Source organism: Artemia sp. Qi Xiang Cuo, chromosome 19, assembly GCF_049724085.1.
Source record: "Artemia sp. Qi Xiang Cuo chromosome 19, ASM4972408v1, whole genome shotgun sequence".
NCBI classification, from domain to species: Eukaryota; Metazoa; Arthropoda; class Branchiopoda; order Anostraca; family Artemiidae; genus Artemia; species Artemia sp. Qi Xiang Cuo.
Window position 1 is genome coordinate 50009319 of NC_142812.1, and position 279381 is coordinate 50288699.

Sequence of the window (279381 nt, forward strand, 5' to 3'; positions counted from 1 at the left end):
ATTTTAAAATGATTTTCTTAAATTCTGGTAAAGATATAACACCAGTTACTCGCCAGAGAGGGGTTTATCAAATACCATGTGACTGTGGCCATTTTTATGTTGTTAGAACCCATCAAAATTTTTAAAAACGCCTGCAACAACACAAAGATAACATAACTAAAGCTTTAAATTCTAATAATAAAAATATTTCCTGTGATTCTGCTTTAAGCATTCACATATATGATAACCCTAGTCATAAAATGCTTTTTGAAGAAACTTGCCTTATTAGCAATGATTTAGCCATAAAACAGGTTGTTCGAGAGGCAATTGAAATTAAAATCAAAATAATTAATAATATTTCTTTAAATTGAGATTTGGGGGACTATTCACTTAATGCCCTATACACAAATTTAATTAAAAATGATTTGACCAATTATATTAAAAAACCAGCAAATAACTCCACTCAACCTATTACGAATAGACCTTCTAGGCTGGCTGCCAAGAATGCGAGAATAGCTTGAGAAAGTTGTCTGTAATTGTTTTATTTCCATCTGATTGAACTATTCTCTGTCCATTTCGCTTGGAATACCAGTCAGGGTTGAATTTCCTTGAAGTAATGATATTAGGGCTATTTTAAAACTTTTTTTTAATAGATCTAATGATTGAATTTTAAAGCAAGTTTCTTTTTATAGTGTTTTTGTTTTCTTCGTCTGTTTTGCTGAGGACGGCCCTTGGATATAGGGTCGAAATATTCATTTAAAGTTGCGTTCCACTGTCTTGTATAAAAATTTCCCTGTTGTTCTACTTATTTGTTTACAAAATTTTGATTCGACGTGTTTTAGGAAATGACTGAAATGATAGGGGTGTCGGTTGCTATCTATTCACTTATAACTATTAAAAAAGGCACTATCCCATTCAATTTCTAATTGAATTATCGCTTTTTAAGTTTTAACGTTAACACTGTCAATAAGAACTTTTTTTGCCCCAGGGCATAACTTACAGCCCTTGCCCTTAGGGCTGTGGGGGGAGGGGTCGTCATCCTTAAAGACCTACTTTCCAAAACTTTCAACTACGTTGAATAAAATGGCTATCTAAAAATTTTGATTGGATGTGTTTGGGGAAAAGGTGGGCGTGAGAGGGGGGTTAGTTGCCCTCAAATCACTTTCGACTATTAAAAAGGGTACTAACCCTTTGAATTTCAAATCGAAAGAGCTCTTTTTCAAGTTTATACGACAAAGATTTCAATAAAAACCTTATATGCCCAAGGGCATTACTTATAATCCTTGCCCTGAGGGTTGTGGTGGAGTGTCCTCCTCAAAAATATGTTTTCTATCTGGAAATCAACTACGCTGAACAAAATGGCTATCTCAAAATTTTTATTGGATGTGTTTGGGGGAATGATGGTTGTGGAGGGGGGGGGGCGCTAGTTGCCCTCCAATCACTTTTGACTATTAAAAAGGGCACTAGCCCTTTGAATTTCCAATCGAATGAGCTTTTTTTAAGTTTCTACGACAACGCCTTCTGTAAAAACCTTATATGTGCCCAGGGCATAACTTAAAACCCTTGCCCTGAGGGCTCTGGGGGAGTGTCCTCCTCAAAAACATATTTTCTATATGGAAATCAACTACGCTGAACAAAATGGCTGTCTCAAAATTTTTATTGGATGATGGGCGTGGGGGGGGGGGCTAGTTTCCCTCCAATCACTTTAGACTATTAAAAAGGGCACTAGCTCATTGAATTTTCATTTGAATGAGCCTATTTTGAAGTTTCTATGACAACCGCATTCCGTAAAGACCTTATATCCCCCCAAGGTTGGATTCAGACCCCTTATTTCAAGCGTTGGGGGGGAGTGTCCTTCTCAAAAACATATTTTCTAGCTGGAAATCAACTACGATGAAGAAAATGGCCATCTCTAAAGTTTGATTGAATGTGTCTGGGGGAATGAAGGGCGTGAGGGGGGCTAGTTGCCCTCCAATCACTTTTGACTATTAAAAAGGGTATTAGCTCTTTGAATTTCCAATCGAATGAGCCTGTTTTGAAGTTTCTACGACAACGCCTTCTATAAAAACCTTATATGCCCCCAGGGCATAACCTACAACCCTTGCCCTGAGGGTTTTGGGGTAGTGTTCTGCTCAAAAGCAGATATTCTATTTGTAAATCAACTACGTTAAACAAAATGGCAATCTCCCAATTTTGATTGGCTGTGTTTGGGGGAATGATGGGCGTGGGGGGGCTTGTTGCCCTCCAATCACTTTCGGCTACTAAAAAGGGTACTAACCCTTTGAATTTTCAATCAAATGAGCCTGTTTTGAAGTTTCTATGACAACTTCTTTTATAAAATCCTTATATGCCCCCAGTGCATAACTTAAAACTCTTGCTCTGTGGGTTGTGGGGGAGTTTCATCCTCAAAAACATATTTTCTATCTGGATATCAACTACGCTGAACAATATGACTGTCTCAAAATTTTGATTGGATGTGTTTGGGGGAATGATGGGCGTGGGGATGGCTAGTCTCTCTCCAATCACTTTCTACTATTAAAAAGGGCACTAGCCACTCCAATTTCCAATCGAATGAGCCCTTTTCGAAGTTTCTACGACAACTCCTTCGATACGAAGTGCCCGGCTATGGAGGGAGAAAAAACCCAAAAAAAAACACATTGTACTCACATCGTTCTTTACTTAGGCAGCGCTCGCGCGCTGCCTATGATAGTTCTGTTCTCAAAAGAGAACAACTTTTGCTGCCTTAAAAAGAATAAAGAAACTTCGAATCAATGCAAGTTTAAAACTTAAAATGAATTTAAATTATTTTGTATATAAGGGGGGTTTATCCTCCTCAACATCTGGCTCAATAAGCTAGAGTTTTAATAGTGCTTTGAAAAAAACTTTTTTTTTCCAACTTAATGGCTTTAGTGTTTCAGTAAATGTTTCTTTAAAAAAATCGAAAAAATTGTCAAACTTCAGAGTAAAGAGCGAGAGATTAAGGAGGAGACAGCCCCCGTCCTATATAAAATAATAAGTTCTATTCAAATAGGCACCAAAGCTGTTCCTTACTTTAAGTTGAAAAACTTTTTTTTTTAATTCAGTTTCTGATTGTTTTCCAAATCATGCCCAGGCCTAACCAAGATATAATGCGGGGTACCGGCCCCTTAAACACCAGTTTGTGTACTGTTAAAACGCATATATCAATAATTGTAAATTGATCAGTACCACCCTTCGTTTTCAGTTTTTCTGGTTAAGAATTGGAATGTTGGATTGCAATTTAAATTTTGGATAAAACCTGAATATGCTTAAAAGTCCTTATTAACATTTCTACAACAGAATTTTGGTTGGACGAAGATGGGTATTTGTTCATATGGATTGAAATTCTGTGAGACTTTTGATCTCCTTTATTGGCTGAAGCCATCACAAAGTATGCAATAAGATTCTCCGATCTTATTGCAATAAGATAAATACATTACACATATATTTAAATACATTGCAATGTTGAATATAAATGAAAAAGAGAAATCTTACCATTTGAAACTGCTGAAAACAGAGTTCTCAGTAGTATTCCCCCCCCCCTTCAATTAATTTCCTGGCGGGGTACGTGATAGCCCGCCTCGCCTTTTCTAAATCTGTGCTGGTAGATATGGGAATATAATAATGTTTGCTACATAGAGAAATATTTTAATTAATTCCTGCCCTCCCCCCACCTTCTCCCACATTTCAACAAAGGTTCACGGAGAGTAAACCGCTTGGGCATTAAAATCCGATCTTTTAGGCATCTGCTCCGGAGAAGAACCTCATCATTTCCACCATTAAAAAATTTCCCCTTGGATTTGCCATGTCATTGCACCTAAAAAGGAAATGTCCCTAATCCATCCCCCCAAAATATGCTAAATTCATAATCTTTTTGGAAAATAATATCCCTCCAATTCGTCAAAAGTGGTAGACAATTAGCTCGCACCTGAATCCAAATTCTAATATATTTGATTGTTATATTTAACTTGAAATAATATTCTTCACCAAAACTCTCTGTAACACATCTCTAGAAAAATAAACTAATTAGAGTCATTGTGCTAGGAACCCCATGTTGAATCCCTTGGTCTTCTAGCCTAGTCCTTAAATCTCTAAGAAAAACATCCTAACCTTCTATGGGGCCTTGACCAATATTCCATCTACTGTATTGGAGAAACCACTTTCGTTTAGCAGTTGTTGTTATTTTTTTTTATATATATATGTGGAATGCCCACGAAGATTTTATATTCAGCTTTAGCAATTCTTCATACTTGGCTCTGGCTAGCCTCTGTTCCGGATAGCGAAATAATCTTAGCCAGAATTTAACCATCTGTACAACCTATCTTTTCACAATAATAATCCCAAATCCCCTTTTATGACGAGATAATGCGTTATTTTCTTCAATCCATACATCCATTTACAATACTTGAGCTGAAACGACTCCATTTGTTTGATCTGAGATCTGTCCCCCAGATCTAAGCACCAGAATGAAGGAATGACATTATTTTGGGTTTGAATCCTGTTTTAGCATTTTTTAGGCAACTAGCTTCCTTTGAAATACTACTCTTGTATAGTGTAAACATGGCAGCTCTACCTTTTGTAAAACTGGCTGTAGTACGTTTTTTCCAGGAGTCATTAGCGGAAAAATGGAAACCCAAATAACTTGCTTCATTTACAACCCGGATCTCTTTGCTATTAAAATAAAATTTATGAACCTGTTCATTATTGCTTTTTTATTCACTAAAAACCATAATTTCCGTTTTATCAACATTTCATTGTAATTTTTTGAGATTCAGGTAACCCCAGGCAAGATTAAAAAAAAATTCTTTTAAATATTGTCATTTTTATAACTTTAAGAAATAAAAAATTAATTAACATTTTAGGGAATAGATATCAGGATATTTATATTAAACTGACAATGCACATTTTTTCAGTGGATTCGTTACAATTGTTTCAGTAATGTACAAGTATAGTAAAGTAAAGTACAGTAGAGTACAGTATATAGTACATAGTACAGTAAAGTACAGTATATTTTGGCTCTTAGAAAGCATGGGGGTTTAGAACCCTACTCATATTAATTTCTGCTCGTTTTGAGTTTGACTCTATTATTTATTTGGATTTCTGTTTGTTTTGGGTTTCATTTGTTTATTGATACTGATTTGTGGTAGTTGTATACTTGGTAGAATATTTGATTCTATTTTTGTTCATTTTTGGTTTAATGGAGTTCTTTACTTTTTTTTGAAAAACTTATTTTGTGGAAAAGTTTTTAAATTAATCATTAATAAACATAGACAATAACATAGGTGATACTGAGGTACCTTGCCTGAGACCTATATTACTACAGATAATCCTGGGAATACCATTTCCCAAACCTGTTACCCTATTTTTGTCCCCTGTTACATATTATCATTATTGTCTAATGTTTTTTATTATTGTTTTAATTCTCTAAAATTCACAAAGCAAACTGATTTTTCAGTAAAACATTGAGTTAATAACTTTCGTGAGACACGGTGTTTTAGAATATTGTTAATTTTTAGTTCTTTACACCATAATTTATTTCATTCCTTATTTTGAAGTCGTATAAAATTAAAAAAAAATGTGATTTGATAATGTAGTTTTTAATTTTATTAAAGGACTAAAAGTAACAGGCAAGATCTGTGAGGTCACATTGATAGTGGGAATGCTGGGAGGGAGAATGTCTACTGGTAACTTGTTAAAATTTGCGCCAAAACACTCATTCAGACAATTTGAAATCTCCTTCGTATCAGAGATAGTGTTACCATCAGGTTTTCTCATGTTAGGTGTAACTTGACGGGATGGGTTGGTCTTAGACATATACTGCCAAAACCTTGTAGGATTTATTCTAGGGTGGAGGCAATGGCTTCTTCATAATCATCGACAATCTTCCGGGTCATGTTGTGTAACTTATTTTGACACTTGGAAATTTTTCCCATAATGATTGTGACGCTTACATTTTATATATTTATACGAAGCCCGATGTCTCTTCTTTCTTGCTTTTTTTTACACGGTGAGGGGAGGTTTTTGGTCTTTTAAACCAACAAATCTTGGTGTGCTTTGGTTTCAGGCCAAGCAGAGTTGATTTGAGGAAATTCCCATTGCTTTCAATATCACTGTCCTCAGCTATAGGCTCATTCCAATCAAATTTCTCTTAATCTTCATAAATTAGTTTAAAGTTAATAAAAATCTTTTTAACCTTATTATTTTTTCGCTTGCTAGTGGTGATTCTATTTTAAGGGCAAACGTGAACACTAGCATCAAGGCGCACCAAACCATCAAATATTTCTTTTTAATGTGAGTAAAGTAAGTAAAAAGTAAAGAATACGGCATTGGACTTTACAGATCCTACAGGCGGTGCTGATCTCTGTTTCTTGGTCATTCAGCCATGAAGTGCAAGGGGGGGGGGGGCTTGGGGGCCAAACATCCTTTGCTTTCGCAAACCCTTCCTGTTTACATTCTCCGGGTTCCCATTTGCACCAGGGTCGACTCTGGATGAGCTTACAGAGTCGCACCACTGACCATCGTCCCAAACCAAATAATTGGGTACATTAGGATTTGAACCCTCGCCCTCTCGGACAAAGAATCCAAAATCCAGCGCACCAATCCAATCGGTTAGGATGGCTCAATGTAATGTGTTTTTTCATAAAACTTTGTTCTCAATCAACTGAACAATATATATCTTCCTCTACTCATTTAAGGCTTGGTCGACTCTGGCTGAGATTACAGAGTCACGTCACTGACCCCGTCCCAACCAAATAACTGGCCACACCAGAAATCGAACCCTCGCCCTTCGAGCAAAAGATTCCAAATCCTGCGCGCCATCCATTTGGCTTTTCTTCTACAGTCGTCATTTTTACTCCCTCATCCGTTTACATTTACCCCCCCCTCCCACCGCTTAAATACTTTATGGAAACAGGGCTTTATTGTCGAAATCCTTTCATACCAAACAAAAAGACTGAGATAAGAGTTTGGAAAACGAGACAAGTAAATCATCCTTATATAGCCCTCTAGAAATCCATGCAAGATGGCATCGGTACCGAGCTTTGAATCAGAAGAAAAACAGGTGGTAGCACAGCGGAAGCACATGCTTGATTAAAGTTTAAAAATTCATTTCTATGTAAGTAACCAATCACCTCATCTTAGGCCCTTAAATGTGGTTCTGAAATAAACGTAGTTCATTGCTTCACGCTTTGGCCTGGAACTCAGCTAGGCTACACTTTCATAGGGTGAGATGTAGTTAAAAAGGCCAACTATAGATCTAGGATTAGCCTATTTAGTGGATTTTATGATAATTGTTTGGTTTTTTGTAACTATGGTGTGTATGTGCAATCTAATGATAAGCTTTGCTTTCAAATTTTTTAGAGGTGAATTTACAGTGAAAGATGCACGAGTACTTAACCTAGGCTAGCCAGTAAATATTCACCAAATTATATTATTGAGTTAGCCTATAACTAAAGTGAATATACCACTCAATGCTTTTTTTATGCTCTTTACAAATATAATAATCATTTATATTTGCAAATATTTACCCTGAATTGGTATATATAGGGGTGGGGCCTAAAATCCATTTCTGACAAAAATGATTATTATATTCATAAGGAGAATAAAAAAAGGCATCAAGGGGTATATTTAATTTTAGTCATAACTCAATAATATGATTTGGTAAATATTTACCTGCTAGCCTATTTAGGGTTTGAACAGTTCTGAAAGAAATATGGTAATAAAATTGGCAAATTTGTAGGCCTAGTTGACAACAGGGTAATTTTTACAATTCATATTATTGATTTTATAATTTTACAATTTTTACAATTCATATTATTCCCTCCCAGGGTACATTTTTGGCTCTTGATTCATTCTTGAAAGTTTCATTCTCTAGCTCCACTACTTCTGAAGATAGCAAGAAGCCCTTAAATTAGAATTTTCCAGTTTCAAACATCATACATTTGCTCTTTTTCTTAAATCTAAGAAAAAGACTCTTGGCTTAAAGTTCTACAGAAGTAACTAGAATTGTATTTTCAAAACCTAAGCCAATGAAAAAGAAATTGAAAACTCAAAACTTAGGCAAAATGTTTTTTTTCAAAATTAAGATAGGCCTAGGTACAACACTGTCAGATATGATATGCAATCTTAATTATAACTAATAAGAAAAGGGTCAAAACAGTGGCTTGGCAGTTTTTTCTCAGTGTATCTAATTGCTGTGTTAATTCCTGAAAGTTTTATCAAACAGTTTGTGGTAATGAACTGTAAGTAAGGAGTGACCCAGCTCAATGGTAACTGAAACTCTAAAGAAAATGGAATTTTGATACCAATAGATACGTCAAAAGAAACAGATTTTAATGCTGATTTCAAATATATAAGTTTCATCAAGTTTAGTCTTACCCATCAAAAGTTACATGCCTGAGGAAATTTGACAGATTTTAGAAAAAAGGGGGAAAGACCCCCTAAAAGTTATAGAACCTTAATGAAAATCACACCATCATATTCAGCATATCAGAAAACCCTACTGTAGAGGTTTCAAGCACCTATCTACAAAAATGTGGAACTTTGCATTTTTGGCCAGAAGAAAGATCACGGATGCATGTTTTTTTTCCAGGGGTGATTGTACCAACCCAGTGGTCCTAGAATATTGCAGGAGGGCTAATTAGAACAGAAATTAATTGTTCTAGTGCCCTTTTTAAGTGACCAAAAAAATGGAGGGCAACTAGGCCCTCCATTTTCATGCTCATTTTTTTCCCCAAAGTCACCCAATCAAAATTTTGAGATAGCCATTTTGTTCAGCATGGTTGAAAATATGATAACTATGTCTTTTAGGATGACTTAATCCCCCAAAGTCCCTGGGGGAGGGTTGAAAGTTATGAACTTTACCCAATGTTAACATATAGTATTGGTTTTTGGGAAGTATACAGACATTTTCAGGGGGGATTTTTTTGGGTAGGGTGGGGGGGTCAGGGCTATATGGGAGGATCTTTCCATGAAGGGAGTTGTCATGGGGGAAGTAACGTTGCTATGAAGGGGGTGCTGGATTTCCCAGCATTATTAAAGAAAAAGATCAGAAATTAAACAATAAAAAAAAAACAAGTTCTTCAACTGAAAGTAAGGAGCAACATCAAAACTTCAAGGGGTCATTTTTAAAGAATTGGAACAAAATTTGAACTTTAGCTTAAAGAGTAAGGTATTGAATAGGAGCGAACCCCCTAATGTACATATTAAAAATCTATTAATATAGAAGATTGTTATGTAAGTTAATTTGTAAGTTACATATATTTATTACTAATAAAAAAGTCCGTAAATAAAATTAAACAAGTTTCAAAAAAGCCATTTAACCAAAAAAAGTAAAATTAATATGCAAATTTTGTTTTAATTATTCATGTACAGTGAGCCAAAATCAAAACCTGCATTAATTCAAAAATGTTCAAAAATTAGATAAAAAAACAAGTTTTTTTAACCAAAAGTAAGGAACAATATTAAAACTTAAAACAAACAGAAATTATTCTGTATATGAAAGGGACTGTCCTCTCCTCAATGCCTTGCTCTTTATGTTAAAGTTTGATTGTCTCAAAACTCTATTTTTTTTTTACAATAAAAAACTTTAGTGTAAAGAGCAAGGCATTGAGGAGGGGACAGCCCCTTTCATATATGGAATAATTTCTGTTTGTTTTAAGTTTTAACATTGTTCCTTAATTTTGGTTAAAAAAAATTGTTTTTTTTTTATTTAATTCACCTTACTGAACTACTTTCCAAGATATCAAGAAGGCCCTAAACTAGAATTTTCCAAAGAACAACATCATGCAAAAAGAAAAATATAAGAAAATGAGGAATTTTGGAATATCCTACCTTTATTCCAAAGTATATATTGAATATATGGTGAGAATGTCCTATGGAATTTTTTTTAGAGAGGCCAAGCTCTCATAGCAGGGTAAGATAAAAGTTAAGGAAGATAATTGAAAATAGGAAAGTAGTGACACCTGTATAAAGGTTTCCTTACTATGGAAGTGCATAGAGATAACAGACTGACACTAAGAAATATGAGTAGTTACTTCCTGTGGACTTGGTCTGGTACTGATATCCATAGTACATGATACCATTTCACACCTTTCAATTGAAAATACGCTTCTAAGTGTACATCAAATGATTTTCCTGTCTAAAATATCTATTTTTAATTTAATTTCAATAATATGGAGTCAAACTCCATGTCAGAATCAAGAAAATTTTAGATGGACAGAACCATATTTACTCTGCAAGTAATTTAGAATAGAGGTTGAATCATACTCCAAAATCTTTCTTTTTTTCATTTGTTTATTTATCATACCCTAATTTGCACTTAAGAGCAAATAAGGTCTAATGCTAGATGTTTGACTCTGTTGTTTAGATGACAACTATTTTTACACTTTACATAAATAAAAAGTTGGTTGTCACTGTGTTTTTGCAGCCCAGTGACACACCTTCCAACTAGGAGAGTGTTGAATAGATACAATTTAAGCCCACTTGGCAGTTGTCTGTGAGCTCTAAAAAATATCATATTTTCTGTGGCATAAGTGAAAAAAATCATTATGGTTTCCATACAGAAATTCTCCTTGCCATCCAGCTTTGTTGTGACTTGGTGATAAACATTGCTAAAAGCACATTTATGTATTTTGTTGAATGCTGCTATTCCTATTAGAAGCATGTGTGGAGTAAATTTTGAGCTCTGGTGATGTGAAGTGTTGCCACTATGCCTGAACTTTTTTTTGTGCAAAATGATTAAAAGCAGACCAGTGAAGTGTCAGAGACAGTCACCAAAATAAGACTTGATATTTGCAAAAGTTGCAACAAAAGTTTGGAAGAAAATATTTTTGCAACTCATGCAAGTCATGGCTTTGTATAGATTGCATTGAAATGACCAAACCTGAGTACATGCTTTTTACAAAGATGTCCTGCCAGCTTGGGTCTGTATGGCAGTGCCCTGTGTGTAAACAAAAAAGTATTTAAAGTCAAGGGTTTACCACCTCTGAAATGAAGAAAATAATCAAGTCTGAAATACAGGGTTTGTTCAGAATTCTTGAGAAGTTTAATTAGCTGCTTGCCCCAGTACATTCAGAAGTTGAGCAAAAAGAAGCAGAGCTTAAAGCAAAATGTTGCATGTTGGAGATTTGGGAGCATGCTGCAGCTTAGCTGGCTAAGGGAACCAGGATGGATCAGTTCCAAATGATGGTGAATTTCTGTTGAACCTGGTTACAACACAGAAAAATCTTATTGCTTTTGGTTTGCTGGAGAACCTAAACTCAAAAAGCAGGAAGCAGCAGAACAAATCTGACTTGAAGCAGATTAACAAAGATTTTCTCAAAGATTTCATGTCAAAGTTTAGTTTTACAGCCCATTTAGGTAAACATCAAGCAGGAAAATGCAGGTCTGTTAAACTCATATTTAAGACAACTATTGAGAGAGACAAGGCTTTTCTGTTTTTAACCACAAATCTCCATACAACAAAGGCAAGATTTCCTGAGCTTAGAATTGTGCACAACCATTCAGAAATTGAGATGGCTGAAAAGAAAAAATATGACATGCTGAAAGAAGAACTTAATGCAGAAACTAGTGCTGGAGAGGTTAGCTTGAAAATCAGATATGGTAGATTCGGTCCTGAGCTAGTTTGCATTGACTCTTTTTGCTTACTCTGAGGAAATCAGGGACAAGCAGCCCTCTCCAGGCTTGAAATGGAAGAATAATCTTTCTGTGTTGTATACAAATGCTGATGTACTTTCAAACAAATTTCATGAACTGTATTCTTTGGTAAATCCACAAAAACCTGATATAGTTATTGTGACTAAGGTGCTTCCAAAGCATTGCCTTGATCCCAAAGCACATTCCTGTCAACTGAGTGGTTATAATATTGTGCACAACAAGAATTCAAAAAGAGGAGTTTGTATTTATGTTTTGTCATCATCAGAATTGAAATATGTAAAAGTAGATATTTTGTTTACTAGGGAGTTAAGTGAAGTAATAAGTGTGAAAGTTAAGTTGCCAGGGGTATCCCAAAATGTGAGGATTGTGGGTATATATTGAAGCCAATCTAGAAATGAATTTAGCATGTTAAATGACATATAATTTAGCCTGCTGAGTTATCTGTTGTACCTTCTTCTTCTTCTTCTATTTAACAGCAGGTGGGCTTTTCAGTAACACTATTTAGCCCTTTTCCTTTTGCTTCACTCTGTGGGCTACAGAGCTACTGACTTGATTGCCTCATATTTATTATATGTATTCAGATATCTTTCAGCAGATATTTCGACTCTAGAAGTTCAAATATAAGATGATAGATCTCGATTTCTATACTATGTGTGTAGGTATAGTTGGTTAGGCTCTTGGCTGATAGTGAGATTTTGTTGTGTTTGAAGTATTTTAACACTTTAGAAAGCAAGTTATGTTGTGCAGACGTCAGCATATTACATTCAAATAGGCAATGGTCAATTGTTTCATTATTCATATTACAATGCCTGCAAAGAGGGGACAGGGGAATTGAACCACTTGAATTAGAAAGCTTATATGAGAATGCAATGAATTTTAGTCCATTTGTTCCAGAACGGATTCTATGAAACATTTTAGAAAGATACTTATTGGGAAAGGGGGAAAGGATAGGATTAATCTTATTAAAATTAATATCTGATAGCCTCCATTGGTAAATATCTCTAATTAGGATTGGTCTCCCACTTGGCTGGTCAATATTTATAGCATTTTTTACTATTTCATCAACCTGATGATTACCACATTTGCCAGAGTGGCTAGGAATATACTGAAAGTAAGTTTTTATGCCACTTGAAGCAAAATTATCAATAATACTGTGACAATGATAAGTGTCAATGTCCAACTTATATTGAGGAGCTGAGGCCAGCAACTCAAGGCTTGATAAAGAGTCAGAATAGATGATAATATTATTCGAATTTTCAATCAAAGATTGGTTTTACTTAAGGTGTTCTAATGCCATGATTATGGCATTTAACTCAGCAGACATTATAGATAAATTATCAAATAATCTCTCGCCCATTGCAATTTTCAGGTGAGGAAGGAAAACACCACTTGCAACCTTCTCATTCATTTTTGACCCATCAACAAATATTTGGAAATGATTTTTATAGGTAATTGTATTAAGTTCTGCAAATTTTTTCTGGACAAAAGCAATGGGGGTTAAATCTTTATTCCATTTTGAAAATTCAGTATTTATTATGGGAAATGACCAATTCCATGGAGGGGATTGGGGGAAAGTAGGTGCAATAGACTTTGCTGGTACAGGGAACTTCTTTTGAATATTGGCATACTCATCTGCAATACCTCTATACATGGCTGGATTTCTTAACTAATTATGTAATGTGTGTGAGCTATTTGAATCAATTTTTGCAAGATGTTTTATCAAGAGAAAGCTACGTCTCTCCCTTATTGTTGTTAATCCACTCTCCATAAGCAGAAACTTGGTGCTTGTGGGTTTCCTAAGACCAGATATGACACATATTTTATCATTTTGTGTTGTTTCAATTTTTTGTATCTGGGTCTTTGCACATGCACCATAGACAATGAGCCCATAGTGAATATGGGGTCTTATATGTGATTTATAAAACTGGAGTAAGGTTTTCTCCTTACAACCCCAGGGTGTGGAAAGAAGTCTTTTTAGTATATTTGTTTTTCTATAACATTTTTTTATTGTGTTTGAAATGTGGAGGTGGAAATTAAGTTTTTGGTCAAGCATGAGACCTAGGTAATTAATATTATTATCCTCTGGAATAGTTGTTTTATTTAGAGTTAGTTTTGCATTAACATGGTTTCGCTTCCTGTGAAATTGGATTATTTTTGACTTGGTGGGTGCAATGGGTAAATCTGAATGTTGAGAGAATTTTTCAAACTGGAAAAGGGACTTTTGCAGATTTGACTGTGCTATCTGAAAGGTGTTGCCACATGACCATAGCACCGGTTCGTCAGCATATTGTAGATTCGTGTGGGGTAGGTTCATATCCCAGAGATATAGGGCAAATAGGAGGCAACTAAGGACTGCTCCCTGAGGTAGACCTTTGGATACTGTCTTTTGGGGTGAAGAGGCTGAACCAACACAAACAATGAAACTTCGCACTTCTATGAATGATTTAATAAAGGATACTAGCTTGGGAGGTACTCCAAGGTTTGCAAGTTTATTTAAAAGGATTTGGTGGTTCACATTGTCATATGCACCTTCAAAATCAAGGAAAGCTGCCACTAGGATATTATTTTTTGAGAAAGATTCATTTATTGCATTTGTTAGCAAAATGAAAGCATCTGTTGAGGAGTGGTATTTCCTGAATCCAGTTTGAGTGTGTGGGATCATTTTATTTTTCTCAACAAACCAGAGGAGTCTGTGATAAATCATTTTCTCCATTATTTTCCCCATCACAGGTGTAATCATTATGGGCCTATAAGACTCAGGGTTATCTTTTGGTTTATTTTTCTTTAGGATTGGTAGGAGGGACGAACATTTCCATATATTGGGGAACCTAGAGGATGCCCAAGCGTGATTATAACAATTTAGCAGTTCTTGTTTGTATGAAGGTGTGAGATTCTTTATCCATGTAGGGTGTATATTGTCATAGCTGCTGCTAGTTTTGGACCTAATATGATGTATTGCATTATTCAATTCCTGGATTGAAAATGGATTAGTTCTGTACTCGGATCCTGGGCGTGGTTGGTAACTAGGGTTCATAGGAATTGTGGACAGATTGCTTTGATTGTTTGATGTTAGCTTATTAACAAAAAGAGTTGCAAATAGGTTAGCCTTTTCAATATCATTGTCATAATGGGTATTATTATGTATAAGCTCATACAGGAGTGGGTTGGGAGAAGTCTTTTTCCCACATATGTGGCTTATGACTTTATGTATAATTGGCTCATGCGTTTCTCTGGAGAGATTATTTGCAAAATTATTCCAGTATATATATTTAGCATCTATTATAGTCCTTTTTAGATTAGATTCTGCTTGTAATTTTTTTAAATATGTAGTAGGTGTTGTTTTTTTTATGAATTCTGTCCTAGCTGCCTTTTTTATCTTCCATTTATTTAGGCACTCATTTGTCCACCATGCTTTAGGAATTTGTTTTGGGAATGTTTTCTTAGGTGTTGTCCTGGGGATAGCATGATTAGCCTTGTACCTTTTGTCTGTTTCCTCAAAAATTCTTGTTCTTGGTGCTGTCAATGTGCCTAATACTGACTTGTCATCCCAAGCTATGTCAGGGATAGACCAGAGTTTTGCATTTAAACTTGTGCAAACCTTACAGGATAGTTTTCTGTACCAGTATGTTGCTGATCCCACAAGACTCAGAAGTGATTCCACTCCCATGTACTAGACTTGGTGATCACAAAATCTCCAGATGACATAGTAGACCTTAAGATGCTGCCACCTCTAGGTAAAAGCAACCATGTAGTTATGTCTATCAATGAATGTAAGTGCAGCAGTGAACTCTGGTTCTAAATTTTATTATGATTACACCAAGGGTCATTATAATGATATTCAAGACTTTATCTGTTCTGTTTCTATTGTTGAGGAGCTTCAGTCTTGTAATGCAGATGTAGATATTGCTTTTGAATTTATCCAAGAGGTTATAAAAGAAGCATGTGATAGGTTCATTCCACATTATCATAGGCAAGGCAATAGCACTGCTTAAGTGAAGAACAATGTTGGCACAATGTATTATTTATTTATTTATTTTTTTTCTTTAGACAGGGCACTTTGTATCAAAGGAGTTGTTGTAGAAACTTCAAAAAGGGCTCATTTGATTGGAAATTGGAGTGGCTTGTCCCCTTTTTAACTCGAAAGTGATTGGAAGGTAACTACTACCCCTTCCATGCCCACCACTTCCTCAAACACATCCAATCAAAATTTTGAGATATTGATTTTGTTCAGCATAGTTGATTTCCAGGTAGAAATTATGTTTTTAAGGAGGACACTCCCTGACAGCCCTCAGGGCAAGGGTTGTAAGTTATGCCCTGGGGACATATAAGGTTTTTATAGAAAGTGTTGTCATAGAAACTTCAAAAAAGACTTTTTTGATTGGAAATTCAAAGGGCTAGTGCTCTTTAATAGTTGAAAGTGATTGGAGGGCAACTAACCCCTCTCTCATGTCCACCATTTCCTCAAACACATCCAATCAAATGTTTGAGAGCAATTTTCTTCAACGTAGTTGAAAGCTCTGGAAATTCGGTCTTTGAGGATGACACCCCCCCCCCCCAGCCCTCAGGGCAAGGGTTGTAAGTTATGATCTTGGGGCATATAAGGTTTTTTATAGAAAGCATTGTTGTAGAAACTTCAAAAAGGGCTCATTTGATTGGAAATTGAAATGGCTAGTGCCCTTTTTAAAGGTCTTTGATGATGACAACCCCCCATAGCCCTAAGGGCAAGGTATGTAAGGTATGATCTTGGGGCATATAAGGTTTTTTATAGAAAGCATTGTTGTAGAAACTTCAAAAAGGGCTCATTTTATTGGAAATTGAAATGGCTAGTGCTCTTTTTTATTGTCAAAACTGATTGGAAGGCAACTAACACCCCTTCCACGCCCACCATTTTTCCAAACACATCCAATCAAAATTTTGTGATAGCCATTTCTATTTTGTTCAAAGTAGTTGAAAGGTCCAGAAATTATATCTAAGAGGAGGACACTCTCCCCACAACCCTCAGGGTAAGGGTTGTAAGTTTTTCCCTGGGGGCATTTAAGGTTTTTATTGAAAGCTCTGTCATACAAACTTGAAAAAGGGCTCATTCGATTCGAAATTCAAAGGGCTAGTGCCCTTTTTAATAGTCAAAAGTGATTTGAAGGCAACTAACCCCCCTCTCATGCCCATTTTTTCTCCAAACACATCCAATCAACATTTTTAGATAGCCATATTGTTCAACATGGTTCAAAGTTTTAGAAATTAGGTCTTTGAGGATGATATCCCCCTCAGAGCCCTCGGGGCAAGGGTTGTAAGTTATGCCCTGGGGGCATATAAGGTTTTTATAGATAGTGATGTTGTAGAAACTTCAAAGAGGGCTCATTCAATTGGAAATTAGAAGAACTTGTGCCCTTTTTAATAGTCAAAAGTGATTGGAGGATAACTAACACTGCTCTCACACCCACCATTTCCCCAACCACATCCAATCAGAATTTTGAGATAGCTATTTTGTTTGATGTAGTTGAACAGTCTGGAAATCATGTTTTTGATGATGACACTCCCCTCAGAGCCCTCAGGACAGGGGTTGTAAGTTATGCACTGGGGGCACATAAGTTTTTTTTATAGAAAGCGTTGTCATAGAAATTTCAAAAAGGAATCATTTGATTGGAAATTGAGACGACTAGTGTCCTTTTTAATAGTCAAAAGTGATTGGATGGCAAGTAACCCTGCTTTCACGCCCACCATTTCTCCAAACATATCCAATCAAAATTTTGAGATAGCCATTTTGTTCAGCATATTTGAAAGGTCTGGAAATTGTGTCTGAGGATGACAACCCCCTCACAGCCCTCAGGTCAAGGGTTGTAAGTTATGCCCTGGTGCATATACGGTTTTTATAGAAAGCGTTGTTGTAAAAACTTCAAAAAGGGCTCATTTGTTTGGAAATTGAAAGGGCTAGTGCTCTTTTTAATAGTCGAAAGTGATAGGACTGCAACTAACCCCCCTCTCATGCCCACCATTTCCCCAAACACAGCCAATCAAAATTTTGAGATAGCAGTTTTCTTCAATGTAGTTGAAAGTTCTGGAAATTGGGTCTTTGAGGATGACATCCCCAGCCCTCAGAGCAAGGGTTGTAAGTTATTCCCTGGGGGCATATAAGGTTTTGATTGAAAGCTTTGTCATAGAAACTTCTAAAGGGCTCATTTGATTGGAAATTGAAAGGGCTAGTGCCTTTTTTAATAGTTGAAAGTGATTGGAGAGCAACTAACACCCCTCTCAAGCCTACCATTTCCCCAAAGACATCCAATCAAAATTTTGAGATAGCCATTTTGTTTAAAGTAGTTGAAAGTTCTGGAAATTAGGTCTTTGAGGATGACAACCCCCTCACAGCCCTCAGGGCACGGGTTGTAATTTATGCCCTGGGGGCATATAAGGTGTTTATAGAAAGCGTTGTTGTAGAAACTCTAAAAGGGCTCATTTGATTGGGAATTGAGACAGAAATTGGTGGGTATAATGTGTTATTTCTATTTGTTTAGACCAGGGCACTTTGTATTGAAGGAGTAGTCTTAGAAACTTAGAAAAGGTCTTATTCAATTGAAAATAGAAAGGGCTAATGCTCTTTTTAATAGTCGAAAGTAATTGGAGGGCAACTTGTCCCCCTCCCATGCCCACCATCCCATTTGCCCATTATGTTCAAAAACTAAATGTGTGTTAATGCTAATTCCCAATTTGACATCTCAGCAGTATCCCAAGAACAACTGAGGGTATTATGTTCAAACTATTGGGGCTACTTCTGCTCTTAAAATTTAACCAAATCAAAATAGCATAAGTGTATCCAAGCTATCAAAGAAAATAAGCAGATTTTTTTTTTGCAAATGGTGTCAAGTTTTCTGTTTCAGGTCAACTAGAAGAGGTATGCAACTAAATTAAACATTACTATTTGTGTCCAGATTTTTAAAAGGGTGTATGTTTACAAAAATTGCTGAAAATTATTCTCCAGCATACAAATAGCAGGTGAAATTATAAAATCTTTAAAAAACGAAAAGATTTAAAGCATTATTTTCTTTTTCCCTGAAAAGTCTACATCAATATTAAACAAACAGAAATTAATTAAAATAAAACTTTTTCCTCAAAATAAGTTTTTCAAAGAAAAGTAAAGAACTCCATTAAACAAAAAATGAGCAAAAATAAAATAATCTACAAAGTGTGAAACTACCACAAATCAGCATCGATAAATAAATGAAACCCAAAACGAATAGAATTTACAATAAATAACCAAGTCAAACTCAAAATGAGCAGAAATCAACATGAGTAGGGCTCAAAACCCTTATTCCTTCCCAGGGCCAGAACATAATTTGCACTTTACTGAAAAAAATACAAATGAATGTGCATTGTCAGTTTAATATACATATACTGATATTTAGTAATCAAAATGTTAATATTATTTGATTTATTAAAGTTATAAAAGTAAAATTTGTATGTGATGCTATTAGCAATAAAAATAAACAATGGAAATGGTATATGTTGGGAAAAAAAATGAAGACTTGTCATGCGCATATAAAAGAGCTCAGAATTGTGCCACTTGATCTTTACATATAAGTTGGGAGTCACTCAAATTGTCAATCATTACTAGCATTTGAGGGTGTCCAAAGAAGTTTTGGAAGTATTTTAATTGAAACAAGGCTGATTCCTTGACTGATCCATGCATTTTTGATGAGGCTGATGTACTTAATCAAGTGTTTTTGTCATTTATTGTAAATCCAAATGACGTTCAAGCATGCAGTCTACCCCATTTTACCAAATTTATTTGAGCAGATAAAGTGCCTTTTGATGACTCTGATATTTCTTCAGAGCAGGTTTTAAAAATTCGCCATGATATTTCCATTAATAAAGCTCCAGATATAGATGGTATTTCTAATGCTTTTCTTTGGAAGACAGCTATGTGTTTAGCTGAACCCCTTGCTTTTTTGTTTAAATGTTGTTTATTGAGTAGTAAATGCCCCTTAGCATAGAAAAAGCAGTTGTAAAGCCACTCCATAAAAGAGGATCTAAGTCCCAATTTGCAAATTATTGTCCAATTTCTAACACCTCAATTTTTTGAGAGTTCTTGAAAAGATTATTGTATATTAGATACAGGATTACTTTGAGCAAAATAAATTATGGCATCCATCACAACATGGTTTCAGAAAAAAACAGGTCATGCAATACACAGTTGCTAGAAGTTATAAAAGATTTCCAATATATGGCTGATTTTGGTTGGAAGTTTGATTGCTTGTACATTGACTTCAGTAGTGTTTGGCAAAGTTTCAGTTAGTTTGTTGCTTGAAAAATGTGAAAAACATGAGCTAGGCAGTAGAACTTTAGCATGAATTAAAGATTACTTATCAGGCCATTCCCAGGAAGTTATAGTTGGTAGTGCACTTTCAAGTGAGAGCCTGATTTTGAGTGGTGTGCCACAAGGCAGGCTCAGTGTTATTTTGTTATGTTTGTCAATGATTTGCCTGAATTAATTCGTCGTTTCACTGTCAAACTGTTTGCAGACAATGTAAAACTGTATAAAAGTGTCACCTCCCCAGTAGACGTTGCCCTTATTCAAGAGGATCTGAGTGCCCTAAATGACAATAAATAAAAGTTCAAATAGAGATAAAATCATTTTATTAGACAGTGTTTCACAAACAGTGATAGAAATTCGCAAAAATACCAGATGTTTTGGTCATATATGCAGTGACCATCATCAGTAGTAAAATAAATTTTATACCTAAATGATTGGTGTAAATTGAACTCCATATTTGTAAACCATCAAGAATGTTTTGTATATTTGTATAGCTTGACTTATTGTTATTTTCTTGGTGATGCACCTGTTCCATCTGTGGATTCAGTAAGGGATTTAGGTATTTACTTTGATAAACAGTTGAAGTTTCACAAGCCTGTGTCAATAATTTTCGCGAAATGCTAAATATAGTTTGCTTCAAATTAAGTTAAGTTTCAGGAAATTTAACCTTATAAATTTTATGACACTATACAAGACAAGAGTATGCCCAGTGGTAGAATATTATTCCTCTGTGTGATATCCAACATGGAAATGTGACTTGCTGTAAATTGAAAAGGTTCAACATCGAGCATCAAAGTTTTTGCCATATTTGAGTCATTTACCGTATCAGCGCCGACTGCAATGTTTGGGACTTCCTTCCCTGCAGTTTTGACGGAACAGGATTGACCTGATCAATATGTTCTGTATTATGAAGGGTGTTGATAATGTGGACTGGGCTAATTTCTTCAAGCTTAGTCATTATTCAGCCACTTGACAAAACTTGTATAAACTGTATCAGCTGTGAGCAGGGGCGTCCCGAGGGGGGGGAATTTTCGTCGAAGGTGAAAATTTGCAAATTCGATCGAAATTTAGCAAAATTCTTGATTTCTGCAGAAAATTCGGCATAAATCAGGTAGCAATTCGGTAGCAAATTTACAAAGATCCCCCCCCCCAATAAAATGAGCCTCGGGGCGCCCCTGGCTGTGAGTGCACAAGAAAATAGGTCAATGTAGCTTTATTAACTGAGCAACAACACTTTGGAACAGTTTACCTGATACTGTAGTTTCTGCCCAAATGGTGCAAACATTTAAGAGTGCTCTTGTTGAAACTGAGTTCTATGAAAAGCAGTTTCTGTAATATAGTTAGTTGTATAGTTGTTTTACTGAAGAATATGTTTTGTTTTGTGTTTTATAGTGTTGCTGTTGAGTTGTTATTTCTTGTATTTGTACTGCAACAAGCCTATGGCTTTCTCCTGTGTGAATAAAATAAATATATAGTTTTATATACTATCTTTATGTGTGAGCAATAATTGTGTATGTATATATTTATTCTATTTTTCGAAAACAGATCCATATTACTTTGGGAAAATTGGTATCTTGGGATATTTTTGCATAAAAAAAAAAACGATCTAGATAGGTCAGAAGTCTGATAAATATTGTTAAGAACCTTAATTTTTGTTTTTGCAGATGATATCATGTAGTAAAAATTACAATGACATTGTGCACGTAAAAAAATTACAGTGATGTCATGTAAGTCATGGCATCAAAAATTACAACAATGTTATGCATGTAAAAAAAATTACAGTGATGTCATGTAAGTCATGGCATCAAAAATTACAACAATGTTATGCATGTAAAAAAAAATTACAGTGATGTCATGTAAGTCATGGCATCAAAAATTACAACAATGTTATGCACGTAAAAAATATACATTGAAAAAAAAGTGACAAATAAAATACAACTCAACAACCTGGACCATCAGTTACAACAACACCAATACAGGCAGCTAAAGAAAAGGCTGTTGCTAAAGTGTCTGAAGTAATCAAAATCCAAAAACGCGTCGAAAATGAACAGCAAAGACATGGGCAGTTAGAAGATGCAAAAACGACAATTAAAGAGTATGAAAAATGAAAATGAACAGCAAAAATACAGGCGGTTAGAAGATATGCAAAAACAACAATTAGAGCATATTAAAAATGAAAATGAACTGCAAAAACACAGGCAGTTAGAAAATAAACAAAAACAAGAATTAGAGCATGTCAAAAATGAAAATGAAGATCAAAGACACATGCGGTTAGAATATAAACGAAAACGAGGATTAGAGCATATCAAAATGAAAAAGAAGAGCAAAGAACATGCGGTTAGAAGAACAGCAGTGTTGTAATCTTTGTTACCAATCATGTGTGGCACAAAACCAAGTACATACATACAAAGATGCCATAAACTCAGTAAACATAACATATAAATCTTTGGGACCCTTCAACATTGCTTGTATTCTCTGTTTTGCCCTCCATTCTATGGAGGAATGAGTAGGAAACAAAGGTAATTCATTTGGAGATTGCTGCTTGCATGGTCAAATAGCAATGTCACCACCTCAATTTCCAAATAAATTGGTTTGCCTTTTTTAAGTATTAAACTTAATGATAACTCTATTATAAAACAGTCCCCTCAAGATCGTCCCAATCTCATTGCTCAAATTGCTAAACTGAAATTTGAGAAAATAATCAATGTTATTGATAAGGATCAGGTATTTGGAAAGGTGGCAGCATATGTATATACAATTGTTTCAAAAACGTGGACTGCCGAATATGCATTTGCTATTGATCATGAGTCCTCAGGATTGAATCCATAATCCAGTTGAAATTGATGATATTATTTCAGCTTAAATTCCAAATTCCAACAATCCATTATTAAGAGAATTAGTCTTAAAGTGGATGATTCATAATCCCTGTGGGAATTTAAATCCAAATGCGAGTTGTATGATTAATAAAAATGGAAAATTCCAGTGCCGCTTTAGTTTTCCAAAGCAGTACAATTCAGTCACATCTCTAGCGGATGCTGAAAAACCAAAGAATCAACGTCGTTATGATCCCAAATTAGGCAAAATGAAACAATTTTCACATGACTGTGCTGTTTATTGAAAAGATTCTAATAATCGCCGAATTACTCGTGATAATCGTCATGTCGCCTCATTTCCGTAAAAAGTAATCAATGTTACATAAATGTCAAATATGTAGGAAATATAGGTCAGGTAAAAGTATCTATATAAATACATCTACAAGGGACATAATTGTGCTTCAATAAAGATTGCTGAAGATAAACAGTGCATGGTTTACAATGAAGCAGAAACCTATGTAGAAGGACGCTGCATTGCACCAACTGAAGCGTGTTGGCAACTATTTAGTTATGATATCCAGAAAAAGAGCCATGTTGTTCAATGTCTAAATGTTCATTTGCCAGGACGTTATCTAATGCAAAATATCAGCCAAGCCCAAGAAGATTGGGTAGATATTGGACAACAAGGCCTAATGTTGGAAGTGTATTTTTGACACAACAAGGCATTAAAACAAATGAAAAAGGAGGAATTTCTCTATTATTGGGAAATGCCCGAACACTTAAAATGGAATGGCAATATCAGTACATGGGAACAAAGAATCTGTTGATTACTTGTCATTTGACAAATTCACAACATAAATTTTGCAGCTTTTCCTAAGTGCTTCTATTTACAAGTACTTTTATCTCATGTGAAGAATGCAACAAGTTTTGAAGATCTTAAAACAGTTGATAACGTTGTATATTCCACATACAAAAAAGCATGCCTGGCTCATGGCCTTGAATTTGACGATAAACAGTGGTTCAATGCCCTAGAAGAATCAGCACTGTCCAAAATGCCGTCTGTAATGCAAATACTCTTCACTCAGATTCTTGTTTTGGTAATTCTGAAGATCCAAAAGCTCTTTGGGAAAGATTCAAAAATCAGTTGGTAGAGGATTTCATTTTGCATGCAAGACGAAATAATTAATCTAAAGAACTTGCAGTAAAGCATGCTTACTGTATTATTGCATCAAAGTTAAATACGATGGCAGTAGAAGGTCAAAATTTTAGTTTTTGGGTGGAATGATACAGCATGGACAACGTCTAGACTTATGAAAATAACCAAAGCTTAGAATTTCCAAATTCTAGTGAGTCAGCTGTTACTGGAGATAGTATGTAGTGGATATTGTCTTTCCTTATGGAGAGTGGGAGTGCTAAACTGATACAGCATCAAGAGTAGTGTGTTCACTTTGCATCTACATAAGTAATAGAATTATTTCAAAATGTACACCCTTTTTCTACTTGATTTATAATAAATAGGTAATGCATTGAAGACTTATGGTTCTTTACTGCAGGCAATGCTTGAGTGTTGCCTCTGATCTTGAAAGGAATCTTTCTTAATTGAAAGGTTTTTGTACTAGGAGCAAATCTTGTTGAACTTTCTATTTCATTTGAAAAATCCAGGACAAATTTTACTGTACTCTGTGCTTAGAACCATTAGTCTAGGTATTCATGCTTACAGACCTGCATATATACTGGTCCACATTATTCTTTCTCCAAATTTTTGTTGGCCTTAAGGACTCGGCACACGTAGCTGATTTCGGGAACCGATTTCAGCATCAGTGGACAAACAATAGCGGTAAGAAAAATTTGTTGAAAGAAAAATCTATTGCGCGAGATTTTCAAAACACAGAATCATGGACACAAATAATCAACTGGAGTTTATTAATAGTTGCTTGATCTCAGCTTAGTTCTCAGTTTAGTTCTCAGCTCAGTAGTGGGGTCTTTCACCATAGATACCTCTGGCTGACTATTTATTTGTATCCCTATTTTTTTGTGATGATCATGATGAAAATCAGCGCTGATTTTGTAAATCGGCGCCGAAAACTAGAAACTTTTTCAAGCTCAATTCGATGCTGATTTCTTTTAAAAATCGGCGCTAATTTGGAAATCAGTTCCCGAAATCAGCTACGCGTGCCCAGCCCTTTAGAGTGTAGTGTTTTATTTTTTTTATGTATATAATCCCCCCTTCATAGAAATTATTGCTAGCTTACATTTCTCTCTCTGTTCCTATTCTTCTTCAACAACTCCTAAAGTTTAATTTTTCTTGCAGAAGAAAAATAGAAATCTCAAAGATGTCAATCAATAGTGACTACGAGAATCGAAGAGACAATTATCAATCTCAGTAAGTGCTGGGTTTATCATGTTTCTTGTCTATTTTAATATTTCATTGGTGAAAATAGCCTGGGGTAGAGTGTTATAGCATTTTGATTACAATTTTTTTCTAATTTAAATACTTGCAAGCATTTTGAGGGTTTTTTTTTTTTTTTTTTTTTTTTTTTTTTTTTTTTTTTTTTTTTTTATGAACACAGATTTATTGGGCTTTTTATATCTATATGTAAAATCAAAGGTGCATTGCTACATTCTTCGTCTGATCACCAAGAAGTTTTAAGAAGTTGTTGAGTACGCTCTTGCAAACAATTTAGGTTAAAATTCATCCCCTCCCCCCTAGGCCCTCTTAATACTGTTCAATTTGGGTTGCTTATGTTATTCTGACTTTTTGTATGTGATCAAAAATTAATTAGGTAATTTATATAAATGTAGGCTAAAAGACAATATTATTCAGCATTAGATTAACTCTATTGTGGAAAGCATGACGTTTAAAAGAATCTTTGTTTGTATCTATCGATTCAGCACATTATCAAATGTATTTAAATTTAAAATACGATTGTTATTAATTGGCGGAGGGGAGTTCTCCATGGGAGGGGCATTTTCTTTGAATATCCCTTCTTTTGAGATTGCAGCAATGCGCAACGGAAAAGCTAGTTAATAGAATAAAGCTATACTGTGTATGAACGTGAAAACTTTATGAATTTAAACTGCACCCAGGCAAATTGAGCAACTCCCCCTTAGATCTACCCCTATTTGCAAAATTGTCATTTGGAATGTTTACTATTAAAGTGGACATAGTCAAGAACAGATAATTGATATTTAACCTCCAAAATTGGCTGAAATTAAGTCTTGTTTGCTTTCTGTGACCTAATAACAGCTTTAAAATTAATATGCATTAAGGACTAGACTTATGCTGATTTTCTCGTGAAAACTGAGAACAGCAAAGTAAACTAAAAAAAAAGGACTCAGAGTAAAAAGGATATGGTTCACTGTTGGTGTGAGGGGAGATCAATATTTTTGAATACTTTATCAAAAGCTATTGTATCCCAGCCTTTGCCCTGATCAAAACGCGAACCAAAGAGAGCGACGAGCAGGGCTCTGGAGTCGGTTATAAGTTATAACCGACTCCAAATATTTTCAATGTACTGACTCTTAACTTCGACTCCATTCAGCCAAAATCTTCTAAAACTCCGACTCCTACTTTAAAGCCCTGTTTTCAGTCAACTAGATTTTATAAGTTATAACTGACTTCAACTAGTACTCCAGATTTTCAATATACCAACTCAAACTACATTCAGCAAAAATTTACTAAAACTCCGGCTCCATAGCCTTGGCGAGGAAGGGGCTGAAGCTTCCTGTTGATTTTCAGCTACTTCTGATTGTTTTTATTTACATTTGATTTCAAAATTATTTTCGATTTTTTATTATCATGTGATGTACACAGTGCCAATGAAGGGACTAATAACAAGCTGTTTACTATTACATATGGTCATTTCAAATCATCGCGCTGCCTAAGTAAAGAACGATGTTGGCACAATGTATTGTGTTTTTGTTTGTTTTTTTTCATACCAGGGCACTTTGTATCGAAGGATTTGTCGTAGAAACTTCGAAAAGGGCTCATTCGATTGGAAATTGGAGTGGCTAGTGCCCTTTTTAATAGTCGAAAGTGATTGGAGGGCAACTAGCCCCCCTCCCCTCCCCACGCCCATCATTCCCCCAAACACATCCAGTCAAAATTTTGAGATAGCCATTTTGTTCAGCGTAGTTGACTTCCAGTTAGAAAATAGGTTTTTGAGGGGGACACTCCCCCACAACCCTCAGGGCAAGGGTTTTAAGTTATGCCCCGGGGGCATATAAGAATGATGTCGGCACAAATATTATTTAATTGGAAATTGGATCAATTGGAAATTGGAGTGGCTTGTGCCCTTTTTAATAGTCGAAAGTGATTGGAAGGCGACTAACACCCCTTCCACGCCCACCATTTTCCGAAACACATCCAATCAAAATTTTTAGATAGCCATTTTGTTCAGTCTTGTGGATTTCCACATAGAAATTATGTTTTGAGGAGGGCACTCCCCCACAGCCCTCAGGGCAAGGGTTGTAAGTTATGCCCTGGGGGCATATAAGGTTTTTGTAGAAAGCTTCGTCGTAGAAACTTCAAAAAGGGCTCATTCGATTGGAAATTGAAATGGCTAGTGCCCTTTTAAATAGTCGAAAGTGTTTGAAGGGCAACTAACACTTCTTCCACGCCCACAAGTTCCCCAAACCCATCCAATCAATCTTTTGAGATAGGCATTTTGTTCCCCGCTGTTTAAATCTCTGGAGTATATACCTTTAAGCAGGACACTCCCCCCAAAGTCTTCAGGGCAAGGGTTATAAGCTATGCCTTGGGGGCTTATAAGGTTTTTATTGAAGTCTTTGCCGTAGAAACTTCGAAAAGGGCTCATTCGATTGGAAATTGGAGTGGCTAGTGCCCTTTTTAATAGTCGAAAGTGATTGGAGGGCAACTAGCCCCCCCCCCCCACGCCCATCATTCCCCCAAACACATCCAGTTAAAATTTTGAGACATCCATTTTTTTCAGCGTAATTGATTTCCAGATAGAAAATATGTTTTTGAGGGGAACACTCCCCCACAACCCTCAGGGCAAGGGTTTTAAGTTATGCCCCGGGGGCATATAAGAATGATGTCGGCACAAATATTATTTAATTGGAAATTGGATCAATTGGAAATTGGAGTGGCTTGTGCCCTTTTTAATAGTCGAAAGTGATTGGAAGGCGACTAACACCCCTTCCACGCCCACCATTTTCCCAAACACATCCGATCAAAATTTTTAGATAGTCATTTCGTTCAGCGTAGTTGATTTCCAGATAGAAATTATGTTTTTAAGGAGGACACTCCCTCAAAGCCCTCAGGGCAAGGGTTGTAAGTTATGCCCTGGGAGCTTATAAGGTTTTTTATAGAAGGCGTTGTCGTAGAAACTTCAAAAAAGGCTCATTCGATTGGAAATTGAAATGGCTAGTGCCCTTTTAAATAGTCAAAAGTGTTTGGAGGGCAACTAACATTTCTTCCACGCCCACCATTTCCCCAAACACATCCAATCAAACTTTTGAGATAAGCATTTTGTCCCCGCTGTTTAAAGTTCTGGAGTTTATACCCTTAGGCAGGGCACTCCCCCCACAGTCTTCAGGGCAAGGGTTATAAGCTATGCCTTGGGGGCTTATAAGGTTTTTATTGAAATCTTTGCCGTAGAAGCTTGAAAAAGGGCTCCATTCGATTGGAAATTCAAAGGACTAGTGCTTTTTTTTAATAGTCGAAAGTGATTTGAGGCCAACTAACCCCCCTCTCACGCCCACCTTTTCCCAAACACATCCAATCAAAATTTTTAGATAGCCATTTTATCCAACCTAGTCGAAAGTTTTGGAAATTGGGTCTTTAAGGATGACAACCCCTCCACCACCCCCCTCCCCACAGCCCGCAGGGCAAGGGTTGTAAGTTATGCCCTGGGGGCATATAAGGTTTTTATTGAAAGTCTTGTCGTAGAAACTTCAAAAGGGCTCAATCAATTGGAAATTGAAAGGGCTAGTGCCTTTTTTAATAATTGAAAGTGATTGGGGAGTGACTAACGCCCCTCTCTCGCCCACCATTTTCCCAAACACATCCAATCAAAATTTTGAGATATCCATTTTGTTCAACGAAGTTGAAACTTCTGGAAATTAAGTCTTTAAGGATGATAAGCCCCCCAGAGCCCAGAGGGCAAGGATGGTAAGTTATGCCGTGGGGGCATATAAAGCATATATAGAATCTTGTTATAAAAATTTCAAAAAGGGCTCATTTGATTGGATATTGAAATAGCCTGTAATGATAGTCGAAAGTGAGTGGAGAGTACTTAAACCCCCTTTCGCGCCCACCATTTTTCCAAACGGATTCAATCAAAGTTGAGAGATGGCAATATTGTTGAACTTAGTTGAAAGTTCTGGAAATTATATATTTAAGGATAACAAACTTGCCAGAGCCCCCAGGGCAAAGGTTGTAAGTTATGCCCTGGGGGCATGTAAGGTTTTTAATGATAGATTCGTCGTAAAACTTCAAAAGGGGCTTATTCAATTAGAAATTGAGAGGGCTAGAGCCCTTTTTAATAGTCGAAAATGATTGGAGGGTAACTAACCCCCCTCTCACGCTCACCATTCCTCTAAACACATCCAATCAAAATTTTCAGATAGCCATTTTGTTCAACGTAGTAGAAAGTTCTGGAATTTAGGTCTTTCAGAATGACCCCCCCCCCAGCCCTCAGGGTAAGGGTTGTTAGCTATGCCCTGGGGGCATATAAGGTTTTTATTGAAAGTTGTGTAGTAGAAACTTCAAAAGGGCTCATTGATTGGAAATTGAAAGGGCTAGTACCATTTTTAATAGTTGAAAGTGATTGGAGAGCAACTAACACCCCTCTCAAGCTCAATATTTCCCCAAACCCCTCCAATCATAATTTTGAGATAGTCATTTCTTTTAGTGCAGTTTAAAGTTCAAAAAAGTAGTTATTAGAGGATGCCAACCACCCTAACAGCCCTTAGGATCGTAATAAATGTTTTAGGATTGTGTATGGTTTTCTTAGAAAGCGTTTTCGTTTCAAAAAAGGGCTCATTCAACTGGAAACTGAAAGGCCTTGTGGCCTTTTTAATAGTCGAAAGTGATGGAAGGCTTGACATTTTTATAGTTAAGATCGATGTGGGTATAATGTATTATTTTTTGTTGTTGTTGTTGTTTAGACCAGGGCACTTCGTATCGAAGTTGTTGTGGGAACTTCGAAAAGGGCTCATTTGATTGAAAATAGAAAAGGCTCATGCCCTTTTTAATAGTCGAAAGTAATTGGAGGGCAACTAATTCCCCTCCCACGACCACCCTCCCATTTGCCCATTATGTTTAAAAACTAAATGTTGTCTTTAGATTAAAACAAAATGCAGTGTGTTAATACTAATTCCCAATAAGGCATCTCAGCAATGTTCCAAGAACGACTGAGGGTATTATGTTCAAAATTTTGGGACTACTTCTGCTCTTAAGATATAACCAAATCAAAATAGCTTAAGTGTATCCAAGCTATCAAAGAAAGTAAACAGGTTTTTGCGAATCGTATCAAGTTTTCCATTTCTGGTCAACTAGAGGAGGTATTAAACTAAATTAAACACTACTATTTGTGTCCAGATTTTTACAAGGGTGTATGTTTTTAAAAATTGTTGAAAAATTTTCTCCAGTATACCAATAGCAGGCCAATCTATAAAGTCTTAAAAAACGAAAAGATTTAAAGTATCATTTTCTTTTTCCTTGAAAAGACTATGCCAATATAAAACGAACAGAAATTAATTAGAAAAATTTTTTCTATAAAATAAGTTTTTCAAAGAAAAGTAAAGAACTCCATTAAACAAAAAATGAGCAAAAATAAAATCAAATAGTAGACTAAGCTTGAAACTACCACAAACCTACATTGACACACAAATGAAACCCAAAATGAACAGAAATTACAATAAATAACCCAGCCAAACTCAAAACGAGCAGAAATTAACATAAGTAGCGATCGAAACTGCTGTGCATTCCCAAGGCCAGAACATAATTTGCAATTTACTGAAAAATACTAATGAATGTGCATTGTCAGTTTATACATATACTGATATTTAGTAATCAAAATGTTAATATTATTTTATTTATTAAAGTTATAAAAGTAAAAACATTTATATTTTTTTCAGTAAAGTGCAAATTATGTGGGCCCTCTTCGGGTCTCCAGTCCTATCGATTGAAAATTTACATGATTCTAATTCAAGCAATGTGCTATACACCTACCTTTCTGATAAAATTTAGAAGTGGGAGGTACAGATGGTGTTGTAGGAGCCGTAAGCCTGTCTTATGCCACCAATAATTTACGTTGAAAAACTTTGCGTTATTCCGAGTCAAGAAAGATACAATATGCTTGCCTTTCAGCAGAACAACCGGCTTAGAGAGGGTGTTAAAAGTCACTGGGCCTATTGTATGCCTGCAATCATTTTGATTATAACTTCTAACAGAACAAGAGAACATAATGAGGAAATTTGTGAAGACTGTGATTGTGATTCAAATAAAGTGCCACACAGCCATGTTTCTGTCCAAAAGGTGGGTATGGGCATGGGGAGGTCTTGGAGCAGCAGCATGGTCCACATTAGTTTGCCAGTTATCAAGCTTCGCACTATTCTTCTTTGAGCAAGATCTTACATGAGTGCTATTTTGAAAAATAATTGATGAGGAAGGAACAGGTGGGAGGGGGGGGGGGTTTGTTGGAGAGGCCTACTTTTGAGAACACCTACTTTTGTCTTCCAGCCATATAGGTTGAAAATCCTTCAAGCAAGGTTCAAGCAAGGTACAGCATGTTTACCTTTCTGTTAAAATGTTGGCAGTGGAATGGGGAAGTACAAGGACTATAGACCCGCTTCGTGCCTTCAATAACACACACTAAAACATTTTTGCAGGATTTTACTTCAAACAAGCTGTAATCATGCCTTCCTTTCTGTTAAGAAGTTGAAATTGAATGAAGGAGAGGGACAGCGGGGTAACAGGTCTACTCTGCCGCCCCCCACCCCAGCACTTGTTTGCACAGAATCAAGAATCGCTTAATTTTTTGCAGTCATCAGATTTTTTTCTTATGTATGCCAAAAAAGGCAAGTTGTCCTCGAAGTTATTATGATCATGTCAGCCTATTTCATTAACAAATTTTTGTGTTAAACATCCCGTAAAAGTAGATGACAGCACTTTCGGGCCTGTTTGAAAATGCTTCTTTTTTCGAAATTTAAGATTTGTGTATCATTCTAAAGAGATAATTTGGTGCTGAAATAAGAAAGGTGTTGCATACCATAAACCTTTTCAGATTTTTTAGATAGGAAAACTGCTGCACGTATTGTGAAAATTATCACTTTTATGCAATTTTATCGCTAAATCAATTTCCAAAAAAACTCCATCGGTGGTAATGTTTTTGTGCTATTAAAAAAGTAGTTTTTTGAAACTAGCAAACACGATTGTGCGAATTGAGACAAATTATATATTGAAATGACTGGAACTTCATATTTATTTGGAGGGGGATTGCAATTTTGTAGGTTCTTATTAAGAATATTTTTTAAACCAAATATGTGGAACTTCTACCTATTTTAGGCTGGAAATCCAATTACAATTTATTTTTATTAGTTTGCAAATGTATAGATAATAATAATGTTTGTCATATAGTGTATTTTGCAGTTGCATTCTTTTGGATAATTTAATGTCAACTTACCTTTTGAGTAATTGTAGCATTCATACTTATAGCTTCTCGTGGAAAAATTCTGTTAGGTGAGTGAGTTTACCTCTGTTTGTTGTGTTTTGTGCTGTTCTATGAGTGTCTCTGCTTCAGTTTTGTGCTGTTTTACCCAAAGAGGCTGGTAAGCTTCATTGGCAAAAGCAACACTTCATTTTATGTAATTAATCTGCAATATTATGGAAATGAAGCTGAGAATAATGGATGATTAATCACCATTTTTGGTTCTCAAGATTTACATTAAACCATAATCCACTCTTTAAAAAGTAGGTCTAGAGTAGTGTGGGAAATTCTTGGAAGGCTAAGTTTCAGGGGCTGTTATTGAATGGCAGACAGTTTTGACTTTTTTTAATACCTTTTTTTATTTACATTAAATAAAATAAAAAAATTGCCCTGCCCCTCATATATTTTCATTGATTGATACCACCGTAAGTACACTTGTTGACTTGAGCTGTTCGAGATACTAATAACAAAAGCCTGCATTTTTTTTATTCTTCTCTATATTTTAAAGTTCCTAAAAACAAGCGTGCGGATTTGGAGATATGGAAAAAATGGAAGGAAATTGCCAAATACTTGAATGGTGGTATTAATCTTTTTGACGCTAGCATCAGTTTCCACTCTTAGAAATTTTCTATATTCTTTATTTTAGCCTTCAATTAAGATTGGTAGCTGTCTTATATATAGTATAATAATAGGCTAAGTTTGTCTATCTGTAACTCCGAATGATTAATCTATTAAGTTAGACCCCAGGGTTCTCAGTGACATTACTGAATTAGAGCTACTTAAATTTGGTTAAGTGTTTATTCACTTTCTCATTCTGTGGAGGCCATAAAGGTGTTAAGCTGAGGTCATGGATAAAATTCCCGAAGATCTGGAAGATGCAGCCAGACGGCATAATTGTAAAATATTGTGCAGGCATGTTGATAAATTAAGAGAGTAGTCAATCTGGACTTCCCCCAGTTAAAGGTAGGAACTGGGTCACAATTATTGATAAGGAAAGAGTACAGAGAGATGGGAAGACCATTTTGAGAATTTACTGAACCATGATAGAGTTGCAGGAAAAGATCTAGAGAAGAATGAAACAGTTTTTTTTAAATAAGTTACTGAAGATTATGAATATGATTTTCGGAAAAGGGGAAGCAATTTTAGGAAAAACTAATTAAGCCTCTGTATAAGAAAGGTGATAAGAGTGAGTTTGGTAATTATAAACCAGGCATTAGCCTGGTTTCTGTAAGTAGGCACTTATTATGATGATAATTCTTAAACTTAGGTATGCTGCAGATAAAGTTTTAAGGGAAGAACAATGTGGTTTTAGGAAGGGAACAGGGTCTGTCGACCAAATTTTCACTCTTAGATTAATAATTGGGAAACGCCTGTTTCATCAAACTTCTTTAGTCCTCAGTTTTATAAATCATGAGGAAGCATTTGATCAGTTTATAAAATTTTTTTAGGAAATGAGGTTAGTAACTGGTTTCGTATTAACTAAAGAGTTAAGCAGGGTTACGTTCTATCCCCATTAATATGGATAATTTTGATGGACTATGTCTTAAGGACCACAGCAAAGGCAATGGGAAAATACGAAATCAAATAGGGAAGTAAAACCTCCTGGATTTAGATCATGCTAATGATTTTAGCATCCTAGATGAAGTGTTAGCAAAATGAATAAACTTTTAGAGGTTTTGAGAGTTCAGGTGCGAGAATATGTTTGACAATTAATGTTAAGAAGACAAGTCGCTAAGGCTAGTAATAAGTGAAGATGAAAAGGTGATGTTGGGTAACGAGAAGATCGATCAAGTGTACAGCTTCATATACCTATGTAGTATTATTAGTAAAGACGGTGGGTGCAAAGAAGATGTTAAAAGTAGAATAGCCAAGGCCCAGCGTGTTTTTTTTTTTTTAATTCAAAAAAATTGGAAGAATAGGGAGACAAGTCTGCAAACTAAGATTAGAACTACAGTGGTGAAGTACGACTGTTTTGGGTAAAAGTCTGGTTCAATCCCGCTTTCTATGGCTATAATGAGAGAAGGGTTGACATGGCTAGGGCATGTTCTGTGGATGAAGAATGACAAGTTGCCAAAGATTGTCCTTTTCGGACAACCGTATAGGGTCAAACGATAAGCAGGTCGTCCTTGGTTGGGGTAGGAGGATGTCATAAGGAAAGATTTAAGGGAAATAGGAACATCCTGGGAGGGTGTAATGAGGGAGGTGTTGTACAGATTGGGATAGAGGAGGACCAAGCGTAACTGTGTGGACCTCAGGCGGTGCTGCTGCAGTGACTTGTTAGTAGTAGTAGTAGTAGAATTCTGTTAAATGAGGTCCTATGTATGGATTGGCCACAAACTTTTAGGCTCATTTTGATAGGCTTTTTCCTCTCCTAGATTTTGATTATGCTGATGATTTAAGCATCCTAGATGAAAATGTTACGACAATGAACCAGCGTTTAGAAGTTTTTCCGAGTTTAGGGTGCAAGAATAGGTTTGAAAAATTAATGTTATGAAGAATTAGTCCCTAAGACTAGGAGTAAGTGAAGGTGAAAAGGTGATGTTGGGATAGAGGAGGAGCGTGCGTAGCTGTGTTGGACTCAGGTGACTTGGTGCTGCAGAGAGTTGTTATTAGTAAGCTAGTAGTTGTATTCTATGAAATGTTATGCATGACGATTGACCTAGACAACTGAAAATCTAACAAAATATGATTTAAGATCAAATGATTTTGATAACACCTTATCCATTTTGATTAAATTAGCATACATGCTAGCAAGGTCGTATCCAGGGGTGGGTTTCAGGGTTAGAACCCCCCCCCCCCTGAATTTTTTCGCTCATAAAAACGTAACAAAAATGCATATAAACAAATTATTGATGCGCTTTTAAAGTTTTTTTTTGTCCTCCCCCCCCCCTACCCGTAAAAAATCCTGTGTGCGCCCTTACGTACTAGGCACGGATATAGGAATTATTTTTCGGTTTGGGGAGGGGGTTAACAATAAAAAACAGTGTCTATTTCATAATTTGAATAATACAGCCTAGGAGTTTGGAAAAAATGGATTATTCCCCCCCCCCCCCACCCTAGCGTATGTGCCTGGATCGTGCGCCGTTGTTTATGCCGATTTTGATTGAATGATATGAAGTTGTTTTTACAAAAAAAAAAAAAAATGCTCATATCTAGGTATTTACTTTGTAGTTAATAGTTGTTATTAAAAGGATTTGCTTAGATTTAAACATTTGTTTGTTTCTTGTTTTATGCCTGTCGCCCGACTTGCTTTAGTGCTAGAAACAAATAGATAGTCATTTTAGAAGGTACCATTATCTGTTCATGTTAGTATAAATATTAGTCCCTGAAAATATCCAACAATACCTTCAAACATGGGAACATCGGAACATACAGAACATCGTCAAACATGGGAACATACGGAACTACGGAACATCTCCCTCCTCTCCCAAGGACGTATGTTGACAAAATTATTACCTGTATGGCCAAAAACATAATGTCGGGATAAGTTTTACGTATAATCGAGCTTTCTAGGTGAACACTTGTTCAAACCTGAGAATGGAAGGGGTGGAGCGTTTCTATGGAGATGATGGTTAAAAATGATGACGGGGGGAACATGTCGAAAAGTATAGTCTTCTGCCACTGATCTCAAAGGTGGGATCCCTCCTATGCGCAGTTATGGTCGGCCTAGAATACTGTCTCGTGGGTATTTAAAATTCTGTTAATTTTTTAGGTCTGGGGAAGGACAGAAATTATTCGTGAAGAAAATTCCAATGGATGTGGAAGAGGTAAATTTTAAATAACTTGTGTTCAATTTTATGCTTTGATATACCTTTCTTTTATTTCTGTGTACCTTAATTTTTGTTTAATTTGTATTTACCTTACTTTAATTCCACCTTTTATTTTCTTAAGTTTTAATATGACTTTTAACTAATCTGATTAGATCTACGATCGTATTTTAACAAATCTTATAATCAATGTTTTAACTCCTTCCTGTGGCCTGACTAGCTGAAATTTTGCATGCATATCGACTTCTGATGACAATACATGAATCAGTTATAATAGTTTGTTGATTAATTCATAAATTTTAATTAAGAGCTGTTGTGTTGGATTTGGTTCCCCAATTACTGGTATGGCTTTTCGTTTGGAAGGATTCAGGTTGGACCCATCATAGATATATACATACCTAAAAACCGTTATTTTCTAAGATTTTTATTTTGGCTGTTTTCAAAATGTTGAAGCTTTTAGAGCAGTACCACATTTTCGTCAGTGTTTCCATGTTTAACGGCGAAAATGAATAAGTAAAACTAATCAGTTGAATTTGATATTTTCGTCCGTCAAAATTCAAACATTAACAATCTGTTGATTCCCCAAAACAACAGCACCGTGAAAGGTGCAGCTTATTATCAGGTCGACCAAGATCTGATAAATGAGATCTTTTTTGCTAATTTATCACCCATAAAAATAAAACATGTTTTTTTTTAGCTGAAAGTAAGGAGCGATATTAAAACTTAAAACGAACATAAATTGTTCCGTATATGAAAGGGGCTGTTCCCTCCGCAACGCCTCGCTGTTTACGCTAAAGTTTTTATTGTTTTAAAAAATAAAGTTGTGAGACAGAGTCAAACTTTAGCGTAAAGAGCGAGGCGTTGAGGAGGGGACAGCCCCTTTCATATACGGAATGATTTCTGTTCGTTTTAAGTTTTAATGTCGCTCCTTATTAAAGTTCTATGACGTTTAGGGGATGTTTCCCCCTTTTTTCGAAATATGGCTAATTTTCTCAGGCTCGTAACTTTTGTTGGGTAAGACTAAACTTGATAAAATTTATATGTTTGAAATCAGCATTAAAATATGATTTTTTTCATGTATCTATTGGTATCAAAACCGTTTTTGATAGTCTCGGTCTTTTTGATCCGTTTTTTAGAGTCTCGGTTACTATTGAGCCAGGTCGCTCCTTACTTACAGTTCGTTACCAATTTTTGCAGATAGGAGCTTGAGAGTTCTATAGTAGGGTTCTCTGATACGCTGAATCTGATGATGTAATTTTCATTTAAGTTCTATTACGTTTAGTGGATGTTTCCCCCTTTTTTCGAAATAAGGCAAATTTCTCAGGCGCGTAACTTTTGATAAGTATAACTAAACTTGATGAAAATTTTATATTTGAAATCAAATTTTTATACTTGAATTAATATATGATTCTTTTGATGTATCTATTGGTATCAAAACTCCGTTTTTTAGAGTCTCAGTTACTATTGAGCCCGGTCGCTCCTTACTTACAGTTCGTTACCACGAACTGTTTGATTTGGCGCCCGTTACTGCCAAAAACTGTATCAGTGGGTCTTTTTCATTGAAATTTGAATTCCCATCTTTTCCCACTTAACCACTTAAAATGTTTTCACTTAAACAGTTCAAGTAATCATATTTATTTTTACTGTTCTTGGTTCTTTAAAGTAAAGACTGTGAGTAGATGTCGAAAGATATAACCGCTATACCAAAAAAAAAAAGAAAAAAAAGACCTTACTGGGTTGACCGATTAACTGTAACTGTTGTTTTTAGAACAAGTTCAGTATCATAAACGTTAGACAAAGAGCGGGGCTTTTAAATGGAAAGGCAGTGTTTTCTAACGAATTATCAAAATTGCTGAAGCAACTATAACACATTTTAAAGTGAATATTAAACAAATTAAAATGTCTGTTATTTATCACTGCAGTATAACGGAATAGTGTAGTTTGTGATCTAAAGCTCTGCATCTCACAGGGGGTGGCACACATCTGCTGCAGCTGGATTGAGGGCATTTTTTAGGGTAATCGATGGTGCTGATTACGAATATTGCACCACACAGGCTGAACAGGCTGATTCTTGTCTATACGCCCAAATTGACATATAAGGACATCAGTGCACAATTTATTTTCTGAAGTTCTGAAATTAAAAGCGAATTTTAATAAAATTTTATTTTTATATAAAAAAAAATCTAAGAAAAGTGTCTTGATAACAGTAGATACATCAAATGAATCAAATTTTGCTTCTCATTCAAAATGTATAAAATTCGTTAATTTTAATGTTACCTATCAAAAGTTACGAGCCGGAGAAAACTGTCCAATTTTTGAAAAAGGGAGAAACGCCCCAAAAAAATCGTATGATCTTGGTGAAAATCACACTTTCAAATACAGTGTATCTAAGAATTCTACTGAAGAGGTTTCAAGGTCCTATATGCAAAATGTGGAATTTTGCTTTTTTTTTTTTGCCAGAAGACAGAAAACGGATGCGTGTTTATTGTTTTTTTTTCCAATGGGTGATCATTTCGAAGCAGTGATCCTAGAAGATCGGGAGAGGACTCGTTTGATCGAAATTTTAAAACTTATAGTTCTCTTTTATAAGTGATAAAAAAGGTTGGGGGGTAGCTAGCTCCCCTCCCACGTCCCTTTTTCCCAGAGTAACCCAATAAAAAATTTTAAATAGCCATTTTGTTCAACATAGTCGAAAGATCTAATGACTATGTCTTTTAGGATGACTTGACCCCCACGGTCCCCAGGGGAAGGGTTGCAAGCTATGAACTTTGTCCATTGTTCACATAGTATTGGTTATTCGGAAACTATACAGATATTTTAGGGCGGGAGGGTGTAAATGGGAGGATATTTTGTGGGGGAAGGGAATTTTCCATGGTGAGGGATATCGCAGCATTATTTAAAAAATGATCAGAAACTAAACAAAAAAACAAGATTATTATTCTAATTAAACGGCCCTTGAATCATCCTTAAATAATTGAAACCAAGAGTCAAACTTTAGCGTAAAGAGTGAGAAATTGAGGAAGGGACATTCTCCATCATACGCGTATTAATTTCTGTTCGTTTTAAGTTTTAATTCTGCTCCTTACTTTCAGTTAAAAAAACCTATGTTTTTTTTTGTTTCATCTGATAAAAGGAAAGAGCAAAGTCAAAACTTAATACGGAAAGAAGTCCTAAAAACTAACGCTTTACTGAAGAAACAAAACCGACGCGACGAAACATTAGAAGCAGAAAATCCTCAATGTGGCCTTGGGAAGATAAGAATCGGAAAAAGCAAGAATTTTGATAGATGTAAAAGAAATACTAAAATCTGCAGGTCTTCATTCTCGGATCATGGCCTGTGTGAAGATAAATCGCATTTTACCCCTTTTTGATCATAGTTGCAGCATGAAAATGTTTCGCTGCATCAAGTTTGTCAATGCTGTTGTCATTAAATGTGTAGCCTAACTGTTTTTTTGCATTAGAAACGTATGCAAAGCTTATTCTAGAGGGCTTAAATTTTGAAAGGAGGTGAAGTAAATGAAAAAAACTGCTTTAATTGAAAATAAAGCAAGGCATGGGAAATCGTAGTATTTCTCGAGTTTAAAGCGGTAAAATGGTCCTTTGTGTACATGCCTGATCAGATATTAACGCAGGAAGGGTTTCGGGGAGAGATAACATATTAGGGAAATACAACTTAACTGAAAAAAGGAATAGAAAAATTATTTGAAAAATATAAGAAATGATAGGGGAAGCCAAAAATCAAAAAAATTGCAGGTAGATTGTAGGGGAGGAGTGCAAATCCAAAAGCCGCCCCTAGCTTACATGCCTAGACTGCACCATTGCTATGTTAACTATTGAAGCCCCATTTGTAGACGACCTGCTTTTCTTTTGACCTTCCATAGCAGCGATGCCCAACTGGTGTCCGTGGGCTGCTAGCGATTCATCTTGTCTTTTTTATATTGTCTCATAATCCCTGATTCTGACCTCTAAATTAAAGTATGACGTTAATGCCTAAACAGTGCCTTTTATTTACTCACATATCTCTCTGTTAGCTTCTTTTAAGACCTCTCTTCTTCTAAGCCTTACTTTGTCTCGTACCCCTTTAATTGATGTTTTGAATTGAAGAAAGAAGGGGGAAAGGTCTGAAAAGACACGTTTAAAAAAAATGACAATCCACTTTAGTATAGATTGAATATAAAAAAATAAGTTTTTTTTTAACTGAAAGTAAGGAGCGACATTAAAGCTTAAAACGAACAGAAATTATTCCGTATATGAAAGGGGCTTTCTCCTCCTCAGTGCCCCGCTTATTACGCTAAAGTTTGGCTCTTTCTCACAGCTCTACTTTATAAAACAAAAAACTTTAGCGTAATTGAAAACTTTAGCATACTTGTTTTTTTTTTTTTATTTAATTTCTGATCTTTTTTGATTAATACTGGGATATCCAGTGCCCCCTTCATGGAAATTATCTTCCCCCATGAAAAAATTTTCCATGAAAAGGTCCTCCCACGTAACCAAGTCCCCCCAACCCCGTTTTCCGTTTTTTCGAGTTTCGGTTACTATTGAGCCGGGTCGCTCCTTACTTACAGTTGGTTACCACGGACTGTTTGAAAGTAGGGAGCAACATTAAAAATAAAAACGAACAGAAATTATTCCGTATATGAAGGGGCTACTCCTTCCTCAATACTCCCTGTCTCATTTCCTTGTAAAAATCTCCCCAGGACTCGCCTATTAAAACTTTGTATTGAAAAGACAGAATCCTCATGTTGCTTGTCAAATATTAACGGAAAACTTTTGATAAAGAGGTTTAGTTTCTCGGTTACTTGCAATTTATGGTTCTACAATGCTTTCAATTTAAAATAACGGATGCGATTTTCAACGGCTCAGTAGAAATATTTCGTGAAATTGCATCAGTGGGAACCCGGGGTTAAGTACAAAAAAAAATGATGCTAATGAACATTTGACAAAAATTCAGATAAAATACTTGGTTGGAGGCGTGCATCTCCTCTAACCAGCTTTTGTGGCTGGAGGAGGCATCATGGAAACAAATAAAAATTGTGATTAGCTACCTCTTCTTAAAAGGCGCGTTTGTTTCTTTTTTTTTTCTACGATTCTGTTTTAAAAGAGGAGCTATGTTCTATTGTGTTTTTTGTGCCTAATATATTCTTATGGTGATATATCATAATCATTATTTTAGTTTTCTACCTTTACTTTATTTACGAATAATTATTTTCAGGATGAAATTCGTGATATATTTGGAAAATATGGCACAGTGACCAGGGCTTCTATATTGCCTACAAAACCCGAATTTGACTACAAGGCTGCAATAGTTACTTTTGACACGCCTCAGTAAGGAATTAGTTTTAATTACTATAAGTTATATTTTTCTCAGGGCTATATCCAGGGGACTTCTGGGTTTTTCCCATTCCCCCTCCAAAAAAAAACAAAACAAAAAACAATGACTTGTAAATCGATCATAAAAATGCAGGTAAAAATCGCTAAAGCCCCTACGAACATAAACTCTTTTGGTAACCCCTTGATATCTCTATGTGCTTTCAGGATATAGGTCTTTTTTCTTATCAATTAAAACTATTTTCCTTTTATTTATACCATAGAAAAAGAGAGCATTTACTTGTTATAAAGACCGAAACTTAAAACGTTTTTCGTTCCTTTTTAATGGCTTAAATAAAAAAGGGAACTCCTCCGTAAGGAAAAAAAAACAGGGGAGTAATTACTTACACTTACAATCATCGTCAGCTGCATCACTAGATGTAGGCATTCCCCAAACGAGATAAAAAAAAATAGAAACATCAAAGAGAAACAGAGGGACTTCTTAGAAAAAAATCTTGTGACTCAAAAACATGGAGCTCTTTTACTGGCTTAAAACTTCATACAGGAGAACCAACCAGGTTTTGAAATGGTGGGATTGTTAATTTTTCCGGAAAGGGATTTCCTTATCAATCAGATTTGTCGCTCAGCACTATTTAAACTAATGCATTGATTAACTCATTTCTTGAAAAACGGATCTTTTTTCTTCATTGATAAGGAACTGTGTGATTGGCTTGGGAAAATCCGTAAAAAAATTCAGCCAATGGGATTAAAGCGTACTTTTTAGCATGGAAGCATATGGCATATATTACTTTTTCTCTTTATTCAGAAATTCAGCATAAAATAAACGGCTTGTCGCCACAATTTAAAACTATAACAAACGCTTAATGCACAAAAAGAAAAACAAATTAAAACAAAAAGAACGGAAGGAAATGAACTAAATTGGTTTTAATGTTTGATAGACTAGGAAATAAGTCTAAAAGACTAAATTGATTATCCAGTGCTTGAGTAGACAGTGCTTAGATGCAGTGGCGTCAATTGAGGCGGGTGGGGCTGCCCCCCCCCCTAGAAGATCGAAAGTGCTTTTTAGGGATTATTTCTATTGAAATATACTTTATGTATTTCCCTTATTATAAAACGACTAACTTGCAGACCCCTTATATATTGTTTACCCCTTTATAAATTTCTTTGAATAAATGCCACTGCTTAGGTGGACCCTACACTAACCATTTCGACAACCAAAAAGGCTTGCATTTCTGATGTTGTTCAGTTCCTATTGTGTTATATTTAACCGAATTAAAGTTCATCTTTCATTATTATGCAAAATATTATGGCTGTGTATTTTACCAACGACAACTGGGACGATTTAATTTTTTGTTGGGAGACAATCGTCCCGAGTTGTGGACGCTCGGGCCCCTAACAGGACACGCGTATTCTAGTACAGGCAGGACATGAGTCATATAGGCCAGTTTCATTGACTTCCCACGGAAACCGAACCTTTTCATTGTAACAAGCGGTTGCAGGACAGTGTAGCCTTGCGGGCTAGCTCATTCACATGGCCGTTGAACCTGCGGTCAGTTCAGAAGGTAACGCCCACAATTTTTTCGCTGTTTACAGGCTAGAAGAGAGGTACTAGCTCTTGGTTTTAGGGTCGGACCTCATTACCGTGCGCTTCATGTCATTGAGAGTGAGACTTGGTAGTTAACAATTGGTGCGAAAAATATTCGTAATGTTAGGGCCAATTTCGGTACAGAAAGGTCTCCTTCGAGTACATATTTTAGTAGGAAGGACAGATCGTCCACAAATTTGTATCTATCCCTGAAAGACCGAAGGATGTAGTTTATGACAGCCAGGAAAACAATACCAGCAAGTTTAGTACCTTGAGGGGTACCACAGGTAATGAGAAGAAATGAAGAGTTCGTGTCATTTTCGTTCAAAGCGAAGACACTGTTCACCGCCAGACAGGAGATTGGCAACTAAAAGGTTAGTTTTGGCACCTATTTCAGTCAAGTTTTCAAGAGTAACAAGGTGTCTGATCTAGTCGAATGCTTTTCTATAGTTTGTGATGGCAAGATCTACGAAGGATTTTCCCTTCTCTAGCCAGAATAGAATATCATCATACAACTTGGCGAGATACACTGAGGCGTTGGAGTCACGACGGCATCCGTATTGTTAAGAATAATTGGGGCTCTATGTCGTTCAGCAGTAGCTTTGATATGAATGTCTCTGTAACTTTCGCCTTTTACGGGGCTGGCGAAATTGGTCTCAAATCATCGCACAATACTTTTTCCAAGTATTTGTCGAGAGTTAGGCACAGATTAAGGATACTTTCTAGAGGATTCGCTATGAAGGGAGGAAATTCGCGAAGAAGTCTCACGGGGATTTCACCAGGGTACGACGAGCTCTTGGGTTTTAATTTCAGTAGTTGATGAGAAACTTGACAAGGCTCTACTGGCGGTCGCTCGCTACACTGTTTAGATTTTTTGAGAGCCGTTGCAAGTTCTTCACTCGTAAAGCTCGGGAAAGTGGTGCATTAGTGAAAAAAATTATTCACCCCTGGGGCTGTCAAATTGGAGTTGTCGTCTTTAATAATCCGTGAGTGAGGGTCTCGCGTTTTGCCGGTCAGCTTTTCTAATGAATGGTGCCATTTTCGCGGCAGAATGCAGCTACCTTATTGTGCAAAACTTTATCATGAGTTTGAGGCCGCTGTTTTATAAGAGCCTCTATTTCAGATCTTGATCCATGGGCGATCAGAGGAGGACTTCTAAACAGTCTCTGTTAGGAATTGCTCCTCGTACTTTTTGCACATGATCGAGTTTAGAAGTTCGGTTTCTCTGTCCAGGGCTTGTTCATTGATTACTGCTGAGAAATCATACTGACTTATCCGTCGTCCGAAGGACCGAATATTCGTTTCAGTGACAGGTCTTACTAAAACAGGGACGCGTTTAAGCGCTGCTACGGGAGTTTGTGCCTGCTATAAGACAATATAATGGTCTGATTTTGCCAATGATCCGAGGCAGTGGGGATGGTGGTACAATCTTTCAGCATTTGTCAAAATCAAGTCTAGTGTACAGCCAGCAATGTGAGTAGCGGTTTTGACAACTTGTTTCAGATTGAGGCTAGAAGCCAAATACTGCTTATTCGTCTGATTAAAACCTCCACGCACATCAATTGCGGGGCAGCTGAACTTGGTGCGGCAAAAATCTAACTCCCTTTGCAAACTAAATAGCAGTTCTTTAAGATTTCTTGCGCCTTCTGGATAATAGACACCTGCCAAAATAAGGCAGGAGAAGCGCTGGTTTAGTCCTTTGCGCTTTGTATAAACCCACGAGGACTCATGAGTGGGGTCTCCTAGTTGGGGAGGAACCTTTACGTAATGTTGTTTCTGCAGAATATTGCTACGCCACCACCATCGCGACTAAGGCCTCTGTATCACTGTGTGATTATCCAAGTGGTAAAGTCTGAAATAGCACAAGTTTGTTCAGTCGCATTCCAGCTTTCTGTAATGGTGGTAACTGAGATATTATTTTGACGCAAGACTGTTTCCAGTTCATCCATCTTGTTCGACGGGCGCTGCTGAGTTGTAAATTTGGCATAACTCTCTGGGTCGAGGAAAGTTATGGTTGCAATAAAGGAGCTGGAAGGTGTGAACAAAAAAAGGTTAGTGCAAGTGACTTCTTTTATTCAAAAAACGGCAAAAAATAACTTCAATCATGACTTTCGCCTCTCCAGAGTAAGAATGCTGAAAAAGTTTTTAAAATTATCTGAAAGTAAAGAAGTCCCCCATTCCCTAATACAGGTGTCGCTAATTTTTCGTCAAGAAATTTAACAGAGGAAGAACATTTAGTGCTGGAGAAAGGTCAAAAATTTTGTTTTATACCTAATTAGGTCCCTGTAGAAGAAATTTCTTTATCAATAGAAACATCTTTACACAAAAATGCAAGACAAATAAAAGATGTTAGATTAATAAAAAAAAATAGTTTATCTGCTAGCGACGGTCTGTGTGTATGTGACCGAAATATCCAGAGGTTTTATCATTGTTTTCACTGTCTAATAAAAGGATTTATCCCTATTTGAACTGTTATTCGTACATCACCCTAGTATGTTTCAGAAATCTTCGGCTGATTAGCAGAAGTGGCAGGTTACTACCATAGCGTAGAAAGATGTTTAATGACTCATTATAAAGTTACGTGGTGCTTTATCTTAGAAAGATGTTTATCGTAGAAAGATGTTTAATGAATCATTATAAAGCTACGTGGTGCTTTATCGTTGAAAGATGTTTAATGAATCATTATAAAGTTACGTGGTGCTTTATCGTAGAAAGATGTTAAGTTACGTGGTGCTTTATCGTAGAAAGATGTTTATCTTAGAAAGATGTTTAATGACTCATTATACAGCTATGTGGTGCTTTATCGTAGAAAGATGTTTATCGTAGAAAGATGTTTAATGAATCATTATAAAGTTACGTGGTGCTTGATCGTAGAAAGATGCTTATGGTAGAAAAATGTTTAATGAGTCATTATAAAGCTACGTGGTGCTTTATCATAGAATGATGTTTATCGTAGAAAGATGTTTAATGAATCATTATAAAGCTACGTGGCGCTTTATCTTAGAAAGATGTTTATCGTAGAAAGATGTTCAATAAATCATTATAAAGTTACGTGGTGCTTTATCGTAGAAAGATGTTTATCATAGAAAAATGTTTAATGAAACATTATCAAGCTACGTGGTACTTTATCGTAGAAAGATGTTTATTGTAGAAATATGTTCAATGAATCATTATAAAGTTACGTGGTGCTTTATCGTAGAAAGATGTTTATCGTAGAAAAATGTTTAATGAATCATTATAAAGGTACGTGGTGCTTTATCGTAGAAAGATGTTTAATGGATCATTATAAAGTTACGTGGTACTTTATCGTAGAAAGATGTTTATTTTAGAAAGATGTTTAATGACTCATTATACAGCTACGTGGTGCTTTATCGTAGAAAGATGTTTATCGTAGAAACATGCTTAATGAATAATTATAAAGTTACGTGGTGCTTTATCGTAGAAAGATGTTTACCGTATAAATATGTTTAATGAATCATTATAAAGCTACGTGGTGCTTTATCGTAGAAAGATGCTGATCGTAGAAAGATGTTTAATGAATCATTATAAAGTTACGTGGTGTTTTATCGTAGAAAGATGTTTATCGTAGAAAGATGTTTAATGATTCACTATACAGCTACGTGGTGCTTTATCGTACAAAGATGTTTATTGTAGAAAGATCTTTAATGAATCATTATAAAGTTACATGGTGCTTTATCGTAGAAATATGTTTATCGTAGAAAAATGTTTAATGAGTCATTATAAAGATACGTGGTGCTTTATCATAGCAAGATGTTTAATGAATCATTATACAGTAACGTGGTGCTTTATCGTAGAAAGATGTTTATTGTAGAAATATGTTCAATGAATCATTATAAAGTTACGTGGTGCTTTATCGTAGAAAGATGTTTATCGTAGAAAGATGTTTATAGTAGAAAGATGTTTAATGAATCATTATAAAGGTACGTGGTGCTTTATCGTAGAAAGATGTTTAATGGATCATTATAAAGTTACGTGGTACTTTATCGTAGAAAGATGTTTATTGTAGAAAGATGTTCAATGAATCATTATAAAGTTACGTGGTGCTTTATCGTAGAAAGATGTTTATCGTAGAAAAATGTTTAATGAATCATTATAAAGGTACGTGGTGCTTTATCGTAGAAAGATGTTTAATGGATCATTATAAAGTTACGTGGTACTTTATCGTAGAAAGATGTTTATTTTAGAAAGATGTTTAATGACTCCTTATACAGCTACGTGGTGCTTTATCGTAGAAAGATGTTTATCGTAGAAAGATGCTTAATGAATAATTATAAAGTTACGTGGTGCTTTATCGTACAAAGATGTTTACCGTAGAAATATGTTTAATGAATCATTATAAAGATACGTGGTGCTTTATCGTAGAAAGATGCTGATCGTAGAAAGATGTTTTATGAATCATTATAAAGTTACGTGGTGCTTTATCGTAGAAAGATGTTTATCGTAGAAAGATGTTTAATGATTCACTATACAGCTACGTGGTGCTTTATCGTACAAAGATGTTTATTGTAGAAAGATCTTTAATGTATCATTATAAAGTTACATGGTGCTTTATCGTAGAAATATGTTTATCTTAGAAAAATGTTTAATGATTCATTATAAAGATACGTGGTGCTTTATCATAGCAAGATGTTTAATGGATCATTATAAAGTTACGTGGTGCATTATCGTAGAAAGATGTTTATTGTAGAAAGATGTTCAATGAATCATTATAAAGTTACGTGGTGCTTTATCGTAGAAAGATGTTTATCGTAGAAAAATGTTTAATGAATCATTATCAAGCTGTGTGGTGCTTTATCGTAGAAAGATGTTTAATGAATCATTATAAAGTTACGTGGTGCTTTATCGTAGAAAGATGTTTATCGTAGAATGATGTTAAATGAATCATTATAAAGTTACGTGGGGCTTTATCGTAGAAAGATGTTCATCGTATAAAAATTTTTAATGAATCATTATAAAGCTACGTGGTGCTTTATCGTAGATAGATGTTTAATGAATCACTGTACAGTTACGTGGTGCTTTATTGTAGAAAGATGTTTATTTTAGAAATATGTTTAATGACTCATTATACAGCTACGTGGTACTTTATCGTAGAAAAACATTTATTTTAGAAAGATATTTAATGACTCATTATACAGCTACGTGGTGCTTTATCGTAGAAAAATGTTTATTTTAGAAAGACAAATGTTTAATGTAAATGACTCATTATACAGCTAGGTGGTGGTTTATTGTAGAAAGATGTTTATCGTAGAAAAATGTTTAATGAATCATTATAAAGCTACGTGGTGCTTTATCGTAGAAAAATGTTTAATGAATCAATATAAAGTTACGTGGTGCTTTATCGTAGAAAATGCTTATTTTAGAAATATATTTGATTATTCATTATACAGCTACGTGGTGCTTTATCGTAGAAAAATGTTTATTTTAGAAAGATATTTAATGACTCATTATACAGCTACGTGGTGCTTTATCGTAGAAAGATGTTTATCGTAGAAAAATGTTTAATGAATCATTATAAAGCTACGTGGTGCTTTATCGTAGAAAGATGTTTAATGAATCACTATAAAGTTACGTGGTGTATCGTAAAAAGATGTTTAATGACTCATTATACAGCTAGGTGGTGCTTTATCGTAGAAAAATGTTTGTTTTAGAAAGATATTTATTTACTCATTATACATCTACGTGGTGCTTTATCGTAGAAAGATGTTTATTTTAGAAAGATATTTAATGACTCATTATACAGCTACTTGGTGCTTTATCGTAGAAAGATGTTTAATGGATCATTATAAAGTTACGTGGTGCTTTATCGTAGAAAGATGTTTATTGTAGAAAGATGTTCAATGAATCATTATAAAGTTACGTGGTGCTTTATCGTAGAAAGATGTTTATCGTAGAAAAATGTTTAATGAAGCATCATCAAGCTACGTGGTGCTTTATCGTAGAAAGATGTTTATTGTAGAAAGATGTTTAATGAATCATTATAAAGTTACGTGGTGCTTTATCGTAGAAAGATGTTTATTGTAGAAAGATGTTTAATGAATCATTATAAAGTCACGTGGTGTTTTATCGTAGAAAGATGTTTATCGTAGAAAGATGCTAAATGAATCATTATATAAGTTACGTGGTGCTTTATCGTAGAAAGATGTTTATCGTAGAAAAATGTTTCATGAAACATTATAAAGCTACGTGGCCCTTTATCGTAGAAAGATGTTTAATGAATGACTATAAAGTTACGTTGTGCTTTATCGTAGAAAGATGTTTATTTTAGAAAGATTTTTAATGATTCATTATACAGCTACGTGGTGCTTTATCGTAGAAAAATTTTTATTTTAGAAAGATATTTAATGACTCATTATACAGCTACGTGGTGCTTTATCGTAGAAAAATGTTTATTTTAGAAAGACATATAATGACTCATTATACAGCTACGTGGTGGTTTATTGTAGAAAGATGTTTATCGTAGAAAAATGTTTAATGAATCATTATAAAGCTACGTGGTCCTTTATCGTAGAAAGATGTTTAATGAATCACTATAAAGTTACGTGGTGCTTTGTCGTAGAAAGATGTTTAATGATGCATTATACGGCTACGTGATGCTTTATCGTAGAAAAATGTTTATTTTAGAAAGATATTTAATGACTCATTATACAGCTACGTGGTGCTTTATTGTAGAAAGATGTTTAATGACTCATTATAAAGCTACGTGGCGCTTTGTAAATTTCCCTTGATAACTTCATCTTAAACTAGCAGATGGTACCAAAAATAGCATATTTTTTACTTGGGGGATTTTCCATGGGGAGGGGAAGTTTTACACTGAAAGAATTTGCCAGAATTCCTATGCGAAATCTTGTAGAAATCAGGGGTAGAAATCTTGGGAAACATGGCAAGGGTACAAAATCCGTACAATCGAAAACTAAAAACCAGAGGCAAATAACATGTTTTTTAGGTCAACCCCTCTCAGCCTCTTAAGAAATCTAGTTAAAGAGCAAACCACAGCCCATAGTAACCGAAAGTTTAAAAACGTGTTTATAAAAGAACTGCCCGTTCAGAAAAATTGTCATTAGAAGCTGATTCAGAAATGATAACTACTGATTAATTTTAATGGTAAAAATCTTTATTACCAAAACAAAATTGTAGGAATTTCAAAAGAGAGCTCGAAACCCTTGATAATGTTTTTACCTACCTAAAGGGCTTATGATTGTCTCTTGTTCGACGCAATTATAAACTTATTTAGGGTAATTTGATTAATTAGATAGCTCAAAGAGAATTAAGTTTTGAATCTTTTCAGCTTGCAAATAAAGGGAATAAAATATCAACAAGTGAAATGAAATCATTTTTTTACAGTTCTGAGAAAAGCTTATGCCAGCTTTGCCTCCCACTCAGACTATGAGGCTGTTTTCACGAGGAATTTAGTTGAACTCGAGTTCAACTAAAATCATTGTGAGAACAACGAAAGATAGATAAAATCCATATTTTGTTCAACTTATAATTCTATGCTGGTTGACGTTCTACTCTGCTATTAACACAGAGTTGAACAAACGATGGATTTGAGCTCAACTTCAAGTTCAACTTTAGATGGATTCGAGGAGGATTTACGCAAAAACATACATCCACCGCGAAAACATAAATCCACGCGGAACTTGAAGTCGAGTTCAACTCAAGTCCTCGTGAAAACGGCCTCTATCTGTCTTTTTTCAATTAGCCATGGCTCTCAACTTTTTCATCACTGTCCACCAACTTGATCTTAATTCAAAAATCATTGATTTTGTATTAAAATCAAGTTGGTAGACTGTGAGGTTAGGCCGAATGCCGAGACCAAGTCAGTCGGTTTTTTGAATCAAAATCAAACTGGTGGACTGTGATGAAAAATTGAGAGCCATGGTTAATTGAAAAAAAGCCGAAACAGATAGTCTGAGTGATAGGTAAGGTAAAGGATATGGCACTAGACTTCTTAAAGTCCGAACCGGTGGCTCTGATCTCCGTCTCAAGGCCCTTCAGCCAGGAAGTACAATGGGGGGACGGGGGTCAGCCATCCTTTGCTTTCGCACACACTCCCTGTTTACCTTCCCCAGATTTCTCCAGGTACCCATCTAGAGCTGGACCGACTCTGGCTGAGCTTACAGAGTCACGCCACTGACCCCGTCTCAAACCAAATAACTGGCCACGCCAGGAATCGAACCTCTGAATGAGAGGGAAAGTTTGTGAATAATTATAGCTTGCAATTATCAAATTTTGACTCTTTTTTTCTCTTCTCTGTTTTTCTTGTTTTTACTCCTTTTTGGACAAATGACTTTTGAAAATTCTCTGAAAATGTTGAGGTCCGAAAATCAAAAATTACGAAAATATAATTCCTCATTGGAAGCTCAGAATAATAAGAACGTCAGTAAGTTATGTTAACTACACATGTAAAATAATGTCCTTTAGTTTTCTAAAAATCTATATATATATTTTCGTATGGGACAGTATTTTATAAACAATGAATTTTTTTTCAACTTCTCATTGGTACTGAGTATAATATGCCCCTTGGATTTGACAAAATTCGAAATTTTTTTAGGGAAAGTTAAGAGACTCGAAGTAATAGGTCTTTAATCTTTGCAAGGTACTTAAGGACTTTTCTATTCCTAGTCGCATTTTGTTGAGTAATTTTTTGTTTTCAGTAAAGCGCTAGTTTTCAGAATTCTACAAATTTAGGGGAATGTCACGACTTATTTGAACCCAAATCACAGATATTTGTTGTACAAACTGCGAAGAAATAATTTTTGTTCGTTTTAAGTTTGATCTTCAATCTTTGCTTCGATCAGAAAAATCTTTGTTTTCTTAATTAATACGGAAGACTAGATCCAACTTTTTATTCATAGTATCCAATAGGATGGATCTTAATTTTCCATATAAATGGGAACTTGACACTAGGCAATATTTTGGTGGGTGGATTTCAGGGCTACCAATAAGATGGCGGACCATGTCGGGTAATTTTACCCCTAGATTTTGAAAAATGCCTGTTTTGGTATTTTTATGAAAAAAAAATTGAATTAAACAGAAAATTATCTCCCTCCTAGATCTAGAAACTATAGATAAAACTACTATACTGCATTTTTTACCCACAAGGCCTCCGTCACTAGAAAATTGAGCTTCTTTTTTAGATATTTGTATTCCAAAATTAGAATATGCTCTTTAAATTTAGACGAGTTCCTGAAAGGTTAGTCTTGCTCAGGTGCATCTAAAGCCGCAAGGATGTTCACCTGCTCAAACAATAAGTTCAAGGTAGTGTTTACACTCAAGTTTATAAGAGATTTCATACCTGCTTGCAATTGTTAAACGGCTGAACTCAGCCGTAAGAAAGCGATGGTTCAAGCATGACTTTCAAGCAGATAAAAAGAAGACAGATAGACAGCTAATATTAGTCTACCATCATTTTTTTGTTTTTATTATTATTATTATTAGTCTGCAAAAATTCTTGTCTCTCTTCCTACATTTTCGTTAATTCGCACCCTTATGAATTGCATTTTTTTTATAATTTACTGAATTTAATAAATTATTATAGGGAAGCTGAATTCGCTGTGAATAGTTTAAGTGGGGCTCTACCACACAATCTCCACGTGTCGTTTGCCAAGTCTAATAGAGAACCAAGACCAGATTCCTCAAATATTTCAAATTTGCGATATGGAAACAGGCCAGGAAGAACAGCCCAAGAAATACCAGAGGTGACAAGCCCAAAAACTAATTCAAACCAACCGCCAAACCGAAAAAGCTTCCAAAATATGCCATTACCAGTAAGTTTTATCCACTCTTGTTTTTGAAAGTTGTGCTTATGCAATATTGCTCACCCTGGTGTAGCACATATAGATCACGTACATTGACCTTGCCCGTAGTACATTCTTCTCACTTTTTTCAAACAGTGGTCACGCCAGGAATCGAACCTGAGTGAAAGGCAAAGTTTGCTGATAATTATAGCTTGCAATTATCAAATCTTGACTCTTTTTTCTCTCCTCTGTTTTTCTTGTTTTTACACCTTTTTATACCAACCGCCAAACCGACAAAGTTTCCAAAATATGCCATTACCAGTAAGTTTTATCCACTCTTGTTTGGAAAGCTGTGCTTGTTTTTGAAAGCTGTGTTTGTGCAATATTGCCCACCCTGGTGTAGCACATATAGATCACATACATTGATCTTGCCCGTAGTACATTCTCACTTTTTTCAAACAGTGCAAAAAACTCAGTGTTTTATGGTAGACAGTCAGTAGATGGGTCTCAGCCTGAGAGCCATCTTCTGATTTTCTACCGAAAATAGGATTGATATTTCCTTTTTTGTCGGGGGACAGATTGAGAATTTAAAAGATCTGAAGATTAATGGGTAGAAGTGGAAAGAGTGCAAGCATATTGTTTTTCTGCGTAATCGTTTTTTTTTTTTGCGCAATTGTTTTTTTCTGCGGGATTGAGACATGTCAACGGTTTGAAAGTTTTCCTACGCAGCTTACAATGGACGGAATGAAACAAATTGAGAAACTTAATTTCGCTATGTTTTTTAATAACTAATAATAAATCAAACTTAGAGCGAACTGAATTTACAATGGATGGATGCCAGAAACTATTATGAAAGAGCAATTGAAACATAAGAGTTTGTAAATTAAAATGGATGGTAAGTCAAACTTAATCCGAACAGAAATTACTGCAAACAAGATTTGGATTATCGCCCCGTAACCTTCTAAAAACCTTCTACGGTTTAATATAATATTTTAAGATAAAAAATCGCTGAGACTTGCAACAACTAATATCAATAAGTACTAAGTAATCAGTCTATTTTAAATATTTCTTTCTCGTAATCTTTTTATTAATATGCTTTTTTCTTTTTGGATGTTTCGATGAATAAAACCAAACCGTTCAAAATATATATCGTGGCAAATGCAACTCAAGCCGTTGAAGAGTGTTTGAGAGCCGGGGTAGGAGGGAGGATGGAGTTTCGTCATTTTTATTTTTTAACATTACTTTTTTGTTGTGATGTTGTTGATATTATCGCAAATAAGAGATAAGCTGCTCAAACTACAAATTGTTATGAGTAAAGTGTAAGTGGCGCTCTGACCATTAAAAGGTTTAGTGGAGGTAGGTCTGTTTATGTTTGTGGTAATTTCTGTAATAAATTACCACAAACATAGCGGAGCTAGCCCTATTTATGTTCTGTGGTAATTGTGGTAATAATTAGCCTATTTATGATTGTTCGTTTTGAGTTTGCTTGACTATGTATTTTAGTTTCTGTTCGTTACGGCTAAACAGTGCTTAAAACTTATTTTTCGATTCTTAGCTTTTCTCTCTTGCCGGTGACATGGTCAAAGACAAAGTATCAATTAGCGACCTCTCTAGGGGACTTAGTTATCAAGAATCTTCTTTGTTGAAAGTATTTTTTTTTTGTAAATCATTGACAATTTGCAGCATTTAAGGCCCTTGTCCAAGGAGCTGTGAAGGCAATGCCATCCCCGAAGGCGTGTTTATTCGAAATCTTAACTATTGCGCGAAAGCTGTCTCACGGTACAGGAGAGGCCTTATTGCTTTTCAATTACTTATAATTCTTAAAAAAAACTTTAAATATAAAATAAAATGAGCACCTTTCGAAGTTTCTATAACCCTGCCTGCAGCAGAAAGTAGTACAAAGTAGAAGAAATAAAGCAGTACAAAAGTAGAAAACGTGAAAGAAGCAGCACAAACTAGGGAAAAAAGAATAAATTGAAAGCAAGTGGCTCTTTACTTTGCGATAAGCACTGCCTCTGATTCTACTTCATTTAAAATCTTATAACATTGATACCTAAATACTACTACTAACAACTCGCCGCAGCACGAAGCCGCGTGAGGCCAACACAGATACGCACAGCGACTCAAATTCGTCGACGATTTATCATTTGTCCTCAAATACCTCGTGAGAAAATGTGTAATCGAACGTCAGTTCAGCGAGACCCTTCTGGCATCCTTCTCTGAGGACTGTGAATGTTACAAGCTGACACTGAATGCAGATAAATCAATGATCCTCAGGTTTTGCCCCTTAAAACGTAATCTGGAATTCCCGCAAGTCCCTTTCCCTGTTGTTCCATCTGCAAAAATCCTCGGAGTCACATTATCGATGGACTACACATTCACCGAACACGTGGAGAAGGTTATTAAGGCTGGCAATGCATCACTTCAGGCCCTAGTCCTGATGCGCAGGTTTGGCTGCGACACTCAAAGCCTAAAAAATGCCTATATTACATATGTGAGACCTCTACTCGAATACGCCGTCGCTGTCTGGGGACCTTTTGTCCAGAGCACCTACTACCTGTGTGATGACCTTGAATCTTTGCAGAAACGAGCTGTTAACATAATCGTTGGTAATAGAAGTGACGACTACAATAAACTCTTGCAAGAACTGAACCTTGAATATCTCAGCGACAGACGATTATCACTGATCATATCCCTCGGCAAGTCACTGCTATCTTCGCCCCATCACAGACTGATCCTCCCACCCGATGCTCCTGTTAACCAAAGAACCAGATACCAGTTGAAGCTACAACCTCCGGTCTGCAGGACCAACCGCTACAAAAACACGTTTGTCCCCTTTTTCGTAGAAGCATACAACATGACTTAGTGTTATTTGTATTCACGTGTTAGTGTTCTTATAGTGTTATTTGTATTTTTTTTTTCCCCATATTGTTGTAAAGACGACATAAATTAGCCATGGCTACGCTGTTCGATCTTAATAAACCTATGTCTATGTCTATTTCTCCTCCATCCCAATTTATTCAAAGCCTCCCTCTTTCCACCCTCCCAGGAAATGAATGTGTTAAATCGTTATTAGGTAATCTTTGAAGCAATCTGTGTTGTTTCCTGAAGCAGTATTTGATCCGGCGAATCAGTAAATGAATTGCAAATTGATTTTCTATGCATTTTAAGTAAATGAATCTAAAAGTAAGAGAATATTACTGCCTGTTACTTAAGAAAATTAAACCTACTTTTACCTTATTTTGGAATATTATTAAAAGTAAGTTTAAACGTATTGCCTATTAGATTATTGAAACTAAATTGATTGTTTTCAGACATTTAAAACCTCGAGGTTTCAAAACGAGGTAATTGAATAGCGGTATATCAGATACCTTTAAGTACCTGGCGCCATGAATATAGGGAAGAAAAAAAAGACATACATATGTATATAAAATCTTGTAATAAATAACAAATAATTCCTCAGAAGTTTGAGCAGTAGTTTTTCTTAATATTACAATCAAGGCCATATCCAGTAGGGTCACATACTGGGTCTAACCCCCACACCAAAGTTTTTGCCCACTCATAAAAATGTAACATAAATGCATATCAACAAATTTTTATGTGTTTTTAAAGTTTTTTTGTCTCCTCCCCCCTGAAAAAAAAAATCCTGGATATGCCCTTGATGATAATGAACCATTATGGACTACAACACATGTTTGATTCAGTACTTTTGATTTTTTTTTGGGTCACTTCTTCGGCTAGTTACAACAGAGGCTGCTAATCATAATTAAGTCAACAGAAACATATTAATTTACAAATTTAGTCTACCAAGCGGTATTCTACTGTCCTACGGTCTACTGTCTGTGTCACAGTGTTCTGTCACAATTAGTAGTAAAGACCTACTAAGTTCTAACTTTTGTCTACCAAGCCGTATTCTGCTGTCCTTTGACTCGGCAGCTTGGCTATTGTCCAAAAAATGACTATTAGTACACAATACGTAGCCTTATGATTGGATGTCCTTACCCATCAGATGGTTATACTGCATGACCGGAGACATGAAAAAGAACTGTGCCTCCCCCCTCTCTACGGCATACAATGCTGTTTCTTTAATGATATCTGTGTCAAAATTACACTATAAATATCTTAGAAGCCTGCTTTTGTTGAATGTAGGGGTAAGAATTTAATTAGTATCTTATAGTGAAATAATCTTATATTATATCTAAAGTAATTCTATTTATGAAGATACTTTAAAGATTTTTGTTTCTAAAAAAGTATCGTTATAAAACAGAAATTATTTTACAAGGACTTCAGCTTATTTGCTTCTCCTTATATATAGTCGTTTTGGTGTGGAATCAAGGCTTACCTTGTTTTTGTACCAAGTTGGTTCGCGGCTTGGGCTTACCTAGTTTTGCAATGACTTGAACTTGACTAGATTTTGCACAGCGTCTCAAAAATCCTGCCGCTTTGACTTAGCATCTTTTTATACATCTACTAAGCACTTACCTCGTTTTCTCACCTCATCACCGAAATTCTGCAGCTCTGACCTTCTTTTTGAATATAGTCAGCAATTGAGTCGCTTTTGTATTGCGTCGCTGAAATTCTGCTTCTTCGACTTACTTTCCTTTTACATCTAGTCAGGACATAGCATGAGTCAGGACTTGGTTCATTTTTGCACTGAGTCAGTCTGTGGCTTTGACACACCTCGTTCCTGTACTGATCGTGATTCTTTGCGCAATTCTATAATTTTTATTTTATTTATTTTTGTTTTATTTCGTTTGATCGACTTTTTTTTTTCATTTTTTTTTTTTTTTTTTTTACTGATGATAGCTCTGTGAATGTATCTGTAAAAATATTAGCAGCGTTTCTTTGTTTTTACTGGCTGTAAATTTTTCTCGTTTTTTCGCTGCTCATATGTTTTTTCTTGTTGCCGTGTTTAACCAGTATGGCCTCAGAACTTATTTGCGGACTGGCTGTGCAAAAGAATTAAGTTTTAACTCCCTGCAAAAACGAGCTGTGTCCTTACTCGATATAAATATACCGAACTGAGTCCTGGCTCAGAACGAGAGTTGGACAAGTCTCGTTTCAGTTCAAGAAAGAATTGGCTTTGGAATTTGTGCAGTCGAAATTTTATAGTTGAGGGATTTCTCCTTAATCCCAACAAATCACTTGGAAGCAAGAAGTGTAGTATGTTAATCTTTGAGGGTGAGGGGTTGCATACTGCTAATTGGTTTTCGTTTTATTTGTTTCTGATACGTGCAAGGCTGTACTCTGAGGGGGGGGGTTAGGGGGTTTGAACCCCTCCCCCCAGAAATGTTTGTCTGACTAAAAAACGTAACAAGAATGGATATAAACAAATTTTGTATGCGTTTTTGAGGTTTTTATGTGTAACCCCCCCCCCCGAAATTTTTTTCAAGTAAAACCCCCATCCGAAAAAAAGTCCTGGGTACGGCCTTGGATACGTGTTAGGGTCCGAAACTATGTTTTTATGCAAGTGGCGAGACAAGGATACTAAAGAATAATGCAAGGCGTTGACACTGTTTCGCAATTATCAGTAAAGCGGAAGTTACTATCATTCGGTGATAAAACCATAGGCTAAATGACTAAATCTCTTTTTTTATTCAAATCCTTTTTTGTCAAATTAAAGATTTGTAATGTAAAAGATCGCCCCACTTGTCCCTCCCCCCCCCAGTATGGCAAATGCCACCTACAAGTGTTTCACTAGAGGTAATACCCTTGCAAAAGACAAATTACCTGCCAGTCTAAATTCAGGCACTTTTTCATGAGAAAATGACCACTTTGTATCCAGATTCTCTCCAAATTTACACTGATGGCTCGCTAAAAGGCAGCAAATGTTGCTCTGCATCTGTTATCCCAAGTTATTTACTGAATATAAAACCAGACATCCTGATAATGCTTCCATCCTCAAGGCAGAGCTATCGGCCATAAAAGAAGCTTTAAAGGTCGTCAATATTAATCCACCGGCTTCCAAATGAGTAATATTGCTCTCAGACTCCAAAGGTTCCCTTCAGCTCATTGATAATATCCATTGGAGTACCATGGATACAGACCTGAGAACAATCAGAGATCAATTAATCAGTCTCCAAAATAGTGTTATTGGAGTCAAGTTCCAGCATATCCCCAGCCACCAAGGCATTAAATCTAATGAGGTAGCAGACCAGCTAGCTAGTAGCTCCTTGTATAATCCAATCAACCCCAATTTGAAGGCCAAGACCTTCAGAGACATACTCAGAAGAAGAGTTCCTTCAAAAACAAAAATATCCATTCCATCCTTATCTCCATCAAGGGCAGATAATATTCTTTATAGAATCAAAAGCAACTCTCTGATCCTGAGAAAAGAGGAGTTTACTTGGCATAAACGAGTCGATCCATATTGCAGACTTTGCTACTCTATTCCAGAACCCATGGACCACCTGATTTTTGAATGTCAATGCATCCAGCAGTAAGTAATAAATATTAGGAGAATCTTCAGTGAGGCAAACCTCCAGTCTGAAATCTCCGTGTTGCTGCTCTCAAGCCTACCAACTAACACTGAAAGACTTCTATACAAAAGTATTTTCGGTTTCCTAAGTTATAATAATATCTGCGAGTAGATCACACAGATGGTAGCAAGACTTATTCCTGACCCATCGTCACTTGTAGATTGAAAATCGTCGTGAAGCCAAAAGGAGACCCAAGTGGACTCCAGAAGGCTTGGCATTCCAAAAAGATTGCATCGCAAGTAACTATTAATTATTCTTATGTTTGGCCATCAATTGAAGACGCGTGTCCTGTTTGATATCCGTGTCTGATATCCGTGTCTCACCAAAGATCGAACATTTAAAATTAAGAATAATCAAAACTAGCGCTGAAATTTATTCTTGGTATTTTCTTTACTATACATGAAAATGGTATAAATCAACTTCATCTGACTTCCTCGGAATTTAGCTGACACAAAATTATCATGAACTTTGGATTGAAACGCCTACTGTGTGACTTTCGCTGTCGGAATTTTACTTCTTACGAGCACTACTTGGCAACTTTTACTTTGACAACAGAAAGATACCTTAGCTTCCTTTTGCACTATTTTATTTGTGATTTTGACCATTGACTGTTTTGTTGACATTTTCCATACATCTTACTGTATTGATCTTGGCAACTTTTACTTCGGCAACAGAAAGATACCGTAACAACACCCTTTTATGTTATCTTATTGTTATTTAAACATTGAATTTTGGTTGGTATTTTCCATATACCTTACAAATGTTGATCTTGAAATAACACTTGGTACTTTGTATTTTTGTTGACATGCTTATGTTTGCCTAAAGCTACTGTAGTGAATAAATATATTCTGTTTATTCTTTTTTTTGTATAATTGTTTATTTTTACGATTATTTTTAGAATTAAGGAAATCCTATATTGTGATCATATCAATGCCTAACGATTATATATACTTTGCTTGTGACAATAACGTATTTTGGTACACCAACTTCCCCCCCCCCCCCAATATATATATTTATTTATTTATTTGTAAATATAACTTTTTTCGTAATTTAGTCCTTTTTTTGTTCTTTGTTTTTTTTCTGTTGTAGACTGTATTCCTGAATAGAAAACCCAAATATCTCTCGGAAACAGTCTTTTATATAAAAATGACTAAAAAATGAGAAGCTTAAGTGGTTAAATAAAATAAAAACTACTAAAGGAAATTTCCTCAGAAACGGCTGAAGAATATAATAGGAGCCATCTTAGACGACTAAAGTCCTCGCTCTTCTGTTGTCTATGGGTACCTATTCTTCTCATCAAATTCATCAATTATTGTTTACATTCCCCCATTTGGTTCTAGATTGAGGCCTTATCCAGAGGGGGAGATTAGGGGGTTTAATCGAATGTGCAAATATGCAAATCAAGCTTGAAACGAACAAAAATCACCACAAACAAGAGTTTGGGTATGACCTCCTTCTACCTGTAAAAGTCTAAAACCTACTGCGTCATATTTCCATTCAAATGAACCCTCTTTGAAGTTTATACGAGCATACCTTCCATAAGAACCATTTATGCCCTCAGAGCAATACTTACAACGCCTGCCCCGGCCCTGGGGGGGGGGGGTGTGTCGACACAGGAGTTTTTCTTATCTGACCTTTGAACTATTTTTAACGAAATGACCATACGTAAAGGAGTTTTTGTTATATGATCTTTGAACTATTTTTAACAAAATGGCTACCTCAAATTTATTATCAAATGTATTGGGGCAAAATGGGGTTGGGAGGCTAGTTGCCCTCTGATCACTTTTGACTCTTAAAAAGGGCACTAGAACTCTCGATTTCCAATCGAATGAGCCCCCTTAGAAGTTTATGCGACGACCCCTTCTATATGAAGTGCCTCTGGGAAAAAAAATAAATGGAGTATAGGGGGAGGCTAGCTGCCTTCCAATCACTTTTGACTCTTAAAAAGTGAATTACAACTTTTAATTTCCAATCAAATGAGCCCTCTAGGAAGTTTATACGAGCATCCCTTCCATAACCACCAATATATGCCCCCAGGGTATAACTTAAAACGCCTACCCTCGGGCCCTGGGGGGCTGTGTCGACACCGGAGTTTTTTGTTATCAGAACTTTGAACTATTTTAAAAAAAAATATCTATATCAAAATTTTTCGATTTCCAATCAAATGACCCCTCTCCGAATTTTATACGAGCATCCCTTCCATAAGAACTATATATGCCCCTAGAGCATGACTCATAACAGAATTTTTCTTATCTGACCTTTGAACTATTTTTAATGAAATGGCTATTATAAAAATTTCATCAGATGGTCTTGGGGAAAAAAGGGGTGTGGGGGGTGCTAATTGCCCTCGGATATCTTTTGACTCTTAAAAAATTGAACTAGAACTTTCAGTTTCCAATCAAATGAGCCCCCTCTGAAGTTTATACGAGCATCCCTTTCATAAGAACCATATACGCCCCCAGGACAACACTTACAACGCCTATCCCCTGGGATCTGGGGGGGGGCGTTTTTTTTTTATCTAATTTTTGAGCAATTTCTAAAACACTGGCTATCTCAAAGTTTGTAGCGGACGGGATTGAGGAAAAAAGAGCGTGGGGGCTAGTTTAACTCTCTTGACTCTTAAAAAGTGAACTAGAACTTTCAATTTCCAATCAAATGAGCCCTCTGTGAAGTTTATACGAGCATCCCTTTCATAAGAACCATACATGCCCTTAGGGCATAGCTTAGAACGCCTTCCCCTGTGCCCTGGGGGGTTCTATTGACACTGGATTTTTTCTTATCTGACCTTTGAACTATTTTTAACAAGATGTCTTCAAAATTTTCATCAGATGGGTTTTGAAAAAGAAGGCGTGGGGGGGGGGGGCTAGCTGCCCTCGGATGTCTATTGACTATTAGAAAGGAAGCTTGAACTTTCAATATCCAATCAAATGAGCCCACTCAAGTTTATACGAGCATCCCTTTCATATGAACAGTATATGCCCCAGGGCATAACTTACAACGCCTGCCCCCGGGCCCTGGGAGGGTGTGACGACACCTGAGTTTTTGTTATCTGACTTTTGAGCAATTTTTAACTTAATGGCTGTCTCAAAAGTTTTTATTGGATGTATTTGGGGAAAAAGGGGCGTGGGGGAGCTAGTTGCCCTCCAATCTCTTTTGACTCTAAAAAACTATACTAGAACTTTCAATTTCCAATCAAATGAGCCATCTCTGAATTTTTTAAGAGCATTCCTTCAATAAGAACCATATATTCCCCCAGGGCATAACTTCCCTCGCCTGGAGCCTGGGCCTTTGGGCCCTGGGGGGCTGTGTTGACCCCTGAGTTTTCGTTATATGGTCTTTGAACTATTAAAAAAAAGCTATCTAAAAGTTTTTATTGGATGGGTTTCAATTTCCAATCAAATGAACCCTCTTTGAAGTTAATACGAGCATCCCTTCCATAAGACCCATATATGCCCCCAGGGCATTACTTGCAACGCCTGCCCCCGGGCCTTGGGGGGTTGTGTCGACATCAGAATTTATTTTATATGATCTTTGAGCTATTTTTAACAAAATAGCTATCTTAAAATTTTTTATTTGATGCATTTGGGGAAATAGGGTTTGGGGGGGGGGGGAGCTGGTTACCCTCCAATATCTTTTGATACTTAAAATGTGAACTAGAACTTTCAATTTCCAATCAAATGAGCCCTCTGAAGTTTATACGAGCATTCCTTCCGTAAGAACCATATATGCACCCAGGGCATAACTTATGACCCTTGCCCCTGGAGACCGTGGGGGGAGTGTCCTGCTCAAACATATAATTTCCGGAACTTTCAACTACGTTAAACAAAATGGCTATATCAAAATTTTGAAAATGGTTGGGAAACCATTTTATGTGTTTGGGAAAAGGGCACTAGCCATCTCAATTTTCAATCAAATGAACCCTTTTTGAAGTTTCTACGACAACGCTTTCTATAAAAAAACCTTATATGCCCCCAGGGTATAACTTACAACCCTTGCCCTGAGGAATGTGGGGGGGGGGTTTCATCCTCATTGACGTACTTTCCAGAACTTTCAACTATGTTGAACAAAATGGCTATCTCAAAATTTTGATTGGATGTGTTTGGGGAAAAGGTGGGCGTGAGAGAGGGGTTAGTTGCCCTCCAATCACTTTCGACTATTAAAAAGGGCACTAGCCCTTTGAATTTCCAATCGAATGAGCCTTTTTGGACGTTTCTACGACAATGCTTTCTATAAAAACTTTAGGCCTATATGCCCCCAGGGCATAACTTACAACCCTTGCCCTGAGGGCTGTGGGAGTGCCCTCCTCAAAAACATAACTTCTATTTGGAAATCAACTACACTGAACAAAATGGCTATCTCAAAATTTTGGTTGGATGTGTTTCGGGAAATGGTGGATGTGGAAGGGGTGTCAGTTGCCTTAGAATCACTTTTGATTATTAAAATGGGAACTAACCATTTAAATTTCCAATCGAATGAGCCCTTTCTGAAGTTTCTACGACAACGTTGTCAATACAAAACCTTATATGCCCCCAGGGCATAACTTACAACCCTTGCCCTGAGGGCTGTGGAGAGTTGTCATCCTCAAAGACCTAATTTCCAGAAGTTGAAACTACGTTTATTAAAATGGCTATCTCGAAATTTTGATTGGATATGTTTGGGGGAAAGGTGGGCGTGAGAGGGGGGTTAGTTGCCCTCCAATCACTTTCGACTATTTAAAAGGGCACTAGCCCTTTGAATTTCCAATCGAATGAGCCTTTTTTGAAGTTTCTATGACAACGTTTTCTATAAACACCTTATATGCCCCCAGGGCATAACTTACAACCCTTGCCCTGAGGGCTGTGAGGGAGTTGTCATCTTCAAAGACCTAATTTCCAGAACTTTCAACTACGTTAAACAAAATTGGTATCTCAAAATTTTAATTGGATGTGTTTGGGGAAATGGTGGGTTTGAGAGGGGGGTTAGTTGCCCTTCAATCACTTTCGACTATTAAAAAGGGCACTAGCCCTTTCCATTTCCAGTCAAATGAGCCCTTTTGAAGTTTCTACGACAAATCTTTTTATAAAAGCCTTATATGCCCCCAGGGCATAAATTACAACCTCTGCCCTGAGGGGGAGGGGAGGGTTGTCATCCTCAAAGACCTAATTTCCAGAACTTTCAACTACGTTGAACAAAATGAATATCTCAGAATTTTGATTGGATGTGTTTGGGAAAATGGTGGGCGTGAGAGGGGGGTTAGTTGCTCTTCAATCACTTTCAACTATTAAAAAGGGCTTTACCCGTTTAAATTTCAAATCGAATGAGTCCTTTTTTAAAGTGTCTGCGACAACTCTTTCTATAAAAAACCTTATATGCCCCCAGGGCATAACTTACAACCCTTGCCCTGAGGGCTGTGGGGAGGAGAGTCGTCATCCTCAAAGACCTAATTTCCAGAACTTTCAACTACGTTGAACAAAATGAATATCCCACAATTTTTATTGGATGTTTTTGGAAAAATGGTGGGCGTGAGAGGGGGGTTAGTGGCTTTTCAATCGCTTTCGACTATTAAAAAGGCTTTACCCGTTTAAATTTCAAATCGAACGAGCCCTTTTTGAAGTTTCTACGACAACTCTTTTCATAAAAACCTCATTTGCCCCCAGGGCATAACTTACAACCCTTGTCCTGAGGGCTGTGGGGGGGGGGGGTTTGTCATCCACAAAGACATAGTTTCTAGAACTTTCAACTACGTAGAAAAAAAGGCTATCTAAAAATTTTGATTGTATGTGTTTCGGGAAATGATGGGAGTGATAGACGGGTTAATTGTCCTCTAATTATTGTCGACTATCAAAAAGGGCCATTGCCATTTAAATTTCAAATCGAATGAGCACTTTTTGAAATCTCTACTACAGCTTGTTCTATAAAAACCTTAAATACCCCCAGGGTATAACTTACAACCCTTGCCCTGAGGGCTGTGGGGTTTGTCATCGTTAAAGACCTAATTTCAAAAACTTTCAACTATGTTGAACAAAATGGCTATCTAAAAATTTTCATTGGATGTTTTTGGGGAAATAGTGGGCGTGAGAATAGTGGGGTTAGTTGTCCTCTTATCACTTTCGGCAATTAAAAAGGGCACTAGCCCGTTGAATTTCCAGTCGAATGCACCGTTTTCAAGTTTCTACGACAAAGCTTTCAATAAAACCTTATATGCCCCCAGGCCATTACTTGTAACCCTTGCCCTGAGGGGTCTAAGGGGGAGGGATAGTCACCCTTAAAGACCTAATTTTCCAGAACTTACAACTACTTTGAAAAAAATGGCTATCTTAAAATTTTGATTGGATGTGTTTGGATAAAAGGTCGGCGTAGAGAGGGGGGTTAGTTGTCCTCCAATCACTTTCGACTATTAAATATGGCACTAGCCCTTTGAATTTTTAATCGAATGAGTCCTTTTTCAAGTTTCTACGACAAAGCTTTCAATGAAAACCTTATATGCCCCAGGGCATAACTTATAACCCTTGCCCTGAAGACTATGGGGTGAGTGTCCTGCTCAAAGGTGTAATCTCTAGAACTTTCAACTACGTTGAATAAAATGGCTATCTCAAAATTTTGATTGGATGTGTTAGGGGAAATGCTGGGCGTGGAAGGGGTTTTAGTTGCCTTCCAATCACTTTTGATTATTAAAAAGGGCACTAGACATTTCAATTTTCAATCAAATGAACCCTTTTTGAAGTTTCTACGACAACGCTTTCTATAAAAATCTTATATGCCCCCAGGGTATAACTTACAACCCTTGCCCTGAGGAATGTGGGGGGGGGGGGTTCATCCTCATTGACGTAATTTCCAGAACTTTAAACTACGTTGAGCAAAATGGCTATCTCAAAATTTTGATTGGATGTGTTTGGGGAAATGGTGGGCGGGAGAGGGAGGCTAGTTACCCTCCGATCACTTTCGACTATTAAAAAGGGCACTAGCCCTTCGAATTTCCAATCGAATGAGCCTTTTTGGAAGTTAAAAACTTTAGGCCTATATGCCCCCAGGGCATAACTCACAACGCTTGCCCTGAGGGCTGTGGGAGTGACCTCCTCAAAAACATAACTTCTATTGGGAAATCAACTACAATGAACAAAATGGCTATCTCAAAATTTTGGTTGGATGTGTTTCGGGAAATGGTGGGCGTGGAAGGGGTGTTAGTTGCCTTCCGATCACTTTCGACTATTAAAAAGGGCACAATCCATTCCAATTTCCAATTGAATGAGCTCTTTTCAAAGTGCCCTTCTTTACGACAACTTCTTCGATACAAAGTGCACTGGCCTAAAGGAAAAAAAAATATTAAATAATACATTGTGCCAACATCGTTCTTATATGCCCCCAGGGCATAACTTTAAACCCTTCTCCTGCGGGCTTTGGGGGAGTGTCCTCCTCAAAAACATAATTTCTATCTGGAAATCAACTACTCTGAACAAAATGGCTATCTCAAAATTTTAATTGGATGTGTTTGGGGAAATGGTGGGCATGGAAGAGGTGTTAGTTGCCTTCCTATCACTTTCGACTATTAAAAATGGTACTAGCCGTTCCAATTTCCAATCGAGTGAGCCCTTTTCGAAGTTTCTACGACAACTTCTTCGATGCGACGTGCCCTGGTATGGAAAAAAAAAAAAAAAATAAAACTACGTTGTGCCAACATCGTTCTTTACTTAGGCAGCGCGATTACGCTGCGTATGATTACCGAGCCGAGATCCCACTGTTCCACCATAGGACTAGCTTAACGCTATTGTAGTGAATAAGTATATTATGTTCTATTGTAATTCTTTTATTTAACTCTTTAATATACTACATTTTAATCTTTAATTCTTTTAATTTACTTTTGTTTTTGTAATTCTTTTTATAGACTAAAGGAAATCCTGCGTGCCACTTTTATCCGTGTCCTAATGATGCTCTTTTTAAATGTTCCGCTTGTGGGGCTGACTACTGCAGGGAGTTTTGTCGCAATCTAGATTGGCAGAGGCACCAAGAAGAAGATTGTATGCCAAAACCGTAAGTCCCTTTTTAATTTTGATCCGTTTCATTCAGGAAGTTAATTTTATAGCTTGAAACACTGCTTCCCAGTGCATTAAGATAACATCAATTTTAGTACGGATGCTCTCTTTCTGAAATTTTGTAATACAAACCACATGAGCAAAATCAATTGGGTCAGTCAGCAGGATCCTTCTATGAAGATTACCTACAAAGCAAGTAAAACCCCCACCGGAAAAAAAAAATCCTGGGTACGGCCTTGACCTAGGAACTAATGAAACTTATATCATAACTAAGCAAAAAAAGGCACGAAAAACAGTATAAAAAATAAGTCCCTTATAATTTTGAACTGTAGTCAGGGAGTTTAACTTAAGGGTATGTTATGTTTCCCAATCCATTAAGATGAGGCCAATTTTATTATTTTTCGGTATTTTCGGTATTTTTCGGCTACTTTTTCGGTATTTAAATTTTGGAATGTCAAAAGTTAAATATTGTGACACATAACGTAAGGAAAAGCTATTAGACTAATCAGCAGGACCAATCTAAGAAGATTCCCTATAAACCAAAAACTGAGGCACTAATGAAGTTTAAGATTGCCTCTAAGTGAAAAAAAGCACAAACAACAAAATATAGTATTTCCCAGCACCATGGCTCCGGTGTCCCCCTCTCTGTGGAAAATCACCGGTTTCGCGACTCGGGCCAATAGTAACCAAGTCTCTAAGAAAAGGAATTTTGGTAACAAAGCATTAAAAGGATTGTTTTTTTTTTATACTGATTCCAAAAATAAAGTGATGATTTTTCTAAGATCTTTCTGTTGGTTACTCTGAAACTCTGTAAGTTTTTGGACGGTATCACATGTTTGTCATTGTTGTCACTTGTGAAATAAATAGAGTTGTGAAAATAAATGAACAAAATCATTTGGCAACGCTTTTTGTGTGTGAACATTCAAACATTAACAATCTGTAGAATACCAAAGACAACTGCACCTTCAAAAACAGCTGTACCTTCTTAAGCTGTTTGTTTCCATGCGTTTTTGGCTCATTTTGTGGATTTTTCTTCTTTTTTTGTCTTTTTTTTTTGCTGTCTATAACAGAAAAAACAGAATAACTGCATATTAGGGTGTTTTTTATTAAAAATAAAATTCCCAATTTTCCGATTTTTCTTATTTGCTAATGTATATAGGCCTCGGAGCTCAGGTAGCTTGGTGCTGCAGATAGTTGTCAGTAGTAGTATTGTAAGATTTTGTGAGTTTCTATTTGACAATTTGAGACAATTAGATTGGAATTTCACTGTCCTTGGTACTTCAAATTTAATGAAAATATGTTTTTTATTTATAAATTCTAGTAAAACATCTAGTTTTACTAGTGTAGCATTCCACTAATTTTCATTAATGTTGTTTCTTCTACGTCCATTCCTGTTAAATGAACGGGAAATCAAATGATGAGACATAATTTCAAATTAACTGGTTTGTATCATCAATAAACTTAAATAAATTTTATACGCAACAACATTTTGCAACTTACAGATTCTGTCCACTGAGTACCATGAATTTTATTTGTAGGAAAACCTGTGTGACATTTTTATTTAAACTTACATAGGCGCCCATAAGCTGAATTCCAGGGGGGGGGGGGGGGCAAACCCCGTCTAATTGGCACTTTTAATGCTATATGAAAGAAATCTCAGAGCAAAAATATAAAAATAAGGTAGCATCATTCAGCCGGGGGGGCAGATGCCCCCCTGCCCCCTTCTTATGGGCGCCCATGTAAACTTATCAGCATTATTTATACCCTTTGCTTGAATACACATTGGGGACCGCAAGTAAACTACCTCAACGATGAAATTAAAACAGTGCAAAAAAGAGCCTTTAAAATCATCCTAGGAACCTATGTCAAACCTATGTCACCACAAACCAAACCTATGTCACTTACGAATCTGCCCTCGCAGCTCTACGAATCCCAACCTTTAAAGAACGCTGGTACCATATGTTAGTTTGGACACTTCGGGCTTTCGAGTGATAAACACCGTTTACTACAGCCCCTCGTCGCTGCAGTCAACCGAAACACACTCTTGAAGAACAAGCTTGAACCAGTGCACTGCAGAACTAATCATCTCAGGAATTCATTCATTCCTTTTTTTTACTAGTTGGATAAATCGTACTTAGTGTTTAATATGTTGCAAAAGGTAGCATAAATTAATTGCGGCACTAGCCGTAACTACAATAACTGTTTTTGTTAAATAATTATTGATACTTGATTATGAGCCTTGTATGAATTATATGTTATATTCAGTCAAACAATAAATTTATTACCAGAAAAACAAATGCTGTAAACGCAGAAAGAATAAAAATAAAGTATAAAAATGAAAAAAAAGCATTCAGAGTATATAAAAAAGAAAAGAAAAATTGACGAAAGAGGAACAAAACCTTCTAATCGCAAGAACCTCAAAAAGAAACACACTTACAAAAAAAAGAAAAATCATCCTCGGGTAACAATTTACAGAAAGGCACTAAAAAGCTATTTGTCAGATCCAACGATTTTTCATATCGCGATATAAGTTCCGCGGTGGCTATGGCAAGCTCTACGACCTAAACAAAGAAACTAGGTATCGGTTTCTTGCCCAAAGAGGTATTCCAAGTAAGAACTAGGCATGCCAAAAATGCAAAGATCCCAGCGTCCTCTTATCTGAGGTAGTAAATGCATTCGAAAAAGGTGACAGAGCAAGCAGATGGGGCATAGCAAATGCATTGTCGATTTTTGATAGTATACTTCTTTTATATCGAGTAATTATGCTGCCGTAAGTTTAATTCATAATTGTATTATCAAATATGTGATGGTTTGTTACAGCTCAGTCATGGAGGTGCCTGCCTAGTTAGTAGGGGGCCTTGGACTGGACTTCCACTGATGGTAGGTTTTTTACAGCAAATTTCTATCATGTATTTGGTTGTATATCTTCTAATTGTTATGATTTTACTAGATTTTCCGTATTTTAAGGCAATCCACTCATACTACTACTGCTACTACTAACAACACAACGCGGTGCTAAGCCGCCAGAGGTCATCACAGCTGCCCACGCTTCTCCCATCCCAATCTATTCAAAGCCTCCTTTTTAACACCCTCCAAAGAAGTTTTCATTTCCCTTAAATCTTTCTTTACGACATCCTCCAACCCAAACCGAGGACGACTTGCTTTCTGTTTGGCTCTATTTGACTGTTGGCTGAAAAGGACAATATATCCTTCAAGTCCAGATTGACTACCCCCTCTCAATTTAATGACATGCCAGAATAATATTTTACTATTATGCTGCATCTTCCAGATCCTCGTTAATTGTAACTCCTCCTAGATCCTCCAGATCCTCTTAACTCCTCCTTAGTTCATATTTTAATGTTTTCTAAATTTTCTTTAAATTTCTCTTATTTTCATATGATCTGTCACTCAGATAATTCTTTTACAAGCCCCTTCTTCTATCTATTGAACATGAATCATTTTCAGTTATATTCCTAGCTGTCAATCTTCTGCATCTTTACTTTAAATTCTCCAGTATAGTATTCAACTGTTCCTGGAAATTTTTTTTCTCAAATTCACATCCTGGAGTCTATCAACATCATAGCCTTCCGGAAGGTAGTTGCCCTTATCCTCTTTATCATTTTCTATTTCTAAGGAGTCAATATCTTTTTCTAGGTCCCTGGTGCCCAGACATGCTTTTCTTAATGACCGTGGAGAGAGATCTGCACAAAATGAAGTGCAAATTCAGCAGCAGAGAGTCATTGGAGAAAGTAATAATTTATTCAGGAATGAAGAATCTCCCAGGTCAAGACCTAGAGTCCCTTTTAGTCACAACAATCGTCAGCAAACAAATGAGTATCGGTTGACTAATGGGGACGCCACGTCTTCCCGGTTTCAAAATACCAGTCCTTGTAGAGATGATAACATCAGAGCTAGAAGTAAGAGCCGTACCAGGACTGATTATCCTAATTCTGAGAGTAGTGTTGATTTTAAAGGAAGGGGAGAAGGTGGGACTCATCCACGTGGAAATGATAGCAGCTTTAGAGGAAGAGGTGGCTTTCACCGACAGGATGCAAGGAATGGTATTATGTCCAATAATGCTGAAAATGCGACAAACAACTTTACGCAAGGGAATTTAGATGAGAAACATATTTTTTCCCAAACTGGAAAAAAAGAGGTCACAAGCAACATGCGCCTTGAGGAACAGGTATTTAATACTTTGGTTGTTTTATTCTCTATTTAACTTTCTGAATTTAGGCTTTTTGAGAAATAGCAATATTGAATGGAATAAGGAACTGCTGGATATTTACCGTTATGTCAGGGGACGCTATGTCAGATGTGACAATCCATTGTAGTGTTATGTAGCGTTGTAGCGTTATGTATGATGTCACAATCCATGGTAGCGTAATGTAGTATTGTAGCGTTATGTCAGATGTCACAATTCATGGTAGCGTTATGTCAGATGTCACAAGTCATGGTAGCGTTATGTAGCGCTGTAGCGTTATATCAGATGTCACAATTTATATTAGCACACAATAAGAATTTTAAGCTTAGAATTATTTTTTTAATCAGTACTTCTCTGTTATATTCATTATGAGCAGATGTTTGATTCAGTCAAAAGACAAGCTTTAGTGAAGGTCCTACCCTTGTATGGTATACCAGACAAGTACATTAAAGTCATTAGTACTATGTACGAGAACACATTTGCTGCGGTTAAGGTAGGAAGTCGGGTTAGTAGGTGGTTTGGTGTTATATCAGGAGTTAGGCAAGGTTGTGTCCTGTCCCCTTATATATGGATTAATTTGATGGACTTTGTCCAAAGAAGCACGGCAAAGGCTTTAGGAGAGCATGAACTTTAATGGGAAGGCGAAGATCTCATATTTAAGTTTTTCAGATGATTAAGTGTCCTAGATAGAAATCTAGGCTAAAAATCTTTGCTAAAGAATTTGCAAAATTAATCAATTTTTGGTGGCTTTTGGGTTTGGGGTATAAGAATAGGTTTGAAAAATAATGTCAAGAAGACAAGTCACTTGGATTGGAAATAAATCCTATCCAATGAAGAGGTGATGGTAAATAATGAGAAGAGCGATCAAGTGTATAGCAATACTTATCTGGGTAGCATATTAGTAAAGTCAATACAACGAAGATGTAAAAAATAGAATAGCCAACGTCTTTGGTGTTTTTTCACGGTTAAAAAAGTTCGGAAGAACAGGAAGATAACTTTACGAAATAAGACTAGAATTTTGAAAGCTATGGCAATGATAGTGGTCAAGTATGGTTTTAAAAATGGGCCCTTCGGAAGGCAAAGGCAAATTTGTTAAATGTTTTGCATGGGATTTTCTACAACGAGTTTAGCTACCTTTTGTACTGGCCATATTTGAAATACCGAGTTTTACGAAAAAAAGAAATGGGTTCTTTCGCACTTTCTAGGTCTGTAATAAAAGAATGGTTTAGATGGCTTGGACACATTCCACGGATTAAGGATGACAAATTGCTCTTTTTCGCCATCTATCTGGGGCCAAATGAAAAGGAGATCGTCTCCGAATGGGGTGGGAAGATGTGGGAAGGAAATTGGAACTTCGTGTGAATAGGTAAAGAGTCATGAATGGGTAAAGAGTGAAGCTTTTAATAGATTGTGATGGATGATGAGTGTGCCCAGCTATGATGGCGTCAGGTGGCTTGGCGCAGCAGTGAGTTGTTTGCAGTAGTAGTTGTACTGTTGCTAATTACTTTCGTACTACTAAGCCGCCTGGTATTAACACAGCAGTACATTATCTTCCAGCAAATTTTGTGCTTTCTTTTTTGAATTTTTCACCTCCTTTAGATGCTTTTACTTGTCCATCTTCCGACCCTGCTCAAAGACGTTCTGCTTTTCATTTGGCCTCAGCTGGATCACGGAGAAGCTCAATATCTGACAACATGTTATCATTCATTTGTTACCTACCGTTTTAACTTCCTTCTTTATTTTAGACCTAGGTAGGATGATCTTGCCACATTTATCGTCACTTTATCAATAATTTCCGGACCTTTCAATTACGTTTAACAAAATGGCTATCTCAAAATTTTTATTGGATGTGTTTGGGGAAATGTTAAACGGGAAAGGGGGGTTAGTTGCCCTCCAATCACTTTCGACTGTATATGACACAGCACAAGGAAAAAAATTAAGTGAATATTGGTGTTTTACTCGACAGAACACCACAACTTGTGTTTGACAGCTTTTCTTTGAGCAAAAAATATTTTTATATGTAAAAGTGGTATATTCAGACAAAATATGCCAACAAATTTGAAAAGTGCCAAGTAGCATTGCTACTTTGCTACCCCACTTTGCACGGCGGCTAGCCACATTTATCGTACATTTATATGTCTTCCTGTTATTGAGTCTCCCTTTCCGCGATTTTTGTGTATAAAGATCTTTATGACTGGTCCAATGTTTCCTTCTTTTTCTTTACAGGGTTCATGTTTTTTTTTTAGTATCATTATTCCTTTTTCTCTAATTCTATTTGTTTATTTTAGTTTTTTTTTGTGTTACCCTTATAGATTAACTTCCAGTTATATAAATCTTTTGGGTTTAGACGCCTTTTGCATTGAAGCCCAAGAACCCCCCTCGTCTGTGGCTGATGTCCCGAATTCCTTAATATTAATAGCTCATGTAGTGTATAAAAATACTTTTCGTTTCTGTGTTTTTAATTCTGTAATATGAGCGTCATTTCATTCGTATTACACTATTGGATTTTATACTTGAGAAAATAATTAAATGACTTGTTTAAAAATGGTATCGAAAAAAAGATGCCCATAAGGCAGTAAAAGTTTTAACATAAAGTAAATTTAGAATAAGATTGGTTTTAAGAAATTTGCTAAACAGGTTTCGACATACCGCTGCCGTTGAGTTTTTTTTTTTTTTATTGGTGTTATCGATTTTTTTTTTTTTTTTTTTTTTTTTTTTTTTTTTTTTTTTTTTTTAGGCCTTGAAACGAACTGATGACTCAAAAGAAATTAGTGACAATCAAAGAAACACTGTTAGAGTCTCCACTACTCTGATCAGAAAGCCTGAGGTAATATTTATCTTTTTAGCCCTGTAGGAATAGGTTATACAATACCCAATAGAGAAACATATCCAGATAATATTGCATCATAACAAAAATTCTAAAATAGTGGGTGTCCCATTAAAAGGATAAAGACTCTTCAGAGCGATTGCTGGAGCATAAGGGCGTTGATTCGACATTTCAGGTGCTGGGTCTTAATTACAGGGACAAGTAGTAACCCTTTCCCTCAACCTTGCCGCAGCGGGGATCGATTCCTGGGCCTCGTACTGCCAAATGGAGCATCGATCGGCTGTGCTACCAGAGGGTTCTAACTGATAGATTTCAGTAATAAAGAAATTGTAACGCATTTAATTAAAAATGCCGTCTACGTATTTCACAAACGTTGTTTTGTTTCCCCCATGTTTGTTATTGAGTGTTTCTCGAGTTTTTTTTTTTTTTTTTTTTTTTTTTTTTTTTTTTTTTTTGCGTAAGTTTGAGGCTTTTTTGTGATTGAAAATTCAAAACAAATTACATGTTTTTCACGCAGGGTCTTTGCTTTCCACTAAATTAAGTTTTTGGGGATATCCTAGGATTATAATTTCCCAACTTAATGTCCTTTTTTCTTTTCTAATGAACTTCCCCTTCAAAATAAAAATATGGGTAGCTATGAATTGGAATAGCTATGAATTTATTGTCGAAGTGATCACAATTGCTTGAAATTAAGGCCGCGGAGTTTTTTTTTTTTTTTTTTTAATACATTTGCATTTGTGTGTTAGTAGTTTTGTGTTATTTTTTGGAAAGGCACGCCTGCCTAGAGTGACAGCTAGGTTGACCAAGAATTTGGTGAAAGGTCGCATGCGGCCCGTGAGGCGTATTGGTGCGGCCCGCAAGACCCTTGCCGCAACGCACCTGACAGACTATATTACTCACCATAACAATACACAACGAAGTGAAAGGGGTTGCCATCTAGCATTCTGCCATATAGCATTCTCGAAGAATCCGTAAGCCTCATCTAGCACAGTTAGTTTGATTTTCGACTATCCAGTCTAGACCAACCATTTTAGTATGTTACAATTTTTGTTTTTGAGCAAACCTTTCTCAAAGTTTGGGAAATGCACCCCAAAAAATACTTTGTCTCTGGATTTCCTTTGTTTATTCTTTTTTAGTTCAGTAAAATTTAGCGCTTGGGGTACCAAATGAAAGCCAAATTATCTGGTCATTTTATGTGGTCATCTTGTGGCGAAACATTCAGAAGAAAAAACAACGCTTGATTTTGCATATGGGTGTCATCTGGTATATAGTGGGACGGGAAAATATGATAAACACTACGACATTTCCCAGCATATACCAGATGAAACCCATCTATAAAATCGAGGGTAATTTTTTTTTTAAAGGGTTTAAGTACATCCAGGTTATCAAAGGAGCATAAATACGATATCTCAGGAACAAAATAGGTATTAAGTTTCCACTTTCAGGAAAACTAGAGGGGGAGTAAAACTAAATCAAAAGGTACAGTACATATCCAGATTATCAAAAGGGTGTATGTGCAATATCCCAGGATAAAAAAGGGGGTACATTGAAACTTTCAGAGTATATTATTGGGGATGTTGAACTAAATAAAAGATACTATGTCCGTCCAAGTTTGTCATAAAGGCATATTACGGCATCTTAGGAACGGATAAAAGTATTAAGTTGAAACTTAGGGACCTCTTGAAGGGGAATTACAACTAAATATGGATGTTGAAATGATCTATCTGCAATATATATGGGATGGCTTAGGACGTTAAACCGAAACTATCAAGGGATATTGCCAAGTATATTGAACAAAATCAATATGTACTCTATGCATGCAGGTTGTCAAAAAGGCATATGAACAATATATGAGGAGCAGCTGAAAGCAATAAATTGAACCTTTGAGGGCTACTACAACTACTACTTATGCAATTAGTACTACTGCTATTGTGACTTTTTTAAGCTGTGACAGCTTTTAACTGTTTGAATTCGTGAGTACTTGCAACTGCAAATACTTGTGAACGTGACTGATTGCGACTGCGGCCCCAACTAATTGTAACTACAATTGGCAGTGCATATGACTTTAACTGCAACAACTACTTTGCGATAGCAAACAACAAGACAATCCCTCAAAACTGGAGCATTGCCAAAAAGACAGGGATGGACTGGCTGGTAGGTTTTCGAGCTTAAAATCCGCAACTGCTGCTACACAAACCTGAACCCACAAGCTGAACAGTCAACATTGAACAGTTCTTATCAAACCCGAAGTCAGTTATAGAAAAGCTTCCTTTTAATACAAGTGACATATACAACTGTGACGAAAATTCTGTGACCACAGTTTATATTCCTCCTAAAGTGTTTAGGGAGAGGGGACAAATGATATTGTTGCAGGGCAACATCATCAGAGAGAGCTGTCCTTGTGACCATGGTCGGTACTTTTTCTGCAAGCAGACAGTTTTTACCACCTTAATTTATATTTCCCAGGAAAAATTTTCAGCCTCACATGCTAATTGGTGCTCCAGCATACTCAGCAGGTGGAGTCTCACCATCCAGTTAGATCAGTTAAGATCTATTTTTGAAATATATTGAATACCTCAAGAATATATTCACATCGATCATTTTCCAAATTGCTAGAAAGCAGTGAAAGAAGCTGGTATAATATTTGTTTGGCAAAATACTAAAATCTCAGTGATTGTATTAACTACAATAAATGTAGTCAAAATATACAATTTTAAATGTTAGGTAGTTTAGATATTATCTGACCGGTATTTTTGTGTATCGGTGTTTAAATAAGCTAGCACCTAATCATTTTTTTTTATGTCTTGTCCGCGAATTCTGCGCACCATTCTTATGGTACACGGAATTCCGCGGACCTAGTACACGAGAGACGACATACTACTAGGTCTAGTTTGGAATAGTCTGTTTCGGTTTGGAATAGTCTTCCTGAAAGCACTAAGATGACCGAGAGTATATTTTCTTTTAAAATCAACTGAAGAACTTCTTGATGAGTAATGATGGGGGGGGTGTCTTTTGTAAGTATCAGTTTGAGGTTCCTATGAGGTTTAATCATTATTTATTTAAAAAAATTGCATTTTTTTATTTATATAATAAGTGATTAAAATATTGAGTCCTGCCACTAGAATCTGTGTAGATTTTCCCCTGGCAGGTCTGTTTGATATGATTTTTGTTAATATTGATCTTTAATTAAAATGAATTTTCTCTCTCTCTCTCTAAAAAAAAAAAAAAAAAAAAAAAAAAAAAAAAACAACAACAACAAAATATTCAACCTTTAAGTAGCTGTTTTAGCCCAACCCTCTTTGGACAAAATAAACAAGTGATTCCAGAATAAAGTACAGTGAAAAAAAAGATAAGCTGAGAGAATATGTGCTAAGATACTCAAGTCTTATAATACCTTAACAAGATGCCTTATCTTAACGCATACGCACAAAGTATCACTCAACGATAAATAAAGAATATCTAAATAAGTTAATAATAAAATAAACTAATAAATATATTTATTTTATATACTAATAAAATGTTCATATAGTTATACTGTCTCTTTGCGCTCTGCCCAAACATGTCAAAAACATTGTTGTTAGTTTTGATTGTCCACTGAGGTGGCACATTTATGCGTAGAGATAGCAAGTTTAGGTAGACTTACGTCGATTGGGGTTTATGTATTTAGGTTTTCTATTATCTGGGGTACCACAGGGGCATATATATTAAAACGCCATCTTTGCCCTGCCTACTTTAGTAATTACCTTAATTTTTTTTACAAATTTTATCAATACCCCTCACCCTTCTTTTGTGCTGTGGTAAGACTAAAAATGTAAATGTTACTTCTATTCGGTTTTTATTATCAGTATTTATCTCCCCCTCCCCATTGTTATTGAATAGACGCCGAAGGGAATACTTTAGAGAGACTTCTGAAAAAAACTAGAGAGAGAAAATCGAACTTAAATGAATTGTAGCCTAAAGTATACAGTCGCAGATCAATTAATAGATATTTTGTTTCATTGGGCCTAGAAAAGGCTCGGAAAATGAGCTAAGCTGTAGGCACAGAAAAGAATTACAATATTATTTTCTTTATAATAGCTTAGAGATTTTGTCCCCAAATAAATCTTACGCCATTTGAATTTAGCATAGCGCCACACTGTGTAGGGCGAAAATCTCTTTCGGGTGGGTAACTAAATTGGTTGTCCTTATTACTATATTTAGCTTATAAGCTTTATTTTTATTTGTTTTTAGTATTATAAGTTTTGTATCAATGTAAAATTTGGGCTATTGAGAAGGAACATTAAAAAATACTGAAAACGGCGCTTAAGAAACCCAAAATACTAAAAAACAATGGTCATTTCATAGTTTACAAAATTTACTTTTGAGAGAAAAAATTTGAAAAATCCTTATGTATGATAGTTCCCCCCACCCCAGAGGGTGTCGTCAGGGGGGGGGGTACACTGTCCCGCGCTGGCCTCAATTGTTAGAAACTACCAGAAGAAACGCTAATTGTGTTTTTTTTCATTCAGTATAAACGATTAATTCTGGTGTAAATAAATATTTCTGCTGGAAAAATGCTATATGTGCGATAAAGCCTACTAGAGGATGCCGTGTGTCAACCAATCAGTTTTACAGGCTCGGAATTACCATGGAACATCACATTCTAACAATGAAATGTCAAGTCCCGCTGTTCAGTTAAAAAACAATGTTTATATCATTCGTAAAAGTGCTTTACTTTACATTTACCCCCTCCCCCTCCTCCTAATGTGAAAATATATAGCCTAAATTATACATTTGTTTTTGTTTCGTCAACGCTGATTTAATTTAAGGGTATTAAGTTGAAACAAGAGTGGTGCATGCCAAAATGCATGGGAAATATTACTTGGGCTAAAGATTTGCACATTATAGGAGTTTGGATAAAGTAAAGTGTTTTTAGGAATAATATAAGTAAGTATTTTAGGATTTTTTAGTTGTTTTCATAGTTTTATAGTGTTTCTTTCTCAATAGCCCCAATTATGCGTTGATACCTTATTTTTTTTTTTTTTGTTCAAAGCATCAAGGCTCTGTTTCTTTTTCAGGCCGTGCCGTCGACTTATCCTGTCAAGCAAGAAGACCAGATAAAAAGTATTCCTTCATGCAACTTTACATTATCTCCCAAAACTGAGGTGAGCAATTCTATTCTCATTTTTATTGTTAGTATTTACAAAACACTAAGTCTCATTAATTGTCTTTTCAATATTGTATGCAAATCAGATAGATCCGATTTTTTTTTTTAAATTGGGCCGTCCTACCCGAGTGGATGGCACGCTTGACTTGAAATCCTTTGTCCATGAGGACGGGGGTTCGAGTCCGGGTGTTGCTGGCCGACTTTATTTGTATTTTTATGTGGACGAGTCGGCTTTATTTGTATTTATGTACTTTTTCCAAAAATGACTCTTTTTTTAAAATTATCACACTGAGATGTCCTTGCCTGAAAAAAATGATCCAGATAGGTCATGACTTTGGGCAAATTTGCTTAGAATCCAAATTTTGGAAAAACATTCCTCTAGCCTAGTGGATTGGTGCGCTGGATTAAGATTCTTTGTCCGAGAGGGCGTGGATTCGAATCCTAGTGTATCCAATTATTTGGTTTGGGACGGGGGTCAGTGGCGTGACTCTGTAAGCTCAGCCAGAGTCAATCCAGCTCTAAATGAGTACCTAAAGAAATCTGGGGAAGGTAAACAGGAAGGGTGTGCAAAAGCACAGGATGACTGGCCCCCAGCACCCCGTTGCACTTCCTGGCTGAAGGGCCCGAAACGGAGATCAGTACCACCGGTATGGACTGTATAGTCCAATACCGTGTTCTTCAAGTTTTTTACAAATCGGATAGTTCAGACACACATTTCCAGATGGAACGTTTGATAAAGGATGTTTTTCCATATAGAATTGCGAAATTTCTTAGAAAATTTATAGATATGAATTAGAGAAATTCATAGCATTAGAAAATATTTTTTCCGAATGTTACGATTCGTTTTTTACGATACGATTCGCTTTGTGCTTTTTGAGCATTTTTACTTGAAAGTTTTCATTTAGGTGTTATTATGATTGAGGAAGAAGTTCGGAAAGAAAATATCAGAAAAAAAATACATGACAAATTATCTTGAAATTTTTCTAGAATTCGTAATTTTAGTTGTTAAATTATTTAAAATTATATCTAAAATTGAATTTTTAAATTAAAGGATTGTTGTGCATTATACTATTATGTTTTGAAGTGGCCAAATTTTCGAATTTCAAGTATGTATGAAAATGAATTTTTATATCAATTTTAATATCATCAATGACAGGGGTACTGATCGGGATAGGTAGACAAATCGGATCAAGTTTCAAATATTTGCAATTTTGCACAACTGAGATAATTGCTTGTAAAAAAAAGGTGTACTATCTATTTTAAAAGAGCCAGCACAAAACAAATTCAAATGCCAGTTTGTTCTAATTCTTGTTAACAAATGAAAGACCTATTAGATCGAGAACTTGTAATATCATTGCTAATTAAACACAAAAAATATCAGACGGTTTTTTTTTGGTAAAGCTTTAAATAAGGTAAGGTAAGTCTTTGGTAAGGCTTTAAAAATGCTGCTAATAATTTATCATAGAGAAATCCCATTTGATGTACGAAATGTAACGATTTTTGCTTGATGGGAAATTGCATAGTAAAACTTAATGATAGTTTATAAATCAGGGCAAACTAAAACCAGCGTTGCCAAGGTTTTGAGATAAACTATACCAGTTTCCTAATAAAATTTTACCTCAAGAACATCTGAGCAGCAGGTTAAAAAATTGCCGTAAGAAGAAGAAAATTTTAGATAAATTAATGCTTGGATTAGATATCTGAGTCAAAAGAGAGCAAGTAAGACCAAATATACCGGAAAATTTGACAGTGCCAAATTTACCGCATTATACCAGGACCTCTAAATTGTACCAAAAACGGTACAATTGTGCCGTGTTGGCAACGCTGGCTGACACTACCAAAAGGTTATCGCACCTCCTTAAAATTATTTCATTTTAGACTTATTGTTTAGGCTCGTTGGTCGTGTATAAAAAGAAAACTAAAATTTGCTTTTTGGAACTCTTAGTTGATATTATTTATTCTATTTTATTATTATATCTTTCATATTGTTTTTTGATGGTATTACTTGCTCGAATTGTTTTTATATCAGAATAATCCGCTTGAAATCATCTGTCGGATTCGGTTAAATCCCTTTCCCCCCTTTCTTGCCAATGCCCATCGTTTCACTAGAAGCCGAATTTTTCAAGAATTCGGTTTCATACGAAACCGATTCACAAAGCTTTCGGGGAAAGGAGCTGAAATACTAAAGGGTAATCTAGGACCACAACTTTCAGTTTTCGAAGAGGAAACCCTTATGATTAATCTCTAGGGGGCGGATCTCCCTTTAACTAGTTTATGAGATCCACTAAAATATATTGAAACTATCAAAATATTGAAGTGTCAATACAAATACCCCCAACCAAATGGGAAGTCTACTCTGAACCTTCTCCCTTCAAATGGGTGGGGCTAATGCGCACCTGTGATCCAAAAGATTATGGGGGAGATAACTTAAATCTTGCAAGCAGCTATTAATCATAATACTAATCACGCTTTCAAGAATTCATTGAGAATGTCTCTTTTTTAAGATATGATACTACTTATCAAATAACTCTTGAGCAAGGTCGTGTCCGGGATTCTTTTTGTTTTGGGGGGGGGGGGTACAAAAAACCTTTTAAAATGCAAAAAAATTTGGGGTCCCAATCCGGTAACCTCCCCTCCCCCATGAATACGGCCATGCCCTTAAGTATACTTATTCAGGTTAGTTTATTAGTGTCAGAACTTCACAATTTTGTACTTTTTCTATCCAAACAATCAAACAGATAAAAAATTGATTTTTTTTTAACTAAAGGAAAAATATACTAAATCGATCAATATATATGTGTTATATATATGTATAGATGTATATATATATATATATATATATATATATATATATATATATATATATATATATATATATACTATATATATATACTATATATATATACAATTTTTCTATCCAAACAATCAAACAGATAAAAAATTGATTTTTTTTTTTAACTAAAGGAAAAATACTAAATCGATCAATATATATATGTGTTATATATATGTATATATATATATGTTATATATATATATATATATATATATATATATATATATATATATATATATATATATATATATATGTGTATAAAACAACAGGCAGCAGAGAATAATCAACCAAATCATCCGCGACAAGACTTGTCTGCCCTCAGTGACAGATGTCATAAGAGATCGCCGATGGAGGTTTTTTGGCCACGTACTACTTATGGACAATCCCCGGCTACCCGAATGCAGTACTTTACTGGCAACCATCCGGTTCATGCCCCAGGGGCAGACCTAAAAATAGCACGTATAAAATTTGCGGAACGCACCGTACAGATCTGGGAAACCTGAACACCTCAGTCCAGCCTCAGTGGGAGGATATACTGGCAGCAGCATTACTGCGGGAAGATTAGGGGCTCCTTGATGCCCTGCGTACATCAAGTGTGGATATAAGGTTTAATCTAACTTGCCGCTAGTCTTTTTCTTCTTTCTGTCAGGAGTCGGTTATATCTTCTTTTGAATGGGTCGACAGATAAACCTTCAGGGAAAACGTTCTCAGAAATGTAATGCTATTTTTTTATTTATTTATTATTATTGTTATCACAAAAGACAATTCGTTGTCAACATGTAAAGCAATCTAGTTTATATGCTATGAATATTGATTGAAAATTCATGGCTAATAATGCCTGAGTTAAGAAATCCTTTTGCTGGCTTCTTACAAATATCGAAAGGGACAGGCCTGCCTAGTAGCCCACGCTGAATTTTAACCTTCCTTCTCGGAATTTAGATGAATTTTAACTGCAAGTTGAGGCGAGGACACGAACCTCACATGATCGCGATCATCAAGGGAAAAGGCCATTAACCAACATAGTTTCAGCAGAACAGTCCAGTGTGGTTAGTGTCGTGATTAAAAAGCACGTATTTAGAACAAAATGTTTGTATAATGGTTCTTTCACACTATGCCATGAAACCGTTCACATTAGCATAAATTAAGACTTAATGTTACTTTATGAAATCTTACGGGCCCGGTTATGTCCATAACGTAGGTAGTGTTAAGTAGACTCTGGGTTTACTTTGAATGCACGTTGTAGAGAAATGTATTTTTATGGCTTCCCTAGCCTATTATGTAATATCATTATCGTTAGAGATAGCTGTTGCCTCTTTGAACTAAATGGTCAGGATTTTGAAAATATGCTTTGCCAATGCAAAAATAAAAGTCATCGGCGAATTTGCAAATTTAAAAGCTTTATCTATGGAATGACGATGCTCGATAAACGTTCTGTAAATTAATGCCGAGTTTGGCGAATGTTGAACTCACCACAGGAGCAAGAAATGCTACACACTGTATTCCCTATATCATAAATTTTCGAGTTATTTCATAACTCGAATAATCAGTGTCCATAAATTCAAGGATATTCATGGTTTCTGAGTGGGAAACGAGGCCCCCTCCCCTTCGTGCACGTCCCTTAAAAGAAATACTACTAATTTTGTGTCCAAATATGGGACTAGTAAAAAGGTCAGCTTTTAAAATTAAATATTTGGGGCAGGGTTGGGGAGTCCTATACCAAATATTATTTGGAAGTAGAGAACCAGTAGTTATTTAAATTTAAAGTCTTTATGTTGAATGGGAGAAACCACCGTTTAGAAATCGATAGTGATTTTATTTTGATATTCATTTATTATTTATGTATCGTTTAATTTATTCATATTTCGTTGAATGTGTGTTTCATTTCGTTGAATATATATATATATATATATATATATATATATATATATATATATTCATATGTATTATATATATTATAATAATAATAATTTATTATAAGCCAAAAAACAGGCCATACAGAACAGTATTCTTAATTACACTCCACAAGAAAAATAATATAAATATCAAGTTTTACTCATTGATGTCAACGCTTCATTTACATATTTACATAACTGCCTGATTGTCCTTTTTACTCTTTATCTGTGATCCGCTGGGTCTCCCTTTTTGAATATCCACCAAAATATAATCAATTAAACTTGCTTTAGCCCCAGATACGCAGGTAAACTCACCCCGATTTTTATCCTTTTCAAATCTTCTATTTCCAATCATCAAACCCGATTCTGCGCAGAGTGTCAGCAACCTCCTACCTCATTGATTTATTCTTCTTTTTTCATCCCTGCTAGCTCTGGGGATTCTGTAGACGGCTGGGACTGCTGACGGAATACCTGGAATTAACACATCTTTAATTCAACTTCATCACTAGTGTTTTGTCGTATAAGTGTGTTTTTTGTCGTATAAAAAACACACTTATACGACAGTCGGTATAGTGTGTTTTGTCGTATAAGCATTAAAATCACCCATTAATATCAATCTATCATTTTCAAAATTAGCTCTTTTTTCATCTAATTCTTTTACCAACAAATTCCACGTATCTTGATTTCGGTACGAGCTATTTTGAGGCGGAATATAAATCGATCATTTTACAACATACAGTCAATCTAAATATTCTAATCTAATCCAAATAACACATTCTTATTTACTTTCAGACTTTGCATGACGTTTGGAGGAATCATGTCTTAAAAAGACTGTCAGGTTTCCGAAATTAGGATCATTTAAAGGTACTCCTTGCAATCCACTTTCCACATTCAAACCTCTTACTTTTGGAGTTTAACCTGGGCAATGACAGGTTTCTATTAATGCTACAAAGTCAAAATTTGACAAATCACTTTCCACAGATCTTAACTTATTTTTATACCCTGTACATTCCAAGATACAAACTTCAGGGTTTGTGTATGGTCTTGTCGATGCTATTGGGCTCCGTAATCACTCGGGGGGAAAGCTAACCGGTAATAATCGTCGCCCCTAGGCCTATTAATACCCCTGTACTGCCAAGGCTGATTTTTTGTAGTTGCCTGAACGGGCGTGTGTTTTGTCTGTAAATTGGTGGCCAATTCCCTTCAGTAACCCGGCTTGTCAATGGCTCCTCATTTTTTTGCCGTACATTTCTAGCGGTGCGACTGTCAGCATTGTCGACGGGGCTAACCTTGGTACTTTTATGATCTTTCCCTGTTCTTACTGTTTTTGGCAAGATGTTGTTTCTTACAAATATCGTGTTAGTGTCACTTTCATTGCCAGAAAAGTCCGACTGATTTGAAAGGCAATTCTGGACTGAGCTCTGGTTATTTTTATTACCATTAGTGGCATTTATACCTCTTATCTCTAAGTTACTTTGCGCTGGATTAGGGGTCCTAATTGGGTGGCTTACCGTCATTACTTTTACTTTTTGACATTCACGGTCGAATGTGTACGTTTTACCTTCAATGATAAGCCTATCGCCTTTGAGCCACGCATTTTGATCTTTTACTAGGGCTTGGGGCAACACTGGCTTAAAATTTTTTCTAGCCTCGCGTTGATACGTAGTGTAGTCCGGAGCAACCCCTACGCCGTTTGTTTCAATACAAAACTTTTCCTGAGAACCGCATTTCGTATTTCCAAGTCGTGCCACTTAACTATTACAGTGGCTGATCTCAGGCGGAAAGTATCCTTTATGTCCCTCCGAGAAAGCTGTAGGTTCGGGAGGCACCAGCTAAGAAACTCGCAAAGCTCATCCTTCAAACTCGACTGGGATGGACCAGTCACAGGGAAATTGTAAAACACGAGGTTATAACGCTTTAGTTCTGCCTCCAATGCGTACCTTTTCAGTTTAGAATCTCTCAGCTGGGTACTCAGGTCTGCTGGATCGCTTCAAATTCCTGAGCTTGTTGTATCTCGCTGTTTATTGTAACAATTCATTTTTTACTCTCTACAGGATAAGTTAATTGAGAGCTATGGGTTCAAACCAAATTTGAAATTTATTTTACACATAAACTGAGAAATAGCGTCGGGATCTGACGCATTCGGAAGTTGAGGTGGCTGAATCTGGTTCCCCACCATTTTAGCTTACTTATTCAAGATAATTAAGATTGCCTACCTTATTTTCTGCAAGCAGTATTCTCCGGCAATAGAGTTTATTCGTTGCGTCCCACTTTAGCCCGGGACACAGCTTTGTAGCGCTCTCTTCTTCAGTTGTCAAAGAAATGAATCTTTATCCGGAGACGCTGCTATGCTGGGGGGCGTGGCTAACTTCTCCCCATCCTTGCGCACTGTATTGTGTATTAACTGTTTTAAACTAATAAATGTTATCGCTCTGAATGACCGATGAATACTGATTATATAAATATGTAAATATATATATATATATATATATATATATATATATATATATATATATATATATATATATATATATATATATATATATATATATATATATATATATATATATATATATATATATATATATATATATTTTTTTTAAGAAACAGAGAAAAAAGAAACAGGGCTGAAAGAGAACGGGTCAAACAAAAATAAGACGCCTGTTTCTGTTCTGTTTTTGGTAAAAACTGAGATTTTTGTGTACATACAGAACAGAAACAGTGCCCATTCTTACCTTTGACGTCTTGGCTTTGTGGCTTCTTTATGTCTAATAAATTGATCTAATCTAAAATTTGTCATCATGTTCACATAGGTTTGTCTCTTCTAGTGTTCTTGCTTTTATTTGTAAAAATCATAAGCAATAATCTATGTGGTTGTTGCACTAAAGAAATACCCGGAAAAATTGTCTAGCGGCTTGATAAAAGTTTTTCAACTCAACAAATTGCTAGCCAAAGCAACAAAAATTGTTTGAATTCCGCAACTAAATCCTTATAAGAAGTGAGTATTACTAATATATCCACTTCTGTATGAATCAAGACCTATATAGGTAATCCTTTTCTTAACAGGTGGAAGTCTTGTTTGTTAGAAACCCACATTTCATAACCATTCGGCCAGTATCCAAAAATGATGATTACAAACGAGTTAGGAGTCATCTTCAAAATGCTGGCAACAGGAAAAAAGTTGAAGGAGATTGCAAAGTGGGCGCTAACTATGCCCTATATTACGAGAACGTTTGGTAAGCTTTTAATTCACGTTTATTTTCTGCTTATTGTTTCTCTTTCCTTCGTATTTCTGCTACTTTGTTAACTTTTTTTTTCGCATGCTGACCAATGATCTGCGTTGTGCAGGTACCGATCTACAGATTAGATGCCTTCGGCCGGGAGTGCAATGCATGGTTGGGGGCAAATTCTCCAACGCTTCTCGTGTTTTCCCCCCAGATTTCTCCAGGTACCTATTTAAAGTGGGTCGAATCCGGCTGAGCTTACAGAATCATACCATTGACCCTCGTCCCAAACCAAATAAGCAGCGACACAAGGACCCGAACTCCTGATATCAGGGTTTCAAGTCCTAAGCCCTAACCACTCGGCTAGGACGGCTTAAGCTACTACTTGTACCTGTTTCTAAATAAAAGTATTAGGGGACCAAGCTATCTCTTGCGAATAAAATAACTAAAGCCAGATTGGCCTACCATGAGAAAACAATGAACTACATCTAAAGGAGACAAACGGACCTATGACCAGTATGAGGAAAAAGAGGAGAAACAATTCAACGAATATATCGCCTGTATAAGACTAGACGTCTTCAGCGTTATAAGGCAAAACAAAAAAAAGAATCTAGAATATATATATATATATATATATATATATATATATATATATATATATATATATATATATATATATATATGTATGTATAATCATATATCTTTGAAAACCTTTTATTTGGGGTCTGTAATTGCCTTCTAATGGCTCATAGAACTCATAGGCTGTTTGAATTACCCTTATTCCATGCCTATCTACCTTAGTTCTGCCCTTGGATGGATGCATGATTTTGTGTTTTCATGGCAGTTAATCGCTAATTGTATTTGTGAGTAGCAATTGTATGCATTTTTTATTTTTGTGTTTTTTATTTTTTGAATTTTATTTTTTTTTTTATTTTTTTTTTTTTATTATTATTTTTTATAAATAGGTACCTAAATAAATATTATTTTATTTAGATTTTATTATCTTCTTTTAACGCTGAAGACGGCTTGTTTTACACAGGCGAAGTTTTTGTTTGACTTTTTTTTCATACTGGCCATAGACCCCTTTATCTTTAGATCTATTTCTTTGTTTGATCTCTTTCACAAAACAATTTTAATTTCATCACATTCTTTACTATCGACAATAAGATTGATTTTTAATTTAAATTTTTAAAAGCTCAGTATAGTTTAATATGATCGTTGACAATATAGAACAGTTGGTCAATATAAATGTGCCGAAAAGGTGCTTTATAAATGTTCTTTATTCCTCTTTATTGACAAATCCACCAAAACGTATTTTCGTATTTTTATGGCTTTCGGCTAGCATATTGTCTAAAACGTTTATCATTAGAGATAGATGTTACCTCTTCAAACTGTACAAACTGATCAGGGTGATGAGAAAAGGCTTTACCAATGGAGAAATAACAGCGGATGATTTGCAAGTTTTAGAACTTTATCTATAAAATTCCGGTGCTCAATAAATCGGTCTGTAAGTTTATGCTAAGTTCAGCCAGTGTTGAACTTCCACAGCAGCAAGGAATGATACACACTGTGTTCCCTAAACTGAGGCAAGTTTTATCTTTTCCAGAGTTTAGCAAACTTTCTAAAGGTCTGACTGATTTACTGGAGGATCCAGGGGGACCCTGCCCCTCCCCCTCCCAAGATTTTTTTGGGTCCCTCTTTCCCTCATTTTTTTCTTCTTTTATCTTTTTAGAATAAATTTGTCAATTTAATCAATTATTGGTACCTTTGTCGATTCCCCCTCCCCCAAGATTTTGATCATTGGTGCCTTTGTCACATTGAGCCTCCCCCAAGATTTTGCTCTATATTCGCCCCGGGACGGATTTGAAGCAATTTCAATATTTTGTTTCAGTAAAGTTCGTTTAAGTTTTTCTTCAATGTCTGGTATATAACGTAAAGACAAAAAATGAAAAAGAACAAAAAAAAAGTAAATGGGAATGGTTTTTTTATGGGCAGCTAAAATACTGGACGAAACGAGACGAGTATTTCATTTTTCAGGAGGACAACCGCTTCTCTTCTTCAGTGCTATAAGAGCAAATTTTAGGAAACATGTCCTCATTTTTTGAACATGAATGTGAACGAAACAAACCGAATAAAAATAAAATGACAAAAACAACCAACGCAGAAGGCAAAAGAAATAAAAACCAAAATTTGAAATTTATAAAAAACCTAACAACGTGGAATAAAACCAACAACAGATAAAATCACATTCAACAGAATAGAGAGAGATATGCTTATTAAACAAAGAAAAAAAATTAGCAAAAAAAAAAAAAGATCAGTGTTAACCGCCACCCCGAGAAGTAAAAAAAAAATTTCCAAGAGGGTGGCAAAAATACACTTAAAAATAATACAGGATTAAATAAATTATAAAACAAGTAATACAATCCACACATCTTAATCGGCACCAAAAACCTTTCAACTAAACAATTTCAACTTTATTGTCAAAATCATACCCCAAGAGGCCATAATAAGCTATTCAGTTATTTTTACATCGCCCCTCCCCACCCCCAAAAAAAAACACAACAAAAGAAATAAAAGTCATATTTACTAGAAAGGATTTCTTGAATTTGTCTCTTTAAAAAAAAAATATCACTAATATTTTTAATACTCTGATCTAGAGGATACCAACTTTTAATCCCCCTATGATGCACAGAAAACGTCGACCGAGTCGAAATGATGAATGGAATATTAATCTCTCTAGAAGATCGAGTGTCTTAATTGCGGATCATGGATCTCAAATTAACTAAACTGTCAAAACATTAAAGATTTATACCACGTTGTAGCCTAAAAATAAACAAAAGTGTATATAACTCTCGTAGTCCTGAAGTTGGCAGCATCCTTATTCGCTCGTAGACGTTCCGTACCGAATTTAGGGGCTGTAGGCCAACCAACAATTGAACAGCCTTATTTTGAAGAACTCGCACAGGCTGGACAATGGAAGCAAATGTACCAAGCCAAACGCTAAGGCAATACAGTATATATGGATGGACAAGGGAAAAATAAAGGAGGCGTAGGACATAAGTAGGGAAAAATTGCTTAAGTTTTCTCATTATACCTAGTTTACGAGACAAAATTGTACTCACAGACTGTGCATAGCACTTGAAATATTAAATTTCATCAATATAAACCCCTGGTACTTAATCAATAAAAAAACGTTTTAAAATTCCACAATGCATTACAATTTCATGAATCCAAGGATAAAAAAACAGGAGATTGGGGGAAAATGACAAAATTTGACTTACCAATGTTAATCTTAAGCCTGTTTACCCTTAACCAAGAATCTAACCTATCCACATTATCTTTCATCGATGTCAGGAGTAATTCTTATGTCTTTGCAGTGCTGATAGCCGCAGTGTCATCCGCAAATAATGACACAGTTTCAATGGCTATTAAAAACTTAGTTATGACAAACATAGCTATTTAAACTTTAGAATCCGAAGCCTGAAGCTCTGCATTATTTTCATGCTTGCCTTGTCTCTTATTTTACTATTTATCTTGTCTCATGATTTGTCTCGTATTTACTATTTAATCTTTTTAATTGTATAAGCATTGCACTAATATGTCTCAAAAACAATAGATCAGAATCTAGCTAGGTCCTTATGAGAAAAAATTCTAAAATCCCTATCAATCAATGAAATAACTACTCCTTGTGTAAGCTTTGCACTAATATGTCTCAAAAACAATAGATCAGAATCTAGGTCCTTATGAGAACAAATTCTAAAATCCCTATCAATCAATGAAATAACTACTCTTTGTATAAGCATTGCACTAATATGTCTCAAAAACTATAGATCAGAATCTAGGTCCTTATGAGAACAAATTCTAAAATCCCTATCAATCAATGAAATAACTACTCCTTGTATAAACATTGCACTAATATGTCTCAAAAACAATAGATCAGAATCTAGGTCCTTATGAGAACAAATTCTAAAATCCCTATCAATCAATGAAATAACTACTCCTTGTTTCACTGAAATTGTGTGGCATGAGTGCAAGTTAAGATATTCGTAATTATGAGTTTATTTTCTGTATGTTGAGAAAAGCAGTCTGTTTTCTCTTTTTATTAATCAAGCACCCGAAAAGGGTAGTTGTTTCCCCTCCTTCAACTTGAGTGTTGGAGGACGTGAGAATTTTACACTGACTCACTGAATCCCGAGGCGGTCTTAATGGGGGGGGGGGGGTAGAAATTTTAGAGGTTCAAAATTTCAAATAAATAATCTATATACTGTAATTTATTTTTATTTAAATAAAATAGAGGGTGCTGTTGGCAGCAAGTATTATCAAATTGGATCGAAATTTTTTATTTTTTCCCTTGTCTTTTTATCTAATTTCCCATAGATAATTAATAATTTTAAAGAGGCTAAAGTAAGAAAAATCAGATTAAAAATGGAATTTTTTTTTTAATAAATGAATTTTTTTTTAATGTGGCCTGAAAATTTTTGAGAGACAGGGGGAGAGGCGCTAATCAATATTTCGTCCTGCGTGCAAAAGAGGCCAGAACCGCCACTGCAGTAACCCAAAATCCAGAAAAAGGTAGCTTTCTACTGGCCAGAGATCTGTTCTTTTTTTTTAAGATTCTCTTCTTTGTTTTGTCGTGGAACGTCACGGTGGTCTTAGAACTTCTAGGATAATATTTATTTTTGGAAACGTCTATCGCAAGCCCAGATGAGCCAGGTTTTATGAGTCATATAACAACTAACTGTCTTGATAAGGTTGGTTAGCGGTGTGACTTAAGGATTTCTACAAAGAATATTTCTCTAGATAAAGTTGAAGGAGAAAATTTAGTTTGATTGCTTCTCTCTTTTTTTTAATTCCTTCAGATTCATATACGTGATATACGGTTTCAAACAAAACTGCAAATACAATCAGATAATAACTAATTGTACTGAGAAGCATGAGAATGGGCGTCATAAAAAAAAGTACATAAAGAACATTTATAAAGAAAATAGATTATGCTGGTTTTGTGTCAAAAATGTGTACATCAAAAGAATCTGGTTCTAATGCTGATCAAAATAATCTGTTTTAATGCTAATTCCAAGTATGAAAGATTAATCAATTTCAAATGTATTGTCAAAAAGGAAAAATTGTTGGCAAAGGAAAAATTCGCATAGTTTTACGAAAGAGGCTAGGCACTCCTAATTATGGGGTGATTTTAGTGAAAATGACTCAGTCAGATTCAAATTGACTGAGAACCTTCTAGAGGAGGTTTTAGAAATTCGATTCCGAATAAAGGTCACCCTCACATGCTTCTTTGTATTTTGGCAGGGGTTTTTACCTAAAGGGGCATTTTAACGTTTTAAACTAGCGATCGTAGAATAACGGAAGAGGGTGTTTTTTGACAGAAATTTAAAATCGCAGTGGTGCACTTAGAAAATAATTATGGGAGATAAGAATATTTAAAAATTAAGCCCCCCCCCCCCTCCCGTGAATTTGCGCCTGATCCTACGCGTTTTTAAGTAACAAAAAGAGATCGTGCAATAACAAATTTGCGTTTTCTACCCTTTTGTGCCGCTAGGTGTAATCGCTTCTGAACATTTATGGAGTGTATTCTAAATGAACGGCTAATATGTACTGTTTATACACTAATGATTGCGTACACAGTATTGTATAATTATATAACAACTACTTAGGGGGAAGTTAATGATTTTGTTGTTTCAACAAAAACATCCCCCCAACAAAAACAACAAAATCATTAACTTCCCCCTAAGTAGTTGTTATATAATTATACAATACTGTGTACGCAATCATTAGTGTATAAACAGTACATATTAGCCGTTCATTTAGAATACACTCCATAAATGTTCAGAAGCGATTACACCTAGCGGCACAAAAGGGTAGAAAACGCAAATTTGTTATTGCACGATCTCTTTTTGTTACTTAAAAACGCGTAGGATCAGGCGCAAATTCACGGGAGGGGGGGGGGGCTTAATTTTTAAATATTAAATATCCCCTTATTTTTTTTAGGTTTAGCGCCATATTTTATTCTCATTTAAAATAAAGTTTTATTTTTACATTACTATAAAAAATGCTGTTGTCTGTATTTTTGTGCATATAAAAGGTAAAATCATTAAATTTGCCTTTTGTTTTTAATCGTTGTAGGGTTTTTTTCAGCAACTAAATAGATCGTGCCTCAGCAAATTGTTACTCTCATCCATTTTGTGCTGCAAAACGACAATTTTATCCCATATTAGGACAAGATTTTTGTTTCTGTGCTTCTTTTAAGCACGTAAATAGATCTTGCCTCAGCAAAGTGATATTCTCAGCCATTAGTGATGCAAAACGACAATTTTATCCCATATTTGGACAAGATTTTTGTTTCTGTGCTTCTTTTAAGCAAGTAAATAGATCTTGCCTCAGCAAAGTGATATTCTCAGCCATTAGTGATGCAAAACGACAATTTTATCCCATATTAGGACAAGATTTTTGTTTCTGTGCTTCTTTTAAGCAAGTAAACAGATCTTGCCTCAGCCAAGTAATTTTTCAGCCATTTATGCTGCAAAAAGATTATTTTTACAAAATTAGAACCGAAATTTAACTTTTAATCCGTATTTTTTCAAGGACAATGTTGTTAGCGTTGTTAGTGGGTGCTGAGAAGATGACAGCCACCAAATTATGCGGAAAATTTTTATCGTAAAATGGAAAATCAATTTCTTTTTATTTATCTTCAATAAGGACGGTGGGTAGGAAAATTTCACCAATATGAGAATGGGTCTGAGAAACTCCTACCTCCCGAATTTTTTATCAGGTTTCTTTATTATTCATAAAAGCAAAGTGCAAGTTCAGTTGAGGTTTCGTTTTAAAACAAAGAGAAAACTCTTATTCCTTCTCTTTGGGTAGGCTGCACATTTTGACGTTTTTTTGTGTTTTTATATATGCCTGCGGCCTGAAGGCAAGCGAATCTTTCTCATTGTAGTTATTGCACATCACTAGTTGGTTTCAATAAAAGGTAGCAAATTTATCTGCTATAAAGTGACAATTCTGGTTCAAGTAGAGGCAAAATGTAACCAAACCAAAACTGGGAAATAGTCATAAAACCGAATTTTTATGTTCGTTGTAGGTACCGCTGTCAGGTAATCCGAATCGTTGAATCCGAGCCTGACTTTATTGTTGCCCACCTTGTCGATATCGGGAAGAGTCTAAAAAAGGATCGAAAAGACTTATTTATTTTGGATGATGAAATTATTGGTGTTCCTGCATTGTCGATGCCCGTGAAGCTAGACAAGACCTGTGAGCGCAGTAGTGGTGGCTGGGACAAGGAAGTTGTGGAAATATTAAGACGATTGACTGAACCCTCACCTGACCTTCAACTATTTGTCACAGAAACTGGAAAGGTACATTATTATTATTATTTTAGTAATTATTTTTTTAGCTTTATGTATTGTTATGAGCAAATAAAAGTTCATATAGAGATAATTCTTTTTATTAGAAGGTGAAACAGATAAAATCAAAGTTTTGGACATTTTGATCACATATACAGGGACCGTCATCTGTATATGTGATTGATATATCTGGAACTTTTGTATCTGTTTCACTGCCTTATCAAAGGACTTATCAATATTTGAACTTTATTTTCTTGTCATAGAAAGGGAGTGTGGTCTTCGAAAAAAACCTAAGATGTATTATTATCGGAATAGTATTTGTAAATTTTAACTGTAATTTTGATTAATTAATTCTAATATTAATTATTGTAGCATTATTATTATGATAATAATCTTCACAGTTTAGAAAATGATGCTGAGCAGATGTTAAAATTATTATTCTAAGTTTAAAGATTCAAGTTTTTGTTAGAATAATATAATTATTCATCATTTAGACAAGGAAATTATTGATGTATGTATGTCTAGACATACAAACAGATTCGAGCCTATTCATGAGTTCAAAACTTCACAAGTCGCTGGCTGGAAAGTGGTCTTCTTCGTTATTCATCAAGAGAAGTAGAAATCTGGTAGAAACGAAATGGCTGTGGCCTTTCAGAACCCTTGCATAATAGTTGAAGTATCTATTAGCTATGTATTCTTAACATAAATAATTATCAAAATTAGTAGGTTTTTTTTCATCGATCATTACTGCATATAAAACTTCAAATACCGTATCACAAAATTCGTCCGTTATCTGGGTAAAAACTTTGAATGTAAGTTTGAACTTAGAAGCTTAATTTTTTCATAATGCCCTTTGCCTATATCTATTTTGTCACCTTTAAAACAGTTGAAATTGGCGACTTTGATATTCATTGTTTTTTTTTTTTTTTTGCTCTTTTGGATTCCTAAAAAACCTTTCTTTTATTAAAACTGGTTTTTAATAACAATAAAAAAAAAACCATTTTAATTTTTTTTTTTTTTTGGCTTCTTTATAGAATATATGTCATGTAGGCTAAGGCTGAAGTGCTGCTTTTTTTTATTTCTTTTGGCTTCTCTTTTGGATATTATTCATTTTTTCTTTTGGGGATTCATTCCAAATTATAAACTCATAAATACCTAATATCAGCTAAATTATAAACTGCATCTAAAAGGAGTAAATTTATCAAATTGAAAAATACATGATGAACCCTTTATATGAGAACACTTCAATTACAATGAAACAAAAAAAAAAACACTTAATGGTTTATTCGGTATGAAGAAAAATTAAGTGCCAGCTATTTTCTTAGGTAAAAAATGAAAAGCTCATCCGTTTTAAATGTAATTAAATGAAATAATATGAAGACTGAATTAGCTCCAGAAAGATGTTGAGATTTTCTTCCTAGTTCGTCACTTTTAATCCAAGCAAAATGTTAGGAGACTTGATATCAGCTATTGAGTTTAAGCTTTGATTTCTAAATGCTCACAAAAATTACCAAATTTAAGAAAGCCGCAATAATAAGTTACCTGTGGTCAAAACACTCAAAGACCCCTCTTTGATCCCCACCCAGGCTCAAAGCTTCTGCTATGGTCATATCCATGGAAATCTCCAAAGAGTTTCTTTTTAAAATAGCTTTCAAGCGTAGTTAGGGGGTATTTAGCCTTTTTTGCTTTTCTTCAAAGCTTTGAAAAAAGTCTTTTAATATTCCAAATGTTAAATTTGTGCATATTTTTGATCATCATTTGTGGGGTGATATAATTTTTTAAACCACTGTACATACGTAAGAATGTTGCAACATCTAGTACCCTGAGGTCATAAAACTGTCAAAGACTCCTCCTTGAACCTCCCAAATTGAAAGCTTTTATTATGACCTGGCCTTTAAATGTAACTTTGGCACTGGACCAAGGGCGCCATTGTCACTCGAGCACAACGTTAGGTGGGGATTTCGATATCGCTTTCGTCACACCAATTTGTTTTAGTGTCAATCTGCCTGGTACTTTTGAATGAATGTTTTCAAAGTAAACTCGTTTCATCAATTAGAAAAAAAACGGGTTGGACGCACGTGTCCCTTTCCCTTTGGGCGATAAAATTATACAAGTGCTGTATCAAGTATAACTCACGAAAATCTTGTTAATTTTTGTCAACTTTTCAACTGTTTGGCATCCCTGCTTTCAATAAAAAACAAAAAATCAAGGTACTCTCACTTAAATATAATAACTCCCTATGCTTCTCCTCTGGATACCATCTTGATAGGATACTGTCCCTGCTTTAAATAAAAAAAAAAAATTACTTTTTGGCATCCCTGCTTTCAATAAAAAAATTTCGAGATATCATTTAAATTTAATATCTCCCTACCCCCCCCCCCCTTCCTCTGGATACCACCTTGATAGGATACCGTCTCAGCTTTATATTAAAAATAATTTACTTAATAATTAACTAGATCACTATATGGTTAAAAGAAACGTGCGAAATAACGTTTAACAGCTTAGTGTTCCTTGAAAAAAAAATTGAGGGTATGAGTAAAAGGGTACAAAGACAACAATAAAAATGTTGAAATTATTCAGATATACCTCAAATTATTGGAAAACTCAGTCATAGATTCGCCGTGGCATTCAATAGGGTCCAAAGAATCTAATTAAAAGGGAGCACAAACATAAGCTAAATTAGGCCAGTAGCCTATGAGAGATTTCAAAATGCCCAAGACAATGAACAAGTCCCAATGGGGGGCCCTGGGTCTATCAAAATATTTCAATGGTTTCCCAGGCAATTTTATATCATTTTCTTCCGTCCCCTTTTTTAAATGAAAAAAATAATTATCTTTTTGGCATCCCTGCTTTCAATAAAAAAGTGAGTTATTATCATTTAAAAATGATAGCCCCCTACCCCCCTCCCTATAGGCAATAATTTACAATTTTTTATGAATAATATATTTGGGGTAGCTTCCGTTTCAATCTTTAATTCCCCAACCTTGTACATAGATTAGTCTATAGCTAAATTTCGTCTCAAAAGAATGTTTTTTTTTTTGGGGGGGGGGGTAAATTTTTTCACAAATAAGATTGTATTTTATTTAATCTGTCAGGTGTTAAACAATTGAGTGTTAAACATTAAGAAAATCGTATCTAAAAAAAGCAAAAGAAAAATAATTCTGCAAACTTACAATTCAGCTGTAGAAACAATCTGCCGGCTATCGATTTCGAAATCCAACTGAAGGCTGAAGCTGTATAGTAGTGAATGTGTTCTGTAAGTCTGTTCAACTTGAAAATAACATTCTTGACTACAAATAGCAATTGGGAAACTGCATTCGAAATGATTTAAACTCATTTCATAAAGATGATACTTTTTTTGTTAATATATGAAGAACTGTGTATATTGCAATATTTGCAATTGCATATTGCATGTGTCTGGTTTTTATGCAAAGTAACGAAAGAGACGAAAATTAACGAACAAGAGAGTAGTGAAGAATGGGTATGCAAAGAGATGGTATGCAAAGTAATATTTGGCAGGGATAGTCACTAGTGATAAATCGCTAGGGGTGGCACCGTGATTGCGTTATTTTTGGGGATTCGGGGAACCAAATTTTTTTCGGGTGACACATAGATTTTCTTGGAAATACCCGAAAATTCGGGGATAGTGCAAGCCCTGCTTTATTACTAGTCAGGAAAATCGAAATACTAAACCACGTGAGAAAGAAAAGCTCCGACTTTGCGGTTGACGCAATAAAGAATTGCCGCAAAATTAATTTAAAGTCCTGTCGGTGGCGGCACGCCAGCTGCATGCCGGTGCCGTAGCGACACTTCAGTGGCGGTCGACCGGGCCTCTCGTCGGCGGCGTTCGGTCGATCCGCCGGCGTGACGCCGGGGTCTATGTATGTCGATTCATTTGAGATTCGTTGTTTTTGCATGTCTCATAACTGCACAATACTTTGTGCTTCACGTTCGTTCATCATAACCTTAAACATTTTTTTACTTGCCCTTTGCTTTAGCTGTTCGGATTGCCTTTGTCAAATTGGATGGTCCAGATAAATTTAATATCATAGGCAGCGCAATAGCGAAGCCTAAGTGAAGAACTATGTTGGCACAATTTATTATTTTTTTTTCCTTTAGACCAGCGCACGTCATAACGAAGGGGTTGTCGTAGAAACTTCGGATAGGGATCATTCGATTGGAAATTGGAGTGGCTTGTGCCCTTTTTAATAGTCAAAAGTGATTGGAAGGCAACTAACACCCCTTCCACGCCCACCATTTCCCCAAACACATCTAATCAAAATTTTGAGATAGCTATTCTGTTCAGCGTAGTTGATTTTCAGATAGAAATTATGTTTCTGAGGAGGACACTCCCCCACAGCCCACAGGGCAAGGGTTGTTAGTTATGCCCGGGGGCATATTAGGTTCTTATAGAAAGCGTTGTCGTAGAATCTTCACAAAGGGCTCATTCGATTGGAAATTGAAATGGCTAGTGCCCTTTTTAATAGTCGAAAGTGATTGGAAGGCAACTAGAACCCCTTCCACGCCCACCATTTCCCCAAACACATTCTATCAAAATTGTGAGATAGTATTTTTGTTTAACGTAGTTTAAAGTTTCGCAAATTAGGACCTTGAGGATGAGACCCCCCCCCCTCAGAAACCTCAGGGCACGGGCTGTAAGCTACACCCTGGGGCATATAAGGTTTTTATTGAAAGCTTTTTGGTATAAACTTGAAAAAGGGCTAATTCGATTGGAAATTAAGGGCTAGTTCCCTTTTTAATAGTCGAAAGTGATTGGAGGGCAACTAACCCCCCTCTCACGCCCACCTTTTTCCCCAAACACATTCAATCAAACTTTTAGATAGCCATTTTATTCAACGTAGTTGAAAGTTTTGGAAATTAGGTCTATAAGGAGAAAAGGCTAGTGCCCTTTTTAATAGTCGAAAGTGATAGGAGGGCAACTAACCCCCCTCTCACGCCCACTATTTCCCCAGACACAGCCAATCAAAATTTAGAGAAATCCATTTTGGTCAACACAGTTAAAAGTTCTAGACAATATGTCTTTTAGTATGTAACGCCCTCTGAGCCCTCATGGCAGGGGTTGTAAGTTATGCCCTGGGGGCTTATAAGGTTTTTATAGAAATTTTTGTCGTAGAAACTTCAAAAACGGCTCATTTGATTGGAAATTGAAAGGGCTAGTGCCCTTTTTAATAGTCGAAAGTGAATGGAGAGTAATTAACCCTCCTCTCATGCCCACTATTTCCCCAAACACAGTCAATCAACGTTTGGAGATAGCCATTTTGTTCAACGTAGTTAAAAGTTCTTCAAATTATGTATTTGAGGATGACAAACCTACCAAAGCCCCCAGGGCAAAGGTTGTAAGTTGTGCCCTGGGGGCATATAAGGTTTTTATAGAGCGTTATAATAGAAACTTCGAGGGGCTAGTGCCCTTTTTAATTGTCAAAAATAATTGGAGGAAAACTAACATCCCTCCCACGCCCACCATTTCTCTGAACTCACCTAGGAAATATTTGTGAAAGCCATTTTGTTCAGCGTAGTTGAAAAGTCCAAAATTCATTTGTGCGAGGATTAAAGGCTCCCTGAAATCCTTTATGCTCGAGGGGTAGTAGCTTCCTTGGGGCATATAGGGTTCTAGAGAAAGCGTTGTAGTAGAAACTTCAAAACGGGCTCATCCGATTGGAAATTGAAAGTACTGGCGCCCTTTTTAATAGTTGAAAGTGATTGGAGGGCAACTAACGCCTACTATTTCCCCAAACACATCCAATCAAAATTTTGAGATAGACGTTCTGTTCAACGTAGTTAAAAAATCTGGAAAATAGGTCTTTGCCAGCGTTGTCGTAGAAACATCAAAAAGGACTCATTCAATTGGGAATTGAGAGGGCTGTTGCCCTTATTAATAGTCAAAAGCGATCGGAGGGCAAATACACCCCCTCCCCCCAAACCCATCATTTCCCCAAACACTTCCCATCAACGTTTTGATATAGCAATTTTGTTGAACGTAGTTGAAGGGTCCTGAAATTATGTTTTTGAGTATGACAACCCCCAACAGCCCTCAGGGCTGAGGTTGTAAGTTATGCCCTGGGGTATATAATGTCATATAGAAAGTGTTGTCGTAAAAACATCAAAAAGGGCTCTTTTGATCGGAAATTGAGAGGGCTATTGCCCTTTTTAATATTCGAAAGTAATCAGAGGGTGAATCGCCCCCCCACCCCCATCATTACCCCAAACATTTCCGATCAAAATTTTGATATGGCCATTTTGTTCATCGTAGTTGAAAGGTCTGGAAATTATGTCTTTGAGGATGATAACCCTCCCCCCATAGCCCTAAAGACAAGGGTCATAAGTTATGCCCCTAGGGCATATAAGGTTTTCATAGAAAGTTCTGCCGTAAAGATTCAAAAAGGGCTCCTTCGAATGGAAATTGAGAGGACTAGTGGCTTTTTTATTTGTGGAAAATGATCAGAGGGCAAATGTCTCCCTCCACGCCTATCATTTCCCCAAACACTTCCAATCAAAGTTTTGATATAGCCTCTTTGTTAAGCCTATCAGAAATGTCTGGATAAATCCCCCCAGCCCTCAGGGCAAGGGTTGTAAGTTATGCCCTGGGGACATATAGAGTTTTATAGAAAGTGTGGTCATATAAACTTCAAAGGGGGGTCATTGGATTGTTAATCAGAAGCTTTAGTGTTCTTTTTTAGATTCAAAGTGATCAGAGGGTAGCTACTCTCTCCCCCCTACACACACGTCATATTGTCCCGAAACGCGTCTAATCGAATTTTGAGATAGCCATTCTATTCAGAATAGTCTAAATATCATATAATAAGGCTTTTGAGGTTGAAACAAACCCCAGAGATTAGGGGCAAGGGTTGTAAGTTGTGGCCAGGGGGTATTAAAGGTTCTTATGGAAGGGATGGTGGTTTAACTTCAGAATGGGTTCAGTCTTTCTCACTGAAAAAGACTCTGTCAATATAAAGCGAACAGAAATTAATCAAAAAAACTTTTTGGACAAAGTAAGTTTTTCAAAAAAAAGTAAAGAACTCCATTAAACTAAAAATGAACAAGAATAGAATCAAATACTCTACAAATCAACACAAAACCTTTAATCAGTATCAAAAAATGACAGAAACCCAAAATGCACGGGGATTAAGAAAAGTCGAACTCAAAACACTAAGTCATTCACATGCGAAGAACTTTGAAACCGAAAAGCAATTGGCGCCAGAATGCCACTAGTACTTCACTGATAGAAAATCAGACGAATTTACTGAAAAAATGCGAATTGTCTGTTTAACATACACATGATGATATTCACTCAGTAAAATCTTAGCTGGTTTTTAATTTATTAAGGCTATAAAAGTGATAACATAAAAAAAATTCTAAATGTTTTCCTAAAATCATCTAATTATAACATTACACTACTAATTACCGATTTTCATATATTTATTGGAATAAATTAATTTAAAATTACATTCTTTAAAATGTAGTGTTACGACGTTGAAGCCAAGTTTCGCGTTCAAGAGAAATCTGACTTGTCAACCCGTGAAAAAATCTCATGTCGCTTATGTTTATAGTTGTTTAAATGTTCTCCCGAGCACTTGCATCTCGGTCCGGGTTTTTATAATGGTTGAAATAGGGAATGATCATACTGTCTATTATTTATATTAAATAAAAAAAAACAAATTTTTTAAACTGAAAGTTAGGAGCGACATTAAAAATTAAAACGAACAGAAATTATTCCGTATATGAAGGGGCTGTCCCCTCCTCAACGCTTCGCTCTTTACGCTAAAGTTTTTTATTGTTTTAAAAAATAAAGTTGTGAGACAGAGTCAAACTTTAGCGTATAGAGTGAGGCGTTGAGGAGGGGACAGTCCCTTTCATATACGGAATGATTTCTGTTCGTTTTAAGTTTTAATGTCGCTCCTTACTTTCAGTTTAAAAAACTTGTTTTTTTTTATTTAATTTCTGATCGTTTTTTAGTTAATGCAGCTTTTATTTTGGCCCACCGTCATTGAATAAGTAAACAAAATTTGCATAAAAATTTTACTTTTCTTTTGCTAAATGGATGTCTCTAAATTTGGTTATGACGTAATTTACAACTTAACTTACGTTACAACTTCTATATTCGTATATTTTTCTTCTGGCAAAAAATACAAAGTTGCACATTTTTGCAGATATGAGCTTGAAACCTATGTATTAGGGTTTTCTGATACACTGAATCTGACGGTGTGAATTTCATTAAAATTCTTTCACTTGTAGGGGATGTTTCCCCCCTCTTTAAAAAATCGGTTAATTTTCTCAGGCTCGTAGCCTTTAATGAGTAATACTAAACTTAATAAAATTTATATATTTAGAATCAGCATTGTAAAACCATTCTTTTGATACATTTATTAACATCAAAATTCCGTTTTTAAAAGTTTGGATTACTATTGAGCCGTATCGTTTGTTTTTTTATTGTTCTTTTTTTATTTATTACGTATATGTTATTACGTATATGAGGGGGGTTCCCGCCTTAGTCAATACCACGCTCTTTACGTTAAAAGTAAAAAAAATTTTTAATTCACAAACTCCTGAATCACAAAGACCGTTTAATTAGAATAGATAGCTCTTTTGAAAGCACTAAAAAAAAACTGTAGCGTAAAGAGCGAGGTATTGACTTGGGGGAGAACCCCCTTAGATACGTTATAATTTCTGTTCGTTTTAAGTTCTAATGTTGCTTCTTATTTTCAGTTGAAAAAAACTTGTTTTTTTTTATATTTAATTTCTGATCGTTTTTTAAATAATGCTTGGACATCCGGCGCCCCCTTCGAAGAAATGTCCCTTACTCCAAAGAAACATCCTCCACGGAAAGATTCTCCCGAGTAACCCCCTCCTCCAGCCCCACCCTCCAGAAAAAAATCCTTCCTGAAAATGTCTGTATATTTTCCAATAACCAATAAATAATGCTGGCAAGTCCGGCGCCCCCTTCATGGTAATTTCCCTTCTCCTATGAAAACTTCCTTCATGGACAGATCCTCCAACATAACCCCCTACCCACCCCCTCCTACTACCAAAAAAAGCCCTCCTGAAAACTTCTGTATACTTCCCAATAACCAATACTATATGTTAACATTGGGTAAAGTTCATAACTTTCAGCCCTCCCCCCGGGGACTTCGGAGGATTAAGTCATCTTAAAAGACATAGTTATCATATTATCGACCCTGCTGAACAAAATGACTATATCAAAATTTTTAGCGGGTGACTCTGGGCAAATATGAGCGTGGCAGGTGGCCTAGTTGCCCTCCATTTTTTTGTCACTTAAAAAGGGCACTAGAACTTTCAATTTCCGTTCCAATGAGCCCTCCCACGATATTCTAGGACCACTGGGTCGATACGATCACCCCTGGGAGTCATCCTAAAACCACCGGCTGAGATTCAGCTTAAAAAAAAAAACTAGCGAAAACTTCCTTTACACATGGGACATGATTTTTCCCATAAAGTTACTCGTGATAGTGTATATATTTGAGTAATATGTATTGATTGCTCTGTGTGTTAAGCAATCAATTTATTAAAAGAATCAGTTCATGATTATTAAAGAATAGTTATTAAGCGATCATGGGTTTAAAAGTAATAGATAATTACGAAAAAATTGTGTGATTACTTTATTGATTATGTTTAATGCTCTTGGATTTCTTTCCAATGAAAAAAAAACAAAAAACAAATAAACACGCATCCGTGATCTTTCTTCTGGCAAAAAATGCAAAATTCCACATAAGGTTCTATAACTTTTAGGGGGGTCTTTCCCCCTTTTTTTGAAAATCAGCAAAATTTTCTCAGGCGCGTAACCTTTGACGGGTTGCACTAAACTTGATGAAAGTTATATATTTGAAATCAGCATTGAAATCTGATTCTTTTGATGTATCTATTGGTATCAAAAACCCGTTTTCTAGAGTTTCGGTTACCATTGAGCCGGGTCGCTCCTTACTTACAGTTCGTTACCACGAACTGTTTGATACAGTGCTGTCCACCGACAGGCTTTTTAGCTGGTAGAGAGTTAAGGAATAAGGATAAACTAATTTGTTGGGAACCATAAAAATTTTACCAGAGACTATTGAATTCAGAAACCGTATCGGTTCAAGTTTGTCTTAGTCAAATTGGAAGTCACTAATTACAAAAAATTTATGGAGACACAAACAAAGGCTTCAAAAATAAACTTAATTGAGCCAATAATTATGATGTGCGTTATTGAAATCATAATAATGCGCATATTTTGGTATACGTAATTGCAGATCCATGTACCAGGTTCCTCTAAAACTCTTTTGCTTCAGAAATATATATGTGCTTTGCTTTTTCAGACAGGCGATTGTTCTGGGATAATCTAGGTACGGAGTATAATAAACTGACCCTAACCCAACAAACTAACTAAAGTTGGTAAATTTGGTATTCAGCCATTTCAATATTTTATATATTACTTTATAATAAATATCAACTAAAATGCCAACATGGGTATCCCAAAGCGAAAAACAATATGTAGCTCATCTATATAAAACACACAAGAAAAGGCTAAACAATGAGGAATTATTCTAAGACAGTGGAAAATTTTCTAAATGAATATTTCGGCTGTCTGAGAGCCGTCATCACCAAAGTACAGATAAATATGAAATGAGACTTACAATAAAAACGTTACTATTGAAACTAAATTAAAAATTAAGACATAATTGTCCTAGAATCATCACTTCAATAAAGTTCAACTATGGCTGAAGAAAAACACGAAACAAGGCAATTCAGATAAAAAGAAATCAAAAGCATGTTTTAGTGCGATCCTTGCTTTTGTGGCAGCTAACCTAAAATCGTCTTTTTTATACAGATTCACTGGTATCAAACTAGGTTTCGCAATGTAATTTATTAAATCATTTTAATAAAATTTGCGTATAAAGCGCTGGGTGATTAGTTTACCAATTCTCTATTTAAAGCAATATTATATTTAGCTCATTTTTAATTTCTATTGTTTCTTGAACAACTTGCTTAATACCCAAATCGTTCCTAATGAGTGGGCTGTTTTTAATAAGTGTATTGTGGCTAGGGTTTTCAAAAATATGGCTGCTTAGAGTAGAATCAAAAGAACTAGGAATAGTGTTAGAATTTAAGGCTTTGGTTATATCATCCATATGCTGTTGCAGGCGTGTTTCCAAATTTTGGTGAGTTCTACCTACATAATAATTGCTGCAGTCACATGGTATTTGGTACACCCCTCTTAGCTTAATAATAGCACACCTATTTATTTAACGACTTTCAGTTTCCGTTGTAATTTTTTTTATGGAAGTATTTTTGATCTCTTAAAGACAAAAAATGAACACTGTGTAGCAATGTTGTGTATCAAAACTTGCCAGACCCATGAATTCAAATATGTACCCATCTAAAATTTGGTTGAGCTTAAAAAGAAATATCCAGTAATTGATACTGGGAGGCTTGAGAGGAGAATCATTGACGTGTTACTTCCATCGAGTTTCTTAGTTTATTCTGATAGATTGTTATACATAAGCATAATCAATTTGTTCAGGTGGTACAACATTGTGTATAAGAGTGCACCTGTCTGACGTTATCCATTGACTCCTCATCACCAGAAGAGCAATCCTGAAGCTAAGAGGGGGCCAAAGCGGATGCAGAAGGTTCTTATGTGAAAGAAGAAGCAACTGTTGCTACTTATTAGTAGCAGCACAGTAGGCAGACTGTTCTAACGTTAGCAAGAATCGACGGTTGCGTACCGAACCTGAATTAGATTACACAGTTGACTTAATCCTTAGGCACTCAAAGAGTCTTTGGAGACAGAACTACTGAGCGTATCTGTCAAGTTCCCCTGAGCCCTGAGCATCTCCTCCTGAGCCCTGAGCATTTTCCTTCGTGCCAAATGCCTCCGTGACATGTAGCTCAACCGGTACCAAAAATTCAGCCGGTACCAGCACAGCATATCTGGTACGCAAGTAGTTTTGTTCCCTCATTCGTCAAGATTTTTACTTCTGCATCCACTCGTCAATAATTGTATATATTTATTTTTAGTTCATTATTCATTTTGCTCGTTTGACTCTGTTTGACTGTTTAGTTCGAATCTGATATTTCAAATCGATGTATAATTTTGTATGACGATGGCGATTGCTGTGATTTTCATGTATTTATATGTTTAGTGTTTTTTTTTTATGACAAGAACTGCCGCTCATCCGCATGACCGTGTAAGGCGTTTGAAAATAAAATGGTTTTATTATTATTATTCGTGTTATAAAGGATGAAAATCAGAAAAAAACACTGTCATAAGTGCATAGTCACTAACATTTCATTTATTTTAACAGAAACAAATTTAAGTTTAGTCATTAAAATCGGCTTTAGGAAAATAGCTTTTGAAGTTACCTTAAATTTTTCGCAACTTCATTCCTAAACTGAAGTATCTAAAACTCATTTCTAAGATACTTCTTACCAATTTTTGTTTAACCCCTCATCCCCAGAAAACTTTCCTTGAAAATTTCCAAACTCCTACATTATCGAAAAAAAAAAATATACAAAAACAGTACCAGTAGTTTTCATCTTCCCCTTATTAAGACTGTTTCACTCCCTTATCCTCTCCCCTCCCCCTCCCTTTGTGGCTTTCGCATGTGGTTTAATTATTTTTATTCTACCAGTTCGAATTGTTTTTAAGCTTGGCTTTGAAACGCCAATCCCGTGTATCTGCTCTTGTGATAGTCATTTTCTTGGAAATATATCATGTCGTTTACATAAAATTGCTTCTTTTCATAATTTATGTAAATTAAAAGAGTGGGAATTTATGATAAAATGTCATTTAGGCCTATTCTGACATTTTACTTGGAGAGGTGAGGCATCATACCAATGAGGGGGGGGCCCCTTTTCCACTTCTTCTGCTGGTATACATTTGCTGTATCATTTTATAATAACTCCCGAAAGCTACGTCGTAATTACTTGAAGTTAGTTTTTAAAAAAATGTGAAATAAAATATTAAAATAGAATACAATAAATCAAACTTTAACATAAATCTAAAAAACTTTGAACATATGCAGAGCAGGAAAAGATGTGTTTAGTAGTAGACACAATAGAAGTCTATTGTGCTAGCCACTCGACCGAGACAGCTCTAATAATAAGCTATTTTATAATAATCCTTTGGGTTCTGTCTAGGTCGGGATTTTGTCTGGTTTATAGAGGGAAATAAGGGAAAATTTAGGTGGAGAAATTAAGAATAGTTTTCTGACTGATAGTTAACTGAACTTGAAAGGTTTGGGAAATAGGAATCGCTTCCTAAGTATGATTTTGAGGAGAAATTTGATTCGTTTAGATCTGGTAGAATTGTAATAAGTTTATAGTTTTATCCATTTTTTTTAACATTGTTTTGTGCGTGTGATGGAGGTGAGTTTTTTTTATATTATTGTTATATATATATATATATATATATATATATATATATATATATATATATATATATATATATATATATATATATATATATATATATATATATATATATATATATATATATATATATATATATATTATATTTCGGTAATTGAGTATCACTGATGCTTCTAGGTTTTCTGGAAAGCCCCTCCTGAGTTGAAATAAAAATTTCGTAAGTTGTTTTGTGGATTTATATAAGCCTGCAACCTCCATATCATGCCCTGATGTTGTTGCTTGTTTAAGTTTTTTTTAATTAATGGTATTCAATTGAATGTTTTTTTCGTCGCCATTTCTTATGATTAGTGTTGTTTTTTATTTTTTTTTGTTTAAAAGTGTAGCTATAATATTTATATTTTTTAGGATACCTCCGGTCGACCAATTGTAAATATGATTGACAATGAAGGTGGAGATATAGTAGACTATATGTCACAATTATTGGATAAAAGTGTGAAAGAAGAATCAATAGCTTTGACTACTAACCTACCAAATCACCAACCCCCCGACCAACCAGAACCTATTTTAAGGCGCCCAAATTGTGAAGTAACTTCTGAAGTTCAGCCTGCTAAACCAAAGTCATATTTCCTACCTTCGCCACAAGGTGAGATTCCTCTCTCTCTCTCTCTCTCTCTCTCTCTCTCTCTCTCTCTCTCTCTCTCTCTCTCTCTCTCTCTCTCTCTCTCTCTCTCGTCTCTCTCTCTCGTTCTCTCTCTCTCTTTCTCTATTTCTCTCTATGTCTGCTTCTCTATTTATCTCTCCTCTTTCTTTCTCTCTGCAATTTTTTTTTATTGTAGACCACTTGATTCATCATATAGCTGATTGGGTATCTGAAGAGCATAGACAATTTACTGTCTTTTGAATATCCAAAGAAAAAATAGTTCATCTCTGTTATAGCAAACTAATATTCCAAGTCGTATAGGGATTATCGTTTAAAAACTTGGGGACCTACCGACAACCCCTTCATGTGGAGTTGGCTCATTATTTTAATATTAATCCTGAAAAACTTTTTAAAATATTAATTATTTTGATACGAAATTTAAAATGATGACTATTTTAATAAAAAATCTGGTCGAAAGTTAATAATGATGTTTTAATTTGGCGAAAGTTTCAGCCGATATTAGACTGCTATGTATGGAATTGTCTCTATGGCTGAATTCCAGGCATGTTCCCTTTTTAAGCTAGGTGTAGTTTTCATAAATGTCAAAAGCTAGAGCCTTTGTATTTTCGAAAATATTTTTGGCCAAATTTCGAACGAATTAAAGGTTCCAATGGACTTATCCCCATTCTAACTTTTTATTTGTTCATCATAAAAAGGCAGTATGGTCTGTGAAAAGGATACCTAGTGTAAGGTATCACGTCGAAAATGGGCCAAATTTTGCTTCTTTTTTTCTATCCTGAATCCGAATATGTAAAGAATTTTAGGGAATTCTATTTAGAATTTGAAGATACCTACGTGGAGGGGGTACACGCAAATTAGTACCTACATGAAGACCATTAATGCACTTATTGGCCGGATTTTATTGAACGAATTTTGTTAGCACGCTGAACAATGTAGCTGTAAAAAGGAATTTTGGAGGGAGGAGGAGGGAAAGAGGATCTTTCCTTCCCTCCTTCCCCAGAACTGGGACTGTAGAACATGCTCACGGAGAACATGGATCTTAAATATTAAAAACAATTTCGTCAGTTGGGCTCCTCCTAAATTTTTCTCTTCCTGGTGCAAATCTTGGAGTGCTGCAAATACGCAATTCCCCAGAACTGCAATATAAATATGGAACAAAATTTTGCTCGTACTTCTCGCCATATTTTTGTTTAGATCCGACGTTCCCTTCTGATAGAAGGATTTAAGGATTTTTTTTCAAGGATTTAAGTTTAGATTTTTTAAGGATTTAGATTTTCTAAGATTTTTTAAGGATTTAAGTTTTTTAAGGATTTTTTAAGTTTATTTAAGGATTTGAGGACCACTCTTCTTCCTCGGCCCTGGTGTAGTTGATCATGGATTTAAAAATTGCACATCTAAGACGGTTACTCTTACTCTGGCCCAGCTTTGGTTGAGATTTGATAACCCCCTTTGTTAGATACCATGATGAAAAGAGTTTGAGGCCCGTACCCTTTCACTCTCGTACAAAGGCATTGGATTGTGGCTCCCAAAAAGGCATAAATAAAGCCTTGTGCTCTAAATCCCACAGAGTTTTGTTATATGTATATTCTAGAGTCCTGGACAGTTTAGGTCAATTTCCGTACAAACCTTTATAAGATAGTTAGTCATACATCTCATCATATTTAATTGAGGTAAAATAAAATTATATTATTGGAACGGTTTTCACAAAAAAAAATCGACCCTATCATTAAAAAAAAAACAGATAATAGTAATGCAATGAAAACAAAAAGTATGGAAACTTAAAAGGGAATATCAATAAATGTCAGTCAAATGTCAGCAAAGCGGAAAAACAACTACGAAAAAACCACTTGAAATGTCAAAGATATAGGAAAAAGAAGTGTCGAAGATAGTAATTTTCGATAAAATTAAGAGTATGTGTGGAGTTGGAAAGGGGTAAAAATAGTTTAAAGCTCAATGAAGTATTCGAATTGGCAATACACGATATTAACAGCAAATTTGAGGGATTTTTCGTATTCGTATTAGTTCGTATTCATTTAATCAAATAGCTTTCGTAGCAAACAAAACTGAACGCTAAATTATGCTATTTTTTACAGTCATTTAAGAAAAAAAAAAAAAAAAACACTTATTTAATACACTAACAAAATGTGGTATGAAGGAATTTGCAAGTCTGTTCGTTCGGCACTTGGCGGGTTGTAGTCTGTTCTGATGCCTGGTGAGTTTGGGGGTCGGTGCGGTTGGAGGAAGAATTGAGCGATGTTTCTTGTTTGACATGAGTGATTTCCCGAATCTCATTATCGAATTGTGTCTTTGGGCGAACAAAGTGGGCAAGCTCATAACCACAAGGGCATGCTCGTAACACTCATATCTGGGTCCAAGAATTATTTTAGTAGCACGTTTTTATACGTCTTCTAGATCCTCTGACATGTAGGCAGTGTTTTTTGCTTGGGGACCCCAGACAGGACAACAATATTCAAGGATTGGCCTGATGTATGTCGTGTAAGCCAATAAGAGCTGACGATCTGAGAACCCCAGCCTTCGCAAACTCGTTAGACTTTGGATTGAGTAGTGTCCTTTGCGCACGATATTGTCTACGTCCAGTTTAAACGAGCAATCGCTTGTAAAAGTCACGCCTAGAATTGTCGCGGACGAAACAGTTGGAAAGGGAACATCTGGTATTGTAATATCTCGTTTGAGCGGGTTGAGACGTAGAACTTTCGATTTCTGCTCGTTCAGATGCAGGCTATTAGATTTACACTGATTAACGAAGTCCGAAAAAAATACTGGTTCGAACTGCTGTTTTGCTACTGCATTTTCTACTATGTATTTGAAAAGCGAAGACAAGTCGTCAACGACCTTGAAACGCTCCTCAAATTCTGCAAGGATTTTATTGATGACTCCAAGCAATAAAAGGGCAGCTAGTTTCGTCCCTTGGGGACAGCCACAAGTAAGTTCGGTCCACTCAGACTGGATGTCATCGGCGAATAACGGATATGCCGATTGCCGTCGCCCTCGCAGAAAATCTCTCACTAATAGCAGCACGTTTTTCCAGCTCCCATCTATTTTAGATTTGTCAGTGCAATGAGGTGCTCTATAAGGTCGAATGCTTTCCTGTAGTCTGCCAAAAGTAAATCGATAACACTGTTTGGGCTGTCCAGCCACTCAACTATCAAATGGTACATCCGCACTAGGTATATTGCCGTGCTACTACCTCGTATACAGCCATATTAGTAAGTGTCTATTGACGGTGCAATCTGCTGTAATAGGGCACGGTGGATAAAACCTTCGGCCACTTTAGCCAAGTTGGGAGTTATGGATATAGGTCTCAGCTGGTCGCAGGACTGGGGTGCCTTTACTTTCGGAATGACCCGCACATAGGCAGCTTTCCACAATTTTAGGAACGATTGTTCTGAGAAACACTGATTTATGGTTGATGCCATGGGTTTGGCTAGAAAAGGTGAGTACTCTTTTAGTAGCTTCACAGGGAGTTCACCTGGGTATGTGGCACAGTTGTTACGTAGTCGTTCGATTTCACGGAAGACTGATATTTCGGACGCTTCTACAATATCATCGGCACTACAACTGTTGATTATATTGCTCATCTGTTCGTCACTTATGGTGGGGTAAGAAGTGCAAATTTGTGTAAAAAAATTCGTTAACATCCGAGGCTCTGATTAAACTCCCGTGTATGTTGCTGATTCGTACTTCAGTCCATTTCTGTTTTCCAGTAAGCCTTTTTACTGTGTCGTGCCACTTGTGGGAGTCTGACTTGAGGAGTGGAGCTTTCTTTTCCCGTATATATCTTTTCCTAGATACGCGGAGGGCTGAAACGACTTTGTTTCTCAACTTGTTCCCATCCGAAACTTCTCTTACGACATGGAATTTGCATCGTTTTTTGATCATTATGTTAAGCTCTGAGTTTAGCCACGGCTTATCTGTTTCACAGACCATGCGCATTTTGACAGGAAAGAATTCGCTGTATTTTTGTTGCAGAGTCGAATATAGTGTCTCGACCTTTTCATCATTGTCAGTTATAGCACAGATTGTAGCAAAATCGAAGTTCGCAATCCATCTGCCAAAGGCTTGGATGGAGCTTTCACTCAGTGGTCTGTACAGTATTCTAGTCTTTTTTGGTTTAGGTATATGGTTTCTGTTATTTGAATTCCAGCATAAAGTGTTGTGATCAGATTTTGCAAGTGGTCCTAAGGAAAATGGCGGTTCATAGTACGCTTCGAGATTTGTCAGTATAAGGTCTAGTATGCTTCCACTTTCATGAGTGGGAACATTGACAACTTATTTAAGGTCCAACACACGAGAAATCCATTTTTTGTCGGTTAAGTTGAAGTCTCCTGCTATGATAAATGCTGGATTGCTGTACTGTTTCCGAAAACTGTCAACTTGATATTGCAGATACGTCACTAATTCTCGCCTATTACGCACACCTTCTGGATAGTATATCGCCGCTATTATGATATAAATCTTTGTTAGCCCCTTCGGCTTGCACTAGAGCCAGATTGTCTCGTGTCACGAATCTGAGGGGATACCAAGTTGTTTGCATGGTAAGTCTACGCGGCAATAGATTCCTACGCCACCTCCACGTCGGTTGTTCTCTCTGTCGCGCCTGGTATTAAAAAAGTTCAGATATCCTTGTATTGCACCCGTTTCGGTTGTAATATCCTAGCATTCAGTAATTACGGTTAATGGTGCTAAGCTTATGCGCAAGACAAGTTCTAATTCATCAACCTTGTTGGTTAGGGACCGGGCGTTGCAAAGAATCAGGTTTGGAAGATATGTCTTGGCATTCAGCGTTACAGGTTTTAGCACGGGAGGGGAACTATTCGAGGGGAGGTGGTCCACAGGATTATCAGGAGAGTAAGGTCTCAGGGTTGGCATATGTGCTGAATACTCTGTGGTTACTACACGTGTCAAGTATCGGTTATTTCTTGGCCTTTTGATTCTGTTGCTGTTCCGAACTATGGATATCACCAGTATACAGTGGTCACCACCTTGAAGTACACAGCGATCTCTACGTGCTTGGACTCTCCTGCCTTCGTGTTTCCCACGCCGTCTCCGCTTCGCTTTAGATTTGTGCTGAATGGCTGCGACATCTTTGCTAGGTTTGTATAGTTGGTATGCGATTAAATTTTCGACGATAATTGGCGCCATCTGGTATGCGATTAAATTTTCGACGACGCCAGCGGTCCAGAACTGAAACGTTTGCTTTTCAGAAAGCTTTTCGGGCTAGCGTCGGCTTCTATTGCTGTCATTTTTATAAATAAGTGTAGCACTATAGTCACTGCATACATGGTTGAAACGATCTTCGATCAGGATGAGCTACATTTCCAACACAAACAAGCTAAACTAAAGTAGTTTGGTATGCATAGCCACAACGGTGAAACGCCATCTAACTATCTATTTAGGAACCTTTAGGCTTTTATCCCTTTTTGTCTGATTCCTAATTCTGGGATTGCTGACTCACCTAATTCCTGGGTGGCGAGGAATTAGGCTCTGGCTCTGCGAAAAGATATGACCCTTTCAAAGTTCCTCGTGTCTGTCATTTAGGGTGGCCAAACCCGTCTTCTTTGAAAGACATGCTTTGAGTATTTGTGCTTATGAATAATTTCTAGATACATGATTTTAATTCAAGATCAACGGACTCGGTACGTTGACATATCTTTTCTTCAGCCTTTATTAGAATGTGTGCCCTAGTTAGTGTTATGGCGCTGATTTTGATTTTGAAATCAAGTATTTTGCAGTAGGCATCAAGAGATGCCTAATTGTAGAAAAATCCAAAACAGATAGTCGGAGTAATTGAGAGGCAAATCTGGGATAAGCCCTTTTTAGGATTGTATAAAAATGATGTCATTTCATTTGTTGATAGATTCGAATGTGTACCCTAGTTATGGCCTAACTGACGGAAATAATTTCAAATGTGTGCCCTGGTTAGTGTTGTGCCCTAACTGATGGAAATAATTTCAAATGTGCGCCCTAGTTAAGCGGGGCTCCCACGACGTCAATAAAGTTAATAAATCTGTCCGCAAAGTTAATAAACCGTTTTCCTCGCATAACTTTGTTGACTTTATTGCAGTCGGAAAGAAGTTAAACTTTATTTAACTTTGTCAAGAAAATCCGCAAAGTTCAATCAATAGCAGAAGACTTGTGGAAAATTTCAAATAAACAACATACAAATTAGTTTCTACAAAGGTATAATCGTGTATACTTGTTTAAATATTTAGCTTGGTAAAAGAAGCAAAAATATTTTTATTTACTGTTAAAAAGAAAAATGCTTAAAAAGATGATTTTCTCAGCTCCATGTCTGAGTATTTCAGTTACTTTCTATGAAGAACTGTTGTTAAGTTCATAACTTTTGAATAAGATTCATACTTTTATGACAGACTTTATTAACTTTATTGACGCCGTGGGAGCCCCGCATTAGTCTTATGGCCTAAGTGATGGAAATAATTTCTAGAGTTCTTTATTGAACTGCTTTGTTTCTATGTTGATTTCCATCAGTTAGGCCATAACACTAACTAGGGCGCACATCAGTGGCAACGCTGTTGCGTTGCATATAGTAAAGGCCATACGGCTCCAATGTTTTATTTTTTATTTTATTTTTTTTTTTCCAGAGGCACTTCATATGGAAGGGGTCGTCGTAGAAACTTCAAAGGGGTCTCATTCGATTGGAAATCGAGAGTTCTAGTGCCCTTTTTTAATAGTCGAAAATGATTGGAGGGCCACTAGCCCCCCCCACGCCCATTATTCCCTCCAACACATCCAATCAAAATTTTGAGATGGCCATTTTGTTCAGCGTACTTAATTTTCATATAGAAAATAATTTTTTGAGGAAGATAAACCCCCAAAAACATCAGGGCAAGGGTTTTAAGATATGCCCTGGGGTCATATAAGGTTTTTATACAAGGCGTTGTCGTAGAAACTTCAAAACCGGCTCAGTCGATTGGAAATTCAAAGGGCTAGTGCCTTTTTTAATATTCAAACTTGATTGGTGGGTAGCTTGCCCCCCCCCCACGCCCATCATTACCCCAAACACATCGCATAAAAATTGTTATATATCTATTTTTTTAAGCGCAGTTGATTTCGAGATAGAAAAGGTATTTTTTGTGACGATACTCCCCTAAAAGCCTCAGAGCACGTGTTTTAAGTTATACCCTGGGGGCATATAAGGTTTTTACACAAGGTTTGGTCGTAGAAACTTCAAAGCAGACTCATTAGATAGAAAATTCAAAGGGCTAGTGCCCTTTTTAATAGTCGAAAGTGATTGGAGGGCAAGTAGCCCCTCCCCACCCCCACGCCCATCATTCCCCCAAACACATCCAATCCAAATTTTGAAATATACATTTTGTTCAGCGTAGTTGATTTACAGATAGAAAATATGTTTTTGAGGAGGACAATCCCCACAACCCGTAGGGCAAGGGAATTAAGCTATGCCTTGGGGGCATATAAGGTTTTTATACAAGGCGTTGTCGTAGAAACTTCAAAACAGGCTCATTTGATTGGAAATTCAAAGGGCTAATGCCCTTTTTAATAGTCGAAAGTGATTGGAGGGCAAGTAGCCCCTCCCCACCCCCACGTCCATCATTCTCCCAAACACATCCAATCAAGATTTTGAAATAGACATTTTGTTCAGCGTAGTTGATTTCCAGATAGAAAATATATTTTTGAGGAGGACACACCCCCACAACCCTCAGGGCAAGGGTTTTAAGTTATGCCCTGGGGGCATATAAGGTTTTTATAGAAGGCGGGGTCGTAGAAACTTCAAAAAAGGCTCATTCGATTTGAAATTCAAAGGGAGAGGATTTTTTTTAAGTGTTGAAAGTTACGGGTGGGACACTTGCCCCCCCCCCACGCCCATATGCTCTCCCAATCCAGCGACACACAATTGTATAAACGACCTCTTGTTGTTTATAGTGTTTTTCCAGATTTAAAACTTATTTTTGAGGAGGACACTCCCCCACAACCCTCAGGGCAATGGAATTAAGTTATGCCTTGGGGGCATATAAGGTTTTTATACAAGGCGTTGTCGTAGAAACTTCAAAACAGGCTCATTTGATTGGAAATTCAAAGGGCTAATGCCCTTTTTAATAGTCGAAAGTGATTGGAGGGCAAGTAGCCCCTCCCCACGCCCATCATTCTCCCAAACACATCCAATCAAGATTTTGAAATAGACATTTTGTTCAGCGTAGTTGATTTCCATATAGAAAATATATATTTGAGGAGGACACTCCCCCACAACCCTCATGGCAATGGTTTTAAGTCATGCCCTGGGGGCATATAAGGTTTTTATAGAAGGCGGGGTCGTAGAAACTTCAAAACAGGCTCATTCGATTGGAAATTCAAAGGGCTAGTGCCCGTTTTAATAGTCGAAAATGATTGGAGGGCAACTAGCCCCCCCCACGCCCATCACTCCCCCAAACACATCCAATCAACATTTTGAGATAGCCATTTTGTTCAGCGTAGTTGATTTCGAGATAGAAAATATATTTTTGAAGAGGACACTCCCCCACAACCCTCAGGGCAATGGTTTTAAGTTATGCCCTGGGGGCATATAAGGTTTTTATAGAAGGCATTGTCGTAGAAACTTCAAAACAGGCTCATTTGATTGGAAATTCAAAGGGCTAATACCCTTTTTAATAGTCGAAAGTGATTGGAGGACAAGTAGCACCTCCCCACCCCACGTCCATCATTCCCCCAAACACAACCAATCAAGATTTTGAAGTAGACATTTTATTCAGCGTAGTTGATTTCCAGATAGAAAATATGTTTTTGAGGAGGACAATCCCGCAAAACCCGCCTGGCAAGGGTTTTAACCTATGCCCTGGGGGCATATAAGGTTTTAATAGAAGGTGTTGTGGTAGAAACTTCATAAAAGGCTCATTCGATTTGAAAATCAAAGGACTAGTGCCCTTTTTAATAGTCGAACGTGATTGGAGGGCAACTAGCCCCCCTCCCCCCACACGCCCATCATTACCCCAAACATATCCAATCAAAATTTTGAGATAGCCATTGTGTTCAGCGTAGTTGATTCACAGATAGAAAATATGTTTTGAGGAGGACACAACCCTTAGGGCAAGGGTTTTAAGTTTTGCCCTGGGGGGCACATAAAGTTTTTATAGAAGGCGGTGTCGTAGAAACTTCAAAAAAGGCTCATTTGATTGGAAATTCAAAGGGCTAGTGCCCTTTTTAATAGTAGAAAGTGACTGGAGGGCAACTAGCCCCCCCTCCCACGCCCATCATTACCCCAAAAACATCCAATCAAAATTTTGAGATAGCCATTTTGTTCAGCGTAGTTGATTTTCAGATAGAAAATATGTTTTGAGGAGGACACTCTCCCACAACCCTCAAGGCAAGGGTTTTAAGTTATACCCTGGGGGCATATAAGGTTTTTATAGAAGGAGGTGTCGTAGAAACTTCAAAAAAGGCTCATTCGATTGGAAATTCAAAGGGCTAGTGCCTTTTTAATAGTCGAAAGTGATTTGAGGGCAACTAACCCCCCTCTGACGCCCACCTTTTCCCCAAACACATCCAATCAAAATTTTGAGACAGCCATTTTATTAAACGTAGTTTTAAGTTCTGAAAATTAGGTCTTTGAGGATGAGAACTCTCCCAGAGCCCTCAGGGCAAGGGTTGTAATTCAAGGATTCTGCAAATCCTTCCCATTATTTCTTATAGAAGTGATACTCGTATAAACTTTAGAGAGGGCTCATTTGATTGGAAATTGAAAGTTCTTGTTCACTTTTTAAGAGTTAAAAGAGACTGGAGGACAACTAGCCCCCCCCTCCCCATCCCTCCTCCATGCCCTAAATGCATCAGATAGAAAATTTTGAGATGGACATTTTGTTAAAATAGTTCCAAGTTCTGATAACAAAAAACTCCGGTGTCGACACAGCCCACCAGGGCCTGGGTGTAGGCTTTGTAAGTTATGCCCTGGGGGCATATAGACGATCAAACATTCAATGAACAAAAAATCAATGCAAACAAGCATACAATAAATATTGATGTAAATTAATAGACAAATTTAGTGCTTATGTTAATGTAAATTAATAAATAAAATTCTGCTTGGTGGAATTTAACGTAGGGAACTTATCAGCAGGAAAAGAAAAAGTTCTTTGGGGGGGGGAGAGATTTCTCAGGAGTGGGTTATCCAAATGTGAATTATTCAGAGAGGGGACGACTAAACCCATTCGATAATATTCTAAATTTTACATCTGAAAGTAACGGGAATAGAGAATCAACGGAAATGTCAGAGATAGCACTTCAGGTTCCTTTAGACGATTTTGTTCGTGTTTTTGAAAAAACGACATTTTCAAAAGACAGATTATTTTCATTTTTATTACTTCCTCTACGTCTGCTCAATTTGGCTTATGAGGGGGGAGACTTCCCTCCGCCACTGTTTACGATAGGATTCTAGTTTTATCTTAAGGCTGTAAGACGAAGACAATGCGATAAATTATAACTCAAAATAACATATATAGAATAATATATGCACCTAACACCGAACAATTAATCAAAATTGAATATTATGAGTTGAGGCTCACCCAAATGATGGCCCAGGGGAATCACCATTCCACAATCTATGAAATCAATCCTGCAATAATGGAAAATATAAAGTATTTTTGAGTATTTTAACGTCTTCCACAACTCAAACGGTCCAACATTCTACAGCCCAATGAGTGTGTAATCTCCTAAATCGGGAACGGAGGAGATAAGTGAAGTTCTGCCCCGTATTGGATGAGTCTCCAACCTCACCCTCCCCCTCTCCTACTGTAAACGCTAAAGTTTTAATCTTTATGCCAACTACGTCACCCCCACCCCAAAGACTTTAATAAGGTAAAGTTTCGTATGGGAAGAACACATAGTAAATCTATTATAATTATCCAATTATAAGGTTAAAATACATACTCTGTGATAGATGTAAAATTGCTTTGGCACACAAAATCCTATTAAGGTCAATTCCAAACAGTCGTGATCCCTTTGTGTCAGCAAGTGAAATGGTCTAAACCCCCTTATTGGAGCTATTTTTTAAATCCTTTCATTGTTGTTAATCGCTGTCCACAAGTTATGCAAGCTGTATATTGTTCATATATAAGGTTTTTATCAAAGAGGTAATCGTAAAGACTTTGAAATAAGCCTCATTCGACTTAAATTGAAAGTACTAGGTCCGTTTTTTAAAGTCAAGAATAATCGGACAGTAACCAACCCCCCCCCCCTACCTTAAAAACTTAAAACTTTTTGCAATCAAAACCGAACGAAAATTAATTTAAAAAAAAAACTCCAAAAAATGAGTTTTTCAAATAAAAGTAAAGGCAATTTTAAACTTAAGATCAGCAGATACAAATACCTGTTAAAATTCAAGCTCAAAACGACCAGAAATTAAATAACCAATCATAGCAAGAAACATACAACAAGCAATAATATAAATGAATAAATAAATCATAAAGCGAGTCATGCTTAAATTGAATATGAAAATCAAGCTTAAAACAAAAAATAATATTTTGCTATTAAATGAAACTTAAAACGAACAGAAAATAAATAAACAATCAATGCGAACAAACATACAATATACATTAAATTAAATGAATAAATAGATCTTAAAACGAGTGAAACTTGATTGAATATGCAAATCAAGTTTGAATCGAATAAAAATAACTACAAACAAGAGTTTGAGTATCGCCTCACTGCAGAATCCTAAAACCTACTGCATCATTGGCGCTTTACTGAAAACGAATTATATTACAAATGTTTTCTTTTGTACTTAATGTTGAAAATAAATATTAAAATTACAGTAAAATTTTGAACTGATGAGCTTTCAGCAATTAATATCATTATACATCAAATATTCAGTTTAATTTATTAGTTCTTACCAAGATTGGTTAAGACAAATATAGTTTCACTACAAACAAAATTTGGATGCTGTCCCATTCTTTATCTGTAAAAACCTAAAGCCTTCTGCGTCATTGGCGCTTCACTGAAAACCGATTACTCGTATACTACAAATTTATTCTTTTCCAGTTCTTACAGAATTGAAAATGAAAATAAAAATTACAGTGAAAAAAAATCTTTAACTGACGAAAGTTTCAAAAGTTAGAGTAGATATCTATCTAATATTCAATTTGATGTTGTTTATACTTTCAAAGACTGTTCATAACTTATATAGCTTTCAGTCAAGTGCCAATGACTTAGTTGGTCTTAGACTTCTGCAGTGAGGCGATACCCAAACTCTTGTTTTTTAGTTATTTTTATTCGATTTAAACTTGATTTGCATATTCAATTTAAGTTTCACTCGTTTTAAGATTTATTTATTCATTTACATAAATATATATTGTATGTTTGTTTGCATTGATTGTTTATTTAATTTCTGTTCGTTTTAAGTTTCATTTATACTTTAATAGCAAATTTTTTTTTTCGTTTTAAGCTTAATTTTCATATTCAATCTAAGTATTACTCACTTCAAGATCTATTTATTCATATATATTATTATTTGTTGTATGTTTTTTCCTATGATTGTCTATTTGATTTTTGTTCGTTTTGGGTTTCATTTATTCTTTAATAGTAATTTCTGGTCGTTTTAAGTTTGAATTTTAACTGGTATTTGTATCTCCTGAGCTTAAGTTTAAAATGGCCTTTACTTTTCTTTGAAAAACTTATTTTTTGGATAGTTTTTTTTTAATTAATTCTAATAAAGGCTGAAGAAAAGATATGTATATATGACTTACTAAGTTTCAATTAAAAAAAAGCTTATGTAGACATATAGTCAATGTGTATAGGGGTAAAAAACGAGAAATTATTCTGGAAGTCGAAAGTGAGAATTTGGGACTTATTCTCATTAGCTTTCATGTTGCTAATTCATCAAATCTCAATTCCAGATTTTTTATTCGTTTTAATTTTCTAGAAAAGGCATATAAATAGCGAATGGCCATTTTATGTTGTGAATTGCAAAAAACAGCATGAAAGAAAATTTGAGTAACTATTTTTGTATTTTACACCTTGTTTTCAGTTTTATAGAAAGGAAACAATCACTCTTATAAGGAAATGATCCATGTGAAGTCCTGTTGAACTTACACCAATGAGTAAATTGCGATCAGTCAGATCGAAAGCCATCTGAAAGTCAACTAGAATAGAGTAGACCCAGATCTTTTGTAGCTCTATTTTTATTTGTACTATCTATTAAGTAGCATTTGAGAATAAGCAGCAAATCTTCTAATGAGTACATTTTGATTGTTTTTATCTACTTATTTGTAGATTTTGCAATCAGTAGTAAAATCTGCTTAATTGTTGTATCATTTTAATTTGAGGTATTTTGTGCCTCAAGATTTTATCTGTAGTATCAATGATGCTTACTGAAATGCGAAAATATTGACAATCTAAGTTTTTAATATATATTGAATTTCAATATATAGTACATTTTTATATTGTATCTATTTGTTATATATTTAATTATAATATATTACATTTTTTAAACATTTATATGTGCGGGCTTTTAGCTTTAGTATACTAAAATATAGTTTTGTGGAAGTTTTATATAATCTTTAACTTATATAGTCTAATCTAATTTTATATAATATAACAAGAACTACTGTAGTATGTACTAAACTTATACTAAGTTCGATAAATATGTCAAACTTAGTTTTAGTATATTACCTAAGTAGAAACAAAGATAAGTATGGTTTATTTATAGCGGAACTAATCAGAATATTTTTCCTGATTTGCAACTGCTTTTACGATTTGAAATAAGAAAAAAATATTGGAAATTGGTATTCAATGCTAGACTTGTAATCCTATTGCCTTTGGGGTGGGAATCCTGGTGTTGCTGACTATTTGGTTTGGAACGAGGGTCAGTGATTTGACTCAAAGGCGGTTCTAGGGTGGAGACAGTAGGGGCATTTGCCCCGAGCGTAGCATTTTAGGGGCGAAAATTTTCAAATACATAATCTAAAATTTATAATTATTCAGTAATTTTTGATATTTTGTTTTTATTAATTTAAAGTAGAGGGCGCAATTGGCAGTAGATATTAGCGAATATTTCATTTATATTTTTTTCTCTTAGCCCATCTTTTCCCATATAAAGTAAGAAAAGTCAGATTTAAATAGTCTTAATGAAAAATTTTGTTAAAAAATGATTTTTTTTCAATGCGGATAAAAAATTTTGGGTGACATCTGGGGGGGGGGGGCAAATCCTGATTTTTCCTCGAGCGCAAGAGTGACCAGGACCGCCGCTGGTTTGACTATGAGTTTAGGGTACCAAATGGATACCAGGAGAACTCCTGGGAAGATAAACATGAAGGGTGTGTGAAACCGCGGGATAGCTGGCCCCCACCCCCATTTTACTTGCTCGCAGAAAGACTAAGAGAGACCAGGACCGTCAGTACTGACTGTCAAGTCCGGTGCCATATCCTTTACTTAAATAAACATGCAATGTCTTTGACATTCCATATTAATTTTCTCAATATTTCGCAGTAAATCTATTATTTTTTCGTTTTAGACTAATCTTCATAAAACTCCTCTTTCTTTTAGAGTTTCGCTTAGTATCGACAAGGGCTGCACTTCATTTACTGGTCAATATTGTGAATAATCTGATTTAGTTGGGCCAAGTATCACTGCCATCAAAACTTGTGTCGAAAAGACACAGTTCCTTTTGCTTTGACAGTTTGTAGTTTGACACTTCTCCTTTTGCATTGTGTAAAATATTTGTCAATTGATCGTTTCAAAATATAGTGATCGATAAATGGATTCAGTATTTGCATTTTTGAGGCCGTATTTGGTTGGCGTCAGCATTTTGCAGACACAAAGATCTTCAAATGTCGGTAACTTCTAACTAATCACCAAATTTTCAACTCGCGGTTGTGTGACGTTATGTAACAGATACTCGAAGCCTGAAGCCAAACGAGCATTTTTTTTTTTTTATAGGCACTAGATATGGTATCAAATATTTCGCGTAGTCTTAGGTAGTCTTTTATGCTTTGCCCACGACTGGGGGACCGAGTCGAAACTTTCAGGAAAAACTGATTTTGGAGGGAAGGGAGCAGAAAGACGTTTCGCCTCCCAGGCTCTTTGACTAGTCTTAGATAAAGGCGAATTGACTCAAACAGATAAATTTCGTTCCATTAAGAAATATGCCAAGTAATAGCAATGAAAAACAGTTATAATAATAATCAGGGATACATAGCAATATTATTAGTAGTAATAAATAAAAATTGTACTGTAAAATTACGAAATTTAGTAGTTGATTTACAGCTTCATTTTTCTGTTTTCTTTAATGCCAAGTTGAGCCACTTATTCGGGTGACAAAAAGATCTTAGCTCAAGACCACTTTGACTGACTCGGTTTGGTACAAAGATCGAGCAAAGTCCACACTTAGTGCGAAAACGAATATCTACCGAATTTTAGGCAGTTGGTACGTTATTGGAACGGGGATTAAATAATGTTCAATCTATGTTTGAAGAGCGCCTCGACCTGTCTGAAATTTATGGGGCAGCAACCTTGGGTCAAAGAAACAAAAAGAATGAATTTTCAGAGTTATTCGCCCTTTTCAAGTCTTGCTTACTTTCCGCGCGAAGTTATCCCTGATCCCTTTCACATTTGTATGCCTTAACAAGCCATACCTGACAGATTTGTCTGTTTTAGAAAGCTTTAAAGTTCGAAAATCCAAGACACCCAAATTTCATTTCGAAACCTGGAATTTAAAGGTCAAGAATAAATATTTTTTTTTTTTTTTTCAGCTATCCGTATAGTGAATTTAAGCACTTTAAAATTTTTGACTACTTCCTTAGCCAGTGAGTCAATAATATTTTAACTCCAACTTTTATCTACTATACTTTAATAAATTGTCCGTCGACTTGGCTCCTTTTGAGTCTCGTAGCTCAACGCACACGTCTTCCCTGGTAGCCAGTGGGTATCTTTGTGATTAAGTCCCCTTCGATTGTATGGTTGGATGTATGGAGAACGTATCCAACTCTACTACAGCCTTCACTTGCCAGCCCCAAAAACGCATATTCTTGATTATTTTTTTTCTGAAATAATTGCATTTTCACCTACCATTGAAACTTAGTGGATAAAGATATGGATAAGAATTTTATAATAAAATAATCATGGAATTTCATCAAAAAGGAGGTTCTTCGTTTAGACATTTCCAAAATTTTACTCAAAGGTATCTTTCTAAAAATGGAGACTATTTTATTTAAAAAAAGAGCCCTGCACTTAATTTTGTTTAAAGATTACAAAGAAAATATTTTATAAATAAACTAGATATATATGAATGACACTTTAGCACACTTAAAGTTACAACAAAACATGAGAAGATTCTTTTTAATAAAGTTTTGAAATAAGATCTGGTTATATTCAAATGTTGAATGTTTTTCAAAGGAATTGTCTTAGGATAAAACAAAATTTGTTCGCAATTAATTGAGCATAAGCTGTGTTTTTAGTGCTCATTTGTACAACCGTATATCAAACAATAAGTTTCGTTAAAAAAAAAAATGGGTTTTAGTCCCACTTTCTAGGCAAATAATGAAAGAAAGGTTAAGATTATAGTCCACAAAAAATGGCCTAATGCCTTGGACTAGGTATGTGGTTTAGTCCCACTTTCTATGCATATAATGAAAGAAAGGTTAAGATTATAGTCCACAAAAAATGACAGAATGCCTTGGACTAGGTATGTGGTTTTAGTCCCACTTTCTATGCATATAATGAAAGAAAGACTGAGATTATGGTCCACAAAAAATGACACAATGCCTTAGGTTATGCTTTTTGTTCAGGCGTCTTGGACCAAGGAAAAAGTAGTTCGTCCACGAATGTGGTCGGGAGACGTGATAAGAAAGAATTTATAAAATGAAAGAACTCAAAGGGTGGAGGTAAAGTCTAAGATTTTTAACTAGATTGGACTGTAGAAGAGGTATGGGCAACAGTGTCAGTGTCAGGGGGCATTTGCAGTCCATAAGATGGAACATCTCTCTCCAATCCACCGTCAATTCCTTAGTAAAAAAGATAAGAAAATTATGCGTCAGGTGGCATTTGCAATCCATAAGATGGAACATCTCTCTCCAATCCACCTTCAATTCCTTAATAAATAAGAAAATTATGCGTCAGGTGAAATTTCCAATCCATAAGATGGAAAATCTCTCTCCAATCCACCTTCAATTCCTTAATAAAAAAAAAAGAAGAAAGTTACTGCGTCAGGTGGCATTTGCAATCTATAAGATGGAACGTCTCTCTCCAATCCACCGTAAATTCCTTAGTAAAAAAAAATAATAAGAAAATTACTGCGTCAGGTGGCATTTGCAATCCATAAGATGGAACATCTCTCTCCAATCCACCGTCAATTCCTTAGTAAAAAAAAAAAAAAAAAAAGAAAATTACTGCGTCAGGTGGAATTTGAAATCCATAAGATGGAACATCTCTCTCCAATCCATCGTCAATTCCTTAGTAAAAAAAAAAAGAAGAAAATTACTGCGTCAGGTGGCATTTGCAATCCATAAGATCGTATACATATGCATTGATTGCAGAAATATTTATAAAATTTAAGCTTTTCAGCTGAAAATAAAACTTAGATGGAAATATATGTTTTTGTTCGAATTTGGATAAAAATTACTTTAAAATGCCTCAGTATTATCTAATTTTTAGATTAATTTTTAATTTTAATCTTCATTTTGTTTATATTATCAGAAAATTAAGATAGTCTTCGAAAGACACATATCGTTTACAGAAAACGGAACATGAGATTCACCTCTTTGAAATTCAATGGGATTGTTGCCCCATACGAAGGTTGGTGATCCCGTTTGCACAGCTATAGCGAGCAGGGTTGCCAACCGGCGACAAAAATAATCACTAGATTTTAGTGATTTTCTGGTTGATTTAGTGATTTTTTTTCTTTAGGCAAAAAAAAAATCGCTAGAAATGGTGATAAATCACTCGGGGTGGCAACCGTGTAGCCAAGTAGGAGCTGCAAATTACTGGCTGCCTTTTGTAGGGTTGGTGCTGAACATAATAGACAGTTTTTATCTTATACAGTAATGATGTATTTCTTGTCCGGGTGGATCACCTTTACAGTTAATAACTATCTAATTGTCAAAAGTATTGGCACTACATTAAGCACTTAGTCTTACCGCCGTTAACGTCAGTACAAAGAAAAATGTGAAATTATCTCAGAACTGCGCTTAATTTATGTGCTTTATAATTATAATATAGTTTATATATACCGGTATATAAATTATATAGCTATACAAGTAAGTAAGTAACTATGAAGGCACTAGACCTTCAAGGTCCAAATCGGCGGTGCTGAACTCCGTTTGATGGCCCTTCAGCCAGGAAGTGCAATGGGGGGTTGGGGGCCAGCCATCCTGTGCTTTCGCACACCCTTCCTAAAGCTATACAAATTATAATATAAATTATGTATGCCGGTATGTAGATTATATATAAATTATAATACTAATATTACTAAGCTACACAAATTTTACAAGTTATTAAGCTATTGAAATTATATATACGAATTCAAGTTAGTGAAACACAGGTTGTCTTTACAGTTTTGTTTTGTGTTTGAATCCTTCTGAAGTAGTCTAAAGTTAATTTAATTATATGTGCTTTATGCCCAAAATGAAGCCAGATTGATCAACTAAATGCAGTAATTTAAAAAAAAAATTGTTGTTATTTAAGTCCTTTAAAAGTTTAGTAACTAAACGAATTTGCGCATATGCTAAAACTGTCATTTTGATTCAAGAATTCTTATTTATACATTATCACTCATGGGGCGGTAAAGGATGATTTATCCCCCTACAAGGTGAATTTTTTTTCGAATTTTTGAAAAGTTTGACTTTCTTCCGAATTTCAGGTTTTTGACACAGGATATTTTTAACGAAAATAAAAATAAAAAGAATTGTAAAACAAGAACCCAGCGCTGTGTATCAGAGAAACTGCTTGTAAAAACTTGTAACTCAAAAACTTTTCATTCTTTTTGCCGGCCTACAATTTCATACAGAATTACTAATGAACCAATCAAATTTTACAGAGATGGTGCTATATTTTGGATTGCGCTAAAGGGATAAGGTGATTGGCTTACGAAAATATGTCATGACCTTACACCAATGATATTAAAGCATACTTTTTACCATGGAGTTTGAGAAACGTAATCTCTTTTTCTTTACAGATTCATGTTTTGCAACATTCCTTGGTTTTTATCTTGTACATATATTTTTAGGAAAAGTTGGCGGCAAATTTTTCTTCGATGAAGCAAAGTATGTGGAATTGCCAATTAAAGAGACTAATGTTGTAGTTGTACATATTGAAAGCCCCAGCGAGTTCTATGTAATACCTACGGATGATGATCTTTTGATTAAAGAACTCGATGAACATGAAAAGAGAATTAACGAGTTTTGTATTAATAATGAAGGCACTGCGTACAATCCCGAAGAAGCGGAAATTGTTTTAGCCAAATTTGAGGGTGAGTTGGTTTTGTACTTGAACATTTAAAGTTCGATCGCCTTTTTATCTAGGGTTTAACTGTCAATTAAGCCCTTTGGTACAAATTCTGTAGCTGAAGAAATAGTTTTAACGTTCCTTGATAATTCGTTTAATCTACTCTCTTTTAGCGAGCAATAATTGTAGAGTCGACTCTCGATAACCCGAACCTCGATAACTTGAAATCCTTGATATCTCAAATCGTTTTCAATCCCCTTGGAAAAACCTGTCTAAGTCAAATAAAAAACCATACATAACTCGAAATAATATTGCGGTTATATTTTACCTCTGTAAGTCGAAGTGACCTGAAAATTAGTCGAATGTAAGTCGAATGACTCGAAATCCAGTAGATAAGTCTTCATTTAATTTTCACTTTACCTCTACAAATCAAAGTTAGCCTCTGTATCTCGAAGTGTTTCAACGGACCTCTGTTGGTTGAAATCCCGGTATGCAGGTTGCAACGTGTAAACTTTGAAATGTATTAATTTTGTTTGACATGTGTTCGTATCAGATTCTGTTTATGTTCAGGTGTCTATTTCCTAGCAAGTTAAATTTATTGTTGACATTTGGAAGTAAAGTCTAGATATGTCAAGCCGATAATACACTAATAACGTTATTCCTAACTTTTTAGTGGCTGCGGGGGGGGGTAAATTTATTGATTTTGTACCTCTGTAACTTGAATTTTCATTTGGCTTACCTCTATAACTCGTTACCTTTATAAGTCGGATTTTATGTACAAAGATCTCTAGAAATCGAACTATGCATAAGTCGAACTATACGTAAGTCAAAGAAAAATCGTAGTCCCGTGAATTTCGAGTTAGCGAGAGTCGATTTTATTTGTATTTTTTTTTTTTTTTTTTTTTTTTTTTTCTTCGAAAAAATGGCTCTTTTTTTAATTATCACACTGAGATGTTCTTGCCTGAAAAAAAACGATCCAGATAGGTCATGACTTTGGGCAAATTTGCTTAGAATCCAAATTTTGGAAAAACATTCCTCTAGCCTTGTGGATTGGTGCGCTGGAATTGTCAATGGCTCAGCCAGAGTCGACCCAGCTCTAACCCCTTTACGCACGATTTTTTTTCCCGAGGGAAAAAAAAATCTGGAATCTTGTTGGGTTAATGATACATAGCTAAAATACAAGGGGTAAAAGTTTCTAGTTGAACCTGTGTTGGCAAGCCTGATTTTTGCGGTGTTCTCATTCGAGGACAGTGTGCTTCACTTGATCAAAATTGGTTATATTTTAGGTAAAAAGCGTACAAAAGGCAAGTGCTGAATAAGCATACAACTAATCACTTAGCGTGAAATTCACCAAAACAATTCCGCCCATTGACATTACACAGAGGGATTTTGCATTTCGAACACATTGCGCGAGTCTCCATAACACATGGTGAGTTCTTGCAAAGATTCTGCTTGTCGGTTTTTTCTGGCCAATGAGCCGTCTGGTCAAACCGAGGCTCCGTCCGGGGTGCACAAAAATCCTGTTCCTTTTCTTAGACAGCTCACTAAGACCTTCGTCTGTTTCGTCAGAATCCAAGTCACATGAAGTCCTTGGCCTGCCTCGCTTCTTGCCTGGAACAGCAGCGTGGGTGAGAGCCTGTGCAACATCAAGACGAAAGGAAAGTAGGTCAAGACGGCTTTTGTTGCTGATTTTCAGTCGATCACAGTCACTCGTGTTTTCTAGCCATGAGTTATAAACAGCAAGATCCACCATGGGGAAAATCATTCTGAGGGTCCAATTTTTTTGATCGGATGAATGTTCTGTAACAAGACAAAAGCTGGTCTATTTTGTCAACTTCACCCATACTTCTGTTGTACTCCTTGACAATCTGTGGTCGTGCGACTTCTATATTTTTCTTTGCAGTCTTTGACCATTTGTTTACTTTGCTGACCTCACCTCCACCCACATATGTTGAAGCTAGCTGCACGCTGCTGTTATCCAACCAGCGTACCAAGACAAATTCATCTTGACCCCCAAGTACTTCAGAAAAGCTGCCCCTTCCTGTTCTCTTCAGGTCTTTCTCAGTTTTGAGTGGCACACTTCGGATCCTATCCGCCCGGATAGTATCCGTGCAAAGTACTCCTTTTTCTTTCAACTCTAAAAGTAGGTCGATTGAAGTAAAGAAATTGTCACAGTACACTTTTGTGTATGGCGAGGGATTGATCGCACTCACCAGCTGGAGGACTATACCAGCTCCCAGACCATATTTTCTAAAGTCTTCCAAGATTTGTGTATTCTTCCCTTTGTAAACTTCAAAATTTAGCACGGTACCACCCGAAGTACATAAGAGAACCTTGATGCCCCATGGACAAGGTTTACCTCTTATATATTGATTTATTTCAAGATTGCCTGTATATGGTACTATCTGCTCGTCCACTGACAGGTTTTCTGTCTGTGGTAGTTGACTCACTCGTGTCAAGACCGTATCAATTGCTGGTCAAACTTTCCATAAATGGTTGTTCAGATTCCTATTGTTCAAGTTGTCAACAACATGGAGTGAGGTCCGGAAACACTGGAACCCACTCACAGTAGTGACATCAGCAATCGGGGGTACCCTAATGACTGGGTACCAAAACATCCTATATCTTGGGAGCTTGATGACATCCATTGCGACATGCATGCCAAAGAGTCTCTTGATCTCTTCTCGAGTGGTACCAATGCTCACTCCATTTTTCTGTATGGAGTACAAGTCTGTGTAGTTGGCACGCCTCTCATAAAATTCTTCAGGAAAATACTTATTAAAGTAAAATATCGGGTAAAGGTCTTCGTCGTCATCAGAAGCTTAGGCTGTTGAAGGAGGGTTTCACTTGCCATTGTTGGTGGGAGAGGGCCTCTTATGGTAACGGAAGTTCCTTTTCGTTTTTCCCTCGTCTCTGTAGTGGGCTGGCGTGTCTTAACATCTAAGATATATTCTTGAGCCGGCTAGATGTCCGACAGATCGTTCCTTGTTGCTTCGTCTCTTTCTAGTGAAAAACATCAACTTATGCACACTGTCCTCAAATGAGAACACTCAACTTTTATACCAGCGCTCCCTAACCAAAAAAAGTCGCAGTCATTCGAAAAAGTTTTCTCTATTCTATCAAACATTCAATTATTCATGTTAAAAAACACAAATGCCTCAGATTCATACTTACTGAGTTATAAAATTTCAACTCTTACCTGGTTCAGGACTTTTTCTTCCATCTGACAGGATAAATCCAAGAAAAATCTCCAAAATTCTGTCTATGCCTGGATTAAAGCGAAAAAAATATGGCATGCAGGACTGACTTGTGCAAAACTACAGATATCACCACGAAAGCGTTACGAGCTACCTTGCGGTACAAGTTAAATCGAGAGGTTGACGTACTCAGGTGAGGACACTATGCGTGAAGGGGCTAAATGGGTAGCTGGAGAAATCTGGGGAAGGTAAACAGGAAGGGTGTGCGAAAGTACAGGATGGTTGGTCCCCAACCCCCCATTGCACTTCCTGGCTGAAGGGCCAAGAAACGGAGATCAGCACCGCCGGTAGAGACTGTAAAGTCCAATGCCGTATTCTTTACCTTTTTTTTTACTCCTCATGTGAATGACGCCACATTCATATTTATTCATTTAAAGAACAAAAAAGAAACATGGTAGTAGCAATGACGTCATGTGTTATTTATGACGTATATATGTTACAGCCATATTTAAAGTCGCACCCAGATCTATTATTTCATAGTAGATCTGGTTATTAGTAAAAAAAATTAAAATTTCCGAAAAATAATTTTTCAAAGAAAATTAAACCTTAATATTAACATTAAGATGAGAAGAAATATAAATCCATAATAGTTCAAACTCTAAACGACCCTAAATTAGTATTGAAGAATAAATGAAACCCAAAACAAACAAAAATTAAATAAACAGTCATAGCAAACAAACATACAGAAGGTTATAAATATAAATAAATAAATAAATCATAAAACGAGTAAAACTTAAATTGAATATGCAAATCAAGCTTGACTACTGCCCTCTTCCCTAACGGTAAAAGGATAAAACCTTCTGCGTCGTTGGCGCTTTACTGAAAATGAATTATATTACAAATATTTTATTTTGTACTTATAACAACATTGAAAGTAAAAATAAAATTATAGTGAAATAAAATCTTGAACTGCTCACCCTTCAGTAATTAATATCATTACATATCAAATATTCAGTTTAATTTTATTAGTTCTTTCGATGACAGTTCGAGACACATATAGTTTTCAGTACAGCGTCAGTTGCGCAGAAGGTTTTATATATTTACAGTAAGGGAAGGGGGCAGTAGCCAAACTCTTGTAGTGATTTTTGTTCGTTCTATGCTTGATTTGTGTATATTTAGGTTTCACTCGTTTTAAGATTTATTTATGCATTTATATTAGTACCTGTTATGTGTTTATTTGCTATTGTTGTTCATTTAATTTCTGTTCGTTTTGGGTTTCATTTATTCTTTAATATTAATTTCTTGTCATTTTGAGTTTGAACCATCATTGGTTTATATTTCTGCTGATCTCAAGTTTAATATGGCCTTTACTTTTCTTTGAAAAACTCTTTTTGCGAAAAGCTTTTTAATTAGTTTTTATTCGTTTTTGATAGCCAAAGTTTCAAGTTTTTGAACATTCACTATTTCAAAATCAAATTTTTATTGTTCAATAGCAAAGTTTCATCAAAGGATCAAAACTAGTATCAAAGTAACAGCGTTGAATTAATCAATTATCAGAGTAAATAAAGTATCAAAGTAACAATAAGCAACTTGCATAGCTTAAGCCTTTGCCCCTGGGGGGGGGGTGGGATTCAACCCGGGAAGCATAGTTATTTGGTCTTTGGACTATTTTGGACAAAATGGCTATCTCAAAATATTGACCGGATGCATTGGGGGAAAAGGGGATGGCTGGTTGTACTTTGATCACTGTTGACTCTTAGAAAGGGAACGAGAACTTTCAATTTCCAATTGAAGGAGCTCCCTTCAAAGTTAATACGACCAATCCTTCCACAAAACTTTGTATTTTGAAAATGGGCAACTTGCATAAGTCACAGCCCTTGCCCCTGGGGCTGTGGGGATTTGTCAACCCCTGAAATATAGTTATTTGGCTTTTGGACTATTTTGAACAAAATGGCCATTTCAAAATTTTCGTCGGATGTATTTCGGGGGAAAAGGCGTGAAGGGGGGCGGGGGGGGGTTACCATCCAATCACTTTCGACTCTCAAAAAGGCCACTAGAACTTTTGATTTCTAATCGAATGAATCCCCTTCAAAATGAGCCTCCTCCTCCCCCTTCCCCCCATGGTTTATACGAACACCCCTTCCATAAAAAACCTTATACCCTTGAGACATAACGTACAACCCTTGGCTCTAGGGTGTTGTATCAACCGGGAGGCATTGTTATATGATCTTTGGACTATTTTGAATCAAATGGCTGTCTCAAAATTTCGATCGGGTGCAGTTGGGAGAAAGAGGGCGTGGGGGAAGGGGCTAGTTGCACTCCGACCACTTTTGAATCCAAAAAAGGGCACTTGAACTCCCCGATTTCCAATCAAATATGGCCCCTCCGAAGTTCATACAACCGTCCTTTCCATATGAAATGGCTCGGAATAAAATTATATAGTAAAACATTGAAGCCTTATGGTCTTTACTATAGACAACGCTATATATATATATATATATATATATATATATATATATATATATATATATATATATATCAGTTCTAAGAGTGAGGAGAAGGGGAGTACTTAGATTCTTAGATTCTATAGAAAGAGGATGGGCCTAATTTATTGAAGCTTTCTCTGCCATCACTCTACCTCCTCTCGTATAAGGATCTTTCTAAGCTCATTTCAGAAGCAGAAGTATCTGGTCCTCTCATTGTTAGGGATGTGAGATTTTTGGAAAAAAAAAAGTAAAAAGAGAAGTAAGGGAGTACTTAGATTCTTAGATTCTATAGAAATAGGATGGGCCTAATTTATTGAAGCTTTCTCTGCCATCACTCTACCTCCTCTCGTATAAGGATCTTTCTAAGCTCATCTCAGAAGTAGAAGTCTCTGGACCTCTCATTGTTAGGGATTCGATATTTTTTGGAAAAAAAAGTAAAAGGAGGAGCAAATTCTAAAGTATGATATAAACTCAAAAGGATAAATAAAATTTGAATATTGTTGTCGGAAATTAAGCAAAATTAAGATAAAAAATTTAATATAAAATTTCAATTATAATAGTCGTACCCAAAATCTAACTTGTCTCTTTCGCTTTTTGGTCGACTAGGTTCTTTCCACAAACCACCATCAAATAATCTGAACCTTTTGTCAAGTCATTGTAGAAAATTTTCCAATGTAATGACTACATTACACATTCCTATTGTATATGAGGAACCAAGGAGTGAATCCACACGTATGGGTGTGTGGTAAGTGAAACATATGGTAACAACTTATAATATGTATTCGAAAAAAAAAAGAATTAAAACAATACACTTTTGACGGCTGTTGAAACAAATTTTTCGGCTCAGATCCAAAATAGAGAAAATCAAGTATTTGCCCATGTGGAGACATTTTTTTTTAGTAATTATGATACGTCAGCTCCAGTTGCCTCGGCGAAAGCTTCAACTCCTTTCAAAGCCAAAATTAAGACAAATAATCTTGCAATAACAGATTTCTTGGAGTAAACTATTTTTGCCAATTTTTGGACCCAAAACTATTAAGATGTTCCACTATTATACTATTGTTTTAAATGACTGATTATTATTTAATAGATATTGAAACTTTTGAGTGAGTTTATCTATCAATAAGAACAATAACGCTTTTTCACGTTAAGCATGAAAGTTTGAAAACAGAGATGAAGGCGAGGATCGAAATTGTGGGAAAACGGGGAATCCCAGTTTGGTTTGCAGTTAATTTTTTTTTTTTTTTTTTTTCCATTATTTGAGTCTTAATGACAATGAAAATAAGACAGCCTAGTTATCATAAATGAACGCAGTAATCTCGCACAAAATTACTTGGGTATATACAGGTATATATATATATATATATATATATATATATATATATATATATATATATGTGTGTGTGTTTATATATATATGTATATTTATATATATATATATATATATATATATATATATATATATATATATATATATATATATATATATATATATATATATATATAGTGTATTACAGGTAATTACTTGTAAGAAAAAAAAAAAAAAAAAAAAAAAAAAAAAAAAAAAACTGTCTTCCTAATTTAGTAACTGAGATAAATGAGCACTTGAACAAGGTCTAGACCTTACTCATTCATCCAATCACCTAGTACACACGACAGTACATCCAATCCAAATATATATTTATATATATATATATTTATATATATATATATATTTTATATATATATATATATATATATATATATATATATATCAAAATATTTTTTTTTACCAAACTTTGCTATAATTCCTTCAGAAAAATAGCATTCTACTATTTCCTAGTACGAAAAACGATCTGGATTGGTCGCAACCTAGGATAAAATCGGTTTAATACCTTAATTTTGATAGAAATAAAAAACATTTTTCGTATGAACATCGTCACAAGTACTTGGAATAGTTATAATAAATTGTGCTGAAGATGAGTTTCTGTGCTTAATATTTTTAAACGACAAAGTGGCTTGAAAGGGCTGCACCTGAAAATGAATGTCGCACATGTAACCCGGGGGGGAGGTTAGGGGGGGGGTTTGAACCCTGTCCGAAATCTTTGTCTGACCCATAAAAACGTAACAAAAATAGATACAAACAAATTTTTTATGAATTTTTCGAAGGTTTTTTTGTTTAACCCCCCCCCCCCCCCCCCCAAAAAAATATTTGAGTAAACACTCCCAAAGTGCTGGTATGAAAAAGTTGAGAGCCACGGTTAATTGAAAAATTGAAAGTAGAAAGAAGCATTGAACGTTCCTGATGAAACTTCAATAAGTTAGCGACATATAGCCTGATAGCGACAGTGACGATGGTTACCTCTGTAATATCGACTTTTACGTCTCAGCCGAATAAAGTAAAATCAAATTGAAGTTGTTTCGTGAAAGAGATTTAAAAACAATTAACTTGGTAGGATGCTTTGAAAAAGTTGAGAGCCACGGTTAATTGAAAAAAAGCCAAGACAAATAGTCTAAGTGAGAGGTGAAGTCGGCATAAGCCTTTTTCAGAATTGTATGAAATGGTATAAAGGGTAAAAAATTGTGTAAAAGGGTAGAACTAAGGTTGATAGGCATGGATTAATGGTAATTTAAATACTCTTATCAGTTCTATGAGCCATTTGAAGGCTGTTGAAAACCCCAAATAAATTTCCAATTTCCAATAAACAACTTTTCTTTGAATTTGATCGAAAAACGGAAACTATACAAATACTTAACGCGTTTTAAAGCGTGGAACAACCCCCCCCCTCCTCCTCGTCACTAAAAAAACTCAAATGCAAGAAATATACCAGAATGTACAATTTAGAACTCAGTGCTGCACTTTTGGTAAGCGGAATTGAACCCAGTCTGCGTAAATTTTAAACAAGGCTACCAAAAAGGTTTCTCTAAGGGAGCAGCTCTTCTTTTTCCGAATATATTAGAAATGATCAAAATTAAGCTATCAGTTGATAAATTTTGCATAATAAGGTTTTTTGCATACATAAGGTTTGCAAAACCATATTTATACACATATATGTATGCAAAAATAAGGTTTTTTGCATACATTTCAGAAGATGAGACACTTTGAATTTATAAAATGTTTCAAATCAGATATGTATATATGATTAAAACTATATTCCAGGTTCGTGGTATCGAGCTCTTGCACTGAAAAAAGCTGAATCTGAACCATCGATGCACTATTTGCAGTTTCTTGATTATGGCAACTATGCAGCCATTAGTTCAAAAGACATCCGTCGAATGGAAGATCAGTTCATGTATTTGCCATTTGTAGTCTCTTTCTTAGCCCTTAAAAGTAAGTCTCTTACAATTATTCTAGAACTCCCATGGCTAACTTTAAAAAAAAAAATTGTATGCTGACCAAGGGTCTGCTTTGCGCAGGTACCGATCTCCTGATTCTCAGCCTTCGGCCGGGAGTACAATGCGTTGTTGGGGGCAAACCATCCGACACTCCCCGTGTCCTCCCCCCAGAGGTCTTCTGGTACCCATTTAGAGCTGGGTCGACTCTGGCTGGCTGAGCTTACAGAGTCACACCATTTACCCCCGTTCCACACCAAATAACCAGCGACACCAGATTTGGAACCCCTGACCCCAGTATTTTAAGTCTGGAGCGCTAGCACTCATGGCTAGAGACATGGAAAATTAGACATTGCTGTCGTGTTTTTATAAAACACCTAATGAACTTGAAATGAATTTTTTTCCACCTCCCTCAGAAAGCAACATGTCAAAAAGGCTAAAAAAAATTAAAACTCCTGGAATTTACAAAGGGACTAAACCAAAAAAAAGAAGATACGTTAGTGCAGTGACAACAAAATATAGTAAAAATTTCGTAGAAAACTGTTCTAGTGTTTTATTGGCAAAATCTGTGATGGGTGCTATAAAAATGTACCCTAAAACTGAACTCGTATAGTCAAAATACAGAGAAAATTTGGAAGCACTTATGTTGTGATTAAAATTTTATCTCGGGATCAAGTTTAAATCTTGTGGTGAAAATTTCCATTCTTTTTACCGGCTTTACATTTCACACTGTACAGCTAAGGAATAATTAAATATAATTACGAAAATACTCTAGAAACGTTAACCTATGAAAAACGAGCACATTTTGTACCCCAGAACTGTAAGAAATTTATATGTCTTTTTTTGCTCTGGCTGATAAGAAGATATAGGTACTTATTATTATAGAATACTTTTTTCTTCTTTTTTGTCCGTGAAACAAAATTTCACACAATTGCATTTGCAGTTATGTATCCCTTCATGAATTTGGTGAGATGGACAGTGTTCAGCTTCCAAATTTTGGTATCATTATCTAATATTGCTTAGAATTTTGATCAGATATGTTTTGGAGAATAATAGGCTTGTGGGGGAGGGGGCTGGTCGCCCGTCATTCACTTTTGGCTCTTAAAAGGGGCACTAGAACTTCCGACTTCCAATCAATTGCGCCCCATCCGATCCAGAGTTTATACGATCATCCGTTCCATAAAAATCTTATATGCCGCGGGGCATAACAGACAACTCTTGCCCTAGGGCTCTGGGGAGTTGTGTCCACCCGAAGGCATCGTTATGCGCTCTTTGGGCTATTGTGAACAGAATGGCTATATCATAATTTCAATCGGATTCGGTTGGGGAAAAGAGGGTGTCAAGAGGGGGAGTTGTTGCCCTCCATCACTTTTGACTCTTACAGGGAGCTAGAATTTTACATTTCCAATCAAATGAGAATCCTCTAAAGTTCAAACGACCATCCCTTTCATAAAAACTTATATGCTTCCGGGGCATAACTGACAACCCTTGCACCCAGACTCTGGGGGATTGTGTCAACCCTGAAGGCCTTGTTTTATGTTCTTTGTACTATTGTGAACAGAATGGCTATCTCATAATTTCGATCGAATGGGTTTCAGGAGGGGGAGTTGTTGCACTCCATCACTTTTGACTCTTAAAGGGAGCTAGAATTTTACATTTCCAATCAAATGAGCATCCTCTAAAGTTCACACGACTATCCCTTTCATAAAAACTTATATGCTTCCGGGGCATAACTTACAACTCTTGTCCCCAGACTCTGCGGGATTCTGTCAACCCTGAAGGCCTTGTTTTATGTTCTTTGTACTATTTTGAGCAGAATGGCTATCTCATAATTTAGATCGAATGGGGTTGGGGAAAAGAGGGTGTCAGGAGGGGGAGTTGTTGCCCTCCATCACTTTTGACCTTAAATGGAGATAGAATTTTACATTTCTAATCAAATGAGCATCCTCTAAAGTTCACACGACCATCCCTTTCATAAAAACTTATATGCTTCCGGAGTAAAACTTACAACCCTTGTCCCCAGACTCTGGGGGATTCTGTCAACCCTGAAGGCCTTGTTTTATGTTCTTTGTACTATTGTGAGCAGAATGGCTATCTCATAATTTTAATCTAATGTGGTTGGGGAAAAGAGGGTGTCAGGAGGGGGAGTTGTTGCCCTCCATCACTTTTGGCTCTTAAAGGGAGTTAGAATTTTACGTTTCCAATCATATGAGCATCCTCTTAAGTTCACACGACCATCCCTTTCATAAAAACGTATATGCTTCCGGGGCATAACTTACAACTCTTGCCCCCAACCTTTGTGGGATTCTGTCAACCCCGAAGGTCTTGTTATATGTTCTTTGTACTATTTTGAGCAGAATGGCTATCTCATAATTTCAATCGGATGAGTTTGGAGAAAAGAGGGTGTTAGGTATGGCTAGTTGCCCTCCATCACTTTTGACTCTTAAAAGAGAACTAGAACCTTAAATTCCCGATCAAATAAGCCTTCTCTAAAGTTCACACAACTACCCCTAAATAAATGTAGATTAATACCACCCTAAATAAAATATATATAAAACGCTGTATTTATTTGAAAGAAATAAAAAAAAAACAAGTCACCGCCCCTGATTAAATTTACCCCTAATTTATGTATGAGTTTAACTTCCAACAGTGCTATAAGAAGATTAATATCCTTTAGATGGTATAAGCAGACTAGTGGTAGAATGTAAAATATAAAAACATATGAAGAGTTTTGTTATTATTTTTGTTTCTTCATGTCTTACAAAATATTCGTTTCTCGTTAAGCCAATTAATGCCTCTGATGCATCGTGATTATTTATTATCTTTGACTCGTAAGATTTTTCAGAAACATCAGATAGTATTAATTTAAGTTATATATATATATAAAATAACATTCTTGAAGGATTCTTAATTCTTTACTATCAAAAATAGGGCTAATTTTCATAAAAATATTATTGCCCTACCCCTCTATCCTGATCCTTTCTCTATCCTAAGATAGATGATCCTGTTTAATCCAAATTTTCTGTAGAACTTAGCAAGAGTCGACCCATCTCCAAATGGTGCCTGGAGAAATCTGGGGAAGGAAAAGAGGAAGGGTGGGAAAAAGTAGAGGATGGCTGCCTTATCACGTGATTATATTCTCTGGTTGACGGACCATGAAACGGAGATCGGTGCCACCAGTAGGGACTATAAAATCTAGTGTGGCATTATTTACCTTTTACTATCTCTCTCCCTCCTCTCTTTCTTTGTTTTTTTTTATGCGTTTTCTGCATTTTTTTTCTTTCTTTTAGTTAGACGTGATTGTGTTAATGTAATTTTATTACTTTTTTTACCCATAAAGCTGTTCATCATTATAACGGTTACTTCCTGAAACCCGTCATAACTGGCAGCCGACAGACTTTTTAAAAAGGATTAACAACCTGCCACAAAGTTTCTCTTTTTCTTTTCCTCATCCTGAGAGATATTCGCTATCTGAACATAAAACACTGAACATAAGCCTGTTTCATTTCTTTAGCCAGATTCAATGTCGCCTGACAAAAAAAAAAGTGTTTTCCTGGTGATGATTTTTTTTTTTTTTTTTGCGTATTTGAAGTGTTTGGTAGGGGGGATTATGATTTTGAGTGGTTATTGAGACTGTGTGCGAATAAGATTTTTATGGGTATCAGAAGCTTGGCACGGTTCCTTCGTCTCGCGATGAAACATAGAAGTAGATTTCTGTAGGATTAGGTTAGGATTTGTGCAATCTCTTTGTAACGGTTCTTTGTTTATATTTTTTGCCATGGCCTATGGGCTTTTAGCGCAAATAAATTCTATTTATTCTATTGTTGAGTGTTTTTTTTGTCACCTATCTCCAAAGCCGTATCTGGGGTTTTACTTTGGGGAGGAGGATACAAATTAAATATAAAATTTAAGAAACGCAACAAAAATTTGTTAATATGTATTTTGGTTAATTTTTTCTAGTTGGATAGTAATTTTGGAAGGAGGGGGTTGACCGGGACCCCCCCCCCCTTCTGCCCTGAATACGGCCATGCCCGTTCCGATTGATAGAGTTGCTTTTGCGGTTGCCTAGTGGTGCCATTTCTTAGTTACAAATCGATATTTAGGTACTTTTAGGTATCTAGTTTATGTATCTGTTATCTATTTAGGTAAATATTTATGATTTGAACTTGACTTTAAACTGTTTTTTTTTGTTTTTTTTTTCTAGAGTTTGAAGAAAGAGACCCAACTGCCCAAGAAACGATGGAGTTTAAAGAAAAATTACAACTAACCTCTTCTGTGAAACTTGAGGTACTTAAGTTTGACCAAGTAAAATATTTTGTGGACATTCCCTCCTTGGGATTTTAAAACATAGTTTTGGACAGTGTTTTGACTTCTTTTTTTTTCAGAAAATATTACCATGGAATAATTTAGATCCTTCGAGATAATATGGATAGACTGGCTTGAGGGTCTTTTTGGTATAAATTAAGTAATTAATTTGAGACAAATTTTTTGTGGTTATCGATAGAGAATCTAAAACAAAAACATTGTTCACCTCGAGGAGTCAAGATGGTTTTTGCCGATTTATTGTTCATTTTTGCCGACTTTTTTACCGGCCAAAATCGATGTTTTTAGAAAATCAAGTTAAAATTTATAAGCAGTTATGCTAATAATAGCGCGAGGCAAATTAAAAAAAAATGGGCAAAAATAAAAAAAATGAGCCAAAAACAAAAAAAATAGTATCAAATAAGCGTTGGCACTGTTCTATTTCTTGAAAAAAAAAATACAGGGCTTAAATGAAACAGAATAGGTCAAAAAAGGAGACGTGTTTCTGTTGCTGTTCGGTTTTATGGTATAAATAGAAAATGGTTTTGTTTAAAAAAAACAGCTGGTTAAAAAGTTTTTTTTTTCAAAGCTTAAAGAAGAAAATAGCAGGTTATAAGTTTTGTTTATTGTTAATTAATTTATTATTAATAATAACGTCATTTATTCGAGCCTTAAAACTTGTCACTTAAAAACATGCTCTTTTCTAGTATCTTAGACTTCGTCCGGGCACAATTCATTTTGCCCATTCATAGAATTCAAAAGTTATCTTATTCAAACTTTTTGCATTACATAACCGGCTATCGAAAATGCCGATTCACTTGGCACACTAATAGCAGGCGTGCTAAGATGCTGTAAAGCGATGTCTGCCAGCTCCAACATTGACTTTTAGTCTCTCATTAACTTTACGTCAGGGTTGCCACTTGCCAAGGGTAGCATTTTCTCTGGAAGTAGCACTTTTGAGCAAACGTAGTACCATTTCACGTCCATTTTTGTTCAGCATCTCCTCGAACTTCTCAGAAATGCATGCAGAGGGGGGCTGTCTCCCCAACAGACCATTCTTTTCCCCTCCCCCCATCTTGATGTTCGGAAACCATCTTAAACAAAAGTATGAAAGAAGAAGAATGCAAGGGGAAAGGCGACTTGTTAATGCTAATTCAAAAATTTTCGTCACTTTGCACCTCAAAATAGCATAATTACTTCTTAATTAATAGCCTAAAATAGCCTAATAGAATTAATAACTTCCTAGGAAATACGTTTAAGAGAAAAATCACATAAAAAATATACCTTTTAATGGTATATTTTATAAAGCTAAAGTTAAAAGTAGTTCGCATATTTCAACAGCGCTTTGCGCCAGAAATTACTGTTCTAGGCCATCCATCGAATTCATTTTTAATAAAATAAATAGAATGAAAGTTCTCAAATTCTGAATATCGACTAAACTTAGACTTTTTGCTGGTCTTTGAAAGGTCTATATTAAATAGAATTAGCTCACATGAAATATATGAAGCTCTTCACCCACGACGATTTCATCTTATTTATTCCTGTGCAGTCATTGTAAACGTGCAGCTACTATCTAGCTATAGTATATCGTCTGTATATTCCCCTTGGATTAAAAATGTTTGGGTATGATTTTATTGAACTTTAGACTTGTGCCTATCTAGTATCTAACTCTAAAAAATAAATTTTACAATTTTGTAAAATTTATTGAATTTTAATTATGGTAATTGTTACCAGGTCCTTTGCGCTTTGTTATTGTCACGAGCTCAAAATCTTTTGACAAAAATCGTGGTAGAAATTGGAAGAATTAGAGAAACAGGCATACTGCATGTGGCTTAAAGTCGCTAATAACAGATTTAATATAAAGGTATATTTAATAATAGACCTTTATGGTGGTTTTATCGAGAATCAAGGAAAAACAGGTAGAAAAAAAACAGAAACAAGACAAAATAGCTAATATAGAAACCGAAAAAGAACAGAACATATGAATTAAAAACATGTAATCTATTACTTTTTTTTTCTTTTTTTTTTTTTTTTCTTTTTTTCTTTTTTTTTATTATTAGAATATATTGAATCCAAATATAGATATCATGTTTTTGTTCTTGCTGAAAGCTATGGCTACTGCTGTTTCTAATTCATCTTGTTTTCTCTCTGCATTTTACTTTCTAGTACTATCAACATTCTAGTGCTTTCAAATCGTGTGAGTTTTTATAGTGCTTTTATTTCTAGTGTTTCGATTATTTACAGATGTTATCTGGGTTGTTTGATGCAATGGTTGGCAACACTTCAAATAAAACATAAGAGGTGGAAGGTAATCAGGGGCGTAATTTGCTAGGGGGCAGCGGAGGGGGGGGGGGGTTCAACTCCCCCTTCCATACCTCAGTTTACCCGCTCCCCCCCCAAGACCCTAGTTTGCCCCCTCCCCCCCAGCTGAAATGTAGTTTCCCCAAAAATCTTTTCAAAACTAAGATAAGCCTGAATAATTCAAGCATCCACAGAAACGGGTCATTTTCTTTTGTATATCTTTAGCTTTATGGTATTATATGGTTCATTTTTCGGTTTTCTCTGTCATTTTCAAGTGATTTGGGAAAAATGGCTCCAACTTTGCCCTTCCTCCCCTTTCGGACTTCGACGAAATTACCCCACTGAAGATACTATGAGCCAATTGTAGTTAGATACGAGAAAGGATATTTCATTCCGGCTGTGGGCTAATTTCAGTTATTGACTAGTAGATAATTTTTGCAAAATAGCAAATTTAGCGTCAAAATAGCGAATAAATTGAAAATTTAATGAATTGTCTCCATAGGGTATCAGCGTCTATAGCAAGTAGAAAAACATTCCAATAATTTGTCACAGTTAGCTAATATATATAATATTATTTCCTACGTCATAACTCGCTACAAACTTATATTTAAATAGTAAAAATTCCCAGAAAAAAAATTTCAGGAAAATTCCTAGAAACATTCATGAATATTTTTGAAGTCAGAAATTTTTCACTATCTCAATTCAGTGATTCACGGAAACAGGGGGAAGGGGGATAATCTTGTTATTTTTCAAAGAAATTGCCAAAAAAAAATCAAAATCTAGGGAAAATGCAAATGACCTTTCATTGAATAACTTCATTCCGATAATTTCTAGCTAAACTATTGTGACTAGAAACCCGAAATTTTCGCAGAATATTTTTTGACACTTGAGAATGCAGATTTATGCTATGAGAATTTGGAACAGAGAAAAAAAAATATGATTCCGTGATATCAAGAGGGAGAGAGCCGAACGCACGAGCCGCTGACCGTATGTAATAGAGAGAGACGTCTTCAGGCTATATTTGCGAGAGTCAAAGCTACGAAGCTGTCATGGTGAAAGCCTAAGGCTTGATTGAGCGGGGAGAGGTGAGGTAAAGCCGTTGAAGCCGTCTCTTTTGCTAGTATATACTTACAAAACCAAGTGTGTGAATAAAAATTGCACTGATTAAACAGATCAACTTTTGAAGCTGGAAGTATGCATTTCTTGTAGAATAATCTTGGGACGCTTATAATTGTTGTAAACTTTATAAAATACTGGAAAAAAAACCACTAGGAATGGGGTCATTCAAGGAACGAAGGACTGTAGTGAATGGGAGAAGGCAGCAGAAAGCCTGCAATTTCCATTTTAGCTTAAATTGGTCCAGGCGTTATTATGATTATTGCTATATAAAAATTCTTGAGCAAAAATTTGAATTTTCGCGGGGATTTACTACAAAAGTCACCTCTTAGGTCGGGTCCAGACTTGAATTCGACGGCTAAGGTACCAGATAGTCGGCAATTGGAATCAAAGTTTGCATTTGGCCATCAGACTCGAACCACTAATATGCTTAAAAATTTTGCCAGTGTCTCATTTTTCTTGTTCTTCATAAAATGCCTTTAAATTTTAAGTGATAGCCCTATTTCAATTCCATCTTTTGGGCTGGGCAGAAGTAGCGCTTTTCAACCCAAAAGGGCCGTTTTTATTCAATGCGAGCGTCTTTTATGCCAGCCTTCGGCCTAGAACTTCTTTATAGGCTAGTGCTCATTTTGACTGCTTTTCGGTGGACTACTAAGATTGAGAGCCATTTTTCAGTACTCAAGAATATTTAAATATAATATTTGCAGTGCGACTAACTCGCCTAGAATGCCCCGAGGTGGCTTGCCAAGGCAAATTGGCTTTGTTGAGTGTCCATATTTTAGAAACTTCAGATAATTTGCCAAGAATACGCCACCTTTTCTGTGAAAAAGTCAGCTTATCATTCACACGTGTTCTTGCTTGCAGCAGGATCAGGGTTTTTTCCGTTTCACCTTGCATCTGAATTTTAGATGTGAATTAGTTTAACCGTAAGTTCCCCAAGAGATTCATTGATACGTGTTCGCTTTCATGACGTGAAATGAAAAGCTACGTCTATGTGGCCCTTACCGCTGACATAATGATGGTTGGCGCTTTATTGATCTTTTAGAAAAGATTTCTTCAAAATCTCAGCAACAGTGTAGGCTGCTATAATTTGTGCCGAAAGGATTTCTACTTTGTAGGAATCCGAAAGGATTCCCACATTTGTTTTTTATTCTACTTTAGGTTTGGTAAAAATTAGTACAAGTGTTTACTTTTGAATTGGTTTTCAAATTTGAAATAATTTTAAATTGCTTCAGGTTTTGAAACAAAATAGAAAATTGATAGAATATAATAGAAAAAAACTGATTCCGTAGAGAATCATTGGGCTACCGGGAAAAAAAAGCTCAAGCTCAATACAGTGGAATGACTTGCCTAGAGATAATAAAGCTTTTGTACTAAATTATTTAGTTGTGCTGGCTGTTGCTAGTATATTTTGATTCCTATAAAACTCGTTTTATAACCAGAGGCTCCAATTCATGAAAATATAGGGGGTGGGGGCGAAATTTATTTTTCAAATCTAGGGAGGACCATTTTGTTGTTTTTATATTTTCTTCGATGAAATACCAAAGAAGAAATATTTTTCAAAATCTGGGGGGAGGGATTGCCACCACCACCCCCATTGATGCCCCTGGCTGTAGCCCGTGATTCTCCACTTACCAGTTTCACCTTTTCTGCTTTGAACTGTGTAACTTTTTGATCACATGCAAGGCTGTATCTAGGGGGGGGGGGTTGAACACCCCCCCCCGAAATGTTTTTCTGACTCGTAAAAACACAATAAAAATGAATATGGACCAATTTTGTGTGGGTTTTCTGGGTTTTTTTTTGTGTAAAGCCTCCCCGAAAAAAAAATCTTGTAAACCCCCCCCCCCCCCGAAAAAAAATCCTGGATACGGTTTTGATCACATGTACAGAGGTATATTTTCTTCTTTTTATTATTACTATTATTATCAGGCCTTGGGTAGTTGCTATGGTAGGTAAAATGTTGGTAACCATTTTTGGTATGACAAAATACCGTTGTCATCGCCATTGTGTCAATTTAAGAATGTGTATAGCATAGATGTGCGTATAACTGTATGACGTCATAAAGTTATGTAGCCCGAGAATAGAAAAGGTGTAACGCCATCTATGCTCTGCCTTCCTTAGAAATACTTCACGCTATCTCCGTTATGCTTCCTGTGGGGAGGGGTTATTGTCTCACTAGAGGATGGTACGCCATTGGAGATGATTAGCTTCTACTATTGTCAGCTAATTGTACCACCAAACTGCCTGAGGCCACCACAGCTGCGGTCACTCTTCCTCCCTCTCAATCTGTTATGGGCCGTATTCTTTACTCCGTCTCCTGAAGTTTCTGTAACCTTTAAATCTTTATGTATGACCTCTTCTCACTCTATTTGCCCTGTTTTCCGTTTAGCCCTAGATGGATTTTCAAAAAGTGTGATTTTTGTTTAGTGATAGTTGCTGATACGGTATGCCTTCTATTCCGTTGTAGATAAGCCCTCTAATTATTATGTTTTTCTTCTCTGATTTATTTTTATGAATATTTATAACCTGTACAAGCGTCATTTATGTTATATCTGAAAATGTATATTGGTGATACCTGATTATAATTGTGTAGTTCAAGAAGAAATAAATCTTTTATACGCCTGTGAAGTATTTATGTAGTTTTTATAATAGGAGCTTCGTCCTTCGGTGAAATTGCGGCGCTAGCCTTTTCGTTTATAAAGCTGTAAAAGAGCAGCCTTTTTGCCAATCTGAGATGTCATTGTGCTGCAGAAGTAAAAGTTTAAGGAACGAGCTTTAGCCAAAATCAAGACCACGGATTTTCGAAAGCCATACCTCCGCCCTATTTCTGTTTGTAAGGGTGCAACACAGTGCAGCTACATATTTTATTTGTCTTACTTTTTAAGACTTTTTTACTCTTTGTCGTCTTACTTTTGTGACACTGTAAGCTCAGCCAGAGTCGACCCAGCTCTAAATAGGTACCTTGAGAAATCTGGAGGGAAAATACGGGAAGCGTCGGATGATTTAGCCCTTTGCACCTTAGATATTCCTGTTCCTATTATTAAAGCTTTCAATGATTACCTTTCAAAGCCCCTATCCACCCTGTTTAATGAGATTACCGAATCTGGACAGTTCTATTACCCTCACCTCAATTTTTTCAAAATTGTATGAAAGTTTTCTCGCAGACCGGCTTAAGATTAAAGTTCTCCCCCTCATTGATCTTAGACAGTTTGGTAATCTCAAATCCACGTTAACCTCTCATTACCTGATTCATCTTGTTGTTACCATGGGTAAATTACTTGAAAAACCTAACACTTGACTTAATCTGATTTCTATTGATCTTCAAAAAGCTTTCGATTTGATTAACCACAATTTACTCATAGATAACACATCGAAACTTTCCTGGTTAGCTCGTTGCCTCTTTTCTCTAATAGATCTCAAGCAGTTAAATATATGAATTGTTTCTCAGATCATCTCATATTTAATGGTATTCCTCAGGGGTCTATTCTACGCTCTCTCCTTTTATTCTCTTATGATTAACACCCTATCAACCCTTTATGACAATAGGTGGAAATTTGTCGACGACTTGACAGTTTTAGGGATATGTCATAAAGATATTTTTAGCAACCCAATCGGCTTATTCCAAGATATTGCCTGTGAGGCCTCTTCCCTTGACATAATAGTTAACCCATCTAAATCCCCAACAGTTTCAGTAAGTTTCCTTAAATTTCTCCCCTTTTTCTTAATACTATTCCTCGTGAAACCTCTGTCACATCTCTTAAGCTCCTTGGTGTCACAATTTCTTCCAATTTGAAATGGGATGCCCACATAAATAATATCCTATGGCAAGCAAACTTCTCGCTTTCCCTCCCTAAACTTTTAAATATATTTAGTTTTCCCCAATTACATTTATTACAAGTATGCACGTCTTTTGTGCGCCCAATATTAGAGTATGCTTGTCCTGTGTGGCACCCGGGCCTCTCAAATGAAGCAACACAAAAGATTGAAAATGTCCAAAAGAGAGCTCTAAGAATCATTTTTAAAGAGGGCAAGGTACCATATTTTCATTTGTTAAATTTTTCAAAACTAGAGACCCTTGAGTACAGAAGAAATACTCTGTGCCTCCGTTATGGTAAGTTGGCACTTCTGAACCCCCGTACCGCGAACCTTTTCCGTGAATACCATGTACCTGATAGAAATCGTCCTCCACGAACTGTGTCCCAGCCTATCCCCACCTTATCTCCCATTCCCTGCACTACCTTGCGATACAAAAAACATTTTATCCCTTTTTTTACCGATATAGTAAATAGTTGTTAGTTTGTACATAACCAATTTTATAGCCAAGAAAAATTTTTTAGCCCGTTTCTATCTTTTCCCCATTTACTGCTCTACCTTCAGAATTAAAATAAAACCTTGTCCCCTTCCTTACAGATAAAATAAACTGGTATTTTTTCTTTCGTTCGTTCGCTTGTTTTGTTCCCTCCCACCTTTTTTATGTTTCTTTTTTAAACCTTTTTGAATGTATATATTATTTCACTTTTCTAGTTTAATCAGTTTTTATTTTTTTAACTTGAGGATTTTTCCAGCTTTTAATATTTTTGACTAAGGAATGATACATCATTCCGGCACTTTTGTTTTGGCATTGTTTGTCAGTTGTTTTTTTTATGATTTTCTGTCTTATTTGATTTTTATGGACTCCAAAATTCGAATTCGGCCCTAGTGGGCTTGTGATAGTATTTTTTCAAAATAAATATCTTATCTATCATACTCCCGGCCGAAGGCATTGAATCACGCAGACCATTGGACAGCATGCGAATTTTTATTTTTTTTTAAGTTTACTTTTTAAAAGTAGGATAAAAACTGATTAGTTCAACAGATGTTTCTCTCAGACTCCAGGTCTGGGATGGAGTTTCCTGAAATTGGAGCCGAATTGAGGGACAGACTGATGAGACAAAATCTTACAGGATTTAATGAAGTGCTTTCTCTTGTAAAACAAAAAAATGTTGTCTAAGAGGCACAATTGTACCATAGTACAATAGATTCCTACACCAAGAGGCCTCATTAGTCGCCCCACGGATCGATATGTGCGATTCCTGGGAGTTCTTTTGGATGAAAATTTATCGTTATCGTTCATTTCCTTTTCCTATACTCCGTCTTTTATATTTCTCTCTCATTTTCCCTTATTAATTAAAAAACTTTCCACAAAATAAGTTTTTCAAAGAAAAGTAAAGAACTCCATTAAACCAAAAATGAAATCCAAAACGAACAGAAATTACAATAAATAACCGATTCAAACTCAAAACGAGCAGAAATTAACATGCGTTGGGCTCAAAACCCCCTATGCCTTCCCAAGGCCAGAACATATTTCTGGCCTGGGTTTCATTTTCGGTTTAATGTAGTTCTTTACTTTTCTTTGAAAAACTTATTGTGTTGAAAAAGTTTTTTTAATTAATTTCTCTTCGTTTTATATTGACAAAGTCTTTTCAGGGAAAAAGAAAATAATTCTTAAGACTTTATAGTTTGGCCTACTATTTGTATACTGGAGAAAAATTTTCAGCAATTTTTAACAACATACACCCTTTTAAAAATCTGGACACAAATAATAGTGTTTAATTTAGTTTCATACCTCCTCTAGTTAACCTGAAATGGAAAACTTGATATCATTTGCAAAAAAAAAATTTGTTTACTTTCTTTGATAGCTTGGATACGCTTACGCTATTTTGATTTGGTTAAATTTTAAGAGCAGAAGTAGCCCCGAAAGTTTGAACATAATACCCTCGGTTGTTCTTGAGATTCGGCTGAGATGCTTTATTGCGAATTAGTATTGACAAATTGCGCTTTAATTTAATCTTCAGGCAACATTTAGTTTTTAAACATAATGGGAAAATGACTCAGTAAGCGTGGGAGGGGGATTAGTTTCCCCCCAATCACTTTCGACTATTAAAAAGGGCATCAGCCCTTTCTATTTTCAATCGAATGAGCCCTTTTCGAAGCTCCTACAACAACTCCTTCGATATGAAGTGCCCTAGTCTAAACAAAACAAAAAAAACATGATAATAATAATACAATCTACCCACATCGATCTTTACTATAAAAATGTCAAGCCTTCCAACCACTTTTGACTATTAAAAAGGGCACTGAGCCTTTAGATTTCCAGTCGAATGATCCCTTTTTGAGTTTCTACGACAACGCTTTGTATAAACAGCTTATATGCCCCCAGGGCATAAGTTACAACCCATACCCTAAGGGCTGTGAGGGGGGTTGTCATCCTCAAAGACCTAATTTCCAGAACTTTCAACTACGTTAAACCAAATGGCTATCTTAAAATTTTGACTCGATGTGTTTGGGGAAATGGTGGGCGTGAAAGGTGCGTTATTTGCTCTCCAATCACTTTCAACTATTAAAAAAACACTAGCCCTTTCAATTTCCAATCAAATGAGCTCTTTTGAAGTGTCTACGACAATGCTTCCAATAAAAACCTTTTATGCCCCCCAGGGCACAATTTACACCTCTTGCCCCGAGGGCTTGGGGGGGTGTCATCCTCGAAGACCTAATTTCCAGAACTTTCTACTACGTTGAACAAAATGGCTATCTGAAAATTTTGGTTGAATGTGTTAGGGGGAATGGTGGGCGTGAGATGGTGGTTAGTTACCCTCCAATCACTTTCGACTATTCAAAAGGGCACTAGCCCTCTCAATGTCCAATTGAATAAGCAACTTATGAAGTTTTTATGACAACGCTATCTATATAAACCTTATATGCCCCCAGGGCATAACTTACGGCCTTTGCCCTGGGAGCTCTAGGGGGTTTGTCATCCTTCAATACATAATTTCCAGAACTTACAACTACGTTGAACAAAATGGATATCTCAAAATTTTGATTAGATGAGTTTGGGGAAATTTTGGGCGTGAAAGGGGGGTTACTTGCCCTCCAATTACATTCGACTACTACATTCTACAAACTTTGATTGAATGTGTTATCGGAAAAGGTGGGCGTGAGAGGGGGGTTAATTACTCTCCACTCACTTTCGACTATTAAAAAGGGCACTAGCCCTTTCATTTTCAATCGAATGAGCCCTTTTTCAAGTTTCTACGATTTCAATAAGATTTCAATAAAAACCTTATATGCTCCCAGGGTATAACTTATAACCCTTGCCCTGAAGACTTTGGGGGGAGTATCCTGCTCAAAGGTATAATTTCCAGAACTTTCAACTTCGTGGAACAAAATGGCTATCTCAAAATTTTGATTGGATGTGTTTGGGGAAATGGTGGGCGTGTAAAGGGTGTTAGATGCCGTCCAATCACTTTCAACTGGTTAAAGGGGAGCTAGCCATTTCAGTTTCCAATCGAATGAGTCCTTTTTGAAGTTTATACGACAGTGCTTTTTATAAAAACCTTATATGCCCCCAGGGCATAACTTACAAGCCTTTCCCTGAGGGGGAGGGGTTATCATCTTCATAATTTCCGGACCTTTCCACTACGTTGAACAAAATGGCTATCTCAAATTTGATTGGTAGAGTTTGGGGAAATTTTGGGCGTAAAAGGGGGGTTACATGCCCTCCAATTACATTCGACTGTTAAAAAGGGCACTTGCCGTTTCAATTTCCAATCGAATGATTCCTTTTTGGAGTTTCTACGGAAACGCTTTCTATAAAAAAAAAAAACCTTATATGCCCCAAGGGCATAACTTACAGCCCTGAGGCCTGTGGGGGGGTTGTCATCCTCAAAAACATAGTTTCCGGACTTTTTAACTACGTTGAACAAAATGGCTATCTCCAAATTTTGAATAGATGTGTTTGGGGAAAAGGTGGGCGTGAGAGGGGGGTTACTTGCCCTCCAATCACTTTCGACTATTAAAAAGGACACTAGCCCTTTGATTTTCCAATCGAATGAGCCTTTTTTTTGAAGTTTCTACGACAGCGCTTTCTATAAAAACCTTATATGCATCCAGGGCATAGCTTACAACCCTTGCCCTGAGGGCTGTGAGGGAGTGTCCTCCTCAAAAACATAATTTCTATCTGGAAATCAACTACGCTGAACAAAATGGTTATCTCAATTTTGATTGGATGTGTTTGGAGAAATGGTGGGCGTGGAAGGGGTGTTAGTTGCCTTCCAATCACTTTCGACTAGTAAAAAGGGCGCAATCCATTCCAATCGAATGAGCCCTTTTTTGAAGTTTCTACGACAACTTATATGCGAAGTGCCCTGGTCTAAGGAAAAAAAATAAATAAATAATACATTGTGCCATCATCGCTCTTTACTTAGGCAGCGCGATTGCGCGGCCTATGATAACAGGGTGATCTATGAGTATACGTTTTTATACCCATAATAAAATGTTTTTATACCCAACGAAATATGCCTGATAAAAAAATAACTAAATAAAAATTATGTTTAGGCTATTATGTTTCTTGTGGACTGTAGGTCTTATCAAGTCGGTTACCATGATTTGAGCCCTATTCTAAGCCAAATTTTCCTTTTATTCATAATTATTAAATTTTTTTACTGGAGGATATATTTTTCCACCTTATTTCAAATCTTATAAACCCATATATAAAGTGAACATAGAAGTCATAGTTGCCCTCCAATCACTTTTGACTATTAAAAAGGTCACTAGCCCTTTGAATTTCCAATCGAATGAGCCTTTTTTGAAGTATCTACGACAACGCTTTCTATAAAAGCCTTATATGCCCCCAGGGCATAACTTAATTCCCTTGCCCTGAGGATTGTGGGGGAGTGTCCTCCTCAAAAATATAATTCCTATATGAAAATCAACTACGCTGAAAAAAATGGCTATCTCAAAGTTTTGGTTGGATGTGTTTGGGGAAATGGTGAACGTGGAAGGGGTGTTAGCTGACTTCCAATCACTTTCGACTATCAAAAAGGGCATTAGTCATTCCAATTTCCAATCGAATGAGCCCTTTTGAAGTTTCTACGACAACTCTTCGATACGAAGTGCCCTTGTATGGAAGACAAAAAAAAATCATACAGTGTGCCAACATCGTTCTTTATTTATGCAGCGCTGTTGCGCTGCCTATGATATATATTATTTTCGTCTGTGTGGATGTCTACATTTCACTCTGTACTTGCTCCTGTTCACGTTCTTCATGAGCAAGCGATAAGAGTTCACGTTCTTCATGAACAAGTGGTAAGAGTTCTCTAGTCGGCTACATACACTCCTGTTGACCTTCTTAAGATTAGATATATTTATATTACATATCCCTCTTTGTTGGCATATCCAGTCTTCCGCGGAGACCACCAGTGTTTCTTTTCTGGCCTACTAAGACTAGTAGAGGAAATAAATTTGTATACAGTTCGAAACTGGAAGGGTGTGATAATTCCGGATACTCCCTCTGTTCGTTCAGACTTTGGTCTGGTCGTGACTGTGGGACGTCGTTGGAACTTGGTTCCTGCTGAGATCCGCCAGTCACGAACACCTGGCTCCATTAAGAGACAGATGAAATGTTTCTTATTAAAGGTAAATATTAAATAATTTTTAGTTGTTTTGTGGTTTTATTTTTGGGGTGATTGTTTTGCTGGCGTTGTAACCTCGATGACGTAGAGAATTTTAAATTGTTTTTTATTTTTGGGTGATAGGAGGGTCGCTTGTTTTGTGGGGACTATCGGTTAGTTGGTTTATTTACCTTATAGGTTTATATTTAGATGTTGTTTAGTATGTTATGCCGAGTATTTATTCTTATGTCGTTTCCCAAATAACGGGCCATTGAGCCCTTTGGGATATTGGTTTGCTATTGTTATTTTATGGAAATACATGGAACTTGAAGTAAATGTTAAATAAATATCCCAAAAAAGGAAAGAAAAGATACCTAATATCTAGAAGCCAAAAACTATACTAACGATCATTTCTGTAATAAATTCTGACTTAGTTTATTCTTCTTGGAACAAGACCTCGCGCTGTTTGGAATACTCGCTTCAAAACTTTCCAATCGTAAGAAACGCAGGTAGCTAATAAACAACAGTATTTTAGCTGCCAAAATATCTTCTTGAATCATAATTTAGGCTGTCGATTTATTTTAAAAAAAAACTGTAATTAGTATTGCAAGCAAATATCTATATCGGTGAGATATCATTATTCTAGAGGGGTGAACTCCAAACACCTACTTTGGCCTGAAGACCCATTCCGTGATGTTTGTTCTAATAGCACGCCTAGTTTTCATGAGAACAAACGTGATTGAGAGGAAACGAAGTTTGTGCTGCTATTTCAGTCTCAGACTACCCAACATGAAACAATTTGCGGGGAAAGCAGTTTTGCAGCTATTTCTGCCTCAGGCTACCCTAAATGAAAGAGATGGGAGAAAAATGAGTTTTTGCAGCTATTTCAATATGAGACTACCCAAAATGAAACAGGATGGGAGGAAATGAGTTTGTGCAGCTATTTCAGTCTCAGACTACCCAAAAAAATACAGAATGGAAGGAAAATGTGTCTGCAGCTATTTCTGTCTCAGACTACCCAAATTGGAACAGGATGGGAAGAAAGCAGTTTTTGCAGCTATTTCTGTCTCACACTACCCAAAATTAAACAGGACAGATGGAAAAGGAGTTTATGCAGCTATTTTAGTGTCAGGCTACCCAAAATGAGACACGATGGGAGGAAAATGAGTTTGTGCAGCTATTTCAATCTCAGACTACCCAAAATGAAACAGGATGTGTGGAAAAGGAGTTTGTGCAGCTATTTCTGTGTCAGGCTACCCAAAATGAAACAGGATGGGATGAAAATGAGTTTGTGCAGCTATTTCAATCTCAGACTACCCAACATTATACAGGATGGGAGGAAAGCAGTTTTTTGCTGCTGTTTCTGTCTCAGACTACCCAAAATGAAACAAGGTAGGTGGAAAAGGAGTTTATACAGTTATTTCAGTCTCAGACTACCCAAAAAGATACAGAATGGGAGGAAAATGTAAGTGCAGTTATTTCTGTCTCAGACTACCAAAATGAAACAGGATGGAAGGAAAGCAGTTTGTGCAGATATTTCAGTCTCATACTACCCAAAATGAAATAGCTTGGGAGGAAAATGAGTTTGTACAGCCATTTAAATCTCAGACTACCCAAAATTTAACAGGATGGGAGGAAAGCAGGTTTTTGCAGCTATTTCTGTCGCAGACTACCCAAAATTAAACAGGATAGGTGGAAAAGGAGTTTATGCAGCTATTTCAGTCTCAAGACTACCCAAAAACATACAGAATGGGAGGAAAATGTGTGTGCAGCTATTTCTGTGTCAGACCATCCGAAATGAAACAGGATAGGAGGAAAATGAGTCTTCGCAGCTATTTCAGGGTAAAACTACCCAAAATGAAACAGGTTGGAACGAAAAGGAGTTGCTGCAACTATTTCGGACGCAGACTATCCAAAATGAAACAGTATATGAGGAAAAAGAATTTGTGCAGCTTTTCAGTCGCAGGCTACCCAAAATGAAGCAGAATGGGAGGGAAAGGAGTTTGTGCAGCTATTTCAGTTTCAGACTATCCAAAACGAAACAGGATGAAAGGGAAAGGAGTTTTTCTAACGTATTTTTGTCTCAGATTATCCAAAATGTAACAGGGCGGGAGAAAAGGGAGTTGTGGAACTATGTTAGTCTCAGACTACACCACATGAGTTTCAAGTTGAAAAAAATTTGGGGATCTCGGTTGGTCGTTTCTTCCGTCAATGAAGCAGTTGGTGGCTCTGAGGTTCGATCCAACTCTTAACGTGAGACTAATTCTTGTTTTCCTGCTATATTTATCTGTGCTCTTGATCTTTCGAAAGCTTCCGATAGTATAGTCCACTCACATGCATTCTATTCACCTTTTTCTAATGATATTAACCTTTCTATTGCTGTTTTGTTAACGTACTGGTATTCTAATTTTTTTATTCTGCTTAAAACTTAATGGAGTAGTTTCTGATTCAAAGGTGTTTCTTCGGTGTAGGGTCCGTCAAGGTGGTATGTTTTCTCCAACTATATTTAAGTTATGTATTGCTCCTATCCTTTCATCCTTGCCTTCGACTTTCATTTCTGATGGAATGGATGTCTCGTATCTCGCTTATATGGACGATGTTCTCCTTGTCACTCGTTCTAGGGCTGGGCTCTCACATTCTGTCAGCTGGATCTCAGATCAGTTCAGACGGATTGGGCTTACGCTAAACGTTGATAAGTGCGAATATATTTCGTTTAATTCGAGTGCCAGTCTCCCTCTTAACTGTGTTTTTTCCTCTATTCCCTGTGCTTCTTCTTTTTGGTGGCTTGGTCGAGCATGTCCATTCCTTTTGATTGTCATTTTAATATGGGAAGTGGTGATTTCAAAAGTACAAGTTCTTTAAATATTCAGTTTAATCATTTCGTCTTGTTAGATTCTTTTCTTTGTCAGCACATCGCGCTGTATTCTAAAGGTCATTATTTCCAGAGACCGTTTGCTAGGCTCTTATGATAGGGAAAATCAGCATAGCAATGTTGATCAGGGAGATCTTAGTCATATTTAATATACATTGTCCTTTTCGATTTCAGAATACTTTAATAAACAGTTCTTGGCATCTCAGCATTATGAAATTGTCAGATACGGTCTTTTTTCGTGACTGTGATGAGATTTAGGAAGTTACAAGAGAAAAAATATGTATGTTATATGTTTTTAAGGAAATCCTTAGTATTGATGTGTACCTTGTGATTTGGAAGAATTCCTCGAGTGAGGTTAAGGCATATCGTTACTAAGGAATTTATTTTTCACAACCTATAACGCAAAAACTACATCAAAGAGTATGGGTAACTTATAGAAGTTAACATACTCTTTGAACTGCCAAATATAATTTTGTATATAACTCGAAAATGAAGCTACGGTGTTCAGCTACGCGATGTAGCTTGTTATGCATGTTTATCTCGTTTGGTTTTAGGAAATAAATTCTAACCAAGATATTTTTTTTCTTATTTTAATTTAGATTAGCTGAATTTATAAAATGGATTAGTTTATTAAACGGATTAAATGGATTAGAAGGCAAAATTGGGATAGTGAAGCGTAAGGTGCTTCAATTTACCCTCTCTGTTAGTACTAGGTTTTCTATTTAGCCCAATTTTGATAATTTCATTTGTTTAAAATTTAATTTTCATTGACCCATTTTCTATCGAAACTATTCCTATCAGAAGCCTAAAAACTTTATTTTTGCTTTCTTGTAACACGAAAGTATTTGACATCAAAAGCGCATACGTTTAAAATAACTTAAAAAGTTACTAAAATAGTAACGGTAAAAATAGTGTATCTTAACAAAAGTTCAATTTTCGTAACTTTAGTGCTCCATGCTCTTTTTTGGCAAAATCCTCAAAATAGCGGAAGCTAAATTGGCTATGGCACACTATTTTTGTGTCAGAATATTCTCTAAAATTAAATACCCCTCATCATTAAGGCATATTTCATAAAATACCAGAGAAAGCCAAAAAATACGATTCGTAACGTTCATAATAGTTAAATATTATGCAGGAAGAACCAAAAAAGAGCTTGTTGGAAAGATTGCTTTCCCAGGAATTATTACTTCGGTAGTTTTTAATTGGATATTCAAAAGTTCAACTTCTATGGCATAAAGAATTTAAGATCTCGCCGCTTATCAAATTTTATCAGACACAAAAGAATGGATCTGCTTCGGACGGGGAGCGGAGAAATGTGGAAAAATTGTGAAAGTCCTAAGGTTATTTTTTGAAGGTGGCCCTCATTGCACACTTTCTTAACCTACAGTGACATCTGTTTTACTACCTACAGTGACATCTTAATTGTATCTTATTCCTCTGATATATGGAATATATTGATGTATAGATATATTGAACATTAACTTTTTAAATGACCCTGTGCCCGTTCTTCTCTCATGATGTTCCAGCTTGCCGCTATGGGTGCCAAACTTCAAGAGAATGCAGTGCTTTTAAGTGTAACAACAAGGAAGAAAAAGATACTGGAAAAGCAAGAGTATTCGGTTAGTTTATATTTTTAATAATTAACGACTACTTCACTGTTTGTTGTATTAATCCCAAGAAAATTTCTTATTTGAAAGAGAACAATAAACATTATTTTGTTTTAAATTTCAATTAACATGTTTTTTACTTTACTCTTTTTACTATCTATCATAGGTCTATATGATTTTGGTCGTGTTATTAGTGGCCTTCTCGAAAATACGTAAATAATGACAGCCCACCAGCTTAAAACTTTTCTCCCGCTTAAATCTAGGATTTACCGTTGGTAAAAAATTAACCGACTACAGAGTGTCTCTGAAATATCACTGGAACTTAGTATAAGATTTTAAAAATAGTTCAATAATCACACGAAAGAACAGATTCCATTTTTTCTAGCGTAAAAATTGTGGCTTGGATAATCAAATAAGATTCAGGATAAAGCCTCAAATCTTGACTTTATTTGGTTTTTAAGTCTTGGTTTGCAATTAGAAGAAGCGGAAGACTTTGCCACCTTCATTGCAAATTTTGTTTTACATTTGGGCAAGATTAAAAAAGGAAATTTACCTTAAGACTTTGAATGAACTTTTTCAATGAACCCTCTCTGAAAATAATCTAGTGAACAATCCGAAAGTTAATTATTTTGTGAATGACTCGAAAAGTTATTTATTTTGTCGTGTATAAATGTGCTAGCTCAATTTTATTATTTTAGTATTTCTACTAAAGACGGCCGCTGTATGTGTTATCAAAATATCTGGACTTTTGTACCAGTTTTTTCACTGTCTAAATAAATTGATTTATCCCAATTTGACCTAATTTTTTTATGGTGCAGATGGGTGAATGCCACCTACCCCACGATGTATGGTGTTGAGTTCCTTCTGGCATCAAAAGACGTGGGCGACAGAAGACAACACTGGAAAAATGCCTTGAAAAGGATGCTGCACTTTTGAGATTGTCGTTCGACAAACTTTAGTCAAAAGCACAAGAGAGATCGCCATGGAGAGGTACCGTTGTCGCCTTATGCGCCAGCCAGCGTGGGAAGATCTAAGTCTAAGTAAGTAATCCCAATTTGAAAGTTTATTTGTTTGGCTTTACTTCTTAAGTCTCTTCGGATAATATTATTGCTAATAATTTACTGTTGGCCCAGGAAAATAGAACTGTTAACGAAAATACATTTTGTTTCAAGAAAAACAATTATTAACTAAAATACGTATATCAAGAAAAACTCTGCGGAAGTACATTGATTTATAGGAAAATAAAAGGTAAGTAAATCACACCTGTTTCTTAAATGAAGAAATTTTCAAGGTTTGCTTTTCTTCTAATTTTTAAGTCTATCACAATTCTCATTTAACTTAAAATCATTAAAATGCTTATGAAATAGTTGCAAGTAATCATTCTCTTTTAGCTCTAAAAAAAATACTACTAGAGAAAAAAAAAATGCTTTTTTGTTAGACCTATTATTTTATAAATATTCTAGAAGCGAAATAAACGGTAATTTCTCACATAGCAGCGCTGGTCATAATTTCAGCGCATATATTCAAAAGTGTAAACGTGCTTATGATGGGAATAGTATCTAAATTGAGGAACAACTGGAAAAAGTCGGTTTTCGGTGTGTGCTTGGTATCATATGGTGTGAAATATGCTATAGATTATCTAAAGTAAGTTAATTGTCAGCTTTAAGATGCACAGAGACTTGGACCATTTTGGCTCAGTAGCCTAATGGAAAAAATAAAATAACCTGTCTTGTAGTGTCTGTACACCTAGGCTAATACCATTCTGAAAAAAGAAAATGGTGAATTTTCAACGGTTTATGTTATTGACTTACAAATAAAGTGAACATATTATTTGATGCCTTTTTGGTAAATTTTTCATTATTCATATCATTGACTTACAAATAAAGTAAACATAGGCCTACCACTTAGGCTAATGGCTTTTTTTATGCTCTTTCCAAATATAATAATCATTTTGATGGAAATAAATTTTACCCCACCCCTATACATACAAATTCATGGTAAATATTTACATATTAGGGAGGTGGGGGTAAATTTTATTTCTGATGTAAATGAGAGGTAAGTTTAAACTTTTCCCCACTCCCTTATGGCAGACAGAAAAAAGTATAATAAAAAAAAATAATGACTGAAAAAACAAGGGTAATATCAGCTTTTGACAGAACAGAAGGATAAAGGACAAAAACATACATTTTGGCAAGAACCTTCACCCAAGGTCATACCCAGAGGGGTGGGGGGTTTGACCCCCTGTTTGTCTGACTTGTTAAAACATAATAAAAATGGATATAAACAAATTTTGTATGTTTTTTAATTTTTTTTGTGTTAAACCACCCCCCCCCCCCAAAAAAAAATCAGTAAAACCCTTTTTCCAAAAAAATCCTGGGTGTGACCTTGCCTTCACCAAGACATTTTCAGTGCTAAAAAAAGAAAAATTAACCTTTTGAAGTAAAACTTAAAGAGAGCAGAAGAAATACTTAATGTTCTGAAGTGTTGAAAACACTTTATAAGCATTTTTTCTACTCTGTTTAAGTTTAATTCAAAAGGTTAATTATTTTTTAGCACTGAAGATGGCTTGGGAGAGGTTCTTGCTCAAATATCTGCTTTTGTCCATTTTCCTTCTTTTCTATGCACTGGCTGATATTACCCTTGTTTTCTTGGTTATTAGTTTTGTTTAATTATACTTTTTCTTCTGTTTGTCATTTGTCATGTATAGCCAGTGTGGTCTTAAAATGTATTTAAATTGCAAACTATGGAGATAGCAAGTTTAATATAGGAGCTATAATTTGTGCTTGTATTGATGTAAAAAAGAAATATGTTATTAGGTCCCATATGTAGAGGTTATCATATAATCCCATATATATGGGACTATCAGGTATGGAGAGATGCATTTGTGAGCTTAGTATTTGGAAAGATGGTATAAAAAGGAATGAAACAGTATGTTCACCTTGTCAGTTATAGAATCTTGTATATTGAATCTGTGTAATCTTGTATTAATGAAAAAAACTTTTTCCATAAAATAAGTTTTTCAAAAAAAGTAAAGAACTCCATTAAACCAAAAATGAACAAAATAGAATTGAATAATCTACCAAGCATACAGCTACCACAAATCAGTATCAATAAATAAATGAAACCCAAAAGAAACAGAAATTAAAATAAATAACATAGTCAAACTCAAAACAAGCAGAAATTAATATGAGTAGGGTTCTATACCCCCTATGCCTTCTAAACGCCAGAATATAATTTGTACTTCACTGAAAAAAAAAATTCAAATGAGTTTATTGAAAAAAAATGTGCAGTGTTAGTTTAATATACATAAAGTTGATATTTTGTTCTTAAAATCTTAATTTCTTAAAGTTATAAAAATTAAAATATTTAAAATAATTTTTGATTACCTTTGAAAGAACATCTGATTACCAACCCAATGAGCCCAATCCAAAGTTTATATCACCATGCTTTCTATGAAAACCTTATATGCCCCCAAGGTGTAACTTACAACCCTTGCCCTGAAGGCTGGGAGGATTTGTTAGCCTCAAAGACATAATTTCTAGACATTTCAAATACATTGAACAAAATAGCTATCTCAAAATTTTGATTGGAAGTGTTTAGGGAAATGATAGGCATGGGGGGGGGGGAATTTGCCCTCTGATCACTTTTGACTAATAAAAAGGCAATAATCCTCTCAATTTCCAATCAAATGAGCCTTTTTTGAAGCTTCTACATTAAAACTTTCTATAAAAACCTTATATGTACAAAGGGCATAACTTATAAACCTTGTCCTGAGGGCTATGAGGGGAGGGTTGGCATCCAAAAAACATAATTTCCAGACCTTCCAACTGCATTTAACAAAATAGCCATATCAAAATGAATGATGATTGGAAATGTTTGGGGATTTGATGGGCTGGAGGGGGGGGGATGAGATGATTCTCCCTCCAATTTCTTCTGACTATTAAAAAGGGCAATAGACCTCTCCATTTCCAATCAAAGGAGCCCTTTTTGAAGTTTTACAGCAACACTTTGTATACAAACCTTACATGTCCCCAGGGCATAACTTACAATCTTAGCCCTGATGGCCGTGGGGGTTTGTCATACTCAAAGACATAATTTCCAGACCCTTCAACTATGTTCAACAAAATGGCTATATCAAAATGTTGATCAAAAGTTCTTGAGGAAATGATGGGCTAGGGGGGGTGCACTCACCCTCTGATCATTTTTGACTATTCATAAGGGTACTAGCCCTCTCAATTCGCAATTGAATGAACCCCGTTTGAAGTTTCTACGACAACACTTTCAGTAAAAACCTTAAATGCCCCCAGGGCATAAATTAAACCTTTGCGCTGGGGGCTGTGGGGGGGGGGGTTGTCATACTCAAAGACATAATTTAGGGACCTTTCAACTACGTTGAACAAAATGGCTATCTGAAAATTTTGATTGAATGTGTGGGGAAATGGTGGGCATGAGAGGGGGGTTAGTTGCCCTCCAATTACTTTTGACTATTAAAAAGGGCACTAGCCCTTTCAATCTCTAATTAAATGAGTCCTCTTTGAAGTTTCTATGACAACACTTTCTATAAAAACCTTATATGCCTTTAGGACATAACTTACAACCCTTGCCCTGAGGGTTGTGGGGAATTGTCACCCTAAAAGATCTAATTTCCAGAACTTTAAACTACATTGCACAAAATGGCTATCTCAAAATGTTGATTAGATGTGATTGGGGAAATGATGGGGATAGGAGGGGTGTTAGTTGCCCTTCAATCACTTTCTACTATTAAAAAGGGCACTAATCCTTTCAATTTCAAATCAAATGACCCCTTTTTTATGTTTTATGACAACCCTTTCTATAAAACCCTTATATGTGCTTGTTCCTATATTTGCAACAGTAATAATTAATTTTTGCTTGAAGGTTTGCATGTATCTTTTTGCAGTCACTAACCACATCAGTACATTTGATCTTAATTATATGCTTTTTGGACTCCTTAAGATCTGTTGCCAAATTTATAAGTTCTCATTTTGTCTGAATTTGTTAGGATAATAAACAAAAGTCAGTTACATTTTGGTAATAGTAAACAATGAGGATTTCAGGCTAGAACTGCATGAATTTTTGCCTTTCCCTTCCTCCTCTTGTGGCCTTGAGGGATTACTTTACCCCCTCCCTTGCTGTTCAGGTGCGTATTGTAGCCTGGTCTAAATCTTTTTGTCCTGTTCAAGAATATAATTTTCTAGGACACAGGACTTACTTCAACAGTATTGTGAAGAAGCTAGAAGTTATGGAAGACAACCTGTGCCTGTAGCAGTTTCTCCAAAAAAAGTGACTGTTATTTTGAATCCTGCTGCTAAAGGAAGGTTTGATTTTATTTTTTCATTATTTTTTATTCTCAATTTTTTCTTTGCTCTTAATTAGAAAGAAAAAATGAAATGACCAGGTTTTTTTCATAATAAATAGATCATAAAAACTCATTTATCAGTCTGTAAAGCAGGGCCAAGTTAAGTATGTTAGTTTTTTTTTTCATGTATTGATTTTTTTTAGCTTAAATTGGCCAATTTATTAATATAAGCTAATATATCCTCTTCAGCTTTAACATACAAGTTTCTAGCAAAGGTCGTTTTACCAAGTAATTCCAGCACAAATAATTCAATACCAAGTTCTTTCTTTTTTCTGCTGATGATTTTTTCCTGGAGGTAATACTCAGAAATGCTAAAGAAGCATATTTTTAGACCAACATTTCCATTTTGTTTGGGAAAGATGGGCTATTTTGATCAACCTTATTATGGAATCCTCCACCCTCTTAAATTATATGAACTTGTTATTTGTGAACTTATTTGCCTACATGGAATTTGTTATCTGTATTTACTTCCATTGCTGTGTTCATATTATGACTTCCTGTTTATATAGTTTCTTTATTTTAGTCCTATATAGAGAGATAAGAAACATCCCTCTATCTTAATGCTAAAAAGAAAATATCAAATTCAAAGCATTTTGTATACATAATCAAAGATGCTGCCAGGGAGTGCTGCCTGCAGGAAGGGTTATTTGCTAAAGGTTGAGCATTGTGTGATGATAATGAATTAAAGCGTTTCAGATGTATTATAAGATAGCAATATGTTCATAAAATGAAAAGGATTGGTTTTACTTAAGGGCCAGAAGCATGTAGCTTTTTTGGGGCACCAATTTCAGCAGATCAGTGGGTAAACAATAGCAGCACAAAAACAATGCACTTTGCATGTGATTTTCAAAAGTAACCATCATGGACACCATTAATCACCTGCTGGTTATCAATAATTACATGATTGATCTCAACTTATTGCTAAGTTCTTTTATTATTATTAAGTTCTTTTTTAGTAAAAATATTTATTATTTTGAATTTTTCATTTCATTAAAAATATTTAATTGTATTTTGAATTCTTTCATTATTAAATTATGTAGTTCTTTTATTATTAGATATCTAATTATCAATATTATTATTTAGTTCTTTTGTTTGCCTGCTGATGAGAAGGAAATTATTTAAGATTTCTTTTTCTTTATGATCACAATGAAATATGGTGCCATTTTTGGAAAGCGGTGCCAAAAACTAGAAAATTTGTAAGCTCAATTGGTGCCGTTTTTGTTGTAAATTGGCGCCAAAAAAAAAGCTACGTGTGTCCAGCTTTTTAGATTCAAAGACAAAGGGGGAAATACATACGGTTTTAGCTTGAATATAATTTGTGCCTTACATAAAAATAAAAATATTTTGAACCTTGTATTATTTGCCTTTGCTTTTCATATTCAATCATTGACAAAAGCAAAAAAAAAAAAACGAAAAAACAACACAAATAAAACTATCAGGAGAGAATTGAATAATTATCTTTAATTTATGATAAAACATTTTTTTGTCTTGCTAAAACAACACTTTTTCACTGGTTTCTTTTGTAATAATTCAACAACCGAAAGCCTTCCAAATATCAATCATAAAAAAACAGCCCATTTATTTTTTATCTATTCAGTTTTAGTTTTGAATCAATTTGTATTTTCAATTAATGCATAAATAATCTATTTGCTACTTTACAGAAAAGCAAAGGACTTGTTTGAAAAATATTGTGGCCCAATTTTATATCTAGCTGGTTTTAAAGTCAGTATTGTTCAAACAGAACACATCGGTCAAGCTCGTTCATATATGGATATTATGGAAAATACAGATGCCATTGTGGTAGCTGGTGGTGATGGTACAGTAGGAGAGGTTAGTCACCCCAACTCTCTTTTTCACAATCTACTTATAGACGCTAGACTCATAAAAATGTTCAAAATTCCACAGGTATTTTACCTAGTTTTAATGCAATACTGTTTACTTGTATAAAACTTTCTCCTGAAAGAATTGTAAGATGGCTCTTATGGAACAACTTCCAGAAGGGTTTGGGTGTCAAGTGTGGAGCGAAGCTGTTTTTGAGAACTAGTTCCCATGCTTTTCTCTTCTTGGGGTAATCAGAGTGGGCTATGCCTCTAGATATTTATTTTATTAAGAAATCCCCATCCCAAAGTTTTTGGAGAGCTGGGGGCTGCATTTTGTGCATTTTGGGCCAAAATTCATACCATTTCTACATAACATAGTCCATTAGACTTATGCTTCTCCCTCTCCTAATGAGGGTTGGTGTGCCATATTAGGGGCACACTAACCCTTATTGTCATAACATTAGCATTACCATATCTAGAAGTTATTTATCTTATACCCTATATTTCTTATACCTCTTATACCCTATATATAGAAGTTATGCCACCTATGGATTATTCGACAGATTTTGCCCTAAGGAACACAGCAAAGACAATGAGAGTACATAATATTGATTGCAATGTAAAACTCCTATAAACTTTGGCAGCCCAGGAGATTGGGTGTGATATATATAAAAATGATAGCAAAATGAATGAGTTTTTGGGGTTTTCGAAGGTTGCAAGTACATTACAGTTGCATATACAGTACGTTAAATGACTAGAATCTGATTGAATCTTGTTTTTAGTGACTTCTTTATTGTAGGCCTACTCAAGTGTTTTCTTTATAAGCGGATAATGAATAATTATCTTACCCCACCTAAAACTATAATTTTGACTTGAAAGATGGTTCGGCAGTATTCCAGCCCTATAATTTTGAGGAGGGAGGTTCCATTTCCCCAAAATACACGTTCACTGAACAACTTACCAACCATCGTCAACAACCCCAAATACTACAGATGACCAACAATACTGTATAAATGTAATGATAGAAAATGCCAATAATATAGTTCTGCTGAAATGGTAGCCAATCGGTTGCTACCATATCGCCAGAAAAAAATGTCAATAATATAGTTCTGGTGAAATGGTAGCTAATTGATTACATGCACAGTACCTTAAATGAGTAAGTCGGATTGAATCTTTTTTATTCTTCTTCTTAATCGTACTCAAGTTTTTTTCTTTGTTTATTATATACGAGTTTAATCGCACTTGTTTACTATATAATCGCGCTCGTATTTGGATTATAATTAATTATCTCAGCCCCACCTGAAACTATGATTTTTGAATTGATGGATAGTTCTACTCTATTCCAGCCATGTAATTTTGAGGAGAGCACTTGATTTCCCCAAAGTAGACATTTATTAGACGATAATTTATTGACGTGAAAAAAAAAGAGAAAATAAACGCCAATAAGATAGTGCCGATGAAATGATAGCTGGTAAAGTAGTTGGTACGTTACCTTCAATGGCTAAAATCTGCTTGATTTTTATAAAGAGTTCTTCTCGATTCTTCTCGTTAGGTTTATTTTGTTTCTAACAAAACCTGCCAAGAATAGTTTCAAATTTTGTCCCTCTTGCAAGTTAGGATAATATCACGCAATCCTATGATTGCGAATTATTATGAATTATTGTAAATTATGTACAATTAGTGCGAATTATTGTGAATTATCTATTTTGTTGTAATATTTTTATTGGGATCTGGCACATGAAAAGGGGGCCTTTGGGCCCGCACTCACTCCGGAGTCTCAAGCTTTCATGATTATCCCTAAAATGCTGCTAGGCGTATTCCCCCTGGAAGATCCCCCCATAGAAAGTTTTTTTAATATATTTTCCATTTTTTTCAATTGCTGTTCTTCAGTTTTGAATCATCACTGAAAGAGAGCACCCTTTACAAAATTTCTTTGTAGAGGACGTTAAAGTAATTGCAGTGGCGTCAATACTAAATTCATGAAAAAAGTCTATTGACTGAAGACAATATAGATAGCGTGTTGTTTCAGAAAAGCAGCTTGAATCTTGAGTTGACAGTGTTGCATTTAGCAGGCTTTTCAAAATTAAACTCTTAATTGTTACGAAAAATTTATAAAATTCTTAGAAAAAGTGGGAAAAAACTGAAAGAAGTGGAGGAAAAGTTTAGCTGCATGTATTTTGTGCTAACTATTTATTCTTCATATTATGAAGCAAGAATTGTTTTCTTAACATGGTTACTTCTCTGGGCTTACATCAAAGTGTGATTTCAAAGTAATAGTATATATCATGCAATAGTAAAGTAATAGCAGTGTGATTTATAGTGCGATAATATCAAGACAGTAAAACTTTGCTTCTGACAAAACAGTAAAAATATGATTTCAAACTATAAACAGTTTCAAGTGATAAAGTACAATATCACAAACTTTAATTACCAAGGACATTGAAAATGGAATCGCATTCTTTAAATTGGTTAGGGGGAAACGTACACAACCACCTGTGTCTTGAAAAATTAATAAAACCTTTTAGTTCTATTTTAAAGGTAAAAAATATTCGATGTAGGTATGTAGTTTTAACACTGATCTGGCGCCAAGTTTAAAAATAAAAAACGTGTATAAAAAATCAGCAGAAAATGAGCGAAAAAATAGCATTATGTAGCTCTAGAAAGTGTAAGTCTCCTGAGCAAAGCTGATGATCAAACTTATATAAGAAACTAACCTAACCCAAAGTACGGGGAATATCAACAGATAATTGACATCATATATTTGATAAGATGATACCGCAATGCTTCGGACAATGGAAGCAAGGAACCTGTTAAGGTTATTGGCGCTAACTTCAGGAATCTAGGTAGGTTGAAATTTAGCTGGTCAAGTCTCCTTTAAGACAAACGTTTATCCTCTGAATACCAATTTTTTTTACTCGTTTTCAAACAATTCTTCGACCTTATTTTGTAGTAAGATCGGTCAGATTTACCAATGTCTTTTTCAAGTATTTCTCGTAATTTATTAACTCCATCCAATTTACTATTTCTGAACAATTCAGTTTAATTCTAACTAATGTCGGTATAGGGTTGACTGATGAAGATCACTAGAGCACCTGTTAAACCTTTTTTTGAAAAGAAATAAAATATTTATCATTCAACTTTTTATGGAAAGTTGCAATTTTTTCATCAAGAATTTGTAAATTTTAAATATCGGACCAATCTTCTGTGACAGCAATGTGCCGAAATAAATAACGCTAGAGTTATTAAGAAGGCGATAAGAGTCATAAGTGATTGAGAAAGAATACTTAAAACCGGAAGAGACGGACAAAAGAAGGGAGAGGTGACAACTACCACCCAATGAGGACAAAGCTGAGGGGGGACTAAAAATTACTACTATTGGTAAGAATAACATCAAGGGATGTATTTCCCCTAGTTCTTGGAATTTTAACCATTTGCTTAACCTTAAGAGGGAATCAAATTTGCATCACCATCTAAAAAACGTCCAGCATTGGGATATTTAGAAATAACAAAGTCAAAATTAAAGTCTGCAATTGCTGAATGTAACTACGATTTTCATAAACATTTTTGTTTGGTGCTTATTAAAAGACAGCTCTTGCAATAATATTAAAAGGATGAAGGAGTACCTTTGGCCTGACGCCTAGCCAAAGGAATGTGTCATACTCAGATATACCAGGGACTTGAATTATCTTAGGCTAAAGATTTTAGCAAAAAAAAAAGCCACCACCTTTTTTGGTATGGAGCTTAAAATACTATAAATAACTTGACAAAGTGGGGGGATCCTGGATTACGGGACTGTACATTTATAACAGCTATAACATCTATTTGGCTATTGAGCGGCTGATGATCCTAAACGAAGTAGTCTAGTGGAAATTTCTAAGTGACCATCAAATAATTTCTTGGACCATATTGCCTTTTCATTTACATGTAAAGAAATTCAAAAATAATAATAAAACTCCGAATATTTTGGCTTCGCACCCGAAAGCATTTATTGACTCCCCCCCCCCCTCTCCCACCAAAAAAAGCTTAAACTGAAGATAAAAAGGAAAAAATTGTATAAAAACAACAAAAGGAAAACTTGCATTTTTGTTATAAAGCTTTGCAATGTTTGTCTTTATGTGTTTTATTTAGGCTTTTTTGTCCGCTTTTTTCCGTTGATAAAGGCTTTTGGATGTGACGCCAAAATATTTGGATATTTATTATTATTTTTTTTATCAAAAAGTTTATTTTTTATTTTCCTCTGTCTTATTAGAAAAATAACCAGTTTTTAGTATGTATTTATTGCAATTCCAAGCAATCCCTGAATATTAAGTTCAACCATGCATTGGAAGCAGTTTTCACTATTTATAGGTTCCAACTAATAAAGACCCAAAATGTCTTCAATGAGAATAATCCAAAGACAATTTTGAAGCTTTAAGGATTATGTTCACTATGTAATTTTTAGGATATTATTTTTCTGCTTTCCTACGATTTTTGTATATCAAAGAAAAAAGACAATTTTGATATCTTTCCATAAATGATATTCAATTCTATCCATCTGCCGAATTATATTTTTGAAATTTGGTGTAGAAGGGTTTTTAGATTAAAAATGCGCTGGAAATTGATTAAAAATCGTTGAAAAAAGGGCGGTTTCCCTATTTTTTAAGCAAGTTTAGAATGTTCCTAAAGAAAAATTCTAAGTAATATCATAATTCTGGCTCGGTGAATGGATAGATCTGCAACTAATGAATCCAATGATATAAGCATTTTGTTCTTTTTGTGCAAGTTACAACTGCAAGATCGTCGTAAAACTGCGTTTTTCAGAGTGGACATAAACCTTAAGAGATTTAAGAATAGTCTACTGAGAAAATGAATTTTTTGCAATATAAATACTAAAATTAGTTTATTGAGTTTTCTTTCTTTTTCCTTTTCCCCTTATTTTTGCTTGGTGAAGATTTTCAAAATGATTTATAAATAGTGTTGTTGACCGTAATTCTGGCATTATGCTTCTAAGGCACCTTTCTAAAATTAATTTTAAAAATCTGAGTTTTCTTATTACCTGCTTTTTTTGCGCAATAATTTCCGGAAATTGTTTTTTTTTTCATATTTTTCGAACATCAAAGCTAAGTTTCAATGCTTTGTCCAGTTTTCCTGTTTCAAATATTCATACTGAATTCAATGAAGCAATAATTTTTTTTAAGAGTCTGTAGTATTTGCCCCGTTAATTTTGAGTTTTTTGTCTGAAACACAAAGAAAACTGTTAAAAAATTATTCTACAAAACTCTGAGCGTTCATTCATAATTTTATTTTTTCTAAAGCCAAAATATTGATATTTTCCTAAATAGGTCACTAAAAAAAGAAGACATTGAAGGTGTTCTAACTGCACTTTTAAATTCATTCAAAAAAGTTCTTTATAATTAGACTAAAATCCCATTTCATCAACCTACACGCTCTCAAGTTACAAAAAACTCAACACTCACGGTCACCCCCCCCCCCCCCCCATCCTGGTAACTCTCGATAACTGGATTGCTCTTGAAAAAAAGATGTTCCTTCATAAAAAAATCTTATTAGAATCAGAGTAGGGTCCTAATATACTGATCATTTTGTATGTGATGCGTTTCATTTTAGTTAGTTTTTAAGGCTAGTTTGTTGTTCATTTTTCTATGTACTTTATTTAAGAAGTAAATTTGATTCTATTAGGATTAGGATCCTTTATCTTAGAATAGCTTTCGTTGTCTTTGATAAAAATCATAAACTGAATGGAGCTATCTTTTACAATCCTAGTCCTAGGGCATTTTATTAAAGAAACTAGAAACAAACGTTACGAGTGAATTGTTAAGCCGGTTAGTTCTGAAAGGTATTGGTTTTAGTTGTCTTTCACTAACTTGGTTCAATAATTTTGCGCTGAAGCTTCTAGAACTGAATATAGAATGTGATATACTTTATGAAATAAATATTATTTTACCTTAGTTCATAAATCTATCCACACAATTCCCTTCCCGATAACTCGTTATAACCCGCTAATTATTGATTCAAGAAGGTAAAAAAATGCCTTCTCATTGCAGTGATCAACCTTTTTTGTGGGGATAGTTCTTACTTGAAGATTCAAAACTTCTTTTTTATGCAGTAAGCAGAAAGCATATTTCACTTTAATATATGGTTTATCACAATTGGTAAGACTAAAAATTTGAGATCAAAAAATGCATGGAAATTTCTAAGATATCAGTTTTCAGGTTATAACTGGTCTACTTCGTCGTATAGACGGGGATGAAGTGGCTAAAAAGCTACCCATTGCTGTTCTTCCCCTTGGTAAACATAACGATGTGGCAACAGCGCTATTCTATCCTTTTAGGCACAATGAGGTGAAGATGATGGCAGAAGCTGCCCTAACCGTTGTCCGTGGAACAACAAGAATGGTAGATGTCATGAAAGTTGATGTACTAGAGGTAAAATTGATGTCTTAAAAGTAGAACTATTAGACACAAGGTAGGGGATTTAAACTAACTACTACTTCTTCTTCACTGCGATCACTGCGAAGTAAACTAACTACTTCTTCTTCATTTAAATGATTGGGTCCGGCAGAGCGGGATATTCACTTAACGACTAAATTATAATGGGCTCGGAACATTTTAGAAAACTGGGTCTTTTGAACGGGGTCTTTAGTCTTTGTTATGAAATTTTTTTCATCAAGTTCGAGTAATGACTTTTTTAAGCTTGCCTTTGTTGGTTTGTGTGGAAGAAATGTATATGGAATCTAGGCACCCTTTTTACTATGGGCTTTCTGATTCCTTAAATAGGGGGGGTCACAAACGAAACTTGGAATCCCCTATTTGTATGTTTCACCCTCCCGCCCCTGTCATTAATGCAACTTTCGATCCTCTGGAGAAGGGAGCATGCATCCCTTTGCCCCGGGTCTGGCTGTGAAGAACATAATAGTCAATCATATAACGAATACTGCATGGAGCTACAGCTCACGCTGTTTGTTGTCTTATACTTTGATTATTTTTTATAATATAAAATTATTTTTAGCTTTAATTATATTACATTTTATGTTTAGTTATAAAGAGTATTGTAATTATATATGTGTCATATTTTTAACTACATTTAATTTTTTTTCTATTTCTCCATGAGTGTCCATTCTAAACATGTTGATATTCAGAGGTATTCCTGCTCGGCCATTCTAATTTTTTTTTTTTTAAATGTTTTATGTCATTCAATTTGCAATATTTTGGCTCCAGATTTATGGGTGGAGATTTTTTTGGCTAGTTGATTCTGCAGCAAATTTCGTTTTACGTTGGAAATATTGTAATAACAAAGGAGTAGTACCAATAGATTTCCCGTTCAACACTATATCTGGATATAATCTTCCTTACCGTGGTGACTGTGCCCACCTTCTGCTCCATCTAAAGGTTTTTTCTTATCCCTCACTTACCTGCCTTGTTTGAAGCTTTAGAGTAAGTGTCTCTAAAAAACTATTGAATGTCAAATGCCAAATATGGATTTTGGAATATTTTAGTGAATAGTAAATCTAGATTTGTGACCCATTCACTAAAACTTTCTTAATAACCTAATTGAAGCAAAAAAGCTGATTTTAAGATTTTGAACTTTTGAAAATGGCAGGCAGCACGTTCCTATAATACTACTACTACTAACAACTCACCGCAGTATCAAGCCGCCTAAGGCCAACACAGCTACGCACGCTCCTCCATCCCAATATATTCAAAGTCTCACTCTTTACACCCTCCTAGGAAGTTCCCATTTCCCTTAAATCTTTCTTTAGGACATCCTCCCATCCATGTGCGGAAGACCTGCTTTCCGTTTAGTCATAAACGGTTGGCCGAAAAGGACAATCTTTATCTAACAAATAAATTTTCTAATGGGGATAAATCCATTTATTTATACAGTAAAAAAATACAGGTGCAAAAGTCAAGATATTTCGATCACATATACCGCGACCGTCATCAGTAGAATTACTAAAATATATAATTGAAACTAGTATATTTGTATACAACAAAATAAATGACTTCGGGTCATTCACAAAATAATGAACTTGCGGGTTATTCACTAGATTATTTTCAGAAAATTTCAAACATTTCATTTGTAATTAGAAGACACGGAAGGCTTTGCCACCTTCATTGGAAATTTGTTTTAATTTTTGGCAAGATTAAAGAAGGAAATTTACATCAAGACTTTGAATGAACTTTGTCATTGAACTCTCTCTGAAACCTTTATCCTGCTGCTACTACTACTAACATCTCACTGCAGTAACAGGCCACCTGAGATCAACACAGCTTCATAGGCTCCTCCTCCATCCAAGTCTATTCAAAGCTTCTTTCTTTACACCCTCTCAAGAAGTACCAATTTTATTTAAACCCTTTTGTACCACCTCTTCCTACCACATTCGGGGACAACCGGCTTCTTGTTTGGCACTGAATGGATTGCCGAAAAGGACCACCTTTGGCAATCTGTCATCTTTAATCCGCAAAACATATCTTCGCCTGAAAGTGGTTTTGCCGAAAATGACAATTTTTTTCGAAACTGACTTACAAACGCTATCTCGTGTAAAAAAAAATTTTTTCGAATGGTCTAATTGACATTGCTGTAAGACATCTCTAATTGCCTGTATTTTACAGTTCTGTTTTTCCGAATTGTATATTCTTTAAAGCAGTTCTACCGAATCACATACAGCATTGTCCGTTTTACAGAAATTTTCTGATTTGCTGAGCGAAAGTTGTTTACAAGGTCAGAAAATCAACGCTCTACCTATAGCCGATTCTGAGATACAAATGTGAAAATTTTCGAAATCGTTTTCTCGGGTTTTTGGAAAAACAGATTCGGTAAAATCGCTTTCAGGCAACGATATAATAGCCATCTCAAACTTACTCTGATTATAGCCCTTAAAAGGGAAATGGAACCACGTTTTTCGTACAAATTACTGTTTGAAATACAGTGAGTCAAACGGGTACCCAAAGCAATCCGTTGGCAGTTCCTCTGGAAAACATCAAGCAAATCCTTTTCTGTCTTCCGAAGCATTTCAGAACCGTAGTTGACCAGTATCATCACTGTAGCTTTCAATATCCTAGTCTTGGTTCGTAGGCTTATTCTTCCAAACATTTTTTCAGATGTCAAAAATACCCTGTGGCTAGGCTACTACTACCAATGTAAGTGAATCTATTCACTTGATAAATCTTCTATTTACCTAACATCATTTCTTAATAGTGATCTACATCAGTTTCTGCAGGTTCTTGCAGAATCTTCAGTATGCTTGCATTTTTCAGAAGTTTCTAAAAACGAAGCGTAAGAATTGATAGGATTTGTGTTAAGAAAGAGAATAAAAGAGGAAGAGGAGGGTAATATGAGTTTATATTCTAGAGTTGAAGTTGACAGCACTAGACCCTTAAGGTCCAAACCGGTGGTGCTGATCTCCGTTACGTAGCCCTTCAGCTAGGAAGTACAATGTGGGCCAGCCGTCCTGTGCTTTCGCACACCCTTCCTGCTAACCTTCCCCAGATTTATCCAGGTACCCATTTGAAGCTGGGTCGACTCTGGCTGAGTTTACAGAGTCACACCACTGACCCCCGTCCCAGACTTAATAACAGGCTACGCCAGGGATCGAACCCGTGTCCCTTGGACAAAGAATTCTCAAACCAGCGTGCAAACCACTTAATCAGGACGGCTTGTACTAGAGTTGAATTAGAAATTTAACTTTCATAAGATTTCAATAATACTTGTCTTTTAAATACTTGTCTTATTCTAGGAGCCTAATGAAAATGGAGATATCACTCTCAATAAGCCAGTATATGCCATTGGATCGCTTCAATGGGGAGCATTCAAAGATGCAGATTCGAGGACAGAAAAATACTGGTATTTAGGCCCTTTAAAACAATATGCTACTTACTTCTGGGGATCTTTCAAAAACCTGACGTGGGATTGTGACGCTCTTCTCAAGTACACTCTTCCTTGCTCTGGGTGTTCGAGATGTAGAGCGAAGAAACTGGTTATAGAAGAAAAGAAGGTGGTGCCACCACCTCAGAGGTGGTGGCAGGCATTTGTTCCTAGAGCACCATTAACTCCACCAAGTGAGTTCTACATGATTCATCAAGTTAATTTGGTTTTTACTTTTATTTGGATTGTACTAACAAAAGCAAAAAATTGTAGAAGAAACTGGAAAAGAAAAAGAAAATTGTTTTTATTCATGTCTGTCTTGGATGATTAATCAGGTTTATTTGACTGTTGCCGTTTATCTAAAAGAAAAAATTGTTGCTAAATATACTACTAAAACAGGAAAAAATCTACAGAACCAAGAAAAGTAAAAAAAATTGCTCCTAGAGTGGCACAAATGACACAGCAAAATGAGTTTCAACATGATGCTTCCTATTATTGGAGAATATCATTAACAGTTTATTGAATCTTCACATTTTATCGTAACCACAAATTCACCTACAACTTGCGATATACCTGAGTCCACCTAAAAAGGGGGAGGGGATATGGATGGGCCGGGTATTGGCAGTAGATAGATTTTCTGGGGGCACTCATGTTCTTAACAGAACTTATGTAAGGTGTTTGAATTTATGGATGATTAAGTAGCGGTATAAACCAAAAGGCAGTATGTGCTGCCAGGTTGCCTTTTATCGTGGTAATTAAGTTGAGTTCTTCGCAATAATTAACATGTTTTAAGTTTTCTAAGTTGAATTTTCTTTGTTTTAAAACTTTTTTTTTATTTTTCTGCACCTCTTTCTCTGCTTCTGCCATTACTTATATTACTTCACGCTATGCTGCACAAAAAGAATGGTCTGAATCCACCTGGGTATCTGTGTTTTCTGAAAAATATCAAATTGGCACGAGTCGATAATTCGACGACACGAGTCGGCAAAATTTGTATTTTTTCTAGAAATTTTTCGAAAGTGTAAAGACACGAGTCGGCAAGATTTTTATTTTTCCTTGAAATTTTTCGAAAGTGTAAAGACTTTTTTGAATACCTGTATAAAAAAGAAATGCTGTTGAAGATTTTTGACAAACTTTGATATTTTAACTTTTTGTAATTTGTCTGGAAATTTGCGTTGTCTGTTTAGTTCTACATTCAAAACATTTAGGTTTGTCGTTTGTCAGATTTCACTCTGCATACGAACAGAAAACTGAGAATCCATCAGATTTCACTTTGCATACGAACAGAAAACTGAAAATCGGTCAGATTTCACTTTGCATACGAACAGAAAACTGAGAATCGGTCAGATTTCTGTTTGCATACGAACAGAAAACTGAGAATCGAAAGGGATCTATTTTTAAAAGAAATAAAAAGAATACAGCCGAAAAATTCAGAAATCTTCTTATCAAAAATTGGCTGATCCTTTTTTTTTTTTTTTTTTTTTTTTTTTTTTTTTTTTTTTTTTTATCCTCAGTATCCTCAGAATTTTTTTTTACAATAACGATTCTCTTTAGCAAAGTTCTAAATTCGGACAATGCCTCCAGTAATATTTTTCAAAAATCGGGAAAAGCTTTCTTAAAATCCTTAGGGTTTCGGTAGAATCAAAGAAAATATCAGTAGAAAAAAATTAGTATAGGGTTTTTTTTTCTGCACATTGTCTCGGATGTATTTTGAAAACTAAATAAATTGCTCTCCCCGGTGGCTCCAATAAGGGGAATCAGGCATCGTGCGATTTTTTTTGGCATACTCATAACCCTGTTGAAAATTGGTACATCAGATTTTTCAACAAAACGCTACAAAAGCTATTAACCATGAATTTTCAGCGAAACTCGGATAGGTGTAGATTTTCCGCTTCATTTAGTTGTAGCCATGAAGAAGCAGAATAAATTGGTTAAAAAATTTTATATTTGTATTGCTTGTGCCCCCCTCGCGTACCCCTGATCGAATAATACTGTCTCAACAAGCAACATTGCTGCATTAGAAGCGGTAAAACTAAAGAATTAATCAAGTGTTCTCTTAGCAGAAATAGAGCAGGCCGTGTACTTGATAGAAAAATCTTAAATTCGAAAATTAAGGTTTATTCGTTGACAAAAAATATAGCGATACTCAATAAATTATTCGGTTAAATATATTGAAGTCTAAAAGCAAAAAAAGTAAAACAAAGTTGTATGGAATGAAGAAAATAACAATCTGAATCGTATATACCACAGTGGCAGCTTGCACAGACAGTGCTACACCAGACACCAGCTTGTTTATTTCTTTGTTCATGACAATCGCCTTAAGCTCGATTTGGGTCTTTTAGAGACCCAAAACTAGACGAAGTGGAGAAAATCGCAACACAATTTCTTTTGTCTATTTTAATATTTTCATATTTGTGAAAAAGATTTTTTTCACAAATATGAAAATTTGGTTGGCCGAAATTTGGCCCTAGATGGTTGGCCGAAAAGAACAATATTCGGCAATCTGTCATCCTTCATCTGCAAAACGTGCCCTAGCCACCTCAACATTTCTTTCATTATAGCCCTAGAGAGCGATATTGAACCACATTTTTCGTATAGCCTATTGTTTGAAATACGGTCAGTCAGCCGGGTACTCAGAACAATCCTTAAGCAATTTCTCTGGAAAACATCTAGCAAATCTTCATCCGCTTTTCTGAGCGTCCATGCTTCAGAGCCATATTTGACCACTGTCATCACTGTAGCTCCTAATATTCTAATCTTGGTTTGCAGACTTATCTTCCTATTCTTCCAGTCTTTTTTTTAACAGGGAAAAAACACCCTGAGCCTTGGCTATTCTATATTTAACATCTTCACTGCTCCCACCATCTTTACTAATAATACTACCAAGGTAAGTGAAGCTGCCCACCTGATCAATCTTTTCATTACCCAACATTACCCATTTCATCTTCACTTATTCCTAGCCTTAGTGACTTAGTCTTCCTAACATTAATTTTCAAACCAATTCTTCATGGACTCGAAGGTATCAAAGTTAATGCATCAGAACTGCTCTATGCAACGCTTGTTAAAATTGTTATTTTTTCTTTTTTTTTAGCTAATTTGAATTGGTTGAATCTACTTAAATATGTCAGAGCATAATATTTATTATATTATTAAATTTATAATTTATTTTAATAATATATAAAAATATATTATTTGCCCTGATTATTTTATAAGACCTATTTTTAAGACCTTCGGATATGTCTGCACATACAGAAGGGTGTTATCCCTGGTATTAGTTGACTAAATAATAAGAAGGGTAATTTAACCTGGCATGGCAAAGGAACAAATTTTTCCTTGCGCTGTCAAACCCCCTCCCTGGCTGTAGTTGTGCCTAGATACATTCTATGTACCTTTTTGGATCAAATTTCAGGAATCGAAGGCGTCAAAGTGCATTAATAGGTCGGACCTGCTCTTTGCAGAACTTGCTAAAGCTGCGGTTTTTTCTTCTTGATCATTTTTGTTAATTAAAGCTACTTCAAATATCCCATGTATTTTATTTTCTTCTGATAAATTATATCTTAGCAAGGGTAGTACTAGACTAAATAAAAAAAATGGATAATGCTGGTTTCTCGAAGTTTAACCTGGTTTGACGAAAAAAGTGGTTTAACACTGTCAATTGCCACCTCCCCTGTGTGTGCCTAAATGAAGTTTATGTGCCTTTTTGGATAGATTTCTATGGAATGAAAAGTATCAAAGTTTGTTAGTATGTAAGAACTGCTCTATGCAGCACTTGTTAAAGCTGCTGTTTTTTTCTTTTAGTTCCTTTTTGTTGATTAAATCCAATTCAAATATTCCAGAGAATTTATCATTTGCTCTTATAAATTATGTCTGTTGAGAGTGGAGGATTCTATCCATGACAGTACTAGACAAAATAGCAAGATCAGCATTGTGTCCAAATTTAGATCCGACATGGTAAAAAAGAAAAAATGCGTGACTGTCAATATACCAACACCCTCCCTTGTTTGCAGTTATTCCTATATGTATTCTATTTGCCTTTTTGACAAATCTCTTTCTAGAAACTGGTGTGCTAGAAGAAGACGTAGATTACAGCAAAATTCAAAACCCACAGTGTGGTGAGTGGCACCATTTACCACTCAAAACTGTTGAGTTCAGTGCCACTTCACCGCTGGTGAGGACAAATTTAGTTAAAGAAGATTACACAGTTCCGGCTTTACGTCTGTACACAGGTCAGTTATAAGATTAGTTCTGATTAGACGTTTCTTTTTTTTTAACCAAAAACAAACCACGCAAACAAAAAACAAACAATTCCGGCTTTTATGTCTGATTGAAAATGAATTTTTGGAAATTCTTTCTAAAAAAATTCTCGAAGAAAAGAATACCTTTCTAGAACAGAATACCAGTAGTATATTTTTACCAGAACAGAGACAGATAATTTAGATTTATTTTTAACACAATTTTAGGGGCAGGGAAACAGATTTTTCAACTCTGATCCGGAATAAAAGCCAACAGAATATTTGCCCATATCGGTACTTTTTTTAGAAACTTGGCTTTACATTTCTTTTTCTCTTCTCAATTTTTTCTCTTTTCTTTAACAAGATTATTTCCCAGAAGAAAAAAAGAATCTGAATTATTCAAGTTTAACCTTTTTTTTTGTTTTCATTACTCTTACCTACTTTTCCTTTAACTTTTGTGCTTTTCATCCTATCTATTATTATTCTTTTTCTTTAACTATAACTATAATCTGTCTTTAGAAATGCTTCCACTTCTTCTCAACAAACCATAGCGACAATTACAGAATCCTGTGAATTCACGTAGAACCTCATCTGAAGTAATTGGAGCTTGTGAATAAAGAACACAAATCTTGAGAATATGGCTGTAGAACTCCAAAGGCCTGTATCAAGGCCGTACCCAGGGGAGATTGACTCCCCCTCCTCCCCTGAAATGTTTTTCCGACTCGTAAAACGTAACAAAAATTTAAATAAACCAATTTTTGATGTGTTTTTTAAAGTTTTTTCATCTTAAAAAAATCCTTTTGTAACCACGCCCTAGCCCCTTAAAAAAAGTCCTGGATATGGCCCTGGCTTGTACTATAATTATTTATATATAATCACAGGGGACCCCCACACCCCATTAATATAACCCTAATGACCACCAAAGAAACTTGTGAAATTTATTATAGTTTATTAGAATTATCTCGACAGAATATAACTATCGAACAGCGTGTTTGCTTACTCGAGATCTCGAATGTTTCACGTCAAAGCTCAGTCTGGCTCCTCTTGTGAGTTTCTGTGGTCGCAATCCTTTTTTAACAGGGCTAGGGGGTGAAAAATTATTGTATAAAACCCTTATCTTTAATACCAAATTAAACGGTTTTCGCTAAAATTCCTAGCTGCATTTCCAAATTTCCCCCCTTCTAATTTTTGCTACATTGATTTTGAAACTTCGCACATGTCTGTTGCAAGTGTCGAAAGTGAGTATGGTGTATTAGAACTACCTCTATACAACATAACAGTCGGACACGTGTCCGTTTACGCAAGGTCTCAGTTTTTTTCCATTTTTCCTATAATGTCAACAACATATGCTTTTAATTTGCCTTTTTTGGGGAAATTAAATAAAATATTTTTTAAATATTTTTTTTTTAATTAAAAAATATTTTTTATTAATTAATTAAAATTAAATATTTTTAATTTTTCTTCTTCTTTGCTATAAGCAGAATTAAGTTCGAGCGGAAAAATTGAAAAGTCAAATCATGTCTTCAGAAATGAAAAACTATAAAAAAGACAGCAACATATAAGTATCGGGCAAAACTTATAATTAAACCAAGAAATAAAATAAACAAAGAAAATGGATAATATTTTGACCTTATATCGATCTGGAAACGTTTATCTGGAAACAGAAAAAAACTACCACAAACAGCTAAAAATACAAGAAAATGCTATTAAAAGAAGGAAAACTGTCGGGTCTTTTTTTTTTATTTTATTCATTGTCTTAATTAAAAGTCTAATTCTTAATTATATGTTTTTCTCCGTTTCCATTTTAATTATAAATGGAAAGGAAATAATTTCTGAGGAAATAATATATTTCTTTACTAAAAACGGTAGAAATGTAAACACTACTAAGTGTTTCAACCTAATTAGATATACAAGTGTTTACATTTCGATGGCACCGAAATGTAAATACTACTAAGAGTCTCAACCTAATTAGATATACAAGTGTTTACATTTCGGTGGCACCGAAATCTAAACCCTACTAAGAGTCTCAACCTAATTAGATATACAAATTTTAACATTTCGGTGGCACCGAAATCTAGACACTACTAAGAGTCTCAACCTAATTAGATATACAAGAGTCTCAACCTAATTAGATATACAAGTGTTTACATTTCGGTGGCACCGAAATGTAAACACTACTAAGAGTCTCAACCTAATTAGATATACAAATGTTAACATTGCAGTGGCATCGAAATCTAAACCCTACTAAGAGTCTCAACCTAATTAGATATACAAGTGTTAACGTTTCGGTGGCACCGAAATGTAAGCACTACTAAGAGTCTCAACCTAATTAGAAATACAAGTGTTTACATTTCGGTGGCACCGAAATGTAAACACTACTAAGAGTCTCAACCTAATTAGATATACAAATGTTGACATTTAGGTGGCACCGAAATCTAAACACTACTAAGATTCTCAACCTAATTAGATATACAAGTGTTTACTTTTCAGTGGCCCCGAAATGTAAACACTACTAAGAGTCTCAACCTAATTAGATATGCAAGTGTTTGCATTTCGGTGGCACCGAAATGTAAACACTACTAAGAGTCTCAACCTAATTAGATATACAAATGTGAACATTTCGGTGGCACCGAAATCTAAACACTACTAAGAGTCTCAACCTAATTAGATATACAAGTGTTAACATTTCGGTGGTGCCGAAATGTAAGCACTACTAAGAGTCTCAGCCATATTTTCTGCACCGAAACGGGATTTTGGTGATGTTAATAGTAAGCCTGTCTAAAAGTTTGTAATGAGTGTTGTCGCTAAGGTGTCAATTGCCACATGTTGAACATATCGGCCTCACTGTTCAAGACATGGTTAAAATCCTTGGTATGATGGTTGACGGCAACATGAATGGCATTCCCAGGCCAAGATCATTGTTCAGAAATGTACATTGTTGCGGCCTTTTGCTGCTTTGCGTCAATTCTTTATTCCTCCCAAGCAACTAAGGTCTAATTTTTGCACTTACGCTAGGCCAAGTTTGGAATACGCTTACCTGGTGTGGCACCCTCGCCTTGCCTTAACGTCAAGGTGACTTAACTTTTAAGGAAACAATAGGTTTAAAAAAAAAATTCTATGTATACATCAGCCCTGCCTACTTGTGGGTTGGGTGAAACTCCTTTCTTGAATAGCAATAGTTCCGGTCATTACAAAAATTTGCGTTTATGTTTTAGTAATATATAGTTTCTCCTCTTCGACCAGTATCTTAGGGTGGCAATAACAGAATAAATACAAATACAAATAAATACGGGTGTGAAAATCAAAAAAATAATGTATGATAATATTTGAAATAATTAAAAATCTTAAGATTTATTGGGGACTTAAAGCAACACTCCCTCCACCATCCATAAATGCTTGTTCTAACTTACTTACTTTTAATCGGTTCAGGAAAAAGGCGGGACAACCGCTCTTCCAGGAGATAGGTCACGAATTGCGGTTGAGTTTCAGTGGATACGATTATGGGTCATAGGATTTGCAATTTTGAACCAATGTGGCGAAAAGGGTGTGCGATGGTGACGAAAGCTACCAATGGTTGGCTTTGATTGCTTTCAGCTGACCAGCTGACCAGGAGGTCAGGTTGTAATTTCACCGGACCTCCTCTGCGTTTTCTCTTACCAGGGAATGGTTTGCAATGAGTACATTTAAGAAAAAAGGCTGGTCAGATATACGATAGTCCTGGCCGAACCAGGAAAAGTGACAGCTGTGGGTTATAGTTTCATTGTCTTACTTGTTATTGCATATTAGTCTTATGACTGCATCTTTTGATGATGTCTATGGTTGATCCATGATGCTTATCGATGACTCCAGCACAAAGAAGTCAATATAATGTTTGGATTTTAGAGTGGTCTTTAGCAGTTCAACGATAGGGATAAGTAAATACTTTCTATGACCGCAGTGAGTATACATGATTTGTAAGAGTAAGAGAGGAGAAAGTATAATCAATGAAAAATAAAACCAAAAAAGGGTGAGAAAACAAGGATTTTGTCAGTCAGTAGCAAAACATGAAGATAAACAACCGTCAAATATTTCGACAAGGACCTCCGCCAAGTCGTCCTCAGTGCTAAACAACAAAAAAGAAAAAAAAAACAACAACAAAAAGCTAACCTTTTGGAGTTTACTGCATAAGATGCACAAGGTCAGTGTCTATTTGTATCTTGTGGAGTAAACTCCAAAAGGTTAGTTTTTTTTTTTTTTTTTTTTTTTTAGCACTGAGGACTATTTGTCGGAGGTCCTTGTCGAAATATTTGCTTGTTTTTGTCTTCATGTTTTGCCACTGGCTGACAAAATCCTCGTTTTCTCACCCTTTTTTGGTTTTGTTTTTCATTTATTATTTCCTTTCCTCGCTTAGCTTCATAGGGATAAGTACGATTCGTCATCAATATTACCTTTCATTTTCTTTATGCTTATCTTTAGTTCTCTCATAGTGCTGTCAGGGCATCTGTCTGTCTTGGTTCTGTCATAGTGTCATAGTGCTGTCATAGTGTCTGTGTGTGTTTCTGTCAGGGCAACTGTCATAGTGCTCTTTAAAGTATGTCCTGCGTTTCTTGGGCAGAACTACCAAACAGCAAGACGCCGCGTCGTGTGTATGATTCAAACCTTGATAAGCGCGAGGGTATCTTGATAAGCGGGTGTGCAAAAACATTTTAGGCGCCGGGTATGTTTCTTATGATGATGATGATAGTGGGAGGATATTATGCCAACCGACCCTTAAAAAAAGAAGACATGACCTGACGTTGAAATTTGGCTTCAAATGTGTGTCACCTGAAACTCACCGATATATTTTCCTTAATTATCCCCACGCTAAATAAGACTATTGAAATTATTTTTTGTAAGTTTTTGCATTCACTAGGCAGCTGCACCTACTGAATTCTTTTTAATAGAGTATATTGAAACCTATCAAATTAGTTATTTGCTTATTTGTTCTTTTCCAGATAGAAAATTCTTTGGGTATTTAAAGATCGGGATAAATTAAAAATCTTCCATTTAGAACTTTTCTCAAAAGGCGCTATGGAGCAGCAACATTTTCAACTCAAATATTTTTTCCTTATTTTAGCTATAATTTTTGGTGGAATATAAATAACAGAGGCGTATAAAGGTTAAAGAGGCTAGAGCTTGAAATCACCTTCCCGAGCTTGATTCTGTAGACCCATTCTCCAAAGTCTCACTCTCCAAATTAAAAAACTTTTAATTTTTTAAATTGATTTTTTTCAGGGGGGGTCGAACCCCATAACGCCTCCCCTGGATACGGTCTTAAGTATGAACTTTAAAGAAGCATTTACCGCTGTATTGCTATTGTTGGGACAACAACTAGTTCCTCAGTAAGCTCCTCTCCTCTTAAACCTGATTTTAAATTAAAGTTTTGGACCTCGGGAAGGTGATTTCAAGCTCTAGCGTCTTTAACCTTTATACGCCTCTGTTATTTATATTCTACCAAAAATTATAGCTAAAATAAGGAAAAAATATTTGAGTTGAAAATGTTGCTGCTCCATAGCGCCTTTTGAGAAAAGTTCTAAATGGAAGATTTTTAATTTATCCCGATATTTAAATACCCAAAAAATACCCGGGAAGGTGATTTCAAGTACCAAGGAAAATAAAAATGAAATTTGTTTTTTTAATTGGTTACACGAAAACTTGCATAACTATATATATTTAAGAAATAATGAAAACCGAGACTTAATTTCCTATTGAAAGAAATTTCCCCACGCTAAATAAGACTATTGAAATTATTTTTTGTAAGTTTTTGCATTCACTAGGCAGCTGCACCTACTGAATTCTTTTTAATAGAGCTTATTGAAACCTATCAAATTAGTTATTTGCTTATTTGTTCTTTTCCAGATAGAAAATTCTTTGGGTATTTAAAGATCTGGATAAATTAAAAATCTTCCATTTAGAACTTTTCTCAAAAGGCGCTATGGAGCAGCAACATTTTCAACTCAAATATTTTTTCCTTATTTTAGCTATAATTTTTGGTGGAATATAAATAACAGAGGCGTATAAAGGTTAAAGTTGGATCACTAGATTTTGATCGTTTCTTTCAATTTTCAAATTACTCACATAAAATGAATTTTTCTGTCCAAACGGCGTTTCATAGAGCAAATAACTACGCCTATTCAATAAGTAATTGCAACTAATTACAATAAGCTATAGATAGATAGTGTATTTCCAAAGCCCAAGAGCCATATACACACAAAATTTTATGAAAAATAAAGAAATCGCAACAGAAGAAATTACGAAGCACACAGAAACATGATACATGCAAAAAATACCTAATGCGAGAAAATAAATGTAATTCCATATAATAAATAATAATTAATTGTAAAAACTTTTCCTTCTATCAAATCCCTTCTCTATGTACGCACCAATACGAAATATGTGGTTGGGTTACTACTTTGTAAAATACCAGGAAGCAGCAAAGCAATCCCATGTAAGTATTTTTCCCTTAAATCAGAGAGCACCGAGACTTTCGGAGAAAATGGTCCAAATCTTCGTCCTCATCTCTACAAAGAAGACACACATACCGACCATCAGGATGTACTATCCCCCTGTCGAACACCATTTGCCTGCTCTGGATTGAAAGGCAATTCACCCTAAGCTGAATCCATCGACATAAAATCGTAGCCGGTAAATTAAATTTAAAATAAACTTTCTCTCCAAAACAAGGTTTAGCCTGATTATAATGATTCAATGTCGTAGAATTTAAAACCAGCCCTTGCCAATACTGAATTTCTTGATCCTCTAAGATTAATCGTGCCTGGTTTACTAAATTTGTTGGTAGATCACGGGAACCAAGAACATCAGTCCATAAGTAACGCATTCCCACTCTTTCTAGTAATGACCTAATTTGGGATGGCCACGACGTTTTCGAATCATAACTCAACATCTGACAATAAGCTGCTCTTACTAGTCTATCTTCATTACACCTAATGAGCTTTAACCAAAATCTAAGCATCAAAAATTTTGAAACCCAAAACGAACAGAAGTTACAATAAATAACCGAGTCAAACTCAAAACGAGCAGAAATTAACCCGAGCAGGAGTGACAACCCCCATGCCTTCTCAAGACCAGAACATAATTTGCACTTTACTGAAAAAAAAACAACAAAGACAAATGAACGTAAGTTTTTATGCATATACTGATATTTATTCCTTAAAGTTTTAATAATTTTTGATTAATTAAAGGTCAAAAAGTGAAAACATTTAAGATATATTTTGTAAAATGTAAATCCGATGTCAAATGTAATTGTTTTCATTTGTATCTTACTTTTTACGTAATTTTAATTCCTTAGGTCCTTTCTTGTTTGTTGCAAATAAGTGTATTAACTGTTAATTATTAATCCAATGCTGGCCTGTTTTTTTTTAAGCAATCCAATGTTGACCTATTACGGAGGGAAAAACAGCTATTTTATACAAGAAAAGTATAAATTTCTTTGATTTTGTGCTTCAAATTAAGCATTGTGTGCTCGTGTGTCTCTGTCACACGAGAATTCTGAGATCTAATTGATTAAAAACTACTGAAAACTTCTTTTCATAACCACTCAACTTCAGAAGCCCCGCAACCATTTGGTGTCGCACTTGTCTCTGAACAAATGTGCAGCGCACACGAAGCTACCAGATATTATAATGTAGGACCGTCCTAATAACGGCTATACAGTATGGCATAGTTATATGCACATATTTTAGTTGGGGGGGGGGGGTAGCTAAAGCCTTGCAAGCGGGTTTAGGTTCAAATTCCTACACTTTTCATGAGAGGTTTCTTCGAGTGATTATGGGGAGGAAAGATTTACCCCTGACTTCTGTTCATTTGGGGGTATTATATTTATACTAAAATTGCAATATTTATGCTGAGGTGGGAGGGGGGTAAAACTCACCCTCGTATCGCGGAGACATAATTTTTAATCGTATGTATTAGTTTTTAACATTGAAGTGTCGATATAAAAAGTTAAGCTTCAGTTAAGCGGGACTTGATGGGGGATGACAGACTACTTCATGTTTAGAAAAGTAGTTATTCCTAAAATAGCCCTTATTCTCGAAGTGTGTTAAAATAAAAGTTACATTTTTATGTAGAGATTATTGGTATTAAGGGGATTTTAGCCCCTCCCTTATATTTGAGATCACCTCAAATTTAATATTAAAAGCCAAGAGAAATTAAATAATAACAAGTATTATTTTTTAATGAAAGTAAAGAGCAGCATTAGAACTTAAGAATGATCAGAAGATATCCTGTTTATAGGGGTGTTGCAATTCCAGTTTCTGGCCTCTCTTGCACCCGATGCAAAAATTTGATTGGCGCCCCCCTCTCTATCTCCCAAAAATTTTCAGGCGAACTTTTAACACAATTTTCTTTTATTAACAAAAATTTTATTTAGTTTAATCTGGTTTTTCTTACTTTACTACGTGTAGAACTACTGTATTAATTATCTCACCCCTCATTAACGCTAACTCATTTAGTTGTTCCTGGTCCATAATTAAACTGAGAACACTCTAGAACATAATTAATCTAAGTTTACTAAATAACTGTTCATTATTGGCCACCGACACTACAATCGCTAACAATATTTGATCGGCAACTGTTACATTTGCGAAGACCCCTTCATCTTCGTATTGTATAATTAACTTTAACGCATCTGTAGATTTCTTTAAGGAAATGTCTCGGTGTTGAAATATTTTATTCATATCTTGGATTTCATGGAACAAGTGAATGGGATATAAATCCTCGCAATATTTTTTTCACCAAGTTTGAGGCAATTCGCTTTAATATCATCAACATTAGTGCTGTCTTGAAATAACTCTTCTATAATAATCAAAATTTCGGATTCAATTTGCTTATACTTACTACCAACTGCGCCCTCTATTTTGTTTTGATAAAAATAAAATTACAAAAGGATTATAACGGTTAGATTATTTATTTGAAATTTTGCGCCCCTAAATTTCTGCTTCCGGGGCAAATGCCCCCTCTGTTCCCCTAAAACCGCCTCTGTGCAATCCCTTTTTTATGCTTAAGTTTGACTTTTTTTCTGAATACTTTATGAATGAATAGTCTAACATAGAACAATGTGAGAAAAAGTTTAAGTTTTTATTTCAATACTTCAGAATGAAATGACTTATTTAATTTGCATTTGTTCTAAACAATCAGCTTTCAGATCAAATACTTTGAAAATCAATCGGTAAATACAATACATGCAATTGCTAACTGGCTTGAGTTGTTGAACTGGCTTGAGTTGTTGAACTCTAAAATGGTTTCGTGACAGCCCTAGTTAAACTTAGGCATAAGTTTAACTAGAAACGCAGAGAATAACAAACCAATCCATACGCGACAAGACTGGCCAGCCTCTTGTGACATATATCATAAGAATACGCCACTGGAAATATCTTGGCCACGTACTACGTATGGACAATCTCCGACTACCAAATGTAGCGCTCCATTGGCAGCCATCGGGTCAACGCCGCAGGGGCAGACCCAGAAACACCCTGTGTCGAACGTTCCAGACAGATCTCCGTAGCGTGCACGCATCAATCCAACCTCAGTGGGAGGACATACTGGCAGCAGCAAACCTGCGGGAAGATTGGTGGCCCCTTTTTGATACTAGAGGCACAGGCGGGTCTAAGGTAAGGTAAAGAGCGAAGCATACATATATGATAAAAGTAATCTTATCATAGAAGTAAAGAGATCGCATTCTTTTATTACAGGACCATCCACAATATCTATTCTTGATTTCATATCTGAGGGGTTCCAGAGAGTCTGGAGTGAGCAAAAGTTCGTTTTGAACAATAAAGATATATTCGCACAATATTTTGAATTACATCCAAAAGAAGAGAAAGAAGACGTGGTACGTAAACTTTCTGTCTTACCAATTTTAAGTCGATTTTCGAGCATAACGATTTTAGTTTTACCGAATTTTGATTTTAGAGTGTATCGAAGTTTGTTTTAGATTTTTTTTTTTCATTGTTTTTAGCTGTCGGGATAGACAATGTGCTCCATGGGCATACGTTTGAAAGTTGTAATTTCTAAAATTACATATTACAAATATACGTACTACCCCAGATCCATAGAAGATTAAAGAAATATACCGAATTTGGGGTTTGGGCTAGAACCTAATAGATAAGTAAAGCCTCCTAACTTAAAATTTCTATTCAGTACTCAAATGTACCTGTGACTAAGGAAAGCAAAATAGAAAAAAGAAGATCTGTGGTATGGGATTTTTTCCCAACCGAAGAAAGGGAGCAGGGTTGAATTTAATAAATTTCTTCCCAGTCTATTCGTCGTATAACTTGTGGAATTCAATAGTAATTTGCTTTATATGAGGGCTAGCGCTTGGAAGTAGTATATAAATCTCCGATGACTCAGGGCTACTTTAAAAATTAGCAACCTTTAGTTGGCCAAAACTCGATCCCGTATCACCTCACTGCCAGGTCGTGAAAAACAAGTTTAAATACGGAGAAAAATTGATGCATTAGGCCCAGCGCCCATGGGGCAACTGTTTCAAGACAACGCTTAGAAACTAGCCTCATCTGCAACTGACTTACTACCAGTTTGCAACCAAAATGAAACGTGTCTCCGTCCACGGACGTGAGTGGTTGTGGATCAGTTGTGTTTATCTAATTGAGCAGTGTAGTGTGGTTAACTTTGCTTAGTTCCGACGAGGAAGACTTAATTCATTACTATGAGTACCGCAGGTTTCGTAGGGCTCAGAGGGAGTATTGGGTCCATCCCTACTTGGAAAAGAATGCAAAGACTCGTCTGTTCTTAGCAGCAAAGCTTTCTCTGTCACGCCTTTCCTTGAGTACGCTGGAAGTTTATAGTTGTACAGCTCTTCATGCTTCTCCACTTCTCCTACGAGTCTCACGTTTAACTCCTGGTCTGAGTTGAGAGCCAAAATAATTGGACAATATCAACGCGGTAGCTCCCGGAACCGGAGACTCTTACGGAACCGGTTTTTAGACAGATCGGAAATCAGTCTCATCTGGATTGCATCTTGGGTGGGCCGCTCTACTTCAAGGCGATGGTCACAAAACAGTTGCGTGCGCAATCGGTTAGCAATTCTAGTCTCTAAACAGTTACCCCGTGGGCGCTGGGCCTTAAAGAAGTGATTCCCATACGCAACCAGGTGGTTAGGGAACCGCCAAGATAAACCCTTTTAATAAAAAAGATTCTGGGTGGAATGTGCTTATATGAACACTTTTTTGCTCTGGAATTTCTTCCAAAATTTTCAGTTAGAGGTACTACACCGCGGTTACCGAAGTCCAGGAATTTCCGCAAAATGCTCGTTAATATCCTTTTTTCGGTTGAGGCCAAAGAGAATGGCGAACTGGCAAGAGTTGAACTGTCGCTAGCATTGAAAAAATCACCGTTCAATAAGGACCTATTTTATGGTTGCTTCTTACCTAGGAAATTCTTCAAGATTAAAGCTCAGCTTGAGCTTTATTTACACCGATTTATTTAAGTTTGAGAGCTTGACTCAATAAAACTGAAATTTTTTAATGCTAGATTTGCGAAACATTTACTATTCAGCTTATCCAACTTCAGCTTACTGATCGCTGGCCTAACAAATTTTCTTCTTTGATTATCAGTGTTTTATAAATTCAAATTATGTGCTAAAAAATGCTGCGGTCTATTTGAAAATTCCTGCTTATTGTTAACACGGGTACGCTCTTAAAATACTAAAAGAAAGCATGTCTTACTCTTAAACAGGTTTTGCAGCAGTTTTCGAATAGTGGACAATAATCATTTCCTTGTTATGTCTAATCAGGGATTATGGTCAAATTTTAAGTCTGTCAGTATATGCCTGATAGGATTTTTGGTCAAATGTATTATCAAGGGACCATGTTCAAATATTAAATCTGTCTGTAAATGCCTGATTGGATTTTTGGTCAGGGAATTATGCTCAAATGTTAAGCCCATCAGTATATTCCTGATAGGATTTTTGGTCAAGTGCATTTTTAAGGGATTATGGTCAAGTGTTATACCTGTCAGTATATACCTGATTTTTGACCAAGTGACTATGGTCAAATGTTAAGCATGTCAGTATATGCCTGATGGGAGTTTTGGTCAAATGTGTGGTCAAAGAACTGTGGTTAAATATTAAGCCGGTCAGTATAGGCCTGATAGGATTTTTGGTCAAAAATATGGTCAAGGGACTATGGTGATATGTTAAGCCTGTCATTATATGCCTGATAGGATTTTTGGTCAAATATATTGCTAAGGGATCATGGTCAAATGTTAAGCATGTCAATATATTTCTGATAATGGTTAAGCCTATCGCAATAGGAATTGCAACCTGCGAAAGTCACAGGTTATCAACATTAACACCATCTCAGAGATGATCTTTTGCTTCGTTGGTTCGGTCATTGCGCAAATGATGTTGAAATTTTTCTCTTCTGTTCTTACTGTATCATTTTTATTTTGTATATTTTTAATTTAATGTTTTTAATTTCCTCTTGTCTGCAATCGTAACTTTTATGGTCTATGTGATAAAACAAAACGAAAATATAGGGAAACGGGTGTAATATTTCAAATAAGGCAGTGGAAAATAACAAAACGTCTTTTGTTCACTACTAATGATAAAAGTCCGGATTTTCCGGCTTCTGGAAGCCTTTTTCAACGGAAAAAAAGATTCAAGCTCACCTCATTGTCTTTAGTGGTTTGGTGAAAATTTCTTCACCGCTTATTATCTGTCTTGAGGTAAGAGATCTCCAGATTGTCTTCAAACTTCTTGATTGTCTTTAAACTAATCGAGAGACACATCCAAACGCTTGTCTTTCCCTTGTAAGGCACTCATGATAATCACGCAAGCACAAAGTAAGGACATGCCAAGTTTTGTTTTATCGCTCTGCAGAGCTTTCCGAGGGTTATGCAGTATGCTTCTCCATTGATAGTGGTTCCTCCGTTGCATTAAGTCGACCTAAAACACCATGTCTATTCCCAAACACATGATTCTGCGCTGGGAGAGAGGATGTTCAGCCTTCAAATTTTCAGGGGAGTGTTAATTTCTGTTCATTTCATTGTCATTTGTGCTCCATTCACATACTGGTTTTCTTTTTTACATAAGTAGCTTTGTTATGATACATTCAACAGACTATCTGCGACACCAGAGATTGTGACTGGGAAGAAAAATTCTTCTGTCGGTTTTAGACTGCCGCGCATCCTACTTGTCAGATCCGTAATTTTATTAGTACGCCATGTACGCCATAATTTTATCAGAATGTACGCCATAATTTTATCAATATAACTTCGAAATCAAATACAATATCAATAGAATGAATGAGATTGTTCCGTTTCTTTAAACAAATTTTTTCAAGTCGCTAATCCTTTCAGTTTTAATGATCTCTGGGTCTTCCTTTTCAATACTAAAGTAGTTCTTGCTCTCTTTTATTGACATTGTTTCTCTCTTTTTAGGAGCGGTGGTACTCAATCGACAATGACAACTACGAAGTAAAAAATATCAGAGTTACTCTTTTACCAGAAAAAATTAGATTATATTGTTATTCATAATGATTCAGCCTACAAATTATGTAGAATAAGATTTCTTATTGTGACTTTGCAAGATTGTTCTATTATACTGGAAGATAATTAAAACTAATTATATAAAGTTATTCTGTCATTTTATTGGCCAAAGAGCCTTGGAGCTAATAAGAGGGAAAACTAAAAAAAGCGACAGTAAACACCATCTAGGAAAACCCCAAGACTTTCTTTCCTTTTTAAAGGCTGTTATTTAACTTTGACTCTTAGAGTAATCGTGTATCGAGATTTGATACTAGTTCACAAGTTGTACAAGTCGGTCACAGTGGTGATTGGTTGTTTGAGGGAGAGGTTCTTGAAGAGAAGAGAAAGATCTATGGCGTCGGATTTTTTTTTTCCCCAAGAGAAGGATAGCGTTTTTCCTGTAAAAAAAACCATCTTCCGTGACTTATGAAAATCCTCTTTCCTTTCTAGAGGCTTTTGTTTAACTTTTGTCTCTTAAAGTCATTGTGTAAGGAGGATTAGATACTACTTTACAGGTTTAACGGTTTTGCTTGTCTCCAAAGAAGTCGGCCAGAGTGGCGTCTGGTTTTTGTAGGAGAGTTAGGCATGGTCTCTGGGTGAAATGTCACAAGAGATAAATAGTTTCCATGACGCATGGGTCCCTAATATAAGGGTGAAAATTGATTATAAATTTTAGCAAAGATTAAAAATATTGCAAATAATTTTATGATCCCAAATGCACTAAATAGTAAAATTCTGCTATCCAAAAGGTTATTATTATTTATTTTAAATAAGAATGAAAGCATGGTATGGTCATATCATAAATACCCGTCTTTGAATAGTTATAAAAGGTGTTGCGACTGCCCCGTGCCTCCATGTTCAGTTTTTTACAACTTTTGTTTTACCAGTTAGCAGATTTTTTTTTTTTTTGTTGCGCTTGGAGATAAAAGGATTTATTTTTTCGTCTTTGAACAGTTATAAAAAACCTGTCATGACAGCCTCATGCCTCCATTTATAGTCTTATACAATTTCATTCTTCCAATTAGCAGAAAAAAAACAACTTATTTTTCACATCTAATGCATTTAGAGAAAAAGGTCTTTTTTTTAATTAATTATTTTTTATAATTAATAACTGTGCACTTTATGTGACGCTGGTGTTGTTGGAAATTTTTGATTTTTTGTCCTCGTTCAGAAAGTGTTTCATCATCTAAACGAATCAGCCAAAAATGTTTACTAGCCTTCAGATTGATGTATTAATGAGATATTGCTTGGTCTTTCCTCGTTTGCTCTCCTTAGCTCTAAAGCTGGTAAACTATTAAAGTTTATTAATTACTACTTATTTCAGTAGTTGATACTTAATTGATTAATTACTAAATTCTAAATTAATTACTAAAGCGATTTGAATCTTTTACTCAGACTCTATCTAGTTTTGTTTGTGTTACGTCGAATCCAACTCCATAGCCCTGAAGCCAAGTTTTAAATCAAAACGTGTCTCCTATTTGCAGATTTGACCAATATACCAGTATGTCGATTCTACCACGCTTGCTGCCTTCCGTCTGCAAACTGACAATACGAAACCGGTAAAAAAAGTCTCAGCTGAAGCTGAACTTGCAGATTAGCGTGGCGGATTCGTAGAATCTGCCACACGGAGATATGCTTTTAGCATGTTTTTATTCCTGTAATGGTAGGTTCTGACACCATGGGATGCCAAGTAAATGGTGAGCCAAGTAAATGGCTCATCTTGTAATGGTAGTTTAGAGTGACGTATCTGTTGCTGCCATGCTACATTATCTCCGATGCTATCTACCACCAGATAACTTAAGTTTTTCTTAGCATTAAACACGGACACGCGGATACGGCCTTTTTTATGAGTAAAAGATGCTCCTGTTTCCTATGTTAGTTTTTTTTGGTAAAATTACTCTTTATTGATTGGTAAAATTACTTTGGTAAAATTACTATTTGGTAAAATTACTCTTTTTGGTACCTCTTTAAAATTACTAACAAACTAATTTTTCGTGTCGCAATACATTCATTTTCTGTTTTTAGATCAAACTAGTGGAAAATTAACAATAATCTATTAAAAAGGCCATGGTTAAATTTACAAAGCCAAGTTTTTTGAGAATTTATAAACGAAAGTTAGTTGCAAAGATTAAACTAAATGCACATCGTTGTATTTTTGTATAAGAATGAATAATCTAATAAATAAGTTCGCCAAGTCATACTTTTAGCCACCCTAGCCGAGTGGGTGGCACAATGGACTTGCAATCCTTGCAACTTGCAATGGACAATTAACAATGGGCATTTGAAGCCTGAACCTCGATTCAGTTGGGTCTGCCCTGCCACAAATAACAAGTCAAATTTCGTCGTTAGGCTTTATATAGAAAAAAATATATACTGAACTAACGTATCCTTGCAAATAATGCGAAATTACTGTGAAGCCAATTAAATAATCTATTTTTACCCAATTTACTAAAGGTGAAAAGTCAGTTCTAAAAACTGATGTTTGGGCCAAAGGAATAATTCTGAATATTCGTTGGCTAGTTTTTCTTGTTTTCTTTGCTTGCCTTTTATGTGCTTTTTGGAGTAAACTAGGCCATATCAATTTATTTTTTCATTTTCTGAAATATGTGATCTTGTAAGAATTTTATCACTTTTCTAATGGCCCCCTCGTTTGTAGATGGCGGAGGTAAAAAAAAAGAAAAAAACAAACAATAACTGCATTCATTCACTTTATTGAGACAACGTATTGAGACACAATATGAGGCACAACACTTTATTGAGACACAATATAAACAATGTAATAAAATGATCTGAATATTCAAAAAACCAAAAATAAAATATATAAAAATATAACAAGGCTGACATTTAAAATAAAAACCAACAAAGTTTTACTCTCTCCTTTTTTGTCGTCAGTAAAGAGAGCTAAAAGTAAATTGATAAACACGATGAAAAATAAAATCGAAAATAGTTACGGTTACCCAGAATCAAAACAAATTATATAATATTTCAATATTTTGACAGAGATGCACTTTTTTTTTATTATCTCTAGCCTATAGATGACATCTGCAACATTGCTAAATATTTCCTTTTCCATGTGTATCTGTTTAAAACAAAACGTGAGCAATCTAGCAACTAAAATTGCTCATTTTTTTTTTACTTATTCACATTTTTTTTGCACATAATGCGTTTCAAAATGGCATGCTTGTGACAAGCTTAAACCAAGGATTTGCCCCACCATTGGTTTCTTATGCAAGAACCGCTTCAAATTTTTGCCGGGGGGGGGGATTTGGCAAGGGGAGAATTTCCACGGGAGAGGTTTCGGGGTGAGATTTTACACCGGGGGAATTTGCCATAAAGATAAAATCGAAAACAGTTCGGGTACCCAGAATCAAAACACCTTATGTAAAATGTCAATATTTTGACATAGATACACAGTAGTTTTATTATCTCTGGTCTATCAATGACGTCTGCAACATTAAACATCTATCGATGACGTCTGCAAAATTAAATGTTTGCTAAATATATTATTTTACATCTGTATCTGTTTCAAACACAACATGAACAATATAGTAACCGGAACCGCTAAACAAATTTTAACTGATTTTTTTTCATAGTATAATTAGTTTCAAAACGGCATGCTTGTAACAAGCTTAAATCAGGGCTTCCCTGTTATTGGCTTGTTTTTCAAGCTTGTTCCAATTACGTTCCCAAAATTGAAGGCTTGAAGCAAGAATGAATTAATAATTTACCTCGCTATTGACTTCTTTTGTAATCTTATTTTAAGCCTCGGTTTAAGCTTGTAACAAGGTAACTGGCAGGCTTGAAACAAGCTTGTTTGAAGCATTTTGCTTGATTTTGCTAGCTTCGTTTGCTAACTTAATTGTTTTGGTATCATATTTTGAATTTTTTTTTTTTTTTTTAACTCTTCAGTTTTAATGATTGAATTTTAATGTAAGTTCCTTTTATATTTTTTTTTATTCTCTTCGTTTGTTTTGCTGAGGACGGCCCTTGGATATAGGGTCGAAATATTCATTTAAAGTTGCGTTCCACTGTCTTGTATAAAAATTTCACTGTTGTTCTACTTATTGTTTATCTCGCTTTGTTCAGTGTTTTTTCGGCTTTGTTACTTTTCACTTCAAAAAGTTAGTTTTTTTTATCATCGAGAACGGCTTGGTGGAAATACTTGCCAAAATATCTGCTTTTGTCTTTTTGCTTAGTTTTTTCGTCTATTTCTTGTATTTGTGTTTTACCAAGTTTTATATTTGCTGTCCACGGGGATCTCTTTTGTCTTTTGTACTGGGATTTTTACAAAATTGATATCTCAGAAATATTATGAAACTTGAAAAATAATATCATTCTGTTGTAAGGGAGACATCTAAGGTAACAGTTCAAAAGACTAAATGGAGTCCCTTCTAGAGACTATTTATAGTGCTTTGAGGGTTAGTTCTAAAAAGCCAAGCTCTCTTGAAAACAGAGGGTGCTAGATCGCAGGAAAACCCTATTGTTGCACAAACCGCTTTTTTTAAGGCCATAAATATCGATTGTAAAAATACCTTTTTTAATTACATAAATGAATTAGTATGAATTTTGGAGCAAAAAGGTGGATAAGTGCTCTTCTAGAGATGATATTTAAAATTCTTTGGGAGTTAGTTTTAAAAACCAAGAGCTCTTTTGAAAATATGGGGTGCTAGGTTGCAGGAAAAATATTTCGTTGAAAACGCCCTTTTAAGGCCACGAATGCCGAATGTAAAAATGCCTTTTTAAAAAAGATGTTGTACGAATTTCGGAGCAAAAGGCTGATAAGTGCACTTATAGATACGATATTTTTAATTCTTTGTGGGTTAGTTTTGCAAACTAAGAACCCTCTTGAGGACAGGGGGTGTTAAGTCGCTCAAAAACCAGTTGTCACGTAAACGACTTTTTGAGGCAACAAATACAAAATGTAAAAATGCTAAAAATTAAATAAAAGTTATTGTATGAATTTCGGAGCATAAAGGTGAATAAGTACCCCTGGCCCTCTACAAAGTAGCATATACATTTTCTTCTATAAAACAAATACGTTTATTATGACTATAGTAAACTTTACCATCTGTTAAGGCCACTATTTTTTTTTTTTATCCTGGCAGTTGTATCCGAACTAAAATCGGCGTCACTCTCAACTTGAGCCGTCCTAGCCGAGTAGTTAGCGCTCCAAATTTGAAATCCTCAGGTCGTGGGTTTGAGTCTTGGCGTCGCTGGTTATTTGGTTTGGAACAGGGGTCAACGGTGTGACTCTATAATGTGACCCATCTCTAAATGAGTACCTGGAGAATTCTGGGGGGAGGGGGGGGGGAAACATAGACAAAGTTGAATGATTTGCTCCCAACCACGCATTTCACTCCCGGCCGAAGGCATCAAATCAGGAGATCGGTACCTGCGGGCTTATTTTTTACGGATTTATTTTTATGCGGGTTCGCGGTTTTAAATTTTCAACGAAAGATAACTATTTTGATCTCATTAGACATCCTAGTTGACATCTAGCTTTAACCATCTACCAAAATACATTGTTGAAATTTGCTGTGCATTATTTCTTTACATTGAATAAAAACCGCAAAAAAAGAAGCTGAAAATCGGCGAAAAACCGAAAAATTCCTTTTTCTGGTAATTTTTCATGAAGCTTTCCCTTACGAAGGAAAGGGTATAATAACAAATATGGTACTTCTGCATTCCCTATTCAAAAATATTTGCAAATGTAATCTTTCCTACCATGACAACTATTCTCCTCCCCCCGTTGATAGGATTGACACTCTAAAATAGTAACAGCTAGCTGGTTAAAGGTCTTAACTCGTAAGCTATATAATTTTTTGAATTCTTGTAAGATCCTACTGTCTTACAAGAGCATTAAAAATGCCTTTTTTTTATAGGTTTTTGGGAACCTGGAAACACTAGGGGGTACAGGTCTACCTGCTCACCCTTACATCTCTTTTCTATAAAACAATTGTATTCATTGTGAGTATTATATACCTTTACCCCCTGTTATGGCCAACTTTTTTATTACATTTAAACTGGCTGTTGCATCAGAATTAAAGTCTATGTCACTCCTTGGCTTACTCGGTAGTGGTAACTCCTTATAAGCCCTTAATGATTCACCACAAAAATCAATTTGACCCTCTAATATAGCCATAAGCGATGGGTTAAAATACTCAGCTCGTAGATCATATAATTGTTTTGACTCTTGTAATAGCCTAGTATTACTGGTGAGGAACGCGTTTTGTTGAATCTGGTAGTTCTTTTTTGCCTGTTCTAGCTTGACGTAGTTCGAGCCGGTTCGGTCTTTTTTCGACAGCTTATCTATTTCTGCTTTAGTTTCTTGGCACTTCTTTAAAAGCTGGTTGCGTTTTATATACTCCTGTTGGAGGTTGCTGAACTCCTTTCTGAATCGTTTCATTGGTTCTATAGCGCATTTTGAATTAATCCTTGAAAGGTCGTTCGCCTTTTCAGATATCTGAAAAAAATCATGACCAGGTCATTCTTAATTACTATAATGCAAAGTTTCCCCTGATAGACGTGCCCCTTGGGGTATAAGAGAAATTTATTTGTGCTATTTTACAAAAAATGTCAACGGAATTACCTAAGATAGTACATATTGCTGCTGTTACGCCTAAACGTCGCATTTGACATTTTCAAACTACTGAAATAATTGCCAAAAACCGTTTGCTGAACTGCATTCAAAAGGAGGATCAGAAGGGCAATGGGTATTCATTCACACTTCGATCCTCCAGACCTCCTGAACGGGTTTTGACAATTAACTCAGATGTGTTCATTTCGGAAACGACACTTATGCATAACAACAACGGCATGTAAGCAAGGGCATATTCAGAACTTTCTTTTGTCTGGGTTTGGAGGGAGGGGGTTACAAAAAACTTAAAAAAACATCAAAAATTTGGGCGGGGATCGGGTCGAACCCGGTAGCCCCAGTACACGCTGGTAGACGTACCTTTTGGGGTCTGAGATAAATTTGTTTGGGCTTTTTTTCTGCTCCTTTTGACAACAGCTCTGAGCCAATAATTTTTAGCAATTACCTCAGATGTGTGAAAATGTCAAACACGACACTTGGGCGTAACAGCGACGACAAGTAAGCAAGGGCGTATCCAGGATTTTTTTTTTGGGGGGGGGGGGGTCACAAAAAACTTTAAAAAACGCACCGAAAATTTGGGCGGGGTAGGGTTAAAAACCCGGTACCCCCTCCCCCTAGATATGGTCTTGTATATAAGGGAATATTTTAGTAAAAATGTTCCTTTCTGAACCGTAACACTGGAACTATGACTCATTTTAATTGATTCTTGAGAGGTTCCCCGTCCTGCACTCGCCTACAAATTTTTCCTATTCCACATAGGTGCAACGTATATAGTGAGTGCCTTTCAAAAAAGGCCTAAGCACTTGATTTATAATATTTTGAGTGATAATGTGTACAGTTCCAGTGGTAATATTTAACAAATTACACATTCTAGGACATGGATTACTGTTATAACTTTTTCATACCAGATAAAAACTTGAAAGAAAATGATAGTGAAAATTGGGGAAACGTTTTAAAAGATTTATACAAATATGGAGTATTTCAAAGAAATAATTTAGCATAATTTACTAAAAAAAAATAATTTGCTAAAGCCTTTGGATGACAGGCAGAACATTCTTTTAGGGAGACGTAGAAAAAAGTCCATATAATTTTATACTTTTAAAAGTCGAAATGATGACAACAAAGCTGTACCCATGAAGCAGTATATACTGGTTTTAAATGCGATGTAAGACATTAAATAGAAACATAAACTTGGTCATGTCAACAGCTAAACAAAAATCTAACGAGACCAATCTGGGGTGGGAATTCGACGTTTCTTGTCTCTCCTACTGTTCACTTTTGTTACCGATCAAGTTTATGAAGCACCCCGCTAGTAGCGGAGTGCTAGTAGCGTAAAAGTCAGTCTCGATTTTTTCAATAAAAGATCTTGAGTCAGTCATTATTGTTATCCCTGTTTCAACAATAGGAGTACAAAAAACTAGGTAACAAAAAGCAACTACAAATACTAAAAAAAGCACTAGTATCAATTACACAAGTTACAGTTGCAACATTTTTCACAGATAAACTCCCTGTTTCTCTGTGATTATATTCGGTCAAATACAAACTGTATTTGACTACATATTCGAACCAATGAGAGAGGCTACGAACTCAAGCACAGGATTCGAATGAATGAGAAATTGACAGCTCTTCGCTAAGGTCATAAGATAGGTCTTAAAAGCATTAAGTAAAAAATAAATGTTCTCAAATAAAAGGCAACGTTAAAATATGAAACAATGATAATGAAGCAATATAAAATTCATATTATATATGAAGCACTAAGGGCTGCCGATCCCAAAATTCAAATTCTCTAAACCAAAGTGGACTTGAACTACAAGATGAATTTCCAGGTAATAATTCTCTAAATTTAGGAAGCTAGGGTTATCTTCTTGAGAATCTTGCTAACAGGGGATATACCCATTCCTCCCACCTCTGCAATCAAGAAACGAATGTAGTTTTTTATTTTAGACTCGAGACATATTGCCAAAACAGGGTAGCTGTTATCCCCTCAGTTCCCACATTAAACTTTTAGTCAAGAAGGTAAATTCCACCGCTCCATATTTGTCTACAAGACCGTTTATTGAAACAATGATAGATAGGTTCAAATACCTTTTTGAGGCTACAGCCCAAATCCATCCCCCCCCCCCCAATTTCTCGTTCTATGACCTGTTGGGTATAGTTTATTCTCCCTCCGAGATTTAACAACAACCCGTTGGATATAATCACCCCTGGTAAAAAAAAAGTTCAATAATCTGTGATCATCCTTCTCAGGAAAAATGAAAAAAACTTGGAGGTAGTGGCTTCAAAGCTCCATTCTGGGGTCCTCAGACGTATTTAATTTTATGACGTATTTCATCAGTCCAATAAGGTCATAATCTTATAGCGCGTTTGCCACCTTTTCTTCAAATTAATTAAAAAAGAACTTTCCGAAAAATAAGTTTTTCAAAGAAAAGTAAAGGCCATTTTAAACTTAAGCTCAGCAGATACAAATACCTTTTAAAATTCAAACTCAAAACGACCAAAAATTACTATTAAAGCATAAATGAAACCCAAAACGAACAGAAATTAAATAAACAATCATACAAAAACATACAAGTAACTATATAAATAAATAAATAGATCTTAAAGCGAGTAATGCTTAGATTGAATATAAAAATTAAAACGAAAAAAATATTTTTCTATTGAAGCATAAATGACACTCAAAACGAACGGAAAATAAATAAACAATAAATGCAAACAAACATACAATAGATACTAATGTAAATGAATAAATAAATCTTAAAACGAGTGAAACTTAAATTGAATATGCAAATCAGGCTTGAAACGAACAAAATTCACTACAAAAAAGAGTTTGGGTATGACCTCCTTCTCTCACTGTAAAAGTCTAAAACCTACTGCGTCATTGGCGCTTTACTGAAAACCAATGTTATGACAAATATTTTCTTTTGTACTTAATATTGAATAAACATTAAAATTCTAGTAAAATTTTGAACCGATGAGCTTTCAGCAATTCATATACATCAAATATTAAGTTTAATTTATTAGCTCTTTTTAAAGATGTTCAAGAAGAATATAGTTTCCCTACAAACAAATGTTTGAATACTGCCTCCTTTCTTAACTGTAAATAAAAACCAAAAGCCAACTGCGTCATTGGCGCTTAGCTGAAAACAAATTATATTACAAATATTTTCTTTTCCAGTTCTTACAGCATTGAAAATAAAAAACCCATAAGTGAAATAATGGGTTTGTGTCAACCTCGGAGTTTTTATTATCTGATTGTTTGAACTATTTTTAACAAAATGACTATCTCAAAATTTTTATCGGATGGGTCTGGGGAAAAAGGGCGGGGGGAGGCTAATTGACCTTTGATCTCTTTTGATTCTTTAAAAGTGAACTAGAACTTTTTATTTTCGATCAAATGAGCCCTCTTTGAAGTTTATACAAGTACCCCTTCTATAAGAACCATATATACCCCCAGAGTATAACTTACAACGCCTGTCCCTGGGCCCTGGTGAGTTGTGTCGACCCCGGAGTTATAATATCTGATGGTTGAATTATTTTTAACAAAATAGTCGCCTCAAATTTTTATCGGATGGGTTTATCCATCCGATAAACCCAAAGGCGTGGAGGGCGGGAGGAGCTAGTTGCCCTCTGATCTTTTTTCACTCTGAGAAAATCAACTACAACTTCTAATTTCCATCCAAATGAACCCTCTCTGAAGTTTATACGAGCATCCCTTTCATAAGAAGCACAAACGGCCCCAGGACAAAGCTTCCAATGCCTGCCTCCCAGGCCCTGGGGGGATGTGTCAACACCGGAGTTTTCGTTATATGACATTTGAACCACTTTAAAAAAAATAGCTCTCTCAAAGTTCTTATTAGATGGGTTTTATGAAAAGAGAGCGTGGAGAGGGGGCTAGTTGCCCTCCGATCTCTTTTGCCTCTTAAAACGTGAGTAGGAGCATTCGATTTCCAATCATATTTACACGAGCATACCTTCTATAAGAACCATATATGGCCCAAGAGCAATACTTACAATGCCTGCCCTGGGGGGGGTCGACACAGGAGTTTTTCTTATCTGACCTTTGAACTATTTTTAACGAAATGGCCATACATAAAGGATTTTTTGTTATATGATGTTTGAACTATTTTTAACAAAATGGCTACCTCAAATTTTTATCCGATGTATTTGGGAAAAAGGGCTTAGGGGGGGGGGAGGTCAGTTGCCCCCTGATTACTTTTCAGTCTCTGAATGAGCACTATAACTTTCGATTTCTAGTTGAATAAGTGTCTTTCTAAGTTTCTACGAAAGCCGCATCTTTATAAAGTGCCTCTGGGGAAAAAATAAATAGAGTTTGGGGAGAGACTAGCTGCCCTCCGATCACTTTTGACTCTTAAAAAGTGAATCAGAACTTTCAATTTCCAATCAAATGAGTCCTCTATGAAGTTTATACGAGCATTCCTTCCATAACAACCATACATGCCCCCAGGGCATAACTTACAACGCCTATCTCCGGGCCCTCGGGGGATGTGTCGACACCGGGGTTTTTTGTTATCTGAACTTATTAACTATTAACTATTTTTTAACAAAATTTCTATCTAAAAGTTCTTATCAGATGGGTTTGAGAAAAAAAGGGCGTGGAGGGGAGGGGGGCTAGGTGCCCTCCAATCTCTTTTAACTCTTAAAAAGTAAACTAGAACTTTCGATTTCCAATCAAATGAGCCCCCTTTGAAGTTTATACGAGCATCCATTCCATAAGAACCATACCTGCCCCCAGGGCACAACTTACAACGCCTGCCCCCGGGCGCTTGGGGGTTGTGTTGACACCGGAGTTTTTGTTTTATGATCTATGAAATATTTTTAACAAAATAACCATCTCGAAATTTTTATTGGATGCGTTTGGGAAAAAAGAGCGTGGGGGGGGGGGGGGGTTGGTTACCCACCGATATAGTTCTACATTGAAAAGGGAACAGGAACTTTAGATATCCAACGAAATGAGCCCACTTAAGTTTACAAGAGTATTCCCATCTTAAGAACCACACATACTCAGTGATCATAGCTTAAAATGTATACCCTGAAGACTGTGGGAGGAATATCCTGCTCAGAGACATAAATTTCAGGACTTTCAACTACATTGAACAAAATAGCTATCTCAAATTTTGATTGGATGTGTTTGGGGAAATGGTGGGCGTGGAAGGGGTGTTAGTTGCCTTCCAATCACTTTTGACTATTAAAAAAGGCACTAGCCATTCAAATTTCCAATCGAATGAGCTCTTTTTGAAATTTCTACGACAATGCTTTCTATTAAAAAACTTATAAGCCCCCAGGGCATAACTTACAACCCTTGCCCTGAGGTCGCTGGAGGGGTTGTCAATCTAAGAGAGCCATTTCCCTGGACTTTCAGCTGCGTCGAACAAACTGGCGATAACAAAATTTTTATTAGATATGTTTGGGGGTAAAGGGAGCACAAAAGGGGGGTTAGTTGCACTCCAGTCCCTTTCGAATATTAAAAAGAGCGCTAGTCCATTGGGTATTCAATCAAATGTGCCTCTGTTCAAAATCCTGCGATAACGCTTTCAATAAAAACCTTGCATGCCCCCTGGGCGTAACTTAAAACCTTTGCCCTGAGAGCTGTGGGGGAGTGTCCTCCTCAAATATATAATTTCTATCTGGAAATCAACTACACTGAATGAAACAGCTATCTCAAAATTTTGATTGGATTGAGAGGGAGGAGGCAATCTGGATTTGGCCCAGTTAAAGATAAGAATGGGGCTTCAACTATCAATAATGAAAAAACTAAAGTGAGAAGAGTCGAACATTTTGAGAATTTGCCTAACCAAGATAGAGCTACAGGAAAAAATATAGAGGAAAATGAAAAAGTTTGTGATGCCTTAGATGTGAAGGAAGATTTGTTTTGTGAGGAGGAATTAGCAACAGTACTAAAAGGATTAAAGAATAAGAAGGCTCCAGGTGCTGATAGGGTGGTTAATGAGTTTCTTAAATATGATGGCTCGGAGGTTAGGAATAAGTTACTGAAGATTATGAATATGACTTTTGAAGACGGGGAAGTAACTAACTATTTTAGGAAAACGTTAATTAAGCCACTTTGTAAGAACGGTGAAAAGAGTGAGTGTGGTAAATATAGGGGCATTAGTCTGGTCTCAGTAGGTAGAAAATTACTTAGTAATATAATACTTTTCAGACTGAGAGATGCTGTCGAAAAAGCGTTAAGAACAGAATGGTTCGGTTTCAGAGAAGGTGGAGGATGTGTCGACCAATTTTTCACTCTTAGGCTAATAATTGAGAAGTGCCTGAGTTTTCAAACACCTTTGGTCCTCAGTTTTATAGACTATGAGCAAGCGTTCGATTCTGTTGATAGAAGAACTTCAATAAAGGTTTTATCCTTGTATGGTATACCAGACAAATACATTAAAGTGATTAGTGCTATGTACCAGAATAACACTGCTACGGTTAAGGTAGGAAATGAGGCTAGTAGCTGGTCTTGTATTGAATCAAGAGTTAAGCAGGGTTGTGTTCTATCCCCCTTTATATGGATTATTTTGATGGACTTTGTCTTGAGGAGCACAGGAAAGGTAATAGGAGACCATGGAACCAAATGGGGAGGAAAGTCTCCTGGACTTGGATTATGCTGATGATTTAAGCATCCTAGATGAAAGTGTGAGCAAAATGAATGAAGTTTTAGAGGTTTTGCGAGTTCAGGGTGCTAGAATTGGTTTGCAAATTAATGTTAGGAAGACTAAGTCACTAAGGCTAGGAATAAGTGAAGATGAAAAGGTGACTTTGGGAAATGAAAAGGCCGATCAGCTGGGCAGCTTCATTTACCTCGGTTGTATGATTAGTAATGATGATGGAAGTAGTGAAGATGTCAAAAGTAGAATAGCCAAGGCTCAGGGTGTTTTTTCACAGTTAAAAAAAAAGTCTGGAAGAATAGGAAGATAAGTCTGCAAACCAAGATTAGAATATTAGAAGCTACAGTGATGAGAGTGGTCAAATATGGCTCTGGAGCTTGGACGCTCCGAAAAGCGGATGAAGATTTGCTAGATGTTTTCCAGAGAAATTGCTTAAGGATTATTCTGGGTACCCGGCGGACTGACCGTATTTCTAACAATAGGCTATTCGAAAAATGTGGTTCAATACCTCTCTCTAGGGCTATAATGAAAGAAAGGTTGAGAGGACTAGGGCACGTTGTGGGGATGAAGAATGACAGATTGCCGAAGATTGTTATTTTCGGCAAACCGTCTAGGGCTAAACGGAAAGCAGGTCGTCCTCGTCTGGGGTGGGAGGGCGTCATAAAGAAAGATTTAAAGGAAATGGGAACTTCGTGGGCAGGTGTAAAAAGAGAGGCTTTGAATAGATTGGGGTGGAGGAGTGTGCGTAGCTGTGTTGGCCTCAGGCGGCTTGGTGCTGCGGTGAGTTGTTAGTAGTAGTAGTAGTGTTTAGGGAACTGGTGGGCGTGGAAGGGGGGCTAGTTGCCTTCCAATCACTTTTGACCTTTAAAAAGGGCACTAGAACTCTCGATTTCCAATCGAATGAGCCCCTTTGAAGTTTCTACGACGACCCCTTCCATATGAAGTGCCTCAGGGAAAAAAAGAAGAAAATAAATAAATAATAAAATATTGGAGCCATGGCCTTTACTATAGGCAACGCTATAGCGTTGCCTCTGATTATCTATACTTCTAATCGCTATTAATATGGAACTAAAATAAATATTTACTTATTAGAATTTGGATAGCACTAATAACCCCTTTTGTAAGGTACTAATAAACAACCTTTATTTCACTCAATACTTCAATAACAACACAACTACCTGAATGCATTCAACCGAGTAAGAGCTCTTCGCGCCAGGACCTATTACAAGTGAATGAATTGGTCTAGTTGAACAGTTAATATTAACCGTGATAAATTAGTCTGCTGTGAGCTGAACTTATGAATTTTGATATTTGAATTTGAATAAGTTTCTAAAGGATGGGAAAGAGAAAGAAGAAAATGGAAGAATCTCTAAACTTGTCTGCGTCTACGGCAACGAGTCAAGGTGATAAAGTTTCTATAAGGGCTTTAGCAGGAACTATCAGTTTGATTTTAGTATCAGTTTAACCTTAGAATCACTAAAATCTAACATCAAAGCAATTGAAGATAATGTAAAAAAATTGGAAGAAATTGTTTCTGAATCGAGTAAAGAAGTGGCGCAGCTGATACCGCATGTTCAGAATGTTGAATTAGAGACGGTAAGCTTTAAAAATCAAATATCTGTGTTGGCAGAGGAAAATATAGCGCTTAAATCACATATCGACAATATGTCACTTACTCTAATGAAATTGGAAAGTAATGAAAATGATGAACATTTAGTGATGTGGAATGTGAAAGTTCAATATGAAATAGGAGCACAGGAATTACTGTCTAAAATTGTCATTGAAGGCCTTCATCTCCCAGTCCCAAGCCCAGTTAAGTTGGTGGATTTCAGGGAAAATGCCAAATTCTTGAAATTTCAATTGCCATCAAGGTTAATCAGGAATGATATTTTGAAGAACGCCAAGAAACTGAAAAACAAAAAAATTTGGAGGATTCGAGAAAATATATCTGACGGATGATACGCCGAAGTCTGTTCGTGAAGTTCGAAAGAGGTTGCTTCATGTGAAATTAAAATTGCACGATTTTGGAATTGACTCTTGGTCGTCGAAAGGTGTATCCCCCTGCCTAGTTATCAAGCGGCGAGATGGTCCGAATAAACGACTAACAGTTAGTGAAGGTTTCGCTCTAATTACTGACCTTGAAAGGAAACATGGTGGTCGACTCGCAAATATGGATACATGATTTTTTTAAGACTAATTGTGTTGATATGATAGTGGATTAGTTTGTTAAATAATGTGAGTATAAGTGTGCGATATTTATTTGGGTTGAAATACAAAATGTGGTGGGTTCTGTGCGGTTTGATGTATTTGGGTGATATTATTATGATCAAGAATTTATTTAGTGCGAGTTTTAGTGTTTGTAATTTTTTGTGGGAGAGGCATGGGGGGGGGGGTACTCTGGGGCGTGAGATCAGTACATGATAATGGTTAGTCAAGTTCAGAGATCGCTAAATCTTGGCTGGAGGAATTGTAAAGAAATTCAGTTCTTTTTAGTAACGTATTCTACACGCCCCTAGCCAATGATAATAATGAAATTTTAAATTCTTTTTTAGTCCCCCCAAATAAATATTTGTTTTCTCATGAAATAGTTCATAAAAACCCAAATATGAGGGAAATATCTTTTTGGAAATGTCGTGGATGGAGGAGCGGGCAAGTTGCAATTAAAAAAATTTGTATTTGAATCTGGTACGGATATTTTTGGAGTTTGTGAAACATTTTAGATGAAATTTCGGCAAAAAAAAAATAATATTAGTAATTTCCAATTTTTTCACGTAAGTAGAGCTCAACAAAAGCAAGGTGGTTTAGCAATACTGGTTAAAATTTATATTCCGGCACGACTGAAAGAAGCATTTTTATATTTGAATACGGAGATGATTTTCGAAAGCTGTATTGTTGAATGTTTTCTACCAAATAATGATAAACTTTTAATTGCTGTAATCTATCTTCCTCCCTCATCAAATAAGGCAGATTTATTGATAAATTTGAAAATATGTTAAGTGTGATATCAAATCTTCGAATGCCATTTTTAATCCTTGGGGACTTCAATATTGATTTAATGGGATGTCTCCTTTTTAGATAGCATGGAATCGACCACATGTCCTTCAGTTTTTGGAATGTAACCTTTCTCATGGTATGAACCCAGTATGTTTTATTCCGACACGCATAACAAATTCTTCTTTTTCTCTGATTGATAACATTCAAGTGAGGCTACATTCATGATGATAACATTCAGGTGAGGCTACATTCGTGGTTATGGAGGATACATCTGACCATTGTATTTTAATGTCTGACTTCAAAGTGCAAAAGATAGTCAATAAAGAAAATCATATGAAGAGGAGAAACTTTTCACAAGTAAATATGAATAAATTGAAATCTAATCTTAGCGATGTAGGATGGAGTGAAGCTATTAATGAGAATGACCCCAACATATCTTTAGATATATTTTATCGAATTTTGAATGAAAAACTGGACCTTCATTGCCCATTTAAAACTACACACCGAAAAGAACCTCACCTATCACTTCTAAAATCTATCAAGGAAAAAATAGACTGTATAAGATAAAAATAAAATACCCCTCAGCTCATAATGTACAGCGAGTCAAAAATTATGAAAATTTGCTAGTTAAAACTCTCAGAACAAGTGGAAAAATGTATTATGAAAATGCATTTAAAAAATCTGATTCACCTCGGACTACATGGAAATTAATTAAGGAAAAAATTGGAAACAATATTAAAAATCCACACCCTGAAGTGATCATAAATGAAAATGGTTTTGAGTTGAAGGGGAAGGATGTTGTTGCAGAATATTTTTGTCATTATTTTCCTCATATTAGTTCTACCGTTGAACTGGAATCCCTGAATATCCATCTCATTCATATAAAGAATATCTCCCGCCATCCGAAAATTCCAGTATGTTTTAACTAAAAAGGCTGTAATGATTACGAGAGAAAATGGTCATATAAACATCACTTATTGAATTTTGCACAGTTAAAATAACATAAATAATCGACTCTTTATATGTACATATCGCTTTCAACTTTCATTACATAAATTCTTGGCTACAACACATAAGGGTGTTTTTCTACTTAACATGTCTGATAGAATTTAGACAGATTTTTAAAAGTCAAACAGAAAATCTGTATAAGGGGCAAATTTTTTTGCTGCAAGGCATTTGCATTAAATTATCTCTATTTGCTACTCAGCAAATTGCCACGGTGACTGCTGCGAGTGACAAATTAAGGTAAGAGATGCAGCAATAGACTTTCCAGTCCAAACTGGCTGTGCTGATCTCTGTTTCCTCCAGCCAGGCAGTGCGAAGGGACTTTTGAGCCAGCAATGTTGTGCTTGCACATACACGTCGTTGGTGTGCGCACTTCGCAGGAATCGATTTGTAGTTGGATCTACTATAGTGTAGCTGAAAAAGTCACGCTAATGAACCCCACCCTAAACATAATATATGGCACACCGGAACTAAAACCCCCATCATGAAGAACGTTGGACTGCAAGTCCAGTGCGCTCACCATGCGACTGAAACAAATCCACATGGAAATCTGGTAATTGCAAAAGGCCCCTTGGATCTAGCAAAGGCACTATTGTCTAGTTTTCCTCTGATTAAGACCTAGTCATCCCCTCTTCTGTCTGAAATCCTGGGATTAGGGGTTCGAGTCCTGTTGCCGCTGGTTATTTGGTTTGGAACGGGGTCAATGGTGTGACTCTGTATGCTCAGCCAGAGTAGAACCAGCTCTAAATGGGTACCCAAAGAAATCTGGTGGAAAACACGAGAATCGTAGGATGATTTGCCCCCAACCCCGCATTGCAATCCCGGCCGAAGGTATCGAATCAGGAGATCGGTACCTACGCAACACAGCCAATGGTCAGCATGCGAAAAAGTTTTTTGCAAATTTTGTATCCGCTCTTCTTTACTATCACACCTCAAAAACATTCAGATCTAATGACAGTATTCTCGAGAGCTTTTTATACCTGGTTCTTTTTTTTCTTGTTTCATGCAATCCAGAAAGATGATACTACCTTACCTTTTTGCAAGCTGCATCAAAGCTATAAGACAACTGTTTATGGCCATCTGAGCTATTAGCTAGGCTCTCATTCAGATGTGATGCAAGTTTCATATCTTGGTCACTCAATTTCAAAATGCCCTCATTGTAGGTTTTCAATTGTTTACCCAATGCTTTTAACTTATCTTCAAGGCTAAAAGGGCGAAAAAAGTAATCAGTTTAAAGAGAATAGATGATTGGTAAATAATCGTCAGATTATTTCAGCATTTTCATCAAACAGTACTTTTACATGCTCACTTATACATGCATGTAACTACAAACATGTTACGATGTTAGGCAGCCTGATGCCAAGACTTTGACAATTTTATCAAACCGTTCTTGAGTCCCAAACCGTTCTTGCGGGACCCTCTCTGCATATTGAATATTTAAATAAAATAAACCTGCATAGTAGCGTAAGTACGTGAAGTAGTTCACGTATATAGTGCAAAATCTCTCTAATTTAGGACTATTCCGATTAAATTCAACAAATTTGACATGATTTTTGACATGAAGTTTCTATATTATACAATAATAAATACATTAATAAATGTTTTTCAGCAATACAAATTTAAAATAAGTATACTTTAATTATTTGACTATTTTATAATTTAACCCTTATCGTTAAAAACTATTTTCTTTAAATTTCAAAATCTTTTTCTTTGTTCATTTTGATGGTAACGCGGACAAATGCGTGGCTCGATTGGGCCCAATCGCCCTGTATCCCGCCCTGTTTACATAGAATAAAACAAAAGTCATTATGGTTACGTTCTATTAAAACTATACTCTCGTCACAGTGTTAAGTCACCCGATACCAAGATATCAGTGAGGCTTCTGAACTTTTTGATTCAGCAGCGTTTGTAACACGCTCATGGCGAAAAAAAAGCAGCAATTGTTTTCTCATCTACTCAGTAATTCTCAGGTTAAAAGTGGGTTAAAACTGGTTAAATATGTGACTATAGTGTCGTAGAGTTAATAAGGATCTTGAACTGTGTTGTATGTTCTACATATACTATGTGATTGCTATAACAGCAAACAAGCCTGATTAGGTCAGAAAAAAACTCCTTTGAAGATCATCTTCTTTTAATGAATAAAAAAAAAACAGAACAAAATTAAGCTAACATATCTAAAACAAAGAGATAGAACGCTTGTTACACGATATTTTTTAAAGCTAGAGAGATCACGACTCCTTCCCCAATTGACGTCACTCCCCCAAGAGCCTAATCATTGACTTTTTTGGAATTTACAACCAAAATTTCTATTAGATCTTGGTTTCACATACAAATTTGAGAAGTTTATTTTTACACAAATTTGATTATTTCAGGTTGATTTTTTTTTTGTGAATAAGTACAGCTAGAAGTTTGTAAGTAAATGTAATGCGAATTACTTACTTAGACTTGGATCCTCCGACACCTAGTGGCATACAGGGTAGCAATGGTTGAACTTCATGTCGGACTATCCTGAGCCAGAGACCACAGCTCATTGAGGGATGATCGTAATGCTCTTGTCTCAACTTCAAGGGAACGACCAATGATGATTTGTTGTCCACCACTCCTCTGGAGGCCCGGAGGAGTCCAGCACCGAATGTCATACGGAAGTCATCCTTTTCCCATGCTAGTCATGTGACCCCAATATCGTCATCTTCTAAGTAGAACTTCACCGGTTATAAGAGGCTGCTTGCGAGAACTCTGATCCTGGTGTTGGGTACTCTATCAGCCCAAAAAATCGTAAGTATTGTTTGCAGGCAATTATTCCCAAATCCAAGTAACCTTTTCTCTACAGCTCTAGACAGGCTCTAGGATTCACATCCGTAGCTGAATTTAGAGATTACGTTGCTGTTAAACAGACGCCGTTTCAAATTAAGAGAATACTTAGTAGATCTTCAAAACTATTTAATTGAGAGAATGCTGCAACTACATATACTCTCCGAAAGATGATCTCTCTGTCCCACCTGCCGTTTTGGGTTAGTGTACTTCCAAGATACTTGAATTCACTGACTTCGTCGAGTTCCATTCCCCAAGCTTAAGAACACCAGCTAGCAAAGTTATAACACCGTTTAACACTGCCTTGGTCTTATTCACATTAATCAGCAGGCCTGTTTGGCAGGCTTTTAAAGCTAGCTCCTTAACGTTCCGTTGCATATCTTCTGTACGAATACCAAGGACCGTATCGTTGGCAAAGTCGCAGTCGTAAAGTTTTCTCTGTAGGTTCAACTCTGCTCTGCCAAAGAAGTTGGGGATCAGAGGCATCCTTGCCTCGCACCAGATTAAACAGAAAACTAATCCGTCTCTTCCTTTTCAGTCTGTACTGCACACAAATGCTCTTCATACGAAGCTTTGATCATATTTACACCTTTTCCAAGGACTCCATAAAACCAAAGAATTTTCCACATTGCTCCACAATGGACTGAATCAAAATCTTTCAGAAATTCTATGAAAACCAAGATAATCTGTACCTGCCATTCATTCGATTCTTCAAGCAGTAACCGAAGGGTGAACATAAGGCTGCAACAGGATCGACTTGGCCGAAACCCATGTTGTTCATCTCTTAGCACAGAATCTACTCGTCCTTGAAATTTATCTAACATTATTTGGTAGAGAACTTTACTTCCAATTGTCTGGAGTGCTAATGCGAATGTTTATGGTAAAATCAAACACATGACAAGATTTTGGTAACATTCTAGATTAGGGGCTCCTCAGAATGAAACATCTTAATAAAATAAAAATAATACCATTACGTTCCATATGTTGTGCCTTGTTCAAATATCATATTCAACTTTCTGACAATGCACCCCCTCCCTGATGGTCCCATATTTAGTCCTAGGATATATAAAAAAAAATCCCTAAAACAATAGAATTCTTACTTTATAATATGCAGCATGTTTCAACTATTCCAATTATCATGTTTCCCTCCATTGTTATCCACATTCTTAAGTCATTTTAACTAATATTTTATCACAGTTCCATGTTAGTCACTAAGGCTGATCTGAACTTCATTTAGTCAAAACTGGAATTATATCATTAAATAGGGGAGTCACCAGGAGTGGTTGGGGCTTATTTTCAGTAATAAGAATAAGATATCCAAAAAGAGCATAAAATAAGGATACTAATAGTACTACTTTTATTTTATTAAGTTGTTTCCTACTGAAGATCCTATAATGCAGAACATTAACAAAAAAAAAATCAAAAATTAAGAAGCACATTGGAATTTTTATTGCTTGTTTAAGTGTAATATCTGGCATCATTAACATTCTCGTTAAATTAAATTTGTCTGAAGAACTGGTTTAGCCTGCCTACCAGTCCAGTGAAAAAGGGAGGCAAGCCTAGCAGCCCCAACCCCAGGGGTGCAATTAGGGACCCCCAGGTACAGTCTTTTTATTTTTCTGCCTGGTGCCTACACCTCTGCTTCGCTGTTATTAGAACCTTTTTATAATTGCCTGTGCCAGCCAGAAGATCCCTTGCCTTTTGCTGTTAGCTTGTAGCTTGATTAGCCTAGTTTAGAGTTAACTTTCTCCTACTTCATGGGTGACAACTCAAAGAAGAGCCATAGACCTTCTAGTCACAGAGAGATGAGATCAGACTGCTCTATCCAGTACAGTGGAGCTGAATCTATTAATGAGCGGATTGATATGCTCACTTCACACATTAACACCCTTAAAAACAAGCAGAAGCTAGTTGCAGATTAATTCACTTAATGACATAAAGCTTAAATCTACTATGGCAGAAGTTGTTAGTGAGGCACTTCCTAATGAGGTTGATTCTTTGGTTGAGGTCTCTATTAAAAAACTTGCGTCTAGTAATGTGCCTGCTGCTTTTGATGCTAACAACATGGAACTTATTAAACAAGAGGTACACAATAGTCTTAAAATGGATTTTGATGTGCTTGTTGAAAAGTCACTAAAACAATATGATTTGAGGATGTCAAAGCTTCAACCACCTCTTCATTTGCTTGACTCAGGTTTGTCAGAGCTGTAAGAATCTCTGAAACCAATTCAACTCAATGTGGATCGTCTGAGCGATCAGCTTGACCAAATGAAAATTTCAAATCAGCTGATCCTATTTGGTTTCAAAGGAGACCCTTATCCAGAAGCTTGTGAAAGCAAATTTCTTGGGTTTATGTTGTTTTACATTATTCTTTTAAGCGAATTCCATAAACCGTTGATAACTCTTTCCTCTGGTTGCTTCTTTATTGTTTTGCCTTTTTCTTTATTTTGTTTTTGCCTTTATCCATGTAGTTGTTTGTTATTATTTATTTTTTTTGAGATTCGTAGGTTGTCATTGTTCTTTGTATTGCAGGTTTTTTTTCTTCTCTTTCTTTTCTTTGTTGCCTATAGGTTTTACCGTTTTATTTTCAATTTACACTCTGCTATTTCAGCCTGTTTGTTTGATATCTTGTTCATTTGTGAAGCTATTGTGTGCATTTGTTATGTGTGGTAAATCTGGCTGATTTTTCTTTTCTTTTGAATTCTTGCATTCTTATATCAGTTATCTTTGAGCAACCAAGTAGTGGTGGTAAACAAGAGGCCCACGCACTTGACCCTCTTCTTGCATATATGATTAATTCTTGATGTAATTATCACACTACCGGTGATTTCTGTGATAAAATCTCGCCTTCTTTATCTTTAAATAGTTATTTTAATGTATTTGGTTTGAATTTACGTAGGATACGAGACAAGTGGGATAGTCTGAAATCATATTTGTGGTCTGATAATTCTTGCCCTTTTGATGTAATTGGTTTAACAGAAACATGGTTATCTGATAGTAATAATTTAACAGCTTACGATATGCATGGTTATATTGCTATTCATGTTCTAGAATGGTAAAAAAGGGCTCAGGGGGCATTTCTTTATTTATAAAATCTGATATTAAATTTAGTAGACGGTATGACCTTGAATCCTTGTTTACTTCAGTTGTGTCTAATAGTAGGACTGTTTATTCTCTTGTCATTGATCTGTTTGTTTGTTTTATAAGCCCCCTCCTTTTCCAACACATCTGTTCTGTGATTTGCTTGATCAGCTTTCTGGTGTGGGGACTTTCTCTAAAAAACGTATTTGTGTTTTGGGAGATTTTAATTGTAATATGTTAAATGTTGGATCAAGTGATGAATGTTACCATCTCTTTGATGTGCTTTCTTCTTCTGGGCTACTTCCTTCAATTTTTTTTCCTTCTCGTGTTGATCCTACAAGAAATTCTGCCACTTTGATAGATAATATTTTCATTTCTCATTCTCGAAAATTGAAGTCTAATTCTAGTCTTATTTTCACTGATCTGTCTGATCATATTCCTATCTATCTATAACTTTTTATGCCAAAAACTGAGAGTGCTGTGAATCATCAAGGTGAGTCTTCTTTTAGGACTTTTACAGCTAAAGAAATTTATAATTTAATTCTTAGTCGTCAGAGTAATGATTGGTCTAGTGTTCTTGAAGCTAATGATGTCGAATGTGCAACAAGTTTATTTGTGTGTCGTATAGGAGCTCTGTTGGATAAGCATTTTCCTCTTAGGAAGAGACCAAGGAATTCTATACCCAAATGCCCATGGATGCCCATAGGTCTGATCAATGCTACACATATGAAGGCGTCTCTGTTCAAGGTTGCATGTAAAAGTAAAACACAGGATGATCTTTTGAAGTATAAACATTATAAAAATGTACTTACGACTTCAGTACGTGCAGCCAAAAAGCTCTATTTTTCGCGTCGAATTGATGTGTGTAAGGGGAACTTGCGAAAGGCTTGGAATGTCGTTAATGAAACTGTTTCTTGCAAGAAACTCAAACAGTCGCCCCCCCCCATGTCATTACAGGAATGCTGATGGATCTATTGTGGATAAAAATTCTTCAACAAACGCCTTCAATTCGTATTTCACCACTCTTCCTTCAGTTTCAATTGAACCCAAGAGTAGAGTAAGTAGTTTTTCAATAGCAGAAGTAATTTTTGCTTTCCTCATGCTGTGATATTTAAATTTATAGTATTACTTCCAAACTTCCAAGTAGCCCTTTAGTTGATTGTTTTGGTTTGAGTTATAATATTATTATAAAAATTTATTAGTTTTTTTCTAACCCCATCTCACACATAACTAACCTCTCTCTTTCTTCTGGTTTTTTCCCTCATTTATTTAAAGTTGCTAATGTTTTACCTTTACATAAAAAAGGTGATTCATCTCTAATTTCAAATTATAGACCCATTTCTCTTCTTCCTGTCATCCCTAAGGTTGTTGAAAGAGTAGTGTATCGTAGACTCTCTTCATTTGTTTTTAGTACTAATACGACTGCAGGAAATTCTCTCATAACTAACCATCAGTATGGTTTTCGTCCCACTTTCTCTACCTCGTATGCAACAGAGTTTGTGCGTGTTAATCTGGACAAGGGCTTCTCTTGACTTTTCAAAGGCCTTTGATATGGTTGACCACTCTGTTCTTTTGTCTAAACTATCTTCATTTGGAGTACATGGAGTCCCACTAGAATGGTTAAGGTCTTGTCTGTCGGGGAGATCTCAGTATGTTTCAGTTAATGGTAATTCTTCCACTACTTTGCCTATATTGAAGGGTGTCTCACAGGGCTCTGTGCTTGGACCACTTTTGTTTTTAATTTACATTAGTGATCTCGTTGATGGTCTTCATCCCCTTGTGCACCCTATTCTTTTTGCTGATGACAGTAACTTTTTCATTGCTGTAGTAGACCTGCCATCCGCCACTTCCCTAGCTCAAGGTCTTTTTGATAAAGTAAAAGATTGGTGCTGGTCAAATGGTATGACTCTCAACAGCCAAAAAAGTGCCATTATACACTTCAGTAGCCCTTATCAGATGAAAGACGTAAGGGAGCCAATCATCCTGACTTATGGGAATGATGTTATACTGCAAGCTGCAATGGTGAAATTTGTTGGTGCGTATCTTGACTGTTTTCTCTCTTTTAAGCCTCATATAACTCACACCTGTTCCCTCATCTTCCGCCAGTCTTCAATGTTGCACCGGGTTAACTCATTTCTTCCCCCAGATGTTATGCTTTCTCTTTGTTATGCTTTTATTTTTCTTTAACTTTCTTATTGCTGCTCTGTCTGGGGTAATACTAATAAATCTCTTCTCTGCTCACTTCAAAGAGCCCAAATATAGGGCAGTGAAGGCTACTTTTCTTCTCCCTCGGCTTTAACCTTCCTCTGATCTTTATAATGATACTCGAATAGCTCCGCTGGATCGTATTGTGGATAAAAGTAATCTTTATTTAGTGCATTCTGCTTTTCTAGGTACACTTCCACTGCCTCTGCAGCAATTATTTTCATGGACAGGCTCAGGTAGGTACTTTACTTTTTTACATAGTTCTTCTCGCAGACTTATTTTGCCCAAACGTTCATCTACAGCATCCCAGAGGTCTCCTGTTTATAAATCAATTCAGTTATGGAATTCAATCCCACCAGATGCCCCGTTATTTCTGTCTGCAAAGGCAGTTATTTGTCGTGTCTTTCCAGTTTAGTAATTTCTCTCTCCTTTGTTTATTTTCCCTGTTTTCTCTTTTCCTAGTGTTTCTCCTTTTTGTGTTTTTCCCTTATATATTGTTATTATTATGTTTTTTTTTCTTTCTTTTTTTTCTTTACTGTATGGTAGTGCTTATTCTCTTTAATCTTTATTTCATATATATTGTTTTATTTAGAGTAATATTTATGGTTGTTTTAGTGCTTTATTATGTTGTAAGGCCCACAACAAGCCAAGCTTCTTGGGCCAAATAATTTTTCTTTACGTTTGTAATAGAGTTTAGTATTAATAAAATGATTGATGATTGATTGATAACCAGAATTTTTCTCTGCAGTTTCTGCAGAACATTTTTTTCCCAAATCCCCAAGCAAACCGAGTTGAACTAAATCCTAAAGTTCTACCATTTATAGAAAATACTTGTTAAAAACTTAATCTCTGCATTAAAAGTCAAATCTGAACCACAGTAAATTTTCTAACACTATTAGCTATCAAACATAAAAAAAACATCTCAAATTCAGCAAAAAAAGGAATAAATAAAACTTAAAGCAACATCTACATAAAACATAGAGCAAACAGAAGTTATCAATATAAAACTGTCGATATACTAAAAATCCTCAAAGAAAAAGCTCCATCAGGGATGCATATTTTCCTTTTAACCAAAATACAAGAAAAAAGCTGTAGCTTTGATGGTTATTATTGTAAGCACTCATTTGGGGGGGGGGCATGAAGAGGCACATCTTTCCTCTTTTTTACTTAGAGCAGGAAGGTCCTTCAGCTCAATATTTTAGAGAGGGTAGTGCTTCCCTTACAAGTCCTTCTATGAAATTAATAGCATTTCAACTAAAAAAAAAAAAAACATACCTTGACAATTTCAGGAAATAAACTTCAATTTCTCTTGACTCCTGGAGTTGGCAAAAGCCATCTGCAGATAGTGGAGCTGTTGTTAACTTTTTTGATGTGGTAAGCCTGGGAAAAAATGTGAACATTAAGTTTTTTGTGCAGCAACCAATCAAATATAACTAGAGATTCTGAAAAATCACTACTTTTCTATAAATAATATTGCCATCTAATTTCTAGTAGTCCCAAAGTAGATGTCACAAATGAAACAGATGTCAAAACATTAAAAACTTGGGACAAAAAAAAAGCTGAAAATTTAGCACTTTAGTTGCAGGCAGAACACTAAGAGCAGGCAGCATAATAATTAGCAGGTGCATTACTTTGTAGCAGTTTACTATACTTCATGCACTTCATCTTCTAGACACTCTGACTAATGTTGCTCCTTATAATCACTAGGTCTATCTCAGTAAACAAATTGGCTTCCTCTGTCAACAAATTATTTTGGTGGTTTTATTTGCCAAGACAATTACTAAAGACATTAAAATGAATAAATTTAGAACATTATACAAATAATACAAGGAACAAAGTTTAAAACTTGACCACTTCAAAATGGCAACATATAAACGTAATTTGAACTCTTAAATGGAAATTTTTGCAGCATTTTATATATAGTATGTAAAACCAGAGGCAGTGCTGTAAGACTGCCCAAGTAAAAAGCTGTGTCCATTCCATGTATTATTAGTGTACATGTCTTCCTCAATCATGTCATATTGAACCGGTGGTTGGAGAAAAGAGAGAGGGGCAGAGCCATTCAAAGGGGAGGAAGCTACCCCAGGCGCCATGGCTGGGGGGGGGGGCGTCTGGGGGTTGCTCACCTTGATCAAATTGTTCACTTTGATTCAGCTTTTTCTGCTTATATTTGAGCCAAGAGGAGGTCTGTGTAATTAATTTTTCCCTGGACACCACCAACCCAAGAAACATTTTGGGGAGGATCATTTAAATATAATTTTAAGGTTCTAGTGCTCTTTTTAAGAGTCAAAAGTAATTGCAGGGCAACCAGCCACTTCCCTGACTTTTTGCTAATCCCCCCCCCCAAGACATCTGATTAAAATTTAAAGATGGCAATCTTGTTCAAAACAGTTAAAAGGTTTCAAACTATGCCTATAAGGATAACATGACCCCCCCGCAGCCCCTGGGACAAGGTTTGTACATAATACAAATTGCCACTTGTTTCTAGGTGGACCTTATAGGCTAGCGGAAAAGGGTACCTGGTGGCTTTGAGATATAAGGGGGCACTTATTAATTAAACAAAACACACTCAAGAATTATGCTCAGGTTGGATCTCAGAAAACCAGTTTCATAGCCACAAAGACAAGTGACACATGGTAGAATGTACTTATCAGCAGACAATGTTTTGATTAACCATGGATGACTTATTAACTTAATAACTTACTTATGACTTAATAATTAACTACTAGCATGTTTGCAGTAAGCCAATCAAAAGTTTTGTTAAGCCCTCTTGAGTGCTTCCATTAACTGGAATACAAAATGTGTATATCTCCAAATAAGCATAAGTTTTTCCTATCCCAACCTTAGTTACTAGTGAATACAAAGGTACAGTTAAATCAAGACCATGAACTATATATGTTTGTACATATAAGCATTTTGTATTTTCAATTAAGCACTAAAATTCTTCTTGTTAAGTTTTAACAAAACTTGTTTATTTTAGATGTGACTATGAACTTTGTATTGTCTGCATACAAGAATAAGTTTTTCCTATTCTAACTTTAGTTACTCATGAATGCATAGGTACAGTTAAATCAAGACCACAAACTATATATGCTTGTACATACAAGCATTTTGTATTTTCAATTAAGCACTAAAATTCTTCTTGTTAAGTTTTAACAAAACTTGTTTATTTTAGCTGTGACTATGAACTTTGTATTGTCTGCATACAAGAATAAGTTTTTCCTATTCTAACTTTAGTTACTAGTGAATGCATAGGTACAGTTAAATCAAGACCACAAACTACATATGCTTGTACATATAAGCATTTTGTATTTTCAATTAAGCACTTGTTTATTTCAAATTCTTCTTTGCTCTTTATTGATTACTTTGCTCCTTATTGGGGTACTGGGGTACAGGTAAAGTTCCTTTCTGACACAAATGAATGTTAAATTTAGATTCAGGATGCAATTATGAAAATGGTGGTAAGTTTGTTCCTTAGCTATCTGAACAATTTGTTAATACAAATGTTACCCCACCCTAGTATGGGGGATTAGGCCTATTAAGGTTCTAAACCCATTCCTAAGAATTCTATACACCTGGCTCAACAAGGGTACATCCTAAGATCACCAAGACCTCAATCCAGAGCTTTACCATACTTGGTATGTCTGCAACCACCATTTTAGGAAAAAGTTTGATTCTGAAGGATGGGAAACAAATTGTTGGCTTTTAGCCTGCTCTTCTGTAATTAGGCTTAAAGTGTTTCCTTCAGAAAATGAATCCTGCAAAAATTTTTAACCATTAACATTTGTTTAAATAAAAAAACGGTAAAATTCTACTTTAGCTACTTTTGACTATCTTGGAAAGGGGTTAGGTTAAGAAAATGAAACTTTCAGGGATGGTTCTACAGGCTAAAGTATGTCCCGGGAAGATATTTTGAAGTACCCACCTCCACTCCTTCTCCCTCTAGAGGGTCCTGACCTTTAAAAATCTGTGTGTTATAAAAGTGAAACCTTGCAAGATAGATCTTATGCTTAAATGAAGTACAACAAAATTTTTTTCAGCTTCACAACTGTGCTCAATCCTACTTTATATAGTTTTAAAGATATGTAAATACATTTCCTTAATTTTTGAAATAAACTATTTATATGGCTTAAAATTCTGCTCAAATAACTGAAATTGCATTTTCAGAGCTAAAGCCAGGGAAAAAGAAACTGATAACTGAAAATTAATGTAAAATGTAGTTTTGTCAAAATTTCAATGGGTATAAACCTGTCATGTAGGCAAAATTTCAGGACCCTCTAGAGAGAGAAGGAGTAGAGGTAGGTACTTCAAAATACCTACCTGGGACATACTTTAGCCTGTAGACCCATCCCTGAAAGTTTCATTTTTCTAACCTAACCCCATTCCAAGATAGCCAAAAGTAGCTAAAGTAGAATTTTACCAAAAAACTCTGGAAAACACAAAAGTGACTTGTCCATATTTAAGAAGATCAAGAAATAATTAGCCTAGGCCTACCAGTTCATATTCCAGTTAATCACGTTTTACACATTTAAACTTTTGCTCGGTTGCCGATGAAATAGAAAATCATCAAATGACAAATTAGCGGTAAAAAGCATTAGTATACCAAATACGTCCATATCTATCAAGTAAATCAATTGGGATAGTGGCATTTATGTCAAGTAACTGCTAGCAAATTGATATTTATCAGACACTATCAATACTGCCTTCATTATGTAAGCCTCATGTAGTAAGGTTTACTGGAATAGATTGAGCATTTTCATTCGAAAATACAGAAGATAGCATTAGAAAAAGGTAAAAGTTGCTTGTTGTTATGCATGTACTATATGAATGCGAAATAACATCAGTCATCTCAACATTCTGACAGATGAGTAAAAATGTTTTAAATGGGCACTTTCTTGGCGTGAAGGAGTGAGTCAGGGCAATTATCAACCCCTTTTTCTCGGGTCGATTAAATGCAAGGAAATGTCGAAAAAATCAATTACAGGCCATGTTTTAGACGTTCATTTTCAGTTACAGCATTAGTCTTTTGTTTTAAGCAATGTCAATTCTAAGATTAAGAGTTTACTCCACCCCCTTTCTTAGGGTAAGGTAAAATGATCAGCCTGGTAATAATCCCAGCAAAAGACCCATACAACCTATAAGAGTGGATGTAAGGGGGGTGTTCAGTTGTGTATATCGAAAATCGAATTCACATGTAAATAGAATAGAGTCGTTCTATTTTACCGTTTAATTGTAATTTTCATAATTTATTTTTAAACGGAGTCGTCTGAATTAAACCAGGTTTAAAAGGACTGGATAGAGAAATGGTTGATTTTAGCTCTGCTTCTGAAAACCAAATTTCCACGCTGAATTGTCCCCAAGTAATTTATAGGGAGGGGGGTTCTCAGCGAAGATGAAACTGTCAGGAGGGAATTTGACGGGGGGCAGGTGCACTTTACGTTGGACGAATTTTCCACGGATGAGTTTTCCGCGAGGGGGATTCGTATATTTAATAGAGGGTGAGTCAGATTTACTTGTATTATTTGAAAAACGAACAGAAATTATCCCATATTTGATGGGTTGTTCCCTCCTCAATACCTTACTCTTTACGCTAAAGTTTGGCTGAGGTAGGAAAACAGTAATGGAAAAGTAGGAAAAGAAAACAGTAATGGATACAGAATTTTGCAAATTTGTAGGTATAACAATCTAGTTATAACCAATACGGTGTTTGGTCATAAAATGGCTCATAAGTTAACATTGTATTCACGTGATGGTAAGACACCTAATCTTATTGATTATGTTATAATAAACCAAAGACTGACAGGATCAATACAAGATATTAGGGTATATAGAAGTGCTGTTATTGATGTTAAAAGTAAAGATCACCATCTAGTAGTGTCAAGGGTTAATTTAAAGCTGAAATATCGGAAGGGTAATTACCTCCCGGGAAGTTATGATGTTAGTAGACTCCAGGATGAGAATTTGAGAGAAATTTTCCAGGAACAGTTGAATACTAAACTTGAGAGTTTAAAATTTGATAATGTGGAAGATGGTTGGAATAATTTTAGAAAAATAATTTGTGAAATTGCTGAAGGTGTATTAGGGAAGAAAGCTAGAACTGCAGCTAAGAATATTAGTGAAAAAACTTTATGTTTAATGGAAAGGAGAAAGGACTTGTACAAGAATTATCTGAGTGATAGATCGTATGAAAACAAAAGAAATGTAAAGAAAGTGGAGAAAGCATTGAAATATGAACTAAGGAGGTGTGAAGTGGAGGCCATGGATAAAATTACCGAGGATTTAGAAAATGCAGCTAGATGCCATAATAGTAAAATATTGTACTGGCACGTTAACAAATTGAGAGGTAGTAGTCAATCCGGACTTGTCCCAGTTAAAGATAGGAATGGGGTGGCAATTAGCGATAAGGAAAAAGCTAAAGCGAGATGGGCCGAACATTTTGAGAACTTGCTGAACCGAGATAAAGTTGCAGGAAAAAATATAGAGGAAAATGAAAAAGTTTTTGATACCTTGGATGTAAAGGAAGATTTGTTTTGTGAGGAAGAATTAGCGACAGTACTAAAAGGATTAAAAAAAAATAAGGCTCCAGGTGCTGATAGTGTGGTAAATTAGTTTCTTAAATATGGTGGCTCTGAGGTTAAAAATAAGTTACTTAAGATTATGAATGTGATTTTTGAAAAAGGAGAAGTACCTAAGGTTTTTCGGGAAACCTTAACTAAGCCATTTTATAAGAAAAGTTATAAGAGTGACTGTGATAATTATCGAGGCATTTGTCTGGTGTCTTTAGGTAGCAAATTGCTTAGTAATATGATACTTTTTAGACTGAGAGATGCCGTAGACAAAGTTTTAAGAGAAGAGCGGTGCGGTTTTAGAAAGAGTACAGGATGTGTTGACCAAATTTTCACCCTTAGGCTAATAATTGAGAAGTGCCTAAGTTTTCAAACACCTTTGGTCCTCAGTTTTATAGATTATGAGCAAGCGTTTGATTCTGTTGATAGAGGAGCTTTAGTAAAGGTTTTATCCTTGTATGGTATACCAGACAAATACATTAAAGTGATTAGTGCTATGTACGAGAATAACACTGCTGCGGTTAAGGTGGGAAATGAGGTTAGCAGCTGGTTTTGTATTAAATCAGGAGTTAATCAGGATTGTGTTCTATCCCCCTTTATATGGATTATTTTGATGGACTTTGTTTTAAGGAGCACAGGAAAGGCAATGGGAGACCACGGAATCAAATGGGGAGGAAAAATTCTCCTGGACTTGGATTATGCTGATGATTTAAGCATCCTAGATGAAAGTGTGAGCAAATTGAATGAAGTTTTAGAGGTTTTGCGAGTTCAGGGTGCTAGTATTGGTTTGAAAATTAATGTTAGGAAGACTAAGTCAATAAATCTAGGAACAAGTGAAGAGGAAAAGGTGACGTGGCTAACGAAAAGATTGATCAGGTGGGCAGCTTCACTTACCTTGCTAGTATTATTAGTAAAGACAGTGGGAGCAGTGAAGATGGTAAAAGTAGAGTAGCCAGGGCTCAGGGTGTTTTTTCACAGTTAAAAAAAGTTTGGAAGAATAGGAAGATAAGTCTGCAAACCAACATTAGAATATTAGAAGCTACAGTGATGACAGTGGTCAAATATGGCTCTGAAGCATGGACGCTCCGAAAAGTGGATGAAGATTTGCTAGATGTTTTCCAGAGAAATTGCTTAAGGATTGTTCTGGGCACCCGGCTGACTGACCGTATTTCAAACAACAGGCTAGACAAAAAATCTGTTTCAATAACGCTTTCTAGGTCTATAATGAATGAAAGTTTGAGGTGGATAAGGCATGTTGTGCGGATGAAGGTTGACAGATTGCCGAAGATTGTTCTTTTTGGCCAACCATCTAGGGCTAAACGGAAAGGTCGTCCCCGTCTGGGGTGGGAGGAAACGTCATAAAGAAAGCTTTAAAGGAAATGGGAACTTAGTGGGCGGGTATAAAAAGGGAGGCTATGAATAGATTGGGATGGAGTAGGAGCGTGCGTAGCTGTGTTCGCCTCAGGCGGTTTGGTGCTGCGGTGAATTGTTAGTAGTAGTAGTAGTTGGCTGATTACTAAATCTGAAACACGGGGGCCGTTTAATTACAATGGGAAGCTTTTTTTGAAGTGCTAACATCTTTGGCGTAAAGAGCAAGGTATTCAGAAGGGGGCAACCGTTCATATACGGAATAATTTTGCCAAAATTAATTTGCAAATTTGTTTTAATTTTTCATGTATAGTGAACCAAATTCGAACCTGTATTAGTTGAAAAACGTTCAGATATTAAATTAAAAAAAACAAGTTTTTTAACTGCAAGTAAGGTGCGACATTAAAACTTAATACGAACAGAAATTATTCCGTATATGAAAGAGGTCGTCCCCTCCTCAACGCCCCGCTCCTTACGCTAAAGTTTTTATCGTTCTAAAAAGTAGAGTTGCGACGAAGAGTTAAAATATAGCGTAAAGAACGAAGCTACAAATTTGTGTCCGGAGCGATTCTCAGCAAAATGCAAACTTCCGAATATGCTAATGTGTAACGCTCGATCTTTGAACAATAAAATGGACGAGCTGGAGGTGTTAATTAAGCAGAATAACGTACCCATTGTAATTATCAGCGAGTGTTAGGACATTACTGAGGAGACTGCACGGATTAAAGGTTACAGAAACGACCTCAACACTCGACGTGACCGAGGCATTGACCGTCGCGGAGGTGGCGTAGGACTTTATATACGTGACGACCTACCATCAAAACTGTTAAGTAGCCCCAATGATTCGAGCCATAAGATTGTGTGGGTGGAGTGCAGACCGGCGCATCTGTCACGAAGATTATCCTGCTTAATAGTTGCGTCAGTGTACTATCCAGAAAGCGCTGGGAACAGAAAAGAACTTATTGAGCACATACAAGTGTTCGTCGACAGAATGCGCCAAAAGTACACTTCCCCTGCGTTTGTGATTGCTGGCGATTTCAATCAGACCAATCGTCAGTGGGTCTCAAACGTTTTGGATAGGAAACAAGTAGTGAACATTCCGACTCACCAAAGTGGCAGTAGGGGAGAGTGGGGTTGGTTCGGACACGGGGTGAGTCTGGAAAAGAGCCTCTCTTCCTACAACGCCCTCTAAAATTCACCAAGAAAAATACCATAGACGCGCCATCTAGTACCCTACTTGAGTATGTAGTTTGGTTATCACACGTGCAATCGTTTTTGAAATATTTGAGAAAAACCGAAAAAAGGTTGGTGTGGCGTCCTGTATCTTTCTTTGTTTGTGATTTTATTTGGCCGTTATTACTAGTCATTGAATTTTGCTGACTGATGCAGCGTTTAACTATGGCATTGCTAAGTTGTTTAAATTTTAGTTTTTGGCGGCATCTATAGTAGTTACAGCGTCAGTGAGGTTTCAGACTTTTTATCGCGGGTGGGGTTGCTTCGGACAACGGTAGTGGGGTGGATTCGGACATTGTCTGAACCCACCCCAGACTCTTTTTGTGGTCAGAATTTCCAACTTTTCCTCTTTTTTTCACATCGTGTACCTGTTAATATGCATTTCATTACTTGTTACTAAAAACAGTTTCTTTCAGAATGCTTCGATCATACAAAAGGAAGCGACAAGACCCTCCCGTTAACCTAGAAAACATGAAGAAAGCAGTTGGGGCTTATCTGTAAAAGGAAGGAACATTGAGACAAATTGCAGAAAACTTCGGCATAAAGAAGTCCACGCTACTGGACTATGTCAGGCGCTCGAGGCCGCAGACAGGAGAAGCGGATAAAAGTGTCAACGAAGAGCCTGGGCCAATACAGATAAACTTCCCGACGAGACCAAAACATAACAGGCAAGTTTTTGAAAGCGAACACGAGCGAAAACTAGCCGACTACTTTCGCACTTGTTCGAGAATGAACCATGGATTGACAACAACTGAAGCACGAAAATTTGCTTACTCTTACGCCCATCTGAATAACATTTCTGGACCGGAAAACTGGCGTATCAATGAATCAGCGTAAAAGAACTGGCTTCTTGCATTTCTGAAACGGAATTCCGACATCTCGGTGAGGAATCCAGAAGTCAAGCAAGAGCCTCCCGTTTCAACACAACTGTCGTTCAGACGTTTTTTGACAAGCTACTTGATGTCTATGGAAGGTTTGGAGCCAAACTGACGGCTGATCGCATCTGGAACGTTGAAGAGACAGGTATAGTCACCGTGCTTCCACCATCGAAAGTCCTAGCACCAACTGGACAAAAAGAGGTTGGTCAGACTGTGTCTGCAGAAAGAGGTCAAAACGTGACTGCTGTATGTTTCGCCAGTGCGTCTGGAGCGACTATTCCACTGGTCTTCATTTTTCCGCGAGTGAATTTCATACCTAGAATGACAAACGAAGGCCCTCCTGGTTGCCTTTGGCTTGCGCACCCTAGTGGCTGGGTCAACGGCGACTTGTTCTTGGAGGCTATGCGACACTTCACGAAAATAACCAAGCCAGATGAAGAGACTCCCATCCTACTGCTCATGGACAACCATGATAGCCATCTGGATGTACGTGTGATCGAACACTGTAAGCAAAATGACGTGACACTGTTGACAGTCCCACCCCACTGCTCCCACAAGCTTCAGCCACTTGACGTAGGAGTGCTTTCTCCTTTCAAGGGTGCACTGAAAGAGCGCTTCAATGAATGGCTGCAGTTGCATCCCGGACAGCGCATTTCAATTTATGAAGTAGCCTCACTCAGCAGGGTTCCTTTCCTGGAGAAGTTCAGTGCATCCAACATAGTCTCTGCGTTTCGAGCAGCTGGAATCTTTCCATTCAATCGCGATGTATTCCCAGAGGGAGCTTTTGCCCCATCCTTTGTGACGGATAGGCCGCTAGACCAAACAACCAGTTCACGGAGCCCCTCGTCGCAAGCCAACTCCGAAGCTGGACCACCAATTTCTTCTTTCATAAGGTCACCCGAAGAAGTAAGACCTTTTCCGCGAGTGGGGGCTGTTACTGTTCCGGGACGTGGGAATCGCAACAGAGGGAGGACCCGTATTCTCACTGACACCCCTGAGAAAGAAGAGATCGTAGCTAAAAAGGAAAAGAAGGCCAAGCCGACGCCATCTAGAAAGAAACGTAAGAACAGCACGGTCCGCAAGCCTAACGAAGACGATGGAACCGATGAGGCGGAGACTCTTTCTGAACCTGTTGTCCCGAGCGACTCCTCAAGCGACGAGTCTTTTCACTGTGGAGACGTAGAAGAGGACCTTGAGCCTTTTGATATTGACCAAGCTCAAACGGATAGCTATGTTCTGGTAAAATTCAAATTGGGCAAATCGAAGAAGTCGGATATCTTCTACGTTGCCCAGATAAAAGGAAAAACTAGAAGCGATCTAGAAGTCTTGTTCCTTCGCAGAAATGGAGCACGGTTCATTTTTCCGGATATTGAGGACAAAGCCTTCGTCTTTTCAAACGACATTGTTCTTTCTCTTCCATCACCAACTGCCACTGGAGGGACTGAACGGACAAAGCGAGGACTCACTTTTCAATGTGATCTCAGCAGCTACAACGTGAGATAGAGCTCCTGTGAGCTTTGGTTCAAATCACTTGATTTTTTTTTCTTCAACTTTCATTTTACTTGTTTTACTTTTATAAATATTCAAATTTTCAGTAAATGGCGTTTTTTTCTTTAATCTGTGAGGTTGCCGAACCCATATTACTGCTGTCCGAAGTAACCCCACACCATGTCCGAACCCACCCCACACCGTGGGGTAGCTTCGGACAATTATTTTTTTTTCATTGTTGGATTTTTTTGTCTAAAGACGAAAGATAAAAGTCTACCAAAATTCCTGACAAATCTTGGACACAATATCTTTCTTTTAAGATGAAAACGGAAGATGGATACTGATTGGGACAGAAGCTGCACCCAACCAAAAAATTTTGTCCGAACCAACCCCACCCTCCCCTACTCTTGACATGATCTTTACGAACTTGGCAGATCTTTATAACGCTCCCCAATCTCTAGGTCCCCTTCAGAATTCTGACCATTTTATAATTTTCTGGGAAGCACAAATAAGTATCCCACGACCAAAACGAACAAAAACCATAATTTGGCCCATCACAAGGTCTTCAATAGCTCAATTTGGTCGCTGGATTGGTACTTACGATTTTGAGGACATTTGTGCAGAGGCCAACATTAATATCAAAGTCACCAGACTGAACAGCCTTCTGTTGGAAAAGTTCCAAGTTTTTTTTCCAATAAAAGTTATTACAGTTTGTGACACTGACAAACCATGGATCACCCGTAAACTCATGCAGATGATAAAAACTCGCTGTAGTCTCCCCAAAGCTGGAAATCAAGCGGCTGCAGCCAGTTTGCGTAACACAATTGTGAAGTTAAACAGACTAGCCCAAAGACAGTATGTAAAAGAGAAAATAACGCCATTACTGCACACTGACCCTCACAAATGGCACTCCTCGGTCAAAACCCTTGCAAGGAAATCAACGCCAAAGGACCGGAGACTACTCAAAGATGACGGCACACTGACATCAGCTACTGAAGTGAACAATTTTTTCTCCGGTATATGCACCACATACCCATCCATGAAAAACTCAGAAATTGAGAGTATCATTGCTGACACCGAGACTGATGAGATATGTGAAGTATCTGAATATGCCGTCTTTAAGGAACTTCAGAAACTGAAAGTAAACTGTCCGCCTTACCCTGGTGAACTCCCTGTCAAGTTGTTACGCGAGTTCTCCATCTTTCTCGCAAAGCCACTCAGCTCTATTATTAACCAGTGTTTTCGCGAACAAGTGATCCCCAGTGTTTGGAAGAGAGCTTATGTGCGCGTCATTCCAAAAGTGAAAAACCCGAAATCTTGCGACCAACTCCACCCAATTTCGATAGTTCCGAACCTCTCTAAGGTAGCGGAATCATTTATATATCGTGAACTTATGTCACAAGTCCAGGGCTCTCTTGATCCATACCAATACGGGTGCTTGAAAGGTAGTAGTACAACTGTTTATCTTGTGCGTCTGTATCACCTTATTGTTGAATGGCTTGACCAAGGAGGCACAATTGTAGATCTCATCCTAGCCGACTATAGAAAAGCCTTCGACTTGATACGCCATTATACTGCAGTGAACAATCTGAAGGTTATGGGAGCTTGCAGACATATTCTCTTAATAATAATAAATTTCTTACGCGACCGACTACAGAGAGTATATGGTCTCTACCCGGGTGATACTGATTCGGAATGGTCTGAGCTTACGTGTGGTGCCCCACAAGGCACTAAACTCGCTGCCTTGTTGTTCTTGGCAGTGATCAACTTCGTCCTTGCCGATTTTGACGAACGGTTCAAATTCGTAGATGACCTTTCCACCCTCTTAAAATACCTCATTGAGAAGTCTCAAACCGTTCCCCAGTTCAATGAATCATTTATCGACAACTTTAGAGACCAGTGTTCTGAAAACAGCCTCCAAATCAACGAAACGAAAACCAAAATTCTTCGATTTAACCATCTAAAAAAGGGATTTTCAGTGCCCCCTCCACCATACCAAAGCGTATTGTCGGCAGTTATTCTCGGTGTTACGTTCAGCGTTGACTGTTCGTTTAGCCTCCACGTCCAAGAGGTAGTGAAAAAGGCGAACTGTGCCATGCGTACCCTTTTACTGATGCGAAGATTTGGTTTTTCAGTGCCGCAATTAAAAACAGCCTACCTGACATATATTCGCCCGATATTAGAGTATGCATGCCCTGTATGGGGTCCACAGGTTCAGAACACTGCCTATATGAGCGAAGTACTCGAATCAGTCCAGAAAAGAGCGGTGAAGGCCATACTGTCTGATCAGTACACTGATTACGAATAAGCACTGTCTCAACTAAATTTGCCGTCACTCCACGATCGCCGTTTTCAACTTATCTGTAAATTTGGCCAGTTTCTTCTGACAAGTAATAAACACAGAAATATACTACCCCCAATGCAGACAAAAAAAGTAACTACAAGATCAAAAGCAACAAAGCTAGCCCAGCCCAAGTGTCGCACTAATCGCTTCAGTAATTCGTTTGTGCCTTTTTATGTTTCTGTCTACAATAAATGACATGTGTATTAATTTTTTGTGTCTTTGTTTACTTTGTAAATAATAGCGCGATTTAGTCGGGATTTAAACCCTGACTACGAAAGCTTTTATGTTAATAAATGATTCTGATTCTGATATATAGAACAATTTCTGTTCGTTTTAAGTTTTAATTGCGCTTCTTACTTTCAACATAAAAAAAACGTGTTTTTTTATTTAATATAAATTATTATGTTCATATGCTTACCAACATAATAGGTGAAGCACAGGGATAATTATTGAAGCAGAGGGATGAAGCATAGATAACTGTTATTGCCAGGATTTAAATTAGAATATTTCTACTTTTCTTTATATACGTTTTAAATATATTCTGGCTCTCAAGGGATGAAGATAATGCCTTCAGGTTAGTTTAGAAGAAGGTTTGGAGGGGGGAGGGGGCTCGAAAGGAATAAAACTTCAATTATGATTCATTCCCGTGACCATTTTTGGAATGGGTTCTGATTTTGTATTGAGGGGTGGTAGCTCCCTTCTTATTGCATTTTTTTTGGGGGAGGGGAGGGGCAACAAAATATTACATTAATGTACTTACTGACACTTAGGAGTAGTAAAAGTGAATTTCAAATTAGTGGTTAGAAGAGGGAATAGTGCCCCCCCCCCCATTTGAGGGAGTCTTGGATTAAACTGCTCTTAGCAGTACACTGTTATAGGGTGTATAAACTATAAAAGTGTGTATACACACAATACACTATAAAAGGCTCATATAATAAATATTATAACAGTAATATTTCACTAGGCTAGTAATAATATGACTTTTAACATAAAATTGAATTCTGACAAAACTCAAGCGAACACGGTTTTCTGGAATATGCTAGTTTGTCAGGATTCCCCCGATATTGGAATTATTACATGCTAGTTTATTTGGGTGAGTTTTTCCAACAGCTCTTGCATAGACTGCGACAAACTAATTTTCGAAATAAAAGCGAAACGAAATGGCACCCACAATTTTTTGAAAGTATGGACCCACTCCTGCCCCTCCCGTTTCTCCAAGTTTATATGCATAACATCAACACATTTAACAGCTGCAGTGACACATTACAATTGTTGTACCGGATATTTACTAGGCAGCAAGCCTTAAGCCAGATAAAAAAAAAAGAATCTCAATTGACCGCTAAACTTTCAAAAAATTGATTTGATTACTATAAAATTTCTTATAAAACGCTTTAAAATAAGTAGTGATTTGTAATAAAGATTTTATGAATTAACAAAATGTTAAAACAAAAAGTAAAATCAAAGATCTACCGTCAATAATGCTTTTTTATAGATTGTTTTTTTGTTTCACAAATTTTTTCAGAAAAAAATTAAGTAAAGAGATTTTTTCCCTGAATTGAAGAAGAATACGATAGTTTGGTCTCTCATTGAACAATTTTTGGAGAGCTCTGAAATTGACGTTACGGTAAACCTGACCTTTCTAAATTCGAGCGCTGACTAATTTCATTAAAAAAAATGCCTCGTAAATTTTTAGTGGTTGACCTCGTAAAGCCGTACCATTAGATTTCTTATTTTATAGCCTCTCCAAATATCATGTTCAGTTTTCTTACAATGCACACCACCCCCTCTACTGTCCAGATCCCTAGCATATAGTCAGTCCTAGGAAAGAGATTATATTTAGAAAGAGCATAAAATAAGTAGTCTATCGGTACTATTTAAATTGTATTAGCAAGTTACATTTAGATACGGTCAACACTTTTATTATCCCCCCCCCCTAAGAAAAAGACAAATATATTCCCCTTCTTCTCAAGCAGTTCGTGGTAATGGACTGTAAGTAAGGAGCGACTCGACCGAATAGTAACTGAGACTCTATAAAGAGGAATTTTGATAACAATAGAGACATCAAAGAAATTGACTTTTTATGCTGATTCTAAGCATACGTTACCCATCAAAAGCTACGAACCTGAAAAAATTTGTCTGATTTACGAAAAAGTAAAGACACTCCTCCAAAAAGTCGAGCGACCATAGCAAAAATTACACCATCAGATTCAGCATATCAGAGAACCCTAGTGTAGAGATTCGAAGGTCTTATCTACAAAAATTCGGGATTCTGTATTTTTTTTCCACAGAAAAAAGATCACGGATGCATGTTTATTTATTTGTTTTTTTTCCAGAGGTGATCGTATTGGCCCAATGGTCTTAGAAGATCGGGAGGGAGCTCATTCGAATGGAAATGAAAAGATCTTGTGTCCTTTTTGAATGACCTAAAAGATTGGAGGGTATCTAGTCCCCTCCCTCTTCCATTTTTCCCCAGTGGCATCTGATCAAAATTTTGAAATAGCAATTTAATTCAGCTTAGTTGAAAGGTCCATGCTTTGGGTGGTGACCTAACCCCCCATAGTCCCTAGGGAAAGGGCTGTAAGTTATACAACTTGCCCATATTGCTCACATATAGTATTGGTTATTGGGAAAAAAATTCGGGGTAATTTTCTTCGGGGAGGGGAGAGGGGGGAGGAGAATTTTCCACGGGGAGAATTTTCTGTGAAGAGAAAAGTATCTGAGGGGATTATCCTGGAAAAATACGTAAGGGAAGGGAAGTGGATTTCCTGGCATGATTTGAAAAAAAATCAGAAATGAAATAAAAAAAGTTTTGTTCAAGTGAAATGAAGGAGCAGCACTAAAACTTTAAAATGAACAGAAATTATTCTGTATATGAGGGGGGTTTCCCTTCCTCAACGTTTGAATTTTTGCCCTGATTTTTAAGAAAGACTAATCGAATTATTTTGAATGAGGATTATTTCTAAAAAGCCTTAAGACTTTAGCGTTAAGAACAAGGGTTGATAAAAACGCAGCTCCCCATGGGCGTACGTAGCTTCTTGTATCGGGGGGGGGAGGCAGCTGATTCTGTGATGAAGGGCGGGGAGGGGGTGCTGAAGTTATATTTATCAGTTCACAAAACCTTACATTGCCAGCAAGTTCTATCACACCTATGAAATCTTTATTAATAAGTAATCACCAAAAATCATCAATAAGTTTCACCATTAATTTTCTTGGATCGGAGCTAAATATTTCCAAGACGCTATGGATAATTGCTTCTTGTTTGACTTTTATTCTGTCATTTCAGCTGTCTGTTTCCAGATTTTTCAACCCTATATCTTTTATCAGCTGCTTTTTTAGCCATATATCTTTTCCAACTGCTTTTTAAGCCTTCTGCTTTTTCAGCCATATCTGGTGTAAATTTGAAGTTCTAGGAGGAGCAGAATATCCCACGCCTCCCCCCTCCGTACACCTATGCAGTCCCCCTAATATAAAGAATACAATCTGTTCGTTTTAAGTCTTAACATTGCTCCTTACTTCCAATTGATGAAACTTGTTTTATTTATTTAATAATTGGATTTAGGAATTGACCCACTGTCTAATCTGATTTTCCTCCAACATATGAACATATTCTTATAATTGTATCAGTTTCTTGAACATTTTCCTAAATATCTGGAAACAAAGTTATTGCATATATATGCAGTACAGGCCTATCAAAAGTTATCCTTAATTCTCACCTCATCTTAGCTATCAACGACTTTTAGTATATTTTAGTATTCCCCTCCTCAGTTTCTCAAGCCCGAGTCTCGAAGCTGCTCAGAAATGGGCAGCTTGTTGGTTTTTCAAAGACTTAGCCTAACGTTCTAACGTCAAAAACGTTACAACGACATTAACGTTAACGACATTTCGTTAAAAACGTAATGTTTTTAGGACCCAAAACCAAAGAGTAACTTTTCACATAACACGTGTTAGGAACGTAGTGTCTTTGCTAGTACTGTCTCGGGCTGAAAATCTGACCAATATCCTGAAATCCTGGCATCCAATTTTTTTCCCTTGCCAAAGAGCCAAAAGTCTGATTTGGTTAGAAAATCCGACAATGTGGAAGCATTGAAAATCCATCAAAAGACAAATTAGCGGTGAAAAACTTTAGTATACCAAGTATTTCTTGGTATATTGTATATCTATCAAGTAAAGCAATTAGGACAGTGGCACTTACGTCCAGGGTTTCCAACTTTTTGGTCTATGAATGGGGGAACATCCAAAATCAAATATGTGTTATTTTTAGCTAAGACGTGTCCATTTTGAAATATCAAAAACTAGAGGTGATTGTTTTTAACAGTTTTATTATTGACCAAAAGACGTTTCATAAACCTCTTTCATAGTGAAAAAAACATCCATATAAAACATTCATACAAAATGACTTGGTATGGAAGCACGAACCTCATATAAAAATGTCGATCCCTAACTTTGGAAAAAATCCTTTACTTTCATCTCTGGCAAAACCTGGATGCTAAAAAAAAAAAAAAAAAAAAAAAAAAAAAAAAGCACTACTTTGCTGAAAAGTGACATTCATTTTTTACTAAAATACATATTGAAATGTTTCGTTTTAAGTCATAAAATTACAAGATATGTCCTTTTTTCGTCTTTTTGTGTTCCAAATTTTTAAAACATGTCACGTTTTTGCCCTTTTATGCCATTCTGTCCTTTTGACATAAAATGGGTCCAGTTGGCAACCCTGTTTGCGTCTAGTAACTGGTAGTAAATTGCAATTTATCAGACACTATCACTATTGCGCTCATTATCTAACCCTCTTGTAGTAAGGTTTACTGGAATGGAATGAGCATTTTCACTTAAAAATACAAGATAGCCTTTGAAAAAGGTAGAACTAAACTGTTGTCGTGCAACATCTCACCAGTCCTGCTCTTTTTGAATTTCGCCTTCCTACCCTTGGGCATAGTTGTAATGGTAGTCACAGTAGTACTAGTTGCAGGACTATTACCAGTACTACCAGTAATAGCACTAGTACTAGTAGCAGGAGTAGTATTAACATATTCCCTTTGGGTAAGTTGAACCTCCCCCTCAACAAGCCCTGGAATTTTCAACTTAATACAAATAGCTGTTACTATGTCTTTGCCGATACACCTTTTTGATAACCTGTGTATTCATACATTTGATTTAGAACAACTTCTCCCTCAACACTTCCTGAAATTTTCATCCTAATACTCTTGGCCTTACCAGTAGTTGCAACAGAAAAAGTAGTTGGATAAGTAGTAGTAATAGTAAAAGTAGGAGTGGTAGCAGTATTAGTAGTAGTGGGCATATATTGCCTTTTGATAAATTAATTTTCCCCTTTGAGCATTCTCTGAAAGTTCCAACTAAACACCCAAATCCAGACTTGAGATGCCCCCTTTTGAGAATTTGCATGCACATAGTGTGTTGTAATTTAGTTCAAATTTCTCCTCTATATTCTCTCAGATTTTCACCTTCATGCGCTTAGCCTTAATAGTACTAGTATCACTGCAGTAACGATAATAATGGGAGAATTAGCAGCCGTAATAGTGCTGTTATAGTAGTAGTAGGAATAGCGGTAGCAACAGTATTAATAGCCGTAGTAGCATCTACGTGTTGCCTTTTGGTCAGTTTTGTCAGTCAGTCGTTCCAAAAATATTGCTGATATACCCTTTTGACCCCCATCTCATCTCAGTACTCTTAGCCTTACAGGTAATTGCAATAGAAGCAGTAGTTGGAGTAGTTTAGTAGCAGTGGTGGTAGTAGCATTAAAAGTAACAGTGATAGTGGTGGCATACACATATTGCCTTTTGGTAAATTGATCTTATTGTTTAAGTATTCTCTGAAAGTTCCAATTTAACACCTAAATCCATTCTTGAGATACTCCCTGTTGATAACTTGCATGCATATAATGGACATAGTACATAGTTTACTTGTACATAGTTACCCCAACTTGTACATAGCCTAGTCTATAGCTAAATTTTGTCTCAAAAGAATGTTTTTTTTTTGTTTGGGGGGGGGGGGTAAATTTTTTCACAAAGAAGATTATATTTTATTTAATCTGTCAGGCGTTAAACAATTGGGTGTTAAAAATTAAGAAAATTTTATATAAAACAGGAAAAGAAAAAAAAAATACTGCAAACTTACAATTAGGCTGTAGAAACAACTGTCGGCTATCAATTTCAAAATCCAACTGAAGGCTGAAGCTGTATAGTAGTGAATATGTTCTATAATTCTATTCAACTTGAAAATAAAATTCTTGACTACGAATGATGTAAGAAATAGCAATTGGGAAACTGCATTCGAAATGATTCAAACTCATTTCATAAAGACGATACTTCTTTTGTCAACATATGAAGAACTGTGTATATTGCAATATTTGAAATTGCATACTGCATCTGTCTGGTTTTTATGCAGTGATAAAAGAGACGAAAATTAACGAACAAGAGAGTAGTGAAGAATTATGGTATGCAAAGTAATATTTGGCAGGGAAAGTCACTGGTGATAAATCGCTATGGGTGGCACGTGATTGCGTGATTTTCGGGGATTCGGGGAACCAAATTTTTTTTTCGGGGTGACACATAGATTTTCGGGGAAATCCCCGGAATTTCAGAGATGATACAAGTCCTAATTGTTCTAAAATCAAGAAATCAAAAAACTGAATCACACCAGAAAGAGAAGCTCCGACTTTGCGGTTGACGCAATAAAGAATTGCCACAAAATTAATTTAAAGTCAGCCGAACGCCATCGCCTCTGCCGGAGGCGGCACACCGGTGGCGCGCCGGCGGCGTAGCGACACTTTTGCGGCGGTCGACCGGGCTTCTCGTCGGCGGTGTTTGGTCGATTCTCCGGCGCGAGGGTATATATATATATATATATATATATATATATATATATATATATATATATATATATATATATATATATATATATATATATATATATATATATATATATATATATATATATATATATATATATATATAAATACAGACATCTGTTGATCCATAATTCAAGCACATTACATTAAAATGGAAGGGTAATAAATATCAGAGTAAAGTCAACAAACCACCTATTGGATTAACACAAGTAATATGGCCCTTTTCAGAAAACATAAGAAAATATACATACACATTTTTTTTTAAAGCGGGTATAGTCACTCCGAATTTCGCCACCTGAGAGTGAAATTATACTATTCTGAAAAAAAAATCCGAGATCTGCTATATTGCATGATTTTTTTTTTGCCTTTATCTAATGGTCTGTGTGAGGACACTGCGCAACACTCTACTGCTTAAAAAAAATATTTCTCAGAATACGTAAAAAAAATAAAGCGGATATAGTCAATCCGAATTTTGCCACATGAAAGTGAAATTATCCTATTCTTAAAAAAAAGTTCGAAGATGTACTATATTACATATTATTTTTCGTTTTTTCTAATGGTCTGTGTGAAGACTCTGTGCAACATTCTATTGCTTAGCGACATAAATTCGGTTTTATCCTGATCAACATATCAACATTTTCCTGAGAGCCAAATTATCCTACGACCAAAATTATCCTGCTTAATTGTTTTCGCTATCATTAACAGCTGAAGAAAAGTTAATTTTGCCCAAAAATTTATACAATTTTATTAACTGGACTATAGAGCGTCCAAAAAGGAAAGTTCAAGATTTTTAATTGCATTTTCTCAGAACTTTTAGAGGAGTATGACAATTTCGCTTTCAGGTGGCGATATTTCATTAAATATCTTTTTGATATGTAATTATCGGTGGCGATATTTAATAATCTTGGTGGCAGTTGTTGTTTTTTTTTGCTTAAACTGCATGTTTTCTTGTTTGTTTTTTTTTTGCATCGTGATCATCTTATGCAAAGTATAACAAGAGACAACAAGGAATTATACTAGGCTACTTTGTCATAAGAAGTATTTCCTCAGAGGTTAGGACTAGGCTGCAAATAATTCCCTGTTTTACCCAAAGAAGTTAATCGATATCTTGGTGGTGATATTTCATTAAATACCTATTCATTAATTTGCTTCCTCATTTTTGGCTGTCAGACCCTCACAATTGCAGCACATTTGTAATACGCATAATAAACACTGTCTAACCCTAACCTCTTAAAATCCGGAATCGGACGTTAAGCAAAAACCATCAAATTTTCAAGTCATTCCAAATTTAACCAACTTCACTATCGATGATTTTATCTCTAACACTCACCCGGTTGAAAATTTGCAACTCTCCGCCGATCTGTGATTGCAGAGCTCCCGTCAAGACCGAAAATAGCCCATAAAGATAGACAGTCAAAACAACATAGCACAATATTTATAGAAACCATCAGTACAAAAAAAGGAAAAAGAAAATCAAAAATCATAATTGCAGATGAATAAACTGCATAAAGTACGACAGCAATACTTTAAAATAGACGAAGAATATTCGCGGCTTCTTTGACGAGTCTTTCCCTCATTTTCAAGAGTCCGTCAACAATGTCTCCAGATTGTTCTTCAGGAAGTAACCAAGACGCAGCAAACTTCTGCATTTCCGCACTCAGCTGTATCTAAAAAAGCGAAAAGACTAAAATAAACAAAAATTGAGTTTAAAAAAATTATCATCTCAACATAAAATTAGGTGAAGAGACAAATAAAAAAGACTCGTGTTTAGTTGAATCCATATTTTGTTTTAGGAATTTATGTCCTCACCATAATCTTAAATAAAAACATGCATATAAAGCCTTGAAGCTAGGCAGAGGCGGTTTTAGAGGGAGGGGGGGGGACTGGCCAGGGAGCAGAAATTTTAGGGGCACAAAATTTCAAACAAGTAGTTTAACGGTTATAGTCACTTGTAGTTTTTGATATTTTATTTTTCTTAAAATAAAGTAGAGTGTGCAGTTGGCATTAAATATAAGCAAATGGGATCCGAGATTTTCATTTCTTCCATATCTTCATCACCATTCCCTGAAAACAAGAGCGGAGATTTAAGGTAACAATTTATTCACATAGTAAATACTGACAATTTGAACAATAACTGGAGATGTTTATCAGGCTCTGAGGCTAAAAACAAAACGAAACTAGACATTCAGGATCCACGTAATCTGTTAAGTATAATTTGTCATGTCCGTCTATTCCCAAGATAATAATGATGACAGATAAATACAAACTGTATATATTTGCGTGTCTGAGCTGAAGCAACTGACAAATTATGAATCCTGTTTCACCTCTCAACAATAATGAACTTAAAATAAATACTTTTTTAAATACTCGTATAAAAGAAGTTTTATTATACTAGTTATATTAAAACTTGGTTAATATATAAATTCAATAAAAAAAGGACTTAAACGAAAAAATTAAAACAGCACCTCATTGTCTGAAATCATCATGAGTAATGAAAGGGTAAGAAAAACAAAATAGTCTGCTGAAACAAAATATATGCAAATACAAAAAAAAAAAAAAAATATCTTCTACATCTAGATAACACTTCACAGCGTTTTCTGGAAAAATTTAGCCGGGCGAACATTGTGTCTGCTTTCATGTAGCATGGATTTCCCCATTCTAGAGGAATATTTTGTCGGATCAAGGTGTCTTGCCCTCTGTAGTGACAGACAGACCAGTAGTTATGGTGCCTGAAACTTAAGATCCTTGGCATCGTCCAATGTCCCTCAGACCGAAAGGCAACCTTTAGTCACGTCCTGAATGTGTTCGATGTTTCTCCTCTGTGTCCAATATTAGCCTATTGGGGTGTCAAGCCCACAACTGGAGACAATAGTGATTAGAAACTTGGGGGGCACAGAAACAGCCGAGCTAGGATTAGTATTTGACTAAAATCTTAGCTCGTACAGACTACAGTGAATTGGGTGTTATTTTAATTGCCATTTTATATACTTGAAGCCCTGTTTTTACTTTTTATAAATTTATACAAATTTGAAAATAGACCTCCAAATCTAATAGTTTAGCATAATATCCGAACCAATAATAGAAACCGTCCAATCCAACCCCGTGGGTAGCGGTTGGCTCGGACAATTTGTAAAATACTAAAAAACAATCGTTTCCCTTTTTGAAAAAAAATTCAAAGATAGTCTTAACAAAATACGCATGTTATGGTAAAATCAGAACTACAGAAAAACTGATGGTTTGGAAGATACATCATTTCAAAAAACCGTGTTCGGGTCAACCCCGACCTCCCCTAATGGAAACTGCCTATTTTCTGCCTTTTTTTTTTTACCGAGATTTCAGTCAGCTTTTGTTAATGTTTGTTCTGCCAATTACACAAGGCTGTATCAAGTGGGGAGGGGGGCGGGGTTAGGGGGTTTCAACCCCCCCCTCCCCCCGAAATGTTTTTCTGACTCGTAAAAACGTAACAAAAATGGATGTAAATACATTTTTATGCGTTTTTCAAGTCTTTTTGTGTCCCCCCCCCCCCAAAAAAAAAAATCCTGGACACGGCCATGCGAGTACATAACTGAAAACTATATATTTTCTGTTTTCTACTCAGAACTTCCATCTTTGTTACCTTACGCAGTAAGAGCTTTAAGGCATCTCTGTGTTTTAGAAACAATAAATGTCCGACAGCGCGTCAACCCCGCCAAAACCAAGTGTGTGTCGAAAACAACTTCACTATTTATATTTTACAACTAAATAGAAACCCAACATGCACTTGCTGTGCCTTTAAGACAACTGGGACATATTATAAAGAATTAAGTCATGTTTTAAGTTACTTAAGTGGTGTTTACACAAAATCCTGGCAGCTTTACATCCAGTGAATGGTCAAGCTCCAAGAAACCCATCCTGCCGTTTATCAAGCCTTCCAGAATGGGATGCATGCGATCAGACGTTCTTATAGATTTTATTCTAGGCTCTCCACTCATCTTATTATTGAGTAAGAGCTAATTTGCACTCTCAAAGCAGCTGATGACCTTGTTGACAAACGTGGTATAGAAGAGGTTCAAAGGTCCTTATGGGTTGGGTCTCGACCTGTCTTCTTTGTATGAAATTTTCTGATGGAGGGTATGTCACGGGTTTTGTATGGAACTAGTGAACAACATAAGGAAACGCCCGAGCCTAGGCAGCTAAGAGATTGTAAAGACAATCAGATCGTTATCGATTTCCCAGAAAAAGGATCACCAGTTGGATCTTCAACCAAGAAACATCACCAACGGTCTGACAGCCTACGAATCTGCCAACGTTGATTCTGCTAGAGATTTAGGCATAAAAATCATTGACTCCATGTCTGGAAAACTGGTCGCTGATTTTGCTCTTCGACGAAAACAACAGGCAGTTCAAATTACTACAAAGCAGAATCTAGGTGGAGATTGCAAAATAATGAACCCCACTCTTCGTTTTCAGAGGTTTATGACGCTAGCAAAGAGGATCAATCTCACAGAATCTGAGTACTTTCAACACAAACTGTGCTCCTACTCGGCCTCAGTTTTTTACACTTCTTGTAAGCTCCGTCCTCAGAACAAGACAGAGTTTGCCAAAGCTATAGCACTGGCTTGCAATATTGAGAAGTGCTCTACTCCCCTTTCCAAAGGCATTCGATATATCATTGACGGTGGAGGTCTTCTATAGAGAATTCCATGGGCCAAAAACGAAAGATACTCCGAAATCCTTTACCCTTATGCTACTTACGTGACCCAAAAGTATCCATCTGCAACTATTGTGTTCGACGGCTACGATGGTGGAGCTACCATAAAGGATATGGCCCAGTCGAAGAGAAGTCGTATAATCGACTGTGAAATCTTCTTCACGTCAGATATGCAGCTGAAGGTAAAAAAGGATGAGTTCTTGTCCTGCAAGAAAAACAAGGCCAGGTTTATCTGCGCGTTAGCTTTTTATCTCCGATCAAAGCGTTTCAGTGATGCAGATGTCCCAAATGTGCAATCTGCTGTTGATTCTTCCCGGTATTACGACACTACCGTCGTCGGAGATGATACTGATCTTTTGGTTCTATTGTGTTATCATGGTAACCTATCAAGCAAGAAACTATTATTTGCACCTGAGCCAAAGTCGAAAAATGCTCCCCAAATATTGGATATTCACAAATTGAAAGAGAAGCTTGGCCAAGAGACATGCCATCTGATTCTTTTTGCTAATATCATCTTAGGCCTTGACTCTACTTACCAGACCCAGAGCGTGGTAAAAGGCTTTGCTCCGAAGAAGCTACTGATAGTTGTCGATTTTCGTACATCAGCTCTAGTTTTCATACTGAAGTCAGCTTCGAAGGAGGAAGTAAGGGTTGCTGGAGAAGACGCTCTGACCATCATATATGGCTTATCAAAAGGTGGAAATCCGAATGAACTCCGCAGGGAAGTGTTTTTAAAAAAGGTGACCACTGCTAGCACGTTCATCCACCCAGAACAGTTACCACCTACTTCTGATTCGACTAAATTCCGCAGTTACAGGGTTTTCTACTAAGATCAGATATGGAGTGGAGTTCCGGATTCTGAACTTAAAGCCGAGGAATGGGGTCATAAAAATAAACAGGAAATATTGGGCCCACTAACTACTGTTACCTCACCAGCACCTTGACTGCTCTTGGAAATTGTTAAATGGTCCTTTTAACTAGAATATAGCTCAACGAGATATGGTTGTCTAAAGAAAGCTTATCCTATGATGCAGTCTTTAAAACATGTAAAGGGATTGTATCCTCTGCATTTGCAAGTGTTAGAAGCCATAACTATGAAGAGAACGTCGACGCTTAGATACCTGAATTAAAAAGAACAAGTTGTGAACACTAGTCGGACTTTGATTCGGTCTTTCAAATGTTCATGAAGTTGATTCGATAGTTTTACCAGTTGTGAAGACTAGTCAGTGTGTTGATAGTAGTTTATTCTAAGAGGGATTTTAAATATTAGTCGCTGAAAACTAGTTTCATAGATGATTTCCCGTTTCTAATATTTTTAATGTTTTAATAAACATCTTGCAATCACTTTTTTTAGGCCGACCCATCAGGTGATGGAGCCAGCAACGATCATATTCAGGCTTAGCAATTATTAGATCTCAAAACAGACAATTTAGCCAGCGAAAGATGGTCTGGTAAAAAAAAATGGGGGTCACGACGACGAGAAGCGTAAAAGCCTCATATTGATGATTATGGAACATTTTTATATACCGTACACCAAATTTAACTCCATTTTCGCACTCATCTCATCTTTGTACATCGGAATAATAATTCAGTTCAAGAAAACGAACAATTACCGGAACTTAATTTTTTTTTGTTAAGAAAGTGTGAAAACTGACAGGATACGCAAAAAAAAAACTAGTTTTGCATTGACCTAGAATGTGCAACTTTGGATATGTTGTTCAGCTTTTTTACCTCTACAACAACGGTGTAAAAATCATTTTAGAAATCTGTCGCAATTTGTTTTCACCAACAACCGACGAATTGGTGGACAATAAGTGCTGAAAGAAACACGTCAAATGAAAATAAAAAAGTGCATATTGATGAATATGAAACGGGGCTTCTAGTAGACATTAAATCAGGTTAATTTATTTTTGGGCTCAGCTCATCATTTTATGTCAGAATAGTTGCCTTCTGATAGTACGGTGAAAAAGAGGTCACAACGCTGAGAAGGGTAAAATCACATATTGATGATTATGAAACCTTTTTCTGGTATATTATACATCAAATTTGCTTTCATTTTCTGGCTCAGGTCTTCATTTTACATCGGGATGTTATTTCATATACAGAAAAACGAACATTTACCAACAATTAATTTTTTTTAGAAAAAACTGAAAAAATTGACACTACAACATGGTGTTAAAACCATTTCTGTTGCAATTTGTTTGGGGTCAAACTCTAGTTTGCCTGTACTATTTCCTTTGAAACATGGATCGACACTCAAAGTTTTGTCAAAACAGTGTTTCCACAACAACTCGGTCGAAGCCACTTGCTCTTCCTTGGCTGGTCATTTCGGTTTTAAATCCTTATTCCTCTTTAAAAAGAGACCAATCAGTTTTTTGAAGCACTTGGTTTCTTTGACCAGTCTATGGGAGTAGCTACAAAGGTTGTGACATCTAAATGAGGTTTTGACATCATGGTATATTCCTAGTAAAAGTTGTGCTTCACTCTTTTATTAGGTTCCAGCTTACAGAAAGTCAAAGCCTCTTTCTTGTATTGAATTTATATGCACAAAAGAAACATAGCAAGGAATCATGTTTGCAACAATAGCTGCAAGCTTCTTAAAAGGGAATGTATTTCCTTTTTTACTGGGTAGAAAAATTTATTGTCAAGGATTCATCTGTGTTTCTACCCTAAATACCAGCCTTTTAGAGACAGGGTTGGTTCGAACACAAAATATCCGAACCAACCCCCATTACCATGTCCGGCCAAACCCCATGAGTCCTCTTTCAACATAAAAGTAATTTGAAACATAATTTCAATCGATGGCTCCAAATAGTTTGCTCTAAAATCTTCCTGTGTGAGCTACCCTTTTTCCTAAAAAATTAACCTATTTCAAATCTAGAAGCCTGGTTCACTCTTAAATTCCAGACAGAGAACGTTGAAAAAAATTCACGTCAAAAAACACTTTGCAAAATAAAAAAAAAGGTTGTATGTATTTAGATCCAAACTAGCATTATAATAAGGCGATACATAATGTACCTATCTTGATTGTTTAAAAATGTTTGCTAAGTCCACTAAGGGTTCATACTTGACTGTCCAGACCAATCCCGACCTCCTCTATATATTTGGCATAATAAACATAGGGGAAAGCTTATCGAAATCTTGTTGCGAAAAAAAGTTACAAAATTTTATAAATCAACAAGAAAGCCAAACGCTCTTTTGCGCCACAAAGCCAATATTTTTGGCTAAAAAGGGGTCAAATCGGTATTCAAAAATGGGTTCTTATATATACAATCAATCCAAAATTACTGAAAAACCTCAAGCATTACCCCAACAATTCAGCCGCTCGCAGTCACACGGTGGCACTGTTGTTCATTAAGGTTTACATATTCTATAATCAGAAAAAACTTTGAGTCGCCAAAGACAGATGTAAAGTAACATGCTGCCAAATAAGCATACAAAGGCAAAGGTAAGATATCCCCTAGAAAGATATTTGGCTATCTTTCAAAGACATTCAAAAACTTAGACCTAGGAGCGAATGCTGCGCTTTCAAAACAGTCAGTCAGACCATTGCCCGAAAGGGTGAACTTAAAACCGTGCTTTAATTTCATTGATTTAATTTTATGACGTATTTTCGTAGGCCAATCAAATTACATCTTGAACAAATATCAGAAAAGGAGGGCAAATAACCCTGTCGTTTTTACCCGTTGGTAATATGTCGAATTTTTAACCATAGAAAGCACACACATTTATACCAACGAAATAAGCGAAAAGGTTTTGTAGTAAGGAGCGATTCAAGCTAACAGCAACCGAAATCAGAGGCAACGCTATAGCGTACCCTATAGTAAAGGCCGTAAGGCTTCAAAGTTCTATTATTATTTTTTTCCAGATGCGCTTCTTATGGAAGTGGTGGCGGTACAAACTTCGAAGGGGAGTTATTCGATTGAAAATCGGAAGTTCTAGTACCCTTTTATAAGCAAAACGGGATCTGAGGGGAACTAGGCTCCCTTACGCTCTCTTTCCCCAAATGCTTCCGATCAAAATTTTGAGATAGCCATTTTGCTGAAAATAGTCTAAAGATCAGATCACAATAACTGCAGGGTTGACCCCCCCCCCCGATCCCGAGGGCAAGTGTTGTAAGTTATGCCTCGGAGGTATAAGAGTTTTGACTCGTTATCAGTCAAAAGTGATTGGAGAGCAATTACCCCCCCCCCTCACCAAGCCCTCTTTTCCCCAAATGCATCCGATCGAATTTTTTAGATAGCTATTTGACCAAATAGACCAAAGATCAGATAACAATAATCGCAAGGTCAACACAACCCCCCAGAGCCCGAGGGCGGGTGTTGTAATTTATGCCCCGAGGGCATATGAGGTTTTTATGGAAGGGATGATCGTAGGAACTTTGTAGGAGGCTCATTTGACTTGAAACTAAAAGTTCTAGTTCCTTTTTTAAGAGTCAAAATTGATCATAAACAACACGTAGAACAGTAGAGAAATTTTGTATAAGACAGTGGAATGCAACTTTGAATGAATATTTCGGCCCTAATGTCCAAGGGCCGTCCTCAGCACAACACAAGCAAAAATATAAAAATAAAACTTCCATTAAAATGCGTACTTTAAAGCTAAAATTTTTTTTTAAAAACTTTTGAAGCAGCCCTAGCATCAACTTCAACGAAGTTCAACCAGGAAATTACCACCCTACCCCCTAACTCCCTCCCCTAGATACGGCCTTGAGTGTATACTCTTTTCAGCGGAACGGAGAAAAAATGTTTTACCCTCTTCCACAAACACAAAATTCTAATTATCTTCACTCCCCCCCCCCTAAAAAAAATTCTGAGTTTCAACTGGATCCCCTCGCTGAAAGACAATACAAGGTATACATGCCAAACTACGCATAAAATTCGTCACCTTTAAAAGAAAGCTACAAATTGTATTCAATTTCGTTTTGCTTTCAGATAAAAAAAAAGAAGGAAAAACATACTCTCGTTTAGGAGCCTACTGACGGTTCACGTCCCGTTGCATAAATTACGTGTTTGTTCGCAGACTGGTTATTGGCTGGGAGGTACGGACACTTACAATATGTTAAATTAAAATCAATACTGCAAAATAAACATCTGTAATTTGGCTAACGACGACTAAAGAAAAAATTATGGTAGTAGTAGTATGGTAGTAGCAATGGTAGTATGGTAAATTATGGTAGTAGTAATAAACAAATTAGAGAAGCTTCTCTAGAAGTTTCTAACTCCGACCTAAAAGAAAATATGGAATTATATATATTTTTTTTCTTTGAGAAGGAATATCATGGATGTGTCTTTCTGTGTTTGTTTTTTGCTTTTCTCAAGGTGGTACCGTATCAAACCAACAGTACTCAAAAATCGGGAGAAGAGCTCATTCAAACGAAAAATAAAAGTTCTAGTGTTCTTTTTAAGTAGCTAAAACGATTGCACCCAGAAATATGGCCTTTTTTGCTATTTTGTCGTACCGAACAACATTTTCGACCCATACAGGACCAAGTTGCTATTGCTTGAAAACTTCACGATGTCCCATGGATTTAAAATGATCGACAACTATATACTGTGCTACCCAGTTTAATAGCTATTGCTACTAATCGGTAGCGTACCTGTTCTTAAGGCATACATTCCCTCAGAAATAAGCCACTTTGCGACAAGCCTAAAGCTGTGAATTGCACAAAAGAACAAGGTACTTATATCACTAGATTCCTTTATGTTCAGATCTATCAATTCACCGAACTAGAATTATGATATTACTTATAATTTTTCTTCGATAAGGATCTCAACCTCCTCAAAAATAGGAAAATTAGAAAAACTTAAAACTTAAAAACAGGAAAAACTTAAAAAACCCAATACAATTAATTTCAAAGATTTAATTCTGTAGAACAGTGGTTCTCAAGCTGTGGTACGCGTAACCCTTGGGGTACGCAAAAATTTGTAGTAGGTACGCAGCTGGCCAACAAAAAAATAAAACAACCCTTTAACTCTATGACTGGCAATTTTATTTATATTTTATCTATAGTTTACTTAGTACCGGTAACTGAGAAGGAGTACCTAAAATATATTGTGGGTAAAAAGGGGCACAGTGTCTAAGTAAGTTTGCGAACCTGCTGTAGAACCTGGTGTAGAAACTGCTATGGATATGGTTTGTTCTGAAACTGCTGAATACGAAACTCCTTAATACGACGTAATCTCTACTCTAAGAATACACAACTGTAAAAAAAATAAATAAATGGAAAATACAGGTAAAGGGTTAAATAAAAACCAAAAAAAAACCCCCAAAGACTATGGAAAATCCCTAATTGCGAAAAACTTTGGTCAGTTATCAAGGCCATATCCAGGAGGGCGAGGCTTACCGGGTTCCCCCCCCCCCCCCCTTCCCCCCAATTTTGTTTGACTCGTAAAATAAAATACATAAAAAAGTCTTTGATGCGTTTAAGTTTATATAGCTATGTAACCATAGCTCTCGGCTATGATTTGACAGTAAACATTTTCGCCTTTGGTTTATGTATTAATACCATTGGAATGCAGAAAAATAGCTCACGCACGGAACATAAACCTTAAAGTCATGTAGTCCATTTAAAATAAATGGTCAATGAAGACAATTGTTTAAAGCTTCATTTGACTATGTTAGTTAACTTCAGACTTAATAAAATTATGGACAATAGTAAATTATGGTGCGCCAGCTATTAATAAGGATAGTCAGGGTCTTTCTTGGGGTGGGAGAGTTTGAAGCCTCAAAAAGTACCATTCTTTTTTTTTCAAATTCATTCGGTCGCTTAAGTCACTTGTTACTACATAAAAGAAATTTAAGTGCCAGAAAAACTATGTTAGTCCTCCGATAAACTTTTAAGCTACCAATCAATTTACAAGTACTGATAGATATAATTTAACAGCAAGGAGTAGGGCTTTGTAGGGACGGTAGCCCCCATTATATCTCCAAGGACCAACTAAGAATTCAGAGAGCCCATGCATAGTGTTGACTTGCTTATTTTAAGTTGTCAGGCCCTCCACAGCATTATTTACTGTTTTTTGTTGTTGCTTATAATACACAAACAAGCATCTATCAGTTTTAATTTAATATATCAATGAGCTTTAATATTCAGGAAAGTTCAAACTAAAGCAAAAACAAAAAAGGAAAAAAAGTAAGAGAGAGAGAGAAAGAGAGAGTGAGACAGAGAGATGGAGAGAGAGATTGGGCGTCACTCTTATTCCCAACATTTTAATTTTAAACATCCAAAAGTTTGCGTTGATTACGATATTTGGCAGAAAACGATGATTTACAAAAATGTATATCTGTAATGGAGGGAGGGATGAAAAGAGAGAGAGAGAGAGAGAGAAGGTTAGCCTTTCACGGACAAGCCTTATTAATGTTTAAGAATATTGGCTAATTTTAGAACAACGGTCAGATTTTAAAGTGTCGTTAAAACGATAAGGAAAAACAGGTGGTCAAAAGGCAAAAAAATAACAAGAGCTTACCTTTTCTTTTTCAATTGGTGGTGCAGGCCTGTCCCAATTACTTAAAAAGCGGGAACCAGATTGCATGTTCTCAATATACTTTTTATACACATCGGAATGACTAATGCGGTGAGGCCTTGGGGGGACAGATATGAACATTGGAGCTGGATCAGGAAGACTACGGGACGGTGAAGAAGGCAAAGTAGGAGCTGGAGTCGGAGCTTTTCGTTCAACATTAGTATGGACCTCTTCAGTAAGAACCGGAGTTTGAGATTGGGGAGGTGGGGCAGGCTGCGAGGGTTGTTGCTTTACCTCAACAATTCGTTTTTTGACCAGGGGTTTACTTTTGTCGACAAGACTAGCCGGCCGTCCTGTATTTTTTTGGCAGTGTACCTCCCTGACATGACGCAACAGACGGGCCCAATTGGGAAAAGGTGGCAGACCTTTTTTCACTCGACTGCACCCTTTCCATTGACAATGCAAATTTGAATCATCAACCTTATTTAACTGATTCAAGTGAGCACACGGATCAATGCATACATGATCCTGTAAATCAACCATGTCTTCAAAAACAATTTCACAACCAGCCCACAGACATTCAAACAATGCATCTTCGCGAATAGGCGGTGTAGAAGGCGCAGGTTTGGGCGTTTCCGGTGCTGGAGTTGTCACACCCATTTGAGCTCTAAGAATAGCCGTTTCGGCTGCACTTTCTTCATTTAATTTAATTGCTTTATTCTCAAATAGTTGACGTTCTGTAGGACTGAGTTTTTTCCATTCAGTTCCAACTAAACGACTTATTTCACCAAATTTACTCTCAGGATTTTTTTGTGCTAAGCTTTTCCTAAATTCCGAGGCATAAACGATATATCCAGTTACAACTTTACTCTTAAGGACACCATCCTTATCTTTCTTGGATTTTCTTCCAGGAGTGACCATAGAACTCATACTTGTTTCTCCAGTAGATCCTATAGAAGCTGGAGGTCCATCCATAGAATCTTCACACAAAGATTCTGGAGCCTCAACCACCAAGTTGGCACTTACTGGAGTAGCAGGAGGTTGTATTTTAATTTGAACCGGTGGAGGTTCTTTCCTAGGTATAAGATTTTTAATGAAATAGAAGAACTCATCCTTTTTTACAGCAGGGTCATGATTATGACGCTTTAATCCACCCAAAGGCAAGCCACGGATTTCACGGCGAGCTTCCTCATACATGGATTCACAAACATAAACATCTGTCTCACTAAACTCAGTTGGCCTCATTGTAGTGTATTCATGGTAGTCAAGAACAGCACACCGTCCAGTTATGCTGAGTATAGGATTACTATCTTCAATTGAACTCAAAAATACCTCTTGCTTATAGCAAAGTTTCGGAGGCATTGCCATTTCTACAGGAGTGACATACCAGGGTCCATGAAAATAGGCAATGGCATCTGGGCCTAGCCACATTGAATCAATTTGAGCAATTAACTGACGGCCATTTTCGCCTCGGACATAAACACAGTCACCTGTCCGCAGTAAACCAGCAGGTGTTTGGAACTGTTGAAAGTAAGTTGTATTCATTGGTGCATCTGGTACAAGCAAGTCAATATTTGGGTATCTTTTTTCAGGCATAGTTGCCAATTCTTCCAGCTCCATAATCTCCTCTTTGTGCTTCAAAACTCGTTCCTTGAAAACTGACCTCACCTTAATCGGCTCAAGAGGCTCTTCTCTAGGTATAATTTCAACGTCCATAGGAAGGTCCCAGCATAAGATCTTTATTTTTCTGAAGTGTCGTTGCCGTGAATTGTAGCGGCTTTCACAAACAAAAATATCTTTATCTTGAAAGCCTTCTGGTTTTAATCGAAAATAATCTTTAACAGGCATGACGTAGCATTTACCAACAACTTCAGAGAGTGGTTGTGTCTGATGGATTTCTGTCTTGAACACTTCGTTCATTAAGAAAAGACGGGAAGACAAGTGATAGGTCTCTATCGGCCGTGCAAAAAAATTACCAAAGAACATCTTTTGTCCATCTTTGCTTGTTGACAAGCGGATAATTTGAAAAATACGCGGCTCTAACCCTTTTTCCTTATGGTCAAAATAGACAAAATCTCCAGGCTTATAAATTTCTTTATCAATACTCAAACTGTCAATGTCAGACTTGGTGGATTCATCTTCAGCTTTCAAAGCATCAAAGTCATCTTCTTGCTGTTCATAAATTCTTTTTGAATGCTTTAAAGTTTCTAAATCTCTGATCAGATCCTCAGGTGTATAATTTAACGCAGGAGAAGACAGAACTGTCCCATTTTTGCATAAAAGGTTTCTGTGATGAATATAAAACTTTTGCATTTCAATACTGTCTTCAAACGTCTGGCTGTCAGTACGGGTCAACCGTCTGGCCCTTTCAAAAAAGACAAATAAATCTTCTTGAAAGGTGTCTAGACGTTTATAAAGCCCTTTATCGACACGTCGTTTTATTAAATCCAGGGACAGACCCCTAACCTTTTTCCCATTAATTTCATCATATTCAGGAAGCTCACACATAGAGTCTGAATAATGACGGCCTGATTCGTCTTCTTTATTATACATAGTCACGAAAATTTCCATCATCATTGCTTGTATAGTGCCACTAACATCAGGCAGCCCGTCATCAGATACAGTATTCAGTTCAATTTTCTTTTGCATTGCTATCAGTTGTAGTGAGAGGGCATCACGATAAAGCTGAGACTCTGGCTCGTTGTATTTACAGGCATTGTCAAACATAATCACCATATCCTTTAAAAGTTCGTCTAAAGTCGAATACTGGTTACCACGCACCTTAGTGCCAATTTGCTCAAGATCAATAGGATTTTGGATTAACTCGTAATAGTCAGGATAGTCTGCTTTAGATGGTTGCCTCAAGAAGGCCATTGCTAGATGACGGTCTTGCTCATCAACATATTCCCTAACCGCATCATATAATGATCGGATTCGAGCTTGAATGCCAGTTCCTACAACTCGTTTTCGATACCCGCCACGTTTTGATGCAATACCCATAGATCTTGCCTTATCCATCAACACTCTTTCCAATAAATCTGCATCGTCGTATATTACAGATCCTTCTTCATTGAAAAGACGACAATTATTAAACATTAGCTTAAAGTCATCAATCAGATCTTCTTCCAGTTGATACTTATTCTCTTTCATTTTAGCTTCAATTGTAACCATGTCCATTGGTTCAAGTATTACTTGATAATACTCAGGATAAAGTTTTTTCGACGGCTTTTCTAAAAATGCTACAACTGGTTGTCTACCATCTTCTTCAACATAATCCATAACCATTCGAAATAAAATGCGGAGACGAGACTTAAGGTCTATCTCACCTTCCTGAGCTACACTTTTAGCCACAGTACCAGATTTTCTTCCCCGTTTCTTTTTCTCTGGCAATTCTTCCTCTTTTCTATCATATATTTCATTCCTATCATATATTTCATGCAGTTTTTCTTGCATATGTATCTGTAATAGGACTGCATTTTTGTACCATTTGGTGTCACTTTGGTGATATTGTTTTGCACTTTCAAACATGATATTGAAATCGCCTGCTAATTCAGCAACAGTTCCATACACGCCTGCAAGGAGCTTCTTTCGAATAGACGAAAAACTAACGAGATTTTCAGTCGAAGTATAAAAATCAGGAAACCATCTTTTACTAGGCAAACGAAGAAATAGCTCTGATGGTTTAAAATGGTTTACACTGTAGTTTCTTAATTCAGTAAAAAGTTGCCATAAGGGATCATCAGGGTCTCCATACACTTTATCTTCGACTGTTTCTTCTACGATATCTTCATATTCCATTTCAGCAACTTGGACAAGGAATGAGGGACCAGCTTGCTTCTTACGCGCTCGCAGCCGTCCTTGTTCACCTTTTGATGGTTCAATTTTTGGGGTTCCTCCGCGTTCTAACTCTTTCTTTTTGTCAACAATTAATTTTCTTAGGGATTTGGCCCGTTTATAAATCAAAGAACCAGGTTCATTGTAGGTACACGCATTCTTTACAATTTGGAGAAAATCAGCTTCCAAATCGTTAAAAGTTGGATAAGCATTTTTTTGGATCTTCATTGCTATCAATTTCAAATCAACAGGATTTTGAATGACATCATAATAATCCGGGTATAGTTTCTTGGAAGGTAATAAGAGAAATGGAGTGTGTATTAGCTCCCCATCTATATCAACTGCTTGCATGACTGTACTGAAGAATTCATCAGCAACGTCCAAATCAAATGGAGGAGGGGAAGCAGGTACTTCCTCTTGAGATGGTGCAGGTGATTCTTGCTTCTCAGGTTTTTTGCCTTTATTTATTCGCAAAATAATCTTATCTTTCTTTTCTTCAGTCTCAATTGGGATATTAAATAATTTGCACCTTTCTGACAAAAATTGCTCCCATAATCCTTCTGCATCTTTAAATTCTTGACTTTCAGATTTATAATAGGATTTTGCATTCCCAACTAGCAGCTCAAAATCACTAGATAGCTGAGTAATGTCTTTATATTCGTCAGTCCTCATTTTCTGCTGAATTTTTAGCATATCAATTGGGCTTGTGACAGATTCGAAGTAAGTTGGATCTTGCCGTTTATTTGGCGCCCTTATAAATGATTCACATAAAATACTGCCGTCTTCTCGTTTAACGCTGCGGAGATGGTCAACAAGCTGCTGGAGCAGTTCAGAACTGTCTGTTTTAGTTTCCCCTCTTTTTCGCTTTGCTGGTGGTTGTGGAGTACTTGAAGCACTTGTCTCAGTTTCTGAATCTTCCTCTTCTTCTGCAGCAGTAGATGAACGACCTAGAATTGAATTTAAACTTTAAAGTGGCATCTATATACACAAACTCTGTTGTTTATATTTTAGTTATTCACTATGATAAAAAAAAATGAATAATTTATATCTATTCTTTGGATTGTTAGGGAGGTGCTTTCGCAAACTCTCACCGCCGGAACTAAATTTAAGGGCTTGGAGCAGGTTTGAATTCCAGGTCCGGTTTTATCAAGCAGAGATCAATCAGAGTACACCATTATAAGATTATTGAAAAACTACAGAATAATATAGAACTATTATACGGTATAGAATATAGAAAACTAAACAATAATCTTGGAGCCGTGAAGATCAATGAAAACCAATGGATGGATGAATGGAAGTGTTTGAGGAAATGGTGGACATGAGAGGGGGTTAGTTGCCCTCCAATCACTTCTGGCTATTAAAAAGGGCACTAGCCCTTTCAATTTCCAATCGAATGAGCCCTTTTTGAAATTTCTACAACAAGGCGTTCTATAAAATCTTATATGCCTCAGGGCATAACTTACAACCCTTGCCCTGAGGGCTGTTAGGGATTTGTCATCCTCAAAGACATAATTTCCGGGATCTTTCGACTACGTTGAACAAAATGGCTATCTAAAAATTTTGATTGGATGTGTTTGGGGAAATGGTGGGCGTAAGAGGGGGGTTACTTGCCCTCCCATCACTTTTGACTATTAAAAAGGGCACTAGCCGTTTCAATTCACAATCGAATGATTCCTTTTTGAAGTTTCTATGACAACACTTTCTATAAAAAAAAATTGTTAATTGGATGTGTTTGAGGAAAGGGTGGGCATGAGACGGGAGGGGGGGGGGGGTAGCTGCCATCCAATCAGTTTCGACCAGCATATCAAAAAGGTCACTAGCCCTTTCAATTTCCAATTGAATGAGCTCTTTTTGAAGTTTCTATGACAAATTTTTTTGTAACCTTATCTGCCGCCTGATTTTGAATTGAAGTTATCAAGTATTTTACAGTAGGTTGCATAGGTTGCATCAAGACATGGCTAATTGTAGACAGAGATAAGCCAAGACAGATATTCCAACCATTGCCTTGAAGGCTGTGAAAGGGGGAGGGGTGTCATCCTCAAACATCTAATTTCCAGAACTTTCAACTACGTTGAAGAAAATACCTATCTCAAAATTTTAATTGGATGTGTTTGGGGAAATAGTGAGCGTGACAGAGGGTTAGTTGCTCTCCAATCACTTCCGACTATTAAAAAGGGCAATACCCCTTTCAATTTCCGATCAAATGAGCTTCTTTTGAAGTTTCTACGACAACACTTTCTATAAAAATCTTATATGCCCCCAGGGCATAACTTAAAACCCTTTCCCTGAGAGCTCTGCGGGGGTTATCATCCTCAAAGACCTAATTTCAAGAACTTTTAACTACGTTGAACAAAATGACTATATCAAATTTTGATTGCATGTGTATAGGGAAATGGTGGGCGTAAGAGGGGTGTTAGTTGTCCTCCAGTTACTTTCAACTATTAAACAGGGTACTAGCCCTTTCAGTTTCCAATCGAGTGAGCCATTTTTTAAGTTTTTACGACAACGCTTTCTATAAAAACTTTATAGAACCCCAGGACATAACTTACAATCCTTGCCCTGAGGGGTTTGTCATCCTCGCACACAAAATTTCCAGAACTTCCAACTACGTTTAAAAAAATGCTCATCTCAAAATTTTGTCTGGATGTGTTTGGGGAAATTATGCATGTGAGAAGGGGGTTATATGACCTCCATTCACTTTTGACTATTGAAAATGGCACTATCCCTTTCAATTTCCAATCAAATGAGTTTTTTTGAAGTTTCTATACAACACTTTCTATAAAAACCATATATGCCCCCAGGGCATAACTTACAACCCTCGTCTTGAGGGCTCTGATGGGGTTATCATTCTCAAAGACCTAATTTCCAGAACTTTTCACTACGTTGAACAAAATGGATATCTCAAAATTGTGATTACATGTTTTTAGAGAAATTGTGGGCATGAGAAGGGGGTTAGTTGCCCTCCAATTACTATCAACTATTAAAAAGGGCACAAGCCCTTTCAATTTCCAATCAAGTAAGCCCTTTTTGAAGTTTTACGACAACGCTTTGTATAAAACCCTTATACGCCCCCAGGGCATAACTTACAACCCTTTGCCCTGAGGGCTTGGGGGGGGGGGGGTATCATCCTCAAAGACATAATTTCTCGACTTTTCAACTACGCTTAACGAAATGTCTATTTCAAAATTTTGATTGGATGTGTTTGGGGATATGGTGAGCATGAGAGGGGGGTTAGTTGCCCTCCAATCACTTTCGACTATTAAAAAGGCACTAGCCCTTTGAATTTACAATCAAATGAGCCCTTTTTGAAGTTTCCACGACAACGCTTTCTATAAAAACCTTATATGCCCCCAGGGCATAACTGACAATCCTTGCCCTGAGGGTTGTGAGGAGAGTGTCTTCCTCAAAAACGTAATTTCCAGATGTTTCAACTATGTTGAACAAAATGGCTATCTCAAATTTTTGATTGGATGATTTGGGGAAAATGGTGGGTGTAGAAGGGGTGTTAGTTGCCTTGCAATCACTTTTGGCTATTAAAAAGGGCACTAGCCATTCCAATTTCCAATCAAATGAGCCTTTTTCGAAGTTTCTGCGACAACTCCATTCATATGAAGTGCCCTGGTCTAAAGGAAAAAATAAAAATAAATAACACATTGTGCCAAAATTGTCCTTTACTTAGGCAGTGCTATTGCACTGCCTATAATTTACTGACATTTTCAACTATTCTGAACAAAATGAGTACCTCAGAATGTTGAGCAGATGTCCTAATGGATTACAAAAGGACCAGATATAAAAAACAAGTTCTAAGACTTATTTTAGATAATCACTTTTGACTTTTAAAAAAAGCACTAGAACACTATTTCCAATCGAATGAGCATCCTCCGAAGTTTCTATGTACAAGAGGGGGGGTGATGAGGGTGCATTCCCCTCCCATACAGAATAAATTCTACTCGTTTCAGGGTTTCATTTTACTCTTGACAATCATAATAAACACACAGACTAGAAACATTCTGGTAATCAAGGGAGGTTAGATATCGCTTTTTGACCCCCCTCTCCTAGAACTAATAATATATTTATCAGAAGGCTCAATGAGAGTGAGGATGTTTGGGATTAAAATACTTTCTTTGATACATTTGAATCCCCCCCTCCTACCTACAAAATGACCCACTGTCCCTCCTTCATAATAGCTGATGCACACTTATACATCACCGCATATAATTTATGAAGTGTGAATCCAATTAGTTTAGTTAAATGAAGCTTTAAAATAGATGCCAGGATCACTTTACTGCAATAAAAAGCGAGGCATTACCCTGCAGCACCCTTATTCAGGCTTAGTTCAAATGAAGGGAAATGAGAGATTAATTCCTATTCCCATCCCATACCCCTTCCTATATTTACCTGAAGGCTCGAAGATTTAAATAATTTGGGTATTTGAAATGTGCTCTTTTAGACATTTGGCAGTTAGCCCCCTCCTTCCTATGCAACGGCTTGCCGCCCCTCCTTAATAATAACTGTTGCATAACTATACAATCTTCTTTGTTCTTTTTATTTGTCTTAATTTCGCTTTGGCTGCTCAATTTTACATTTGCAGAGAACTATCCAGGGGAATTTGGTGAGGGTGGGGTGGGTGATTTTCCAGGGGAGAATTTTCAATGGAGGGAAGTATTTTCTGTGGCGGAATAAGCCAGGCCCCATGAAAATCTCACTATCAGAAACAGCATATCAGAAAGTAGAAGTGACCCTAAAGCCCCCACGATTCACCCCTGCTGCCACCTACAACTTTTTTTAACACCATATATGGGCATAGAACCACGTGGTTTATGGTTTTTGTCAATGTGAATGAAAAAACAGGAATTTTGTCGCATTTATGGATGTTTTCTTGGATGGTTATGTGTGTTGGTCGATTTATTTGATGTTTTTCATGGATGTCTAATGGTTTTTGTCAGTGAGAATTTGAAAAACAGGAACTTTGTCACATTTATGGATGTCTGTTTTCAACAACAGCAATTCATGTCTGTTTTATGGTTTTCTCAGTGAGAATGAAAAAACAAGAGTTTTCTCACTTGAAAAAACAGGAATTTTATCACATTTATGGTTGTTTTCTTGGATGGTTATGTGTGTTGTTCGATTTTTGTGATGTTTTTCTCTGATGTCAACATCAAATTATGGATGTTTTATGGTTTTTTTCAGTGAGAATTTGAAAAACAGGAACTTTCTCACATTTATGTCTGTTTTCATGGATGGTTATGTGTGTTGTTCGATTTATTTGATGTTTTTCATGTCTGTTTTATGGATGATCCAGAAATAGTATTTGATGTTGTTGTTCAAGTCAAATGTTATGACTTTCCCGGAAACAGTTAGATCACATGTTTCCTTCTCGCCCAATCAAAGGGCTTGTTTACATAGTAGCGGCGGAGTGAATATAAGGAAGGGATTTTTGCTAGAGTTTTTTTAGTCTGTGAATAGAATTCAAGGAGTGAGAAGAAGAAGAACAGTTTGACTTTACTCATTGGATATATATTTGTGTTGGCGATGAGTAGAATGTTTACCCTATTAGAAGTTGATAGTGGAGTTGATGATAATAATACAAGAGCACCAAGCATTGCGGTGGAAATCACGAAAGGTTCACGGCTTTGTCTGGAATTGGATGCAGTATATGCAAGATATGTGATATCCTTGAGCAAATTTAAAATGGAAGATCAATTATGTTTCGTCACAAAAGTTGATATAGCACACGTGAATAGACTTCAACGTGCTTTAAGTGCATTGGTGAAACATATGAAGACAATAAACAGTATTGCTTATTGTACATGCTCTGTATTATTGATGTTCTTGTTGTTTTAATTATTCAATAAAATTGTTTCGAAATCAAAAATGTTCCCTATCTTTTCAGGTTAGGGCTAAAGAGTCGGGGTAAGTATAGAGTCAGCAGTCGGAGTGAAAGGATTGAAAAATGAATAAATTTGAGAAAGAGAGTATTAGATCAATTCTAGTTTTTATGGAAAAACATTTGATTTTGGATGATGATTTTCTCGAGTTATCTCTTAAACGCAGGATATTCTCTTGTCAGGGAACACTTGACAATATAATGAGGAGGGATTCTCCCCCATTGGACTATTGTATGAAACTTTTAAAATGTGATTCAAATGCATATAGTCAATTTATTGATATATTAATTGGAACAAAGCAGAATCATATTGTGGATATACTTTTGAATATATTGCCAAATGGATTCAATGTAGATGGCTCCCCCCATCATTCGAAAGAGGTAACGTCACAGAGCTACTCCTCTCTCCCACCATTTCCCTCTCATTGAATTTATGGAGCGAGGATGATCAGTTTCGTTTTAGCTGTGAGTGAGTTGACATCGGAAACCGAAAAATGTTCTATATATGTCCATTGTGCATGTACACTCTTGGCAGTTGGAATCAATGTGAGAATTGTACAATTATTGATGACTATAGTGAAAAGTGTAAATTATTTAATCATTGTAAATTACATATAGGCTATGCAGTACAAATTAAAGGATGTAATTCATGTCTTTAGGAGGTGTGTGACTCTCATCCTAGAGGGCACCTGTGCTCCAATTCTCACTATGATAAATGTGATCAGTGGGAGAATACTTACCTCGCTATGATTGGAAAGAATCCTAAACGTGATTTTGGTTTATTTCTACGAGATTGGTATCGTCGTGGATTTAAATTATTCTGGGAAGATGAATCTGGTCTACGATTCAACTGTTGGTGTAACAAGACAATCTGGTTTCTACATCATCGTTGTGATGACACCACCTACTATGATTATAAACCAAGTGATTTTTATTTGGCAGTTACCGAATGTGATTCACCAGTTGAAAACATTGTATTTGATATTGCCTCAAATAGACAGATTGAAACTCGTGAATTTCATAATATTAATGCAAATAGTATTATTGACTATACAAAGAGATATGACAAGAGTGAAGTTACATTGTACTGTAGAAAATGTGACCCTGACTTTGCAGTCAATCAAGATCAATATACAGTGAATCCAAATGATTTAACAGCATTAGTGGTTCACGACAGTTGCCTATACATCGAAGATGAAGAAATCTAAAGTGAAGATTTAAAGACATTGTTGTATATATATATATGCATTTTATTAATAAACAAATTCACAAACATTTTTTAAGCACTTTACTCTTAGGGCACTGAAATCAATACTATATAGGTCTGAGAGGATATTTTCAACTAGAAAGTCATTCAGACGGGGATTGTCAACATAAATGTGGAGAAACTGCATGTAAGTATAGCCACGACATCGGAACACAAAATATAGTAGTGCGTGGAAGCCACAGCTTTTAGTCGTTAGATCCTGAACCCTCTTCCGATTTTGAATAATAGTTTTCCCACTGCTCTCAATATAGTTGCTTAGGTGAGGCGTTTAGAATGTATAGGGTAGACCAAGAGGATAAAAAAATTCAATCGTCTTCAGTGTTTGAAAGATGCACAGCCAATGACCCGTCAGCACAGTCGACGGACTGCTATTAACAATAATCAAGGTATTGTTGACACTTTGAATTTTTCCAAGAAAGTCTGGGGGTAGACAATAGGATTTGTACTGAGACATGTAGGGGTCCATATTAAATACATTGATTATTTGACTGGTGTTCATGGCGCCAAGTCTAGTAGAACAATGCCTTCGGGAGTGATTTCCCAATAGGTTTCATATTGATTTAGTGAGATTAGGGCAATACTCTCAGCCAATGGGTAGGTAAATGTACACTCTAAACGCACACTCCCCGTACGTAAGATACTCATATCCTGCGTACCAGACAAATCCAGTACGATGATACCAAGTGTTTTAGCAAACATTTCTTCGGTTATACCATTTCCAAATAGTTGTGAGTCATGATCTAGGGTTTGCATGGTCAGCTCATACAATGTTCTATAGGATTTATCAAAAGATAGATTGTAGAGTGGAATGCCGTTTACTTTGCACACAAGAGATGAAAGTCCAAACATCTCGAACTTATGTGGACATTCTGTCCATGATCCTATTACACTGGCACTCTTTACAAATGTCAAAGCCAATTTTGACGGGATTTTGCCATTGGTAAAGGTTGAGTCGGTGAACGTGCGTGAGCCCATTGTGATATGACGTTGATTGGTGATTGTGTGAGGACCAAGTAGTTTAATATAGTTGCCATTGGCTCTCAGTTTTTCCACGGCCAAAGCAACAGAACTCATAACCTGCTGTGTGCGTACATGTAGTAGTGCCGAGGGCAGGGAGAGACTTACATCAGGATTGGCAGCAAGTTCCTTTCTCAATATGAAATTGGAGAGTGCTAGCGTCAGTTTTATATCCACTTTAATATCGGGCGGCATCCAGTGGGGTATATTAAAAATTTCATGATACATTTTTCCACCTAGATATAATTCACTAGTTGTAGCATTTTTAAGTGCATCTGTACTTTCAGCATAAGCAATATATTCATATCCATTGGAGGTGCCTCTCAATTCCTTGTATAACTTGGGTGTCATCAGGATGAATTGTGTATTGCTCGTATAATTTTAGAGATTGTTGCTTGTGCTCACCAACGTGCCATTTATGTAGACACTGATTTGACGAAATATATTATGTAATATAGAATTTTCATAGGATATCCCATCCGTCCGAATTTGTATTGTATTATCGGATTTCCAAACTTTTATTTGCAAATCTATAAATTTGGACGACAAGTCGATAAAGTAGTCTTCATTAGAATAAATTTGAAAGTGGATATTATCGGAGAGGGGTTGTTGTGGATAAAATTGTTCATAGTATCCATGCTTGACACTCACATCAACATTTTCAGCATTGAATAGATTCAATGAGGTAGTGATTGAAGGCCGAGAATCTTTATGTGATAGGTAGGACATTTTAGGAGAAGAAATCTAGTTTCGATCTGACAATTTTCTTTCTGGGACGCCTGTTTACAGCACGTGTCGGCTTTTTCCTTCTTTTCTTTGACAAGAGGGGTGATGTCTTTCGTTTCCGACCTGAGTGGAGACTGTAAGGGATGCATTGTTTCTTGACCTTTTTAAGCCTTTACCATTTTGTTTTAATTTCTCGCCAAGGGTTCGCGCACTGGACCTGAGATTTTCAGAAGCAATTTTTTTTAAATCCTTGCCAGAGCCACAATCGTATAGTGTAGAGGATGCAAAATATGTTGCAGCCGGTAAAAGATATTTTCTAGCCAGTGGTAGTGAAGAGCGAAACAGCTTAGCAAACCAACTACCAATACCATAGCCAGACATTGACGAGCGACCTTTGTAATAGTCCAGTCCATTGCCCTGTTGTCTTGGACCAAGAGTATTAACATAGTAGTCAATATCAGGACAAGTGAATACCACTTTTTTATTAGACATCTTGTTGTTGAATGATGGGTCGAAAATGGAATGTAATCACAGCCAAACCTCTTGAAATTGCTATTGGATCACCCAATTCGGTTCTTAGTGTTAACTGACAGAGTTCGAAATAGCAAGTGTTTACGGGAATATACTGAAGATGCTTTATATTGTAGTGGTGAATATGATCTTGATTGGTTTTTCGTTCAAGAACTCGTGGGAGGGGAACATTTGAATTACCAACCCGAGATGTTTCCACAAATGAAGCGTAGAGAAATATACAAGTGTCCGTGGAGAAGGCAGGCGGGTAGTCAGCGAACATGAAATTAGTGTTTCCGGCACTTTTACCATTGATTATATTGAGCTTAAAGCCAAGAACATCCTTTAGATTGTCGTTGAGAATAACCTTTTCACTGGCAATAGGTAAACTAATGTAGATCTTACCCTCCTCCTTTGAATAGTTGAAATGAAAAGCTTCCTTTTTACGAGGGGAAATTCTTTTATTAATGGAACGACATAAATCATTAATACAGGTGAGTTTCTCGTAGGGTAATTCAATATATGGATAATCCATCCAATTGATTTTTTTAATTTGTTCTTGATCACTTGTCGGTGGAGGCGGCCAATCATAGGGTCTAATTTTTATTTCATACTTACGATCCTTTCTCAGGATGTCATGGGTATTTTTGAGAATAAAGTCGACAAGAGCCACTTCATACTTTCTATTGTCGTCGAATTTGATGGTGGGGGAGAGTTTTGTCCAAAAATCACTTGTTCTATTCAAGTCACTGTAGAAAGGATCAGAAACATTGGACATGAAAGTCACATAGAAATCATTGGGCATTGTCAATATTTTCAGCACTGACCCAAGAATCAAAATCTGAGTTGTATCCTAGCCAGCGAACAAGCAACTGTCTCTTGCGATGGCGTGTACGACTCTTTAATATCTTTTCAATTTGCTAAATTTCGCTAGTGTTTCTAACTTTTTGCAGCTCATATTCATAAAAACCACCGAGAATCTCATCGTCTTTAGTGTCTCGCAGCCAAGATGTTATCGGCACGGTATCCAGAATTTTGGACACTTTAAAAAGTTCAATGCTCCATGAATAATTCACCTTTTCAAAAATATTGGTGGTTCTATTAATTCAAACAGTGTCACCAACACTAAATTTCTTCTTCTTTTTCTTCTTCTCATTGTCATTTAAGAATTGCTTTAGAAAAGTATCAAATGTATTTTCACTGTAATGAACAGTCATTGGTGTAGATTTTGACAGAGATCGATGGGGTCATTGATTATAAATAAAAATGATTTTATCTAAATCATAAATAAAAGCCGGTGTATTTTTAAATGTTCAATATCTTGAAATTAATAGACGAATTGTTCTTATTAATCGTTCAGCCAATGCAGCCTTTATCGGGCTGTGACTATGATCAAGTGTTGTATTATATTTCAAAAGAACCTTTTGCACAAGGTGATTAACAAATTCACTGCCACGATCCAATTGAATTTTTCTATACGAATCCTATTCTAGAATACTTTCAATGGCTCGAGCAACTTCGACACCTCTGTTTGATCGTAGTGGAATGGCATAGGCATAGTGACTAAGGACACTGATTGCCACTAGAATATATTTTTAGGGGGCATGGTCACGTTGTTGAACTACGTCTAAAGTTAAAAGATCTATTTGCATTATATGCAGATGGAAAAAGGCTTTAGTTTGTCGATATTGTTTACTGCGAAGCCTGTGATTTCGATGCAGTGTGTAACTCGATTCCTTTTCTAGAGACTCTTTTGCATTTTTCAATGTGGTGCCTGAGACAGATTTGGAAAGTGGTTTGGGAGAACTTAAACTTCCTGCCTCGCCAATATTTTCATAGACACCTTTCAAAACTTTATCCATTTTGAGCGTAAACAGGTAGTGTATTGTCCACTCCCCTTTTTGCACACTGGAGGGTGAATAACTTAGTCTTTACGGTTGACTAGCAGCCACAGGTGTTTTAAAATCAGTGGCGCTGCTAGTATCTTCAAATATTGAATCTTCTTCTTTTTTTAATGGTGTTGGAGGAGGACTATATTCTCTTAGTTTCTTTAGAATTTGCTTATTGCCAATAAGACTTTTGGGGAAGTTTGATACACACAGAAAGGTGTATAGATTATCGTCAATCGATAAGAGTCCTTTACGATTCGTCACCATATCACAAATTAAATCAACTAGATTATAACTTTTTTCCCTGAATTATAATTCGTTTCCCTGTGCTCTCGACTTGAACTTGATCACCAGTTTCCAACATGAGATATGATAATACTCTTTTACTCTGTTCTCGATAGGAGAATGGCAATAGGTTTCCAATTTTCAATACTATCGAATTCAATTCCTTCTCCATTGATTGCACTGCAGAATCTTGAGATGTTTCATGTTTAGAGAGATGAGCGACGACAGTGGGTCTCTCACGATATGGTTTATGTTTGTCCACACGTCGCAATGCATCTTGAAGTAAAAGCAGTTTTTTGTCATCGGCAATATTCTCGTCGTTAATGAATTTCCTTAGATTGTCTTCAAAATGTTCGACGGGTGAGAGGACAAGTTCAAATGGTGTCAATTTATAGGGTTTTGCCATTCTCACTAGAGAAAACTGTTTACAAGTCCTGCAATTATCGGTAGTAAAAGTGTGAAGAAGCTACCGCCTGCTTGAAGGGGCCGTGTTGTTTTAATTTTTTTTACCTTTTATTTAAAAGCCAAGGCGCGTACAGTGGAACGACGTTGGTTTTTCTTTTTTCTAAAACCATCTGGCAGTTGAACATTGCCCTCAGTTAAATTTAAACAAAGTTCAGATATTAGATTAATGAAATCATTGTCAACCCCATGTTTGAGTATAGCCTTCCTAAGCAATGGTTTTGAAGTGCTTAAAACGGAAAACAGATGCCGTTGTTCGTGTAGTTTCTTCAGTGTCATAATGGTGACTAATAGTCTTTTCTACTGTTAACCGGAAGATATACAGTAATTTCATTGTTGAAAATGTCGGTGACTACACGTAGATCCTCGGGTGTGCTCTTATTAAGATCCAGCAAAATGTACCGGTTGGGTTGGATAGTCGCGTGTGTTTACGCTTACAAAATAATTTTTGGTGCACGGAGTTATATCTTATTTTGGATTTTTTGGCGCGAGATAGAACAACGCGCGAATCGATAGATAATATAGACGGTGCAATTCAAAGCAAGTATTTGCACACATTTGTTCTGATGAAACAGATTGTGTAGAACCAGAGTTATGGAAATGTGTTCATGATGGGAGCAGACAGTGAACAGTTGTAGCTTTTCCTGCGAGAACTGTTCAATGAATTCAGCCAAATCATTAATAATCAACCACGAGTTCGATTCAATACTATTGAAAACATCAAGTCCCCGTATGAATTGTATTGATACGGATGTGACAATAGCTTTTATTTTATCAAAGGACTCCTGCCAAATACTATAGCAATAGTAGATTTTTTTCGGTTTTTCCAAAAACATTTTATCGCAATTTTGAATTATTTTAGCTAAAAGTGTTGTTTTCCCCGACATTGAGGGACCGCACAGAAACGATCTGAAGGGTGTTTTAAATTGATACATGCTGCTGCTTGTTGGGGACAACAATCGGACTAAAACTAAATGTAAATCATATGTGCTCAATGAATAAGTAATAATTTTCCCCATTAATCTATCTACTCAAGAACAACAAAAAACAATATGTCACGGTAGCATTTATTTCGGAACTGCATGAAAACAAATATTTGCAGTCAACATGAACTGCACAGCGATAAAAATAACACTTGTTCAACAAGAACAATTGACAAAATTTAATGGTGGTCAAAAGGAAAACTCTATTTGTTCAACATGAAGACATTACAACGATAACACTTTATAAATAAGCACTTATTGTCTTTAAACACTTTTCTCTACAACACTTTATTTACAATAAAAAACACTTTGTCTTTAAAGACCTTCGTCCATCTACAGCACTTTTTTTTGTACAACACTTTTCGGTACAACATCTTTGTACATCACTTGTCCGTACAACATCTGTGACAACAATTTTCTGTACAATAACACTTTCTATACAACAGTAAAAAATACACTTTGAACATGAACTAGCACAGTTGAACGTTATGAATTTAAAAATGTGGGACCCCCCCCCCCGGGGACCGCGGGGCTGAAGGCCGGCCGGCCGCGGGCGGGACCCCCCCCCCCCCTGGGCGGCCGCGGGAAGGGCCCCCCTCCCTCCCCCGGGAGCCGCGGTGGCGAAACACTAGAATAGTTGTCCGTCACTGCTATGGGTTAGGTTAGTGGTTGGGTTAGTGGTGGTGGTGGTTAGTGCTTGGGTTAGATGAGGTTGAGTTAAGGTGGTTAGATTGGGTCAGGTTAGTTAATTTATGTAGAGGTTGGAGCATTTAATTTATGAGAGGTTGAGTGGCTAGTGGTTGGTCAGATTAGGTTAATTTATCCAGACCAAGTTGATTGCGATAGTCAATGCATTCAACTTGATCTGAAATACGGTAGTGTCCGTGGGGTAGGACACTCACACCATTCTCGAGCACATAGACTTTGTCGGATATACACGACATTGCATTCTTATCCACTCTCACAGTATAATTTCTATACTGTAGAGAGCGAATTGCAAGCATTTGTACTCTTGGGACTAGTCTACTTTTTACACAGTTTTTGTAAACACTCATGCTAAACTTACTCTTTACAAAGTATGTTAGTACCCCTTTACACGCCGTCTTTTCGCTTCCACGATGTGTTACCGAGCACTAAATTATGGGACACGAAACCACCCCCCCAGAGATAAAATCACTCCCCGTCTCCGATTTTAACTTTAATAGTTGGGGGCTTGACGTTTCACCAGCTCGGGGTAGAGAGATGGATTCCAGTTGGTGAAATCCATCCGCCAGCTGATGTGCACCCCATTTTGCAAATCACCCAATAAATCTTCAGTCCCATTTACCTTTAACAGCAGAGAATCTGTATCCCCATAGTAAACTTGAACCTCCCCTCCCGTGGCCATTGCACCTTGCACACATTGTAAAAAAACGACAACATGAGCTTTTTTGAAATTTCCATTACTGAACTGCCGCCTACAATATTCTTGTTTAGAACCACATTTTGCTTTCGCCTGTGTAGAGGAACCATGCCGGCCTCTCTGCTCGTGAACGATGTAAAATTGGGGTGGGCAATAATTCGTGCACACTCTAGAGGGTCAGTCACGACGTCGCAGCGAGATCTATTACGAACGCTTTCATACATTTTGCCAAACGCTGAATTTAGAATAAGCTTATACATTTCCTTCTCCACCTTTGAATTTGCCCTAGAGCGTTTATCGACAAAGGTGTCGATAAACGTTTTCAAATAGGGTCGCTGATTGAACTGCAGGACCCTGTGTATTTTGGTGATCTTGAAACCATTGCTCACCATCCAGTGCAAAAGCAAATGGTGAACAACGATATTCTCTTTAGGGTCCAAATCAGCAATCAGTTTCTGTTTAGAGGAGTCCAGTGCATCCCCATATCCTCAACCAATGAACGATTGTAGGGGCTCAGAGAGTCCCTGCTCACGGGCCGATTGATAAAGGGAAAGACAAAATCTTTGACTGAGTCGTGAAGCGCCAGCGGAATGTGACCATCAACTTAAAAGAACCATCCTTGTGGACCATTGTCCTCGACGGTGGTAATGTCGGGGAACTCACAAGGATTCTCAAGCCATTGATAGGTCCCACACGGCAAAGAGTAGTGTGACATTGCCGAGGGGTATAATGAATTCATGTTCAAGGACACTGCATTTGACTTTACACCAGTGCTTTGTCCACTCGGATGGGTTGATAAGATATGATCCCCATGAAAAACGTTTTCTCACCGTATCGAACGTTCCAAAATACGGTGTTCATCTTTGTTAGTGATTAGACCTATGTCCTCCCTGCTAGTTTTTTAAATCAAATTCATCGCTAATGGGGAGTCTGTAAAAATAATAACGAAGATCTAACCTAAACTCCGAAGAGATTTGGTCTGTGTTCTTACAGACTATATCCAGCAGAGTTAGAACGTCACTGGCCAAGTACAGTCTACACTAATCCCACCCATTTTTACAAGCCCCCTTGGACCACACCTTATTGGCAAACTCATACACCTCGGCGGTGCATTCACTGTTGGTCAGTGAATTGTGAAAGGCTTCAATTGGAGGTAGTTTCTCCTTGCTTAAACGTGCGCCAGAACAGTAATAGTCGTATGCATATATACCTTTGCAGGTCAACAGGTAAAACATATCACTGTCTGGAAAGTGATGTTTAAGCAAGGGAAAGCTATCAAAATTGTCGCTTTTTTGCACTTGAATCAATTGACTCAATGCCTTGGGGAAAAAACTAAAGGAATCTAAAAACCTGATTTTATTCCAACCCGTATGCCCATTATCCACTGCCTGCCATTTCAGTTCGAGAAGCAGCAACTTCTCAGCTGATTTGGGAATAATGTTGTAGATAAATGAACTATTTACCCATGGACAATCTACTCCCCCTCCCTCCCTATGCATACGTGCCAGTGCCGGTAAAATAAATTTTAAATCATAATTGGAGTTATGAATAAAAACAGGGATAAAAAACTGCTGGCTAACATTTAAATTACACGATTGATGCGCAACCCCCCTAAAATTACTACCCCCCGAGGATATTTCCTGCCATAAGTGATTATGGTCTCTGACTTTCCCCCTCCCCCCACGTTTCCCTTTAGTCCCCTTATCCACTCTTCTACAAACTCTCCCTTGCAAACCCGACATATTTTTTGAATTTTAATCGCGATACGATCCTCTTCAAACAGCACCATTGGATAATGCGTATTTATCACACGAGAAAGAGTACTATTAGCCGTTCAACTTATTTTATCCAGTGCCTTATCCAGGCACTCGGGCCTCTTATACACTGTTTCTATTATTTCTAACAACCGCATGGTGTTAGAACTGTCTCTTTGCGCGTGGGCGTAGGACACTGCAATAGCCTGATGTTCTTTGACTCGGTTTGGAAATTGTGGGTCATTAACCTCCACCAGCTTAGCTTCAAAGTCTAAAGATATTTTGTTGCACTGGAGAAGGGTGTTCTGGAAATTTTTGAATCGTAGAATTGCGAGCCTATAACCGACTGGTAAACCGTTTCACACTGTCTGGTAGCCGTGCAGCCCTCACAATCGCCACTCATATCGGATTTCGACAGACTTTAGCTCTCTAGTCCAAGAATCTAAGGAAGAGCGACACGTGTTGGAACAGGCGTCCCAGAAACGAAATTGTCCGATCGAAACTAGATTTCTTACCCTCCTCAGAATGTCCTACCTAATGTCAGTGATAGAGTCTCAACCTTCAATGACCGCCTCATTGAATCTGTTCAGTGCTGACAATGTTGATGTGCGTGTCAAGCATGGATACCATGAACCCAGTGTTTAACCAAATCAACTGAGGGACCCCTCTACCGGGAATAACCACCTTCAAATTTATTCCAATGAAGACGACGTTACGGACATGTCTTCAACATTCATAGATTTGCATACTGAAAGCCACAGTAACGCCGATAATATAATACCAATTCGGGCCGATGGAATAGCCCTATCAAACATTGTCATATAGCATAACTTAGTTCGTTAAACTGGTGTCTACATTTTCCCTCTAAACAAGAAAAATTACAAGCCATATGCATTTCATGTAGATGACACTCAAGTCACACAAGGATTTGAAAGGAACCTTCAATGCTTATGAGCATATTAATAAAAATGATTGTAGAGATGCATTTAAAAATTCGACAAATAGTGAATTACATCTAGTTGGAAAAATATGTAACGAAATTTTTAATATACCCCAATGGCTACCGCCCAATGTTAAAGTGGATATAAAACTAACGCTTGCACCCTCCAATTTCGTATTGAGAAAGGAACTTGCTGGTAATCCTGATGTAAGTCTCTCCCTCACCTCAGCAATACTTCATGTACGCAAACAACAGGTTATCAGTTCTGTTGCTTTGGCCGTGGAAAAACTGAGAGCCAATGGTAACAATATTAAACTACTTGTTCCTCATACAATCACCAATCAACGTCATATTGCAATGGGCTCACGCACCTTCACCGATTCATCCTTTATCAATGGCGAAATCCCCTCGAAATTGGCTTTGGCATTTGTAAAAAGCGCCAGTGCAATAGGATCATGGACTGAATGCCCACATAAATTCCAGATGTTTGGACTTTCATCTCTTGTGTGCAAAGTAAACGGCATCCCACTCTACAATCTATCTTTTGATAAATCCTATAGAACATTGTACGAGTTGACCATGCAAACCCTAGATCATGACTCACAACTATTTGAAAATGGTATAACCTAAGATATGTTTGCTAAAACACATGGTATCATTGTACTGGAGTTGTCGGGCACACAGGATATAAGTATAGTACGTACAGGGAGTGTGCGTTTAGATTGTACATTTACCGACCCATTGGCTGAGACTATTGCCCTAATCTCACTAAATCGATATGAAACCTATTGGGAAATCACTCCCGAAGGCAGTGTTCTACTAGACTTGGTGCCATGAACACCAGTCAAATAATCAATGTATTTAATATGGACCCCTATATGTCCCAGTACAAATCCTATTGTCTGCCCTCGGACTTTCTTGGAAAAATTCAAAGTGTCAACAATACCTTAATTATTGTTAATAGCAGTCCGTCGACTGTGCTGACGGGTCATTGGCTGTGCATCTTTCAAACAATGAAGACAATTGAATTTCTTGATCCTCCTGGTCTACCCTATACATTCTACACGCCTCACATAAGCAACTATATTGAGAGCAGTGGGAAAACTATTATTCAAAATCAGAAGAGGGTTCAGGATCTAACGACTAAAAGCTGTGGCTTCCATGCACTACTATATTTTGTGTTCCGATGTCGTAGCTATACTTACAAGCAGTTTCTCCACATTTATGTTGACAATCCCCGTTTGAATGACTTTCTAGTGGAAAATATCCTCTCAGACCTATACGGTATTGATTTTAGTGCCCTAATAGTAAAGTGCTAAAAAAATGTTTTTGAATTTGCTTATTTATAAAATGCATATATATATACAACAATGTCTTTCAATCTATACTTTATATTTCAACATCGATGTTTAGGCAACTATTGTGAACCCCCAATTCCGTTAAATCATCTGAATTCACTTCATATTCATATTGATTGACTGGAAAGTCAGGGCCACATTTTCTAAAGTAAAATGTAACTTTACTCTTGTTATATCTTTTTGTATAGTCAATGATACTATTTGCATTCATATTATGAAATTTGTGAGCTTCAATCTGTCGATTTGCAGCAATATCACATAAAGTGTTTTCAAATGGTGAATCACATTCGGTAACTGCCAAATAAAAATCACTTGGTTTATAGTCATAGTAGGTGGTGTCATCACAACGATGACGTAGAAACCAGATTGTCTTGTTACCCAAACAGTTGAATCGTAGACCCGATTCCTATTCCCAAAATAATTTAAATCCACGACGATACCAATCTCGTAGAAATAAACTAAAATCACGTTTAGGATTCTTTCCAATCATAGCGGGGTAAGTATTCTCCCACTGATCACATTTATCATAGTGAGAATTGGAGCACAGGTGCCCTCTAGGATGAGAGTCACACACCTCCTCAAGACATGAATTACATCCTTTAATTTGTACTGCATAGCCTCTATGTAATTTACAAGGATTACATAATTTACACTTTTCGCTGTAGTCATCTATGATTGTACATTTCTCACAATGAGTCTAACTGCCAAGAGTGTTCATGTACAATGGACATATATAGAACATTTTTACGTTTCAGATGTCAAATCACTCACAGCTAAAAGGAAACTGATCATCCTTGCTCCATAAATTAAATGTGAGGGAAATGGGGGAGAGATGAGTAGCCCTGTGACGCTACCTCTTTCGAATGATGGGGGGAGCCATCTACATTGAATCCATTGGAAATATTTTCAAAAGTATATCCACAATATGATTCTGCTTTGTTCCAATTAATATATCAATAAATTGACTATATGCATTTGAGTCACATTTTAAAAGTTTCATACAATAGTCCAATGGGGGAGAATCACTCCTCATTATATTGTCAAGTGTCCCCCGACAAGAGAATATCCTGCGTTTAAGAGATAACTCGAGAAAATCGTCATCCAAAATCAAATGTTTTTCCATAAACACTAGATTTGATCTAATTCTCTCTTTCTCAAATTTATTCATTTTTCAATCCTTTCACTCTGACTGCTGACTCTAGACTGACACTGATTCGTTAGCCCTAACCAAAACGATAGGGAACATTTTTGATTTTAAAACAATTCTATTGAATAATTACAACAACAAGAACATCAATAATACAGAGCATGTACAATCAGCGATACTGTTTATTGTCTTCATATGTTTCACCAATGCACTTAAAGCACGTTGAAGTCTATTCACATGTGCTATATCAACTTGAGCGGCGAAACATAATTGATCTTCCATTTTAAATTTGCTCAAGGATATCACATATCTTGTATATACTGCATCCAATTCCAGACAAAGCCGTGAACCTTTCGTGATTTCCACCGCAATGTTTGGTGCTCTTGTACTATTATCATCAACTTCACTATTAACTTCTAATAGGGTAAACATTCTACTCATCGCCATCAACACAAATATATAACAAAATGACTAGTGTCTAACTGTTCTTCTTCTCACTCCTTTGAATTCTATTCACATACTAATAAAACTATACCAAAAATCCTGTCTTAATATTCCCTCTACCACTCCTATGTAACCAGGCCTCTGATTGGCTGAGAAGGAACCATGTGATCTAACTGTTTCCGGGAATCTCATAACATTTGGCTTGAACAACAACAACATCAAATACTATTTCTGGATCATCCATAAAACAGACATAAAAAACATCAAATAAATCGAACAACACACATAACCATCCATGAAAACAGACATAAATGCGAGAAAGACTCTGTTTTTCAAATTCTCACTGAAAAAAACCATAAAACATCCATAATTTGATGTTGACATCCGAGAAAAACTTCAAATAAATCGAACAACACACATAACCATCCAAGAAAACAACCATAAATTTGAGAAAATTCCTGTTTTTTCAAGTGAGAAAATTCCTGTTTTTTCATTCTCACTGAGAAAACCATAAAACAGACATGAATTGCTGTTGTTGAAAACAGACATCCATAAATGTGACAAAGTTCCTGTTTTTCAAATTCTCACTGACAAAAACCATTAGACATCCATGAAAAACATCAAATAAATCGACCAACACACATAACCATCCAAGAAAACATCCATAAATGCGACAAAATTCCTGTTTTTTCATTCACATTGACAAAAACCATAAACCACGTGGTTCTATGCCCATATATGGTGTTAAAAAAAGTTGTAGGTGGCAGCAGGGGTGAATCGTGGGGGCTTTAGGGTCACTTCTACTTCAGAAAGCCTTACTGTAATAATAATGGAACTTGCAAAAATAAGGAATTTGCTTTTTTCCCAGAAAAAAGATCCTCCATGCATGTTTATTTGCTTTTTTTCTGTTTGATTTCTTTTCTTCAGGGGTGATTGTATATAAGGAACGGTCGCACATAATCAGCAGAGGGCTCATTTGAACGAAATTGAAAGTCCTAGCATCCTTTATCAGTGACCAAAAAGACTGTGCCACAGGAAAGTGGAGTTTTCTGTCATTATGTGCCACCAAACTACAATATTGCCCGTGAGGGACAAAATTACTATCTCTTTGACAATCCTGAGATAGCCATTTGATTTATGAGCATCAAAAAACTATACATTGAGCTTTCCAGTTATAGAGAAAATAATACTGCATGGTGGCGCATTCATTCCTGGAAAGTCAAATAGTCTAGTCAATGTAAGAATGCTTAAAGGGGAAGATCAATTGACTAAAAGGTAATATGTGCATGCAACTAATACTACTACCACTGCTGCTACTTTCATTGCTACTACTACTACTACTGCTTCTTTCATTGCTGCTACTACTACTACTGCTATTAAACTACTCCAACTACCTTACCTTAAACTGCATGTCCAGTGAGATAAGGTGGTGACGAGCCAGGCGCCAGGTCCCAAGCTCCAAATACCCAAATCCATTCTTGAGATACACTCTTATGACAATCTCATTCACTTAATGTTTTGATTTTGTTCAAATTCCCCTCAATTTTCTATCAAATTTTCACCTCCATATGCCTAGCCTTAACAGTGGTATTATCATAATAGCAGTGGTAGTAGTAGGGGTAGTAGTAGCAGGCATAGTGTTGTAGCAGTAATAGTAGTAACAGTAGTAACAGCAGTATTAATAGCAGTAGTAGCAAGTAGAAGTTGCCTTTTGGTCAGTTGAACATCCCCTCATGATGACCCAGCAGTTTCATCTTAGTATGGCAAGCCATTCCAAAAATACTGCTGATACACCCTTTAGACAATCTTTATGCAAGTTGTATGTCTTGATTTAGTTCAACTTCCACTCAACATTTCCTCAGATGTTCATTACAATATCCCCAGCCTTAGTAATACTCACTACAGAAGCTATACTCTTACAGCCTTACTCAGCTCTTACAGCTCTTACAGCACTTACAGCTTTTACACCCTATACTCAGAAGCTATACAGCCTTAGTAATTCTCACTACAGAAGCTATACTACAGAAGCTATCACTACAGAAGTAATACTCTTAGTAATACTTAGTAATAAAGCCTTAGTAATACTTAGTAATACAGCCTTAGTAATACTCTTAATAATACTTAGTAATACAGCCTTAGTAATACTCTTAATAATACTTAGTAATACAGCCTTAGTAATACAGAAGCAGTAGTTTTATTGATAGTAGTAGTAGTGTGCAAACATTGCCTCTTGGTCAATTTATCATCTAGATAAGATAAGATAACTTTTTATTTAACAAACAAATTACATGAATAAATTATTTTCTAAACTGGCCGACGGGGAGTAGGGCTCGATGTGTCGGCCAAAAAAAATCTAAGTTCATAAGTTTATTAAATTCATAAGTTTTATTATTTGCATTCACAAATAAATAAATAAATTAAACAACACTTCTGTGCGTGGAGAAAAACCTATGGGGGGTTCGCAGTTGCATGAAAGTCCACATAACTACTTACCTATTAAGTCAACTATTTACTTAAACCTCAACTATTTAATTAAACCTATTATAAATAAACCAAAAACCATTAAACTATCACCTGTATATTAAAAAATATAGATAAATAAAGGAATAAAGAATGAAATATAATAATAGATAAGTAAAAATATAAAAGAAAAATAATAATAACAAATCAAGTCTCCATCAGTAGTAAGCGCCCAATTACTTAAAAACCTACACGCAAACCTACGCTTAAGGCATGGATATGTGTGTATATTTTCAAGTAATTGGGTTACCAAGGTCATTTGCCTGCCAAGAGGAATGAGTACAACTTGATTGGTGATTAGGAGTTGAATATTTTTTAGGTTAAATCCGTGGTCATTCATCTGTAAGTTGATTAGTAGTTTTTTTTTTTAAACTTGGCTAATAGGTTTTTCAACCTATTACTACGAATGCTACATGCATTCCATTTTTGGAACTAGGAGCGAGATTTTGTGATGCTATAAGACTGGTTTCGTTTCATGGGTTCATTAATAGAAGGACTAATGTTCTTGAAAAGGGTAATTACTTCTTTAGTTTACGAGATTTGCGAATTTTTTTTGCGAAAAGATATTTGCGTAAAGGTATTGCGAAGGTTAAGAATGCCTCACGGGTAATTAAAGAATGAGATGCTTGCATCAAAAATACAAAAAATAAGCTCAGATACTTAATAGATTTGACGCTTACAAGAGACATTGCTAGAAAGTATTCAATAGCTTAATTGAAAAGTAACGATAGAATGACATTGTGACTTGACCTAGCTTTACCTCGCCAATGTGGTCTGTATAATACATAAGTAACGTTTGAAAAATATTGTCAATTTAAAAAGAACTGGCTGAAAAGTGTTTTGCGGGGTAGGGGGTTGCTTGGTGGGGTGAGTTGCACGAGGGTTCAGTTAATGGGGATACCGTTGCACGGGGGGTTTCGGTTATACACGGGGTTCAGTTACAAGGGGGGTTCAGTTGCACGGGGGTTGAGTTAAATGGGAATTGAGTTCCA

At 36.2% G+C, this 279381-nt stretch overlaps 5 protein-coding genes across 5 annotated transcripts in view; 3 read left to right on the forward strand and 2 right to left on the reverse strand.

Moving 5' to 3' along the window:
• Nucleotides 1–7174: 7174 nt before the first annotated feature.
• LOC148940956 (uncharacterized) lies at nt 7175–147655 on the forward strand. Its single transcript, XM_089104763.1, has 15 exons — nt 7175–7220; nt 25082–25153; nt 36157–36211; nt 41424–41536; nt 52684–52912; nt 67223–67368; nt 71025–71556; nt 74312–74401; nt 79459–79545; nt 87339–87508; nt 94593–94866; nt 108643–108880; nt 128100–128342; nt 137140–137310; nt 141517–147655. Exons 2-15 carry the CDS (start codon nt 25104–25106, stop codon nt 141654–141656), a joined length of 2538 nt encoding a protein of 845 aa, XP_088960889.1. The 5' UTR covers nt 7175–7220; nt 25082–25103; the 3' UTR covers nt 141657–147655.
• Nucleotides 147656–160445: 12790 nt separating this feature from the next.
• On the forward strand, nt 160446–193859 carry LOC148940957 (acylglycerol kinase, mitochondrial-like). Its single transcript, XM_089104793.1, has 8 exons — nt 160446–160582; nt 164155–164274; nt 165977–166145; nt 172345–172557; nt 175869–176190; nt 180052–180222; nt 189957–190096; nt 193663–193859. Exons 1-8 carry the CDS (start codon nt 160482–160484, stop codon nt 193756–193758), a joined length of 1332 nt encoding a protein of 443 aa, XP_088960919.1. The 5' UTR covers nt 160446–160481; the 3' UTR covers nt 193759–193859.
• Nucleotides 193860–196467: 2608 nt separating this feature from the next.
• LOC148940958 (bridging integrator 3 homolog) lies at nt 196468–223605 on the reverse strand. Its single transcript, XM_089105295.1, has 4 exons — nt 223561–223605; nt 220342–220446; nt 212003–212174; nt 196468–200212 (listed from the first exon to the last, which is right to left on the reverse strand). Exons 1-4 carry the CDS (start codon nt 223566–223568, stop codon nt 199724–199726), a joined length of 774 nt encoding a protein of 257 aa, XP_088961421.1. The 5' UTR covers nt 223569–223605; the 3' UTR covers nt 196468–199723.
• A 7406-nt stretch (nt 223606–231011) lies between these two features.
• Nucleotides 231012–236786, forward strand: LOC148940959 (uncharacterized). Its single transcript, XM_089105120.1, has 2 exons — nt 231012–232403; nt 236694–236786. Exons 1-2 carry the CDS (start codon nt 231012–231014, stop codon nt 236784–236786), a joined length of 1485 nt encoding a protein of 494 aa, XP_088961246.1.
• A 4440-nt stretch (nt 236787–241226) lies between these two features.
• polybromo (protein) overlaps nt 241227–279381 on the reverse strand; it is a 71208-nt gene continuing 33053 nt past the window's right edge. The window contains exons 2-3 of the mRNA XM_089104715.1: nt 251968–256745; nt 241227–241475 (exon numbers count right to left, since the gene is read on the reverse strand). Of these exons, the coding sequence (XP_088960841.1) occupies nt 241335–241475; nt 251968–256745 (4919 nt within the window). The 3' untranslated portion in view covers nt 241227–241334. The remainder of the gene's footprint in view (nt 241476–251967; nt 256746–279381) is intronic.

Excerpts from the sequence above, each read along its gene's own strand:
- LOC148940956 (XM_089104763.1), top strand. The coding sequence starts at position 25,104 with ATGTCAATCAATAGTGACTACGAGAATCGAAGAGACAATTATCAATCT. Across the intron at positions 36,212-41,423 it reads TTCCAATGGATGTGGAAGAG|GATGAAATTCGTGATATATT; the intron begins GTAAATTTTAAA and ends AATTATTTTCAG. Across the intron at positions 74,402-79,458 it reads CTCTGATCAGAAAGCCTGAG|GCCGTGCCGTCGACTTATCC; the intron begins GTAATATTTATC and ends TTTCTTTTTCAG.
- LOC148940957 (XM_089104793.1), top strand. The coding sequence starts at position 160,482 with ATGATGGGAATAGTATCTAAATTGAGGAACAACTGGAAAAAGTCGGTT. Across the intron at positions 176,191-180,051 it reads AGCACCATTAACTCCACCAA|AAACTGGTGTGCTAGAAGAA; the intron begins GTGAGTTCTACA and ends ATCTCTTTCTAG. Across the intron at positions 180,223-189,956 it reads GGCTTTACGTCTGTACACAG|GACCATCCACAATATCTATT; the intron begins GTCAGTTATAAG and ends CTTTTATTACAG.
- LOC148940958 (XM_089105295.1), bottom strand. Across the intron at positions 212,175-220,341 it reads TATTTCCTGAAATTGTCAAG|CCTTGAAGATAAGTTAAAAG; the intron begins GTATGTTTTTTT and ends TCGCCCTTTTAG. Across the intron at positions 200,213-212,002 it reads TTGATGCAGCTTGCAAAAAG|ATATCTGAAAAGGCGAACGA; the intron begins GTAAGGTAGTAT and ends GATTTTTTTCAG.
- LOC148940959 (XM_089105120.1), top strand. The coding sequence starts at position 231,012 with ATGATCTTTACGAACTTGGCAGATCTTTATAACGCTCCCCAATCTCTA. Across the intron at positions 232,404-236,693 it reads TTGACGAACGGTTCAAATTC|TATTCCCCTCCTCAGTTTCT; the intron begins GTAGATGACCTT and ends AGTATATTTTAG.